This window comes from Ovis aries, chromosome X, assembly GCF_016772045.2.
Source record: "Ovis aries strain OAR_USU_Benz2616 breed Rambouillet chromosome X, ARS-UI_Ramb_v3.0, whole genome shotgun sequence".
In the NCBI taxonomy this organism is placed as follows: domain Eukaryota; kingdom Metazoa; phylum Chordata; class Mammalia; order Artiodactyla; family Bovidae; genus Ovis; species Ovis aries.
This window is the reverse complement of record NC_056080.1, coordinates 57,734,466-58,007,975: the sequence shown is the minus strand read 5'-3', so window position 1 is coordinate 58,007,975 and position 273,510 is coordinate 57,734,466. Positions and strand designations below refer to the sequence as shown.

Genomic DNA, 273,510 nt, shown 5'->3' with positions numbered 1-273,510 from the left:
GATTTTCTGATCCATGAACATGGTATATTTCTCCATCTATTAGTGTCCTCTTTGATTTCTTTCATTAGTGTTTTATAGTTTTCTATATATAGGTCTTTAGTTTCTTTAGGTAGATATATTCCAAAGTATTTTATTCTTTTTGTTGCAATGGTGAATGGAATTGTTTCCTTAATTTCTTTTTCTACTTTCTCATTATTAGTGTATAGGAATGCAAGGGATTTCTGCGTGTCGATTTGATATCCTGCAACTTTACTATATTCATTGATTAGCTCTAGTAATTTTCTGGTAGAGTCTTTAGGGTTTTCTATGTAGAGGATCAATCCCACTGCTGGGCATACACACCGAGGAAACCAGAATTGAAAGAGACACATGTACCCCAATGTTCATTGCAGCACTGTTTATAATAGCCAGGACATGGAAACAACCTAGATGTCCATCAGCAGATGAATGGATAAGAAAGCTGTGGTACGTATACACAATGGAGTATTACTCAGCCATTAAAAAGAATACATTTGAATCAGTTCTAATGAGATGGATGAAACTGGAGCCTATTATACAGAGTGAAGTAAGCCAGAAAGAAAAACACCAATACAGTATACTAACACATATATATGGAATTTAGAAAGATGGTAAGGATAACCCTATATGCAAGACAGCAAAAGAGACACAGATGTATAGAATGGACTTTTGGACTCTGAGGGAGAAGGAGAGGGTGGGATGATTTGGGAAATGGCATTGAAACATGTATGCTATCATGTAAGAAACGAATCACCAGTCTGTGTTTGATATAGGATACAGGATGCTTGGGGCTGGTGCACCGGGATGATCCAGAGAGATGATATGGGGTGGGAGGTGGGAGGGGGTTCAGGATTGGGAACTCATGTACACCCGTGGCAGATTCATGTCAATATATGGCAAAACCAATACAGTATTGTAAAGTAAAATAAAGTAAAAATAAAAATTAAAAAAAAGAAAAAGAGTATAACTGAATCAATTTGCTGTATACCAAAAACTAAAACAACACTGTAAAGCAGCTATATGTCATTAAAAATAAGAAGATAATGCACCTCTAAAAGAGAAAAAATACATGCACCCCAATGTTCATAGTAGCAATGTTTGCAATGGCCAAGATGTGGAAGCAACCCAAGTGTTCAACAACAAATGAATGGATAAAGATGTGGCATATGTTGTATGTGTGCAGTAGAATACTACTCAGGCATAAAAAAGAATAAATTTTTGACATCTGTAACAACATGGGTGGATCTGGAGGTTATTATGCTCAGTAAAATAAATCAGACAAAAGAAAATACCATATGTTGTCACTTGTATATGGAATCTAAAAAATAAAGCAAGTGAATGAATATAACAAAACAGAAATAGACTCACAGATAAAGAAAACAAACTAGTGGTTACCAGTGGGGAGAGGGAAGAGGGAGGAGCAAAATAGGAGTAGGGGACTAAGATACAAACCAGTTATGTGTAAAATAAAAAAGCAGGACTTCCCTGGTGGTGCAGTGGTTAACAATCTGCCTGCCAATGCAACAGACACCAGTTTGATTCCTGCTCCTGGAAGATTCCACATGTTGCAGAGCGACTATGCGTGGGCACACAGCTACTGAGCCCATGCTACAGAGACTACTCCACCAGAGAAGCCACAACAATGAGAAGCCTGCACACTGTAACTAGAGAGTAGCCCCTGCTTGCTGCAGTTAGAGAAAACCTGAGTGCAGCAATGAAGACTCAGAGCAGCCAAAAATAAATAAATAAATAAATGCAAAAAACCAAATATACTCTTTAAAAATGCATAAATAAATTATGAGGATATACTGTGTAACATAGGGAATATAGCCAATATTTTATAACTTCAAATAAGCTATAAAAATTTTGAATCACATATGTTGTACATGTGAAATTAATATTGTAAATCAATTCTACCTCAATTTAAAAAATTAAAAACATCTAGTGTCTTAGCAACTTTGAAGTTTATAATGTAGTATTGTTGATTGTAATCACTATATTGTGTGGGCCTTTCATTTTAGACACAAGACTCTAACCCTGAGCTTCTGTAAGACTGTCACTGTTTCTTTTTCTGCTGAGAAACACATCATACCCTCTACCAGCTTCCAGTGCTGCTGGTTCCTAAGCCCGAAGGTCCAGCTAGAGCTTTTCCAGGTCAGTAAATTCTCCTATATGGCCCCCTGCTGCCACCTGCTGGCCATAGTTATTATTGCTTCTATGAGCCTGTTTCCTAAGGGGTTCATTTCAGTCGCTCCCTCGTGTCCGACTATTTGCGACCCCATGGACTGCAGCACGTCAGGCTTCCCTGAGCTTGCAGAGCTCCAACTCCCAGAGCTTGCTCAAACTCATGTGCATCGAGTTGGTGATGCCATCCAACCATCTCATCCTCTCTCACCCCCTTCTCCTCCTGCCTTCAATCTTTCCCAGCATCAGGGTCTTTTCCAATGAGTCAGTTCTTGGCATCAGGTGGCCAAATATTGGAGTTTCAGCTTCAGCATCAGTCCTTCCAATGAATATTTAGATTGGTTTGATCTCCTTGCAGTCCAAGGGAATCTCAAGATTCTTCTCCAACACCACAGTCCAAAAGCATCCATTCTTTGGCGCTCAGCTTTCTGAGCTGTCCAACTCTCACATCCATACATGACTACTGGAAAAACCATAGCTTTGACTAGATGAACCTTTGTCAGCAACATGATGTCTCTAAGGGGTTCCTGCTGCTGCTGCTGCTGCTGCTGCTGCTAAGTAGCTTCAGTCGTGTCCAACTCTATGTGACCCCACAGACGGCAGCCCACCAGGCTCCGCCACCCCTGGGATTCTCCAGGCAAGAACACTGGAGTGGGTTGCCATTTCCTTCTCCAATGCATGAAAGTGAAAAGTGAAAGTGAAGTCGCTCAGTCGTGTCCGACTCTTCGCGATCCCATGGACTGCAACCTACCAGGCTCCTCCTTCCATGGGATTTTCCAGGTAAGAGTACTGGAGTGCGGTGCCATTGCCTTCTCCGATCTAAGGGGTTAGCCCTTCCCATATCATCATCCATCATGGGATAAAATTTCCAACCACTTATAATCTTTTCCCTTCAGTATTTTCACCCTGCCCTGCTTTTAAAAGAAAGACCATTTAGAGAATCCATGTTCAGGTTACACATACTCTCATCACCCTCATCCAAATAGAGGGAAAAAAAACCTCTCTGTATTTGGTCATTTCATTTTGCAAAGGGACAGAGAAAATTTCCAAAATGTTTGTCAGCTCTCCTTATCTGCCCGGAAGCAGTTATATTATAATTAAATAAGTTGAACTATGGGTAAGTCTACAAAGTTACAAGTTTTCTTTGAAACTCATTAAATGTTTCAAAAATTTTTTGAAAACATTTCAAAATAAAGCAAGATTGTTTTTTGTTAACACAGACGTAAAAATGAAACCTGTAGAATTACAAGAACCACTTTACAGACTGTTGTTTCATTTTGAAATAAGGTCATCCGAGAATGGAGAGTAGATCTCCTGTTTATGGATGAAACTAATTTGTGAATGGGCAAAACTGAAAACACATAAAGGTCCAAGCCCAAGTATTGGGGGTAAGGGATTAAAATTGTGTTCCTAACTATATCTTTATACATTATAAAATGTTTATTTCACCTCCCTGGCTTCCCGCTTTACCTTCCCACTTCACGTTGGACTGTCTCCAGCACATGTACATGATAGACATCCATCCTGTCATGACAGATATGTCAATGGCACTGGATATATTTTTTAAGGTCAGTGTAAGGATGAAGGACAGAGGTGGGTGTCAAAGCTGATGATAGAATCAGAGTAATGCCAAAGAATGCTCAAACAACTGCACAATTGCACTCATCTCACACGCTAGTAAAGTAATGCTCAAAATTCTCCAAGCCAGGCTTCAGCAATACGTGAACCGTGAACTTCCTGATGTTCAAGCTGGTTTTCGAAAAGGCAGAGGAACCAGAGATCAAATTGCTAACATCCGCTGGATCATCAAAAAAGCAAGAGAGTTCCAGAAAAACATCTATTTCTGCTGTATTGACTATGCCAAAGCCTTTGACTGTGTGGATCACAATAAACTGCGGAAAATTCTGAAAGAGATGGGAGTACAGACCACCTGACCTGCCTCTTGAGAAACCAACATGCAGGTCAGGAAGCAACAGTTAGACCTGGACATGGAACAACAGACTGGTTCCAAATAGGAAAAGGAGTACATCAAGGCTGTATATTGTCATCCTGCTCATTTAACTTATATGCAGAGTACTTCATGAGAAACGCTGGGCTGGAGGAAGCACAAGCTGGAATCAAGATTGCTGGGAGAAATATCAATAACCTCAGATATGCAGATTACACCACCTTTATGGCAGAAAGTGAAGAGGAACTAAAAGCCTCTTGATGAAAGTGAAAGAGGAGAGTGAAAAAGTTGGCTTAAAGCTCAACATTCAGAAAACGAAGATCACGGCATCCGGTCCCATCACTTCATGGGAAATAGATGGGGAAATAGTGGAAACAGTGGCAGACTTTATTTTGGGGGGCTCCAAAATCACTGCAGATGGTGATTGCAGACATGAAATTAAAAGATGCTACTCCTTGGAAGGAAAGTTATGACCAATCTAGATAGTATATTCAAAAGCAGAGACATTACTTTGCCAACAAAGGTCCATCTAGTCAAGGCTATGGTTTTTCCAGTGGTCATGTATGGATGTGAGTTGACTGTGAAGAAAGCTGAGCACCAAAGAATTGATGCTTTTGAACTGTAGTGTTGGAGAAGACTCGAGAGTCCCTTGGACTGCAAGGAGATCCAACCAGTCCATTCTAAAGGAGATCAGTCCTGGGTGTTCTTTGGAAGGAATGATGCTAAAGCTGAAACTCCAGTACTTTGGCCACCTCATGTGAAGAGTTGACTCATTGGAAAAGACTGTGATGCTGGGAGGGATTGGGGGCAGGAGGAGAAGGGGACGACAGAGGATGAGATGGCTGGATGGCGTCACTGACTCGATGGACGTGAGTCTGAGTGAACTCCGGGAGCTGGTGATGGACAGGGAGGCCTGGTGTGCTGCGATTCATGGGGTCGCAAAGAGTCAGACACGACTGAGCAACTGAACTGAACTGAATGTTCTGGGAATTCAGCCTTGGGAAAGATAGTGGCTTTCTTGTGGTTGGATAAAAGGAATAGATTGCAGTCTAATCTAAGAGATATGAAAGGAGGGAGTCAGATTTCAGTTACTAGTGGCTTCAGAATTTGCTTTGATAGAAAGCAGCTCAAATGGTGATCTGTAGTAAAGGAAGGCCTTCTGGGGATCCATCTTTGAGCTGAATTTGTCTAACAATTTACATAAAGTTGAGAAAATGTTGATCACCTTTCAAAAAATGGGAGTAGCTGATGGTTTAAGGGGAGACTTCCGTTTTTCCATTTTTCACTGCATTCCGCTGTACTGTACTGTCGATTGAAGAAAAATGCATGACCTGAAAGTGCAAATTACGTGTTATTTAGGGACCTCCTGGCAGGCTCCAGTTCATAGGGTCACAAAGAGTTGGACGTTGACTGAGCATGCATTGAGGACTATAGCTGGAGGAAAGCCACTCAGTTCTGAGGGACTGCTCCAAAGAGGTCAGGGAGGAGCCAGGATATACAGGAGGTTTTGCTGGGGAAAAAAAATGTAGTTGAACATCAAAAGATTACTGCTAAAGCAGACATTTCCAATTAATGATTTTAGTGTTTTTCTTTTTATGAGACTATGCAAGAGTCTGGGGTCATTGAAATCATTCCTTGATTATGCATCTTAACTATCTAGGGCCAGTATCCTGTTTTTCTCCATCCTAAGTCCCCTCAGGGACACCACTGGGGCTGAGGAAGAGAGACAGCTATAGAGGCTGACTGTAGGCAACATTAGTTGTTTACTGGAATGGCAGGCAACATTTTTTTGTCTGCATTGCTCTAGTAAGAAGTAAAGGAGAGAAACTGGACTCAGCTTCAAGCAAGGGGTCAATGAAACATCCCTAGGTGTGTGGCAACTTCTCTTCTAGCTAGGTTGAGCTAAGGAAATCTATTAAAATCACATAAAACTTGTGTTGTCTGAAGCCTTGGCACTCTGTTAGGATACTGGAGCCACACCAAGGTGATGAGTGGTGAGTCAGGCTGTAGATATTGTCCTGAAAGATGAGAAAACAAGGGGATCTTTAGTAAACGTTATCATGAAAATACCATCGCCGATTTGATATTTTCAGGTGGAGGGGCCAGGTGGATCAGCCCAGACATTACCAGGTAGACTTGCTCTTGACACAAGAGTCTGTTGATGGTACCAGGAGAAAACATATGCTAGCAGCTGAAATCATTGTGAAACATCTCAAAAAATACTGTCAATGGAAGCAACCTAAAGGTCCATCAACAGAGGAATGGATAAAGAAGGTGTGGTACATATATACAGTGAATATTACTCAGCCATCAAAAGAATGAAATAATGCTGTTTGCAGCAACATGGATGAACCCAGAGATTATCATACTAAATGAAGTAAGCCAGAGAAAGACTACAGTCATATGATATCACTTATATGTGGAATCTTAAAAAATTATACAAATGAACTTATTTACAAAATAGATATAGACTCACAAGAAAAAAAAACAACAAAATTTTTACCAAAGGGGAAAGGAGGGTGGATGTGGGGAGGGATAATTTAGGAGGTTGAGATTAACATATATACACTCCAGCTGTCTAAATTCAAACTCATTCTCTTAAACATGATGTTTTACCTTCTAAGGCCTGTGTGTTTAGTTTTAAAACTGTAAAGGTGCTTTAAAAGTTTGTAACAATACACATGCCCCTCACTTTGGAATAAACATTTATGGTGACATCATTTGTTACCTATCCAGCATCCACTCATTCCTTATCCTAAATATAGATAACCAACGAGGACCTACTGTATAGCACAGGGAAATATATTCAATATATTGTAATAATCTATAAAGCAAAAAAATATGAATAAGAATACACACACACACACACACACACACACACACACACACGAGGGCTTTCCTGGTGGCTCAGTGGTGAAAGAATCTGCCTCCTAATGCAGGATACCGGGATTCAATCCCCGGGTCAGGAAGAGGCTCTGGAGAAAGAAATGGCAACCCAGGCAATATTCTTGCCTGGAGAATCCTATGGACAGAAGAGCCTGGTGGGCTACAGTCCATGGGATTGCAAAGAGTCGGACACGACTGAGCGACTAAACCTCCATATAAGTAGTATAACTGAATCCCTTTGCTGTACACCTGAAACTAACACAATGTTGTAAACCAACTACATTTCAAGTTAAAAAAGAAAGAAAAAAAGAACTACTGTCATTCCTAACACAAGAACAATTATTGATCAAATTCAATACCACACAAAAAAATGTCAACCCCTGGTCAATGACTTAGTGATTTTGAGCACTTATTTTGTACCCTGCTTTAGTGTACATTGTTTCGTTTAGTCCTCACAATGATCCTATGAAATCTGTAGCATACCATCCTATCAGCAGCAGCAGCAGCAGGAAAGTGAACTTTAGGAAATTAACTTGCTTGTGGTCACAAGGTTCCTGGAATTCAAACTCCAGCCATCTAAATTCAAACTCATGCCCTTTTTTCAATTAATTATTTTAATTGGAGGCTAATTACTTTGCAATATTGTAGTGGTTTTTGCCTTACATTGACATGAATCAGCCATGGGTGTACATGTGTTCCCTATCCTGAACCCCTCCCCCACCTCCCACCCCATCCCATCCCTCAGGGTCATCCTAGTGCTCCAGCCCTGAGCACCTTCATGCATCAATCCTGGACTGGCGATCCATTTCACATACGATAATATACATGTTTCAATGCTATTCTCTCAAATCATCCCACCCTTGCCTTCCCCCACAGAGTCCAAAAGTCTGTTCTTTACATCTGTGTCTCTTTGCTGTCTCACATATAGGGTCATTGTTACCATCTTTCTAATCTGCTAAGTCGCTTCAGTCGTGTCGGACTCTGTGTGACCCCATAGACGGCAGCCCGCACCAGGCTCCCCCATCCCTGAGATTCTCCAGGCAAGAACACTGGAGTGGGTTGCCATTTCCTTCTCCAATGCATGAAAGTAAAAAGTGAAAGTGAACTCGCTCAGTCGAGTCCGACTCTTCGAGACCCCATGGACTGCAGCCTACCAGTCTCCTCTGTCCATGGGATTTTCCAGGCAAGAGTACTGGAGTGGGGTGCCATCGCCTTCTCCAATCTTTCTAATATATATGCGTTAATATACTGTATTAGCGTTTTTCTTTCTGACTTACTTCACTCTATAATAAGCTCCAGTTTCATCCACCTCATTAGAACTGATTCGAATGCATTATTTTTAATAGCTGAAACTCATGCTCTTAAACACGATGTTTTACCTTCTGAGGCCTGTGTGTCTAGTTTTAAAACTGTAAAGGTGCTTTAAAAGTTTGTAACAATACACATGCCCCTCACTTTGGAATAAGCATTTATGGTGACATCATTGGTTACCTATCCAGCATCCACCCACCCCTTATCCTGCTTCTTGAAGAAACCCGATTTTGTTGCAGTATCTGCCTCTTTTTGTTAGGCCTGTGTAATTTGGGTGAAGGTGGCTCAACTTGATGGGTGAAGAAGTTCAGGCCCGTTGTGCTAATTCCTTTGCTGTTGCTGGGAATTCAAAAATCCCTGGCTTAAAACAATCAATCGACCTCATATTTCCCCTGAAAACTTATTGCTCCAGAGATGGGCTTAATGACCAAATTGGCCCAGAAGTTGTTAAGTAGAGAACATTTATAATTAGGTTTGACTATTCTCTCTCTCCCCCACCCAACCTCTGTCTCCCTCCCTGTCTCTCTCTCTCTCTCTCTCTCTCTCTCTCACACACACACACACACACACACACACAGAGCTCTCAAAATGAGATAGCTCTCAAAATGAGATAGCTCTCTTGCATCATCCATCCCAAGAAAGAACTGAAAAATCAAACCGATACCAACCCATCCAAGAAAGCTTTGCAGCAGTTGCTGTTGTTGTTCAAGTTGCTCGGTCATGTCTGACTCCACATAAAGAAAACTTCAACCTGGGACAAGACAAAAGTCCCATGCCCTTCTCTTCTCCTTGTTGTTATCAGTCATTCAGTCTTTGTGACTCCATGGACTATAGCTTGCCAAGCTCCTCTGTCCATAGGATTCTCCAGGAAAGAATACTTAAGTGGGTTGCCATTCCCTTCTTGATCCCACCCAGGGATCAAACCCAGGTCTCCTGCATAGCAGGCAGATTCTTTACCATCTATCTGAGCCACCATGGAAGTTCTCCAATTCTGCTTTGGCTCAGGTCGTTACCTAATTTTGTTGTGTTCCCTGATGTACAGCAGCTGTATAAAGCCTTTATCCTCTATTTGAGTCATCTTTTTCACTATCCAGGTGTCCCAGCAAAATGTATTAAAGATCCATTCAGCAATATTCCCAAGAAGGGGCAGATGGGAGCAGTCCACCCAGTTGCTGAAGTGAGGAGAGAATTTTATCATTTTATCACTGACATTGTTTATAATCAATGATGCCTGATGATGCTGAAAATCATGCTGATTTAATCAGTCATTGTTTTAAATTCTCTGTAACAACAAATTCCTTATTGCCTGTACCTAAACTGAGCCATTCTCACTGCCCCCTGTCCCCACTCACTACCCCAAAGTTCATGTTTTTTCCTACTGTTTCAAGAAACCACTTTCATCAATTTTCATTTTTGAATTTTCTCTTCTATTTCATTTGTCCACCTATTCAAATGCTAGTTCCACTCTCAAGGTTTTATAATATGTTTTATTATTTGATCATTCAGTTCCCCTATCATTGTTCCTTTTTCTTTCAGATTTTTCTGGCCATTTCTTTCCATGTGAATTTCAGGATCAACCTATTTAGTTCCATTCCTCAACTTCTTTATTTACAGTTCTTTTTCCTCAAGGTTTTCTGTTTAGCTGATAATGGAGTGTTAGTCACTCAGTTGTGTGTTTAACTATCATTAAATATAGTTAACTATATTTTAATCACACCTGAAATAGAACAGCTGAAGCTTATAGTTTTTTATTGGACATTGCCAAGTCATCTGCCAAGGTTGGGGGAAATTCCTCACTCTATTATGACTTTAAATTTTTAAATTTTAGTTGTTCTTTGACTAGGTGATAAACTCAGTTGGTACAAAATTCAAATGGAACAAGAGGGTTTATAGTGAAAGTCTTCCCACTGTTGTCTCCTAGATACCATGCTTTCCTCTCCTGAGACAGCCTATGTTGTCAGATTTTTTCAGATAGTCTATGCCTATGCAAACAAATAATTGGATCTCTTTTTCTTTATTCTCTTTTTATCCAAATGGTAGTGAGAGGGTAACAGATAGGAAGGCCAGGGGTCTCCAAATGGAGGAAATAGGCTGCAAGTTCAGACATTTTTTTCTCTCTCCCTTAAGCAGCAGAAGGAAACAAACTCTCCATGGAAATGTTTTTCTTAAGCTATGTTAATGAAACTGTATTTGCTTTGGAATTTGCCTTTCTTCAAAATGGTTCCGCCTAAGACTAACTTTTTTCCTTTCTCAAATCTTGGGCTGATAATAGCTCAACAAGCCAGTATTCATATCAATTGTTTTATGGCTGGGGGATGACACACCTTGTTCCATCCTATTTCAAAAATGCATATTGTGGGAGGGGGCCTGGTGAAACTCCGTCAGCCTTGAGGTGTCTCTCTTATCTGATTAATAGCTTTCTAACAGACATAAAACAGCTTGCTAACACTAGCAGGGGGGCACTCTCTGTCCCCCTTCTGATGTCTATGTCAGAAGCTTTCTCTGCCCCTTTTTAAACTTTAATAAAACTCTGCTATACAAAGCTCTTGAGTGATCAAGACTGGTGCCTGGTCCCAAAGTTAAATCTACTTCTTCGGAGATCACAAATCTGACACTGTTCACCGTAAGCTATCAGTAGCACATTTTATGTCCTATTCTGCACCATGTCTTTTCCACCTAAAAATATTTTTAGGGAATCACTCCAAATTAGAACATAAAAAGCTTACTCCCCCTTCCCATGGATATATAGCATTTTGCTGAATAAATGTACCACAAAGTACCACTCTTGCTACTCATATAAGTTGTTTAAAGATCTATTGCTATTATATACTGTATGATTCCATTTGTCTGAAATTCTAACTATTACAAGCTAATCTATGGTGACAGCAAGCAGATTAGTGGTTGCTTGGGAATTGGAGATGGATGGGAATGTGACATCTGTCAAAATTCATTGAATTGTACACTTTAGATAGGTGCAGTTGATTTTCCCTAAATTGCACCCCATTAAAATTGCTTTTAACAAGAAAAGTTAAAAAGCATAAAATTTAAAATATATTAAAAGAACAAAAAAATAAAATTACTTTTAACATAGCTATTGCTCTTACAAGCAATGCTATTATAAACAACTTTTACATGTGTTCATTCTCTCTATATCCACCTGTTTTCTCAATTATTTATTGTGACTTTGCAGCATTTCATTTTGTTTCCTTTTGGAGAGAATTTTTTTTTAATTTTTATTGGAATATAGTTGCTTTACAATATTGTATTAGTTTCTGCTGTAGAGCAAAGGAAATTAGTTATATATGTATACATATATCCCCTCTTTTGGGGGATTTGACACAAAATCCAAAAGGATTCTCATTTGTTTATTTAGTCATTCATTTGTTTTTTGTCTCTCTTTCCTCACTCTCTGCCCCCAGGGAAAAAGAGGATCTTTGTCTATTTCATTCACTATCTTTTTTTGTGTGTGTGAGGGAGGGAAATCAAGTCATTTGTTTGTCTTTTACATAAAAAGAGAAAATTGGGAGAAGGAGAACAAGAGGGCAACTAGTCAGCTGCTTAGATTTTTCTGTAGTTGGAATGGGACGACTGGTTTCAAGACAAGAATTGGATCCCCGCAGCAACATGGCAATGGGACTGGACCAGGAGTGGTTTGCTGAAGCACTGTTTTCTACTAAATCTTTCCCCAACCTAAGCAGGTTAAGATTACACTGGAAAGTATCACCATCTTATCCCCAAAGCACAAATGGTGCCTAACACACAAAGAGAAGGTGTTCATTCAAGTATCTGTGGAAAGAAAGAGCATGAAAATGTCTATTTTCAGGATCCACTCTTAGGGAATGTGAGTCCATATGTCTGTGATCAGTTCTGGGAATCTGTATTTTTAATAAGCTCCTCTAAGGTAATTCTGGTCATCAACCAGGTTTCAGTTCAGTTCAGTCGCTCAGTTGTGTCCGACTCTTTGCAACCCCACGAACCGCAGCACGCCAGGCTTCCCTGTCCATCACCAACTCCCACAGTTCACCCAAACCCATGTCCACTGAGTCGATGATGCCATCCAACCATCTCATCCTCTGTCGTCCCCTTCTCCTGCCCTCAATCTTTCCCAGCATCAGGGTCTTTTCAAATGAGTCAGTTCTTCACAACAATGCTTTACTTCAGGCCAACCTAACTTTTCACGCAGGTTAAATGCAGCAGCCTTCCTTCTCCTTCTTGCACACCACATCCCTTCTTAAAACGTTGCAGTGCTGTGGTAGATTGCTTTCAAAGATCGCCACAAAAAGCCTATCCATCCTGAGTGTCTTTTGCAATGTGGTATTTTACCTCCTCCTATCAAGAGGCAGAGCTTATTTCTCACCCATGAATCTTATCTGGTTTCATAACTTGCTTTGACTAATACAATGTGATAGAAATGATGCTGTGCCAGTTCAAGGTCTAGGCCTTAAAGGGCCTTGCAGTCTCCATTTTTGCTCTTTTGCAAACTCTGTGGAAAAGAACAGAGGCACACAGCCAAAAGCCTCCAGCGAGGTCCCAGACACATGCATGAAGCCATCTAGGATCCTTCAGCCCTCGTGGAGCCATCCCAGCTGACATCACACAGAGAGGAGTCCAGCTGCCCCTGGTAATCCTTGCTCAAATTTTTAACCACCTGAATTGTCCACAACTAAAAGGTACTTGGCTTAAGCCTCTAAATTTTGGAGTAGATTTTACATTTATAATTAAAACAAATATTATTACACTGCTTTCAGGATAAAGTCCTAAAGCTTTGTGTGCTTGCTGTGCTTAGTCACTCAGTCGTGTCAGATTCTTTGCTACCCCGTGGACTGTAGCTCGCCAGGCTCCTCTGTCCAGGGGAATTCTCCAGGCAAGAATATTGGAGTGGGTTGCCATGCCTGTGATGATCTGACCCCTGATTCTCTCTCTAACTTCATCTCTTGCTGATCATCCCCAGTCCAGAAAACTTTATCTTAGTCCCTAGGCTTCAGAGGGCTTCCCAGATGGTGCTAGTGGTAAGAACCCGCCTGCCAATGCAGGAGACATAAGAGATGTGGATTCTCTCCCCAGGTCAGGAAGATCCACTGGAGGAGGGCACGGCAACCTGCTCCAGTATTCTTGCCTGGAGAATCCCATGAACAGAGGAGCCTTATGGGCTACAGTCCATAGGATAGCAAAGAGTTGGACATGACTGAAGCAACTGAACACACACACTAGGCTCCAAACCCTGTTTCATTGTGCTCCTGACTGGAATAAGATAGCCCTGGAGTTGTCCAAATTGTACGACCTGGGTTATGTTACCCAAACTCTCTTGGTTTTATTTTTCTCATCTTTGAAATAGGAACAATAATCTCACTTACCTCACAAGGCACAGGACTGTTGTATGAATTCACCAAGATTATTCAGGATGAGCATTTAGGATAGCACCTAGCACATAGACAGTACACAATAAATGTTAGGGATGATGATGATAGCAACAACTACTACATCCTCTTGAAGTCTATTTATTTTCCCCTCTAGACTGTAGATTCTTTTTCCTTCTGGAGAAGGAAATGGCAACACACTCCAGTATTCTGACCTGGAAAATCCCATGGACTGAGGAGCCTGGTAGGCTACAGCATATGGGGTCGCAAAGAGTCAGACACGACTGAGCGATTTCACTTCACTTTCACTAGATTGTAAGCTCTGTGAGAACAGAAGACACCATACTTTGTCCATTCTTGTATCCCCACTGTCAATAAATAATTGCTAAATACATGAATGTATGAATGAATCTGCCATATATATATATATATATATATATATATATATATATAAATCTCCAGGCCAGAATACTAGAGTGGGTAGCCATTCCCTTCTCCAGGGGATCTTCCCAACCCAGGGATTGAACCCGGGTCTCCTGCATTACAGGCAGATTCTTTACCATTTCAGCCACCAGAGAAGGCTGTGTATATAAATTACTGAATTGCTGTAAACCTGAATCTAACACAACATTGTAAATCAACTACACTTCAATTTTTTTTAAAAAAAGAACCAAACTTCAGATGGTAGCTAACTCTACAGTGAGCTGAGCCACAAGGGAAGCCCAGGAATACTTGAGTGGGTAGCCTATCCCTTCTCCAGTGTATCTTCCCGACACAGGAATCAAACCAGGGTCTCCTGCATTGCAGGCAGATTCTTTACCAGCTGAGCTATCTAGAAAGCCCTACAGTGATCCCTCACTTTGCAATATATGCTGCTACTGCTGCTGCTAAGTTGCTTCAGTCGTGTCTGACTCCGTGCAACCCCATAGACAGCAGCCCGCACCAGGCTCCCCTGCCCCTGGGATTCTCCAGGCAAGAACACTGGAGTGGGTTGCCATTTCCTTCTCCAATGCATGAAAGTAAAAAGTGAAAGTGAAGTCACTTAGTCATGTCCGACTTTTAGCAACCCCATGGACTGCAGCCTACCAGTCTCCTCTGTCCATGGGATTTTCCAGGCAAGAGTACTGGAGTGGGGTGCCATTGCAATATATAGATGTATCAAATCAACACTTTGTAAAGCTTAAACTTACACAATATTATGTGGCAATTACATCTCCATAAAACTGGGAAAAAAGCAAAAGAAAATAAAAAACAGAATTTCAGGCATTTGTTTGGTCCACTTGTAAAAACATGTGCTAAGGATGTCTCAGGATCCTGATCAGATAGAGTCATAGAGAGAGTTGAACCTGATTCTTTGTTTATGGGGTTTTTGTTTTGACTGTTTTCTTCCAACATAGATGCTATAGTTGGGATCTCAGTTAATTCTTCCTCTAAAAGGGCCACAGAAATCTCTTAATTTTGTTATTTGTAAGGGCTTTGTTTTTAACACGTTGAGTACCTGTTTGTAACAAATTTTATCATCATGATTGAAGGAAAGAAATTTAGTGAGGTTTGGGGTTGTCATTTTGTAGAGGAAAGGCAATTTTCTACATACTATTTCCACTTTAAGCTTCTGCAAGGCTCTTCATTCTTGTTTCTGATGACAAGCATGCACAACTGCTGGTAGTCAAGGAGATAGGATCATTACTGCAGTGTGAGAGCTGAAAACATTCAGATGTGTCACATTATTAATTAATCTGCTGCATTATTTTTTCACCCTCTCTTAATACTCAGTCCCCTGATATCCTGGTTATTAACAAGTAATATAATTTATCCCTCAGAGGCCTTCACAGTGACATAATTGTGCTTTTAAAAACAGAACCTCAAAACAAGGCACAGGAAAATATATATTTTCTGACACCAGAGCCTATTTAGAAAGTTAAATAATCAGATATTTTTTGACAATTCAATGGTGACTTACAACTTATTACATAACAGGAAAAAAAAAAACCTATGAAATGGAAATTACTGAGTTCAGTTTTTTGTTTGCTTATTAGTATTTTTACAAAAAGGCTCTTAACTTTCCCCACACTTTAATTATTTTTCCCACTTCCTCTCCCTCCAATCTCTCTTGAATATATTCCAGTCAGGCTTTTGTTCCTCCTCTGTCAAAGATGCTCTTGTCTAAGTCCCTAGTGACCTCCATGTAACCAAATCCCATGGTCCCTTTGTTCTACATGAAAGATGTTCTTCCTTTGGTCTCTGGACTTTTCTCCTAACTCACTGGTTATATCTTATTAAACACTTGATTTTTAGAATAATTTAGGATTCACAAGAAGTTGTAAAAATAATACAGAGAGGTTTCACGTACTGTTAATCCAGCTTTCCCCAAAGATAGCATGTAATATAACCATAGTATATAATCAAAACCAAGAAGCTGACTCTGGTACAATGATACTATAGGCGTTATTTGGATTTCACCAATTTTGCATGCAATCATTTTGAGGCAAAGTATATGGCACACATTTGTGTATCCACTATCACAATCAGGACACAGAATGATTTCATCACCACAAAGAAACTTCCCCTTTTATAGTCATAACCTATCCTCAGCCTGTGGAAACCACTAATCTTTTCTCATCACTAAAATTTCATTTCAAGAGTATTATATAAAAGAAATCTTTGAGATTAGCTTTTTAAAAAAAACATTTTGTTGGAGTATAATTAAAACTATTGTGTTAGTTCCTGAGGTTAATTTTTTTTGTTAAGCATAATACCCTTAAAACATGATAAAAATCCAAGTTGTTATGTATATCAAGAGTATATTCCTCCTTTTGAGTGGGTAGTATTTTGTTGAATGGATATACCACTGTTTATTTATTTGCACTTTAAAGGACATTTGGCTTGTTTAGAGTTTTTGACAATTACAAATAAAGATGCAAAAATCCTTAACAAAATTCTAGCAATCAGAATCCAACAGCACATTAAAAAGATCATGCATAATGACCAAGTGGGCTTTATCCCAGGGATGCAAGGATTCTTCAGTATCCACAAATCAATCAATGTAATACACCACATTAACAAATTGAAAAATAAAAGCCATATGATTATCCCAATAGATGCAGAGAAAGCCTTTGACAAAATTCAACATCCATTTATGATTTAAAAAAAAAAAAAAAACCTCCAGAAAGCAGGCATAGAAGGAACATATCTCAATATGACAAACCCACAGCAAAATTATCCTCAATGGTGAAAAATTGAAAGCATTTCCCCTAAAGTCAGGAACAAGACAAGGGTGCCCACTTTCACCGCTACTATTCAACATAGTTTTGGAAGTTTTGGCCACAGCAATCAGAGCAGAAAAAGAAATAAAAGGAATCCAAATTGGAAAAGAAGAAGTAAAACTCTCACTGTTTGCAGATGACATGATCCTCTACATAGAAAACCTTAAAGACTCCACCAGAAAATTACTAGAGCTAATCAATGAATATAGTATAGTTGCAGGATATAAAATCGACACACAGAAATCCCTTGCATTCCTATACACTAATAATGAGAAAACAGAAAGAGAAATTAAGGAGACAATTCCATTCACCGTTGCAAGAAAAAGAATAAAATACTTTGGAATATATCTACCTAAAGAAACTAAAGACCTATATATAGAAAACTATAAAACACTGGTGAAAGAAATCAAAGAGGACACTAATAGATGAAGAAATATACCATGTTCATGGATCAGAAAATCAATACAGAGAAAATGAGTATACTACCCAAATTAATCTATAGATTCAATGCAATCCCTATCAAGCTACCAGCGGTATTTTCACAGAGCTAGAACAAATAATTTCAAGATTTGTATGGAAATAAAAAAAACCTTAAATAGCCAAAGCAATCTTGAGAAAGAAGAATGGAACTGGAGGAATCAACTTGCCTGACTTCAGGCTCTACTACAAAGCCACAGTCATCAAGACAGTATGGTACTGGCACAAAGACAGAAATATAGATCAATGGAACAAAATGGAAAGCCCAGAGATAAATCCACACACCTATGAACACCTTATCTTTGACAAAGGAGGCAAGAATATACAATGGAGAAAAGACAATCTCTTTAACAAGTGGTGCTGGGAAAACTGGTCAACCACTTGTAAAAGAATGAAACTAGAACACTTTCTAACACCATACACAAAAATAAACTCAAAATGGATCAAATATCTAAACGTCAGACCAGAAAATATAAAACTCTTTAGAGGAGAACATAGAATAACCTTTTAACTGGTTGCCTTGATTCCATCCTTGCCTTCCCTGCATTCTGTTCTCCACTCTGGGGTAATCTTTTTCACACGTAAATCAGATTGTGTCAAACTCAGAGTTCTGATCTGGTGGTGCCTCTCCTCTTGCAGAAAAATTCTGTTCAATCCCCTGGCTCTCTGGCTGTATTGCACTGGTCTTTGTGATGTTCTTAGAACATGCCAGACATTTCCTGCCTTTTAGTGCCAGCATCTGAGATTTCCTCTGCCGGGGATGCACTTGTTCCAGATTGCCAAATGGTCTGGTCCCTCACTGCCCTCAGGTTTCTGCTCAAACATCTCCTCCCTAGCCACCCTCTCCAAGAAAAATACTCTGTGTGTGTGTGTGTGTGTGTGTGTGTATCTTTGCTCTGATTTACTTGTCCCAGTTATTTATTATTGTGTAACAAACCACCCCACATGGACTTCCCTGATGGTCCCGTGGTTAGGACTCTGTGCTTCCACTGCATGGGGCACGGGTTTGATCCCTGGTGGAGGAAGTAAGATTCTGTGTGCCATGTGATATGGCCAAAAAATAAAAGAAAACAAATCACCTCACAACTTAGTGGCTTAAAACAACTACCATTTTATTTACTCACAATTTTGTGGGATGGAAATTCAGGCATTCTGGAGCCTCAGCTGGGATGGATTTAATGGCTGGGAACTGGCCTCTTAGGTACAGAACCTCACATCATGCTGTTACCTAAGTTTTTCAATTCTTCTCCATGATGGGCTCTGCACATGGCCAGCTTGAGATTCCTCACGGAGAGATGATCTCAGGATAATTGGATTTCTTACATGATGGCTGGTTTTCCCTTAAATGAAGTGGAAGTTGCCATGTTTTTGAAAAGCTAGATGCAGAATGAATCTGGCAACACTTCTGCAACACACCCTTGGTGAGGAAAAGAAATAAGGCCTTCTATCTCTCCTTGGATAGAAGGAGAGAGAAAAACAGACTCCACCACTTGGTGGGAAGAACAGGATGCATGTACAGGAGGGAAAGAGTTGATGATGGCCATGACTGTCTTTGGAGATGATTTGCCACAGCACTTATCACCACCTGGCACTATTCATTTTTGTTTACACCGCTAGTATGTAAGCTTCATGAGAGCAAGAGGTTGTCTGTTTAGTTCACTATTATATCCCCAGTGCCCAGAATGGTACCTGGCCCATAATAGGCACTCAATAATTATTTTGTTGAAAATTCCATTCAAGAGCTAAAATTAGCAGATTGCTTACTTAAAAAAAAACAAAACACCTGAATTACTGTCTCTATAATTGCTAAACTCTACTGATACCTGGTCCAACATTTTACTATATATTTTTAATCACAAACTCACAGCACAAAGGGATGTTTACAAATTTTACTTGTGGGAAAAACACACCCTATACCTTCTTCTAGGAACAGAGGTGGAGTCCTGACAGGTCTGTGGACCTGGAAAGAGACACACTGTTGTCCAAACCAGAGTTTAAGAATGTTGCATGATTGTCCAGTAAGCCTCCTCTTCAGCAAAGTCACATCCAGAGCAACAGGAACATTCACTGGCCTAGCAGATAAACCAACAACAGCTTTTACTCATTCTTAACTTTTCAAGAGGTTCTGTAGTTTCTAAGACACTTAATTAAAGCCAAGGAAAGAGGATATATAATATTTGGGTGACAGTAGGTAAACAGTGAGTTAGCCAGTTAGTGGAGTGCCAGGAGGCATGGGACTTTGTATCCATGTGCCAAGTGTACTATGGATTCCACCCACAGCTCCCACTCAAGGAGCATACCTTCAACATTCATTGTTAAGCCCTGTGATGTCCTGCTAGCCACATATATTTAGTGAAGGCCAAGTACTCATCTGACCCAAAAGCTACAAATCCATAGACAGGTCAGCAACCTAGGATTTCACCTGCTAAGACAAGATTGTGTGCATACGTGTTAAGTTGCTTCAGTCATGTCCGACTCTTTGCGACACTATGGACGGTAGCCCACCAGGCTCTTCTGTCCATGGGATTCTCCAGGCATGAACACTGAAGTGGGTTGCCATGCCCTCCTCCAGGGGATCTTCCCAACCCAGGGATGTTTCCTGCATTACTGGATGATTCTCCACTCTGAGGAATTTAACTGGGAAATATCAAAATAATTGGACAATTGGTAGCTAAGATGGGCCATGTGTAAGGAGAAATTACGAAAGAATAGAAACTGAATAAAAGTAACATGAGGTACTGAAAAGATAACAATTTTGGAGGCAAACTGGTAGTTGGATAGAAATAAGCAGACATACATAGAGTAGCTTAAGCATAATAAGAGCAGAGCACTGGGATGAAGGGCCACAAACTCCTGCTGTCCCTCCTGCCATCTTGGATTCCTCCTATCCTGATCCCCAGTAGATGCCCAAGGCAAATGCTCCAACACTGTGTTTGGAAGGAGTTTTTCTATTTCTTAAACAACACCTGAAGAAACTGTTTCGCTATTATGACCATAATACTTAATTTAGTGATCTTTTCTGCTTATTTTCCAACCCTGCTAAGAATCATAAGAGAGGGGGAAGTTTACCCTCTTAGTACATTTCTCAGAAATAAGGAAAGAAAGTGCAAGTAAGATTGGATCCTTTAAACTTCAAACCAACAAAGAGGAATATGGGATGAAAATAGGCTATTTTATTAATAGACAATTGTGTTTACTTTGCTCAGTTCTTCTCTTTTACTTAAGTAGCAATACTCCCACAGAACTACAAAGGGAGAAAATACACTCTTTTCCTAGATTTTCTGACTTTTCCTACCCACTGCATGAAAGAATTCTGGCTACTACAATGCCAACTGCCAAGAAGAGACACTTGTGTGTGTGGAATACTGATTCACATAAGAGCTGCCTCTGAGCAGGGATATGCTGACTGGGCTCCTCTTCTTGCAAACCTTCCTCCTTTTGCAAGAGCCTCAGAGACATCGGGACAGGTGTGCCTATTCATCAGTGATGAACCCTGGAGCTGGTCCACCCTCGTCTTCAGGGTCTTACCACTCTGAATAACAACAGAGCTGCTTTTTGTTAATGTTAAAAATAAACCTAAGATTCAACAGTGGGTTTCCCCAGTGGCTCAGCAGTAAAGCATCTACTTGTAATGCAGGAGATGCAGGCTCAATCACTGGGTTGAGAAGATCCCTTGGAGGAGGGCATGGCAACCCATTCCAGTATTCTTGCCTGGAGAATCCCATGGACAGAGGGGCCTGACAGGCTACAGTCCACAGTGTCTCAAAGAGTCAGATATGACTGAGCATGCATGCAAGATTCAACAGTGCAATCTCCTTTTCAGATCTCAGCTTAAGAAACTGAACAGGACAAAATTCTCCAATTTATATCTACTAGAGAATGATAACAATTGTATGAAATAGAGATAGCTAATTGATCCACATACACCAGAAATTTAGAGTTCTCTAAATCTGGAGAGGCAAATGTGAAGGTAAGACAGTACTGTTGATAAGCATAGATGCACGTGTGTGTGCACACATAAACACATACAAACACACACATCATAAAACCACAGTGAATGAAAGGCATCTGTGGTGTAACGCAGGTTGAGGCAGGTGTCACAGGCCTCGCATTGCCTCCTCCCACTTCTGAGACCCAGAAGAGGAAAGTAGGAACCTGGGGGAAAGGAAGCTTCTGAGGCAACACAGGCCTGGGTTACCCAGCTCCAGTGCCCTCTTCCTACTTCCACCCACACTGCCCATCAGAAGAGAATGCCATCTGCTTGTGGTATCTTCATCCATCCTTTCCTTTGGACATCAGTTTACTGGGGCTATCACAGTAGAATACCACAGACTTGGCGGTTTGAACAGCAGATACTTATTTTCTCGCAGTTCTGGGGGTTGGAGGTCGCCTAGGACCACCTTGTATTTTGTAGCAGAGAATGTCAGAAGCCTCCTGTTAACCCACTACTTGAGACCAGCACCCTCCCAACATTTTGCCAATATTCAGCATTCAGAAAATCACAGCAGCTTCCTTTTACCCTGAGGCAAGAGTGTGAGGGATCTTTTTGTGGTTTGTCAAAGTTAGAACCTCCTGAATAATCCTTGGTGTGTGGATCAAGTTCAGCTTTGGCTCCCTGAGATGGGTGTAGACCTGGATGACTCCGATTAAGAATTGCTTGTGGGAAAGAACATCAACAATCCCCAAAAGGAACTCAATAGGAAGGAAGGAGAAGTTGGGATGAACCCAGACCCAGCATAAGGGTAGTTGATGAGGCTGAGGCTCACTGGCGTGGTGTTCTGTTGAGGAGAGATGCTCACGTGTGAATGGGAACCACAGAGCCATAATGTTTGAGCCCACGGGAGGGACATCACTGAAGCTTGTATGAGGACCCCTACAAATGAGCATCCATGCAGAGAGGCTGAATATCCATAGGACTAGGCAGGACTCAACTTCAAAAGCTACTCCGGGAGACTTTGGAAACAAGAGCAGCAGGGAACTGATCCCATTTTCCAGTTTTTGCTGGATGAATCCTAAATAGTGGTTTTGAGCAAGCTCAGAGTTGTCCTGCCAGGATTCAAAGCCTACCTCAGCCACTTAGTAGGTAACCTTGGGCAAGTTATCCCCTGTGTTTCATTTTCCTCATCTGGAAAGTGGGGATAATAAAGTCTTTCTTCACAGAGTCTTTAGAAAGATTTAATAACTTGAAATTGTGTTTGGCACATTAAGAGTTCAATAAATAGTAATCCTAATTATTGCTCTGTGTGTGTGCATGCATGTTCAGTCATGTCCGACTCTTTGCAGCCCCATGAACTGTAGCCCACTAGGCTCTTCTGTCCATGGGATTCTCCAGGCAAGAATACTGGAGTGGGTTGCCATTTCCTTCTCCAGGGGAGCTTCCTGACCTAGGGATCGAACATGAATATCATGTAAGTCTCCTGCATTGCAGGCGGATTCTTTACCACTGAGCCAGCTATATCTGATTTCAAAATTGTTATTATTTCACCTTAGGCTTTTGCACACAGGACTGATGTCCTTTGACTAGAGTAAGCCTCAGCATTCTTCAAAGCCTGGGAGCTGGAGTGAGGAGATCTATGGGGAAAGATACTGGATTCCCTACTTGTAAGGACAGAGGAAACATCAAGAGAATAATTGGACAACTTTTAAAAGATGTGATTTTTTTTAATGAATTTGGTGAAGCAGGTTATACCTACAATAAATGCCCATTTTGATTTGGAAAATACAGATAATAAAATAAAAATCACTACATTCCTTCCATCCACAATCAATTAATTTTTTAACATAGTTCCTTGAACATTTTTCAACTCTTATATGAATTTTACATTGATTTTTTTCATATCAATATGTAATTTATGGTGTTTTTCACCACATCATATATAAGTATTTTCACAGACATTTAAAAAATATTAGCATAATTTTAAATGCCTACATAATATTCCATAAAATGTTTGTGTCCATATTCTCAATGATCTCAAGTTAATGAATATTTAGTGTATCCATTTTCTATTATTAAAAATATCACAATAAAAATATTGTTCACAGAGCTTTATTTCTGTTTTGGGTTATTTCCTCAAGTTAGATTCCTAGAAACAAGGTTACTGGATCAAACGGAATAGATATTTTAAAAGCACTTTTTACATATTGCCAATTTGCTTTCCAGAAAAGTGATATGTATTTGCCCCACTCCACACTCTTAACAGCACTTTGCTAACTTAATGTTGTTTTAATCTTCATATGTTCATAACTAGTGAAATTAAAATGTTTTCAGTATTTAATAGTTCATTGTATTTCCATGATTGTGCCCATCTCTTTGCTGCTCATTTTAGTCAAATGCAACCTATATGAAAATATTAAAGTGGAATTTGGGAAAGAAAATGAGGGAGCTGGGATTCTAGGTGCTGGAAGTCACAGTCTGACTTGTCCCAGGTAAACTTTCCCCACATCCTCTCTTCCCACAACACCTTGGCCTTTGTATTGGGCTGGGTAGCAGGTGAAATGTGTGTCAAGCACAAGGCAAAGCAAGACATCATAGATTCTATTCATAAAGAAATAACAAACCCTTTTAGATTCAGACACTATTAATCACAAAGGCAGCAAAAGGAGGAAGGGCAGCCAAAGGTATGCGCTCCCCATGGGCCTGAAGCAGGGCAGCTTGGAAATAGAAGGGGCCAATTAACTGCAACTCGGACAACAGGACACTGTGCTGCTGATGAGCCCATTCTACACTGCAGCTGAATGTGTTCATTGCCTGCAGCTGTGCCTTAAGGGGGTAAGGCAGAAAGCTTCTTACTCAGCAGAACCCAGGAGATGATAAGAAACTATGGAAATAGAAAGATGTCCTTCTTTCTGATGGCTAAGTAGTAGTCTCTCTCTCACAAACACACATCTTCTTTATCCATTCGTTCACTGACGGGCACTTAGATTGTTTCCACAACTCGAGGACATGATGCTAAGTAAGATAAGTCAGACAGTTCAGTTCAGTTCAATCACTCAGTCGTGTCTGACTCTTTGCGACCCCATGGACTGCAGCACCCCCGGCTTCCCTGTCAATCACCAACACCTGAAGCTTGCTCAAACTCATGTCCATCGAGCTGATGATGCCATCCAAACATCTCATCCTCTGTTGTCCCCTTCTCCTCCTGCCTTCAATCTTTCCAAGCATCAGGGTCTTTTTCCAATGAGTCAGTTCTTCGCATCAGGTGGCCAAAGTATTGGAGTTTCAACTTCAACATCAGTCCTTCCAGTGAATATTCAGGGCTGATTTCCTTGAGGACTGACTGGTTGATCTCCTTGCAGTCCAAGGGACTCTCAAGAGTCTTCTCCAACACCACAGTTCAAAAGCATCAATTCTTTGGCACTCAGCTTTCTTTATAGTCCAACTCTGACATCCATACACGACTACTGGAAAAACCACAGCCTTGACTAGACGGACCTTTGTCGGTGAAGTAACATCTCTGCTTTTTAATATGCTGTCTAGGCTGGTCATAACTTATCTTCCAAGGAGCAAGTGTCTTTTAATTTCATGGCTGCACTCACCATCTGCAGTGATTTCAGAGCCCCCAAAAATTGTCTCTTACTGTTTCCATTGTTTTCCCATCTTTTTGCCATGAAGTGATGGGACCAGATGCCATGATCTTAGTTTTTTGACTGTTGAATTTTAAGCCAACTTTTTCACTCTCCTCTTTCACTTTCATCAAGAGGCTCTTTAGTTCTTCTTCACTTTCTGCCATAAGGGTGGTGTCATCTGCAAATCTGAGGTTGTTGATATTTCTCCCTGCAATCTTAATTCCAGTTTGTGCTTCATCCAGCCTGGTGTTTCTGTAGGTGTATTCTGCATATAAGTTAAATAAGCAGGATGACAATATACAGCCTTGACATACTTCTTTCCCAATTTGGAACTAGTCCGTTGTCCCGTGTCCATGTTCTAACTGTTGCTTCTTGACCTGCATACAGATTTCTCAGGAGGCAGGTAAGGTGGTCTGATATTCCCATCTCTTTCAGAATTTTCCATAGTTTGTTGTGATCCACATAGTCAAAGGCTTTTGGTGTAGTCAATAAAACAGAAGTAGATGTTTTTTTGGAACTCTCTTGCTTTTTCGATGATCCAATGGATGTTGGCGATTTGATCTCTGGTTCCTCTGCCTTTTCTAAATCCAGCTTGAACATCTGGAGGTTCTTGGTTCACATACTATTGAAGCCTGGCTTGGAGAATTTTGAGCATTACTTTACTAGTGTGTGAGATAAGGGCAATTGTGCAGTAGTTTGAACATTCTTTGACATTGTCTTTCTTAGGGATTGGAATGAAAACTGACCTTTTCCAGTCCTGTGGCCACTGCTGAGTTTTCCAGATTTGCTGGCATATTGAGTGTGGCACTTTAACAGCGTCATCTTTTAGGATTTGAAATAGCTCAACTGGAATTCCATCACCTCCACTAGCTTTGTTCATAATAACGCTTCCTCAGGCCCACTTGACTTCTCATTCCAGCATATCTGGCTCTAGGTGAGTGATCACAGCATCATGATTATCTGGGTCATAAATATCTTTTTTGTATAGTTCTTCTGTGTATTCTTGCCACCTCTTCTTAATATCTTCTGCTTCTGTTAGGTCCATACCATTTCTGTCCTTTATTGTGCCCATCTTTGCCTGAAATGTGCCCTTGGTATCTGTAATTTTCTTGAGGAGATCTCTAGTCTTGCCCATTCTATTGTTTTCCTCTATTTCTTTGCATTAATCACTAAGGAAGGCTCTCTTATCTCTCTGTGCTCTTCTTTGGAACTTTGCATTCAAATGGGTATATCTTTCATTTTCTCCTTTGTCTTTAGCTCCTCTTCTTTTCTCAGCTATTTGTAAGGCCTCCTCAGACAACCATTTTGCCTCTTTGCATTTCTTTTTCTTGAGGATGGTCTTGATCCCTGCCTCCTGTACAATGTCACGAACTTCTGTCCATAGTTCTTCAGGCACTATGTCTATCAGATCTAATCCCTTGAATCTATTTGTCACTGTTGTGTTGTGGTCCTAGAGCTTTCTTAACAGTGTGAGAATTTATTTGGAATAATTGTTCTGCTATTTATGAATTGTCTGCTCAGTGGTTCTATGGTGGAGTTAATGGTGACCTCCTCCAAGAGGGCTTATGCTACATATTGTGTGACCCCGGCCTGCTGTACCCAGAGTCCCTGCCCATGTGGCAGGCTACTGCTGACCCGTACCTCCACAGGAGACACTCAAACACTCAAAGGCAGGTCTGGCTCAGTCTCTGTGGGGTCTCCTGGTGCAAACAAGGTTTTGTTTGAGCCCTCCAAGCATCTCTGGTGGGTATGGGGTTTGATTCTAAATGTGATTTCACCTCTCCTACTGTCTTGCTGGGGCTTCTCCTTTGCATTTGGATGTGAGGTGTCTTGTTTTGGTGGGATCCAACATTCTCCTGACGATGGTTGCTCAGCAGTGAGTTGTAATTTTGAAGTTCTCCATAAGTCAGAAAAAGGAAGACAAATACTGTATAGTGTCAGTTATATGTGGAATCTACAAAAAGCTGAACTTATAAAAAATCAGAGTAAAATGGTGCTTACCAGTGAGTGAGCGTGGGAAATAGAGATTTTGTTTAAGGGTACAAACTTGCAATGAGTAGTATGAGTAGTAAATATATCCTGTAGAGCTAATGCACAGTCAAGTGAATAATACACAATATTGTATCATAATCATCCTACTTGCTAAGAGACTAGAACTTAACTATTCCAAGCACTAAAAAGAAATAAACTAACATGTTAGAAATGCTAATTATCCTTACAGTGACAATCAGATTATAATATATAAATGTATCAAATTAGCATATTGATTTGATAAATTTACATATTATATGTCAACTAGATTTCCATAAAAAAGAAACTATCATATGACAGCTTCCTGGATTGGTGTCTCCCAGGGAAGACAGGGAGGTGAATGGGAAATGGCTTGACAACAGCTCCTCGCAAGCCTCCCAGGCTCTCATGTTCCAGAATGATCAGAGGCATTCTGTCAAGACTTACATCCAAATGTGGTACAAGCATTGACTCTCAGTCTATGTGGATACACGCAAGGTTACCAGGGCACTGTGGTGGAGCCACTCCTTACAAGGTACGGGTAAGGAGTCTTGGAATTCTGCCTAGACCACTTTTCAACTTAACAGAGCTTTAAGAAAACTCATTGGTTTCACAAGCTGAACATATTAAGAAGAGGTGGCAAGAATACACTGCTGCTGCTGCTAAGTCACTTCAGTCGTGCCCAACTCTGTACAACCCCATGAACGGCAGCCCACCAGGCTCCCCCGTCCCTGGGATTCTCCAGGCAAGAACACTGGAGTGGGTTGCCATTTCCTTCTCCAATGCATGAAAGTGAAAAGTGAAAGTGAAGGCCCTCAGTCATGTCTGACTCTTCACGACCCCATGGACTTCAGCCTACCAGGTTCCTCCATCCATGGGATTTTCCAGGCAAGAATACTGGAGTGGGATGCCATTGCCTTCTCCAGCAAGAATACACAGAACTGTACAAAAAGATCTTCATGACCCAGATAATCACCATGGTGTGATCACTCACCTAGAGCCAGACATCCTGGAATGTGAAGTCAAGTGGGCCTTAGAAAGCATCACTACGAACAAAGCTAGTGGAAGTGACTTAATTCCAGTAGAGCTATTTCAAATCCTAAAAGATGATGCTGTGAAAGTGCTGCACTCAATATGCCAGCAATCTGGAAAACTTAGTAGTGGCCACAGGACAGTTTTCATTCCAACCACTATGAAAGGCAATGCCAAAGAATGCTCAAACTACCACACAATTGCACTCATCTCACACACTAGCAAAGTAACGCTCAAAATTCTCCAAGCCAGGCTTCAGCAAGACGTGAACCGTGAACTTCCAGATGTTCAAGCTGGTTTTAGAAATGGCAGAGGAACCAGAGATCAAATTGCCAACATCCGCTGGATCACAGAAAAAGCAAGAGAGTTCCAGAAAAACATCTATTTCTGCTTTATTGACTATGCCAAAGCCTTTGACTGTGTGGATCACAATAAACTGTGGAAAATTCTGAGAGAGATGGGAATACCAGACCACCTGATCTGCCTCTTAAGAAACCTGTATGCAAGTCAGGAAGCAACAGTTAGAACTGGACATGGGACAACAGATTGGTTCCAAATAGGAAAAGGGGTACGTCAAGGCTGTATATTGTAACCTTGCTTATTTAACTTATATGCAGAGCACATCATGAGAAACGCTGGGCTGGATGAAGCACAAGCTGGAATCAAGATTGCTGGGAGAAATATCAATAACCTCAGATATGCAGATGACACCACCCTTATGGCAGAAAGTGAAGAAGAACTAAAGAGCCTCTTGATGAGAGTGAAAGAGGAGAGTGAAAAAGTTGGCTTAAAGCTCAACATTCAGAAAACGAAGATCATGGCATCTGGCCCCATCACTTCATGGCAAATAGATGGAGAAACAGTTGAAACAATGACGGGCTTTATTTTTGGGGCTCCAAAATTACTGCAAATGGTGACTTCAGCCATGAAATTAAAAGACACTTATTCCTTGGAAGAAAAGTTACGACCAACCTATACAGCCTATTAAAAAGCAGAGAGATTACTTTGCCAACAAAGGTCCATCTAGTCAAGGCTGTGGTTTTTCCAGTAGTCATGTATGGATGTCAGAGTTGGACTATAAAGAAAGCTGAGCACCAAAGAATTGATGCTTTTGAACTGTGGTGTTGGAGAAGACTCTTGAGAGTCCCTTGGTCTGCAAGGAGATCCAACCAGTCCATCTTAAAGGAAATCAGCCCTGAATATTCACTGGAAGGACTGAGGTTGAAGCTGAAACTCCAATACTTTGGCCACCTGATGCAAAGAGCTGACTCATTGGAAAAGACCCTGATGCTGGGAAAGATTGAAAGTGGGAGGAGAAGGGGACAACAGAGGATGAGATGGTTGGATGGCATCACCGACTCAATGGACGTGAGTTTGAGTAAACTCCAGGAGTTGGTGATGGACAGGGAGGCTTGGCGTGCTGCAGTCCATGGGGTTGCAAAGAGTAAGAAATGACTGAGCAACTGAACTGATTGGTTTCAAACAGGCCATTGTCTTCACTACCCACAAGATCAATGAAAAACATGCATCCATAGCAATTATTTTCTTGCCAGAGAGACCCTAAATTTGGATTGGCAGCTGCCGCAACTGGTTAACACCATACTTTCTTCGGATCCTGCTGTGTCTTAAAAAAAAAAAAAATTTGTTGAAGTATAGTTAATTTATAAGGTTTCAGGTGTACAACAAAGTGATTGAAATCTATACATATCTTATTTTTCTGATTATTTTCTCTTTTAAATTTTTATTGCAGTGCAACTGATTTACAAATTTGTGTTAACATGAGGTATACAGCAAAGTGATTCAGATATATGTATATATAAATATGTATATTCTCTTTTACATTCTCTTCCATTATAAATTATTGCAAGATATTGAGTATAGTTCCCTGTGTTATACAATAGGTGCTCATTGATTATCTAGTTTATATATAGTACTGTGTATATGTAAATCCCAAACTCCTAATTTATCCCTCACCTTCTTTGGTAACCATAAGTTTGTTTTCTCTATCTATGAGTTTATTTCTGTTTCTAAATAAGTTCATTGTGTAACATTTTTTTACATTCCACATATCAGTGTCATTATGTGATGTTTGTCTTACTCTGTCTGGCTTACTCCACTTAGTATGATAATCTCTAGGTCCATCCATGTTACTATAAATGGCATTAGTCCATTGTGTTTTTTTACTGCCAAGTAATATTCCATTTCAGATTCCTTTTTATTATAGGTTATTACAAGATATTGAATAAAGTTGCCAGTGCTATACAGTAGTACCTTGTTGGTTATTTTATATATAGTAGCATGTATATCTTAATCCCAAACTCCTAATTTATCCCTACCCCCTTTTCCCTTTGGTAATCATAAGATTATTTTCTATGTCTGCTTCTGTGTCTTTGAGCCATAATATGGCCCAGAAAGCAGGCACATGGAACTATACCAAGATTACTGCATCCTATTCCTTGGTCTCACAAAAGCCTCTAATGATCTCAGTAACATTTCTGGGTCTTAGTGTATATTGAGGATGTTAGGATGTTAGGATGTTATCTTGAAGAGGGATGGCACATATAAACTGGCATGGCTAATGTGCTAACTGAAATATTTTTCATTATAAACGGAGTGAAACAGCACTTCAGATGCTGAAATACAATTCTTATTTGGTGTTTTGGTTTTTTTGGGGTTTTGGTTTTTTCTTTTGCAGCCCTGACTCTTCAGAACTAAAAGACAGTGCTAAAATAGGTTTTTTGTCCTTTGGGAAATTCTTTAAACCCAGATGGCCAGTTGAAAAGATCCTGTGACTCCTCCGTTGATAACTGTGTTCCAAACCTCTCACATGTGTGCTGCGTGCTAAGTCACTTCAGTCGTGTCTGACTCTTTGTGACCCTATGGACTATAACCCACCAAGCTCTCCTGTCAATGGGATTCTCCAGGCAAGAATACTGGAGTGGGCTGCCATGCCTTCCTCTAGGGGATCTTCCCAACCCAAGGATCAAACGCACATTTCTTATATCTCCTTCATTGGCAAGCAGGTTCTCTACCACTGGCACCACCTGGGAAGCCCATTCTGATCACAGGTCTAAATAAAACCAAATCATCATTCCACATGGCTGTCGAAAGAAAACCTCCACATACAGCCTGTATTAGTTTGCTAGGGCTGCTGTAAAAAAAAAAAAAAAATACCACAGATGGGGAGTTTTAAACAACAGAAATTTCTTGGCTCACAGTTCTAGAGGCTGGAAGTCTCAGACCAAGGGGTCTGTAGGGCTGGTTCTTGGTAAGGCAAGGATCTTTCCAGGCCTTTCTCCTTGGCTTGTAGGTGACTGTCTTCTCCCTGTTTCTTCCTAGTCTTACGTCTGTGTCCAAATTTCCCCTTCTTATTATGATATGAATCATATTGGATAAGGGCCCATTCTTATGACTTCACTTTAACTGGATTACCTCTATAAAAACCCTATCTTCAAATAAGGTCACATTCTGAGATGCTGAGAGTTACCACTTCAACTGGAACAACAGACTGGTTCCAAATAGGAAAAGGAGTACGTTAAAGTTGTATATTGTCACTGTGCTTACTTAACTTATATGCAGAGTACATCATGAGAAACGCTGGGCTGGAAGAAGCACAAGCTGGAATCAAGATTGCCGGGAGAAATATCAATAACCTCACATATGCAGATGACACCACCCTTATGGCAGAAAAGGAAGAGGAACTAAAAAGCCTCTTGATGAAAGTGAAAGAGGAGAGTGAAAAAGTTGGCTTAAAGCTCAGCATTCAGAAAACTAAGATCATGGCATCTGGTCCCACCACTTCATGGGAAATAGATGGGGAAACAGTGGAAACAGTGGCTGACTTTATTTTTCTGGGCTCCAAAATCACTGCAGATGTTGACTGCAGCCATGAAATTAAAAGACGCTTTGTCCTTGGAAGGAAAGTTATGACCAACCTAGATGGTATATTGAAAAGCAGAGACATTATTTTGCCAACAAAGGTCTGTCTAGTCAAGGCTATGGTTTTTCCACTGGTCATGTATGGATGTGAGAGTTGGACTGTGAAGAAAGCTGAGTGCCGAAGAAATGATGCTTTTGAACTGTGGTGTTGGAGAAGACTCTTGAGAGTCCCTTGGACTGCAAGGAGATCCAACCAGTCCATCCTAAAGGAGATCAGTCCTGGGTGTTCATTGGAAGGACTGATGCTGAAGCTGAAACTCCAGTACTTTGGCCACCTCATGCGAAGAGTTGACTCACTGGAAAAGACTCTGACGCTGGGAGGGATTGGGGGCAGGAGGAGAAGGGGACGACAGAGGATGAGATGGCTGGATGGCATCACCGACTCTATGGACAAGAGTTTGGGTAAACTCCGGGAGTTGGTGATGGACAGGAAGGCCTGGCGTTCTGCGATTCATGGGGTCGCAAAGAGTTGGACACAGCTGAGTAGTTGAACTGACTGACTGACCACTTCAACATATGAGTTCTGAGGGGATATAATTCAATGTACAATACAGCCTAAGATTTTCCTTCTTGTTCTGTCACTGAGAGCCATTGTTCAATATGACTAACTTGGCAGGATACTTTTGACCAAAAAAAAGATGGGAAGGACACATTGTGAAATAACATTTTTTACAATCCTGAAACCCAAAGAAGAAAACCTACAAGGCTTCAAACTCAGGACCAAAATTCTTAAGGAGCACACTGATGCCAAAGGGAAAGTCTTATGATTTAGCTATAGATTACTGGAAAATAGCAGCAATCATATTGCCTAGGAGTAGGGCTAAGAAAAATTAGACACCTACTTCACAGTGGAGAGGGAGGTGGAAGGGGGGGTTCAGGATGGAGGGGACCTGAACATAGGGGGTATACCTCTGGCAGATTCATGTTGAGGTATGGCAAAAACCATCACAATATTGTAAAGCAATTATCTTCCAATTAAATAAATAAAAGCTGAAAAGAAAAATTAGACAAAATGTCGAAACAAGCAAGTTATTTGTATGACCTTTTAATGCTGTTTTAGAACATTGTCCAACAAGCCTGACTAAGGTTCAGGTGACTCTCTAGGGGAATGTAACTTGCTTGACATACAATTTACTACTGATTAGGATTTAAAAATTTTATAAATCAGTGAAGTTAGAGGAACTTACCAAAAACTGGTCCAGTGTGATGATATTCTTTTCTGCTTATTAGAAAAGATCTCATAGCTTATGGCTTTAGTGCCCTTAGGACTTTAACCGGTTTTGTATCCATGGTAGCAATCTTATTTCAACATTCCCTTTTATTCATTCACTATATATTCACTCACTATATATTCACTCACTTCAAAAAGAATCAGCTTGTTAAACTTTTGGCTCCCTCATTAAAGAATTAAATTAACAGTTGATACTGGTTCACTGTCAATTTGTCTATGAATTATGTTTTAATATTATGAAAATTATACCTTGGTAGTATCCTTTTCAAGCAAAGGTTATCAACTAGGAGGCAGTAGGGTAAATAACTGTAAGACAGAATTGTCATTGTTAAAAAGCTGGACAAGAGATGTAGGAGCTGAGTTCACTTCTGTCAGCAGGGAAGTGTGATACAACAGGTTTGAAAAGAACTTACACTGTCTCAACAGGAAGTATAAGCATGAGTTTTCTAAAGAGTTTGAGAAAAAGAAAAATTTGCAGTCACACTAATTTAAAATTAAAATACCATGCCCACATATAAATTTCAAGATTCTAAGTTATCTTTCTCATAGGAAAGTTTTTAAAAAGAGTTTGACCAAATTTGCACTTCTAGTCATCTGAATGTCTGGTTACCTAGTTATCTCTGGATTAATAATCAGTCAGTAAATTTGCATTAGAAATTTTCTTCTTTGCATATCTGACTCCAGTAGCTCATTTTTTATTGGTTTTCATCAGTGAGTACCTATGGGTTTCCCTGTTCCCATTGAGATTTTTCATAATTGTGGCAGATGTGTAACACTGCCAAGAAAATATGGTCTTCCTATTCTTTTTCTGTATCATGTGCCATCATGCATACATTCTGAAGCCAATTAGTATATGAAAAATATGTAATATATGTGAATTCATACCCTCACTTTCCAAGAAGTAGTATCCCTAATACTTTTGGACAAATGGCTTGTAGTACAGCAAATGGAATGGAAACTTTAGGGCCCTCCATTTGCATGAGTCCTGTACACACCTCAGGAGGGTTCCTAGCAATTTTGTATTCCTAATTTGTATTATTTTTCCAAGAAAAGATCCAAGCTAAGTTGTATAAACTACAAACCCTACAAATCCTGGATTTCTCTCTTAGGATAAACTGTTGTTGATTAGATGCCATTCCTGTTGTTGTTCAGTCGCGAAGTTGTGTCCAACTCTTGGGACCCCATGGACTGCAGCACGCCAGGTTCCCCTGTCCTTCACTATCTTCCAGAGTTTGCTCAGATTTATGATCACTGAGTTGGTGATGCTATCTAACCTCTCATCCTCTATCTCCCCCTTCTCCTTTTGCCTTCAGTCTTTCCCAGCACCAGGGTCTTTTCCAACAAGTTGGCTCTTCACATCAGGTGGCCAAAGCATTGGAGCTTCAGATTTAGCATCAGTCCTTCCAAAGAATATTCAGGGATGATAACCTTTAGGATTGACTGGTTTGATCTCCTTGCCGACCAAGGGACTCTCAAAATTCTTCTCCAGCACCACAATTTGAAAGCACCAATTCTCAGCATTCAGCCTTCTTTATGGTCCAACTCTCACATCCATAAATGACTACTGGAAAAACCATAACTTTGACGATATGGACCTTTGTTGAAAAAGTGATGTCTCTGCTTTTTAATATGCTGTATAGGTTTATAAATGAATAAAAGAAAAGAGCTAAAGATTATGTTTTCTTGCCTGATTCATGCAGCTGGGTGTTTGTGGTGGGGAGGCGAAGAAGTGGAAAATGCATGAAATCTGGCAAGGCAACTCTTAGGGAAGATTTCGTCTAGAATGAGCCCTGACCTTTTTTTTTTTTTTTTTTTTCACTTTTGCCAGGAACCAGGGGAGGGGAAGAAGGGGGAGTAGGAAAGAAATCCTACTCTTAAAGGTCCCAGGGACTTTCAAGCCTGCTTGGGTGTTGGCCATCTCTATATTAACCACTTCCTCATGTAAGATGTAGGAAACGTTGTTAAACATCCTTTTACTAAATTTTTTGCCTCGTGGCATCAGTTTTCTTGGCCAAATCTTTCTTATTGACTATTTTGGAATTGTATACTATAAAATTGTTGACAAATAGCAAGTTTGTGGGTTGGGATCTTTATGTCGGATTGAGAGCTTGTGTTTTACCTACATGCATAGAGGAAACTAGGAAATAAAATATCTAATTTAGCTTGGGTGAAATGGGAAGTAGCTCTTTTATTAATAAGATCCCAAAGGTAAAAACAAATTTTATGAACTAACACACTCTGAGTAGCTCTGTGGTTTTAGTTTCATCACAGTTTGTCCCTTTCCTGAAAAGTATTGAAATGAATGTCTGGAAAATGAAAATTTCGCTAGAAGATTTTTCAGTCCAGAAACTATTTTAAAAATAGTTTTCATTGGAACTGCTTTGCTGTAAACTTACTGGAATGATTTTTATTATATGCTGCTAAAACCATTCACTTCTGAGACTCATTTCTTGACTTTTCCACCCTCCCTACTCCTGTTTCAGTGAAAAGTCTGTTTCCTTTGTCATTCCTTCCCTACTTCCAAATATTACTTGCTTGGTTTACATTAAGAATTTTACCAACAACAGTCAACAAGAGCAGTCAGAGAAATATGCAGTCTTTATAGTCTGATTACCCACAATTTTTGATGCTTTTAAAAAAATCATTAGAACTGACTGATAAGAGGGTAAAAAAAAATAGATAAGAACTACCTAAAAGTTAAAGTATGAGAAGAGATGTTGGTTCAAAATTCTATGAAAAGAAACGAAATTATCTACTTATACAGTTTTTTAAACCTCTCAATTTCTTCTTCAGTATACACACACACACACACACACACACACACACACACACAAACATACATACACACATACAGTACATATATTGACAGAACTGATTCCTGCTATGTCATCTCCAAATCTATGCCTTCCAGCATTTATTCGTTTGTTTAGTCCCCTCCCTTAGGGAGTCAGGGCCAACCCTGTGTTGTTACTGCACAGAGCAAGCTCCCTGCTGCTACAGCAGAGGCTCCAGTAAAGCCTTGCCTGAATTTCTTGTCTGCCCTCTGGTCAATTTCTATTGATTAAGGAGGCCAAGAACCCTGATCAGTAACATACTTTTTGATGCCCAATGTAGGGCAATTGTCCCCTTCTGGGGAGAGGATACGAGCACCTCTAGGACCACCTAATACAGCTCTCCGTGGGTGACACGTGGCCACCTGAACCTCTTCTTTCAGCATCACCACACTTGGTAAGTCTGCCTTCCTAGCCCCTGGGGGCCTCAGGACCCTCATTCAGCCAGCACTTTCCTCTCTCCCCTTTGTACTTTTTCCCTCACCATTTTCCTTTTCCCCTTTGTCTTTTTCCCTCTCTTGAAATCTCTGTCTATCTCTCTCTCTGTCCTCTCTTACTTCTGTCCTCTCCTTCTGAGACAGTGGACATCAGACAGCTACAGCATCACTCCTCTCAGCTTGTGAGATCTGCTCCCTCTGGCCTGCAGTGGCTCACCTTAACAGGTGACAAGCAGAGGTGGGAGAGGCTCGCCTCACACTGTGCAAACCTTAACGCCTCCTTGATAGCTCAGCTGGTAAAGAATCTGCCTGCGATGGAGGAGACCCTGGTTCAATTCCTGAGTTGGGAAGTTCCCTGGAGAAGGGATAGGCTACCCACTCTAGTATTCTTAGGCTTCTCTGGTGGCTCAGATGGTAAAGAATCCACCTACAATGCAGGAGACCTGGGTTCAAATCCTTGGCTGGGAAGATTCCCCTAGAGAAGGGCATGGCAACCCACTCCAGTATTCTTGCCTGGAGAATCCCCATGGACAGAGAAGCCTAGCAGGTTACAATCCATGGGGTCTCAAAGAGTCAGATGCAACTAAGCACAGCACACAGTACAAACCTTGGTCCAATGGGCTCTCCCTCATAAGAGATTTATGAGAGTGATAGAGGTTCAAACCTCACATTCTATAGTGGCTGAAAGTACAACTGTCCCAATATTCTCACCTTTAATTTCCTGCCACCATGAGAAGTCCCATTAGGAACAGGCTGAAGTGGCAGATTTCTATATTTTGGTGTATGCTGGATAAGACTTTCACCTGTGGACTGCAGTCCCTCAGATAACATACAACAGGCTGGTTTTCAGGTTGATCACCCCAGTGGGCTGTGGACAGGATGCTCCCTCCTTCACTGGCCCTTATCTGGAAGCGTGCGGGCTGGTGCCTGAATAGACGTCTACAGCAGATGAGTTGAAACTGCAATCTCTCTTTCTCTTTCTGTCTCTTTTTCATCTCTTCTATCCCTCCTTTCTGTACCTCTCCTTTGATCCTCACCCCTGCCCTCCCATCCCCTTTATCCAAAAATTTCTTATTTGTGTCTTTGTTTTGTGACTGGTATCTTTGTTTGTGATATAGTTTTGTCTGTCCAACTGCTCCTGTAAGTCTCTGCCAACATTGTGGGCACAGTGGAGCACTTAAGCCTTGAAACACAAACAGCCCACAGTGCCCAAGACTCCAGCCTTGGGTTACTTAGTAGGATTTTTTTCTTTCTTTCTTTCTTTTTTTTTTTTGCCTTTTTTTTTTTTTACTTTATTTTACTTTACAATACTGTATTGGTTTTGCCATACATCAACATGAATCTGCCACGGGTGTACATGTGTTCCCAATCCTGAACCTCCCTCCCACCTCCCTCCCCATACCATCTCTCTGGGTCATCCCAGTGCACCAGCCCCAAGCATCCTGTATCCTGCATCGAACCTAGACTGGCGATTCGTTTCTTACATGATATTATACATGTTTCAATGCCATTCTCCCAAAGGACAAAAAGAAAAGACAGGAGCTTGCATTTTCCCCTCCTCTGCCTTTGCAATGTAACTATTCTGCCTGGGCTCTCAGGAACTACATGGTTCATCTGTAGTCCCCCAGACTGGTGGGAGAAGAAGGGGGCCCTTTTAAATTCAAATGGGAAGACAAAGAGATCTCTGATTCTGTCTTTATGTAAAAATTAACTTGTAAATGAGCTGTACTTAATTGGCTTAAAGGAAATTGAGGAACTTCCTTCCCTGGGAGTCCCGTGGTTAAGACTCCATGCTTAGACTTCCTTCTTAGTTCAGTGGTTAGGAATTCACCTGCTAGTACAGGGGACATGGGTTCAATCCCTGGTCTGGGAAGATTCCACACACCATGAGGCAACTAGGCCCCTGTGCCACAACTCCTGAGCCCGTGAACCACAACTACTGAAGTCTGCATGCCCTAGAGACTGTGCTCCACAGCAAGAGAAGCCACCACAATGCAAAGCCCATGCATGCACTGCAACTAGAGAGTAGCCCCACTCACTGCAACGAGAGAAAGCTGGCGAGCAGCAGCCAAGACCCAGTGCAGCCAAAAATACCAAAGAAATAATGAATTTCTAAAAATAAATTTTAAAAAAAAAGACTCCATGCTTTCAATGCAAGGGGGCCAAGCTTCTATCCCTGCTTGGGGAACTAAGATCCTACACACTACAGGACGGGCCAAAAAAAAAAAAAAGGAAATAGAGCCTCATATGTATTCTCAAAAATATAGAAGAGGCTTACCATAATATGGGCTTCACTTGTGACTCAGCTGGTAAAGAATCCACCTGCGATGTGGGAGACCTGGGTTCGATCCCTGGGTTGGGAAGATCCCCTGGAGAAGGGAAAGGCTACCCACTCCAGTATTCTAGCCTAGGGAATTACATGGACTGTATAGTCAATGAGGTCACAAAGAGTTGGACATGACTGAGCGACTTTCACTTTCACCAGAATACATTTTGGGTTCATGTGATCTGGGTAATATTCAATATTTAATTACTATCTGGTATTAGAACTAGCTTAATCTTGTGGGTTTAATTAATACAGACCCCTCTTTAGAGTTATCAACATTAAGTATACTACTTTTACTGTACCTAGGTTTACTGGAAGTCAATCAGTGCCTATTGTCTTTGTTATGATATCTGTTGATAGGAAAGACAACCTGACATGAATAAAATTTTTAAGTAAATGTAACTGGAATAAGAACTTTATGGTAAATGCTATAAAAAAATTATGTTTTGGAAACATTCATCTAAAATAATCTCTCCAAATGTTGGTAAATTGAAGCTAAACTAAGTTGAATAATAGGAATTCATTTAATATCCAGGTCATTTCAAATAAGATAAAATAATTGAGAACATTAATTGCTAAATAGGTCTAAATTTACCTACTTTTATTTTCTTGTGTGAGAGAAACTAAAGATATTTGGTGCCACCTTGAGATGTGTTTTTTTTTTTTTAACCAATCTATAGAATGCTAATGTAGAAGACAGTTCATGGTTGCTTAAGGAAAGCAGGACGTGTGTTTTCAGAAAGGAAGATGTGAGGAATGGAAATATATTTTGTTGAAAGGGAAAAGGTTGATTTCATCCTCCAGCTGGTTATTTCTGAATGGAAAGAGTAAGGAACAAAGTATGGCTTCAGAAAGTTACAGAAGGTTTTCAGAAAGGGAACATTGAGAAAAGAATTTTATATGTGGTGAGGGTCTTCTAAGTTGGATTAAATTTAATTAGGTAAATGGATTTTTATTAAGAGTAGGCTGATACAGGACAGGATTTGGTTTTTCTCTCTCATAAGAGAACAAAGTTTTCCTGGAATGCTCCTTTTGATATCAGATTGTGTGAGTTTCTTAAATATTTTTTCCACTTTAGGTTAAGAAATAATGATTTCACAGTGACCCATGATTCTGTCTGATCAAGTATTTTAAAACTATTTGAGACTTTTGACAGACTTCTCAAATATCAAACTCTATGGAAATTCTCTTGACTTCCAGTTAACTTTGGGGTGCTTCAAGGGGCCCCTGGAACATCCCAAAGAGAGATCCTAAACTAATTGGGTTAATCTATAAAGAGAGGTTTGCCACGTTCTCAAAGAACCCTGGCAAGTTTAGGGATAAATTTGTCAGGCTGGCGTTGATGTTCTGTCTCACCTGGCAGGACATCATGGTTATTCTGGCTCACTCTTGCACCCCGGATGAAAAGGAGTGTATACTGAGAAATGCCAGGGAACTCGCAAATGGCCTACTGGCCATCAATCTGCACTACCAAATTTATCAGGTGGGTGGGGATGCAATCCCAGAACATGACCCACCTGGGGACTATGAAGATTGCGTAGGCCAGGTTAGGATGAGACTTTGTATTACTTGTCTATCAGAAGAAATGAAGAAGGTATGTGGTGAAGCCTGTAAATTATGATAAGGTCCAAGAGGTTACACAGGAAATAGATGAAAACCTGGCAGTCTTCCTGAGTCGGGTGACAGAGGCATTCAGGAAGCACACCAATATAGACTGAGTCCACAGAAGGGAGGACAATATCGGCCATGCATTTTATCACTCAGGCTACTCCTAAAGGCTGGAGGAAATTACAGAAGCTTGAGGCTGGGCCCCAAAACCCATCATCAACCTTGGTAGAAGAGCCCATCAAGGTCTCTAACAACTGAGACTTAATGGAAGAGGCCAATGAGGATAAGAGGTTAATAAAGAAAATACAGCTTTTGTTGCTCTGATTCACCCACCACCTTGACAGGACCCTGGACAGCCAAGAAGGCTGGACAGATCACCCAGAACCTCCCTGGGCCCAAACCAATATACCTTTGGTTGTAAAAGGGGGCATTGGAGGGAGGAATGTCCTGAGTGCCCTCCTGTGGGACACCAGAGGGGCAACTCCAGCCAGCCCCAGTTCCTTGTGAATCTCCCAGATGAGAGATCCCCACACACCGATTGATGGGCCTACATGCCTTCCCAGCTCCAGATCCCACACAGTCCATCCTCATTACTCCAGTGGAGCCTTGGATCACCTTTGATGCGGCAGGTAGGAGAACTGAATTTCTTGTAGACACTGGAGCTACCTCCCCTGTTTTGACTTTGCTGGCCGCCTTCCTTTCCAACCATAACTGTACTGACAAGAGTTGAGAGACAGCCAAAGATAAGGGGATTTATGTCTCCCCTTGTCTGCAGAATCGGGTCCATTATTATTACTCACTTCTTTTTACATATGCCAGAATGCCCTGTGCCCCTCCTCGGGAGAGATCTGGTAAATAAGGATCTAGACAGGTGAAGTCCAAAGAGGTAAAGAATCTGAACAGAGAATGCATCTGTTAGTAGCCCCAGATGACCCACCCACTGGGTATCAAAATATCCCCCACAACATCCTCCAAGAAATCAGAGAACAGGTAGATTCTGCAGTTTGGGATACCTCCGTGCCAGGAAGGGCTAAATGTGTTCCCTCAATAAAAATAGGACTAAGGCCTAAGGAGAAATACCCCTGGAAGAGACAATATCCCTTAAAGCCTGAGGCCCTGAGGGGACTCAAACTGCTGCTCAGCAAATCCCTAAAACATAGACCCATTACGCCCTGCCAGTTCCCTTGCAACACCCCCATCCTCCCCACTCAGAAGCCTAGCAGGGAGTATAAATTTGTGTAACACTGACAAGCAGTGAGTGAGGCAGTCATCCCTATTCACCCACTGGTAACAAACCCATACCCCCTCCTCATCCAAGTGCCAGGGAACATCCACTTTCTCTGTTTTGGACCTCAAAGATGCATTTTTCTCTATTCTCTACATCCAGACTCTCAATACCTTTTTGCCTTTGAATGGAAGGACCCTGACACCTAGGGGCTAACCAATATACCTGGACAGTGCTTCCCCAAGGTTTTCAGAACAGCTCCCATCTTTTTGGAAATGCATTAGCAAGGGGACTAAGGGAACTGAGCCTTGAGAAGGGAACTCTGCTACAATATGTTGATGATTGGCAAGTAATGAGACTAAACAAAATTCAGATCAAAACACTGTTAGGGTCCTAAATTTTCTGGCAAAAAAATGAGGATATAAAGTCTTCCAACCAATACTCAGATCTCACGGCAACAGGTTCAATATTTAGGATTTGTTTTGACCCCAGGGGCAAGAGCCCTGGTCACAGATGGGAAAATAGCAATTAGTGCATTACCATCTGAAACCACAAGGGGGCGGCTTTGAGGCTTTCTTGGGATGTCTGGGTTCTGTCATACCTGGATTCCAAATTATGGCCTTATAGGAAAACCCCTATATGAGGCTCTAAAGGGAGGAGAAAGGGAACCCCTTCAATGAAATAAGGACCACCAGTGAGCCTTTGAGACTCTAAAGACTGAGTTGAGTGGAGCACCAGCACTGAAGCTTCCAAATTCAGACAAGCCCTTGAGAGAATCCCTGGGGCTGCAAGGAGTTCCAACCAGTCCATCCTAAAGGAAATCAGTCCTGAATATTCATTGGAATGACTGATGCTGAAGCTGAAACTCCAATACTTTGGCCACCTGATGGGAAGAACTGACTCATTTGAAAAGACCCTGATGCTGGGAAAGATTCAAGGTGGGAGGAGAAGGGGACAACAGAGAATGAGATGGTTGGATGGCATCACTGACACAATGGACATGAGTTTGAGTAAACTCTGGGAGTTGGTGATGGACAGGGAGGCCTGGCGTGCTGCGGTCCATTGGGTCGCAAAGAGTCAGACACAACTGAGTGACTGAACTCAATTGAACTGAACTTACCCTATATGTTCATGAGAGGTCAGGGATTGCACTAGAAGCGTTGACTCAAAATCTGAGACTGGATCAGAGATCACTGAATTATTTTTCAAAACAACTGGAATCAGTGACCTGGGATGGGCAAGCTGCCTGTGAGCAGTAGCAGTCACAGCCCTGTTGGTTATGATGCTTTCAAGATCACCCTGGGACAACACTTAGATGTGTTAACCCCTCATCAGGTACAATCTGTACTGGAAGTCAAAGGACATCACTGGTTGACAGGAGGAAGGTTATCAAGATATCAGGCCCTCCTAACGGACACCCCTGACATTATCTTAAGGGTGAGCCAAACAACAAATCCAACAACCTTGCTTCTAGCTGTTAAGAGTGGAGACTTAGTGCATCAGTGTATAGAGGCCACAGAATAAACTTATTTCAGGAGGTCTGATCTTCTAGATGAGCCCTGAGGTCAAATGCTTTACTGATGGGAGCAGTTTTGTAGAAATGGGAACCCCCAAAGGCAGGGTATGCCACAGTCAGTCTAGATGAAGTTATAGCAGCCAAGACCTTGCCACCTCAAACACTTGCCCAGAAGGCTGAACTAATTGTATTAATGAGAGCATTGAAATTAGGGAAGGATAAGAAATTGAAGATTTTTACTAACTCTAAATATGGGTTCCATGGGCTACATGCTCATGCTGCCATTTGGAAAGAAAGGAGAATGTTAACTGCTAAAAATTCCCCCATAAAACATAAAGATTTGATTCTGGCTCTTTTCAAAGCAGTGCAGCTTCTGACCCAGGTAGCAGTAAATAGGGCCCATCAGAGGGGTGGATCCTTTGTGAGTCAGGGGAATAGCAAAGCTGATCAAATTGTAAAACAGGCAGCTTGATCACAGGAATCTGAACAAGTTATGGCTCTAGCAATTGGTCCCCCAGAACTCCCTAGCCTTCACCAGCATTCCACACAGGAACAAGAACATGCTGAGAAATAGGCTATGAGAAGGGAATCACAGGGTGATACTAAAAAGGAGGATAAGATTCTAATCCCTGAGGCCCAACAATGTAAACTCACTAAGAGCTTACATGATGCCACCGGCTCTAGGAGGGATGTACTATGGGACTTGATGCAGAAGGTCTTTTCGGTGAAGGGGCTTAAAAGGACAGTAAAATAAGTAATATATGCTTGTGATTTATGTGCCCACAATAACCCACAGACCCATCCAATCCCCCCCTTCATTATTCAGGTCAGCCCAACACCAAGATACTTACCTGGAGGAACACTGGCAGTTAGATTTCATCCGAATGTACCCACTGTCAGGATATAACATCTTCTGGCATTTGTTGATACTTCCACATCCAATCTGAAGAGGTTAAGGACATCTGTAAGTCCCCTTTAAAAGAAATAATTCCTCTGTTTGGACTTCCAAAATCCCTCCAGAGCAATAACGGGCTTTCTTTTATAGCCAAAATCACACAGGGGCTCACAATGGCCCTAGGAACAAGTACACACCTCTTGGTATGCCCAGTCTTCAGGGAAGGTAAAGAAAATGAACCATACTTTAAAGAAAACCACAGTGAAGCTCTGCCAAAAAGCTCATGAACCCTGGACCAACTTGTTTCCTATCGTACTCCTCAGGGTCCATGTAGCCCCCAGGAGTGGTCTGAGGCTTGGCCCATTTGAAATGACCAATGGAGGCCTTTTTTTACTACTGACTTTCTACTGGATGAAGACATGAGCCAAGCCCTGAGATATATTATTAATCTGGGACAAGGTCAGAAGGCAATCCAGTACTGTGCCCCCAAGGCACTGCCCGCTCCCACTAAAAATACAGAGGAAGGAGCAGTTTCTACACAAATAAACCCCAGGGACCAAGTTTTTCTTAAAATCTGGACAGAGGGGTTCCTCCCAATACCAACTATCCCAAAAATGCAAGGGCTTCTATAATATAATTTTAACCACTTCCATTGTTGTCAAACTGCAAGGGATATCCAGTTGGGTACATTTATCCAAACCAAAGCATTTACCTTCAGAAACCCTACAGGTCACAGCAGAACAATACACCCATAAGCCAGTGGAAGATCTGATGTATCTATTCAAAAGACAAACGCCATCAACAGATAAGCAAAATGATGTAGTATGTTGGCTCCTATTTGAAACCTTAATGTGACTTGGGACCTCTCTTGTTTCCTTGGCTGATGTGATTCTTGACAATTCTCTGACCTTTGATTGCCTTCTGGCAGAACAAGGCAGAGTGGCTTCATGATTTTGGCAGAGGCAATATTGCCTTCCTTGTCTGGTCAACAGTTAGGGAAGCCGAAAGTTAACCCTGGTTCCTTCCCTTACTAGGCCCTTTCGTGGCTATTGTTGTCCTTCTCTCCTTTTAGCCCTTGTTTGTTTAACCTCTTGGTTAGTTTGCATCTTTTAGGCTCCAACAGTTTGAAATAAGGCTCATAATGATGGCTCAAGGAATTCAGTCCATTCCAGCAGTAAGTGGGCCAGGTTCCTACAGTTCCTCAGAACAGTCAGTGAGGGGCTTCTACACCTCTAGGGTAAGCTAGTCTGCGGCCCTTGTCCAGCAGGAAGAAGTTTCAAAAGAAGAGATATTCAGCCCCTTGTTTGTTTAGTCGCTCAGTCGTGTCTGGCTCTTTGCAACTCCATGAACAGAAGCCCACCAAGCTCCTGTGTCCGTGGGATTCTCTAGGCAAGGATACTGGAGTAGGTTGCCATTTCCTTCTTCAGGGAATCTTCCTGACTCAGGGATCGAACCCACTTGCCCTGTTTGGAACTTGGATTTTTTACCACTGATTATACCTTAAGAATGAGTGTGGAGTCTCAGGGGGAATGAGACAGGCCCGGGACCATTTGCTGGAGTGCTGCAATGTTTGCACCTGGGCACACCTCTCCTTCAGCAACAAAACACAAAAGAAACTATATGGAACTAAAAATAACTGCGTACATGTACAGTTGGGGCAAATACTGGACCCAAAAGATACAAAGAGACCAAAAATTCCAACTGCCACTTTTGAAGAACCTAGTGCAAAACAGGCTATCGAGAACACAAGCAGGGTGTAGAGAGTGAAAACAGAGTGTCAAGAGCAAAAGCAGAGTGTCGAGAGCAAAAGCAAGGTACTGCACATGCCCCCCTACGCATAGTGCCACCTAATGGGTGGGCAAAACACCTAAGCCACCCCTCCAGCCTGACTCCTGGACACACTACTACACTCACCCCATGTAAGGAGCAAGCTTGCCCCCAACTCAGAGAGTGATCAAGAAAGGGAACTTACTGTTTGTTCTCTCTCCTGTCTGGGGCAGCAGGGACCCCAGTAAAGCCTTATCTCCATTCCTTGTCTGGCCTCTGGTCAATTTCCACTGTTTGCCAGATGCCAAGAACAATGTGATCAACAGAATCCAGTGAAAGTGATGTGTCTTTTCTGAAGTTACATTTTAAGAGGCTTTGCACTCCTCCCACCCTCTGCCCCACCCACTGCACCTAGCCGTGCTGGTTCTGCAGCTCTGTGGCAAGCCACGGAGTTGGGGTTCTGTTCTGCAGGATGGGGTTTGTTAAAGTTGTCAAGAACAAGGCCTACTTCAAGAGATACCAAGTGAAATTCAGAAGGCGAGAGAGCAAAACTGACTACTATGCTCAGAAACGATTGGTAATCCAAGATAAAAATAAGTACAACACACCTAAATACAGAATGATTGTTCGTGTAACGAACAGAGAAATCATTTGTCAGATTGCTTATGCCTGTAGAGAAGGAGATATGATCATTTGTGCAGCTTATGCTCACCAACTCCCAAAATACGGTATGAAGGTTGGCCTGACAAATTATGCTGCAGCATATTGTACTGGCCTGCTGCTGGCCCTCAGGCTTCTTAATAGGTTTGGTATGGACAAAATTTATGAAGGCCAAGTCAAGGTGACTGGAGATGAATACAATGTGGAAAGCATTGATGGTCAACCTGGTGCCTTCACCTGTTACTTGGATGCAGGACTTGCCAGAACTACTACTGGGAATAAAGTTTTTGGGGCTCTAAAGTGAGCTGTCGATGGAGGCTTGTCTATCCCTCACAGTACCAAACAGTTCCCTGGTTATGATTCAGAAAGCAAAGAGTTCAGTGCTGAGGTACACCGAAAGCACATCATGGGGCAAAACGTTGCAGATTACACACATTACCTAACTGAAGAAGATGAAGATGCTTACAAGAAACAATTCTCTCAGTACATAAAAAACAACGTAACTCCAGACATGATGGAGGAGATGTATAAGAAAGCTCATACTGCAATACGAGAGAATCCAGTGTATGAGAAGAAGCCTAAGAAAGAAATTAAAAAGAAGAGGTGGAACCATCCCAAAATGTCACTTGCCCAGAAGAAAGATCGGGTAGCTCAGAAGAAGGCAAGTTTCCTTAGAGCTCAAGAACAAGCTGCTGAGAGTTAAACCAAACCACAATTTTCTATCAAGATTTTTCAGATAAGACAATAATAAACTTATTGAACAAGCAAAAAAATAAATAAATAAGAGGCCTTGCAGCTTCTGCCTTGGTCTCATGGAAAACTTATCCTTGGAGCCTTCAGCATCATGTATTAAAATCAGAGTCATGTCAATGTATGGCAAAACCAATATAATATAGTAAAGTAATTAGCCTCCAATTAAAATAAATAAATTTATATTTAAAAATCTGAATACCATAAAGCTACCTTGTTGGAGAGATCACACACAGAGAGGCTCTGAGATTTTATGTAGAATGATTCAGCCATTTGAGTTATCTCAGCTGAAGCTCTGGATGTAGCATGAAGCTGGAATTGAGCTGTCCCCCCTGGGCCCTGCTTAAATTACAGATTCAAGTGGAAAATAAATAATTGTTGTTTTAAGCCATTAAGTTTGTTACACAGCAATGGATCATAGAAACACTCCTCTCTTTTCTCCTTCACTTGTAAAGTGTTTCCTTAGGTTGAGTACACAGTGAGCAAGCATGGGTCAGGTCAACTCGAGAAAAGGGACTTTTCCAGCCACCGTTGCTGGAGTAACTTGTTTATCCATGCTGTGAAGATATATGTCTTCAGTGATGTCTTCTGAGAGTTAAATAACTCTATCATTTCTGTGGTCAAGACACTCAGGCGACCCAGACTATATCTGCAGCTTGTGTCCAGGAGCAAACCCACAACTCAACTTATTAATACAGATGAATATCCATCTATTCACTGAACATGAAGGATAAATTTCTATAGAAAAGATATAACAAGAGTATAAGTAGCAGGATTACAGGCAGAAGGAATGACCAGTTTCTTTCTGGACTCTACAGAGTTAGGACTGCCAGCACATGTGCTCTTTTAGGACCTGCTCCCCACTCGTGTTTGCAAAATAGAACTCATCTTATGACTGAAGTATTTAGACCAGGGGTGTGCACATGACCGATGGGTAACCATTCCATTATTGTGCATGGGTGTGAGCATGCAAAATGGCTTCAGTCTGACTCTTTGTGACCCTATGGACTGTAGCCTGCCAGTCTCCTCTGTCCATGGGATTCTCCAGGCAAGAATACTGGAGTGGGTTGCCATGCCTTCCTCCAGGGGATCTTCCCAAAGCAACCCAGGAATCCAACCTGAGTCTCCTGCGGCTCCTGCATTGCAGGCGGATTCTTTACCAGTGAGCCACTGGGGAAGTCCAATCTGTTATTGACTGGCCAACACTTTATCTGGTTATCTTCCTTGAGAATCTGAGCTAAGATATAAAGAGACCCTAGCATACGCTTGGACAGAAAGGAATGAGGAATCAGGGTGTGATGACTCTTCTCAGCTATATATATGCCAATAAGTAAGTAAAGAGTGCTGGTTTGCAGGGGAAAAAAAGCAGTTATGAAAATTCATTGGCAGGGGAAGGAAGGGGGGAGAAAAGAAAGAAAAAGAAAGAGTATGAGTGAACTCTAGCACTAGTTCTTTCATTGGCTTTGAATATGTCCTAGTTTAAGATGGCTGGATGGCATCACTGACTGGTCTGAGTGAACTCCGGGAGTTGGTGATGGACAGGGAGGCCTGGCGTGCTGCGATTCATGGGGTCGCAAAGAGTCGGACACGACTGAGCGACTGAACTGAACTGAACTGAACTGAATAATTATTACACTATTTCATTTTTGGTTAGGGGTGATGATGGGATGGGATTTAACAGAAAGGGGATTTTACCTTCACTTTTTCTAAAGGGTTCCTGAAAACATCACTATTGGATATAGATTTTGTTTCAGGTTTAAGTTTCTCATTAATGAATACTTCAAAACCATGAGCTTTAGAGATTGTTTCTCTAAAATTAGTTTTGTTTGTTCATTAAGAGGAACATCACTGTGGGACAGAGCTCCCAAGGCATCAGAAGGCCTAGCAACTTCTTTACTTCTTTCAGATGAATCAGAGAACAAATTTAGGAGGAAGCCCTGAACAGCGCAGACTCTGGATCTTTCTAGACCCTGTCGAACCACTCTCACTGTGGCTACAGATTAGTCTCTTCACTTCTGTGGACCTCTGTTTCCTCCACTGTACTACTTGGAAGTCACAATTTTAACCTTTTATGAATATAAAACATCTAAGGGTCTTACTCAAAACATTGTCACATAGACTTTTCATCTCACTCTGAAGAAGGAAAAGTGTGTACTGGTTAAAGACTTTATTGCCTAAGATCTGGAACTTAAATTAACAGTAATTTCTAATACTTGAGCACATGTACTTTTCTTCCTGATTGTGCAATAAATGGCAGGAAGTGAAAAAGGGAACATTCTTAATGCTCAAGTTAAGCCAGAGGCTCATTAAGGATATACATTAGATGTGAATAAGTGTGGGAATGTAGAAAGTTAACCAAATTTAAGCCTACACTAATCTGCGTTTGATGTCCTACCAAATGCCAAAATACTGTGCTCAGAGAATTAAACCGACAACTTATCTTTTCTATTATACAAGCAATACATGTGTATTGTAGTAAAAGTCAACCCAAGCATAGCATATGTTAATATTCAATATATATTTTAAAAAATATCTTCAGACAAACCCTACAGCATTTATTGAGAATATATCTGATAGTTTATATGGCAATGCTTACGTCCTCCATGAGGCTATAAATTCCATGAAGAAAAATAAATAAATAAATAAATAAATAAACTCCATGAAGAGAACCCTTTTACCATTACTCTCCCCGACCCCTCCTCTTGAGCCACTTTGGGAAAGAATAGGGAAAGGCTGTAAATGTTTCCTTCACTAGTGTGCAAGCATTCATTTGACAAACGTCTTATTGAGCAATGAGTGTGGAGTTAAGCAAGGTTTGGGGGATTTAAAAAAAGACAGGGCTTTTGGTCTCCAGAAATTCACAGTTCCAATAAGGAGACGGTACAAAAATACTTATTTTTCTAAGTTCTTGTTCAATTTTAGAGTCATTCGCAGAAGCTCTAAGAAAGCACATTAGAGAGGGCAAGGAGGGTCAGAAAGGTCGTTGGGGGGATTTCCTGGGGGGTGACACTAGCCAGACGACGTGGGGTCCAGGATTGAGGCCAGTGAATTTCAGGACCCTTCCTGCACAAGCAGGAATTCCTGTTCCCTCACCAATAGCATCACAAAACTGAAGTCTAATGTCAACTAGGCTGCCCTTCCGCGTCTAGAACTTGGAAACAGAACCTAGGGCAAAAAGACCTGGCTGTCGCAGATGTACTACCGGCAGCCGGACAGTCCAGTTGAGTTCTAAGAGGGGCGGGGCAGGCTGGGAGCTGGGTCGGCTGTGAGGGCGCCGAAGCCGGCCGGATAAGCCCCTGGAGGCTGGCGCAGGAGCCCGGCGAAGATTGGTTGTGTTCGTGCGTCGACCTCTCTTCATAGGCCGCGCAGGCTGCTCGCGGGGCTTTGATTGGTTCCCCGAGCGCTGAGCGGTCATTGGCTGCAGTGGGTCGTCAGGACAACTGAGAGGAAAAAGAACAGGGCTGTTAGGCCTGGCGGGCAAACCTGGGCTGCGGGCTACTGGGCGGTTCCGCGGGGCAGTATTCAGACCGCTGCGGGGCCCAGGCGCCCGGGGTTTACATCACAACTCCAGGAGGTGTCTGAGCCAACGGGCCGGCGAGGAGTAGCGGCCAGTGAGACCCCGCGGGCCAAGACCATGGGCTGCTTCTTCTCCAAGAGGCGGAAGGCTGAGAAGGAGTCGCAACCGGAGGACGAGGAAGTGCAGCCGAAGCAGTACAGCTGGGACCAGCGCGAGAAGGTAGATTCCCTTAGCGGCTGGTCTCAGTCCTGCTGAGCAGCTCGGCAAGGGTCCCCCGCGGCCAGCAGCGCTAAGGGGGCGGGCCCAGCAGCTGCTGCCCTTGCGCGCGTGCTCTCTCCCGCGAGTTGTTGAAGTCGAAGTGAATGACTTTTGGGGGAGCTGTGAAATTGAACGCTAGAGAAGGCTTCAAGGAGGGCGGTGCAGCACTGGATGGGGCCCTAGAGCTCATTGTCCAGGCAGTTGGACACTGCGGGCTTTCCCTCCTCTCTGCATCCTGCTCTCCGGTCCAAGAATGGACTCCGGAGAAGGAAGGAGAACCTGGAATGCCCCAAATCACGTCTGCTCATTTCACTTGCAGCGCCGAGCAGGGTTTTGTCCAGTCCTCGAGTTACTCCTGGGACTGATCTCATCTCTTTCGCAGCTTATGTTCTTTCTGTGGCTGTTTTCTCTTTTCTGTTCCCTAGTCAGTAAATCTCTGGTGCCTCCTGATATATTCCACTGCAAAATTTTCTCAGTGACGAAGTGGACCATTTGACATATACAGCCCTGCTTTCCCTCCTCTTCCCCGAAAGGAATAATGAAAATCAAATCAGTCTTTGGAATGTGTGTTAAGACTGTAAGGTGAAAATAATCTACATAAGCTAGGCAGTATTTTACTGTTGAATGAATGAAAATGTCCTTATTTTTACTTTTCCCTATAGCCAGAAATGAAAAACCTTTGAACACGTCCACTACCTTTGAACAGCTTTACAGTCTTACACAAAACACACTGTCATAAATTTCATAATGCTTCCTCTTTCTACATAGTTCTCCATTTATGTTTAGAAAAATACTTTGATAGATCCATTAATTTTTTCTCTTCTAAACAAAATGATAAAAAATTTTAAATGAGTGTTATGAACAGCTAATACAACTCCTTGCTTACTAAAACATCTTTATCAATGAATGCTTTATAGTAAATGTTTTATTAATGATTTGTTTTCATAGACCATCCTACATGATTTCCAGTCCCCCGCAGAATTTATTCACATAAACTCAGTTCTCCAAGTGTCAGATTTTAAAAATTGGACACCTTTTTACAGACTTCTCAGCCCCATCTTTCTGCCCCTGCTACATAGGGTTGCATAGTCGGTTTATTCTATTTTATCCATACTTGATAGCAGCATTTTTAAAGTTATATTTATTTTTAATTGATTGATAATTGCTTTACAATATTGGTTTGCTTTCTCCGATAATCAACATGAACTAGCCATAGGTGTACATATGTCCCCTCGCTCTTGAACCTCCCTCCCACCTCCCACCCTTTCCAACCCCTCTAGGTCCTTCTGGGTTTGAGTTCCCTGAGTCATACAGCAAATTTTCATTGGGATAGCAGCATTTTATAATGTAGGAGTGGAAAGTACTATACTTTCTGTCTGAAAGCAAGCCCTTTTAAAAATCTTTTTTACTGTTAGAGAATTACCAGCTTACATTTTGAAACAACAGAGATAACACATTTCCCAACATTGCTTTTTCTTTTTGGAATTTTTTATTCTTTTGGAATTACTAAGAATTCATTCTTGGACCCCTCTAATTTATGATGACCTGCTAAGGTTTTATATGATTTTAAAGTTTCTTTTTCTGCTCCTTAACTCATGAGCTCGATATGGGTAGTATACATATGTTCTATATTAATCCAGTGATACTTTTATTGAGTTTAGCATGGTCTTGCTTGCTCCTAGAAGATTTTAATTGTACCTTAAAAGAAACAGGATGTAAATACAGCCCAGAGAACATGAATGAGATATATTGAAGTTATATTAACAGAATGGTTTGTATTAAAAGTTTAGATCTCTGTAATGTGATCATGAAATATAAACAACTTTAAAGTTACATCAGAAAATTACCATTCAACTTGTAAGACTTAGCTGTAAAAACAAAGTGCATTGCCTGAAAAGTTTCCTTGCAACTTGGAAAAATGGTGTTTAGACTTTTCCTTAGGTTGCATAATCAGTATCCTTATTGAGAGGCACCCTCAGGGGTTTGGATTTTGAGTTGTGTAATTGAGTCAGTCTTAGGGGACTGAAGCTAGAAGAAATTGTCTCAATTAGAAAGAATGTTTGGGGACTTAGGTGTTGTTATGACAACGGACTTACTGTAATCAACGGTGTAAGAAGCTCATTTTCTGTTGCTGACTTTGAAAAAGAAAAAAATTTATCATACAGTTACTACACTGATAAGATACAAAGTATTTTTGGATTGTAAGATCTGTGTTTAAATCCTTTGGAAAGAAATGCTTGTATCCTTGTTATCTGTATGCTGCTTCCCATAGCTAGGTAAATTATTCAATATATATGTCCTCAAACACCAAGGAAGACTCACAATGACAAGAATTATTTTGCATGCCCTTGAAGAGCTAACTGGCATTTTTAAACTAAAACAGGAAATATTTAAGTACAAAGGAAGGATGAGTAGTACAGAAAAATAGCTTTCATTTTCTAGTTACTTATACCGTTCTCTTCCTAGATGATAGAAATGGTGGCATAGGTATGAAAGTTGTGATTTTGAGCACGGACAATACATATTGTATCCGCTCAGTTTTCTCAGCTACAAAATGAAACCTGCTAAAGATTTCTCTACTATTTAGTAAGGTAAAGACCTGTCCTGAGGAAGAGAGGTTAGATAGTACTGGCTACCTCTGAGGACAGAATTTGGACAGGCAGAACCAATCTTAATACAGTTCAGTTCAGTTCAGTCGCTCAGTCGTGTCCGACTCTTTGTGACCCCATGAATTGCAGCACGCCAGGCCTTCCTGTCCATCACCAACTCCTGGAGTTCATTCAAACTCACGTCCATCGAGTCGGTGATGCCATCCAGCCATCTCATCCTCTGTCGTCCCCTTCTCCTCCTGCCCCCAATCCCTCCCAGCTTCAGAGTCTTTTCCAATGAGTCAACTCTTCACATGAGGTGGCCAAAGTACTGGAGTTTCAGCTTTAGCATCATTTTCCTTCCAAAGAACACCCTTAATACAAGGCAGATCATAACTCAAGAGTTGTTTATTACCAGAAGGGGTGGTGACCAATCTTCATGTTGGTCAGAACATTCACATAGAGGTTGGATGGTGATTTACTGGAAAGAAGTATCTACATTGAGTAGGGGGCTGTTTTTGAGTAGATGGTGTTTTTAACCTCTTAAGTAAGTGCCTAAGGTATTCTGTTACCCATGGTTGCCTACCAAACTACGCCAAAACTTAATGTCACAGAATAATGGCAAGTACTTATTTTGCTTACAACTCTGCAATTTGTGTGGGGCTTAGCCTGGTTGGCTCTCTGCTCTGTGTGTCATCAATCAATATGACTTAATCACAGAGGTGACTGGCAAGTTGATGCTGGCTTTTGGCTGGAAGTTCAGCTGGGGCTAAGGGCCAGGGGCCTCGTCATGTAGCCCGGGCTTCCCCAAGCATGATGGCTGGGTTCCAAAGGCAAATGTCCTGAGACTGACAGAAGCTGCATGGCTTTTTCTAACTGCTCTCTTAAGTAATGTAGCATTACTTCTGCCTTTTTTTTTTGTTTGTTTTTTGGCCATACCTCGAAGCATGTGGAATTTGGGATCTTAGTTCCCCAACCAGACCAGGAATGGAACCTGTGCCCCCTGCCCAGAGTCCTAACCACTGGACAGCCCGGGAAGTCTCTGCCATATTGTTTATTGAGGCAATCACAGGTGTCACCTACATCCAAAGGAAGGGGTTCTCTTGATGGGAGAAATGTCAAACTTGTCGACTTGTTTTAAATCCTGTACATAAAGTTGTTACTTAATGGAAATAACTAGTTTTTTCTTTATACATTTAAAAATAGTTTCATTGAGATATAATTAATAGGCATACAACAAGTTCACAGAGTTCTGTTTCCATCACTGTGATGTAATTTTTTAACATGTTCATCCATCACAAAAGAAACCCAGATCCATAAGTAGTTACTCCCTACTCCCCAAAGCCCCAGGAAACTATAATTTTACTTTCAATCTCTATAGAGATTTTGTCTATTTGGGACATTTATCAGTGAAATCATACAGTATGTGTTCTTTTGTATACTTTCACTTAGCATGTTTCTGAGATCCATCCATATTATAGCATATATCAATAATTTATTCCTTTTTATTGCTGAATAACCTTAACATAGAGTAGATATTTTATTTCATCTTATTTATAAATAAATTTTATTTATTTTACTATCCATTTTGTTAGACATTTGGCTTGTTTCCACTTTTTGGCCGTTACATTCCACTCCTAAATATATCCCAGAGAAATTAAAACATACTTCCGCACAGAAGCTTGTACACATATATTCGTAACAGCATTATTTGTAATGGCCAAAAAGTTCAAATAAACCAAAAACTAGAACAGTACGATCATTTCCCCAAATTTCCTCATGCCCTTTTGTAGTCAACTCTGCCTCTAGCCTCTGATCAGGTTTTTTTTTAATTTTTTTTTTATTGAAGGATAATTGCTTTAGAGAATTTTGTTGTTTTCTGTCAAACCTCAACATGAATCAACCATAGGTATACATATATACCCTCCCTTTTGAGCCTCCCTCCCATCTCCAGCCCCATCCAATCCCTCTAGATTGATACAGAGCCCCTGTTTGAGTTTCCTGAGCCATATAGTAAATTCCAGTTGGCTATCTATCTTACATATGGCAATGTAAGTTTCCATGTTACTCTTTCCATACATCTCACCCTCTCCTCCCCTCTCCCAGTGTCCATAAGTCTATTCTCTATGTCTGTTTCTTCATTGCTCCCTGGCAAGTAAATTCTTCAGTACCATTTTTCTAGATTCCGTATATATGTGTTAGAATACGATACTTATCTTTTACTTTCTGACTCACTTCACTCTGTATAATAGATTCTAGGTTCATCCACCTTATCAGAACTGACTCAAATGTGTTTATTTTTATGGCTGAGTAATATTCCATTGTATATATGTGCCAAAACTTCTTTATCCATTCATCGGTTGATGGGCATCTAGGTTCCTTCCATGTTCTAGCTGTTGTAAATAGTGCTGCAATGACCAATGGGATGCATGTGTCTTTTTCAATTTTGCCTTCCTCAGGGTATATGTCTAGGAGTGTGATTGCTGGGTCATATGGTGGTTTTATTCCTAATGTTTTAAGGAATCTCCGTACCGTCTTCCATAGTGGCTGTATCAATTTACATTCCCACCAACAGTGCAAGAGCATTCCCTTTTCTCCACACCCTCTCCAGCATTTATTGTTTGTTGACGTTTTGATGAGGGTCATTCTGAATGGTGTGAAGTGATATCTCGTAGTTTTGACTTGCATTTCTCTAGAACTGGACATGGAACAACAGACTGGTTCCAAATAGGAAAAGGAGTACGTCAAAGCTGTATATGTCACCCTGCTTATTTAACTTATATGCAGAGTACATCATGAGAAACGCTGGACCGGAAGAAACACAAGCTGGAATCAAGATTGCTGGGAGAAATATCAATAACCTCAGATATGCAGATGACACCACCCTTATGGCAGAAAGTGAAGAGGAACTAAAAGCCTCTTGATGAAAGTGAAAGAGGAGAGTGAGAAAGTTGGCTTGAAGCTCAACATTCAGAAAACGAAGATCATGGCATCCGGTCCCATCACTTCATGGGAAATAGATGGGGAGACAGTGGAAACAGTGTCAGACTTTATTTTGGGGGGCTCCAAAATCACTGCAGATGGTGACTGCAGCTATGAAATTAAAAGATGCTTACTTCTTGGAAGGAAAGCTATGATCAACCTAGATAGCATATTCAAAAGCAAAGACATTACTTTGCCGACTAAGGTTCGTCTAGTCAAGGCTATGGTTTTTCCAGTAGTCATGTATGGATGTGAGAGTTGGACTGTGAAGAAAGCTGAGCGCCGAAGAATTGATGCTTTTGAACTGTGGTGTTGGAGAAGACTCTTGAGAGTCCTTTGGACTGCAAGGAGATCCAACCAGTCCATTCTGAAGGAGATCAGCCCTGGGTGTTCTTTTGGAAGGAATGATGCTAAAGCTGAAACTCCAGTACTTTGGCCACTTCATGTGAAGAGTTGACTCATTGGAAAAGACTCTGATGCTGGGAGGGATTGAGGGCTGGAGGAGAAGGTGACGACAGAGGATGAGATGGCTGGATGGCATCACTGACTCGATGGACATGAGTCTGAGTGAACTCCAGGAGTTGGTGATGGACAGGGAGGCCTGGCGTGCTGTGGTTCATGGGGTCGCAAAGAGTCGGACACTACTGAGCGACTGAACTGAACTGAACTGAATAATGAGCAATGTTGAGCATCTTTTCATGTGTTTGTTAGCCATCTGTATGTCTTCATTGGAGAAATGTCTGTTTAGGTCTTTTCCCCACTTTTTGATTGGGTTGTTTGTTTCCCTGGTATTGAGTTGTATGAGCTGCTTGGATATTTCGGAAATTAATCCTTTGTCAGTTGTTTCATTTGCTATTATTTTCTTCCATTCTGAGGGTTTTCTTTCACCTTACTTATAGTTTCCTTTGATGTGCAAATGCTTTTAAGTTTAATCAGGTCCCACTTGTTTACTTTTGTTTTTATTTCCATTACTCTAGGAGAAGGCAATGGCACCCCACTCCAGTACTCTTGCCTGGAAAATCCCATGGACAGAGGAGCCTGGTGGGCTGCAGTCCATGGGGTTGCAACTGAGCGACTTCACTTTCACCTTTCACTTTCACACATTGGAGAAGGAAATGGCAACCCACTCCAGTGTTCTTGCCTGGAGAATCCCAGGGACGGTGGAACCTGGTGGGCTGCCATCTATGGGGTCGCACAGAGTCGGACATGACTGAAGCGACTTAGCAGCAGCAGTAGCAGGAGGTGGGTCACAGAGGATCTTGCTTTGATTTATGTCATCGAGTGTTCTGCCTGTTTTCCTCTGAGAGTTTTATAGTTTCTGGTCTTACATTTAGATCTTTAATCCATTTTGAGTGTATCTTTGTGTATGGTGTTAGGAAGTGTTCTAATTTCATTCTTTTACATATAGCTGTCCAGATTTCCCAGCACCATTTATTGAAGAGGCTGTCTTTGCCCCATTGTATATTCTTGCCTCCTTTGTCAAAAATAAGGTATCCATAGATGCATGGGTTTATTTCTGGGCTTTCTATCTTGTTCCATTGGTCCATATTTCTTTTTTGTGTGTGCTAGTAGCATACTGTCTTGATGACTGTAGCTTTGTAGTATTACCTGAAGTCAAGAAGATTGATTCCTCCAGCTCCATTCTTCTTTCTCAAGATTGCTTTGGCTATTTGGGGTCTTTTGTGTTTCCATATGAATTGTGAAACTTTTTGTTCTAGTTCTGTGAAAAATGTCATTGGTTAATTTCATAGGGATCACATTGAATCTATAGATTGTATTTGGTAGTAATTTGCATAATATTGATTCTTCCCAGGAACATGGAATATCTCTCCATCTGTTTATGCTATCTTTGATTTCTTTCATTAGTGTCTTATAATTTTCTGTGTACAGCTCTTTTGTCTGCTTAGGTAAGTTTATTCCTAGATTTTTAATTCTTTTTGTTGCAATGGTGAATGGGATTGATTCCTTAATTTCTCTTTCTGATTTTTCATTGTTAGTATATAGAAATGCAAGTGATTTCTGTGTATTGATTTTGTATCCTGCAACTTTGCTAAATTCACAGATTAGCTCTAGTAATATTTTGATACTATCTTTATGGTTTTCTATGTACAGTATTATATCATCTGCAGACAGTAAAAGCTTTACTTCTTCTTTTCTGATCTAGATCCCTTTTATTTCTTTTTCTTCTCTGATTGCTGTAGTTAGGACTTCCAGAACTATGTTGACTAATAGTGGTGAAAGTGGACGCCCTTGTCTTGTTCCTGATCTTATGGTGAATGCTTTCAGTTTTTCACCATTGAGAATAATGTTTGCTGTAGGCTTATCATATATGGCCTTTACTATGTTGAGGTAGGTTCCTTCTATGCCCATTTCTTGAAGAGTTTTAATCATAAATGGGTGTTGAATTTTTTTCAAAGGCTTTTTCTGCATCTATTGAGATGATCATATGGATTTTATCTTTCAATTTGTTAATATGGTGTATCACATTGATTGATTTGCGTATATTGAAGAATCCTTATATTCCTGGAATAAACCCAACTTGATTATGGTGTATGTGTTTTTTGATGTGTTGCTGAATTCTGTTTGCTAAAATTTTGTTGAGGATTTTTACGTCCATGTTCATCAGTGATATTGGCCTGTAGTTTTTTTTGTGTGTGTTGTCTTTGTCTGGTTTTGGTATCAGGGTGATGGTGACCTCATAGAATGAGTTTGGAAATGTTTCTTTGCAATTTATTGAAAGTATTTTAAAACGATAGGCATTAGCTCTTCTCTAAATGTTTGGTAAAATTCTGTGAAGCCATCTGGTCCTGGGCTTTTGTTTGTTTGCTTGTTTGTTTTTTTTTTTTGGAGATTTTTGATCACAGCTTCAATTTCAGTGCTTGTAATTGGGTTGTTCATAATTACTATTTCTTCCTGGTTCAGTCTTGGAAGATTGAACTTTTCTAAAAATCTGTCCATTTCTTCCAGGTTATCTATTTTACTGCCATATTGTTGTTCATAATAGTCTCTTATAATCCTTTGTACTTCTGCATTGTCTGTTGTAACCTCTCCTTTTTCATTTCTATTTTTGTTGATTTGATTCTTTTCTCTTTTTTTCTTGATGAGTCTGGCTAAGGGTTTGTCAATTTTGTTAATCTTCTCAAAGAACCAGCTTTTAGTTTTATTAATCTTTACTATTGTTTCTTTCATTTCTTTTTCATTTATTTCTGCTTGGATCTTTATGATTTCTTTCCTTCTACTAACTTTGGGGTTTTTTGTTCTTCTTTTTCCAGTTGCTTTAGGTGTAAAGTTAGGTTGTCTATTTGACGTTTTTCTCATTTTTTGAGGTAGGATTGTATTGCTATAAACTTCCCTCTTAGAACTGCTTTTTTTGCATCCCATAGGTTTTGAGTTGTCCTGTTTCATTGTGATTTGTTTCTAGAAACTTTTTTATTTTCCTCTTGATTTCTTTAGTAACCTGTTGGTTATTCAGAAATGTGCTGTTTAATCTCCATGTGCTTGTGTTTCTTACAGTTTTTTTTTTTCTTGTAATTGATATTTAGTCTCATAGCATTGTGGTCAGAGAATATGCTTGATATGACTTCAATTTTCTTAAATTTACTGAAGTTTGATTTGTGACCCAAGATGTGGTCTATCCTGGAGAATGTTCCATGTGCACTTGAGAAGAAGGTGTATTCTTCTGCATTTGGATGGAATGTCCTGAAGATGTCAGTGAGATCCATTTCATCTCATGTATCATTTAAGACTTATGTTCCTTATTAATTTTCTGTTTTGATGATCGGTCCATTGGTGTGAGTGGGGTGTTAAAGTCTCCTACTATTGTTGTGTTACTGTCAGTTTCTCCTTTTATGTCTGTCAGTGTTTGTCTGATGTATTGAGATTCTCCTATGTTGGGTGCATAGATATTTACAATTGTCATGTCTTCCTCTTGGATTGATCCCTTGATCATTATGTAGTATCCTTCCTTATCTCTTGTAATCTTTATTTTAAGGTCTATTTTGTCTGATATGAAGATTGCTACTCCAGCTTTCTTTTGCTTCCCATTTGCATGGAATATATTTTTCCATCCTCTCACTTTCAGTCTATATGTGTCTTGAGGTCTGAAGTGGGTTCCTTGTAGACAGTATATATATATATGTCTTGTTTTTGTATCCATTCAGCCAGTCTGTGTCTCTTGGTTGGAGCATTCAATCCATTTGCATTTAAAGTAATTATTGATACATATGTTCCTATTGCAACTTTCTTAATTGTTTGGGGTTCATTTTGTAGATCTTTTTTCTTCTGTTGTATTTCTTGACTATATAAGTCCCTTTAAGATTTGTTGCAAAGCTGGTTTGGTGGTACTGAATTCTCTTAACTTTTGCTTATCTGAAAAGCTTTTTATTTCTCCATCAATTTTGAATGAGATCCTTGCTGGGTACAGTAATCTTGGTTGTAGATTTTTCCCTTTCAGTACTTTAAATATATCCTGCCATTCCCTCTGGTCTGCAGAAAGATCAGCTGTTAATCTTATGGGGTTTCCCTCGTATGTTACTTGTTGCTTCTCCCTTGCTGCTTTTAATATTCTTTCTCTGTGTTTAGTCTTTGTTACTTTGATTAGCGTGTGTCGTGGTGTGTTTCTCCTTGGGTTTATCCTGTATGGGACTCTCTGTGCCTCTTGGACTTGATTGACTATTTCCTTTTCCATGTTGGGGAAATTTACAACTCTAATCTCTTCAAAAATTTTCTGATACCCTTTCTTTTCCTCTTCTTCTTCCGGGACCCATATAATTCAAATGTTGGTGCATTTGAAATTGTCCCAGAGGTCTCTGAGACTACCCTCAGTTCTTTTCATTCTTTTTACTTTATTCTGCTCTTCAGAAGTTATTTCTACCATTTTACCTTCCTCCTCACTGATTCATTCTTCTGCTTCATATATTCTGCTTGATTCCTTCTAGAGTATTTTTAATTTCAGTAATTGTGTTGTTTGTCTCCGCATGTTTATTCTCTAATTCTTCTAAGTCTTTGTTAGTTGATTCTTGCATTTTCCCCATTTTGTTTTGAAGGTTATTGATCATCTTTACTATCATTATTCTGAATTCTTTTCAGGTAGTTTGCCTATTTCCTCTTCATTTATTTGGACTTCTGTGTTTCTAGTTTGTTCCTTCATTTGTGTAGTATTTCTCTGCCTTTTCATTATTTTTTTTAACTTACTGTGTTTGAGGTCTCCTTTTCCCAGGCTTCAAGTCTGAATTCTTTCTTCCTTTTGGTTTCTGCCCTCATAAGGTTGGTCCAGTGGTTTGTGTAAGCTTCTTATAGGGTGAGATTTGTGCTTAATTTTTGTTTGTTTGTTTGTTTGTTTTTCCTCTGCTGGGAAAGGCTGAGTGAGGTGGTAATCCTGTCTACTGATGATTTGGTTTGTAGTTTTGTTTTGTTTGCTATCTAGATGAGGCATAAACACAGGGTGCTACTGGTGGTTGGGTGACACTGGGTCTTATATTCAAGTGGTTTCCTCTGTGTGAGTTCTCACTATTTGATACTCCCTAGGGTGGCTGGATCGCATCACTGACTCGATGGACATGAATCTGAGTGAACTCCGGGAGTTGGTGATGGACAGGGAGGCCTGGCGTGCTGCGATTCATGGGGTCGCAAAGAGTCAGACACGACTGAGTGACTGAACTGAACTGAACTGAGGGTTAGTTCTCTGATAGTCTAAGGTCTTGGAGTCAGTGGTCCTACTTTAAAAGCTCAGGGCTTAATCTCAAAAAAGAACAGGGGATCTTCAATGGTGGGACCAGAATTCAAAAAAGATGTCCCCACAGCCCCACCAAGTTGGTATCTCCAGGTGTGCATCTCCACCACATGCTTTGCAACACACAGCACTGCAACCACTCCCATCTGGGTCCCCAAGTCAGTCCTGCAAGCTCCACCTATCCAGGTTAGAGGCTCAGATCCTCATTTCAGGAGAGTCCTGGTAAGACTTCTGTTTCTAACCTTGTCTTCTGGGTTGTCATTCTGCAAGCTGGAATGTACTTGGGGTCACATAGTTTATGCCTCCAGTCCAGCTGCGTGCCTTAGAGGACATCCTTGCTCCAGGTTCCTCATTTATAAAATGAAGGACTAGACTTCATACCCTCTGCAGCACACAGTCTCTCTGATCAGTTTTTTTTTAAATCCCTGTAGTTTTATCTTTTTGAGAATGTCCTGTAAGTGGAATCATGTAGTAGATAACATTTTGAATCTGACTTCTTTCAGTTAGCATCATACATTTAAGATTCATCTATGTTATTGCATATATCAGTTCCTTTTTATTGCTGAGTCGTAATCCATTTTTTTTTGAATGTACCACGTATCCATTCACCACTTAAAGGACATTTGGGTTGTTTACAAATTCTGGTAATTATAAATAGTTACCAGAAATATTTGCATACAGGTTTTTTAACAGAAGTAAGCTTTCATTTCAATTGAGTGAATACCTAGGAATGAGACTTCTGATCATATGGAAATTGTATATTAAACTTTCTAAGAAACTGTTAAAACCTTTTCCAAAATGGCTCTATTATTTTACATTCTTGTGAGTAACGTATGAGAAATCTAGTTTCTCTGCATCCTCACCAGTACTTGGTAAGGTCAGTTTAAAAAAGAATAGCCATTCTAATAAGAGTGTAGTGGTATTTCATTGTGGCTTAATTTGCATTTCCCTAACTCAACGGAACTATGAGCCATGCCTGTGTAGGGCCACCCAAGATGGAGGGGTCGTGGTGGAGAGTTCTAACAAAATGTGGCCCGCTGGAGAAGGGAATGGCAAACCACTTCAGCATTCTTGCCTTGAGAACCCCATGAACAATATGAAAAGGCAAAGAGATACGACACTGAAAGATGAACTCCCCAGGTTAATAGGTGCCCAATATGCTATTGGAAAAGAGTAGAGAAATAACTCCAGAAGGAATGAAGAGCCTGAACCAAAATAGAAACAATGCCCAGTTGTGGATGTGTCTGGTGGTGAAAGTAAACTCCAGTGCTATAAAGAACAATATTCCATAGGAACCTGGAACATTAGATCCATGAATCAAGATCAATTGTAAGTGGTCAAATAGGAGATGGCAAGAGAAAACATTGACATTTTAGGAATCAGTGAACTAAAATGGACCGGAATGGGCAAATTTAATTCAGATGACCATTATATGAACTACTCTGGGCAAGAATCCCATAAAAGAAATGGACTAGTCTTCATAGGCAACAAAAGAGTCCAAAATGCAGTTCAGTTCAGTTCAGTTGCTCAGTCATGTCCAACTCTTTGTGACCCCATAGTCTGCAACACGCCAGGCTTCCCTGTCCATCACCAACTCCTGGAGCTTACTCAAACTCATGTCCATTGAGTCAGTGATGCCATCCAACCATCTCGTCCTCTGTTGTCCCCTTCTCCTCCTGCTTTCAATCTTTCCCAGCATCAGGGTCTTTTCCAATGAGTCAGTTCTTCATATCAGGTGGCCAAAGTATTGGAGCTTCAACTTCAACATCAGTCCTTCCAAGGAATATTCAAGACTGATTTCCTTTAGGATTGACTGGTTTGATCTCCTTGCAATCCAAGGGAATCTCAAGAGTCTTCTCCAACACCACAGTTCAAAAGCATCAATTCTTTGGTGCTCAGCTTTCTTTATGGTACAACTCACATCCATATATGACTACTGGAAAAACCATAGCTTTGACTAGATGGACCTTTGTTGGCAAAGTAATCTCTCTACTTTTTACTATCCTGTCTAGGTTGGTCATACTTTTTCTTCCAAGGAGCAAGTGTCTTTTGATTTCATGGCTTCACTCACCATCTGCAGTGATTTTGGACCCAAGAAAATAAAGTCTGTCACTGTTTCCATTGTTTCCCCATCTATTTGCCATGAAGTGATGGGACTGGATGCCATGATCTTCATTTTTTGAATGTTGAGTTTTAAGCCAACTTTTTCACTCTCCTCTTTCACTTTCATCAAGAGGCTCTTTAGTTCCTCTTCTGCCATAAGGGTGGTGTTATCTACATATCTGAGAGGTTATTGATGTTTCTCCCTGCAGTCTTGATTCCAGCTTGTGCTTCATCCAGCCTGGCATTTCTGTAGATGTATTCTGCATACAAGTTAAATAAGCAGGGTGACAATATACAGCCTTGACGTACTCCTTTCCTGATTTGGAACTAGTCCGTTGTTCCATGTCCATGTTCTAACTGTTGCTTCTTGACCTGCATACAGATTTCTCAGGAGGCAGGTAAGGTGGTCTGGTAGTCCCATCTCGTGAAGAATTTCCCAGTTTGTTGTGATCCACACAGGCAAAAGCTTTAGCATAGTCAATGAAGCAGAAGTAGTTGTTTTTCTGGAACCCAAAATGCAGTACGTGGGTACAATCTCAAAAATAACAAAATGATCTTTATTCATCTCCAAGGCAAACCATTCAATATCACAGTAATCCAAGTCTATGCCCCAACCACTAATGCCAAAGAAGCTGAAGTTGAATGGTTCTATGAAGACCTACAAGACCTTTTAGAACTAGCACCAAAATAAGATGTCTTTTTCATCATAGGAGACTGGAATACAAAAATAGGAAGTCAAGAGCTATCTGGAGTAACAGGCAAGTTTGGCCCTGAAATACAAAATGAAGCAGGGCAAAGTCTAGCAATTTTGCCAAGAGAATGCACTGGTCATAGCAAACCCCCTTTCCTAACACAAGAGATGACTCTACACATGGACATCACTAGATGGTCAATACTGAAATCAGATTGATTATTTTCTTTGCAGCCGAAGATGGAGAAGCCCTATACAGTCATCAAAAACAAGACTGGGAGCTGACTGTGGCTCAGACCAGATCATGAACTCCTTATTGCAAAATTCAGACTTAAATGGAAGAAAGTAGGGAACCACTAGGCCATTCAGGTACAACCTAAATCAAATCCCTTTCAATTACACAGTGAAAGTGACAAATAGATTCAAGGAATTAGATCAGATAGACAGAATGCCTGAAGAACTATGGGCGGAGATTTGTAACACTGTACAAGAGGTGGTAATCAAAACCATCCCCAAGAAAAATAAGTGGAAAAGGCAAAATGGTTGTCTAAGAAGGTCTTACAAATAGCTGAGAAAAGAAGAGAAGCGAAAGGCAAAGGAGAAAGGGAAGGGAAGATATATCCATCTGCAGAGTTCCAAAGAATAGCAAGGACAGATAAGAAAGCCTTCCTCTGCGATCAATGCAAAGAAATAGAGGAAAACAATAGAATGGGAAAGACTAAAGATATCTTCAAGAAAATTAGAGATACTAAAGGCACATTTCATGCAAAGATGAGCACAATAAAGGACAGAAATGATATAGACCTAAGAGAAGCAGAGGATATTCAAAAGAGGCGGCAAGAATACACAGAAGAACTATACCAAAAAATCTTCATGACCCAGATAACCATGATGGTGTTATCACCAACCTAGAGCCAGACATCCTGGAGTGTGAAGTCAAATGGACCTTAGGAAGCATCAGTACAAACAAAGCTAGTGGAGGTGATGGAATTCCAGCTGAGCTATTCAAATCCTGAAAGATGATTCTGTGAAAGTGCTGCATTTATTATGTCAGAAAATTTGGAAAACTCAACAGTGGCCACAGGACTGAAAAAGGTCAGTTTTCATTCCTGTTACAAGGAAAGGCAGTGCCAAAGATTGTTCAAACTACCACACAATTGCACTCATTTCACACACTAGCAAAGTAATGCTCAAAATTCTCCAAACCAGGCTTCAACAGTACATGAACTAAGAACTTCCAGATATTCAAGCTGGATTTAGAAAAGATAGAGGAACCAAAGATCAAGTTTCCAACATCCATTGGATCATAGAAAAAGCAAGAGAATTCCAGAAAAACATCTACTTCTGATTCATTGACTGTGCTAAAGCCTTTGTGTTGATCACTATAAACTGTGGGAAATTCTTAAAGAGATGGGAGTACCAGACCACATTACCTGCTTCCTGAGAAACCTGTATGCAGGTCAAGAAGCACCAGCTAGAACAAGACTGGGAAAAATGGACTAGTTCAAAATTGGGAAAGAAGTACATCAAGGCTGTATATTTTCACCCTGCTTATTTAACTTGTATGCAGATTACATCATGGGAAATGCCAGGCTGGATGACGCACAAGCTGGAATCAAGATTGCTGGGAGAAATATCAATAACCTCAGATATGCAGATGACACCACCCTTATGGCAGAAAGTGAAGAGGAACTAAAGAGCCTCTTGATGAAAGTGAAAGAGGACAGTGAAAAAGTTGGCTCAACATTCAGAAAACTAAGATCATGGCATCTAGTCCCATCACTTCATGGCAAATAGATCGGGAAACAATGGAAACAGTGACAGACTTTACTTTGGGGGGCTCCAAAATCACTGCAGATGGTGACTGCAGCCAAGATATTAAAACACAGATGCTCCTTGGAAGAAAAGCTGTGACCAACCTAGACAGCATAGTAAAAAACAGAGACATTACTTTGCCGACAGTGGTCCATCTAGTCAAAGCTATGGATTTTCTAGTAGTCAGGTATGCATGTGAGAGTTTGATGGTAAAGTAGGCCAAGCACCAAAGAATTGATGCTTTTGAACTGTGGTGTTGGAGAAGACTCTTGAGATTCCCTTGGACTGCAAGGAGATCAAACCAGTCAATCCTAAAGGAAATCAGTCCTGAATATTCCTTGGAAGGACTGATGTTGAAGTTGAAGCTCCAGTACTTTGGCCACCTGATGTGAAGAACTGACTCACTGGAAAAGACCCTGATGCTGGGAAAGATTGAAAGCAGGAGGAGAAGGGGTCGACAGAGGTTGAGATGGATAAATGGCATCACTGACTCGATGGACATGAGTTTGAGCAAGCTCCAGGAGTTGGTGATGGACAGGGAAGCCTGGCATGTTGCAGTCCATGGGGTTGCAAAGAGTTGGACACAGCTGAGTGACTGAAAACAACAAATGACTAATTATGTTGAGCATTTTTCGTTTACTTATCTGCCATCTCTATATTTTCTTTGGTGACGTGTCTATTAAAATCTTTTGCCCATTTTTTTTTTACTGGATTGTTTTGTAATTATTGAGTTTTGAGAATTTTTTTTTACATATCCTGCATACAAGTCCCTTATAATGTGTGTCTTGCAAATATTTTCCCCTCAAATAATGAGGTGTCTTCTCTTGATATATTTTGAAGAAGAGTTTCAATTTTGATAAAAGTCCAATTTTCAATTTTTTCTGTTTTTAATATTTATTTAATTTACTTGGCTGCTCCAGATCTTACTTATGGCACATGGGATCCAGTTCCCTGATCAAGGATCAAACTCAGGCCGCCGGCACTGGGAGCGAAGTCCCAGCCACTATACCACTAGGGAAGTCCCTTACTTTTTTCTTTTATCAATCATGTTTAGTTTCACATCTAGGAAATCTTTGCCTAACCAAATTATAAAGATTTTCTCATCTGTTTTCTTTTAGAAGTTTATAATTTGGTTTTATATTTAGGTTCTCTGATCCATTTTGGTTATTTATTAAATATGATACAAGATATGGGAGATACTTTTTGGCCACACCTTGCAGCATTCAGGTCCCAACCAGGGATCAAACCCATGCCTCCTGCAGTGGAAGCATAGAGTCCTAACCACTGGAGAACTAGGGAAGTCCCAGAGATACTTTTTATTTTTTTACATATAGGTGTCTAATTGTTCCAGCACTATTTTTTGAAAAGACTGACCTTCTCTATTGAATTGGCTTCGCACTCTTGTCAGTGTATACATAAGTCTATTTTTGAATTCTATTCTGTTGCATTGATCTATTCACATAGTAAAGATTGGTTTCTATTTAAATATGGTTGAATTGAAGATGCAGCCAAGAGAATGTACTTAGGAGCCATACTGCCTAAATCTGAGTCTCAGTTTAAGCAAGCACTTACTGTGTTACCTTGGCCAGGTTATTTAGCCTGTGGGTACCTCAATTTTCTCATCTGTAAAATAGAGATAATTATATTGATAGTGTTACAGACTAGGGTTCTTGGCCTATCCCAATCAATAGCAATTGACTAGAGTCCAGACAAGAACAGATTTGAGAGATGGACTGAAAAGAAGTCCATCTCAGTAAAGAAGTCTGAGCTCCAAAGAATTGATGCTTTTCAACTGTGCTATTGGAGAAGACTCTTGAGAGTCCCTCGGACAGCAAGGAGATCAAACCAGTCAATCCTAAAGGAAATCAACCCTGAATACTCATCTGAAGGACTGATGCTAAATCTGAAGCTCCAATATTTTGGCCAGCTGATGCAAAGAACCGACTCATTGGAAAAGACCCTGATGCTGGGAAAGATTGAGGGCAGAAGAGGGGGCTGATAGAGGATGAGATAGTTAGATAGTATCACCGATTCAATGGACATGATTTTGAGCAGACTCTGGGAGATAGTGAAGGACAGGGAAGCCTGGCATGTTGCATCCATGGACTCACAGAGTCAGACAAGACTGAGCGACTGAACAACAACACACAAGAAACTCAAGCAAGGCTTTACTAGGTCCCCTGCTGCAGCAGCAGGGTGGTGCAAGAACAAACAGCAGATCCCCTTGCTTGTTCACTCCCTGCTGGGGGTGGCAGCAAGCTTGTTCCTTATATGAGATGAGTGTAGGAGTGTGTCTAGGGGTCAGGCTGGAGGGGTGGCTTAGGTGTTTTGCCCACCCATGAGGTGGTGTCATGTGCAGACAGCATGCTGCAGTATCCTGCTTTTGCTCTTGACACACCCTGTTTTTGCTGCAGGCTCTTCAAAAGTGGCAGTTGAGTTTTTTGGTCTCTTTGTATCTTTTGGGTCCAGAATTTGCCCTAACTGAGCCAAGACTATGGTTTTTCCAGTGGTCATGTATGGATGTGAGAGTTGGACTGTGAAGAAAGCTGAGTGCTGAAGAATTGATGCTTTTGCACTGTGGTGTTGGAGAAGACTCTTGAGAGTCCCTTGGACTGCAAGGAGATACAACCAGTTCATCCTAAAGGAGATCAGTCCTGGGTGTTCTTTGGAAGGACTGAAGCTAAAGCTGAAACTCCAGTACTTTGGCCACCTGATCTGAAGAGTTGACTCATTGGAAAAGACCCTGATGCTGGGAGGGATTGGGGACAGGAGGAGAAGGGGACGACAGAGGATGAGATGGCTGAATGGCATCACCAACTCAATGGACATGAGTTTGGGTGAACTCCAGGAGTTGGTGATGGACAGGGAGGCCTGGCGTGCTGCAATTCATGGGGTCACAAAGAGTTGGACACGACTGGGCGACTGAACTGAACTGAACTGAGCTTGCATGCAGTTATTTTTTAGTCCCGTGTAGTTTCTTTGTATTTTGTTGCTGGAGGAAAAGTGTGTCTAGGTAGAAGCATTGCAGCACTGCAGCAAAGGGTCCCAGGTCCCAGGCCTGTCTCAATAGTACACAACCTTCATAGGAGTTTTTATGAGGATTGAGTGAATGATTATAAAGCATTTAAATGGTGCCTGGTACCTATGTAATACTTCTTATACTCCTGAGTTTTATTTTGAGCTTCTACCAAGACCAGATTTCCACTGAAACTAACAAATTCCATTATTTCATCTCAGACTACTATGGAAATTTAACTGTGGAGATGAATAATAATGAAAAATTTCCATAACGGCTCAGTAAAAAAATAAGATGTTCATTTTTGTTTTCAGTCAGGGAAATAATATTTTCCTTTGTTTAGTAGCTGTATCTGGGGAATCCCAATTCCTGAAATGTTTCTTTGATTTGAGAGTATATCCACTACGTTTCAAAGCTTGTAGTTAGAAATATGGATTAAACTAACCTCACTTCATAAGTAATTCTTGTGAAAAAGTAGTTTAAAAACTTGAACTTTTGTGTTTGTGATTTTGGGTACTTTGAGGACTAGTAACTTTTGTAAAAGTATTACAGTACTAAACTTCAAGTTGTTTATCACTTTTTGTTTTGAAGAGCTTTCAGGAATTGTTGAGAAAGTAAGTACAGCAACATAAATCCTAAATTTCTTTTTTTGTAGATCATATTGATAGTCCAAATAACTTTATACTATAGAACTCTTTAGCTATAGGATTAATTTCTGAATGAAATGTGAGAACTGAAGTGTCCAGGTGAAATACTTAGAATAGTAAATTACATTTAATTCCTCAGCATTAGCAGCTGTTATAGACTGATTGTTTGTGGTTCCCCACCCCCACCTCCAAATTCATATGCTGAATTCCTAACTCCCAGTATGGTTGATTTTATTTGAAGATGGGGCCTCTAAGGAAATAATTAAAGTTAAATGAGGTCATAAAGGTGGGACCCTGATCTGACAAGATTAGTACTCTTATAAGAAGAGACATCAGAAAGCTTACCCTGCACTCACCCAGGAAAGACCATGTAAGGATAATTCAAAAGGCAAAAAGACAAAAATAGAGGTCTCTCCAGAAACCAACCCCAGTGGCACCTTGATTTTGTACTGCCCAGCCTCCAGAATTGTGAAAAATAAATTTCTATTGTTTAACTTAACCAGTCTGTATTATTTTCTTATGGCAGCCAGCCTTAGTCTACTCAGACCATTATAACAAGATACCATAGACTGGGTGGCTTAAACAACAGATATTTATTTTGCACAGTTTTGGAGGCTGGGAGGTACAGAATCAAGGTGCCAGCAGATGCAGTGTCTGGTGTCAGAGATAAATACTGCTGGACATTAGTTAAAGCAGTGAAAACAGATCTTGTTCAGTAACTCCTGACAGGGGAAACAGCTGAGTTCCATTCCAATTTGTGCAGCAGTGATTTAAGCCATTTAAGAGAGAATGAGGGATGGGGGAAGAGCAGGGCCTCAGTAGAGTCAGAGAAGTGAAAAATTACAAAGTTGGTCCTTGTAAATGAGAATAGGCCAGCCATGTTTGTTAGCTGGCAGTTTAGAAGTTAAGATCTTATCTTCCCACAGAGACTGGTAAACAGAGACCCTGTCCTTCCTAATAATTACATTTCATAGCAGTGGCTCTCTGGTCCTTGAGAAAGACACTTCTAGTAAGGAATACAGTCACAATTGTAAGCCCTTTTCAGTAAATGTTCTAAGAAAGGGAGGTCAGGGGCCTATCATCAGATATTGGCTAGAACAAATAGTATATGTTCATGCAAGGTTGAGCTTTCTCAGGCAGACATTTTAATAGGACATAGCCTTGTGCTACTAGAAGCCTTGCTAGAGTTTGGTCAAGTTTCTTAGTGCAAGGATTTGAATGGGCTTGCAGCGTGCCAAGAGTTCTGTATTTCTCACTGGTGAAAGCCCTCTTCCTGCTTGTAGTTAGCTGCCATTTTCACATGCCCTTCTTTTCCTCAGTGCCTGCATGCATCTCTTCTTATAAGGGCATTAATCCCATCCTGAGGGCTCCTCCCTCATGACCTCCTCTAAACCTAGTTGGGCTTCCCTCATAGCCCATTCAGTAAAGAATCTGCCTGCAATGCAGGAAACCTGGGTTTGATTCCTGGGCTGGGAATATCCCCTGGAGAAGGACCTGGCAATCCACTCTAGTATTCTTGCCTGGAAAATCCCATGGACAGAGGAGCCTGGCAGGCTACAGTCCATGGGGTCACAAGAGTCAGACAGGACTTAGTGACTAAACCACCAAACAAACCTAATTACCTCCAAAGTCCCCACCTCCAAATAGCATCACATCAAGGGATTAGAGCTTCAAGGCATGAATTTTGAGACAACACATTCAGTCCATAATGCAGCCCAAGCCTAAAACAGCAGCTCAGTATTTTTGAAGTTAAGGATAGATTTTCTTTCTGCATTTGCAACAAGTCTTAACTACACTAGTGATATAGTACTACTTATATTATAATTAATATAGTTGAAATTCCTGTATGTTAAATACTGTGTGTTTATAATATATCATAAATCATTTCCCATGCCAAAAAAAAGCTGAATTCCTTTAAGAAGTATTAACTGTTTTATTTTTTATCTTTATCCAAACAGTGGTTTGTTTCCTACTTAATTCTGAGATAAATAATGCTTGCAGACTTTTGAACTTGCTATCTATGTCTTACACAAAGATAATTTGTCCAGGATCTTGAAGCCAAATAAATTCCCCAGGAAAATACACACAAACTTTTACATAAAAATTTTAAGGAGTTTCTGGTACAGTGAGAGTAACCATACTGAAGCTTGAAGATTTCCCCTTGCTCATTGAGTTTGAGGCCTTGGTAGAGACAGACCAACTCCTGGGCTGTTTTTTTAAAAAACAAAAAAAAACCTGTTGGTGGCACTCTGCTGCTGCTCTAGATCTTCGCATTCCCACTGTGGGATGTGGACTGGTGCCAAGAGACAAGCTGAAGACTGGAGAGTGTTTTTTATCCTGCTTAAGGCCTAAAGCAGAACCAACTTCAACCACTCATGCATGTTGCTGACTAGATCAATATCCTATTATCCTGCTCCATGACCACATTCCCATCCCCTTCCACTGTTTGTGTTTTTGTTCTTTTTTCTTGATCATTCTTGACAGAAAGTTACCTAATTTTTAGATCCCCGCCCCCACCAAAAAAAATAATAAACACCTATTTGGGGCTTTGCTGATGTTTTCTACTGTATATTTGATTTCTAAATCAGTAGTCTCATATTATTTTTATCTCTTTTCCTTCTACTACAGAAAGTCAGTTTATTCTACTTTTTATTGTCTAATTTCTTAGGATGGACATTTCATGCATTAATTTGAGAGTTTTTATTGCAGCTATATAAGCACCATTTTTGGTGCATTCCATAGATGGTTTTTTTAACATTTAATCCTAAATATTTTAGGTTATCTATTATTTAAAATAGAGACTTTCTTTATGATCTAGTACTAGTACATGAAAACGAAGATCATGGCATCTGGTCCCATCACTTCATGGGAAATAGGTCGGGAAATAGTGTCAGACTTTATTTTGGGGGGCTCCAAAATCACTGCAGATGATGATTGCAGACATGAAGTTAAAAGACGCTTACTCCTTGGAAGAAAAGTTATGACCAACCTAGACAGCACATTGAAAAGCAGAGACATTACTTTGCCAACAAAGGTCCGTCTAGTTAAGGCTATGGTTTTTCCAGTGGTAATGTATGGGTGTGAGAGTTGGACTGTGAAGAAAGCTGAGTGCTGAAGAATTGATGCTTTTGAACTGTGGTGTTGGAGAAGACTCTTGAGAGTCCCTTGGACTGCAAGGAGATACAACCAGTTCATCCTAAAGGAGATCAGTCCTGGGTGTTCTTTGGAAGGAATGATGCTAAAGCTGAAACTCCAGTACTTTGGCCACCTGATCTGAAGAGTTGACTCATTGGAAAAGACCCTGATGCTGGGAGGGATTGGGGACAGGAGGAGAAGGGGACGACAGAGGATGAGATGGCTGGATGGCATCATCGACTCGATGGACATGAGTTTGGGTGAACTCCAGGAGTTGGTGATGGACAGGGAGGCCTGGCATGCTGCGATTCATGGGGTCACAAAAGAGTTGGACACGACTGAATGACTGAACTGAACTGAACACTAGTACATGATGTTTTAAAAAAAATCTCCCATGTGTGCTTGAGAGAAAAACATGTGTATACGCTACTAGTTGGATGCTAGAACTCAAACTTATTCATTGTGTATTCTGGATCTCCTAGAATTGTGGAATTTGGGAGGAGATGTTTTTGGTGGCGGGGGTTGGGGGTGGTCTGCTAGACCAATCAATATTTGAGAAGCAGCATTAGAAAACACTCCTTAGATTTTAATTCGCTAGTTCTGAGGATTTGGAGAGATCCTAAATCACTATCAAAGTTAATCACCACCCATTTTTTCTTAGCTCTTCACCAGCACAGGGTTTCTACCCTGTCCTGAATTTGCTCCCAAGGAATTCTAGACCAGCAGTCTGAGTCCCAGTAGGTGTAGGGGAAGTATTGTTGTCTCAAGATTTGGGAGGGGGAGAAGCAAGAGCAGAAATCTGAGTTTCCTTTTCTGTTTTATCTTTCACACCCACCACAGGGGTTTTTCATCATTTCCCCTTTTCTTAGTGTTTTTCTTACTTGGTCCATTTGAAATTGATCTTGGGCAGTTGGGAGCCAACAACTATGCTAGTTTGGTATCTTGGTAGAGACCAAACTGGAGCACTGTACCTTTATATGTATGCATCACCTGTAAAATCCTACAAATGGAATTGTTTGAACACCCCTTCCCACTTTAAACCTGTTTTGCCTCTTGTATTTTCTTTTTTTTTTTTTCTTTTTGGTGTGTGACACTGTGCTGTGCGATGCAAAGTCGTGTCCAACTCTTTGTGATTCCACGGGCTGTAGCCCACCAGCGTCCTTTGTCCATGGGATTCTCCAGGCAGGAATACTGGAGTAGTTTGCCATTCTCTTCTCCAGGGATCTTCCCCACCCAGGGATCAAACCCGTGTCTCTTATGTATCCTGCATTGCAGGCATATACTTTATGACGAGCACTACCTGCACCACCAGCATCCATAAACCAGAGCAGTGTTTTTTCAAACCTGTGGGTGGGATAATAGAAAATATTAGGGATTTAACACGAAATAAGCCTAAGTGTTATTTTGTGAAACTTTAATTTCATTGGTATGTGTATACAAATGTTCATATATATGTGTACTGGGCTGTGCTGGATAATGTTCTAATGTGGATTGTAGTCAAAAAGATTGAAAAACCAGACTAGAGAGCTAGGTATCATGTTTGGCTCATCCTTCTGCCTTACCTCCTACAGCCACTGAATTACTAAATCTGCTGATTCTACTTCCTCAATTTCTCAAATTAATCCTATCTTCCTCTTCCCTGCTAACCACTGATCTAGTTCCAGCCCTTTCTGGATGACTGCAACCGTCTCTCCAATCCCTTATGATTATACAGTGGAAGTGAGAAATATATTTAAGGGACTAGGTCTGATAGAGTGCCTGATGAACTATGGACGGAGGTTCGTGACATTGTACAGGAGACAGGGATCAAGACCATCCCCATGGAAAAGAAATGCAAAAAAGCAAAATGGCTGTCTGAGGAGGCCTTACAAATAGCTATGAAAAGAAGAGAAGCAAAAAGCAAAGGAGAAAAGGAAAGATATATACCCATTTGAATGCAGAGCTCCAAAGAATAGCAAGGAGAGATAGGAAAGACTTCCTCAGCGATCAATGCAAAGAAATAAAAGAAAACAATAGAATGGGAAAGACTAGAGATATCTTCAAGAAAATTAGAGATACCAAGGGAACATTTCATGCAAAGATGGGCTCAATAAAGGACAGAAATGGTATGGACCTAACAGAAGCAGAAGATATTAAGAAGATGTGACAAGAATACACAGAAGAACTGTACAAAAAGATCTTCATGACCCAGATAATCATGATGGTGTGATCACTCACCTAGAGCCAGACATCCTGGAATGTGAAGTCAAGTGGGCCTTAGAAAGCATCACTACGAACAAAGCTAGTGGAGGTGATGGAATGCCAGTTGAGCTGTTTCAAATCCTAAAAGATGATTCTGTGAAAGTGCTGCACTCAATATGTCAGCAAATTTGGAAAACTAAGCAGTGGCCACAGGACTGGAAACAGTCAGTTTTCATTCAATCCCTAAGAAAGGCAATGCCAAAGAATGCTCCAACTACTGCACAATTGCACTCATCTCACATGCTAGCAAAGTAATGCTCAAAATTCTCCAAGCCAGGCTTCAGCGATATGTGAACTGTGAACTTCCAGATGTTCAAGCTGGTTTTAGAAAAGGCAGAGGAACCAGAGATCAAATTGTCAACATCAGCTGGATCATTGAAAAAGTAAGAGAGTTCCAGAAAAACATGTTTCTGCTTTATTGGCTATGCCAAAGCCTTTGACTGTGTGGATCACAAGAAACTGTGGAAAATTCTGAAAGAGATGGGAATCCCAGACCACCTGAACTGCCTCTTGAGAAATCTGTATGCAGGTCAGGAAGCAACAGTTAGAACTGGACATGGAACAACGGACTGGTTCCATATAGGAAAAGGAGTACGTCAAGGCTATATATTGTCACTCTGCTTATTTAACTTATATGCAGAGTACATCATGAGAAATGCTGGACTGGATGAAGCACAAGCTGGAATCAAGATTGCCAGGAGAAATATCAATAACCTCAGATATGCAGATGATACCACCCTTATGGCAGAGAGTGAAGAAGAACTAAAGAGCCTCTTGATGAAAGTGAAAGAAGAGAGTGAAAAAGTTGGCTTAAAAATCAACATTCAGAAAACTAAGATCATGGCATTTGTCCCCATCACTTCATGGCAAATAGATGGGGAAACAGTGGCTGACTTTATTTTTTGGGCTCCAAAATGACTGCAGATGATGATTGTAGCCATGAAATTAAAAGACACTTACTCCTTGGAAGGAAAGTTATGACCAACCTAGATAGCATATTAAAAAGCAGAGACGTTACTTTATGAACAAAGGTCTGTCTAGACAAGGCTATGGTTTTTCCAGTGGTCATGTATGGATGTGAGAGTTGGACTATAAAGAAAGCTGAGCGCCAAGGAATTGATGCTTTTGAACTGTGGTGTTGGAGAAGACTCTTGAGAGTCCCTTGGACTGCAAGGAGATCCAACCAGTCCATCCTAAAGGAGACCAGTCCTGGGTGTTCACTGGAAGGACTGATGTTGAAGCTGAAACTCTAGTACTTTGGCCACCTGATGCAAAGAGCTGACTCATTTGAAAAGACCCTGATGCTGGGAAAGATTGAGGGCAGGAGGAGAAGGGGACAGCAGAGGATGAGATGGTTGGATGGCATCATTGACTCAATGGACATGAGTTTGAGTAAACTCCAGCAGTTGGTGATGGACAGGGAGGCCTGGTGTGCTGCAGTTCATGGTTTCTCAAATAGTCGGACACGACTGAGCTACTGAACTGAACTCCAGTCCCCATGCCATTTGTCTTTATTCTTACCAGAATAATCATCCTAAAATGTAAATTTTGCTTATTTATTTCCTTCTGTGGTACCCTGTTACCCATAGATCACTTCCAAGTTTCATAATATGGCCCCTGCCTTTCTCTCTAGCTTTATTTGCTCCCATTGCAGTTTCACTGTAACACCAAACCACTTTCCATTTTCCTCACACTCCCTGAAGAGTTATTTTGTTTCATTTCTTTCATTTTTGCCTGATAAGGGAAGGGAGATCCTTTACTCCCATCCCTTTTACCTGGTGAACTTCAGCTTATTCATTCTCACTTTAAATAGGAAGTCTTATACCCCTACCTTCCCTCCCCCTGGTGTTGCTTCTCTGTATTCCCAGAATATTCTGGGCATCTCTCATTACCCAGCCACGTTATTTTATTGTTTTTTTTTCCCCAAAATTCAGATGTCCAATTTATTTATTTATAACTTTTTATTTTGTATTGGAGTATAACCAATTAATGATGCTGTGATAGTTTCAGGTGAACAGTGAAGGGACTCAGCCATACATATATATGTATCCTTTTACCCCCAGACTCCCATAACATCAGCCAGGTTGTTTTAAAATTATTTGTTTAGTTAGTGTTCAGTTCTTTTATGGAAAAAACTGGCCATATTCATTTTCGTGCTTAAAACAATGTCTGGCTCTTATTGGGTGTTCAGGTGACTGAATGGGTGAGTGACTGAAGATCTAGAAAGTTAAAGTGCCTTTTTCATTCATGTTGCTTATAGGTGACCAAATTGAGACTAGGAAAGAGGTGCCTCTTTTGTTGCCTCATGCTACAGACCGATATTTCTTCTAGTACATTGTGTAAAACCAAATGAGTACAACATTTATTGTGTAATACTAAATAAGTCACTTTAAGCTAGTTTGCATATGATTAAGGTGATTAAATTATTCCTTTGTACATAATGAAGTTTTTGATGTACTATACCTATGGGAGCCTGTTTCTACTACATGAATAGTTTTGCCTGAAACTTAATATTCACAAAGAGGTAAGACAGTGCAAGTAGATTTCAAAGTAATTTGGAAAAATCAAAATGGTCTTTTAATGACTATATTTTGAGAGGTCAGCTAAAATTTAAAAGGTAATGTGACAGATTCCAGGTATACTGTTTAAAAGATTCTGTGGGTTTTAGTTTAAAATACCTAAAGCTAGAAATGGTGAAATTTGGGAAAAAAATTATGTTGTAGGAGTAGCTTAATAAATGTTTGAATCAAATTTGTAGATACAAATTCTAACATACAATGACTCTTATGCCTTCACGTTCTTCCATTTTCTGTAGCACATTGCAGAAATCAGTTGGGGTTTAGAAAGTAAGAACCCAGGCATCAGTTTATAGAAGAAAAGAGAAGCATATTCCAATCTGGGTGTATTTCCAAATTCAGAAGTTTTAAAGAAACAGGTTTTTGTTTTTTTTTTTTAAGTGAAGCATCAGAAAAAGAAAAGGGTCAAAGCTGAAATATTACTTAATATCATCCAATATGTAGTGTGTATATATGAGAATTTCCCCAATTGTTTCTAAAAATTACTTTTACAGTTGATATATTGAAACAGGATCCAGCAGTGTCCACACATTGTTTGGTTGGTTTGTCCTTGAGCCTTTCTTTATCTATAACAGTTTCCTCTCCCTTTTCCCTCCCATGCCTTTTATTTATTTATTAAAAAAATTTGTCATGTTTATTTTCTCACTATGTTGCAAAGTCAGTAAGAGTTGGAATGTATTATTTTATCATTAAAAATTGTTCCTTCCCTTCTAGGCACCATGTAGAGCTCTGAAAATCTTTCAAGTGAATGTCAAATGAAGTAGGTCTTCTGGGAATCCTAGCTGAGTTCCCGAGGACTAGGAAGGCCATTTTCTTCATAAGTCCTACCCAGTTTAGGGTATCATAAAAGGCCCTGCAGCTCTTAGTTGCCCCACTGTATCCACTAGGTTAGCCAGAACCTACCAGTTTGAGAGATGGGTAGATGTGCCTGACTGCCCCACCAAGAGATTGGACTGATTGGCCTCCTCCCATGGTTTCAATGACTAGAACCCAAAGGTAGCTTTCTACTTTGGGGACTGAGTACTCAGCATATGTAAGCTCACTGGAACCTTGTGTAGGAAACTGCCAGGTCTGGTTATAAGAAAAGTTTGTGCCATCACCCCCACCCACATCAACCAGACATGTCTCCCAGGAAGCAGGTGTCCTGGAGACAGAGTATGTCAGGGCTCTACAATCTGTCTGTGTGGTTATTTGTGATCTTTTTTCTTTCCCTGTATTTATGAGGCTCCTAGGAAGGAGCCAGGAGTGTATAGACCCCACCTGGGGAGAGTAAAGATGACTGATTCCAGTTTTCTGTGTGTCCTTAGCTCTGTACTTGATTGTATCCCTGCTGGCAAAGTGAGCAGGCCTCCCCGTGTCCACGATCCTAGGCTTTCCACTTGTGTATTCCCAGGCTGGCAAACCTTGGAGCCTCTGGGCTCTGAACACTACACAGTGATCATTAAAACCTGGCTTGAGTCTCTGTTCTGGCATTTTAAAAAATTGTTCCTGACACCTAATAGACAATGTTTGCTGAATAATGTTAATAATACTGAAGGTCTGTGTTTTGTTCCTACAGGTTGATCTGAAAGACTACATGTTCAGTGGACTGAAGGATGTAACAGTAGGTCGCTTACCTGGGAAAGTGGCAGGACAACAATTTCTCATTCAAGACTGTGAGAACTGTAATATCTATATTTTTGATCATTCTGCTACTGTTACTATTGATGACTGTACTAACTGTGTTGTTTTTCTGGGACCCGTGAAAGGCAGCGTGTTTTTCCGGAATTGCAGAGATTGTAAGTGCGCATTAGCCTGCCAACAGTTTCGTGTGCGGGACTGTAGAAAGCTGGAAGTCTTCTTGTGCTGCGCCACTCAGCCCATTATTGAGTCTTCCACAAATATCAAGTTTAGCTGTTTTCAATGGTACTACCCTGAATTAGCTTTCCAGTTCAAAGATGCCGGGCTCAGTATCTTCAATAATACCTGGAGTAACATTCATGACTTTACACCTGTGTCAGGAGAACGCAACTGGAGCCTTCTTCCAGAAGATGCTGTCGTTCAGGACCATATTCCTCTACCTACTACCGAAGAGCTCAAAGCTGTCCGCGTTTCCACAGAAGCCAGTAGAAGTATCGTTCCAGTGTCCCGGGGTCAGAGACAGAAGAGCAGTGATGAGTCATGCTTAGTGGTATTATTTGCTGGTGATTATACTATAGCAAATGCCAGAAAACTAATTGATGAGGTAAGAAAAGAGAGAGAACTGAAACAGACACACACCTATATAGGAACAAACCACTTCCTGGAGAGCATCCATTCTTTTCAAATTGGCTATTAGAAATACAGGCAATCCTTAAATTACAGTCCTCTGCCCACTATGGATTTATCTGAAGTTAGGCCTCAAATGCTTAACCAAAGAAACTTTAAAAACATAATTAATTCAGGAAGCATCCGTTAAGCACTCATTATGTGGAAGTTACTGTTACCATATTTCATTGATTATAGGATATACCTTTGTTTTCCAGTTTTGCTTCTCTGAAATGCGTCTTACAATTGATGGAAGTTTAGAGCTGATGAAATGTAATATATGCTGGGAGGAGAGATACACAGACAAAATTATCTTCCCTGAAATAATTTCCATTCTTTATCACAAAAGTAGTACTACAAAGTGAAGCATGACCTTTTATAATTAGTTACTGGGGAAATTTATCTGGAGTTTTTAATTGTTTAGGGTGTGGGAAAGACATTTAGGAAATCACCTTTTGGAGCTTGTTTTGACTGTGAGAGCAACCTCCACATTACTTTCCTTACTTCCCTTTGCCCTATTGCCATGAAGAGGAAGTTAGTGTGATAGAATGAGGTGGCAGCTGGGACACCAGAGGTTGTAGGCTCATGATCAGGGGCTTTTAGTGCATTCAGGAGTAGAGAAGGGTTCTTTGGGTAGCAACTTTCACTTGAGAAATAAGTGAGAATCTGGAGGTTAGGAATTCCAGAAGTAGTAGTTCCTGGTTGGTGGGTGCTCCAATGGGGAGGCAGCAGTAGGGTGTATTGATTATCCATTAATCAAGCTTTCTTCAGGAAGTCTCTTTGAATTTGAAAATCAAACTTCCAGAAATGGAGAGGTAAACAGAAAACTCTTTTTGAATGGATTTTTTTTAAGTTGTAACATTTCTGTCAAAAAGAATGGTTTTAGGAAAAGCAAAAACAACTACAAGTGACTGCTTCTCTGTAGCTTATACATTCCACAATGTAGAATGCCCATGTCTGAAATCTACAAAGTATATCTGAGGTCCAGTTTTCCAAACAACTGAAGCCAAGTATAATCTTAAGAATTTGATATTTTCTTTTTGATTATACCAATCTGATAAACATGTGCTATGGATCTGGTGAGATGTAGAAAAAGTGCTCTGGCCTTTGAGCTGTCTAATCACATGTTAATCCAACATCTGAGGTAAACATTTTCATTATACTGTATGGTGATTTTTTAAAAAATCTACATACAGTTTTCAAAAGAAGTAATTATTCAGGTTAAACTCCTTTTTGGTTGATAGTTCAAAGAGAACACAAAAAATGTAAAATATGTTTAAAGAAAAAAGCCATCGAAGCAAACACTGTCATTCTTCATGAGTCATCAGACATTCTTAACCTTTTAACTTGGTATCTGATATGTGAAATGACAGGTTGTATGCACTTGAAAGTAACCTGACCAGGAAGATTTGTGTTCTTTAGATAGCCTTCTGGATTATAGAATAACTGAAATAAAAATGCAACAATAACAAAAATTAAAATGATGACAATAATAATAATAGCTAACATTTATATAGTGTTTATTGTATAGTATTTAAGTGAATTAACTCACTTAATTCAGAATAACCTATGAAATAGGTGCCATTGTTCCTCTTTATACAGATAAGAAATTGAGTCACAGAGAAAGTAAGTAGCCAGCAAGAGGTCACTTGCTGGTAAGCAGCAGAGCCATGATTTAAATCCAGGGAGTTTGGCTTTGTAGACCATAGCCTTAACCCTTAAGCATGATACTGCCTCAGAGGTAAAGGAAAGTTTGTAAATGCCTGGTGGAGTAGAAATGTGACCAAAAGTGTGTGAAGGCAAAGCAGATACTACCCTCCAGCCTAGAAGGAAGAACCATGGAACTTTCTGGCTAGAGTTATCCTAACTAATTCTGAAATCACAGAATAAAGAGAACAAAATGAAGAAAATGCCAAGTACATGTGAACAGGGTATCACAACATGCTGAAAGATCAGTGACTTATATATTAAGAGAGAGATTACATAGTTTTTTTTAAAAAATGAAGCTAGAGTTCCTTGGAAAATATGTGTAGAAGCTAATTAGTGCTGAGATGGAAAAAAATAAAACTTGAGTCTTTCCATATCATAACACAAATGTCTTAAAACAGCTTAGACTAAAACTGTGATCACTAGCTCTGGTTTTGTTAAACCTGAGGAGTAGCACAGAATGTTTTTCATACTGTTTTTATAAATTAAAGCTATTATAATAGTTTTTTGAGATAGAAAGTATAAAACTTGAGAGAGTAGGAAGTCTAGAAAAACTGGGTAAACCAGAAAACACATTTCATAGGAGTCAAGAGAAATTCTCGTTGTTCAGTCACTCAGTCATGTCCAACACTTTGGGACCCCATGGACTGCAGCATGCCAGGCTTCCCTGTCCTTCACCATCTCCCAGAGTTTGCTCAAATTCATGTCCATTGAGTCAGTGATGCCATCCAACCATCTCGTCCTCTGTCATCCAAGATGGTTGGATGGCATCACTGGAGCCTCAATTTTCTCATCTAAAAATCAGAGTTCCTGCTGGCTCTTAACTGCATCACAGATATGCATAGGATAAATTAAAGTAAAAGTAGTTTGAGTTGTTTGGAAGTAACCACATGCATACGGGCTCAGTCATATCCAACTCTCTGTGACCCCATAGACTGTAACCTACCAGACTCCTCTGTCCATGAAATTATCCAGGCAAGAACACTGGAGTGGGTTGCCATTTATTCCTCTAGGGGATCTTCCTGACCCAGGGATCGAACCCACGTCTCCTATTTCTACATTGCTGGGCGAGTTCTTTACGACTGCACCATCTGGGAAGTAAAGTATTGGATAATTTAAGTTGGGTAGTTACTGCTACTTTCAAGTCTTTAAAAGTAGAATTTTCATGAAACAGTTTCTTCACATGTCTGCAGTGAAATATCAAACTAGATATACTAGTTTCATAGTTCATTATTTGTTTTTAGGTAATGGTATTTTGAATTAATCATTTTATTTTTTGTCAGTTTATGTGTCTGACTATAAAATGAGAGGTAATGAGCAGTCTAGGGAATTAGAAACAGATGTAGGACTGTTTCTGATATTTTAAGTAACTTTGCAGTCATCTTCTGGCAGTGATGTTTATGTAATTTTCTTCTACTTTTTAAATGGGTGTTTCTTTTTATTTCTGAGGCAGCGTTGAGGGCTCTAAAAAAGGATTTGAGTTTGAATCCAATTTGATGAAATGGTATGGAATAATGTAGCCATAGAATGAAATACTATCAAACATTAAAACTGATTTTATAGTAGAATAGTTGGAAAATGTTTACAACTAAGTAAGTGAAAATTTGTAGAATATTATGTATCTGATTTTTTTAAGTAGATAAGTCTGGAAAGTTATATATACTAAAATGTTAATAGTTGTAGTTCTTCTTAGGAAGTGGATTAAGAGCAGAGTTTTCTTTTCTTGTTTTTAGTTCTATGGATTTTACATAAAACCTGTATTATTTCTATAATGGGGGAACAAAACCTGGAAGGGTAAAAGGAAGTATACCAGGACTTCCCTGGTGGAGTGGTCCAGTGGTTAAGACTCTGAGTTTCCACTACAGAGGGCATGGGTTTGATCCCTGGTTAGGGAACTTTTAAGAGCCCACAAGCCATGTGGCATGGCCCAAAAAAGAAGGTGTACTTATTACAGCAGTGGCATCTTTGAGTAGTGGCAGTTTGGTCAATATTTCTTTGTTTCTGTTTTTTTTCTTAATGTTCTATATTGAGCTTATTTGTTACTTTTATGATTAAAATTTTCAATAGGCTTTAATTGAGTCACTTTGCATTTTTTAAAAATCTATTTATTTTTAGTTGAAGGATAATTGCTTTACAGAATTTTGTTGTTTTCTGTCAAACCTCAACGAGAATCAGCCCCAGGTATACATATATCCCCTCCCTTTTGAACCTTCCTCCCATCTCCCTCCCCATTCCACCCCACTAAGTTGATACAGAACCCCTGTTTGAGTTTCATAAGACATACAGCAAATTCCCATTGACTATCTATTTTACATATGGTAATAAGTTTCCATGTTACTCTGTCCATAATTTTACATTTTAAAAAAACTATTTTCATAATTATCTTAAAAATTAATGCATACTCATTTTATATATGACTGAACAGTCCTATTCCTAAATATTTGCCCAAGATGGATGAAAATTATCACGCAATAAATTGTGTTTGCATGTTTAAAAAAAATGTGTACTCACTGTAAAGAACTATAGAAATAGAATAGAAATAAACTTTTTATGCTGTACCTTGAATTATCTTTGTAGGAGTGATTTTTAATTTATTTAGTCTGTAATCACATTTGAGCAAACCCAGGGAGATAGTTAAGGACAAGGAAGCCTGGCGTGCTGCAGTCCATGGGCTTGCAAACATGGTCATGACTTAGCAACTGAACAACAGCAGTCAGATTAATGGGATTCAAATCACAGCTCTGTCACTTAATAGTTGTGTGATCATGGGCAGATGTCTTACCCACTCTGTGCTTTAATTTCTCATCTGTAAAATGAGAGTAATAATAATATCTGTCTTGTAAGAGGGTTAAGTATGTTATACATATAGAATACATAAAACTGCCTGGCACATAGTAAGTGCTCCATAAACATAATCTATCATTGTTGTGCTATACTATGTAAATTTGAATCATGGTTTTTAAAATAACATTATTATATAAGCTTCCCCCATTATTATTTGTTATATTTAATGAACTATGGTATTTTATCATGTGAACATACCATAATTTATTTAACCATTCTCCTCTCAATTGGGTATTTGCGCTATCACCAAACTAAAGCTTCTATTTGTTAGTTTCAGGCAAAAAAATTTAAATAATGCTTAAAATTTTGAGGGCTAATTTATGTTTCTTTGGCTCTTAATTGTAACAGTAAGCATAGCAGTACTCATTCTTAACCAGAACCATGCATCTGGAAGGAAGAATCTTGTGTATGTGAAAACTTGTTACAGTAAACACCCTGAATTACAGTTCTAACTAAAATGAAAATCAGAGTGCTGTGTTGCATTTTATATAGAAAAATTGTAGAAGGAAAACATTGTTTTAGCCTCAGGTCATTTTAAAATCTGAATGAAATTTTATTTCCCACAGATGGTTGCTAAAGGCTTTTTCCTAGTTCAGACAAAGGAGGTGTCAATGAAAGCCGAAGATGCTCAAAGGGTTTTTCATGAAAAAGCGCCTGACTTCCTTCCTCTTCTGAACAAAGGTACCTTCTGGATGATTGGTATATTTTTTGTGGTTATTCTCTTAAACTGCTGATTTGACTTACTCTTGCCTTTAGTATTTCTCTTAAATTGTCTTCTCTTTGTCATTTGTTTTATGTTTTTCCTGTTACCATTCAGAAATGTCAAAATGTCAAAATGTCACGTTATTCAAAATGCGATATATAATTAACTAGATATTAATGAAGTGAAAGGTGAAAGTGTTAGTCGCTAAGTCATGTCTCTTTTTGACCCCATGGACTATAGCCTGCCAGGCTCCTCTGTCCATGGAATTCTCCAGGCAAGAATACTGGAATGAGTTGCCATTCCCTTCTCCAGGGGTCTTCCCTACCCAAGGATCGAACCTGGGTCTTCCACATTGCAGATAGATTCTTTACCATCTAAGCCACCAAGAAAGCCCCAAAGACAGATGAAGGGACCTCATACATGTGAAGCACATGCTTTACCACTGATCTGCAACCCCCTCTGCAACTAGACATTGGGCATTAGGTTTTTTCCTTCCCCTGTTCTATCATCTTAGTTCTTGAAAGTCACATTTTATTATTATGTATTTTGTCATGTTTAATTATTATTTTATTATTGTTGTATTATTATACTATAGTGAGTGACCATTTCCTTCTCCCTGCCAGTTATAAAGGACTTGATAAGGATTCTTTCTGCCTTCACTGAGTGTGCTTTGACCATACTGGAAAAGAAATAAGAAATATAAATCAAAGGGCATACCATTCTGTGTACTTAACATGATTGATTAAGTTTCTATGCATAATTAGAATTGTTTTCCCCAGTGGGCAAATGCCACCAGTAAATTTCGGATGCTGGAAATATGTCTACAAACAGAGGAACTAGAGTTCATGTGTACTTCTGAAGTGTTGCTGTTTGATTTGAAGGTGTCCTGATTCTAGAAGACAGTTCATCCGTCAGAGCAGGGATGTTGTTGCTAAAGATTCATCAGGCTTTTCTTGACTGGCCTGAGCAAAATATATAATAATACATAATGATGATTGGATATACCCTGGAAAGGGGGCACATCTGCATTCATATGCTCTTTATGTATAAATAAGTTGTAATAAACTGCAAAAAGCTATAGGAAAATATTGGAGGATTGTTAGGATAATCTTAATAACTAATGCTGGGTGTGTTTTAGCCCTTAAATATTAATACAGTATATTTTATATACTTTTGTGACTCCTCTGGTAGTAGCATAGACTGCCTCTAACCAATGTATGAATCTATCCCAGATTATATATAGGAAATTATGACCTGGCTCCTTTGATGCAGCCTTATTGATACAGGAACATTCTGATGGAACCTTGAAAATAAATCTTTAAACCCTTAGCACCTTTCAGAAAAGTCAATCAAATAATAAGTGTAATAGACATATGAAAGTGTGAGGATTAGGGATGAAGCGGGCATATGAATAGACCTAAATTAATGATTTATATGCTCGTGTAATGTTAGTGAAGTGGAATAGTGAAGAGCAATTTCATAGAATTGCTCTAACAACAACCATAGTATGTGTTTTTAAGTCACATAACATTCCACATGGAAGAAGTGTTCTGTTCCTGCAAAAAAGTAGAACTCAAACTAATGGACAGATGTTTTAAGAATTTCAGCAAATCAATATATAGACAGCTTTTAAAATCAGAGATGTCCATAGGAAGTAGTCAGAGACTAATGAGGCCATGTCAAAAGGTCACAGGAGTCAGTTTAAAGGAATCTCAAGGAATTTCCACTGGTCAAATTTGGGACAATTTGAGCATCAAAAGCATAATGAAGTAGGGAGTGTAGGTTCAATCCCTGTTTAGGAAACTAAGATCCCACATGCCACATGGTGTGGCCGCCCCAGAAAAAAACCACAATAATGAAGGGAATTGATTTAACAACAACAGAAATCCATGGATCCATAGTGGTAATAAAAAAGAGGAGAGAGGAAATTGGCACTGGAACCATGGACCAGCATACCCAGTCATCTTGGAATCTACCTAATTGTATGATCTACATGGATATCATGAATGACTGCTAGATATTCCCATGATCCAGAAGCCTCCTATGTATCTGTTAGTCACTCAGTCATGTCCAACTCTTTGTGACCCCATGAACTGTAACCCACCAGGCTCCTTTGTCCATGGAATTCTCCAGGCAAGAACACTGGAGTGGGTTGCCATTCCCTTCTCCAGGGGATCTTGCCAAGTCAGGGATTGAACCTGGGTCTCCTGCATTGCAGGCAGATTCTCTACCATCTGAGCCACCAGGGAAGCACTCTTCCATTAGCTTGAAATGACCAGTTCTCCAGGACCCCAAATGATCTCACAGTAATAATCAGTTTCTCATCTAGGTAATCACAAATCATCTGTTTAAAATTTGTTTTTATAATCTGAGGAATATCTCTATAAAATTCATCAGCCCATGCTTTTTATCTAATTTGAAAAATCAATAGTATTTAATGTATTCAGTTAATAAATGTGTATTAAGCACCTGGAGAAAGGAATGGCAACTCCAGTATTCTTGCCTGGAGAATTCAGAAACGACTGAGCAACTGAACTGAACTGAACAACTAAATGAAAGGAATGAACCTTAACTGGATTTTGGATTAGGGTAGGGTGAACTCTAAAGTTGTAAAAGTCATTTTGGGGACAACTGGGGAATTTTGAAGATGATATTATAGAGTTATTGTTGTAGCCTTAAGTATGATAATAGTACTGTGGTCATTTATATAGGAGATGCATGCTGAAGTGTTATGATATCTACTATTTTCAAATGGCTCAGCAATGCAAAGTGTGTGTTTGTGCATGTCTGTGTGCATGTGTGTGTATGTGTATAGTGTGTGGCAGGCAAATGTGGCCAAATGTGTTAGCATTTGATGGGTATAGGTAAAGAGCAAGGGCTTCCCAGGTAGTACTAGTGATAAAGAACTTGCCTGCCAGTGCAGGAGATGTAAGAGATGTGAGTTCTACCCCTGGGTCAGGAAGATCCCCTGGAGGAGGGCATGGAAACCCACTCCAGTATCCTTTCCTTGAAAATCCCATGGACAGAGGAGCCTGGTAGGCTACGGTCCATAGGGTTGCAAAGAGTTGGTCACGATTGAAGCGACTTAACATGCATGCAAGCGAAGAGCAAATGGATGTTTGTCATTCTTCCAACTTTTCTATAATATCTGGAATTTTTCAAAATAAAAGTTGGGCAAAAATTTTAAGCTGCCCAGTAATGCATTGATTGATATGGAATAATGAACAGGCTGTCCATGGAGATATTCCTGTAGGTGTTGGAGGCATTGGGTCTTTGTGTAAAAGTGGCCATCAGTCACTCTAAGGAGAGTTTCTCAACCTCACCAGTATTTGATATTTTAGGTAATTCTTTGCTGTGATGGGTTGTTCTGTACACTATAGGATGTTTAGCAACATCCTTGGCCTCTACTGACTAGATGCCAGTAGCACACTGCCCCAATTATGGCAACTAAAAATGTTTCCAGACATTGCCAAACGCCCCTTCGGGGGCTAAATTTGCCCCCAGTTGCAAACCACTGTTCTGAGAGGGGAGGGGAGTGGACTTACCCCTGGGAAAATTTGCTTTTATTTCAAATAGTTTTTATTTTAGAGTCTCTAAATTTTCGTCATCAGTTAAAGTAGTCACAGTTATTTCCTTTCTATTAATGAAGCTATTTGACAGCTTAATGAGAGAATTCATTGTGTCTTTCATCCTGAGAATCCTTCGAATCTGACTGATTCTCAGAACTGCCTGGGGTACTATTAAAGATTTAAATTTCCAACTCCCACATCAGGATTGATTCAAATATCTCTGAGATATTCCCTTGGCATCTGCATTTTACAAAGTTCCCCATATGGTTCTGACGATTAGTCAGATTTGGGTTCCTTTGTTTTAAAGGATCATTTATTCAGCAAACATAGATGAGATAGTAGTAAAGGAAGAATCAGATAATATAGGGCCATGTGAGCCACTATAGAGACTTTGGCTTCTAGTTTGACTGAGATGAGAATCTACTAGACATTTCTTTTTTTTTTTTTTAATAAACTCTATATTGGAATAATTTTAGACTTTCAGAAAAGTTACAAAGGTAGTACAGAGAGTTTTACTACTTACCTTCCTCTTATGTTGACATAAGCATGGTACATTTGTCAAAACTACATTGGTAAAATACTCTTTATTCAAACTATAAACCTTATTCAAATTTCACCGGGTTTTTTTTTTTTTTCACTTATGTCCTTTTTCTGTTCCAGAATTTAATCCAATCCCACATTGCACTTAGTCATCATATCTCCTTAATCTCTTCTAATCTGTAACAGTTCCTTAAGTCTTTCCTTGTTTTTCATAACCTTGAAATATTTGAACAGTACTGGTAAATTATTGTAGAATGTCCCTCGATTTGTGTGTGTCTTAGTGTTTTCTCTGCTTATACTGGGGTTTTGAGTTTTGGAGGAGAGGTGAAGTGCCTTTCTCATCACATCACATCCCATCACACCACACCATAGGGCAGGTGATAGCAACATAACTTAAAGCTGGTGATGTTGCCCTTAGTGACTTGGTTCAGGTGGTATCTGCCAGGTTTCTTAAATACTGTAAAGTTCCTTTTTCCCCCTTTCTATACTCTTTGGAAGTTCTTTCTATGTTTTTTGGAAGTTGAATCTCTAAGAACAGTCTACACTCAAGAAGAAGGAATTAAGCATCACCTCCTAGAGAGAGGAGTATCTACAGACATTATTTGGAATTCTATATGAAAGATTTGCCCCTTCTCTCCCATTTATTTATTCAGTCATTTATGTCTGTCAGTAGGGACTCATAGATATGTATTTTATTCTTTGGGTTATAGTCCAATACTGTCAAATTGTTCCAATTTTATTCTTTGGGAGCTCTTTTAGGTTAATTCCTCTGTCTCTTTGACATGCCTTTTATTTCCTTTTTCTGGCATTATTGTGTTGGCTAGGTCTTGTTGTGTAAACTAGTGAAAAGAGGACATCTCTGCCGCGTTTCTGATCTCAGGATAAAAAGTGTTCAGTCTCACCATTAAGAATGATGTTAGTTACAGATTTTTTTCATATATATCTTTTATTAGACTGAGGGAGTTTCATTCTATTCCTGGTTTGTTAAGTTTTTATCACACATGGATATTGAATTTTGTTAAATTCTTTTTCTGCATTTATTGAGATGACCATATTTTTTTTTAATTATTGAGTCATTTAATCTGGTCAGTGACTTTTGTTAATTTTGAATGTCATACCAGCCTTATATTCCTGAGATGTATGCCCTTGATCATGATGTTTTATCCCTTTCATATATTGCTGGATCCAATTTGCTAATTGAGAATTTTTACATGTTTGTTCATGAAGCATACTATGTCTGTCGTTTTCTTGTAGTATCTTTGTCTGGCTTTGATATTAGGGTAATGCTGGCCTCATAAAATGAGTTGAGAAGTATCCTTCATCTTCCGTTATCTTGGAGAGATCATAGAGAATTAGTATCATTTTTTTCCTTAAATGTCTGGTCAAATTTGCCAGCAAAACCATCTGGGCCTGAAGACTTGAGGGGAAGATTTGTAGCTATACATTTAATTAATTTATTTATATATTACATATAGAGCACTTCAAGATATATTTTTTTACCTTGGGTGAGTTTCGATAGTTTTTGTCTTTTAGGGAATTATTTCATTTCATCTGAGTTATCAAATTTATAGGTGTAGAATTTATAGTATTTCCTTATTCTTATTAATGTATGCAGAATCGGTAGTGATGTCCTTATACTCCTGTTGGTGATTTGAGGCTTCTCCCTCTCCCATTGGCCTTGATAGTTTATCACTTTCATTGATAATTTCAAAGAAAGAACTCTTTGTTTTATTGATTTTCTCTATTTCTCTTGTAAGTTTCATTGGTTTCTGCTCTAATGCTTATTTACTTTTTATTTACTTTGGGTTTGATTTGCTCTTCTTTCTCTAGTTTCTTAAGGTTTTAGTTTGTGTTACTGGTTTCATCTTTTCTAATAGAGTAATTCGCATTATTCACAGTAAATGTGTTCTATAAAGTTGCTGTGAACGTGAATCAGTGAGTACTGTACTGCTACTCCTAGGAGAAATGTAGGGCTAGGTTCCTGCAAGTCTCCAGTCACAGCATTTCTTTCAACCAATCAGCATAACCTTGTTGTACGTGTATTTCTGTTTAAGGCCCTCATTTAGTATATTTTTTATTTCATTAACATTGAACTCACAGCCAACAGCACTATAACTTGTACCTGAATGAAGCTTATCTATTAATAACAGATATTTTCTCTGTAAGGCACATCACAGATTTCCTAAGCTTAAGAACATTAGACTGTACTTGAGCACTACATTTGAAGGCCATTTTAAATACCAATATTACCAACAAAACATGTAAAAATGTGGTACTGAATGGACTGTGAAAAAGCCACTTCTTTACAGAATGAATGCTTAAACAAGAAGGCAGAGCATCACTTTGTTCAAATTTACCTTGGAGCATGGATGTGAGGCAGCTCATATTTTTTGCCACTTTGTATATGTCCATGAATGACCATGAAAAAAGTGCAAGTATTGATATTAGGTAAAATATTTTGCCTGTTTGGTAAAATAAATTTTACCAAGTAAGCAATTAGCAAATAAGGAACCTGCAAATAATGAAGATTGACTGTATATGTATTTTGTGTTAGAAATTTTCCTTTAAGTGCTGCTGTAGCTGCATCCTGCCAATTTTTATATGATTTATTTTCATTTAACTCAGGGTTTGGCAAAGTATGGCCTACTGTATATTTTGCAAATGAAGTTTTATCAGAGCACAGCCGCACTTGTTTATTTAATATGTTTTGCTGGTATATCTCTGCTGCAGAGATGATTAGTTGTGGCAAACATTGTATTTAGACACTAAGCCTAAAATGTTTCCCATCGGGCCCTTTACAGAAAATGTGTGCTGACCCCTGATGTAGTTTCCCTTGAGACGTTCCATTTGATCCATGGATTATTTAGAAGTATAATGTTTATTTTCCAAACATTTGAGAGATTGTCCAGATATGTTGCTATTACTGATTTCCTTCCTATCCTTGTGTCATTGCTATATGTTTTACTATTATATATGCTGCTGCTGCTGCTGCTGCTGCTGCTGCTGCTGCTGCTGCTGCTGAGTCACTTCAGTCGTGTCCGACTCTGTGTGACCCCATAGATGGCAGCCCACCAGGCTCCCCCATCCCTGGGATTCTCCAGGCAAGAACACTGGAGTGGGTTGCCATTTCCTTCTCCAATGCAGGAAAGTGAAAAGTCAAAATGAAGTCACTCAGTCGTGTCCGACTCTTCGCAACCCCATGGACTGTAGCCTACCAGGCTCCTCCGCCCATGGGATTTTCCAGGCAAGAGTACTGGAGTGGGTTGCCATTGCCTTCTCCATTATATATTCTACAAACACCTAATGCATTGTTCACATTATTAAACTGTCAGTTTTTTCTTTTTCTCAAGGATTTTGATAGACATTCAAGAACACATTCAATTTATCAGAAGTTGTTCCTCTACAAGAGTTGTCTGCTATTAATCCCCTAACCACAGAAACGCTTCTGGGCATCTAATATCTTTTCAGCAGAAATAAGAAATAAGGTTGCAAGATTATTGTAGTCACTCAGGAGAGAAATATTGTCCAGTAAGTCCATTGTCATGGAAAGAGGTGGAGAAAAGGGAACAAATTCTAGATATGCTTTGATCATTTGTAGATAATATCACATATAAAGGCCTTATTTCTATGACTTATATACACTGCTAATCAGCAAAGAGAATCCAAAAGTCCAATAAAAAGAAGCAATGGATATGAAGCATTCACAGTACAAGTAAGTGAGGAACTCAACATCCTTCATTATTAGAGAAACGTAAAATAAAAGGAATATGTAAAATATCCTTCAGTGGGAAAAAATGGAAGTACTTAAGAGTGTGATCTCAGTGTTGAATAACTATACTCTTTATTTCGTTTTTTTAAGTTTTTAAAAATATTTATTTATTTTTGGCTGCACTAAGTCTTTGTTGCTACACAAGGGCTTTCTCCAGTTCTGGCAAGCGGGGGCTACTCTCTAGTTGCAGTGTCAGGACTTCTCATTGCAGGGGTTTCTCTTGTTGCAGAGCACATACACTAGGCACACAAGCTCAGTTGCCTTGCGGTATGTGGGATCTTCCTGGTCCAGGGATCAAACCAGTGTTCTCTGCACGGTTGCAAGGCAGATTCTTAACGACTGGACCACCAGGGAAGCCCTTTATTTCAGTTTTAAAGAAAGCTTATGGAAGAAAAAGTTAATTTTAATTTTTATTTTTTATATTCATCCTACTGTTTTAAACTTTTTACCATGGTTATTTCTAAATATTTTCATTTACCATTTTTTTTTTGTTTCTCGTGTCATTTATGCAGGGCTTATTTTCTCCTTTTTTGATAATACAAGCTTCAACAAAAGTGTAATGAAAGTTCTGGACAAGCCTTATTCACAATCTAAGAAATGTAGCATTGTTTCCTCCATTTCTTCTTCTTCTTACTCCTCTTCTTTCTTTTCTCCTTTTCCCCCCTCACTGTTCCTCCTTCTCCACAGTTGCAGCATTTCCTACTGGTTTTCTTTATTTTGTTCCTCTTCTTTCTTTTTTACTGCCCTTCTCTTCCCTCCCTTCTCCCTGAATTATGCATTATTTCTCTTTCCCAGATTCTTACATGACTTCAAGAGAGCTTCTCAATAAAAGAGGGAATCAGTGTGATATATGAACTATTTTTCTCAAAGACTATTAGTCAAATATTCTTTTTTCACTTTGGAAAAAAAATTATTTAACAGTTACCATGCCCTCCTAACTATATTTCTGTATCAAAAATGAAATTAACAATTTATAGTAAGCTCTCTGTACATCTTTTCTGAAATAATTTTAAAATTATTGAAATAAATGTAAAATGTCATTTTCAGAATCCTTTTTAGAGTGTGTTTTCCTAAGTAGAGAGAGATAAATTGAGTCCCCTGATGATCTTGGCATTCTGCCTTGAGACAATTGCAGACTTAAGTTTCAAGAAAAGTGATACCAGGAAAACCTGATGGTATCCTTCAATTGAAAGGAATAAGATCAGTTTCTCTGGGTGTAGGCAGATGGGTTTTATAGGAAATAACAGTGAGGAGCAGCTTTACAAAGAAATAACTCTAAATTTCTGCTTAGAGTTCTCTTAATTCTGTTGAGTATTAAGCTGTGCATGTGTAGGGTAAAACCAAGTTTCTTCTGCAATTCTTTTTCGTGTTCATTGTCCTCAGGTTCTTTCTGCAGTTCTTCTTTTTCACATTCACTGTCCTTCTGTGGTACAAATTGATCCATATGTGTAAGAATTGGAACCTTAAGTGTCAACCAGGGACTTCCCTGGTGGCCCAGTGGCCAAGATTCCACACTCCCAATGTAGGGGGCCTGGGTTTGATCCCTGGGCAGGGAATGAGATCTATGTGCCACAATTTAGAGTTCACATGCTGCAACTAAGACCCAGAGCAGCCAAATAAATAAATAAATTTTTAAGTGCCAACTAGAAAAATATATCCACAACCTAAATGTTAAGAGTTGTGTTTTATTTGGGTGGGAAGTTTTAGGACTTCAAGCCTGGGAGACAGCATCTCAGGTAATCCTGAGACAACTGCTCCCTAAACTGTCCATTATTTTTAGAACAATTAAAAATAAGAAAAATATAGACATATTTTACTGGAGGTTTTAGAGCATAGGAATGCCATGGTCCCTTTAAAATGTAGCTTTTATCATTCTGGTCCCTCTAAGAGTAAAACGGAGAGACCAGCTGGGAGGCTGTTGCTGTAATCTAACTGAAACGTGATAATGGCTTGTTCCAAGGTCATGTTAAATAACACAGAGTTCATTAGATAGGATATCCAGAAATCATTTTTGTTTACTTCAGAGTCTCACATTTTTTTCATGATAGTTCGAATATTTAGATTTAAAGCTACTGCAAGCTATTTGATAAGACACTCACATTAAAACACTGAAAACATGACCAGTGATCTTCTTGACCTCATAATTCAGTTTGAAATAATCACTTGAAGTAATCACTTTGAAGTCATTGTAGTCCTCATCATTAGATGACTGGAGATGACTGCTACTGCTGCTGCTAAGTCGCTTCAGTCGTGTCTGACTCTGTGCGACCCCATAGACGGCAGCCCACCAGGCTCCCCCATCCCTGGGATTCTCCAGGCAAGAACACTGGAGTGGGTTGCCATTTCCTTCTCCAATGCATGAAAGTGAAAAGTGAAAGTGAAGTCGCTCAGTCGTGTCTGACTCCTAGTGACCCCATGGACTGCAGCCTACCAGGCTCCTCCATCCATGGAATTTGCCAGGCAAGAGTACTAGAGTGGGGTGCTATTGCCTTCTCTGCTTCAGAGATGACTAGAACTGCTTAAAAACGGCATTGTTGGTGGTGTAGATTTTTTAAAATCTAGGGTAATGCACACATGTTAATCAAAATTGATATCCTTGTCCACCTTTTTGGTTGATGTTTCTTTGTTGGCAAATTAAGTCACTTATCAGAAGTTCTTAATGTTCTATTCAAAGGATAGCAACCAAGTTACGTACTTGGGTAATTCTACCAAAACTATATTTCCAAATTACAGATTTTATTGTCTTTGTAGAATACAAGAACTTTCAGTAATAAATGTCTGACTTTATATATATATAGTGTGTATATATAATATATGTGTTTATGTGTATATATGTATCTCTCTCTATATATATATATGTATCTTTTAGTGATCCTGAATAAAAGCATATTCCATTCTACCTTGGATTTTAAAATTTAAAAAATAAAAACTAAAAAAAAGAAAAACTTTCCATTCTCTGCAAAACTGGAAACCGTACATTATCAACTTTTTCTTTTTAGTTCAATATTTATTCAGTTTAAAATGCATTTTTAAACTTTTTTGCAAATTTCTCTATGTACTATCTCTACTGTTAAAGTAGCTTCCAATGACTCCATGTGTACCCATACCCCAGTTTTATCAACTTTTTGCCATACTTTTAAAAATAATCTATATTCTTTTCTGCTGAAGTATTTTAATCAAGTTTTGATATGTCCTGTCATTTCATCCCTAAACATTTCAATATGTGTCCTAAACAAAATGAAGTTAAAAATGACTGTTTTCTTTTTAAATAAAGATATAATTTATATACTACACAAATGTTCTCCTAAGTGGTATGTATTATCATATCCAACATGATTAACAATTTCTTAATATCTACTGATTAGTCCATATTCAAATTTCCCTAATTGTCTAAAAACATTCTTTATGTATTTTTACAATTAATTTGATCCAAATCTAAAATTGGCCTCCTCACTCACTGGATATGGTTGTTTTGTATCTTATATCACTCTTAACCAGAAACAGGTATTCCCCGTCCCCTGTTTGTTTCATGCCTTTGTCTTGTAAAAGAAACCTGGTCAATTGTCCCATAGTATGCATGGGTTTGTTTAATTTGTCCTTCTGTAGTTCTTGTGGATTAGAAGTTAAATCAAAGCCTTGTTTACACTCAGGTTTAAGGAGTTTTGGGGGGGGGAGTGGAGGGTAAGAATATTTCACAGGTTGTACTCTTTTCTGTAATGAGAACGCACATAATGTTTGATGGTTGTACTTCTAGTGATGCTAAGATTCTTAGGCTCAGGTGGTGACAATCTTTTTATTGTAGTTTCCTGTCAGTCTTCCCTGTGGGATGCTAAAGCCATTGATGATTGTTGCCTGATCCAGTTATTTTATTAACAGTTTCAAAATGATCATTTTCTAATTGTGTCACTACCTCTGCATTTATTAATGGATATTAACAGAACTTCTTCTACACTGAGCTATTTGACTAACTTGAAATATGCTTCATATCAGAAATGCAAAGTAAATAAAGGAAAAATCATTAAACATCCATTTTCAGAGTAAAAAGTTGGTGCCCTCACAACGTTCAGTGGTGTCCAATGAATTTTGTTTGTGTCTTTTTTGAATGTTTTGAGCTCATGACTTTATGTGTTCAGTATGTTTTAATAAGTTTCCATCATTATTCCTTCTGATCTCACTATGTATCATCTTTGGCCATTAGTAGCCTCTTCAAGCTGGCTCCTATATCCTTTTGATAAAACCCTATTGGTCTTTGATAGCCTGATTGTTTTTTGGCTCAACAGGACATTCCAGGTTGATCTTACTCATTTCTTGCCTCAGACATAGACTCATCCATTTTTTTTTTCTGAGAAAATATTCCTCAGTTATCTTCTTTACTCAGCACCTATCTTGATCTACATACTGTGATGCTGCCAAAACTCAAACTTGTTCAGTGTATCTAATTGTATAGTTGACTGTGACATAGCCTGCCTTTTCTATATTTGTTGTCTGTATTAAGTCATAAGCCCTTTTCTCTCCTTCTTGTGCCTTGTTCTGAGGCACATGTCTACATTCATCTTAGTATTTCATTCCTTAATACTTCATTAGCCTCCCTTGTTCCATATTGTTTAATAGATTTATGTCTTTTTTCAAGAAATTTGTAATTTCCTGGAGGTCAGAACTTCTACATTACTGGGAGATAAAGAGCAAATCTATTAGGAATATAACTGAAAAAATTGAATTGAATTGAAAGGCTTGTTTTGTTTGGCTCACTTATGGCCATGTTTGTCAATAACTTGACACCAGTAGTGCCAGTGCTACATTTAAATCCCAGCCCAAACTGAATCACTAATCTTTACGCCAGAATTTTAAGTACAGGTGGTTTAAAAGTAATCAAATTAAGTATGGAAAAGGAGGCACAAATGTTCTATCCAGAGAATTAAAAAATAAAAGCTTGTTCTTTGGTTCTAAAATATAGTTTTATGGTACATTCAAGAAAACACTTTCAGATGATCATGACTTTTGGTACCTGGCCTCAATTCCTACTTGGCTTAGCTTCATTACTGGTGGCCCAAAACTTGGCTGTAAGTGGGAGAGTTGGAAGAAAGACTGGCTGCCTGGCAAAATGACTTGAATAGCTTTTGATCTTATTTGTCATTTTATCAGCTATTTTTTATATTGCTAAATTGGTGGACTTTTTATAGTTTTCATAGAAGAATGAAAGCCAGAAAAGCCAGACTATTTACAACACTTAAAAATGTGACACTAGACCTGTAATGGCACTGACGCTATTTGTCATGTGATAAAACTCTATGTTAATTTGTTTTATGATTAGAGTAAGAAGTAGCTGAAGTGATGTGTCCTATCTGTCTACTCTCTTCTTTCTTTTCTCTTACCCCCAAAGAAAAGGCTGTAGATTTTTCAAGGAAGAATAAGAAGATTAATTTGAGAATAGATTTGTGTTCATGATAAGACAACACTTCCTTTTTGCCTATAGGTCCTGTTATTGCCTTGGAGTTCAATGGAGATGGCGCTGTAGAAGGATGTCAACTTATTGTCAACGAGACATTCAGGGGGACCAAGGTACAAGATACTGTTGACTATATTTCAGTCAAACCTTTCATTTCCTTCTCTTTTCATTACAATTAAATAGTACTTTTAGCACATCATGATTTTTAAAACTTTGGTAAACAATTGAGAACTAAGCTTTGGTTTTTCCTTGCCAAACTGAAATTTTAATAGCTTAAAAATTTACAAAGTGTCTACATGTTAAAAATCTCAATCACACATGTTTCTAAAGTCAAATGTCTCACCAAATGTCTCTTCAAGTTCTTCCTTTTTTAAAAATAGTGATATGTTGGGACTTCTCTGGCAGTGCAATGGTTAAAAATCTGTGCTTCCAGTGTAGGCAGCATAGGTTTCATTCCTGGTCAGGGAACTAAGACCTCACAAGCCACACAGTGTGGCAAATAAATAAAAATAGTGATATGCTGAAAATGTTACATTTCTAAGATTGTATACTTTAAATGGACAAGCCTATTGCTCAGTGTTCACTTTTATTTGCTTCAGTAATGCTTCATCGAAACTTGAGCTATATCTAGAAATCATTACATGTAGGTATTTTCTAGATGTGGTTGATGAGTCTAAGAATTTCAATTTTTAACTTAATATAGCTTAGAAACAAACATATAAGATGATTAAATGAGTATACGTAACTTTTTAAATAAATATCTGAGAGGAAACGTTTGGTTTTGTACTCTGATTTAGCTTATGGGCCTTTGAATTTGCACAATTTAAAGTACTTTGTCTTTTGTCTCATTTGATCATTGCAACAAGTACTAAGGGAGAGGGCAAATATAATCAGATTGAATAGAAAAGGAAACAGAGAGAAAATGTTTATATGATTTGGAGCTTTTAGATCTGAATGAGTTATAGATTATCTAATCCAACTTTCTCATTTTACAGATGTGGAAATGGAGCCCAGAGAGGTTGATTAAATTGTCAGCGTCATTCAGCTAGTTATGATCAAGATAAATAGAACTCAGGTCTCCTCTGATTTCTGGCAGACATTTATAAAAGCTGTTTTTGAAGGGTTCTATTGAGTACTGCTTTGTTGATGTTTGGAAAATAGTTAATTTAAAATTAGTAAAATATCTTTAGCAGCTTTGAAAAAAAATATCAAGTTTTGCTTCTTGGTCTATTGAGATTTTTATTAGAAAATAAAAGAAATTAAGAGTTCTTTACATAAATCTCTTTATTCAGTAGCTTTCATAATATTGGTTTACATATTTTAAAAACTGAAATTCCAAGAGTAGTAAAATACAACCAAAGCATTATAAAGCAAAGACTTTAATTATATCATAAATGCTTTAAAAAGAGCTCCGTTTACATCATAGCTAATTGAAACTATACTGCATGAATTCTATAGAAAATCCAGAATTTCTTTTAAATAGCAAGCTTTTGACTGTTTTGTGGAGGATGTGGGCTTTGGAATTTGGGGATTACTAATACATTATTTTTTTCCTCTTACATTTAACGTAGATATTTGTATCAGAAAGCAAGGAGACGGCACCTGGAGATGTAGACAGCTTCTACAATTTTGCTGATATACAGATGGGAATATGAAGTGCAATGCAGAACCAAGGACTTCGTATTAAGCCCTTTTCAATTTGTGTGTTAGCAATGGCTTTTTTTTTTAAACTGATGCTAAAATTGTTAAAGTCATTTTTAAAATAAATTGTTGAATGCTGCATCATTTACATGAGATTTGGAAAGAGTTCATTTTAAATTAAATAGTTTTAATCAGCTTAAAACCCACTTAACCCAGTTCAGTGAGATTGTAGGTTTTCTCTGCATATGATACTGTTATTAGAAAACAGAAGTGATTAGCAGTTCATTTTTTTAATCCTAATTAAACGTTCTTTCAAATCTCTAATTTACACTTTACTCAGTACTCTATAATACTTGTTTGAGAATATCTTCCATTTTCTTTTTTAATTTAGAAGGATTTCTTAATAGCTGATCAGTTAAAATGAACCTGTGTACATTTTTCATGTATACATATCCAGTTAAATATTTGCTTCCTAGTTCCATAATATGGAAAATGAGATTTTGTATACAGAGTTGACATAATACTTTGTAAATTGAATTTTTTAATTAATAGGTATTTGATAACCAGTTTTGCAAGTAACATGTTGGTATAACTGTTTAAAGACTAAACAGTTGTATGCTTATTTGAATATATTCCACATTGTTTAGTTTTTTAATAAAACTGTTAGATGACTTTTCTGCTTCCTGGTAGGAAAAGGTATATGGAATAATGAAACTATAGAAGCCCAATCACCAGCAGTTCACAAAGGTGATTACTGTTTTATCAACTCTTATGAGCTATTAGAATTAAAACAAAACCTTGCAGCATTTTTACGTAAGAAATACTTAAGCATCTTGATGAATTATGCAGATTGTTAAGATGCTAGATAAATTTCTATCAATCAATGTTCAAGTCTGATAAAAATTATTTTGGTTGCTTTAAAGCATTATTTTCCAAATCAACCTGGACGTAATAATTTACCAGGGGGCAGGAGGGAGCTACTTATTTAAAAATCCACATTCTTGGACCAGTCCTTAGGTGCATCGATTCAGTGCCCAGGGAAAACTGATTTGAGAGGGTTGTTGTAACGTAATCAGAAGATTTTGATAGGTTGATCTTGTGAGAAGGGACTGAACCTGCCATCTACATCATGTGCTGTGTGCTTAGTTGCTCAGTTGTGTCTGACCCTTGCAACCCCATAGACGATAGCCTGCCAGGTTCCTCCATCCATGGCATTTCCCAAGCAAGAATGCTGGAGTGGGTTGCCATTTCCTTCTCCATACAGAGTAGCTAATTGGAAGTTAGCTTTCATAGGTCTATTTTTAAATTTAATTCTATTTTGATAAAACTAAGACTGAAAAAAATCACTTGTAAAAATTCCTCTTAAAATTGTAACCAACAATTTATTTTCATGTTTGAACTCTTTGTGGATATTTTCAGATTCATTTACAACTACTGTATTGTATGTCCAATGTTCAGAAATAATACATTAAAAGACTTTTCACTTTAAACTAATAAGTAATGTTGACCACCTACCCTGTGCCTCACCTTGTATTAGCATCATATCATTTCAGTCTTTTTACAAGAGCATTCTATATTACATAACCTCTCACTAAAATCAAAATGATTTTATAAGATGCAAATAAAAATCAGTGATGGATTTAATATAATTTTGATCATAATTTACAAATGAGCTTTGCCAAATAGCAGTCAGAGGGCATTAATTTTTCTCATAGATAAGCTAAATTAAGCATATTCTTTCTGATCATAATTATATTATTAAATCTCATTATTCACAGTTTTAAAAATCATAATACTTTTTGTCTTCCAAAAATATAGTACAATGTTATGCAACGCTATAGACTGAGTTCTTTATCTATGGTATTTTAGCAAAAACTCAGGAATATTACATATAAGGCAGATGCTAATTTAAAAATTTCCACTAAATTTAGTGTCTATTAACCAAAGCCTAAAATTTTATACTCTTCAGTTAGGTAAGAGCTTTTACCCAGATTTAGTTTGTCTTTTAGGACTGTTTTTGCTTCTGAATGTTTGAAAAGATTTTTAAAAATAAGTAGTACTATGTTGTTGTTTCTATCACCTTAAACCTTGATTATGATTAGTATTATACATTTTATTTCTGAATAGCTTTTGGATTCATGCAAATGTATTAGCAATGAAAACAGTAATTTTATTAAGCTTATAGATGTTTGACATTATATTAGCTTATTTCTCTTGTGTCAATAGTACTGCTTTTTACTTCTATATATTTATGTCTAGCTTTTGTATGTAATTTATCTAGTGTTTATAAAATGTGATTTGTAATAAATATTGTCAAAATGAAGTTGATTTAACACTAATTTTTGAAGAGCACTTCTATAGTATAAATTTATTCATATGTGTACCAAAATTTGATCATGACACAACTTTTTTAATGATAAGAGTAAAATACAGTGGTCTAATCTGTCTTATATTAGTGAGAAATGAACTGTATGCCATGTTGTGTGTACAAAGCTCTCTGGAGAAATGCAGAGGAAGTAGAAAACTTATTTTAATCTGAGGAATTTCCAGTATCATGTTCCCTTTGTTAAAAGATACATTTTGTTATGATTGAATACTTACTAAGATTAGGCATGTTTTTCTTCCATATTTGAGAAAATAGCAAATTGTGACATACTTTCAGATTTATTCAAGTAGACCTTATTTTTAAATTACTACCAAATTTACCAGCCTTTCTATCTAGCTTCTCCCTCTCCCAGCCCATAAATCAGAGAAACTTCAGATTGGTGAGTTTTTAAAATAACATTTATTATTATTATTTCTATGTATAAAGCTTCTACATGTACATTTAGAGCATTAGGGGAAAAAAACAGAACTGCACAAGACAGCAGCAAAAATTTCTTCCTGCTTATTGGATAATTCTTGCTGTGTTGAGTTTAAATTTTTTTTTCTCATTTTTAACTCTGTTTTCCATAGGAAGAGAAGATATTGTAATTAGGGTATGATTCTCCTTCAAAATCCATTCTAGAAAATATTTCACCCTTTAAAAGTATAATCTTAAAAACTCAAATTTCATTTTAATTTTAGTAATGAAAACTTTTTTGTGAAAATGGTTTTGGGTTTCTTTTTTGGTAGAGTGTTTGAGGAGGGGAGATGATCCCCTGGAGAAGAGAATGGCTACCCACTTTAGTACTCTTGCCTGGAGAATTCCATGGACAGAGGAGCCTGGTGGGATACAATCCAGGGAGTCACAAAGAGTCAAACACAACTAAGTGACTAACATACTTCATACACACCTTAAAGTTGGAGAAGCTTTGTCCTAGACTATTAGCTCCTCAAGCACTAAAATCAAGGCTTAGAAACCTTTGTATTCATAGAGAGTAGCTTAGGGTCCAGGGAAAGTGAAAGTCGCTCAATTGTGTCCAACTCTTTGCGACCCCATGGACTATACAGTCCATGGAATTCTCCAGGCCAGAATACTGGAGTGGGTAGCCTTTCCCTTCTCCAGGGGATCTTCCCAACCCAGGTATCAAACCCAGGTCTCCCACATTGCAAGCAGATTCTTTACCAACTGAGCCACAAGAGAAGCCATTAGGGTCCAGTAATATGATCATTGGAACTCTCTTGCTTTTTCCATGATCCAGCGGATGTTGGCAATTTGATCTCTGGTTCCTCTGCCATTTCTAAAACCAGCTTGAACATCAGGAAGTTCACGGTTCACGTATTGCTGAAGCCTGGCTTGGAGAATTTTGAGCATTACTTTACTAGCATGTGAGATGAGTGCAATTGTGCAGTAGTTTGAGCATTCTTTGGCATTGCCTTTCTTTGGGATTGGAATGTAAAATGACCTTTTCCAGTCGTGTGGCCACTGCTGAGTTTTCCAAATTTGCTGACATATTGAGTGCAGCACTTTCACAGCACCATCTTTCAGGATTTGAAACAGCTCAACTGGAATTCCATCACCTCCACTAGCTTTGTTCGTAGTGATGCTTTCTAAGGCCCACTTGACTTCACATTCCAGGATGTCTGGCTCTAGGTTAGTGATCACACAATCATGATTATCTAGGTCGTGAAGATCATTTTTGTACAGTTCTTCTGTGTATTCTTGCCACCTCTTCTTAATATCTTCTGCTTCTGTTAGGTCCATACCATTTCTGTCCCTTATCGAGCCCATCTTTGCATGAAATGTTCCCTTGCTGTCTCTAATTTTCTTGAGATCTCTAGTCTTTCCCATTCTGTTGTTTTCCTCTATTTCTTTGCATTGATCACTGAAGAAGGCTTTCTTATCTCTTCTTGCTATTCTTTGGAACTCTGCATTCAGATGCTTATATCTTTCCTTTTCTCCTTTGCTTTTCACCTCTCTTCTTTTCACAGCTATTTGTAAGGCCTCCCCAGACAGCCATTGTGCTTTTTTGCATTTCTTTTCCATGGGGATGGTCTTGATCCCTGTCTCCAGTACAATGTCACGAACCTCATTCCATAGTTCATCAGGCACTCTATCAGATCTAGGCCCTTAAATCTATTTCTCACTTCCACTGTATAATCATAAGGGATTTGATTTAGGTCGTACCTGAATAGTCTAGCGGTTTCCCCTACTTTCTTCAATTTAAGTCTGAATTTGGTAATAAGGAGTTCATGATCTGAGTCACAGTCAGCTCCTAGTCTTGTTTTTGTTGACTGTATAGAGCTTCTCCATCTCTGGTTGCAAAGAATATAATCAGTCTGATTTTGGTGTTGACCATCTGGTGATGTCCATGTGTAGAGTCTTCTCTTGTGTTGTTGGAAGAGGGTGTTTGCTATGACCAGTGCATTTTCTTGGCAAAACTCTATTAGTCTTTGCCCTGCTTCATTCCACATTCCAAGGCCAAATTTGCCTGTGACTCCAGGTGTTTCTTGACTTCCTACTTTTGCATTCCAGTCCCCTAGAATGAAAAGGACATCTTTTTTGGGTGTTAGTTCTAAAAGGTCTTGTAGGTCTTCATAAAACCATTCAACTTCAGCTTCTCAGCGTTACTGGTTGGGGCATAGACTTGGATAACTGTGATATTGAATGGTTTGCCTTGAAGACGAACAGAGATCATTCTGTCATCTTTGAGATTGCATCCAAGTACTGCATTTTGGACTCTATTGTTGACCATGATGGCTACTCCATTTCTTCTGAGGGATTCCTGCCTGCAGTAGTAGATATAATAGTCATCTGAGTTAAATTCACCCATTCCAGTCCATTTTAGTTCGCCTCTTGAGAAATCTGTATGCAGGTCAGGAAGCAACAGTTAGAACTGGACATGGAACAACAGACTGGTTCCAAATAGGAAAAGGAGTACATCAAGGCTGTCTATTGTCACCCTGCTTATTTAACTTATATGCAGAGTACATCATGAGAAACGCTGGGCTGGAAGAAACACAAGCTGGAATCAAGATTGCCGGGAGAAATATCAATAACCTCAGATATGCAGATGACACCACCCTTATGGCAGAAAGTGAAGAGGAGCTAAAAAGCCTCTTGATGAAAGTGAAAGAGGAGAGTGAAAAAGTTGGCTTAAAGCTCAACATTCGGAAAACGAAGATCATGGCATCCGGTCCCATCACTTCATGGGAAATAGATGGGGAAACAGTGTCAGACTTTTATTTTGGGGGCTCCAAAATCACTGCAAATGGTGATTGCAGCCATGAAATTAAAAGACGCTTACTCCTTGGAAGAAAAGTTATAACCAACCTAGATAGTATATTCAAAAGCAGACATTACTTTGCTGACTAAGGTCCGTCTAGTCAAGGCTATGGTTTTTCCTGTGGTCATGTATGGATGTGAGAGTTGGACTGTAAAGAAGGCTGAGTGACAAAGAATTGATGCTTTTGAACTGTGGTGCTGGAGAAGACTCTTGACAGTCCCATGGACTGCAAGGAGATCCAACCAGTCCATTCTGAAGGAGATCAGCCCTGGGATTTCTTTGGAAGGAATGATGCTAAAGCTGAAACTGCCGGTACTTTGGTCACCTCATGTGAAGAGTTGACTCATTGGAAAAGACTCTGATGCTGGGAGGGATTGGAGGCAGGAGGAGAAGGGGACGACAGAGGATGAGATGGCTGGATGGCATCACCAACTCGATGGACATGAACCTGAGTGAACTCCGGGAGATGGTGATGGACAGGGAGGCCTGGCATGCTGCAATTCATGGGGTTGCAAAGAGTCGGACATGACTGAGGGACTGAACTGAACTAATGTGATCATTACATTTAATAAATGTTTCTGACTGAATGAAATAATCCAGTGCTTCATTCTATTAATTCTTTATCAGATCTTAGTCTTTCCTGTAATTCCTCTTTTCACATACTCTCCTTGATTGGCTTTGGAATAAAAACATTCTACAATATTTACTCCCTTCCCCCTCCCCCCATGTTTTGTGTTGAAATAGTAACCAGGGTCTCTGCCCACTGAGGCTCCTAGGGAGCTTTAAGAACATCAGTGGTATGCATTGTAAACAGATAAGAGCACAGCAGTTTCTGACTTAACTTTTCATCTGATGTTCATATTCAGGTTTTATTTAATGAGGAAAGTCAAGTCAAAGTCATTCAGTCGTGTCTGACTCTGTGCGGCCCCATGGACTATATAGTCCATGGAATTCTCCAGACCAGAATACTGGATTGGGTAGCCTTTTCCTTCTCCAGGGGATCTTTCCAACCCAGGGATCAAACCCAGGTCTCCTGCATTGCAGGTGGATTCTTTACCAGCTGAGCCACAGGGAAGCCCAAGAATACTGGATTGAGTAGTCTATCCATTCTCCAGCAGATCTTCCCAATGCAAGGATCGAACCCAGGTCTCCCTCATTGCAGGCGGATTATTTACCAGCTGAGTGTGATAATTTATTGCAGAAGCAGTTGGAAACTAATAAAGCCAGATTTCTGAGAACATCCAGGCCATATCCCAGAGACAATAAGAAAAGCTTCATGGTATTTCTGTTATTCAGAAATGTAATATATCTATCGTTGAACCAATGTATTCAACCATTATCTGGTAATTATTTGCCCATCCAGTTATATATCCATTTCTCCAGTGCTTTTTATGGACCTCCATTTGGTTATCTAGGCTCTGGTCAATAATATAAAGAGGGGGCTATGCACAATAAATACAATCCATGCACACAAATACATAATAAGTACACTGTAGGCTCACAAGTGGGCACAGAGTAGGTACTTCAAATGGTGGGCACTGGTAGGCAATACATATGCTGTTGTTAAAATCCAATAGTTAAAATATATATACTCTCAAGCTTATTTTGTAGGGGTACATGCCACAAATGAAAGTGAAAGTCGCTCAGTCATATCCGACTCTTTGCCACCAAAGAGTGGCAGTCCATGTATAGTCCATGGAATTCTCCAGACCAAAATACTGGAATGGGTAGCCTTTTCCTTCTCCAGGGAATCTTCCCAACCCAGGGATCGAACCCAGGTCTCCTGCATTGCAGGCAGATTCTTTACCAGCTGAGCCACCAGGGAAGCCCATTTAATGAGGAAACGTGTTGCATAAACCCGAGTGGTGCTGGGGCTGAGTTAAACAGCAGTCAGCTAGTTGCTTTGGGCTTGTGGGGAAAGTCACTTAGTCCCTCTCAGATGTTATCCTCCCTCTTTATCTATTGACATCTTCCCACCTCGAGAGAGCTTAGGGATGAGAGTGGCATCACCATCAACAGAACACATGCAGGATTATCCAGGGAAGTAGGGGAGGAGAAGAGTAACTCTGAGCTTCCTTTCCCTGAAGACCAGCATTATCATAGCAAATAAGTGGTAGAGCTGGGGTTTAAATGGCTGTGTCTTAACCATTATTACAAAGAGAGAGGCCTATCAAAATTACTTGTGGGTACCAATGGCACCCCACTCCAGTACTCTTGCCTGGAGAATCCCATGGATGGAGGAACCTGGTGGGTTGCAGTCCATGGGGTCGTGAAGAGTCGGACACGACTGAGCAACTTCCATTTCACTTTTCACTTTCATGCATTGGAGAAGGAGGTGGCAACCCACTCCAGTGTTCTTGCCTGGAGAATCCCAGGGACGGGGGGCCTGCTGGGCTGCCGTCTATGGGGTCACACAGAGTCGGACACGACTGAAGTAACTTAGCAGCAGCAGCAGCAGCAGCATTTTTCAAAATATATATGGCCCTTCAGGCAGTTAGAAAGTCTAAACAAGATGATTATGTAAAGCATTAAAGATGGGGGAAGAAGATCAAAGATGGGCAGAGAAACAACATTCACATAGCAAAAACCAAAGATCCATCTTGCCGTACTGTGGACAAAAAATGTGGATTGCCATCTCAGTAAACAACAATGTTGCCCACCATTAAGCCGTCAGGGACTGCAGCCCCCAACCCTCACCCCAAGGTGACCCTCAGAGAAATTCAGATGGAGAAAAACAAGATAATGGCTCTAGATAGTTAAGATGCCTATCAAAGGAACAATTTCAACAACCAGTGCATCTTCCCATACACAGAAGAGCACTAAAATCATTAACTGGAGGTAACTGGATTTTTTGTGATTAGCAGTAATCTTTTGATGTTCAACTACTTTTTTTGCAAAAGCTCCTATATATCCTGGCCCCTCCCTCACCTCTTCAGAACAATTCCTTAGAGCTTTCTGAGTGGCTGGCTCCTCAGCTATAGTCCTCTCTCAGTAAGGTTCTCAAATAAAACATAACTCACAACTTTTATGTTGTGCACTTTTCTTTAGTGGGCAGTACTGATAAGGAGGAATGTTACTTGTAGGTTACAAAACTAAGGTCTACAACAGTGTAACCACTATGCTACCTTATGTATAAGAACAGGGGAGATAATAAGTACACGCACACATATATTCTTAGTTTTGCAAAAAGGACTACTGAAAGGGCAAATAAACCAAAAATTGCCCACAAGAGGCAAGAGGAACCAAGGGGGATGAGGTCAGAAGTGGGGCTGAGACTCCTTACAGCTTTGACTTTTGAACTTTGTAAATATATTACCTGTTTTTAGATCTGAGTTGGGGGTAAAAAGCAGGAAGAAGGTGGTTAGAGAGTAAAAGAGGAAAAGAATAAGAACAGATAGAAAAATTCACGAGAATACTTTTGCCAAAGACTATTTTTTTAACTTGGGAGGGAATTCGGTCCAGTCACTCAGTCGTGTCCCCATGGACTTTGGGACCCCATGGACTGCAGCACACCAGGCTTCCCTGTCCGTCACCAACTCCCGGAGCTTACCCAAACTCATGTCCATCATGTCAGTGATGCCATCCAACCATCTCATCCTCTGTCATCCCCTTCTCCCGCCTTCAATCTTTCCCAGCATGAGGGTCTTTTTCAATGAGTCGGTTCTTCGCATCAAGTGGCCAAAATATTGGAGTTTCAGCTTTAGCATCAGTCCTTCCAATGAATATCCAGGACTGATTTCCTTTAGGATGGACTGGTTGGATCTCCTTGCAGTCCAAGGGACTCTCAAGAGTCCTCTCCAACACCACAGTTCAAAAGCATCAATTCTTCGGTGCTCAGCTTTCTTTACAGTCCAACTCTCCCATCCATACATGACTACTGGAAAAAACCATAGCTTTGACTAGGTGGACATTTGTTGGTAAAGTAATTGGAGGGAATTTAGGGAAAGTAAAAAGTTAGTACACAGAGATGGCTGGAAAGAGATGACCTTTGGCTTGATAGCTTAGACTGAATCTGGGGTCCAGATAGAAAAGATATTTCCTGAGTGACTGAGAGAGTTGAGGAAGAATCCAACTTGATGAAGGGATAGGAACCAAATAACTATCAAGTCAGTGGCACATCTTCTGTTGCTATTCCTGTGCATTACTCTGCCCTCTTTGGCATGTGTTCTCCCTGCAGTGGAAGCATGGAGTCTTAACCACTGGACCACCAGGGGAGCCCCTCCCACTTTTTGCTGTGAGTGTCAATGCCACTTATATTTCAGAAGAGTGCCTCTAAATCTTCTCATGAAGATCCATAGATAATGGCTGTCTTTTAGTTTTTAAAATCACACTTTTTCCCTGTAGCATTTTTCTCTGATAATCATTGCCTTGTTATTTAAACTTTCTCCCACCTTGGTTCCTGTGATAATGATGCAGTTATCCACCATCCATGAATTCACTGAATGCTCCTTCTTGGGCCAGGCACTGTGCTAGATTCAATTTTTCCTACTTCTTTGAGACTTAGTTTCTTTGGATAGCTCCTCATTTCTTTTTTATTCTCTGACCTTCATTTTCCCTCTTCCATCTCAGCTGTCATCACAGTACAAGGGTCAGTTGTGAATCCTCTGCTTTGATCACCATGTCCTCTCCTTTGGCTCCATGAACCTTTCTCACAGCTTCAACCAGAACCACTGAGGACAGCTGTTTATCTGACTGCTATTGCTCAATCTTCAACTCTACCAAATATGTCCACTCCAGTAGTTAAATTTTAATTGTTCTCCTGGTCTCACCACATACTACACTGAACTCATCACATTTCTCCTTCCTAGATGGTCTCCCTGTCCTGGCATCTTTGTTTTCATTGATGACACACAATTATCTCAGTTACACCATTGCATTTGGAGTCATAGTAGAATGTTCTTCCCCCACCCAACCCACCCCTTGCTAAGCAGCTCTGCTTTTGGTTTTTTAGGTTTTTTGCTAGGCAGCTCTTAACTAGCTCTGATGTTGAAATGTTTCTGTTCTCCATCCTCTCCTTTTCATGTCCATACTCATCAGCTTAATGTACCTGCATGGTTTTTATATCAGTCTTCTCACTAGAAACCCTATTTAAGATCTTTGCTCACTTCCTCCCATGCATCCCATACACTGCAAGGTTTTGCCCCACATAGTAGTTAAGAGCGTAGCCTTTGGGGGTAGATTTCTAAATTAATTTTTATTGGAGTATTGTTGCTTTACAATGTGTTAGTTTTTGCTGTGCAGCAAAGTGAATCAGCCATACATATACATATATCCACTCTTTTAGATTTCCTTCCCATTTTGGTCACCATAGAGCAATGAGTAGAGTTTCCTGTGCTATACAGTAGTTTCTCATTAGTATGTATATATCAACCTCAATCTCCCTTTGGGGGTGGTTTTGTTACCATTAATCTCACAGCATCTTATGGCACTTCCTATTGTGGAACTCTTAAATAATTTTATTCTCTCCCAAGCTAGATTGTCAGCTTGGAGTAATCCAAATGATGAACACTTTCATTTTCAAGTCTAGGACCACTTTCTTAAAGAACAAAAACAACATCAAAAACCAAGTGGAGGGGAGTAGTGGAGGGATGAATTGGGAGTTTGGGATTAGCAGATGCAAACTATTATATATAGAATGGATAAACAACTACTATGGATAAAGGTCCTACTGTATAGCACAGGGAACTATATTCAATAACCTGTAATAAACCATAATGGAAAAGAATATGAAAGAGAATATATATGTGTGTGTATAACTGAATCACTTTGCTATACAAGAGAAATTAACATTATAAATCAACTATAATTCAATAAAATAAATTTTTTAAAAACTGAGCAACAACTACATGCCAGGTACATCCACAAAATTAACTTTGGCATAGCCCACAGCAGCTACCATAGGATGCTGACAAAAGTCAACAGTTACTTATTTGTCTAAAGAGCTCAGTCCTCCACTTTAGCCATTTGATCTCCTGGCTGTCGAATACTCATGATCAGTGAAACTGATCTTTGCTTATGTTTCTCTTCATGCCTGGAAACTTTGATCATTCTTACTGCCCCCCCCCCTTACCCCAAAGCTTCAAATTCTGCCCTTCTTTCAGGACTGGCCTGATTTCTATCTCCTCCAGTAAGCCACTGGCATCTGATCATTTGAACAAGTCAGGTCAGAGTCGCAAAGAACAATTATGGATTTAAGAACCATCAGATCTGGATTTGACTTAAATTCTGCTATATATACTACCTGTGTAGATCTCCAAAAGCCATATATGTCTATAGTTTTATCCTCTGTAAAATGAAAATTATGCCTGCTTTTCAGTTATTTTGAGTACTCAGTGAAATAAAGTAAAATTTCTAGATTAGTGTTAACTCTTCTTAATCATGCAGAACCCTGAAGTGTTACTTTTTTTGTGTCTTATTTTTCTAAAATGGCACAAAATTCACTGCAGACAGACACCAAGACTTCTGTACCTGCCGTCTGTTAGCCTCAGGCAGCCAAATACTGCCTGATTGTAGGTTTGAATACCAACGACTGTAGACTTGAACCATATCTACAAAACATCTTCACATCTCCATCTACATTAGTGTTTGAATGAATAGCTGGGAACTATAACCTAGCCCTGTAACACTAATGGTGTTGGTTGGTGTTTCATTTTGTTTTTAAATTCCATCAGAACACTTTTTGATCTTTGTGAAAATAAATCATAAGCCTGAACAAGCTTCCAAGAAGACAGAATACTGGTTGGATGAATACAAATATAAACACGTATAGGGGGCTCTAGTACTGTAGTTAGTGTTAGTGTTAGTGTTAGTCACTCAGTCATGCCTGACTCTTTGTGACCCCATGGACTGCAGTCCACCAGGCTCCTCTGTCCATGAGATTTTCCTGGCAAGGATACTGGAGTGGGTTGCCATTTCCTTCTCCAGGGGATCTTCCCAAACCAGGGATCGAACCCAGGTCTCCTGCTCTGCAGGCAGATCCTTTACTGGCTGAGCTACAAGGGAAGCCCTCTAGTACTCTAATGCCACTCAATCAGTAACTCTGACTGAGTACCCTAAGAACATTGAACTTTTATGAGCTGAGATGATGAGTCATATGTAACAAAGTCTTAAGCTAGGCAGCTAGGCAGCCCAACAACTCCAAAATGTCTTTAAGATCCTAGGTTGTATCTTCCTGCTCTGCCATCCTAAACATGTTAACTTTTTTCTTATGCCAATATCATGGCTTTCATACCTCTAAATATGGTGACTGCTTTCTAGGTAGAAATAACACAGAAGGGGAATGCCAAAAGGCCAGCTAAGTCTGTACTTTTCCATTGGGAAAATAGTAACTTTCCCAGAAGTCTCACTCAGTGGACTTCTACTTATATCTCATTTGCCAGAGTTCAATCAAATGGCCATCCTACCTTCTAGGAAGTATACCCTATTCTTACTGGGCATATTGTCTCCCTGAAAAATTAAGGTTCTGACAGTAAATTCAAAAGATCAAAATAATGGCTATTTGGTAAGCAACTATCAGTATTTGCAACATGAAACTTATAATCTGTATAGTTTAGAACATACCATAAACAAATGGGAGGAGGAAAGTTTAAGAACATTTCCCCAAATAGCCCAAAAGTTTTTTTCAGAGGAATAAAGAATGGAATGAAATCTGTGGATAAAATCTCTCAGAGGAGTAAAAAAATTCCCAAGAAATTTCTGAAGAACTTCAGGAACCAAATTATTGCTGTTGTGATTCAAAGAAACAAACAAAAACATGTATCCCGTTCAGTTCAGTCCCTCAGTCATGTCCGACTCTGCAACCCCATGAATTGCAGCACACCAGTCCTCCCTGTCCATCACCAACTCTCGGAGTTCACTCAGACTCACGTCCATCGAGTTGATGATGCCATCCAGCCATCTCATCCTCTGTCGTCCCCTTCTCCTCTTGCCCCCAATCCCTCCCAGCATCAGAGTCTTTTCCAATGAGTCAACTCTTCATATCAGGTGGCCAAAGTACTGGAGTTTCAGCTTTAGAATCATTCCTTCCAAAGAACACCCAGGGCTGATCTCCTTTAGACTGGACTGGTTGGATCTCCTTGAAGTCCATGGAACTGTCAAGAGTCTTCTCCAACACCACAGTTCAAAAGCATCAGTTCTTCAGCACTCAGCTTTCTTCACAGTCCAACTCTCACATCCATACATGACCACTGGAAAAACCATAGCCTTGACTAGACGGACATTAGTCAGCAAAGTAATGTCTCTCCTTTTTGATATGCTATCTAGGTTGCTCATAACTTTCCTTCCAAGGAGTAAGCGTCTTTCAATTTCATGGCTGCAGTCACCATCTGCAGTGATTTTGGAGCCCCCAAAATAAAGTCTGACACTGTTTGCACTGTTTCCCATGAAGTGATGGGACCGGATGCCATGATCTTCGTTTTCTGAATGTTGAGCTTTAAGCCAACTTTTTCACTCTCCTCTTTCACTTTCATCAAGAGGCTTTTAGTTCCTCTTCACTTTCTGCCATAAGGGTGGTGTCATCTGCATATCTGAGGTTATTGATATTTCTCCCGGCAATCTTGATTCCAGCTTGTGCTTCTTCCAGCCCAGCGTTTCTCATGATGTACTCTGCATAAAAAGTTAAATAAGCAGGGTGACAATATACAGCCTTGACGTACTCCTTTTCCTATTTGGAACCAGTCTGTTGTTCCATGTCCAGTTCTAACTGTTGCTTCCTGACCTGCACATAGGTTTCTCAAGAGGCAGGTCAGGTGGTCTGGGATTCCCATCTCTCTCAGAATTTTCCACAGTTTATTGTGATCCACACAGTCAAAGGCTTTGGCATAGTCAATAAAGCAGAAATAGATGTTTTTCTGGAACTCTCTTGCTTTTTCTGTGATCCGGCGGATGTTGGCAATTTGATCTCTGGTTCCTCTGCCAGTTCTAAAACCAGCTTGAACATCTGGAAGTTCATGGTTCACGTATTGCTGAAGCCTGGCTTGGAGAATTTTGAGCATTACTTTACTAGCGTGTGAGATGAGTGCAATTGTGCTATAGTTTGAGAATTCTTTGGCATTGCCTTTCTTTGGGATTGGAATGAAAACTGGTCATTAGAGATGCATAATTTATGGATGGCCTTGACTAGAGCACAGAAGGCCTAGAACAGTTTTCATGGCCTTCTGTCTATGCCATAAGATCCTGGTGCTTATATCTTCAGAAAGTCAGATACAGACACTTCTGAGAACTCACTTAGATGATGGTTTCCAAGAGGAACCGCTCTCTCCTAAGCCACACATGGTGCAGTTTACTTCTAATATGGAAAATGATGGTTAGTCTCTAAAGTTGAGCATCCTCTGGAATCAGACAGTTCATCCCTTTTGAAATTTCCAATCTAGAAAAATCCTACCTAAGGAGAGAAGACAAAGTTCTAGATTCTGGATTTATACATAAAAGTAAAGACAGTGGTTGTATCATTCAGGATTCCACCAGAGAAACAGAATCAAGGAATTGGTTTAGGTGATTGGGGGCTGGCTAGGTAAGTCCAAAATCTGAAGTCTGTAGATGGGGGTATCAGGATGGGCAGGCTGAAGCTCTGAGGCACAAGCTGATGCTACTGTTTATGGGTAGGATTTCTTCTTCAGGGAAGCCCTAGCTCTGAAGGCCTTCAACTGATTGAATTAGGTCCACCCAGATTATCTAGGATAATCTTCCTTACTTTAAGTCAACTGTTTGTAGACTTGAATCATATCTACAAATTGCCTTCACACCCCTATCTTGATTACTGTTAAATGAATAGTTAGGAACTATAGCCTAGCCCTGTAACACTAATGGTGTTGCTTGGTATTTATTTTGTGTTCAAATTCCATCCTAACACTTTGTTCTTTGTGATAATAAATCACAAACCTGGATGAGCTTCCAAGAAGAGAGAGAGCCAATATTATCAATCTGTGGCATCAGCATTAATACATATTTGGTCTATAAAGGTCATTAGCCATCTGGTAAAAGGAAACTTCATTGATTATAACTCACCCATTGGGTGTATGCTATTGCTTGAGTCCTCTAAATTGTTTTCAACTTAGTGGGCTTCCCTGATAGCTCAGTTGATAAAGAATCTGCCTGCAATGCAGAAGAGCTGGGTTTGATCCCTGGGTTAGGAATATCCCCCGGAGAAGGGAAGGCTACCCACTCCAGTATTCTGGCCTGGAGAATTTCATGGACTGTATAGTCCATGGGGTCGCAAAGAGTCGGGCACAACTGAGCGACTTTTACTTTCTATTGGTAAGAAAACTAGTTCTCCAACTCAATTGCAGTTAACACCTAAAAAGGAAGAAAGCATTTCAAGGCATAGGTGTGTATTTCTTCATCTGTAAATCATGTATCTATTTATTTGGCTGTGTTACACAGCTTTTAGGATCTTAGTTTCTCAATCAGGGATTGAACCCAGGTCCCGTCAGTGAAAGCGCTGAGTCATAACAACTGCACCGCCAAGGGAATTCCCATCATGCAACAAATGTTCAATGAATATTGGGCTAGATTAATTGACAACTTTTACTCTCCCTTGAAATAAAAATGGTGGATGTTTTAAATAATGAAACCTACACAAGAGTAAAAAGCATTTTGTTTGAAGCATATCTACTCTCTGTTAATGGTGTGGGGAAAGTTATTTTCTCTCTGAATCTCAGTCTGTGTACCTGTGAAGTGGGAATAATGATTACTATCTGGAGGGTTTGGGGAAGGATTAGATGAGAAAATGTAAGTTGAAACACTTGAAACACAGTAGATTCTCCGTACATTGATTTTCTGTCTCCTTCCATGACAGCCTTCACAAGTGAAATCTTGTGAGTTAAAAGTTCTCTCCAATGTTCTTTGCAGATTGTTTCTATTTGACAGCATTATTTTGGATATCAATATATAGCAAAGAATCAACCGAGGTTACCAGTGCTTGTGAATTTATCACACTGGCTATACTTTCTCACTGTAGTTTCCTTTGTATTTACTTATGTGCATGTTTACATGTTATCATTTCAACCACGAGTGCAGATAAAATTCTCCATGTGTTTACAATTGCTTTTTTGTTTGAAAAATCAACAATTTTTCAAATTTTATCTGAAAATGTTCCTGAGTCATAGTCGGGAAGTTCTGAACAAAGGTTAGGTGTCATCAGATTTCACAAGTCTGTAATAATTATTGGCTGAGGAAAAGGGAGCATATCTTAAATTCTTTTCCTTATCAGTCTTTCTCATGTGGCCTGGAAGATACATGGATTGTTTTGTTTTATTATTAATTGTTCATTGTGGATCAACTAGTAAAGAATCCACCTGCAATGCAGGAGACCTGGGTTCGACCCCTGGGTTGGGAAGATCCCCTGAAGAAGGGAAAGGCTACCCACTCCAGTAGTATGACTTGGAGAATTCCATGGACTATACAGTCCATGTGGTTGCAAAGGGTCAGACACGACTGACAGACTTTCACTTTCACACAAATAATACCATTTTATTTTCCCTGAGAAAAATGGAAATAAATCTAAAATCCTGTTTGATTCCTACTCCCCATTGATAACTACCATCATCAATTTGGTCTGTATTCTTCCAGACCATTTGTCTATGGATTTACACATATATTACAGTATACAGACAGATGAAATTATATGGAAAGTAGCTGTTTTGCTTGTCTAAGGAAAATGGGGCCTATTATTGATTTTTATCATATAAAATTGGTGTGATGGGTAAGAGAGACTGGAAAGAAAAGAGAAGGATGGAAGGTCTTGCCAAAAGTGATAGTTTAGTTCACTGTATTTCTTTGACCTTTTCACTTTCAGTCTCCTGAGCCCATTTCGGGCAAGCTACACACCATCATAATGTCTGCACGATAGCATAGGCAGTATAAAGATCTTACATCAGTTTTATCAAGGACTGGCTCAACAAAGACAGATACACAGTCCCCTAGGCCTTCTGAAAGTCTCTCTCCACTGAAGTCCAAGCATTAGTACTTCTAATATACAAATTAAAAAAAAGAAAGAAAAAAATAGTTTTGGCTTTAAAGTGCAAGCTGAAGTAATCATGATGGCAAATTCTTTCTGTTTTCCAAGTGAAACAAAAATCTCTTTGTTAATCATTTCATTAATTTCTTTTAAATGATGAGGTAACTTCATGTTCCAGACAAGATGGCATCGGCTCATTTCTCCTCACTCCTCCCTGCTAAGTACAACTAAAATCCCTCAAAATAATATACAAGTCCATCATAAAGAGAATCTGGTGCTGGAAAGAGGAATGTGGGCTGACCAGATACCATAGGACTTGAGGAAACATAGAGGTGAGGTCCCTGGTTTCTCAATATTCTAGATTGGGTGCTGGAGAAGCCTGCAACTTAGAATCTCCAATCAGAGCAGACAGAAGCAAACAAAAACAAAGTCAAAGAAAAACCTGTTCTTTCTGGCCAAAGTACCTGGAAAGGAGAGAAACACAGTCCAGCAGGAGAGAAACCTTTTTGACAGCAACTGAGGACCGGCACTAGACTTTGGTCCTCCATTCTGTAGCTGTAGTCAGCTAGGGAAAACGCTTTCCTATGCTTTCTTCTTCCTCAAAGAGCACAAACCGTGTGAGTGGGAGTCCTGTAGCACCAGACAGCCTGGGAAGCCCTCCCTACCCCCACTCCACCCCTCATGGAGAGCAAGCTGGAGCCACAGTGGCAGCCACAGTGGCACAGGTGGGAGTAGGGGGGAGGGGAAGGTGGGGGTGGGGATGGTTCTGTGCTCTGCCGGCAAGAAATCCACACCACTGTGGCCCACCCCGCAACACCAGGTAGCCAGGGTTAGCACTTTCAGCCCCAGCAGGCCTGCATCTCCCAACCCCCTCCCCTCAACCTGGTGACATGGGAAGGCCAGGAAGGCACAGGATCTCCTGATCCCCATCAAGTGGCAGGTGGTGGGGAGTCACTTTCCTCTCCCACCAGGGTGTTGGCTGAGAGCACACGGGGGAGTTTGGATCTCTGTCACTCCTCTCCCACAAAGCACAGAGAGGATCCAGAGAGCCCCTCCCCCTACCTGCTGTGTCAGTGGAGACCAAGTGAGAGGTCTAGACTTTTACCCTTGTCTGCCAGTGGCAACTATTGCCCTCATTCTCTCAATAAGAAAGTGAAGAGAGGCTCTTAAAGAGGAGGGGGCTGGGGTGGGATTCTTTAAATCTGTATAGGAAGTCCTGGAAAGATACCTGACTGACCACAAGGAAAAACCAACTAAATCAACATGTCTGAAGGTCTGAGAACTGAACTACAGTGTGGAATACCTCTTTACTTGTCAAGGTCGTTTCAAATAGTACACAAACAAAGCAGACAGGGATAGTACTGCAAAGGTTCTAAAAACAAAATTGTCATTGGAACCACAGCCCACAAAAGAAGGCTAGCACCTGTGCACTACACCTAAATAGGATTATTGCCTGCTGAAATAGAAGATTTAAGTAGTATCCAGAGTCTCCTAATGTGCAAAATGTCCAAGAGACAATGGAAAAACACTCATCATACCAGGATCTAGTAAAATCACACCTTGACTGGGAAAAGAGAATTAACGGATATACCACTGAGATCAATCAGAGGTTATATTTATCTTGAATGAACTTTAGCGCAGCTGTCATAAAAAATGTTTCAGTGAGCAATTACAAATTCTCTTGAAACAAATGGAAAGGGAATTCCCTGGCAGTCCAGTGGTTAGGACTCCCTGCTCTCACTACCAAGGGCCTGGGTTCAATCCCTGGTCAGGGAACTAAGATTCTTACAAGCCATGTGGAACAGCCAAAAAAAGACAAAGAAAAGAGACAAATGGAGAAATACATAAAATTTCAGCAAAGAGATAGAAGTTTCAAAAAGAGAACCAAAGTATAGAAATAAAAAATACAATAATCAAAAACTCATTGGAGGTGTTCAATAGTAGCATGAAGATGACAGAATAGAATCAGTGATTGAGGACAGAACAGTAATATTTCTCCAATCTGAACAAAAGAGAGAAAAGAGGGGTAAAACTTCCCCTGTTGTTGGACAGTAACAACAAAAGTGCTAATATTCATAAAACTGAAGTCACTGAAAGAGAGGTGCAAATGAATTCAAAGACATAATGGCTGAAAATGTCCCAAATTTGGTGAAAGACATAAATTTACAAATTCAAGAAGCTCAGTGAAACCCAGATAGGAAAACTAAAAAATATCCACACTAAGATACATCATAAATAATTTCTGAAAACCTAAAGATAAAGAAAAAAAATCTTGAAAGAAACTAAAGAGAAAAAAATGTATTATCTGCAGAATGACACTGATTTAGATGATGGGGAATTTCTCATCAAAAATTACAAAGGCTAGAAGGAAGTAACACATTTTTCAAAAGATGGGAGAAAAGAATAGTCATATCTGAGAATTCACTGGTGGTCCAGTGGTTACGACTCCATGCTTTAACTGTTGAGGGAATGGGTTCAATTCCTTGTTGGGAACTAAGATTTGCAAGCCATACAGTATAGCGCAAAAAAAAAAAAAAAAAAAAAAATCAAACCTGAATTCCATGATCAGCAAAATATCCTTTAGGAATAAAGGGGAAATAAAGACATTCCTGGATAAGAGAAAACTTATAACATTTTTTATTAACAGACTTACTATTAATGAATGATAAAGAGAAGCTCGCCAAACAGGATGGAAATGATAACAGAAGGAAGCTTGGAACTTTAGAAAGAAAGGGAAATAAGAAACCATCACAATATTGTAAAGTAATTATCCTCCAATTAAAATAAACAAATTTATATTTAAAAAATAAAAGTAAAAAAAAAGAATGAGAAAGTAAAAAAAAAAAATTTTAATGAAGGGAAACAAATGTGTCAAAATAAGGATAAATAGTAGATTATCCTTCTCCTCATGAATTTTTTTCAATCATGATGGATTGTTGAAGCAAAATTATAACACCATCTGATGTTGGGTTTCATGTATACAGAGAAACAGATAAGAAAACTGTATTTTAAAAGTGGGAGGGTAAAGGGACATAAATGAAAATAAGATTTCTACACTTTACTAGAATTGGTAAAATTATGGTCATAGTACATTGTGATATTACATATGTGTATTTTAATACCTAGAGCAAAAATTAAAAAAACTATACAAGGAATTCCCTGGTGGTCCAGTGGTTAGGCCTCTGTGCTTCCACTGCTGGGGGCCTGGGTACAATCCCTAGTCCAGGAACTAAGATCCTTCATGCCATAAGGCAGGGCAAAAAAAAAAAAAAAAACCTATATAAAAGGATATACTCAAAAAAACAATGTAAATAAAAAATGGAATTCTAAAAAAACATTCAAGCAACCTACAGTTAGGCAAGAAAAGGAAAACAGAGGAATGAGAAATTGAGGGGAAAACAAAAAGCAAATAAGAAAACATTAGACTTTAGCCCTAAGGTATCAATGACTGTGCTAAAGGTAAATAGTATAAATACATGAATTAAAAATATCTCTGTATTTTAATGGCATTTAACAGAATGGCTTTTAAAAATACCCTACTATATGTTGTCTACAAGAAACTCACTTCAAATATAACATGGGTAGGTAGAAAGTAAAATGATAGAAAAGGATATACTATTCAAACATTAATTTATAAAACTAGGAGTGGCTATATTAATATAAGATAAAGTAGACTTCAGAGCAAACAAAATTATAGGGAAGAAGAGGAATATTACATAGTGATAAAAGAGTCAATTCACCAGGAAGACATAGCAATCCTAAATGTGTATGCACCAAACACAGGGCTTCAAAACACATGAAGTAAACTCTAATAGAACTGGAAAGAGAAACAGACATATCTATAACTATAGTTGGAAACTTCAATATTCATTCTTCGCAATAGAACTACTAAACATAAAATCAGCAAGATTATACAGCTCAACAACATCATAAAACAAGAGGACCTAATTTATAGGACACTCTACCCAAAAACATCATAATTCACATTCTTTTCAAATACCATTCACCAAGATAGCTCATATTCTGAGTCATAAAACAAACTTCAACAAAATGTCAAAGAACTGATATCATACAGAGTATATTCTCAGACCATAATGGAATCAAATTAGAAATCAATAACAAAGTCAACAGGAAAATCCCCCAATACTAGGAAACTAAATAACACATTTTTCATTAATCCATAGGTCGAAAGGAAACTCAAGGGAAATTTTAAAAAATATACTGAACTGAATAAAACTGAAAATACAACACATCAAAATTTGTGGAATGTAGCTAAAATAGTGCTGGCATGGGAATTTAGAACTAAATGCTTACATTAGAAAAGAGGAAAGGTCTCAAATCAATCATATAAGCTCCCATCACAGGAGACTAGAAAAAGAAGGACAAAAGAAAATGAACTCAAAGTGAGCAAGCAGAAGGAAGGAAATAACGAAGATAAGAACAGAAATCAACGAAATTTAAAAACAATAGAGAAAATCAATTAAACAAAAAGCTGTTTCTCTGAAAAGGTCAATAAAATTTATAAACCTATAGAACTAATTCACTAAGATAAAAAAGAGAGAAGACATAAATCACGAATATCACAAATGAGCCAGAGAAATCTTTCCACAGATCCTGCAGCCAACTGAAAGGAAAATAAAGTTCTCAACCCAGTACCCAAAGTTTTTGGAAGAAAGATGCCATGGAAATGTTTGCCTATAGCAAACATATAGTCAATCCGTAACCAAAATATTCATTTTAAAATGTCACTATTTGCTTTTTTTTTTTTTCTTTCTCTCTCTCTCTTTTTTTTTTTTTTTTTTGGCCACATTGTGTGGTTTGTGATATCTCAGTTCCCTAACCAGGGATTGAACCCAGGCCACAGCAGTGAAAGCCCAGAATCCTAACCACTAGGCCACCAGAGAACACCCCCAAAATGTCACTATTTGGAAAAGAAACTTGCAAATTATTGTATTTCTTTGACATTAGGAACAACGCCCCCCCCCCCAAAAAAAAAGCTACCATATGATCCAGGAAGTCCACTTCTGGGAATATATCCAAAGGAATGGAAATCAGGATCTCATGAGATATCTGCACGCCCATGTTCAAGGTAGCAATATTCACAAGAGCCAAGGTATGGAGGCAACCTAAGTGTGTGTCAACAGATCAAGTAATGGATCAAGTAAATATGATATATGTGTATATATATATATATATTTATTTATTTATTTATTTTTACACCATATATTCAAGAATATCATTTAGCCTTAAAAAAAGAGAAGGAAATCCTATTATTTGTGACAACATTGATGAATCTGGAGGGCATTATGTTAAGTGAAATAAGTCAGAGAAAGACAAATACTGCATGGTATCACTTACATGTGAAATTTTTTTAAAAAAGTTAAACTGATAGAAACAGAGAATAGAATAGTGGTTGCCAGGGACTGATGGGGTAGGGAAAACCGAGAGATGTTGGTGTAATGGTACAAACTTCCAGGGAATTCCTGGGTGGTTCAGTGGTTAGGACTCCGTGCCTCCACAACAGGGAACATAGGTTTGGTCCTTGGTCTGGGAACTAAGATCCCACATGCCACATGGGCCAAAAAAAAAAACAAACTACAAACTTTCAGCTATAAAATGAAGAAGGTCTGAGAATCTAATGTATAACATCATGAGTATAGTTGATAATACTATATTGTATAATTGAAATTGCTAAGAAAGTAGAACTTAAATGTTCTTACCAAAGAAAAAGAAAGGGAGAGTAAATATGTGAGATGATGGATGTGTTTTTATTTTTTAAAAGAAAAGAATACTATGGGGAATTCCCTGGTAGTCCAGTAAATAGGACTCTGAACTTCGACTGCAGGGGACATGGGTTCAATCCCTGGTCAGGAAACTAAGATCCTGAATGCCATGTGGTGTAAAAATAAATATTTTTTTTTAAAAAAAGGAATACTATGAAAAACCCTATGTGTATAAATTCAACAACTTAGATAAAATGGACTGATTCCTTGAAAAACACAAAATATCATAACTCAGAAAATATGAAATTTATAATCTGAATGGTCCAATAACTATTAAAGAAATTAGATTTGTAATTTAAAAGGTCTTGGGAAGAAAAGTTCCAGGTCCACATGGTTTCACTGGAAAATTCTACCAAACATTTTAAGAATTAACACCAATTTTCCACAGTCTTTTCCAGAATATCAAAGAGAAGGGAGCATCTCTGTGTAAGGGGTTTCCAAGACCATCCCTGTGCTCATGCGCAATGATTCACTAGGACCTCAGCATACAATCAGACTCAAGGCTATTATTTATTACAGTGAAAGAGAACGGAGCAAAATCTTCAAAGGAAAAAGGCACATGGGTAAAATCCAGAGAAAACCAGTACAAGGTTCTAAGAGTCCTCTCCCAGTGGAGTCACACAAGATATACTCACGTCCTCCAGCAGAGTTGTGACAACACATGTTAAATGCTGTCTATCAGGGAAGCTCATTAGAAACTTAGTTCCTAGGGCATTTATTGAGAGTTGATCATATAGGCGCTCGCTGCTTAGCACTTACCAAAATTCCAGACTCCCAGAAGGAAAGCAGATGATCAACATAAACCATACTGTTTGTACAGTTTAGGCTGAGTGGGATATTCTTATCAGTCCTTGGAATGGGAGGAACTCACCCCAAATCCAAGTTTCCAGATGCCATCAAAGAACCAACTTTGCAAACAGGACTTTCAAAGGATAACAGTCAGCCTGCTATGTTAACTCTTCCGCACAGCTTGGAAATCAGGAGACTTGAATTTTAGTCCCAGCATAAATCACATTTGTACAAACAGTTTAGGCATAGTGAGTCACTCTTATCAGTTCTGGGGATGGTGGAAATCCTCCTGAAATCCCAGTTCCCAGAGGCCCACCAAGGGCCTGCTATGTTAACTCTTTTCTGTACAACTTCTCTACTCATATTATGAGGCCAGTATTCACCTAATACAAAAACCAGACAAACACACTATGAAAAAACTCTCCAAACTTCTTTTAGGGACTTTGACACAGAAATCTGCAACAAATTATTCTATATCAAATCCAGAAAGGTATAAAAACAATTATACCATCACCAAGTAGGGTTTATTCCAGTTATGCAAGATTAGTTAAAAAATCAATATTCAATCAATGTAAACCAAACTATGATATCCACAGGCTATAGAAGAAAAATCATATGTTCATATCAAGTAATGTAGAAAAAGCATGACAAAATTCACCATTCATTCATGATAAAAACTCTCAGCAAATTAGGAATAGAAGGGTATCTGCTCAACTTGACAAAAAAAGCATCTACAAAAACAAACACACAGCAACTAACAGTTTTCTTAATGGTGAAAGACAGAATGTTTCCCCCTAATATAGGGAACAAGGGAAGGATGTCTGCTCAGGCCACTCTGAAAGTTCTCATCTGCACAATAAGGCAAGAAAAGGAAATAAAAGGCATACTGATTGGAAAGGAAGAAATAAAACTGTCCATACTCATGGACAACATGATTGTCTATGGAGAAAATCCCAAAGAATCTACACAAAAAACTGCTAAGACTAATTAATAAGTGGATTCAACAAAGTCAAAGGCTTTCCTCAGCTGCCACTAAGGTACACGGTCCTTCCAAGGAAGCTAAGGCCCTGTTGGGGTGAGACCCTCATTTCATCTGGGCGACTAGCAGCGTTCCCAGCAGCCCCCACCTGGCACTCGCCCGCACCATAGCCTCCTTGGAGCTCTCCTGCATCTACTCGGCCCTCATCCTGCAGGACACAGTGTAAGATCAATGCCCTTATTAAAGCAGCCAGTGTAAGTGTTGAGCCTTTCTGACCAGGCTTGTTTGGGACGGCTTTGGCCAATGTCAACATTGGTAGCCTCATCTGCAACGTGGGGGCCGGAGGACTTGCCCCAGCAGCTGGTGCTGATCCTGCAGGAGGTCCTGTTCCCTCCACCACTGCTGCCTCAGCTAAGAAGAAAGTAAAAGCAAGGAAAGAAGAATCTGAAGACTCTAATGATGACATGGGCTTTGGTCTTTTTGACTAAACCTTTTCAGTAACACATTCAATAAAAAGCTGAGCTCTTTGCTGCAAAAAAAAAAAAAGTCAAAGAACAAGATCAACACCCCAAATTAACTGTGTTTCTATATATTAATAATGAATAAAGAAGTTGAAATTCTAAACACAATATTATTTACAGTCACTCCAAAGAAAATGAAATATCAAGTGGTATACACTTAACAAAACATGTACACGATCTGCATGCTGAAAATTCCGAAATGCAATGAAAGAAATCAAAGAATATCTAAATAAATGGAGAGATATATATTGTGTTTATAGGTTAGAAGACTCAGTATAGTATAGATTTCAATTCGCCCCAAACTGATCTATAGTTTCAACACAATTCCTATCAAAATCCCAGCAAGGTTCTTGTAGATAGAGACAGGCTCATTCCAAAATTTATATAGAAAGGCAAAAACCTTGAATGGTTAAAACAGTTTTGAAGAAGAATAAAGAAATACATACCTACAGTAATCAAGATTGTTTGGTGTTGTACAGCAGAAACCAATTCAACATTGTAAAGTGATTATCTTCCAATTAAAAATAAATTTTAAGAAAGACTGCTTGGTATTCACAAAGGGATAGACAGGTATAACAGGAAAACAGAATGGTGAACCTAGAAATAGCCCCCAAACAGCCAAATACAATATGCCCAACTGATTTTGACACAGGTGCAAAAGCAATTCAATGGAAGAAAAAATAGTTATTTTAACAAATTGTGTTTCAGCCATCAGACATTCATAGGCAAAAATATGAACCTTGACCTCAAGTTCACATTTTATACAAAAATTAATTCAAATGAATCATGGCCTTATATGTAAAATATAAAACGATAATACTTTCACAAGGACATACAAGAGAAAATTTTGTGGGACCTAGGGCTAGCTGAAATTTTTCTCAGACATGACACCAATCCATGATACATAAATGCAAAGACTGATAAGTTGGACTTCATCAAAATTAAAAGTTTTGACCTTCAAAATCTCTTAAAAGGATGAAAAGACCAGTTACAGACTGGGAAAATATTTGCAGATCACTTATCTGACAGAAAACTTGTATCTAGAATATATAAGGAATTCTCAAAATGTAATGGGCAGGGCTTCCCTGATGGCTCAGTAGTGAGGAATTCGCTTGCCAATGCAGGAAACACAGGTTCGATCCCTAGTCCAGGAAGATCCCACATACCAGGGAGCAACTAAGCCCCTGTGCCACAACTATTGAGCCTGTGCTCTAGAGCCTAGGAGCCACAACTACTGAGCTCACGTGCCACAACTCCTGAAGTCTGCATGCCCTGGAGCCCGTGCTCCACAACAAGGGAAGTCACCGCAATGAGAAGCCCCTGCTTGCCACAACTAGAGAAAAGACTGCATAGCAACAAAGACCCAGCAGAGCCACACACAAAAAAATTTACTGTTGTGGGCAAAATACATGAGCAGACATTTCACTAAAGAGGATATACAAATGGCAGATAAGCATATAAAAAGATGTTTAACAACATCAACTATTGGGGAAATGCAATTTAAAACAAAGAGGTATCACAACACATCTATTAGAATGATAAAAATAAAAACATAGTCACTATACCAAATGCAGGCAAAGATATAGAGAAACTGGATCTCTACATTGCTGGTGGGAATGTAAAATGGTATAGACAGTCTGGAAATTTTTGGCAGTTTCTTATAACACTAAACATACTCATACCATCCAACCCAGTAATTGCACTCCTGGGTATTTGCCACAGAGAAGTTAATGTTTACACAAGAAACTCTGCATGAATATTCATCGAAATTTTATTCTTATACACAAAAATTGAAAACAACCCTAATACGCATCCAGGTGAATAGTTAAACTGTAGTACATCCATAGCAATACTACCACTCAGCAATAAAAAAGAATGATCTATTGATATGTGCAACTACTTGGATGATTCACAAGGAAATGATGCTGAAATGAAGAAAAGCCAGTTTCAAAAGGTATGATTCCATTCACATGTGATAAAATTGCACAGTTCTATACATACAGACACAGAAATGAGTGCATTTAAAACTGGCGAAATCTAAGTAAGGACTGTGGCTTGTACCAATGTCAATATCTTGGTTATGTAAGATATTACCATTGGGGAAAATTGGGTGAAGAGTACTTGAAACTGTTTTGTAATACTTTTTTTTTTTTTTTTACAGATCCTGTGAATCTATAATTATTTCAAAATAAGTATAATATTGAGGTAAGGCTTCCCTGGTAGTTCAGCTGGTAAAGAATCTGCCAACAATGCAGGAGACCTGGGTTCCTTTCTTGAGTTGGGAAGATCCCAGGAGGAGGGCATGGCAAACCACTCCAGTATTCTTGCCTGGAGAATCCCCATGGACAGAGGAGCTTGGTGGGCTACAGTCCATGGGGTCACAAAAAGTCGGACACGACTGAGCGACTAAGCACAGCACAGTCCAGCAATACTGAGGTAAATAAAAGGAGGATAATAAATAAATGAGGTAAGTCTGAAGGGCCACGAATATTTTAGAATTCACATATTTGCACATTATGAAATAGAACTACATCTTTAATACTGAAAACAGACAAAATACAAAAAGAGCCCACATTTTTGTTTAGCCTAGAAATGTGAATGAAAATGACAATTATGAGTTCATGGTAAAGAGTTTGCTGCTTAAACATCTGTATGAGTCAGTTTTCATCCAGAGACAGACACACAAAGACGCACACACAGTCACACTTATTCATTCATTGATTAGAAGACATTGGCTTACAAATGTGGGGCAGGCAAGGCAAATCCAAAATCTATAGGGCACACAATCAGAAAGGAATGACCAGACCCATCCAGATTATCCAGAATAATCTCCCTCACTTTATGTCAACTGATCAGGAGCTTTAATTACACGAAAATACCTTCACAGCAACACCTCGGTTAGTGTTTGACTGAATAACTGGGGGCTGTACCCTAACCAAGTTGACTCATCAAAAAGCCACACCTCATAAACCACTTGTGCCTGCAACTGAATAAATTTATTCTGTGAATAGACACTTCGGCTTGAATATTATTATAGGTGTAATTCAAGCGCAAACGGCTTAAATCAATAGTGACCGACAACAAGTTGCATACAGGAGGGTCCACTTATAGAACTTCAGAGTTGAAAGGGGCCATGAAAAGCTTAGGTAGCATTTCAACACAACCCAGGCACCTCCCCATCGTCGGCGTCTCCAGCCCTCAGAGGTGGTGAGGCGCCTCCAGCCCTCAGAGGTGGTGAGGCGCCTCCAGGCTGCAGCGCACCCAGCAGGAGCTGAGAGGAACCCACCTGGAGCCCCGCGCGGCGCGTGCGGGAGCACTAAGTGGGCGGGGCCTCAAGGCGCGCGGCGGTGGCAAACTGCGCCCGGCCCGCCAGAAGAGCGCGCGGCGGTCAGAGCGGTCGGACAGCAGGGAGCCAGAGACGGGTAGGGCGAGCGCGGCCGGCGGTTGGCTGCGGGTGGGGGGGCGGTTGGAGTGGAACGCGGAGGTTGGGGAGACGGTGGAGAAGGAAGGAAGGGGAAGAGGCGGAGCGTGGGAGCGCACAGTGTCAGGAATACAATAGTGTTCCGCGCCGCTTCAGCCGCTGCCGCCGCCGCCTCCTTCGCTGCCGCCGCCGCCCAACCGCCTGCCCAGCGCTGAGGCCTGACGGGCCGGGCGGGCGGGCGAGGGCCGAGGGCGGGAGCTGAGGCGCGGGGGCCGGCCCCGGCGGATCCGGCGGCGGGGCGGAGGGCGGGGGGTAAGGGAGGAGATTAGGGGGCAGGTGCGAGGGAGGGGAGAGAAGAAAGCGAGCGGTTCAGGGGGCGGTTACCACCTCTACCAGACTCGCCCGGCACGTTGCCGGGCCCTAGTGTGGAGCCGGGAAGGAGCAGCGGTCGCGCCGCGCCAAGGTAGGCGCCGCTGACGCTGGACGCGGGGCGAGCGGGTTTGGGGGGCGTCGCGTCGGGTGGGTAGCGGGAGTGGCGGCCTCAGGGAGTGGAAACGGGCGCCACGGAGCGCAACGTCCCAGAACAACCTCGCCGCGCTCCGGGTCGGTCCGGCTCCACACGGCGGTGGCCTCCGGCGTCCCCAGAGCCTTGGAGCCGAGAGCGTGTGTGGGCTGAGGTAAAGTGCCCGGTGGCTCCTCCGCCGGCTCCGGGCAGCGCTGGGTGGCCGGCCCGGGGGCGTGGGTGGTGGGGGCGGCCGGCCGGGTTCGGCTGCGGCTACACTCGGGCAGAAATTGAGCGCCATAACTGTTGCGGCCGTTTCCTCCGGTGCCCCCTCCTGGCGCCCCCTCCCTCCCGGTTCACTGCCTGCTCTCGGGGCTCCCGGGGTCCGACCCGCGGCGTGAGGACGCGCTCTGCGGGCCTCCTGGGGCCGGATGCTCCAGGGAGCGGGGGCGCACCCCGACTGTTTCGCTGTTGAGGGGCGGGAAGAACCGAGTCCCAGAGACTGGGGGCCGGGCGGTGCGGGCGGCGGCGTGGTCCCGCCGTTAGTGAGCCCCGGCGTCCCGCGGGCTGACGAACTTTCCCTCCCCCTCGCGTTATTGTTCCAGAGCTGCCGGTCCGGGCCGCCGCGACCGGAGAGTGCCGGGCGGTCCGGGGGGGCGGGGGTGGGAAAAACGGGAGGGCTTTCCGAATCTTACGGGAAAATTTTTCCCACAGCTGGGCACGGAAAACTTAACTTTTCTCAGCAATTGAGTTGGTTTTATTCCCCACGCCATGGTGATATCGATTAAAGAAAAAAAAAAAAAAAGTCTGCCTCCAATCTTTTCCTCTCGCTTTTCTCGAGCTACTGCTTCGGTGAAGTCCGACTTTAAATTGCACGCGGTAACCAACCTGCGTTTATTATTTGTGAGGGGGGAAAGCGGGGGGAGGGACCTCGAGTGTGGGACCATAATGGTGGTATGTGAAGGCATGTTTAGAAGTTGGTATCATTGTGTAGCCCTGGGACATATGCAGCTCCTAAGCATTTGGCAAGAAACTTGTTTGGCCGCTTCTCTGACTTTCTGAGATGCAAGGAAATCCATGCTCTCAGATGTTCATGGGGTTGTTTTGGATGTGAGATCCGTTGATCTGTAAAGCTGAGGTTGAGATCCCCGTGTCCGCCCCCCTACCCCGCGGGCCTCCTCGGGCCCCCCCCCACCCCCCGCGCGCCTGATTGTGTAAGAAATCAAAACCGTGTTGATGGTGATTCCAGTGGCCTGGAGGGAAAGGCGACCTCATTCTCTGATAAAGATAACTGTCTGCTTCTCTCTAAACTGGCAAAGTAATGGAAAATAATTTAGGTAAAGACTGGTTGCACAACATCTTGGCTTAGTTTAAGCAACCCAGAATCCACTTTCCCAGAGTAGTTCTCTTAAATACCTTCCCTGCAGCCATTTCTTGTCAGCCTGGGGGGTGAGGTGGCGGGGGGTGGGGGTGGCGGTGAGAAAGGAGTCGGCCTGAACAAAGCATTCTATTTTTATTTAATACTTTCATAACATCTGTAAACAATGGGAATGTGGATCCTAGGCCTCTGTACCCTTTAAATAGTGTAGTTCTCATGCTTTTATAGCATCATGTGGGTAAGTGAAATAGATGTAGTTTTTCCCCCTCTCTTCTGTTTATAGCCTAGGAGTAAGGATCCCACCTGCTAACGCAGGAGACTTGGGTTTGATCCCTGGGTTGGGAAGATCCCCTGGAGGAGGGCATGGCAACCCACTCCAGTATTCTTGCCTGGAGAATCCCATGGACCAGAAGAGCCTGGCGGGCTGTAAGTCCATAGGATCGCAAAGAGTCCGACTTGACTTAGCAGGCAGGCATTCTATCTACCTTTATAACGTGTCATTTTCTTTTTCATCTAAAGGGAGCTCTGAATTTAAATACTTGAACTATAAGAGGGTAAAAACTCTCTCCAAGGGTGAAAGAATTACATGAGATCTTCTCAGTGTTAGCTGCCATCACTGACACCTTTCCTTCAACTGTGCTCTTCTCTACAGTTTTGTTTGCTTGAGAAGTGCTTGTAACCTAGTCTTGGTGCCTTGACAGAGTTTCTTGCATTCTTCGTCCAGTCATTTCTGAAATATTCAGGGGTCCTTGTCTGGTTCTAGAACCTACACTTTCATTCTCCCACTTTTCTGAGTCGTGTTGCTGTGAGTTGGTGAATCTTGGTCACAGGTAGGGGAGAGTGAAGAAGGGCCTCTCAGTCCTTCCTGAAGTGTTTGTGATCAGTTGGCCACCAGGAGTGACTTGGAAGCAGCCTGAGGGGCACCTGTGACCCACCTTCTGGCCTGTAGAGAAGGTTCCCAGGAGCAGGACAGATGATGGTTCATGGCTCTCATAGTTGAGTTGTATGGGTTAGAGAAAGTTAAAATATTTAAGAACAAAGGATGTTGAAGGCTGTAGGTTGAATATGAATTTCTTTGGTAATGCTTGTCTTTTTTCTCCTTTGTGTTCCACCAACTCTAACAACCCATTTCTCCCCTAAGCTACACAAAGCCATTTCTTCTTTATACATACTTTGAGGTATGGCTGGAACTAAGCAAGTATTTGGGGGGGAGGCACGAGGCAGAAGGCATTGAGTGCTTTTGAAGACGTGGCATTACAGAGGGCTCTAATAAGCCTTGATCAGGGATACAGAGGTTGAACATTGTGTAGGACATAATGCATCTATCTCCTCATAGAGCTTACACAAAACAGGAGCTGAGGAAGGTAGAGATCATATGCTGGTTTACATTAAGAAAACCTCATCCAAGGATAACTTACTATGATCTTCATTTGTCTCACCTTATAGGTGAGAGTTGAGTGTTGGGTGACACCCATGTGGCACTCTTCAGAAATGGCTAATAGGGGGACACTTGAATGATTTCAAGTTTCTATCTGTTGTCCTACTTACAGTGGCTAGGAAAGCTGAAGCATTCTGTTTTGAGGAGTGGGGAAGGTCTAGGATGAGTAGGTAGAAGTGATGAATGAATAAAAGGGTGCTAGCAAGTGGTCGTTACAGACCAAGTAACTACTGCTTTGAGTTTTCTGTTTTCTGGAATCTTCGTGATTCCCCCAGGGTTATTTTTTCTTACTCTCTGTAAGTCTCTCCATAGACAATAGCAGCAAAGCTCTTACCATCAGATCTGTCTCTGTGCTGCTCTTGTGTGGGTGGAACAGTGAACAAGAAAGTGTGAGGAGAATTTGCCTGGCCCCATAACTGAGCTTGGGGAAGGGAAAGTAAGGACTCAGAGGGTAGCTGACTGAAGAAAGTAGGGTGCTTGGTGTGGGGAATAGTACTGGAGCTTTGTCCAATAGGAGATACCTATGCATTCATTAGTACTCTTCAAGCAATAAATAATTTAATCTCTGTCCCAACCCAGAAGCGGTGGCTGAGCCCTGTTGCCCATGGGATTTTTGTCCTTTGATATTGGCTGATAGGCAAGGAAACATGACTCTGGAGTGTGTTTTTTGGAACAGGTAACAAGGTAATATGGTACCAGCATGGCCAGTACCTTGTGTGTTCAATCCCCTGGGAATATCTTTTTTTTCTAATTTCAAATTTTCAGAACTTTTTATTTTGATATAATATTATAATTACAGAAAAGTTGCAAAAATAGTACAAAGAACTCCTGTATTCCTTTTACTCAAACTTACCATTTACTAACAGTTTGCTCCCATTTGCTTTATCATTTGCTCTGTTTTCTTTTATGACCCATTTGAAAGTAACCATTGAGATATTTGTCAAAGGCATCTGCTCATGAGGGTGGCTCAAATGCAGCTGCTGGGTATAGCAAAATATTGGTGAGTGGTCTACCTAAAGTTGTAAAATACCCATTTGTAAATAACATGGAATCTCTGGTGCTAGATATAGAAATCATTATCAGTTGTAAAAGTGGTTAAAATAAACTCCCTTTTTGTTGTCATTTTTGTCAAATTTGTTTTTAGCTATGCCAAACTTTAATATTTTTATGAAAATTCATTCTACCACTCCCCAACTTTGTACTTATTATATATTCTCCAACATTTTAATTTACTTAACAAATTTGTTTGCTAGGGGTATAAGAGGTAAAAGATATTCATCCCCTTGAAAGCTCAACATCCAGTGGAAAGGTAAGGAAATCTACCATCTCAATCAAGGGGAAGAGTATTCTGCTGAAGGAATTTACACGGCTGATTGGAACATCAGGCTGGTTAAGGATTTGAAGAGTTAAATACCTGGGTGTCATTTGGGAAGTATGTAAATATGAAGATACATTTTTTCTGATGCTCGCTGCTCTTAGTTGACAAGGTTCATGAGTTAGAGAAACCTTTGGTGTCATATACAGCACAGGCTGTAGGGTCATGCCAACTTGGATTTTAATCCATCACTTGATTTTGACCAGTTACTTAACTTCACTGTGTCTCGGTTTCTTCATCTGCCAAAACACACTTTTGAGGTAATAATTGCTCTATAAACATTCATCTTCCCTTCCAGAATTGCATTATGGGGGAAATAGCATGAAAGGGATTAGGTATTAAGGTGAAATCCAAGGAGGTGTTTCTATTTTTCTACAAATAAATATCTAATTACTAATTGTACTAAATTGCGATGAAGATTTACTATGAGGTAATAGCAATAACAGCAGTGATGATTTGTTAACCATTTCTTGTGTGCTAAGCATTGTGCTAAGTGCTTATCACAGGGTTTCTTTCTGAGATATGAAGCTCAAAGAGGTGAAGCAAAGGTAACTTGCCTAAAGTCAAACAGCAAGTAAGACGTAGAATGCTTCAGAGAGGGAGATGGAGACCCGCATGGTGCCTTGGATCCTGAAGGCTTAGCAGGAAAAAGCAGGGTAAAAGAGAGAAGGGATTGCCAGGCAGAGGGAACAGCAGGTGTTTTAAGGGCACTGAGGTGGGAGAGAGGTGGAAAGGATCCAAAGAGGTTTGACTAGGACCTGGAGAAAGAGATGAGACAGGCAGGGTAAGATTGACAGGGTCTTATGGGACCTCGTTAAGGAGCTTGTGTTTTACTCCAAGGGCTGTAGGAGGCTGCTAGAAGGTGTTTCTGTGTGTGTATGTGTGAATCCAGAAAGGCATCTCCTGAAGCCTAAACAGAAGTGGCTTAAGAGAGTCATTTCCCTTTTAGTGTCTCACTTAGTGATCCAATAGAGGCAGTGTTTCTGGCCCAAATGTGTAGATCTTAAACAGTTTTTACTGCCCACCATTAACATGGCTAAAAAGAGTTGCTGTGTGTGATGCTGGAAGAAGCTGGTCCTGTGGAATGCTTCTAGAAGGAGGTTTAATTGGGCTTGTATTACCTGATGCTTTTTAGGCTGCATTGAGGGAGCTCTTTCAGCTTTCAGCAAGCCCTGTCAAATGGGGAAACAAGTAGAACTGAAAGAAAAAGTAATTCCTGGAAACCTAAGTTCATGTTAGAAATGGAACTGTTGACTATAAGACTTTGGTTTAAATATATCATGATAAAGATGCTTCATTGACTAAATGGAAATTTTTTGTGTTTTGTGTGTATGTGTGTTTTAGTGTGTGCCATCTGTGATGGCAGACAGCGCATTTGTGAGAATCCAGGAGGACTCAGGAATTTTTTCGATACTTACATATTTATTCTCATCCAGGTACTGCAGGTTTTTCTGTTTGGAACTATTATGTGCAGAGTAAACTTCATAGGGGAAGATCAGTGTTCTCTTCCCCTTTCCATATGTATTGGACCACAGATATATTTACTTTGGAGTAGCCTATGTCAGTTAACTTTTTTTTGGAGGAGGGGAGGGAGGGTGGTTAGCTGGCAACTGCATGATCTAGGATGGCCTTGCTCATACATCTGGTAGTTGCCAGGCTGGTTGGTCTAGGAGGCCCTAAGCTGGGATGGCTCATCCTCACTCCAAGTGGTCCCTCATCCAGCTGGCTAGTTTGGACTTGTTAACATCATAGTCTCAAAGGCACAAAGAGTAGCAGATGAGAGCAGGCACCAAGGCAAAAGCACTTCTCAAGTGTCTGTCACATTTGATACTGTCCCATCAGTCAAACCACAGAAGTTCCTTGGCCAAGCCCAGAGTCATTGTGGGAGGGGACCATTACTGCAATAATGCATATTAATTATTAATGAATATAATCTGTTTTCCTTTGATAAATCATTTTAAACACTTACTTATAAATGTAGTGTATTCTCTTTTTTTTGCCACACCACACAGCATTGTGAGATCTTAGTTCCTCAACCAGGGATCAAACCTGTGCCCCTGGCATTAAAAGCACAGAGTCTTAACCACTGAACCACGAGGGAAGTCCCAATGTAGTGTATTCTTGAGACTAAATAATATGATTGTGCCATCTCTCTTTTATCGGTTTGAAGCTGAGTGATGGTTTTTCTGGAAGGAAGCCAAAGGGTGACAGTGTGGCTCAAGATACAGTCTCATGAGTGGCTTGGTTGCTCACTGATCTTATATGGCTATTATCAAAGGAGCCCCTGGGTTTCCTCAACCTCTGGTTCAAGCTTTAGCACAAAAACTGTAATGTGCTAGACTGCACTAGGTTTTGAGGTCAAGCAAAAAGATAGTTAATGGGGAATCCACCACTACCTGAAAGATGAGAGAAACTTCTGCAGCCTTTCTTCATAACCTTTATGTGAGTTACAATTTTACCTAAGAGAAGAAATCCTTATTTGGGCATTATAACAAGGACAAAGAATTCTGTTAGGTATGTTTTATTTGGTCAAAATTTTAAAATCTCTGTGTGGTTGCAGTGGAGAATCCAAGGTTGTGCTACAGAGTTAGTGGCCAGTGATTAGTAATTTGGGGCATCAGCCGGCTTTTGCTTGTGACGATTTTAGAAGTAACACCTTTTACATACCTGAAATAGGCTTTGCAACCAGCTTGTGGCCTGAAATATATTACATGAAAATTCAACTGGATCCTAGTAAGCACATGGGGAAAACTGAGTAGAAGGCTTTATTTTGTACATCTTAGAGCTCCAGAAAATTGCCTGGTGATAGAATCTCAGTATCTTTTTTTTCCTCTTAGGATAAAAATTAAACATCCCTGATATTTTAAGTCAATGACTTGGAAATAGCCATCAAAATTATAAATGCACATATCATTTGACCCAGCAAACACTTGCAGAAATGAATTCAATAAATACTTGCATATTACTTGGAGTATTGCTTATAATAGCAAAAGAGTGGTTATAGCCTAAGGATCAATCAAGGCTTGATTTCTACAGTAAAATATTACATTGATATCGCATGATCTTCAAGATGTACAAAATGAAAAATAAAGCAAGAAATAGAGCACTGTATATTGTATACTAACATTTGTGTATAATAGTACTCTTGCCTGGAATATCCCATGGATGGAGGAGCCAGTAGGCTTCAGTCCATGGGGTCGCTAAGAGTCAGACACGACTGAACGACTTCACTTTCACGCATCAGAGAAGGAAATGGCAACCCACTCCAGTGTTCTTGCCTGGAGAATCCCAGGGACGGTGGAGCCTGGCGGGCTGCCGTCTGTGGGGTCGCACAGAATCGGACATGACTGAAGTGACTTAGCAGCAGCAGTGGGGCAGTAATACATGCATTTTTGCTTATATAAGCATAAAATATTTCTGAAAGGATACTCAAGACACTGAGCTTTGGGGCACACATGGCTGGGGTAGAGGGAGGGAAGGAGACTTCATTACATAAACTTTTATGTATACTTTTGGAATTTTAAGCCATGTGAATATATTACCCTATTTAAAAATTAAGGACATTTATCTAAAAAGAAATGGTGTATGGTTATGGTGATATGAACTTCCATTGATCTGGTCAGAACTATCCTTGTTAAAAAATATATCCAGCCAGTTTTGTTTCCTAGAAATGCCTCAGAATAGCATACTTCTGAATTTTTAACTATAGCCCTATCTTTTCCAAAATGTCATATGAATGTAATAAATGCAATATGTAGCCTTTTTTGGTCTGCTTTTACATGATTCATCTAATAATACTTTTTCCTTTTTATCATTGAATTGCATTCCATTGTATGGACGTACCACAGTTTGTTCATTCACCTGTTTGAGGACACAACTTGGTTGCTTCCAGGCAATTATGAGTAAATCTGAATAAACATTTTTGTGTGGACATAAGTTTTCAGTTCACTTGGGTAAATACCTAGGAATGGGATTGCAGAGTTTTTATAAGAAACTGCCAAACTGTCTTCCAAAATGATTCTCTATCATTTTGCATTCCCACCAGCCATGAAAATGACTGTATGTCAAAGTTCATTTTCCTGTGTTTGGATGTCCAGTAGTTCCAGAACCATTTGTTGAAAAGACTGTGTTTCTCCATTTAATTGCTTTTGTACTTCTGTCAATGCTTGTGACATATGACAGTGCTTGTGTGGGTCTATTTCTGAAATCTCTATTCTGATGAGTTGATCTGTGTGTCTATCACTTTGCCATTACCACACTGTCTTGACTACAATAGATTCATAGGATTCTTCAGTTCAGTTCAGTCGCTCAGTCGTGTCCGATTCTTTGCGACCCCATGAATCGCAGCACGCCAGGCCTCCCTGTCCATCACCAACTCCCGGAGTTCACTCAGACTCACGTCCATCAAGTCCAGTGATGCCATCCAGCCATCTCATCCTCTGTCGTCCCCTTCTTCTCCTGCTCCCAGTCCCTCCCAGCATCAGAGTCTTTTCCAATGAGTCAACACTTCGCATGAGGTGGCCAAAGCACTGGAGTTTCAGCTTTAGCATCATTCCTTCCAAAAGAACACCCAGGGCTGATCTCCTTCAGAATGGACTGGTTGGATCTCCTTGCAGTCCAAGGGACTCTCAAGAGTCTTCTCCAACACCACAGTTCAAAAGCATCAATTCTTCGGCGCTCAGCCTTCTTCACAGTCCAACTCTCACATCCATACATGACCACTGGAAAAACCATAGCCTTGACTAGACGGACCTTAGTCGGCAAAGTAATGTCTCTGCTTTTGAATATACTATCTAGGTTGGTCATAACTTTTCTTCCAAGGAGTAAGCGTCTTTTAATTTCATGGCTGCAGTCACCATCTACAGTGATTTTGGAGCCCAAAAAATAAAGTCTGACACTGTTTGCATTGTTTCCCCATCTGTTTCCCATGAAGTGATGGGACCAGATGCCATGATCTTCATTTTCTGAATGTTGAGCTTTAAGCCAACTTTTTCACTCTCCACTTTAACTTTTATCAAGAGGCTTTTTAGTTCCTCTTCACTTTCTGCCATAAGGGTGGTGTCATCTGCATATCTGAGATTATTGATATTTCTCCCGGCAATCTTGATTCCAGCTTGTGCTTCTTCCAGCCCAGCGTTTCTCATGATGTACTCTGCATATAAGTTAAATAAGCAGGGTGACAGTATATAGCCTTGATGTACTTCTTTTCCTATTTGGAACCCGTCTGTTGTTCCATGTCCAGTTCTAACTGTTGCTTCCTGACCTGCACATAGGTTTCTCAAGAGGCAGGTCAGGTGGTCTGTATTCGCATCTCTTTCAGAATTTTCCACAGTTTATTGTAATCCACACAGTCAAAGGCTTTGGCATAGTCAATAAAGCAGAAATAGATGTTTTTCTGGAACTCTCTTGCTTTTTCTATGATCTAGTGGATGTTGGCAATTTGATCTCTGGTTCCTCTGCCGGTTCTAAAACCAGCTTGAACATCAGGAAGTTCACGGTTCACGTATTGCTGAAGCCTGGCTTGGAGAATTTTGAGCATTACTTTACTGGCATGTGAGATGAGTGCAATTGTGCAGTAGTTTGAGCATTCTTTGGCATTGCCTTTCTTTGGGATTGGAATGAAAACTGACCTTTTCCAGTCCTGTGGCCACTGCTGAGTTTTCCAAATTTGTTGGCATATTGAGTGCAGCACTTTCACAGCACCATCTTTTAGGATTTGAAATAGCTCAACTGGAATTCCATCACCTCCACTAGCTTTGTTCGTAGTGATGCTTTCTAAGGCCCACTTGACTTCACATTCCAGCATGTCTGGCTCTAGGTGAGTGATCACACCATTGTGATTATCTTGGTCTTGAAGATCTTTTTTGTACAGTTCTTTTGTGTATTCTTGCCACCTCTTCTTAATATCTTCTGCTTCTGGTAGGTCCATACCATTTCTGTCCTTTATCAAGCTCATCTTTGCATGAAATGTTGCCTTGGTATCTCTAATTTTCTTGAAGAGATCTCTAGTCTTTCCCATTCTGTTCTTTTCCTCTATTTCTTTGCATTGATCGCTTAGGAAGGCTTTCTTATCTCTTCTTGCTATTCTTTGGAACTCTGCATTCACATGCTTATATCTTTCCTTTTCTCCTTTGCTTTTCGCTTCTCTTCTTGTCACAGCTATTTGTAAGGCCTCCCCAGACAGCCATTTTGCTTTTTTGCATTTCTTTTCCATGGGGATGGTCTTGATCCCTGTCTCCTATAAAATGTCACGAACCTCCATCCATAGTTCATCAGGCACTCTATCTATCAGATCTAGGCCCTTAAATCTATTTCTCACTTCCACTGTATAATCATAAGGGATTTGATTTAGGTCATACCTGAATGGTCTAGTGGTTTCCCCTACTTTCTTCAATTTAAGTCTGAATTTGGCAATAAGGAGTTCATGATCTGAGAGACAGTCAGCTCCTGGGTTGTTTTTGTTGACTGTATAGAGCTTTTCCATCTTTGGCTGCAAAGAATATAATCAATCTGATTTTGGTATTGACCATCTGGTGATGTCCATGTGTAGAGTCTTCTCTTGTGTTGTTGGAAGAGGATGTTTGCTATGACCAGTGCATTTTCTTGGCAAAACTCTATTAGTCTTTGCCCTGCTTCATTCCGTATTGCAAGGCCAAATTTGCCTGTGACTCCAGGTGTTTCTTGACTTCCTACTTTTGCATTCCAGTCCCCTGTAATGAAAAGGTCATCTTTTTGGGGTGTTAGTTCTAAAAGGTCTTGTAGGTCTTCATAGAACCGTTCTAGTTAGCTTCTTCAGCATTGCTGGTTGGGGCATAGACTTGGATTACTGTGATATTAAATGGTTTGCCTTGGAAACGAACAGAGATCATTCTGTCGTTTTTAGATTGCATCCAAGTACTGCATTTTGGACTCTCTTGTTGACCATGATGGCTACTCCATTTCTTCTGAGGGATTCCTGCCCATAGTAGTAGATATAATGGTCATCTGAGTTAAATTCACCCATTCCAGTCCATTTTAGTTCAGTGATTCCTAGAATGTCGATATTCACCCTTGCCATCTCTTGTTTGACCAGTTCCAATTTGCCTTGAATCATGGACCTGATATTCCAGGTTCCTATGCAATATTGCTCTTTACAGCATCGGAGCTTGCTTCCATCACCAGTCACATCCACAACTGGGTATTGTTTTTGCTTTGGCTCCATCCCTTCATTCTTTCTGGAGTTATTTGTCCACTGATCTCCAGTAGCATATTGGGCACCTACTGACCATAGGATTCTTGAAATCATGTAATATGAATAGTTATTTTTTCTTCTTTATCAGAGTTTTAGTGGTGAGAGAGGACATCCTTAATTTGGTCCAATCTTGGAAAGTGTTCCATTTCTCACTGTTAAGTATGATGTTAGCTGCAGGGTTTTTTTGAACCCTCTTGTGCTGAATAGGGCTTCCCAGGTGGTACTAATGGTAAAGAACCCACCTGCCAATGAAGAGATGGAAGAGATGCAAGTTCATTCCCTAGGTCGGGAAGATCCCCAGGAGGAGGACATGGCAACCCACTCCAGTGTTCTTGTCTGGAGAATCACATGGACAGAGGAGCCTGGCAGGTTACAATCCTTGGGGTCACAAAGAGTTGGACATGACTGAAGAGACTTAGCATGCACACACACTGAAAAGATTTAATATAGGCCTAAGGCTGCTATGTTTAGAAGACCCGCTTGAAAGATTGACCCTTGACTGGTATTTGGGAAATTGGCTTTTCAAACATTTTTAAATAACATTTAAAAAAAATTTATTTGGTTGTACCAGGTCTTGGTTGCGGCACGCACAGTCTTTGATCTTTGTTGCAGTGTGTGAATTCTTTAGTTGCAGCATGTGGGATCTAGTTCCTTGACCAGGGATCAAACCCAGGCCCCCTGTGTTGGCAGTGTGGAGTCTGAGCCACTGGACCACCAGGGAAGTCCCTCATTTTTGAAACATTTTGAAAAGAAAATATTATATTCTACATTCATTTATTCCTTTCCCAGTGCTTTTCATTTCTTTATGCTAATCCAAGTTCCTACCTTATTCTTAATCTTTCTGCCTGAAGAATGTTCCTTTAACATTTTTATGCCAGATATACTGTCAGTAAATATTTTGTTTCTGTTTGAGAAAGTCTTTTTTTCCCTCACTTTTGAAGGACATTTTCATGGAATGTGGAATTTTCATGGAATATTGACACTTTTTTCCTCTCTCCACTGTTGCCTTGCTTGCATGGTTTCTGATAAGTCTGATGTAATTCTTATCTTGTTCCTCCATAGTTAATTTGTCTTTTTGCCTCTGGTTCCCTTCAATCCCTTTGTATTTGCTTAGGTGTGGCTTTCTTTTTTTCATATTTGTGCTGCTTGGTATTCTCTGAGCTTCTTGTATCTGTGGTTTGTTGTCTGTCACTAATTTTGAAAGTTCTCAGCCATTATTTCTTCAAATAATTATGCCCAGTTCTTTTTTTTTCCTTCCTTCTGGGGTTCCAGTTACAAGTATGTTATTCTGTTTGATATTGCCTCACAGTTCTTGAATGCTGTGTTCTATTTTTTTTCTCTTTTGTCTCTTTTCATTTTTATTTTTATTGACCTGATCAGTAAACTTGATCTGTATGTTCACTTATTCTTTTTTTGTGTCAGTTCTGCTGTTGAGCATGGTGTGTTTTTACTGTTGTTTTTTTTTTTTATTATTGAGCGTTTCCATTTGATTCTTTATCACAGTTAACACCTCTTTGGTGAAATTATCCATCTGCTCTTGCATATTGTCTACCTTTTCCATTAAGAGTTTTTATCATAGTAATCATAATTCTTTTAGATTTCATTTCTGATAGCTCCGACTTCTGTGTCATATGAGTCTGGATCTGATGATTGTTTTGGCATTTGTAATATCTTCCTGAAAGTGAAAGTGAAGTCGCTCAGTCGTGTCTGACTCTTTGCAACCCCATAGACTGTAGCCTACCAGGCTCCTCTGTCCATGGGATTTCCTAGGCAATAGTACTGGAGTGGATTGCCATTTCCTTCTCCAGGGGATCTTCCCAACCCAGGGCTCGAACCCAGGTCTCCCACATTGTAGACAGATGCTTTACCGTCTGAGCCACCAGGGAAGTTCAAACTGTTGACATGAATCTTGAAGAAAGGCAGTGAAGTGAAGTCACTCAGTTGTGTCCAACTCTTTGTGACCCCATGGACTGCAGCCTACCGTGCTCCTCCATCCATGGGATTTTCCAGGCAAGAGTACTGGAGTGGGTTGCCATTTCCTTCTCCAGGGGATCTTCCCGACCCAGGGATCGAACCCAGGTCTCCCACATTGTAGGCAGATGCTTTACCATCTGAGCCACTGCCTTTTGTTATACCTCATAAATAAGCTGAAAGCTGAACATGGGCAGGAGAACACAAGTTTCCTTCTGCTAGGCCTTTAGTGTGGGGATTTAAATTAATCAGGAGTTGGCCTATGTTCCATCTTTGTTTTTGCTACAGGCACCAGAGATTTCTGATTCTTCTAGTGATACCTTCTTTTTGACTCCTGCTTAGCTTTGGGTTTTTCCTTGTGCTTTTTCCCAAGAGCTGTCTCTTATAGCCCTCCCAGTTGTATTCCACCATTGCTAACCCAGTAGCTGGTTTTCCAGGTGGTGGTTGGTGGGGGACGAGGAGTTCTCTGATGATTTGATTAACTCTCAGGCAGGTGCTCTAGCAGTTCTAACTGCCTTTAGTGTGTCTTGAGTGCGTCCTTCACAAGATTTCCTGCCCCTCTTCCAGGGGTGGAGCTTCTTTTTCTTTTACCTCTGTTCCTTCTCCCAGCTGCAATGAGTATCCACCAGTATCCTCAAGCCAGAGATTTTAAGTCCACCCCTCAAACCCCTGCAAATTAAGCCTTTTGTTCTGTGTGATAGATAAAGGAAAGGGGTCTGGGTGGATTTCACAGTGAGTGCTGTTTTCCTCAGCCAACCAGCACCTTGGTGGAAGCTTTGACATTTTTCCTAATCCTCCCTGTAGGAACCTTGTGGGATTCCTTTTGGTAAAACTTGAGGATGGGAAACCCCACCCGCACAGTGTGGAGTCCAGGAACTTCAAACTCTCGTGATGTTTCCATACTCTGGTCTCCAGTAATTTGTCAGAATCTCTGGTTTAATCTTCCTACCAGCTTACACGTTCGGATCCTGTGTCTACCTGCAGGCACCAATCTCTTCAGATAGTGGGATGGGGGTTTGCCCTGTGACTTCATTTCTCTGATAGGGCCATTGGACATATCAAGAGGAGTCATTGATTTTCAGTGGATCTAGCTTCTTTCTTTTTGTAAAGGTGGAAATGATGGTCTCCCAATGACCGAACTGACACTTAAGTCCTCCAAGAAAATTTTATTCTACATAAATCTCTAGTATGCAGCTCATAGAAATTTAGTGCAGGTTAGTTTTCCCCCCCTATTTTTATTTTTCTCATACCCTTGAATTTTATACTTGTATGGTTAAGGAGCCAGGAATAATTGATTCTGGTTTGGCTACTGCCTATTTTAGACTTCAAAAACCTCTATACCACTGGCAGTATGTTAAACGTTTGTCTTGCTCTCTTTCAAAATTCTGTGTGTGCCTTTGTGATTATTGAGTATGTTGTTAGCAGTCAATAATAATTTGCTTCATTCAAAATTAGAGCATGGTTTAGCCTTTCTAGATTATAGGGTTTGTTGGTGACCATGTGTTTGTCATTTTTATTCTCTGCATTTCCAGGTGCAGTTCAGTTCAGCTAATATTTGAGTGCCCACTGTGTTATGAGTGAGGCACTGTGTTAAGTAGAATACAAGCCTAACCTGGTAAATAGAGTAACCAAGGGGTGCCTGAAGGCAATGGAAACCCCATGGATGGAAATATATTGTAACATTAGAATCATCTCCATTTTAATTGAGAAGGATTTTTTAAATTCTTTTTAAATTTTTGTTTTTAATTATGCTAGTGATGCATGAATGCATTCTAGTAAAAACTGAAAAGTTGTAGAAAGAGCTGTGGTTGTCCATGACATCCTTATGACACTCATTCCATCACGTTCTCCTTTCCAGAGTTAATTTTGGTTACATACTTTTGTTTTAGTCTGCAAATTTCTATATTAAATATATCATCTAATAAGTTTACTGAAATACTTTTAATATTTTTTGGCCGCACCACATAGCATGTGGGATCTTAGTTCCCCAACCAGGGATTGAACCCATGCCCCCTGCAATGGAAGCACAGAGTCTTAACTTGGACTTCCTTCAGGGAAGTCCTGTGAAATACTTTTATTTTTAAGGAAATAAGCACCCAAATTTATTTAACTTTTAAGGAATGTTTATTAGAGGTAACTGTCATCATTCTGATTGGATGTGTGGCCTAATCATGGTTCTTTGCTTCACATTATAATTTAACTCTTCTAATTTTTAAACCTGAAAACTAGTGTTGGTGATACATTGAACTGTAGAAGGTTATTGTAAGTAAATGAGAAATACAGAAATTAGTACTGACTGAAAAGATGATGACCTGTTGCCTTTTTATCATATGGTATATATGACTTTTGGGGGGATATGTATAGTTGTGTGGATTTTGACGCATGTATATAGATCAGTATAACCACTGCCAAAATCAAAGTACAAAACAATTCCATCACTTAAGGAAATTCCTTTGTGCTACCTCTTTCAGTCACATTCTGTTCTCACCCCAACTCCTGGCAGCTACTGATCTGTGCTCTATCATACTCTAGTTTTGTCACTCTGATGTAACATAAATGTAGTCAGACTATATGTAATCTTTTGAATCTTGTTTTTTTTTTCACTCAGCATAATGCTTTTGAGATTTCATCCAAGTTGTGTGTTTCAAATGGCTTGTTCCTTTTTATTATTGAGTAATCGTCTATTGTATGAATGTACCACATTTTGGTTGTTTCCAGTTTTGAGTGATTATAAGTAGAGCTGCTATAAAAGTTCACATGCAAGTGTTTGTGTGCCCATAAATTTGCATTTTTTTTCTAGGGTAAATATCTGAGGGTGAGATTGCTAGAATTACACTGCCATTCATGGTAAAACTAGTTAGCTAAAGTTTGAATGCTAGAATGGATAGAATAGCAAAGAGCCAAGTTGTTTAAATCTTGCTTTTGCCTTTTTCTAGCTATGCAACCTCAAGTGAGTTTAACCTCTTTGTGCCACAGTTTCTTTATTTGTATAGTTTTAATTGAGGTTTTTTGTTTTTTGTTTTTTTTTCCTCACCACACCACTTGGCTTGTGGGATCTTAGTTCCTTGACCAGGGATTGAACCCACACCCTCTGCATTGGAAGGTGGAGTCTTAACAACTGGGCTGATGGGGAACTCCCCAGTTTCCTTGTTTGTAAAATGAAGTTCATATGGGCTTCCCAGGTGGCACTAGTGGTAAGGAACACACCTGCCAGTGCAGGAGACACAAGAGACACTGGTTCGATCCCTGGGTGAGGAAGATCCCCTGGAGGAGGACATGGCAACCCACTCCAGTATTCTTGCTAGAGAATCCCATGGACAGAGGAGCCTAACAGGCTACAGTACATGGGGTCACAGAGTAGAACACAACTGAAGTGATTTAGCATGCACGGGATTATGTGTGGAATTAATGGCATATTAAGAATAAAATGCTGATCAGTGTCTGGCAAACAAATACATTATTCTTATCATCTCATGTTTAATAGAACCTTTACTTGTCAGAAACATTTACCTTTAGTCAGTTAAAATGGAGAAATTAAATAATCCATAGGGGTGGTGTGTTTGGTAGGTAAGTCTTCAAAGTATGTTGTCTATGAGTGAAATCTTAAAAGTTGTCCTTAGTGGTGAAAAAGTTTAGGAACATATAGATGTATGGGAGTCCTATATAATATCTGAAGCTTGGACCCACTTTTGAACAACCCAGATGCCCACTGTTAATGGTTTTCCTTGTCCTCCCGATGTTAAATAATCAGTTCACCAAAAATTTAGTGTATTGCTATATTTTATAAAGAAGCTGCAAAAAGCTCAGAATCAGGTAGTTCAGAATCAATTAACATTCTTTGAGTGCTTGCTGTATACCAAGCCCATGTCTAGACACTCCTCAAGTATATAAACCTGAGTATCTTCCCCATGAAATAATTTGGATAATCACTAAATGTTATTTTTATACTTTTTTTAAAAAGCTAACTGTTAAGGACACTAATGAGGCATGATTTCTTGGAACCTCCATGATATGAACCATTTATAATTTCTCAGATCCTAAAATAAAACACATATTTTTAAAGGAAGTCTCCCCAGTTTTGAAGAGCACATTGAGAGAATTGGCAAAAACTCATCATGCCCACTCAGATCTCTCCCTAGAACACTATGTCATTAGAAAATGCAGTGGAGGTCCCTTTCTTGCATAACTGCTGTATACTGTGGTCTGGCTCAGTCTGAGCAAGCACCAAGGGCAGAGGAGATGTGTTTTCCCTTGAAGAACTTTTTCCTATCCTGTGATGTGCTCACAAAGGGCCACCCATTCACCTACCAGACAGTAGATGAAGCCCTGTATATGCAAAAAGGAGCCTAAATATCCTTTCTTTTCCTGTCTGTCAGTTGAGTTGTTTGTAATGTTTCCCCATGATACAATCCATCAACTGAAGACAGTTCCTCACCTGGAATTTCAGAGCAACTAGGTGGAACAGTCTGGGAAGTCATTTCTGAGTTGTTTCCTCACTGCCTCCCCTCTACCAATACCACCAGCACTCCAGCACTCCAGTTTACCTGGAGCCTTTCCTCACAACTGGATCATCATGTCCTCTTCGCCCTGCCAGTCAGTCCTACCTGGGCCAATTCCAAATTCTTGGAAATTCTAGCTTAGCAGGAGATTCCCTGCTTCCCCAAAGGCCACTCATTTGGATGTAATCCTCTACACCATATTCTCTCATTTTAAGTCTTGTCTTTTGTATTCACTTTGGCACCTAATGCCATACTTCCTTACTCTGTGACTTATTTCATATACACATGACCTGAAGGTTACAACTAGACTGCCACTCCCATGGTGCTAGGGAGCCTTCAAATTCTCTACATTTTATCTCTCAGACATACCTGAAACAGAAATGTTGCCTGCTGATGTTTTTATTTTCTATTGAAGTATAGTTGATTTACAATGTTGTGTTAGTTTTAGATGTACAGCGGAGTTATTCAGATACATATATATGTATGTATATAAGTGGCACTAATGGTAAAGAACCCGCCTGCCAATGCAGGAGACATAAGAGACGTGGGTTCAGTCCCTGGTAGCTCAGACAGTAAAGAATCTGCCTGCAATGTGGGAGACCCGGGTTGGATCCCTGGGTTGGGAAGATCCCCTGGAGAAGGGAATGACAACCCACTGCAGTATTCTTGCCTGGAGAATTCCATGGACAGAGGAGCCTGATGGGCTACAGCCCACAGGGTCACAAAGAGTTGGACACGACTGAGTGACTAACAGACACACACGCACACACACACAGATTCTTTTTTAGATTATTTTCCCTTATAAATTATTACAAAATATTTAGTATAGTTCTCTGTGCTATACAGTAAGTCCTTGTTGGTTATCTATTTTCTGCCTGCTGTTTAATTAACAAACCAAATATCACTTCTCATTTTGTGTTTAAAAATCACACATAGCATATTCTGATGGCCACATAAGTCCTGTGGAAAGCAGTAATTTGGGAGAAAGAAATACACATTTTGCAGACTGTCAAAAGAAAACTAGTATTTTCCTATGCTGCCAATGTGAAAAGTGTAGCTATACTGTCTGCCTGGGCAGAGCATGGCTTCACAGTATAGATTACAGTCAAAACTGCAGGCAGCTTTCACCTGGCTCCATCATAGTTTCCAGCCTTATCCACAACCCCTTGCCTACTTATAATATTAAGGAGCACTAGGATTTTTTCTTTTCAAATATAGACAAAACTTTGACTGTAAACAGTTGTATCCTACTTGTCACACGTGAAACTTGCATCTTACACAGGAGAGAGGGGTGTGTGTGTGTGTGTGTGTGTGTGATGAGTCTAAATTTAGCTCTCTCTAGGATAACCTTATATGCACAGTACATCATGAGAAATGCTGGGCTGGATGAAGCACAAGCTGGAATTAGGATTGCCAGGAGAAATATCAGTAACCTCACATATCCAGATGACGCCACCCTTATGGCAGAAAGCGAAGAACTAAAGAGGAAAATGAAAATGAAAGAGGAGAGTGAAAAAGTTGTCTTAAAAATCAACATTCAGAAAACAAAATCATGGCATTCAGTCCCATCACTTCATGGAAAATAGATGGGGAAACAGTGGAAACAGTGGCAGACTATTTTTGGGGGCTCCAAAATCACAGCAGATGATGAGTGCAGCCATGAAATTAAAAGACCCTTACTCCTTGGAAAGTTATGACCAACCTAGATAGCATATTAAAAAGCAGAGACATTACTTTATGAACAACAGTCAAGGCTGTGGTTTTTCCAGTGGTCATGTATGGATGTGAGAGTTGGACTATAAAGAAAGCTGAGCGCCGAAGAATTGATGCTTTTGAACTGTGGTGTTGGAGAAGACTCTTGAGAGTCCCTTGGACTGCAAGGAGATCCAATCAGTCCATCCTAAAGGAGATCAGTCCTGGGTGTTCATTGGAAGGACTGATGCTGAAGCTGAAACTCCAGTACTTTGGCCATCTCATGCGAAGAGTTGACTCATTGGAAAAGACCCTGATGCTGGGAAAGAAAGATTGAAGGCAGGAGGAGAAGGGGATGACAGAGGATGAGATGGTTGGGTGGTATCACTGACTTAGTGGACATGAGTTTGGGTGAACTCCAGGAGTTGGTAATGGACAGGGAGGCCTGGCTTGCTGCAGGCCATGGGGTTGTAAAGAGTCGGACATAACTGAGTGACTGAACTAACTGAGGATAACCAGTTAAATCCAGAATAAACATTTTTTTATACTTCTAAATAAGCTTGCTTGTAAAAACTCCAATTATGCCCTTTAACACCTTGAGCAAAATCCATGTAAGCACTTGGCTTTAGGGAAACCGTCTCTAGGCTGATTTCCTGCCATGATCTCTGTACCACTCCAGGTCCAACTCAACTTCCTTCCAAATGGCTGTTCATAAAGATGCACGTTGTAAAGGCCTCTTCTGTATACCCACTTCTGCCACTAAGGCCACCATGCACCCCTCTCTGCTCTCTGCATGTACTCCTGAGAGCCTAGCAGGTAAAGTCCGTCACAGCCAAGTATAACCTTTCCCATCATTCTTGCCACTTCTGTCCGAAATCCTCTCCTCTACCCACTGTACCCAAGTGTACATTCACTAGAGTCTAAACATACCATGAGTCATCCTGCCACTCCGTCTGTACTGACTCTGCCTGAAGTTCTGCACATTCCTCTGTGTTTGTTCTAGCTGTATGTTTCTCAGGATCCACTCAGAAGCTCATTTTTTTTTTTCACCTCAGTGGTTCCTACCATCTCTCAAGGCTCAAGAACTATGTGCTCAACACTTATATTCCCAAATGGGATAGTGTGATAGAGTGCTTAGTGCCCACCCAGTCTTACATCTCTGTATATATACCACTTTATAGTGTGACTTTGCAGCTCCTCCCATCAGGAGGTGGAATATATTTCTCTACTCCATGCGTCTGGGCTGTTAGTGTAACTTGCTTTGGCCAGATATGCAGCATGAGTAACTCTGGGTGACTTCTGAGCCTAGATCTCAAGAAGTCTTATAGCTTTCCTCTTTTCCCTGGGAACTCTGAAGCAACCATGTGAAGAAGCCCCAACTAGTCTGCTGGAGGAAGAGAGATGGTGTGGAGAGGCCAGTCAACTGCTAACCATTAGACATGTGAGTGAAGCCATCTTTATTCAGCCCTGATCATATTGCCAGATGACTAACCTCATGAGGGACTTTAGGAAGGACTAGCAGAAGAACCACTCAGCTGATTCTTGCCCAAATTGCTGATGCAGAGAATTATGAACAAATAAAATAGTTGTTATTTTAAGCCACTAAGTTTCGGGGTGAATTGTTTCATGTAGCAATAAATAACTGAAAGGGCAGATTTTGTTCTGCTGTATTCCTGGCTTCTAGAGAGCATGTCCATGATAGGTTTTCAGTAAGAGATCGTGGATAACTGTCATTATGGTGTCATTCCTCTCTTTACTTAATAAGCAACCAAACTTCCCAGTCCTCATGTCTCTCCCTGGCTCTCAAACAATTCAAAGCTTGAGCTCAACACTGTCTTCCAGAATGACACCTTGTAGTTCTTTTTTGCTCCACTGGACCAAAATCCATTCACTTGCTCCCTTCACACCCCTGTGACAGGTTGTATCTCTCAGCTGTACTCTGCATCCCTCACTACTTACCTCATTCACTAACTCTGAGGGGCCACCCATGGACTACCTCAGTGCCATAAAGCTATTCTCAATTTCCCAGCCTTCCATCATCACTCTGAACCCTAACCATCTGATTCACATGTGCTTATAGTTAGGAGAGACCCAAGAGATTGTCTAGGACAACCCCTTCTAGTTATGAATGAGGGAAGAAGGTCTCAGATAAAAAATAATAATAGTAAATGGCTTATTCAGGGTCACATGGTAGCAGTCTCAATACCAGAACCCACATGTCATGTAGATTATCACCTAGTAGATTGCTTATTTATGCTTGGTTCCTATGTGTGCAACTGTGCCCTGTGATTTAGACTGTGAAAGTTCTTTGGAGACAGACATAATATCTTTAACTTCTGCTTTTTTACACTCTCCTGCTATCCCCAAAGACTAACCAGTAACTATTGGACACATCAGTAGTCAATAAATACTTGTTGATTAATTGACATTTAAGAGGAAATTATGCTTGGAACTGTTTTGTATTTTGTTTCTGATGGTAATTGCAACCATAGGTATTTGTCAAAACTCGAACTGTATATTAAAAAGGGTAAATTATACTGTGTGTAAATTTTTCAATTAAGGTATAATTCAAAGCAATTATGCTGAAGAGATCTATTTATTTGATAAAAGTGGCTAAATGTATAGGTAATGTATTACTGTGAGAAAATAAATTTGTACATAATAGGCACTCAGTAGCGTTAGTTTCCTCCCTTTACACAAATGCTTCATGATTACCTGTCAAGACTGTAAAAGAAAGCATTCCTGTCCTAGGAGATGCCTGGATCTCAGATGACTTCTAAGATCCTGTGATTGGTTTGAAAGGTAAATAAATTATTATTTTGGAATGTATGTGTAAAGTAAAATACAGAAGTGCTACCACACTATTCTAAAGGTGAGCCCCCTAGAACCTTAAATTTTATTTCCAAAGATTTAGACTCACATATAAAACTATTAACCCTCTGTTAATAGAGATTATTTTAAAACTTAAAGTTAATACAAAAGAATGATCAAATGTCCTTTCATTGTCATCCTGGAGCATTGTCTGAGAGGCCCACCCAGGGATTATTTAGTTCTCTAGGGAATTACATCTTTGCTTGGCTTATTATTCACTAATGATTAGGATCTAGACCTTTTGAAGAGACATGTTAACTTACAGATTTTTGTCTGGTAGAAATGAAAAAAAATTCTGTTCGGTAGAAGAAATAATCCCAAAGACTATGGATTAACTGTCCTATAGTGCATTAACCACTTTTCTATCTAATTTAGCTATCTTATTTTAGCATTTTTACTTTCAGTATCTATATATACTGAGTCTCTCAAATATTCTTTGAATCAGCCTTGCATAATTCTGGGCCCTCACTAGTAAATTAGTCTTTGACATATTCATTCTGTATTTGTATATGAGTCATGTTTTTAATTTTTTAAGATTTTTTTGTTTTTTATTTTATTTTTATTTTTAATTTATTTTAATTGGAGACTAGTTACTTTACAGTATTGTATTGGTTTTGCCATACATCAACATGAATCCGCCACGGGTGTACACGTGTTCCCAATCCTAGACCCCCCTCCTACCTCCCTCCCCATACCATCCCTCTGGGTCATCCCAGTGCACCAGCCCCAAGCATCGTGTTTTTAATTTTGAAAATTACATCTGACACTCCAAACATCCTATGATGTTGTCTGTGGACCATGCCCCATCCTATACAAAGTCACTGAAATCTACTACTGATTGCTGGTTTTAATGCTGTATGAACACCTTGAGATACATTTTTGATCATGCTGGTACCTAAAGAGGTCTTCTCAGGAAAAAAACTAAGTGCCTCTGCAAGTGCTCAAGAAAACTGCAGAAAGACTTTCTGGAACTACTCCCACAAAATTCGAAACTGATGTTCTTTCCTATCCTGTTACTGTTCTCTATCTGTAAACCAAGAGGATGGCATTAAGAACCGTGGTTTTAGAGATCCAGAGCAAACAGACTCACACTGGGCCCTTCTTTCCTGTTAAACATTAATCCTATAATCCGCTTTTGCTAGTAATGGCCATAAAATAACTATATTGGGGCACTAAAAATTGATAAACTAGCAGCTGCCTCAAAAATCTAATAGCTTTGGCAAAATATACTGCAGCTTGTTGTGGTAGAGCCTCCTTTTCCCTAACAGGTTTTATTTTAACACTTTATTTTTCACACCACTGAACAGCATAATCAAATTAACAAATTCAGCAGATGCTCAGTGAGTTCCAGGTACTAGGCACTACTCAGCCCTGACTGCCCTCACCTTCTTCCTAAGTAGGCTCAGCTAGTACTCAGTATCAATCATTGATTTTTCAGTTGTCCAGGATGAAAATGGAGACTAGAACCCAAATGTAGGGTTGCAGTCTGCCCTGTCATCACCCAAAAGATTTAAAATGGAGTCAAGCAAAAGAATGGATCTGTTTCACTTTAAAACAATTTAATGATCTACAACACCACTGAATATTAAATGCATAGATTTGAAACATCCTGAGAAACAGGAAGGGTGGGTTAAAACGTGGTTCACAAACAAACTGGTATTTATAAATATTCTGAAATCAGCTTGACAACTTTATTGAAAGAGGTATGAAACAAATACCTTCCAATAAATACTCAAACTCAAAAATAATCCAAATGTGCCCTTTCTCACAAAGACCAAAGTGCCAAGTTTCCATGCAGTGTAGGGAATCCTCTGCAAAGGAAGTCTGAATCAAAATTCTAAAACACCAGAGAGGAGGGGGTGAAGTGGGTTGAGGCTATGGAACAGGAATAGGAGAAATTTTTACAGAGATTCAGTTTCTAGTTAATTGCCACCATATAGAAATATGATTGATTTCTGTATTGACCTTATATCCTGCTTCCTTGCTAGGCTGTTAGTTATAGGACTTAAAAAAGTAAATTCTCTGATATATTCTAAACAAACAATCATGTTGTTTAGGAGTAGGGATACTTTCATTTTCTTTCAATCTTTATACCTTTTATATATTTTTTGTCTCTTATTGCACAGGCCAAGATTTCTAGTATGAGCTTTAATAGGAGTGATGAAAGAGCACATCTTTTTCTTGTTTCACCTTTAAGTTCTTTATCAAGTTGAAGAAGTTCCCTTCTTTTCCTAGTATGCTAAGAGTTTCTATTACAAATGCATTCTGAATATTGTCAGATGCTTTTGTCCTCATCAACTGATATGATCATTTGGTTTTTCTTCTTAGACTCAATATGTTGATTACACTGAATGACTTTCAAATATTGGACCTGCCTTGCATTCCTGGGAGAAACCCCATTTGGTTGTATATGTGTTCAGTCGCTCAGCTGTGTCCAGCTCTTTGTGACCCCATGGAGTATAGCCCACCAGGCTCCTCTGTCTGTGGAATTTTTCAGGCGAGAATACTGTAGTGGGTTGCCATTTCTTGTTCCAGGGGATCTTCACAACCCAGGGATCTACCTGCATCTCTTTGCATCTCCTGCGTTCACAGGCAGATTCTTTAACACTAGTGCCACCTGGGAAGCAAGGTGTTAGTTTTTGGGTGGGAGGGTGGGTGTGTGTGTGTGTGTGTGTGGGGGTGGGGGTGGGTGGGTGTGTGTGTGTGGGGGGGGGTGTGTGTGTGTGTGGGTGTGTGTGTGTGTGTGTGTGTGTGGGTGTGTGTGTGTGTGTTGCTGTTAGATTTGGTAATATTTTGTTGAGGGTATTTTCTGTTACATTCCTGAAGGATATTGGTCTATAGTTTTCTTTTTCATATTATGTTTGTCTGGGCTTAGTATGAGGGCTTTATAAAGTGAGTTGGGAGAAATTCTATCCTCTCCTGTTTTCTAGAAGAGATCTTACAAAATTAGGGTTATCTTTTTTTTTAAAGTTAGTTCAAATTTGCAAGCAAAACTATCTGGGCCTAGGCATTTCTTTCCAAAAAGATTTTTAGCTATGAATTTAATTTCCTTAATAATAGAGGGAGCATTATTCAGGTTACCTATTTCATCTTCAATGAGTTTTAGTAGTTTGTGGGGTTTGGGCAGTGTATTTCATTTAAGTTGTCTAACTTACATGCATAGAGGTATTCATCATAGTATCCCCCTTATTATCTTTTTATGTCTGTGGGGTCTGTAGTGATAATCTCTTTTGTTCTGCATATTAGGTAATTTGTTCTTTTTTTCTTTCTCAGATAAGCTAGAGGTTTATCAATTTTATTACTGTTTTGAAAGTATCAGCGTTTGTTTTCATTTATCTTTCTCTGTTATTTTTCTGTTTTCACCTTCATTGATTTCTGCGTTATCTTGATTATTTCCTTTTTCTGCTTGCTTTGAGTTTATTTTGCTTTTTTTAATAGTTTCCTAAGGTGGAAGTGTAGATTATAGTTGACCCTTGAACAATAGGGATTTGAACTGCATAGGCCCACATATATGTGGATTTTTTTTCAGTAGTAAATACTACAGTACTACATGATTGGTTGAATCCACAGATGTGGAACTGGCAATACAGAGGAATAGACTTTATGGAGGAACCATGGATAGGGAGGGCCGACAATAAGTTAGATAGGGATTTTCAACTGTGCAGAGGTTTGCCACCCCGGCCCCTGCATTGTTCAAGGGTCAACTGTATTTATATGAGAGCTTTTTTTTATCTAAATGATTATTTATTGCTATGAGTTTTCAAGTCAACAAATTGAGTTATGTGTATTTTCATTTTTCTTTAATTAAAAATATTTTCTAATTTCCCTTAAAAGTTTATCTTTGATTAATGAATTATTTAGGTGCATGCTATCCAGTAGCCAAGTGTTCGGAGCTTTTCCTCTTATCTCTCTGTTGTCGATTTCTGTTTTATTTCCTTTATAGTCAGAGAACATATTCTTTATGATTTCAATTCTTTTATGTTTGAGGTTTGTTTTGTGGCCCAGGATGTGGTCTTTCTTGTTGAAAGAATATATATTCTGCTATTGTTGGATAGAGTGTTCTGTATCTATTGGCTAATTCCACTTGGTTGATAATGGTGTTCAGTTCTTACATATTGTGGCCGATTTTCTGTCTACTAGTTCTGTATATTAATTAGAGAGCAATATTGAAACCTCCAACTATAACTGTGGATTTTTCTGCTTCTGATTTTAGATTTAAGAGTTTTTGCTTCACCTATTTTGAAGCACTGTTGTTAGGTGTTTACAATTTAGGATTGTTAAGTCTTTGAGGTGAATTAAATAACCCTTTTAACATTATGATACTCCCTTTATATCCCGCTTTATCCTTTAGTTTAATATACATTTATTCTATTATTATATATAGTTGAACAGCTGCTACACACAGAATTGTATGTTTTTTTTGTTTTTTTGTTTTTTTTTTTTAGTGGGAAGGAATTTGGGTCTCAGAAATTTTTGTGAGCCTGATACATGTTTTCTGGCAGTCATTTAAGTGAGTTTTTTAAAAGCCCCTTGAAGAAAATATGATAAAAGTTGGTTCAAGAAAACCAGCAATTAGATTTCAAAATTAAACTACCTGTGAAGATAGTAAACCAAGAATTGGAAAGAACTGGGGCAATTACTGTATATTTCCTATATACCCAAATCCACCCTGGGAAACAGAAGCCTAGTCTAATGGGAAGACATGATGCAAGCAGAATGTGGTGGTATGCCCAACCACAACTGGTGGCCTGGCAAGTTTGTGGAATGATGAGGCTCTTGAGGATAGTTTGAGCAGGGATGAGAAAGATAGCTGTAGGCAACACACAAAATTGGAAACCAACTGAAATTGTGTTGATACCAACTACATGACTTTTCTCAGTAGCCTTATGGGAATGGATAAAGTGACTTGACCCATAATAACACTGATTAGACTTTGCAATGTTATTTTTAAATAAAACCAACCCTATTTCCCCACTAAGGTGGCTTAGAGATTTCGTAATGGTCACCAAGTAATACTGCAGATAAAACATTTAAAGTTTTGGTCCAAGCTTTTTCTGTCCTCCCGCACTTGAAAGGTATTTGATGAACACCAATTTCCCAATCCTAGCATCACTAGGGAGAAGGCAGTGGCAACTCATTCCAGTATTCTTGCCTGGAGAATCCCAGGGACAGAGGAGCCTGGTGCGCTGCTGTCTGTGGGGTCGCACAGAGTCAGACACGACTGAAGCGACTTAGCAGCAGCAGCAGCATCACTAGTTTACAAATGTTACGGCTAATTAACTCCCTTCTCATTTACCTAATGTGCAGTTTCCATCTGTTTCAGTAACCAGTGTAAATAGCTTGATTATTTTGCATGAAGTTCAGTATTCTACAGATCCCAGTTTTGTGATTGAACCAGGAACTCCCACCTTTTATGTGAATTTTAGTGGTACCATGGAGGCCAAAGCATTTTAATTTAGGTTAGCCAGGATGTTTCATTTGTAAAACCCTCTTGCAACAGGTTTATTCAATTCTCTTTAAAATGGTGGCATTCCTTTACTTTTCACCTTTCAGAAGCAGCAATTACATAAATTGAATATTAGATTAGGTCTAAAAATGTGGGCCCTATCAACTTTCATTGTTTTTCTGTATATGATCATGATAAAGGATTAAGACAAGGAAAATCCAATTTAAAAAGTTTGTCCTTGCCAAACTCCATAAAATAGCCACTTTAGAGTAAACCAGCAGAGCATTGTATCACCCCCCCAAAAGCTGTAGATTTCATCACATGCACCAATAAATCTGCATGGCTAGTTTCTGCACTCTTCTTTTACAGAATCTATTTGACACCGATTATACCAAAGAGCATTTTAAACACAGACATATCAACTCTCTCATAAAGCAAAAACAAAGACATTTCCCATATTAGAAACAAGATACACCATCACTTAAAGTCTTCAAACATTACTGCACTTTAATTTTCATAATTGGACACTGCATTCAATGAAACAATCTGCAGAAAACTAGTTTTAACAGACAATTAAAATACTTTTAAGCAGACATTTATTAGGTAATTTTACAAACATTACTTACATTAATGGTAATGGTAGAACTGGAGAGTATTGTACCTTTATCCCTGTAATTTTCTTTGCTCTGAATTCTTTCTTTTGATTAGCATTTGCATTATATCTTTTTTCATCTTTTACCTCTCATCTATCCATATCATTATATTTTTAATTATTTTCTTATAGTCTGTGTAGTGAGATTGTGTTTTTTTTTAATTTGTTCTGACAGTCTCTGTCTTCTAATTGTATGTTTAGACCATTACACTTAATGTTATTGATATGCTTGGTTTAAACCTACCATTTTATTATTTTATGTTACCTCTGTTATTATTTCCTCTCTTTTCTACTTTCCTGCCTTTGGGGTTATTTGAACATTTTTAGTGCTCTATTTTAATTCATCTACTGTGATTTTTGAGTTTATTGCTTGGCATATCTTTTGTGGTTGCTCTAGGGATCATAATTTACAGCTTTGCACAGTCTACTTGGAATCTATACTTTACCACTTCAAGAGGAATGCAGAAACCTTATACCCTGTAGGTTCCTTTATCCTCTCCCCTTTATATTTGTCTTATGTATTGCATCTACACATTTAAAATCCCTTCACACATTCATTATTTTTGCTATCAGTTGCCAAACACATTTTAAATAATTCAAGAGAAGAACAGTCTGTTATATCTACCCAAATTTTACTATTTATATTGCCATTTCTTCATTCCTAATGTGCTAAATTTCTTTCTGTTGTAATTTCCCAACTGACTGAAGAGCTTCCTCTAACAATTCTTTTAGAGTAGATTGCTGCTATAAATTCTCATTCCTGAAGGATATTTTTGCTAGATATAGAATTGTATGTTGACAGTTCTTTTTTCCCCACACTTCAAACATGTTGTGTCATTTCCTTCTGACTTCCATGGTTTCTGGTAAAAGAAATCCACTGTAATTCAGACTTTTATACCCTGATAAGATAATGTGTTTTTCCTCTGGCTGCTTTCAAGATTTTTTCTTTGTATTTATGTTGAGCAATGTGATTTGGATATGTCTGAAAACAGGTTTCTTTGGGTTTATTCTGTTTGGGATTTTTTCACTGCTCAGGCTATTCAAAGTCGTCCTATGAGCAGGCTGTGGCTCCAGAATAAATTGGAATAATAATGACAGAATACTTCTTATGAAAGTATATTTGCTTCATAGGGACCTTCACACAGTAGAAAAGAAATCTTTCTGTATATCCCAGATAGAATTTAACATTAGTGAATAATAGTTGTAACTCTTGCTCCCTTTCAGGTATGTGGAAGATTATTGCAAATGGACTAGAATGGAGAGAATTGAGCTTCAGAGAGAATGAGTTTTGTACTTTTACACACCTAGTAAATTTGCAGGTCTCTAATTTAGCATTCAAGTTCTGCTTACATTACTGTAATATGTTCTTATGCACTCACAGAATTTATCCCTCCTCCAAAGCTGAAATTTTAACATAAGTTTATGATGAGATGCTGGTTTGAAATGTCTGCTTTTTAAAAAAATCAGGGAAGGTTTGAAATTTAAATTCCTTCAGGGAGGCATCAAGTCTTGGTTTGAGCAAAGACTAGTACACTCTAGTGTGCCAGCTAAATCTGGCCCACTACCTGTTTCTGTACAGTCCATAAGCTAAGAATGGGTTTTTCTGTTTTTAAGTGGTTGAAAAAAATCAAAAGAAGAATATTTGATGACGTGACAATTATATGAAATTCAGGTTTCAATGTCTATAAGTGAAGTTTTATTGGAACAAAGCCATGTTCATTTATGTACATAAATAAATGTCTGTGATTTCTCTTATACTGTAATGGCAGAGTTGAATAGTTAAGACAGAGGCTGAGTGGCCTGCAAAGCCAAAAATATATACTGTCAGGTCCTTCAGAGAAAAAGTTTGCTAACTCCTTATCTAGAACAATGTCCAGTGAATTGAGTTAGGATGTCATTGATCTGAACTGTGTGAAAAGGGTAGCTGGAATTCAAACTTTGCTCTTTGAATAAGTGTCTTAGGTATAAGAAAAGTAGAAGATAAGAATTATTAACTGATTGCAGTACTAGTCTATTGACATGTATTAAATGTTTTCAGTTCTGCAATATTCTGTTCTTTTCAAAGTAGCCCTTTAGGAAATCCTGCATTTGCAGCACCATGAACAAACCTGGAAGGCATTATGCTCAGTGAAATAAGCCAGACAGAGAAAGACAAATACTGCATGGTATCACTTACATATGGTATTAAAAAGGCAGGGGGTCAAACTCATAGAAACAGATTAGAATTGTGGTTGCCAGGGGCTGAGAGGTGGAGGAGGTGGGGAGAGGTTGGTAAAAGGGTACAAACTTTCAGTTATAAGTTCTGGGGATGTAATGTACAGCATGGTCACCATAGTTATCAATACTCTATTTTATACTCGAAAGTTGTTAAGAGAATGCTAGCTACCATGGTCTCAGTGGTAAAGAATTAGACTGTAATGCAGGAGATGTAAAAGACACTGGTTCAGTCCCTGGGTCTGGACGATCCCCTGGAGGAGGAAATGGCAACCCACTCAAGTATTCTTGCCTGGGAAATCCCATTGACAGAGGAGCCTGGCGGGCTATAATCCATGGAGTCGCAAAAGAATCAAAGGCCACTTAGTGACTAAACAACAAGGGAGTAGATCTTAAATGTTCTCACCACAAAAAGATAAAATGGTAACTGTGAAGTGTTAACTTGATGGTGGGAATCCTTTCACAATGTATGGGTATATCAAATCAAATCATCACATCATATACTTTAAATATATTATAATTTTATTTGTCAATTATACCTCAGTAAAACTGAGGGAGAAATTAAATAAATAAAGGGCAAAAAAGTAAAATTAGCCTTTCAGATCAGGAGGAATTGATTAGAAGAAAAGCCAGAACTGTTTCTACCTGGTTGAAGATGATTGTCAGTTGAGGGTATTTGAGGCCCAAGTGGGGGGACTTTGGGAGGTTTTCTTGGCTGGACGAGATAAAGGTCATTATTTAAATTTTGTTTTCCTGCTTCTCTGTTTGGGCTTTTGTGAGTCTTTTTCTTTAGGACTAAGGAGAGGAAATGGCTGATCACTTTTAAATGAAGAGGAAAGCCCAGCTCAGACTAGGAATCATTGCCACTCAACTCAACCCCTATAGGTAGGCCTTTCCTCTGGGCTTACTGACCTGCCTTGCCAGCTGGCATCAGAAGTCCATTGAGATGTCCATGGCCTGTTTCTGCTATAACCTCTTCCCTCCATCTCAAGGACCAAATGAACCACATCTGAATTATGCATGCATTTAAGGACTTTTTTTAAGTCTGAGTGAACTTCTGTTGCCCATTAAAATTTAAACATCTCAGGTGGGTTGCCTATCAGAGTTCCTAGCAACAACCAATTTTAATGCATACACATTAATTTTTAGGGTAAGAATATTTTTATCTTGATTTGGAAGCTTACCTTTTAGGTGACAGGAAAACAAATCTCTCTGTGCTATGCATGCATATGTATTTTCTATGTATGTGTGTTCTGTAATTATATAGCCACTCTTGGATGTATTACTGTCATGAAATATAGCTGTTCTGAATGTCCTTGGCCACACCATTCTGGAGGTGAAAGCAGGGTTTGAATATCAGTCCCTTAGACTTTTGCTATCTCTGTTATAGTTCTACAGCTTCCAGGGAAGTCTTCAAACATACTAGTTTACCCTGGAGGTATCTGGTATTTTCCTGAATAGGTATTCTAGAGCTCCAAGTGTCATCTCCCTCCTCTCCTCTTTCCTCTTAGCTTTGACCTCTGGGGCAGGGTCCTTGTTGGGCTGCTAGTGTTTTCAACCGCTATAGGTTCTCCTGTGTTTGTACAGCCTTCAGTGCTGCAAATACCACTGACATGCCTGATTCTGTCCACATGGATGACCCAATCATACCGTACCCAGATAAGGGTACTGGTGTCTGTGCTATGACTCTTGACTCTCTCATCCTCCTGCTGCAGCTGGAGTTTCTGGGGCTGTGGGGGCTGCATGTCAGCTTGTTTAGATTTCTGTGGTAAGTCCATCTCTTACTGGATTCTGAACCAAGTCCTTGAAAGCTAAGCTTTTACATAAACCTGAATAACACCCTTCCCTCCCGTTTTCTGAGTCATTCCTCTCTCATATCTTGGGGGTATTGCCTCTAGATCCAGTTGATGAGCTACCATCTTCTTTGGGAACCCCTTCTTTACTAGGGAATTCTTGGTCCCTCAAGAAACTAGATTCTTAGTAAGATAGACTGCACACCTGACAGGTGAGAATCTGTTAATCACCTTCTACTCAAGTTAGGCCCCTCTGTAAGTCTATGTGTAGGTACTGATAATATATGCCCTGTGATACATATCCTTGAAGAGATTTTAAAACTGGACAGCAACTGTAGGAAGCCCAGAGCTTATTTTCTACTTTTACCTAAACTAGGCCATCTCTTGCATTCATCTGAGATGTTAGCATTCGTTTGGCCTTCTCCCTGCCCAAACATTCTGCCATGTACCACCTGGTGCCCATTTCAGACCTGAGTCATTGACTTACCTATCCAGTGTTGCTGTTTCATAGAAGTTGACTGTCATTCTTCCCAAATCTTCATCTACTTTTGTATCCTATTCCAAGAATTGTTATCCTCTTTTTTCCTAGTTTCCTGAGGCAAGTGCTTTGATTATTGACTTGAGACTCCTCTTTCCTAATGTATTTAGTTCTATAAACTTTCCCTCCTAACACCACTTTAGCTATGCCCCACAAATTTTGATATGTTCTATTTTCATTTTTATTCAGTTTAGTGCATTTTAAAATTTTCCCTTGATATAGCCTCCTTGACCCATGGCTTATTTAGAAGTATGTTATTTACTGAGATTTTCCTGTTGTCTTTCTGATATTGATTTCTGATTTGAGTCCATTGTAGTCAAAAATGCACTCCACATGATATCAATCCTATTAAATTTGTTTAAGCTTGTTTCGTGGCCCAAGATATGCTCTATCTTGGTATATTAACTGTGGGGGCTTGAAAAGAATGTAATCTGTTGTTTTGGATGCAGTGTTCTACAAATGTGAATTAAATCCTGTTGGTTGACTGTATTTGTTGAGTTCTTCTATCAGTATATCCTTGTTGATTTTCTTTCTACTAGTTCTGTCAATTGTTGAGAGAAGAATTTTGAAATCTCCAACTATGACTGGATTTATCTGTTTCTCCTTTCAAGTCAGTCAGTTTTTGTTTAACATATTTTGCAGTTCTGTTTTTTCAGAGCATACACATTTAAGATTGCTATGTCTTAGTAGATTGACCCTTCTATCATTATTTAATGTTCTCCATCTATAGTGATTTTCTTTTTATTGATATTAATATAGCCACATCTGCTTACTTTTCTGTAATATTTATATTTTATATCCTCCATTTTTTTCACTTTCAACCTACTTATATCCTTATATTTGAAGTGAGTTGTGGCAGACAACATATAGATAGATCATGTTTTTTAACCCACTCTGCCAGTCTCTCTCTGTCTTCTGATTGGCTTATTTGGACCATTTATATTTGCTGGTCATTCAGAGACCAATAAAATATCTTATCTATAGAATGTATTTTCTAGATTTGTGTCTAACTTCTTCATGAGTGACTCTTAAATATATATTATAATGAAAAGCTCACTAGATGAGGAGCCAAGTGTCTTGGGACATAGGCCTTCCTTTGCCATACAGCAATTCTGTGACATTGGACAAATGATACTAAGCAGATCCATCTAAAAATGCTCACTGAGTTTCTGTTGGACGCTAAATACTGGGTTATGTACTAGAAACATAAAGATAAGACATGACACACTCCACCTTCCTGGAATTTAGAGTACACTGGGAGACATGTACAAATGATCAAATGATCACAGGGATGAATATTATGGTAAAGTTTAGTATGGGCATTTTAAAGCTTGGTAGTGGGAGGGGAGATTAGGTAAGGCTTCCAACAGAGATGATGGCTGTGCTGAATTTTAAATGACTGGTAGAGACTGACAAAGTAAAATGGAGCAGAGGAAGAAAATTTAGGATATTTCTGAGTTTTTGTTTTCTTGTGTTCAAGGAGATTGGCAGTCCACTCAAAAAAAAAATTCAGCTCCTCACCCCCTGAAAACATATTCAAAATTGTGTAATCTTGATATCCTCAGACCTTGGCATCCTGTGGCTCTCTTTGTACCCAAATTACATTGTTCTTGGTTCTACTGGTTCCTGCTGGTCTTTCAGGGTCCAGCAAAGTGTTTGTGGGGTATCTTACATGTCTTATAAGTCAATATTAATTAAAGCCATTATTCTTCTATGCAAAATATTTGTACAGTAGATGCTTAGGATAGATGGTAGGGAAAGGGACAAATCATAGTCTTTAAAGGACTATTAATTTATGTTTGATATTTTTCACATTTCTAATTCCTATATTCACCCTAATGGTGTCTTTGTATAAAAGTAAGTTTATAATATTTGTTTCCCTCTTCCTAAATAATGTTTGTATTTATTAGTAAGGATTAAATAAATTTTTTTAAGTTCTTCAACTAGCTTAATTATTCTTAACTCCATTTTTGAGAGTTCCCATGGTTTTTCTAATAATTGATGAATATATGGTAATACAAAATACAGGAACTACAGGGTAACCTCCTTATGGTGTTCACCAGTGGTCATGCCTTTTAGAAGAGTGTTTGGCTTGGGAAAACATGGAGAATAATAAAGAGTTGGAAAGCAAGACTTTAGCTGGTAAAGCATTATGATTATTGACTCTGCAAAAGAGAAGGTTGAGGGTACTCCTTCAGTACTTGGGGATAATTTAAACAAAATTTTGTAGTGGCCAATTATAATATGAGTACTAAAAATAATATAAGAACTTTATTGCTATGATGGGTTTAAGAAAAGAAGGAAGTATTTCTAACAACTGTTGAGATGGATTCCAAAAGTATATAGTAGAATTTCCTAGCTGGGCCTGAGAGAAAAATTTCAGTCTCCCTTTTAGGAGTTCAGGTAAATGAGAGAACTTAAGAGGCAGTGGGGCAGGATTAGGAAGGGGCATTCTTACATCATCACCCAGCCTTCCCATAGAAGTAGCATGAACTAATGGGGAGATACGGTTTTGGGAATCAGTCTATGGGTAAAAACCTCATGTCCATAATCCTTCACTGAGGCTCTTTTGTATAAATGGATAATATCACATGACTGCTGCTGCTGCTAAGTCACTTCAGTCGTGTCCGACTCTGTGCGACCCCATAGACGGCAGCCCACCAGGCTCCCCCGTCCCTGGGATTCTCCAGGCAAGAACACTGGAGTGGGTTGCCATTTCCTTCTCCAATCCATGAAAGTGAAAAGTGAAAAGGAAGTCGCTCAGTCGTGTCCAACTCTTCGCGGCCCCATGGACTGCAGCCTACCAGGCTCCTCTGTCCATGGGATTTTCCAGGCAAGAGTACTGGAGTGAGGTGTCATCACCTTCTTCGATATCACATGACAGGTATGATTAAATGAATTAAAGTATATGAAGTATTTACCACAGCAAAGGGTACCCCCATAAGTATGATACCCCAATCCCCTCTTTATATTCTGTCCCTAGCTTGGCTCCCCAAATTCACTGCTCATCCATCTCTTACAGCACTCTATAATCTACAGAGTGAATATTCTAGTCTGTGCAGAATTACTTATTTCTTTGTCTGTTAGCTTGTTAATTTTATTTTGTTTTCAGCATGATGGGCCTTTCCATGCCATCATGTGTGTTATGCTCTTCACCTTGGAGAATTCACCTTGGTCCAGGGCTGGACTTCCACTTGGTGGACTCCAAACTCCAATAAGAGTGTACCCCTACTTAGGGATTGACTTAAGGTCACTTAGCTCTTGAGATCTGATCTTTATAAGCCAAGATGACAATTTATTGATATATAGTGGAAATTTAACTGATTGCATGTTGGTATGGTAGTCACTTCACACCAGATTGCAACAGCCAGTTGTGTGTATCATTTTCAAACTCCATGATGAGTGACATCATCTTAATAGCTTGAAATTGACCATGGCGAGAGTATCTACATTTTAGAAATCAGTAAACTACAAATCAGAGCTTTCCCCCACCCTCCTGGAGAGCCTGTTAAACATTTATCAGCATACCGCTGATACTGTTTATCTCTTTGGGCAGGTTGTGTGGGAAGCCAAACCATCTTCACAAGATTTTTACACTTAAGTGTGGACTTGGACCAGGGACTTTAGTGATTCTCATATTTGATGTTACCAGCATGAGAGCTTTTCTCAGTCCTTTTCTGAAACTGTGGTGTTCCAGTTCTTCAGCCCAGAGGGCTGGGTACTTGGACATGAGCCCTGTCTTCTCTGAGCCATGCTTAGATGGGAACTTCTTACTGTGTGACTTTTCTGTTTGCAGTCCTGATCTACTTTTTATTCTGTCTTTTTCCATCCTAAGTGGAACATAAAATGTAATATTATTTTTGCTCCTAGCTGTAGTCAGTCACATTTCAATCCTGCTTCCCTAAAGTGAAGTCAAACTGTGTGTTTTTTTGGTTTTTGGTTTTGTTTTGTTTTTGTTTTTGTTTTTGTTTTTTTTGCATCCAGGCCACTCCCAAATTAATTTGTTGGAAATTTTAGGTGTTGAGCTTTTTGGTCACCTGTACAGGCAGTATGAGGGTTTGCCCCCATAGGTGTTCAATCACATCCAAATGTGAATTTTACTAGTCATTTCTCAGAGTAAACACCTGCATTTTGCAATTATAGGTTCTTGAGATGTCTCATACTGAGAGATCCCATGCTGTTTTGTTGGTCCAGATCCTGCTAACGGGTCACTTCCAACATGGAATCTCCATACTGTCTCTGGATAGATTTAGTCACTATCCTTGCATGCTCCTAGGAAATTCAGAGCCTTCCCTTCTTTTTCTGTTAGAAACCCTATCACCCTGGTAATTGGTTTTCCTCTCCTTATCACTCCACCAGAGCTGTGAGCTCCTTGAAATTACAGGCCTTGTAGTTTTATCTGTCCCTATACCTGCAGTATTGAGCACGGTGTCAGGCCTGTGGGATCTTGTATGTAAATTTAGATTGTGGGTAAATTAACAAATAACATTCTTTGAAATTAGGGAATGTGGAAGTTAAGTTAGCCTCTGGGAGTTTTTAAAATTAAGATTCCTTAAGTCCAAATTTTACATTGTGGGCTAAGAATCAATTCCAGACAGCCTTTTTGCCTCCTTTATAATATTTTTCAACTCTGATAGTTGCTAAAGTATGTGAAATTGCCTTTGGGAAAATTCCCTATACAGGAAGGAACATGTTAAAGGATGTCACTCTTGGGTCTCCAGCTTTGTCCTAGAATTATGTGGGCAAATAAACTAATCCTACTGTTTAAAGGATGGTTTCCTCTCTGTGGATAGACAAGGGCTGACTTCTTTGATGCTGATTCATGAAATTCTGCCTGTTTAAAGGATGCCTGTGTTCTCCCTGCAGTTTTTTTGTGGGCTTGCTTTACTCACTGCAATTTTGACTTTATGTGTTCTGTTCCTAGTCACTGCCAATGAAGATTCAGGTTAAGTACCAAGTGTTATTGATAGGCAGACAAGAATTCAAAGGAAGGGAAGTTTACATGCTAAAGAAGGATAAAGGGGGCAAACGGAGTAGTGGTGGTGGTAGTGAGCAAAGAGAGAAAGCCTTAATTATACGTACATATAGCATAAGTGACAGTCTAAAATATAAGTGAAAGTAGAATGTACCTAAAGAGAAAGTGACTAGGTCATAAGTGCACAACTCTATTCATAACCTCAAAGTGAGCACATCCATTTAACCAGTGCCCAGGTCAAGAAAAAGAAAATCATCAGCACCTCAGAGGGCCCCTTCCTGACAATGACTTACCCCTTCCCTCTACCCTGAAGGTTACCAAGTTAGTGCTATCTTGAATTCCATCAATATTGATTAATGCCATCTTTTCACTTTGTATAGATGGAAAATATATACATAATATATCATATGGTTTTTAAAAATCTATACTGTGATGAGCATGTCTCATCTGAACATTCTCACACATCTTTTGAGGAACAAATGTGTGCATTTCTGTTGGATATATAACTAAGAGTTGAGTCATAGGGTATGCTTATGATAAGCTTTAGTAGAAGTTGTCAGACAGCTTTTCAAAGCATTTATACTAATTTCCATTCTTGCCAGCAGCATACAAAAGGTACCATTTGTTCACATCTTTGATGACACTTGTGTTAATTTTTTGAATTGTAGCCATTCTAATGGACAGTAGCGGTATCTCATTGTGGCTTTATTACTTTTTTTAATATACTTGAAATGAATCCATTTTTTATTTCATTTTTAAACTTTTTATTTTGTATTGAGATATAGCTGATTAACAATGTTGTGATAGTTTCAGATGAACAGCAAAGGGACTCAGCCATACATATTCTATTTCTTTTTTAATTGAGGTATAACTTACATACAATAAACTGCAAAGATTTTAAGTGTAAAGTTTGATTCTTAACAAATATATATATGTAACTCACACCCCAGTCAAGGTACAGATGATTTTCTGTCACTCAGAAAGAACCTTTTCATTTGACTCTCTCCAGCCAGCAGCCATGATGCCAATTTTTGTCACCATAGATTAGTTTTGCCATTATTGAACTTTATGTAAATAAAATCATACAGCGTGTAAGCTAACATTTGGCTTATTAATACTTTGTTCAATATAATGTTTTTGAGATTTCATCCATGATGTTGTATGTATCAGTAATGTATTCTGTTCTCATTGTATGAATGTACCAAAATTTGTTTATCTGTTCTCCTATTGATGGACATTTTGGGGTGTTTTTGAAGTCTTTTGTTGCTGTTTGTTCAGTTGCTAAGTCGTATTCAACTCTTTGTGACTCCATGGACTTCAGTACACCAGGCTTTGCTGATCCTTCACAGTCTCCTGGAGTTTGGTCAGACTAATGTCCATTGAGTTGGTGATGCTATCTAACTACCTCATCCTCTGCCACCCCCTTCTCCTTTTGCCTTCAATCTTTCCCATCATCAGGGTCTTTTCCAGTGAGTTGACTCTTGGCATCAGGTGGCCAAAGAATTGGAACTTCAGTCCTTTCAATGAATATTAAGGGTTGATTTCCTTTGGGATTGACTAGTTTGACCTTCTTGCAGTTCAAGGGACTCTCAAGAGTTTTCTTCACCACAATTCAAAATAATCAATTCTTTGGCACTCAGCCTTCTTTTTAAAGGTCTTACAGTGGTTTTAATTTGTATTTCCCTGATGCCTAATACTGTTGAAAATCTTTTCATAATTTATTACCATTTGATAGTCTCTTGTGAAGAGCCTATTCAAGACTGTTGTCATTTTTCTTTGAGTTGTTTGTCTTATTAGTTTATTGGAGTTGATTATGTAGCCTGGATATGAGTCTATTCTAATCTGAGAGAATCTTTTCACACTCTTGAGAGAATTGATGCTTTTGGTGTTGGAGAAGACTCTTGAGAGTCCCTTGGACTGCAAGAAGGTCAAACCAGTCAATCCTAAAGGAAATCAGTCCTGAATATTCGTTGGAAGGATTGATGCTGAAGCTGAAGCTCCAATACTTTGGCCACCTGATGCAAAGAATTGACTCATTGGAAAAGACCCTGATGCTGGGAAAGATTAAAGGGAGGAGGGGAAGGGGACAACAGAGGATGAGATGGTTGGATGGCATCACCGACTGGATGGACATGAATTTGAGCAAGCTCCAGGAGTTGGTGATGGACAGGGAATCCTGGCATGCTACAGTCCATGGAGTCGCAGAGTTGGACACGACTGAGTGACTGAACTGACTGAAGAGTATCCTTTTTATACATTTATACAGGAATGTTCATAGCAGCATTATCTGCAGTAACCAAAAACTGAAAACAATCCAAATGTCCTTCAGTAGGTGAATAGTTAAACTAGTATATCCAGGTAATGGAATAAAAAGAATGAACTATTAATACATGGAACAGCTTGAATGGATCTCGGGAGCATTATGCTAAATGGAAAAAGTCAATTTCAAAAGTTTATATACTGAATAATGTCTTTTATATAACAGTCTTAAAATGACTATATTGAGGTATAATTTTCATACAACAAAATTCACATACTTTAAATGTACAATTTAATGCTTTTTAATAAATTTACCAAGTTATGTAACCATCTACATAATTCAATTTTAGAATATTTCCATCACTCCAATAAAATTCTTTGTGCCCATTTACCCATCACTCAGTTTCCCTCCCCTGAGCCCTTGTTGTTGTTCTTGTTTAGTTGCTAAGTCATGTCCAACTCTTTTGAAATCCCATGGACTGTAACGCACCAGGCCTTTCTGTCCATAGGATTTCCCAGGCAGGAATACTGAAGTGGGTTGCCATTTCCTTCTCTAGGAAATCTTCCTAACCAGAGATTGAACCTGCATCTCCTCCATTGGCAGACAGGTTCTTTACCCCTGGGCCACCAGGGAAAGCCCTAGGCAACCACTAATCTACTTTCTGTCTCTACAGGTTTGCCTTTTGTGGACATTTTGTATAAATAGGTTCATACACTATGCTCTTTTGTGTCTGGCTTCTTTCATGTGTCACAGTGCTTTTGAGATTCATCCGTGAATATACCATATCAGTAATTCATTCCTTTTTATTGTTGGATGGTATTACATTATATGGATATACCACATAATGATTATTCTCTGTGGATGGACATTTTTGATGTTTCCAGTTTGGGATTCTCATGAGTAATGCTCCTGTGAACATTTATGTACATGTCCTCATGTGGGCATATGTTTTCATTTCTCTTGAGCAGATTCCTAGGAGTAGAATTGCTGGGTTGTGTGGTAAATTTATGCTTAACTTCTTAAAAAAATTGCCAAACTGTTTTCCAAGGTGGCTGAACCAAGTTATAGACCGACCAATCCCTGGAGAATGTTCCATATTCACTTGAAAAGCATGTGTATTTTGTAAATGAGAGGTGTGTTTTGTAAATGCCAACTAGGTCAATTTTGTGGTAGTGTTGTGTAAGTTTTCTATGTTCTTGCTTGATTTTCTTTCTAGTTCTGTTGCCTTATCTAGTTCTGTTAGCAAAAGTGGGATGTTGAACTCCCTGTTAGTGTGAATTCTCTGTTTCTTCAGTTCTTTGACTTTAGTTTTCAGCAGTTTGATTATGATGTGTCTGGGTGTAGATTTCTTTGTATTTATTATGTTTGATATTCTCTCAGCTTGTTGGCAGTTTCCAGCCATTTTTTTCTTCAGATATTTTTCAACAACACACTCTTTTTCTTCTCTGTATTGGATTCCAGTTACACAAATGTTAGATCGTTTGTTGCTATACTACAGGTCTCTGACACTTTGATTTCCCCCTGCACAGTCTTTTTTCTTTCTGTTATTTAAATTGACTAGTTAGTCTGTTTTCGGTTTCACTGCCTCTTGCATTCTGCTATTGCATTCTTCCAGTCAGTTTTTTATTTCAGTTATTTTATTTTCCAATTCTAAAGTTTTAATTTGGTTATCCTTTATATCTTCTCTGTACTTTGCCAATAACTTTCTGTTTACCTTTATTTTAAGAGTATTCAAGTCTGGTGATTGCTCATTTGAGCATTTTTATAATAGGTTTTTACCTACTTGTTAGATAATTTCAACATTTGGGTCATCTCACTGTTGGCACCTGTTGATTGTCTTTTCCCATGTTAGTTGGCATTTTTGTTTTCTTAGGTTTTATCCTGGACATTCTGAATATTATTAGACTCTAGATCTTGTTTCAGTCTAATGGAGAATGTTGATTATTTGTTCAGCCATCAGTTGACCTGGTTAGGTTCAGACTGCAAGTTTCAGCTCACTTTCTGTAATGGGCTGTAGTTCCAATATGAGTTCAGTATTCACTGCCTTTGCAGTGCTATTTAGATCTGTCCCATGTGTGATGCTCACTGGTCAGTCTGAGACCTGAGTGTCTCTTAGCTCAGTTCTCAAAGTCTTTGACATGCTAATTAGGATCAAATCCATACATACACGATGGGATGGTGATCACAGTTGTTCATAAGCAGCTTTATGGGTTAGCTTTCCTGAGGTCTTCCTTATTCATTATTACCATGGTAATTATGAATTATTACCTTACCATGGTACTTTCTGGTTTTTCAGAGATTTCCTTTTCAGTCCTGTATAGTCAGGAACCACCCGCTTTCACGATGTACTGCCTCCAGGGCATAAAGGACAGGCAGACAGAAAGAAAGAAAAAACAATGGGACTTGGTTTTGCCCTTTTGGAGCTAAGCTATAAGCTTCACGAAATGGAATGGAACGTTCTTTCCCTCAAGAGTTTTAACTCCTACAGTCTCACTATGCCAATCAATTTTGTTGCTATTGGCGCAACCTCCACCATGAGATTTTCTGGACACGAGAGAAAGGAGGAAAAGGAGAGAAAACCCCAGGGGATTTCCCCCCAGTGTCTCTGAGTTTTAAAAGTTCCCTTTTCCAAAAACAGCTCCTTAAGCCAGAATGTGTGTTCTAAACATAGTGCTCACTTTCAGGTTTTGGTATGTTTTCAGGCCAGGGAATACTGGAGGAAAAAAAGGAGTGAAGTTCAGTTGTACTGGGCACTCTGATACTCTTTCCTGATTCACCTGCTGATAATGTACTTTAAGGAATTCTGTAACAGGTGCCCAAGCATTCTGTGCAGATTTTATAGCTGCTGCTTTCAGTGGACAGAAAGGTGAATATGGTGATTCCATCTTACGTGCAACCAGAAGTCTAACTGATATTTTAAATGATGTTTTCAATTGGCTTCCTCAACTCCCCAAAGTATTTATATCTCTGAAATAATAGTTTCAAACATGCAGTGTTTGGTGTAGTTAAGTGGACAAAAGTTTCTACGTGTAAGCAGAGAAGCTGCACTATTGGCAGAATCATCACCTCCTGAAAAAGACACTTTTCTGCAAGGCATATATGGTAACTTCATCCGGAAGCACAGTTCTTTGTCCTCATGCAGCATATCATTGACCTCCTTGTTTTCCTTGGCCTTGCCTCTTTGTCACATTCTCTTACTTCTGACCTGCTGTTTTTCAGTAACCTTTGCCCCTCAGGACTTCATTCATCAACTCCTTTCTCCTCCTACTCCCTCCCCCATTTGTCTCTAGTTTCCCCACACTCTCTTATTCCGAACACTACATTCTTCCATTTTATCACCAGACCCTGTCTTCCAAGGATAAATACACTGCTCTTGGGATATAAGTGCTTGCACTTGAAGGGTGGAGAAGCTAGGCTGGGGAGATGGAGGATGAGTAAGCAGCTTTTGCTTATAGATTAGGGCCAGACCTGAGTCCCTGCAAGGCATTGTGGTGGTCTCGCCAGCTGCTCTTTCAGCATATTAAGGCTTTTCCTCTCATACAGTATTTCTGGTGAGAGTGGGTCTAGGTCTGGTGGAGCTCCAGCACAGCCAGAAATATTGGTCCAAAAAGAAGGTAGTGCTCAAGCCACACTAACCTCATTAACTTGGGAATAAATCAGAGTCTTCTGAGCTATTTTGTTTTGCTGTTAATTGTGAGATTTAATAGGAAGAAACTATTAAATAAGTTACTTTTATGCAAGCATTTCCTATTGTTTGTTATGGTAGTACAGAATTACTGCAGGAAGGAAATCCTAAAAGGGCAAAAACACATGGGCAAAGCACAAGTTTTTATGTTGCAGCACACTTTCAATATTTTTATGGTGGAAACATAACATTCCTTACAAACCACAGTGGGCTTCCCAGATGTCTCTTCAGATCCGTCAGGTTCCAGACATGCAAAGACTGCTCAACTCATAATCTTCTGAGCCTGTATTAACTATGTATATTAACTATGTGTAGATAAAATTTGTAGGTACACAAAAGATATGGTACTTTTTGGAAAGAAAATCATCAGGTACAGCATGTTGTCTCATTTACTCCCACTGAAATTCATTATCTTCTTGTCTGAGAACAGGGCAGCAGCAGGGAGCTGCCTGAGTTCTGACCCACTGTTTTTATGCCAGACTGGCCCTCCTTATACAAGGACAGGTCAATGATACTCTTTTCCACTGATTAAATTTTTATTTTTCAGGTCAATGATAACTGTTTTTCACTGCTAAGATTTTTTTTTTTCTTTTGGTAGTAGCCAAAGCAACTAGTTAGAATAATGAGTGTGTTTTCTTTTTAACTCTTTCATTTTACACAGCAATGCTCATTTCAGTGGCATGTTTCTGTGGAGATCTCGTTCACTATCAGAGCAATTTGACTTTGGTACTTTAGAAAAACAGTAAGTCACAGAAACAGTGATTAAATAGGCAATAGTTAATTATGTACATAAAGTCAACCAAGGCATGAGAATTAAAGTGAGTTTTATTTAAGGCCAGTATAGTTCCTGAACATCCCCTGCCCACCCCCCAGACCTGTAATAATTTTCAGGCCCAATTAAGTGAATTATTCCTCATTGATTGTGAAATATTCCCAGGTAAAACCATTAAAGGCTATATTGATTTTGGATTGTTGCATTATTTTTTAAAGCTTGTCTTGAGATAACTGTTGAATTTTCCAGAGTCTGTGAGCTCTAAACTGTGCGGTTCTTACCTAACCTTGATGGAACCTGAGAACTAGAAGGGCTTTAGGGATCATCAAATCCAGGTACCTTCCCAGTGCAAGAATCCTCTCCATGATATTCTGTCAGACAGTTGTTTGACTCTTTACCACTTTTCTCCCCCAAAGAATATATATATATTTTTCCTCCATACATTTTTGATGCTATTCACTTACCTTTCCATGATAGGTCATTTTTTTATTCCCAAGCCAAGATCTGCCTTCTAGGGTCTCACACCATTATTCCTAGCTTCTCCATTACTGCACAAAGCAAATCTCCTTCACCCAACATGGTTAAAGCCATCTATTTTCCTACTTTCCCTTTCTCCCATCTGTGACCCCAGGCAAAAAAAGTTAGTGGTTCTTTCAACAGCTTATGTCAAGGATTTTTAACACATGGAAAATTTAAAGAATAATAATATAACCAACCAAAATTATCAACAATTAAGATTGATAGCTCAGTTGGTAAAGAATCTGCCTGCAATGCAGGAGACCCCAGTTTGATTCCTGGGTAGAGAAGATCTGCTGGAGAAGGGATAGGCTACCCACTCCAGTATTCTTGGGTTTCCCCGGTGATTCAGCTGGTAAAGAATCCGCCTGCAATGTGGGAGACCTGGGTTCAATCCCTGGGTTGTGAAGATCCCCTGGAGAAGGGAACAGCTACCCATTCCAGTATTCTGGCCTGGAAAATTCCATGGACTGTATAATCCATGGGGTTGCAAAGAGTCGGACACAACTGAGCAACTTTCACTTCACTTCATGATTTTATCATATTTTTCTTAAGTAAGAGAATTAAAGCATTACAGAAATGGTTATTTCTCCTTTCATCACCCCTTCTAGTGTCTTCATCCTCCCTCTCAGTGTCATGCATACATAGATATATATACATATATATATATATAAACAACATATAGACTTGTTTTAATTTATACAAATGGTGTTATTATGGATATGTCTATATATTTTGTCCATAAAGCAAATGTCTTAGATATTTTCATATGTTTTGTATTAATCTTCCCATTTACTGTGTATTGTATTAGTCATTATATATATAAAACAAAATATTTGGCTGTCTGCCGTCTGGGCATTTGGTCGGTAGTCCTGCCTCTTTTGAAATTAGATGATGTGGCTATGTGACTTTCTTTCATCAATGAAATGTCAGTAAAAGTAATGGGTGCATTTTCAAATGGAAGTTTTAAGAGCCAGTATGAGATTACCATATTTCATTCCCCTGACAAATAGAGATGGGGTCTCCCTGTCAGCCTGGGTTTGAGAAAGCCTTGGACTTTACTGCCAATTCACTTTTTAAACACATAGTGTAAGGAATAAATAGACTTGCTGTATTAAGCCACTGAGATTTTAGGTTCCTTTCATTAATTTGGCAAACTTATCCCATCCTGATTTATAATTACACCTACATCACTGATTTTAGCAGCTGCAAAGGCTACTTCACAGTTTGAATAGACCTTATTCTATCTAGCCATTCTCCTATTGACAGAAGAAGCCTAAAGATTTACTGAAATTTGCTGTTATAAACAATTTTGTATTGGTAATTGTGTAAATTTGTGAGAGTTTCTCCAGAATATATCATCTAGAAATAGGATTAGCTGGGTCACAGGGTATGGATATTTTCAGTTTTATAGGATTCTGTCTTTGCTATCTAAAGTGGCTGTATCAATTTACATTCTCACCTTTTCAACTGTCATTTGTGTGACATGATTCCCAAACCTTTTTCCTAATCTTGGTTCCCCTCTCTGGATTCACTTTTGTTGGTTATTGTTTCTTTGTGGTACTCAGACTGGAACTTGCTTGTCCTGTTGTTGTCCAACTGAGGTAGATGATATATTTTTGAATCCAGCCCAAGTTGAGTAGCTGCATCACCTTGGGGTATTTGCTGACATAGAAAACTGAACATCTATCATCCTGTATTTAGAATATATCCTGTATTTAAGAGTTTAAAAACTTTCAGTGGCTTTACATATGTTCTCATTCAATTTCATCCTCTTTTTGCTAATTATATTAGCTTTTGACTTTCCCTTTTCCTCTGATGTTACCCCTCCTATGTCAGTAATCCTGGTTCATCTACATTACTGATCAAAGTTTGGATCAGCCAGGGCCAAGGGCATAGCTCTGTGTCCTACCATGAGACATGTTTCAGGTTTGCCTGTCTGCAGGATTCTCCATCTTATCAACTGGAAAATCCTGATGGCCTTTGTCAGCTACGCCACATATACTCTACCTAAAAAGAATTATCCCAATAAATGAATTGAGTGACTGGAACAGAAAGAAGTCTGGGGTAAGTTGGGTGTGTCATGATTTTAGAGAGTCTGTGCTGAGTGTTAGTGATTATTTTTTCTTTTTCAAGTACTTATCCAACTAGTGCTTTATTAATCTGGTATAGAATTTAATTTGGAGTGAGATTCAAGTTTTTTTATCAGTAGTAATTATACCCTTTGAAAATAAGGGAGATTTTTGCCTCTCTCCAGTCTGTTCAGAGGTCTGGTTTCTGTGAGTTTTCATAGATGAAAGGAAGTGATTCTGCTGTCATAGCTGCAAATAGTGTTTTATCCCAGGGGAGAGGAACAGGGAGGTTTTTAGGATTATGAGCAGCCGGAATGCCTGTGCTCTCTTCCCCAGCCAGTGTCTTTTCTTCCAGCACCAGAACCAAACCTTTTCATGGTTTAGGAACAGAAAGGATTCCCTTGGCCAGTAGCTGATGTTAGGCTTGTTGATGATCTTTCTCTTGTTCTTTGGGACCAACTGCATGTCTAATTCTTGTTCCTATTTTTGTATTAGGTTTCTTAGTTACATGTGTCAGCATCCCAACTCAGATTAGCCTAACAAAGGAAAAGAAAGTTTACTGGTTTATGAATAACCCCATGGATGGATGGCTGCCTTTAGAAATGGCTGCATTCTCTCACTCGTCACATCCCTGATCCTCCTCCTCTCACGTTTGCTTTCCTCTTAGTTTCACTCACAGGCAGGCTGTCTGCAGCAGATGCATTACTTGTTTTCCAGTACTTCTGTCAAAACCTTTGAATGACTTGTTGATCTAGCCTGGTTCATGTGCCTTAGACTCAAGAGATATGTATGTGTTGGGAAGCGAGGCAGAGATTGCCCTTACCCAGACTGCATGAACTGAGAGTTAGCCCTCATTCATTCCTCTTTCATTTTCATACATTTGCCAAGTGCCCACTATGTGATAGATGTCATTATTAGGCTCAGAGGTTATTATAGTAAACAACATAGTCAAAGTCTCTGCCTTCATTTTTTCAAAAGATATTTTTTGATTATTTGGTTGTGCTGGGTCTTAGTTGTGGCAGGGCAGGATCTTTAGTTGTGGTAGGTGAACTTTTGTGGCATGTAGGATCTAATTCCCTGACCAGGGATCAAGCCACTGGGCAACCAGGGAAGCTCCATCTCTGCCTTCTTGAAGTGTATAAGTGTTTTTCTTAATGGACTTTAATCTGCTCAGAGTAATAAAGGAGGAGTTACTGGTGCTGGAAAGCAAATGACAGGGGTTCTGACCTACTCTGGGGCAGGTAAGGGAAGGCTACCCTGAGGAAGTGCTTCATGGATTGAAATCTGACATGAGTAGGAGTTAGCTGTGTGAAGTAGATAGGAAGATTGATGGCCAGCAATTGGTGGAGGAAGGTGGAATGTAAAGGGCCTTGGAGATGGAAAGGAGCACGTTCCAGGCACTGAAATAAGGGCAGGATGTTTGGATCATAGAGACTGAAGGGCAGAGGGGTACATGTGGGGCTGGAGAAGTAGGTTGGTGCCACTTCTTGCAAGGCCTCGGGGCTTGGCAAGAGGTTTGAAAACCATACAAATAGCTCTAGTCCATGTGGGTAACTCACTTCCTTCAGCTGAGTCTAGATAATTAACTTGCCAGGATTACCCACATGGTTGAGACTTAAATCTAGGCACACCACAGTATCTGTCACGTGTCTAGACCTGGCTCAGGCATTGCCTCTCCCAGGAAGCAGTCCTTCCTGCCAGTGGGAAAGGGTAGGTGTTCCTCCATTCATGCTGCTCAGAAGACACTCGTGGCTTTATACCCCATCTACACCTGGGCAGGACATGTAGATGCCAACCCAGGCTAATGATTGGCACTTGTGTGAAAAAGTGTTGTCAAAGCAGGCCTGACTGGGAAGGGTCCCTTTGCTGGCATCTGGAACTTGGTGTTCAGGGGGATTCGCACCAGTACCATTCCCAGAACTGAGAAGGGTGGCCCAGTGTGCCTGAACTGTTTATACAAACAATGTGGTTTCTGCTGAACACCTGCTTTCCTTCTTGAGGTCTAGAATTTTTATATTTGCTAATCAGAGGGTGCCTATGTGGTCAACCTCCAATCAAAATTGTGGGCACTGAATCCCTAATGAGCTTCGTTAGTGGACAACATTTCGTGTGTGTTGTCACAGCTTGTTGCTAGGGAAATTAAATGTATCCTGTGTGACTCCACTGGGAGAGGACTCTTGAAAGTTTGTGCCTGGTCTCCCTGTATTTCAGTCCACTGATTTTGCTTTGTATCTCTTCACTCTAATAAATCATAGGGGATGAGTGGTTATATGCTGAGTTCTGTGAATCTTCCTAGTGCATCACAGAACTTGGGGTGGTCTTGGGAAGTCCTGACACAGCACCCCTGCAAAACCATTGTTAAGCATTTTTCAGCATTTATTTTCGAAGGAGTGAATGAGTCTGGTGAGGAACTAGGGCAGAGAAAGAGGCTCTCTGGTGGTGGCACTGACTGTACTCTGCTTTTATTGGTCCTAAACTTGTACTTTCCACTCTACTGAACTTTAGGCCTGTGGAGGCCTGCAAGGGAACCTGTGATAGGGGATCAATGGAAAGGTTTTACACTAAGGAGTCATGATCAGATTTACATTTGGGGAAGAATAAATGCCCAAGAATTGTCAGGAGAATTTGTAAGTAGAGTCTGCTTTACCAGAATAACACTTATTACAAAGCCAGTGTCATAAAAGTAGTGTTATAATGGACTAAAAATTTGATGTAACAGCCAGATTTCCTGAATTCCAGCCCAGGTTCCTTCATCAAATTTTTATTGAGTTCTTTGATGAACTCTGTAAGAGTGAACTTGTGAAACTCGGTTCCCTTTCTGGTTTACTTCTGAGACAGATTATGCAAAAGCAAACATCATTTATACTGTCTGCAGTGGAACCCTCTGAACTTCTTTTTAGGTGGTTAGGATGCTGTCAACTGTCAAAGTAGGAATGTGGGGTTCTGAATTCAGAACGTGGGGAAAACAGTAAATAATCAACTTTTACTCCCGCCTGTGAATTGCTGATATTTCACATGCTAACACCTTAGGAGTAATTTTGGCACTTTTGAGTTTTATAGTTTTTCAATTGGTAAAAAATATTCCTATTTTCACAATCTGCCAGCATTGTTTTATCTTTCTTTGCATGTCAGGGCTGATGTTTCCTAAGGGGAAACCTAATTAGACCATGCGATAATCTTCTTGGGGAAATAGAGAAAGTTGGTTATTTAAAACACTAGATGAAAGATCTTATTTTCTTCAAAAACCTTTGAAAGAATAAAACATCCTGTACTGAGGGAACAGAGGTGGGATGATGGAGTTCTGCTGTCCCTGTTTTGCATTTCTATCAGTAAACTTGAAAGCACAGGATCTTCTGACCATTGAAGCTGAAATTATGTATTCACTGTTTCTCATGAAATAACATTTACCATTAAAAAGAGATTGTATTTATATTTGTCTTGGGAAAATTTCTATGCAGGAAATTCATAAGTTCAAGACCCGCAATAGTACACAAAAGCATCACATTGATTACATGTCCCATGTATTGGCTGATTCCTGAAATAGTGTCTCAGAAGGATTAAAATTGAGCCTCTGTTCTGAGCACGTGGTGTTGACTGTGGCTTGGGAATGTGCCAGTTAGTTGCAGCACCTGCGCCTCCTCACAGGGTCTTGCTGCTGCTGTCCAGGAAGATGGAGGAAAACTGCCTCAGCATTCCAGCCACAGATGCAAGGCTAGAAATCCTGTCTCTGAGGCTTCTTCTCCTGCTCTGACTGACAGGTGATCCAGAAACAATACTCTAGCCAGCTAGCTGCAATGCTGGGGCAGGAAGAGCAGCAAAAATGAGAATAAAATCATCTCTTCCCCACCCCCAAGCCCACGCTAATAATAATGATTAGACACCTTTTTGTTGACAACCTCATCTTACATTAAACAACATTTAGGAATCCTGGGTGTGATGGCCTATTTGCAGTGTGTAAATAGAACATGGGAAGAGGATGCTCAGATCTGACCTAGAAATTCGAGATGTAGGTGGAGAGACCTAACACCCCACTGGGGACTCACAGGCCAATTACCTTGAGTCTGGTAACTGGAATACAACTCCTAAAGGAAACTAGGTGTTTCGAACTAAGAAATAATATATGTATAGGTGAGGCTTCTTGCATTCTTTCTTTGTTTATTATAAGTCCTCAAAAGTTCATAGAAATTAAGGTTTTTCAAAGTGTGTGAGAGCATTGGAGACAAAGAAAGAGAAACAAAGGATAGGGCCTTTTCTTTTCTTTTTTTTTGTTTGTGAGCAAGATCCTGCAGTATCAGATTGAACAATATGATATTGCTGATACTCAAACATTTTTACCTTCAACAATGGCAATTTCATATGATTTAACTTGATATGTCTAAACTAATTTCACCACACAGATGCTTTGAAAATATTCTCAGCTTATTTTATTGGGCATAACTTCATCAGAGGAGGAAGGAGATCATAAATTCTTACAAAGTCATTTATAATAATTTATGACATAATCATGACTTATCAAATGTGTTTTTAGCAGTTCTATTGAAGTATAACTGATATATTAAAACCACACATTCCATTGTATATAATTTGATGAGTTTGGACTCTGCATATACCTGTGAAACCATCACTACAGTCAAGGTAATAGACATATCCATCACCTTCAGAAGTTTCCTTATGCCTCTTTTTTGTGATAAGAACACTTAACATGAGATTTACCCTAGTAGATCTCTGGAACTTAATTCATCTTGCAGTTTTGAAATTTTACACTGATTGAACAATAATTTCCCATTTTCCCTTTCTCACAGTCCTTGGCAGCCACCATTCTACTGCCTGATTCTGTGAGTTTGACTATTTTAGATACCTCATATAAATGAAATCATACAGTATTTTTCCTGGCTTATTTCACTTAGCATAATGTTCTCCAGGTTCATTCATGTTGTCATAAATGAAAGGATTCCCTTCTTTTTTTAAGGCCATCTGTCAAATGGACATTTGGGTTTTTTCTATTTCTTGACTACTGTGAATAATGCTGCAGTGAATATGGGAGAGCCAATATCTCTTTGAGATTCTGACTTCAGTTATTTTGGATATATATGGCTAACAGAGGTGTGTGTGTGGGTGTGGGTGTGTGTGTGTGTGTGTGTGTGTGTGTGTATATATATAAAGGTGCTCAACATCACTAATCAGAGAAATGCAAATCAAAACCATAATATCACCTCACATCTATTAGGATAGCTATTATATATAAAAAAGCTAAGTGTTGGTGAAGATGTAGAGAAATTAGAACTCTTTACTCCCACACTGTTGGTGGGAATGTAAAATGGTGCAGCCATTATGAAAAACAGTATGCAGATTCTTCAGAAATTAAGAATAACAGCTACCATGTGATCAGCAATCTCACTTCTAAAAATAATGTTTGTTTTTAACTTGGATATTCTTGAGAGAGAATCCCAAAGAAATCCAGAGCCCCAAGGCCTGCTGTCTTAAATACAATGGCATTGTGATCAGTGGTCTAGATAGTCTGGGGTAGCCTGGAATTTTTAGTTCATTTCTGGCTCAGTACCTGATTCACTAGGCTTTCTTAGGCAGTCATTAGGCTTGACTATAAATCAGTTGTTATTCTGACATTTCATAACTTCGTTCTCAAAATGCATGTTGGAGACACTCCCTTGTTCGTAATGTTTTTGAGGCTCTCCTTTTCGGAATTACCTTCGGAGCCATTTAATAAACCACATGCAGAATTGATTATTCACTTCATTCATTCAATAAATGTTTCAGTTTTTTCAAATTTTTTTTTATTGAAGGATAATTGCTTTACAGAATTTTGTTTTCTGTCAAACCTCAATGTGAATCAACCATAGGTATACATATATCCCCTCCCTTTTCACCCTCCCTCCCATCTCCCTCCCCATCCCACCCCTCTAGGTTGATAGAGAACCCCTGTTTGAGTTTCCTGAGCCATGCCATACCGCAAATTCCCATTAGCTATCTATTTTACATATGGTAATGTAAGTTTCCATGTTACTCTTTCCATACATCTCACCCTCTCCTCCCCTCTCCCATTTACAAGGTTGGGCACTATATCAGATACAGAGGCAGATGACATGGACATAGAAGGTGGTCCAGGGAAGGAGTGTGAACAGATGCATGTGTGCAGGAAAGCACCAGGACATGTGAGTGGGGAGCAATGAGTGGCACATCTTCCCTAGAGAAGAGACTGTGCAAGGAAAATAACACTGGCAAGGTGACCCACGGCCACATTGTGGAATGCCTTAGATACTATGCGTGCTGCTGCTGCTGCTAAGTCGCTTCAGTCGTGTCCGACTCTGTGCGACCCCATAGACGGCAGCCCACCAGGCTCCCCCGTCCCTGGGATTCTCCAGGCAAGAACACTGGAGTCGGTTGCCATTTCCTTCTCCAATGCATGAAAGTGAAAGTGAAGGTGCTCAGTCCTGTCCGATCTTAGATCTTAGCGACCCCATGGACTGCAGCCCACCAGGCTCCTCCATCCAAGGGATTTTCCAGGCAAGAGTACTGGAGTGGGGTGTCATTGCCTTCTTTGGGATACTAAGCCTGGGAGTCTGAAATTTGTGCTGTGAGCAGTAGGGAGCCATTGAAGGTTTTACACTTTTAGAGTTTTTAACTGCCTCTAATGACAGTAGAATTGGAATTGTAAATCAGTCTTACAGTTTATTTTCCCAGCTTGTTACTGACTAAAACTGGTTTTACATACCTCCATCACATGCCCATTTGAATAGATTTTGAATAACATTTGATTCTTTCCAAAAGTGAAATTCACTCTCAAAGGAAGAAAAATTGCTTTCATTGACCTTATTCAAAGAAATATGATACGCCAAAGGGACAAAAGGCAAATTCAAATAAAAAATGTCCTAAGTGTTTTGAAGAATTGCGTTTGCTTCAGAGGATCTCTTGGAAGTCAGCCTATAATTGAATGTGTGAATTCTGGTATATTTGGGTTTTTAATTACTTCATAGTTACATACATCTGTGTAATTAACCTTTTGGGTTGGTATCTGCCCTGTCTTTACTGGAGTACACTGAAGGGTAACAGTGTGCAGATAGAGGATGGGGATTATAAATAAAAAGAATAGGGGTTCTAACAGCAATGCTGAGTTCTCTTCAGGTGAGATATTAGGGGTGTGGGCCATGTTAACTAGTTAAATGCTTATTGTAGGTACCACTGCCTCTGGTCTGAAGAGGTACCTGCCTTGGCATCAGGTAGGATGAGAGACTTACATATAGAGTGACATTTGCTATTTGTGTGGCCGTTATTACAAATTTCTTCTTTGGGATCAGATGGTTGACTCCCTCTGTGATCTTGGCATTAGCTAGAGTACCCTTCTAGAGTACTCTAGAGTACTCTTCTCTAATGGAGCCCAGCAGTAGTGCCTGCTTTGGAGAAGTATTTACTGTCTAAAGTGTCAGTATAGTAGGGTTGTGGTATGTAATGAAATTTCTATTCTATATTTAATCATTAAAAACTGACTTCTAAATTCTATCAGTTAACTCTTGCTGTATACCTTGCCACTTCAAAAGTTAGTGGCTCAAAGTAGTAATGATTATTTGTTCTGTGAGTTGGCCATTTGGGCTGGGTTCAGCTGACCAGTTCTGTTCTTAGCTGGTCTCCTTTATACCTGTTGTCAACTATAGGTCAGCAGGGAGCTCTGTTTCTCAAGTTGGCTATGACTGTCAACTGGGACAATGGTAGAGGGTAAGAGTATTGGGCTATCCATCTCTTAACCTACAGAAGTCTACCCAGGCTTGTTTTCATAATAGCTGGGCAGGTTTCTAAGACTGAATAGAAGCAGCAAGGCCTCTTGAGGCTTAGAATTGGCATAGCATCACCTCTGCTACATTTTGCTGGCCTAGGCTAGTGACAAAGCCAGTCCAGATTCAAGGAATGGGAGGGAGCTTCAAAATCACCTTGAAAGAGCATAGATAAAGAAGAAGGTGGAGAATTGAGACCATTTGTGCTATCAGACAAATGCGGATTACTCTTCTTAAATGCTTCAGTTACTTCTGTAACATTTAAAAACTCATGTGTTCTGTATATTCACATCATTTGTATTCACAGGGTTAAAGACTGATCAGAAACAAGAAAGTATTAAGTTTTTCACAAGTCAGAGCCGTGATTATAGTCCTTTCGTGAAGTTGGCTTTTGGGGGGTACTTGGATTCTGAATGTGCCTCACATTTTAAATCAAAGCTCCTCCATCCATGGGATTTTCCAGGCAAGAATACTGGAGTGGGTTGCCATTTCCTTCTCCATGGGATCTTCCCAGCCCAGGGACTGAATCCGGGTCTCCCACATTGCAGGCAGACTCTTTTCTGTCTGAGCCACCAGGGAATTCCTTTAACTCTGGATCCTTGCTACTAAGTGATGTGACGAGCATAACTGGAAATTTAAAAATGTAGCCACAGATTCTTTGACATTACCCTCATCAGGAGGTTAAGCCTATATCTCCTTCCAGTTAAATCTGGGTGGGCTTGTGAATGCTTCAACCAGTGTGATAGAGTATGTGATTCTGAGGCTGTTATAAAAAGCGTGTAGCTTCTGCTTTGTTCATTAGAATATTTATGCTGGGACTCCTGAGCTGCCATGTAAGAAGTCTGTTTACCCCAAGGCTACTATGCTGCAGAGGCCTTGTGTAGACAGTTCAGAGGTAGTTTCTGCTAAGCCCAGTCATCTCTGTCAAAGGGGCTAGCTGAGTGAAGAATCCTCTAGATCATTCCCAGCTGCTTTGAGTCTTTCCAGCTGTGATCCCAGACATCATAGAGTAGAAAAACAGCATCCCTACTGTGTGTCACCTGAATTCCTGATTCACAGAATTTGTAAGATGATAAAATGATGGTTCTTTATGCCACTGCATTTTATAGTGGTTACATAGCAGTAGATAACTGGAACAGAAGAAGTGAATGGCCATGGCTGTATTCCAGTAAAACTTGTTTCATGAACACTGAAATAAGAATTTTTCATGTCATAAAATATTATTTTTTTTCAACAATTAAAAAATGTAAGGGCCATTCTTACCTCATGGGCTATACCAAAAATCAGCAGTGAGCTAGATATGGCCTATAGGCCAGAGCATTTGACCCCTGCTCCAAAAGATTATGTTGTACTTGTAACATTTAAACCTAAGGGCTTTCGTCAAGATGACTCTGCTTTCATGCTTCACACCCATTTCTCCTGTCTAAATAAAGTGATAATAGATAAAATAAAAAATTAGAAAGATACAATCTGTGATGAAGAAAAGATAAATCTCTGGACCAGAAACATATCAAATAGTAAGTGAAGATTATTGGTCATGAGCTTCTAGTTACTGACCTACTGGACTCTAGATCCAGAAGAACGTAGAGATGGCCGAGAATTGTTTTTCTGTAGATAATGGAAAATCAAAACACTCTGTGATTGGAAGAAATGATCCCTGGCTGTGTAAAGTCAGAGGTTGCTCCTGAACAGAGACTGAAAAAGATGTTACTTCCATTTGTAGTGACAGACAGACAAGCAGAGAGAAACTCTGTTTGGGGGGGGTGTGGGGGGTGTGGGTGGGTGGGTGTGTGGGTGTGGGTGTGGGTGTGTGTGTGTGTGTGTGGTTTACTGTCTGCAGGTGTGTGTGTGAAGTTTACTGTCTGCAGCTGTGTGTGTGTGTAGTTTACTGTCTGCAGCTGTGTGTGTGTGTGTGTAGTTTGCTCTGTGTGTGTGTGTGTGTGTGTGTGTGAAGTTTACTGTCTGCAGCTGTACTTTTATCCCTATTGGTGGGATGGGACTGAGAATGCTGGGAGGAAGCCACTCTCAATGGAAAGAGTCAATGAAGAAGGAGGGAAATGAACTTTCTCCAAAGTTATCTTACAATCTAAAACCTCAAAGTGAGAACAGTTGTCCAAATTAGCCATCAGCAAATACATTTACTCCCAGTGAGAATCATTTTAGAGTGATTTTAAAGTTTATTTTAAAAGAGCTAAAGAAACAACAACTTCAACTATAAATTTCTTTAAAAACCCACCCATACTTGGTAGGAACTCATATTCTAGTTGGAGATTTTTAAACATGTACCGGTGACTACAAAATAGCTTATGTAAGCGATGGTGCTGTACACAGCCCACTCTGAGAGCATACTGCTTTGACGGCAGTTGTCAAGGGGGTGAGTCAGACAAGGGAGGCTTTTTAGAAGAGGTGACATGTTTGCTAAGCCTTATGAGAATGAGTTTATGTGTTTGCAAAGTGAGGAGGTTAGAAGAGAGCCTTCCAGGCAGAAGAGATAGTATAATTATATAAAGCAAAGGGGTGAGATGCAATGTGAGTGTGGAAACTACAGAGGTTCAGCATTGTTTGAGCATAAAACTGGAGCATAGTGTGTTGAGGGATAAAGCTGCAGAAGTAGGTGTAGCTCAACTTTGGAGGATCTTGTTGGCCTTGATGAGGACATTAATAAAGATCTAGGAGCAAAGGGAAGCCATTAAAGTTTCAACAGTGAGGGGGCATGGTCCAATTTGTGTTTCAGGTAAGTCTCTGGCATTTGGGTAGAGGGTGAATTGAGGACAACAAGATCAGGAGCCCCAAGACAAGTTAGGAAGCCGCTGTTGCAGTTTCAGGAGATGGTTAAGTCCCAAGCTAGGAAAATGAAGGCTGAAATGGGATAGGAATATTCATTTAGAAGATTATTTCAGAGGTTAACTTGGCAGGGTTTGATGAGGATGTTCTAGGATGAGAGAAAGGAAGAGTTAAGGAATGTTTTCTAGATTTTGTAGCTAAGTGGAGGGTGCCCAATGAAACCACTAGAAAGGAGAAAACCAGTAGAAAAAAGATAATGGTGTTGTTGTTGATCATCTTTCAGGTTGATGTGTCTGGTTGGTGGGGGTTGGGGATGTGTGTAGGAGGATGGTGGTGGTCAATTTTTTTTTTTTATCTTTTCCTTTCCTTCCTCTGTCCTCCTATGCCTCTTTCTATTCTGCGAGCCATAACATGGGTTTAGTGTAGTAGAGCACTTTGGGGAGACACCACCACTTACAAGATGGTTAGAGGAAGAAAAAGATATGAGGGAGCAATATAGGGAACCTGGAAAAAAGCCTTTGGAAACCAAGGAATCTGTTTCAAGAGGGAAAGTGGGAGGGAGGGACTGAACAATCATATGTCAGATGCAACATACAGATACTTAAGAGAAGGGGGTTGAGCCTGCACAAACTGATGACTTTTCCAAGAACTCTATAGAAGCCAATTGAGGAGTGACTGAGAGCCAGGAAAGGAAGACAGACCATAGACTACATTTTGAGAAGTTTCTAAAAGAAGGGAAAGAGATGAGGTATTAAAAAGAGAAAAATGAGGGCTTCCTGGGTAAAGAATGCTGGTAAAGAATCCACCTGCAATGCAGGAGACCCCGGTTCAATTCCTTCCTGGGTTAGGAAGTTCCCTTGGGGAAGGGATAGGCTACCCACTCCAGTATTCTTGGGCTTCCTTGGTGGCTCAGATGGTAAAGAATCTGCCTGCAATGTGGGAGACTTGGGTTTGATCCTTGGGTTGGTAGGATCCCCAGAAGGAGGGCATGGCAACCCACTCCAGTATTCTTGCCTGGAGAATACTCAGAGACAGAGGGGCCTGGCGGGCTACAGTTCATGGGGTCGCAAATAGTCAGACACAACTGAGCAACTAAGCACAGCACACAGAGAAAAATGATGTAAGGCAAGAGATAATCTGGGAATAAAGGTAGGGAGAGACTGGAATCTGTTAACAGAAACAAGTCTTAGTATAAAGGCAGACTTTTTTTTCTAGTCACAGAAAGCTATTCTTTGTTTAGAGCTGTCTAAAAATGAAAATGGATTGCCTTATTAGATGGTTGCTCCCTGTCACTGGCATGGTCAAATAGAGGTTAGATTTAGATGTGTAGAAAGATATATTGGTTGGTGAGTGTCTTTGGGTGTTTTAGTCTCTGTTCAATTCTCGACACTTTGCCCAAAGTGTTTTAAGCATTATAAACTGATGAGTTATTCTGTGGACTTGTGTTGCCTGGCAGCTCTCCATAGATTGATCAAATCAATGGACCAAGTTAACTTACATACCTTTGATCTTGAAGGATGAAATTAAACTGCAGATTCTCAGATAAGAAAATATTGAGGCTCAGTGTCCAGGAAAGTTTCATCACTATGACAGTCAATCATGGTCTGAGTTCACAGGTATTTTTGACAAAGTAGTCATTTTCCACATACAACACCAAAGCCTTTATTTCAGATTTTTGAGAGTTTTATTTTTTATCTGTCCATCATTTTTGTAAAACACTGTTCCTTGTAATAACTAAATTGTACTGAGATGGATAGAGAAGAAAAACCTGTTTCCTTTTCTCTTTCTGTGATTCATATTCCTATATGGATGCTTTTAGTTTACATAGAGGTTTTTTTTTTGTTTTTTTTTTTTTTTTTTTAAGGGCCAAGAGCAGATAGTTTCCATCTATGCTCTCTAGTCCTCATCTTAGATCTTTTTAGTGGTTCTTTTGGGTCGTGTTTAAAACAGTTCAGGGGTAAATTTTGCTGTTAGTCTCAAATGACTACTTATCTGTATCCAAATCTGGCTTCCTGGGGTACTGAAGCATGAACGGCATAAATTACTGAACTCAACTAATTCTCAGAAAGCCACATTTTAGTCAGTACTTTCCAGCTTTCTCACTCACTCCTTTTACAGAATTAACAAGTGGTATAACTAATTACTTAGACTTTTATTCCTTCTCAAGTTGTACATTTTAAATTCTGTTAACCTTTTGAAAATGTTAATATGTAATAAAACAACAAATCCATAACAGAAAAACTGGAAAATGCAAGTATTGGGGAAAAACAATTCCCCTGACCCAAGAATAAGCACCAGGTGTGGTGGATATTTATCTTTTAAGGAAAAATAGATGCATCCTTGTTACCAACTGACTTTTTCCTTCTTATGGCCCTCAGATAAGGGATCAGCCCCCCAGTTACTTCTAGGCCTGTAAATTTTACTTGTTTGTTTCCTTGTTCTGAGAGAATGCAGTAAGTGAAAATCTCTCAGGTTGATTTTCCTTTCTTAATACTCTCCCATCGTGTTAGGGACATGAATAAAATGCCCCTTTAATCATATACTTAAGTTTTTAGCAGTCACATTTTTTATTTTGAAATAAGAGATTTTGAGATAATATGTCTAAATTTAGAGAGGAATTGCAAAAATAATATAGAGAGCAAATTTCCTCTTCCAAACAAAATGGAGTAGACACATTTCACACTGTTTGAACTAAATACAACAGTACAGGTAGTTTAAAAGTAAATGGGTGGAAAAAGACATACCATGCACATGCCAATCAAAAGAAAGCTGGGGTGGCTATACTAATATCAGATAAATTAGACATCAGAGCAAAAGAAAACTACAAAAGACAAAAGGAGCACCACATAATGATTCAGAGGGTCAGTCCACCCAGAAGACAGGACAATCTTAAATGTGTATGCACCAAACAACAGAACTTTAAGTACATGAAGCAAAACTCTCAGATAACTGAGAAATATTAATAGGTATAAATCCATAGTTACAGTTGGGAACTTTAGTAGCATTATGTACTTACTTTTCAAGTACACATGTAATATTCACCAAGATAGATTATATCCCAGGTCATGAAAAAAAAAACCCAACAAATATAAAAGAATTAAAATCATACAGAGTATATTATCTGACCATAATGGAATCACACTAGAAATAAAAAACAGACTACAGGAAAGTCTTCAAACACTTGGAAACTAAACAACACACTTATTAATCCATGGGTCAAGGAGGAAGTCTCCAAGGAAAATAAAATGCCTTGACCTGAGTGAAAATGAAAATGCCGCATATCAAAACTTGCAGCTTGTAACAAAATCAATGCTGAGTGGGAAATTTATAGCACTAAGTGCTTATATGAATAGTAGATGAAAAGTCACAAATGAATAAGCTTCCACCTTGAGAAAATAGAAAAAAGAAGAGCAAAATAAACTGAGAGTAAGATGGAGGAAGGAAATAATAAAGAATACTTAATATAATTGAAAACAAAAACAATAGAGAACAACAATGAATCCAAAAGTTGGCTCTTTGAAGAGAGAAATTCTGACTTAATTGGTAATGGGTGCAGTTTGGGCGGTGGAATTTTTACAGTCTCCCCAGATGATTTTTAATCCCAGAAAATGTTTAATAAGGATTGAAAATCTCTGCTGGGGAGGCCAGATAATTTTCTCAGGGTTTAAACTGTGTTGGCATCTATTGCCCAGCCACTTTTCATTTCTCCTGAGAAAAATTTGTAGCCGTTTCATTTTCTCTCACTTTTTGTTGTCCTTAAAGTCAGTGCTGATCCTTTCCCTTTTATGTTAACTTCCCTGTCTGACTACTCTTTGGCCTTTAGTTTGTCTCTGATCAGAGGTGAACATTTAACTGTAACCCCCCTCCACTTCACACCCTCACCACCTTGATTGATTTGGGATTAACCCCAAAACCCCCCTCTGATTGGTTTGTCATACATCATTGGTCACTAGCTTTAGGCTGTGATCACCCAAGCCATAGTAACAGTGTGTCTAGCGCACCTGGTCTTGTGACCTGTCTCTGAGGGAGCCAAAAGACTTGGTTTTTCCATTCTGGTGGCCAGTGCAGTGCCTGCCCTCTATTAATACAGTACTAACAGTTGATGTGCAGTGGATTTGCTCTTGCTCAGTAAGTTTGGGGTTGTTTATTTGTTTGACCTTACATGTGAGACCTGTTATTCTTTCTAAAATCTGGGATAAAGGTATTTTTCCTCCTAATAAATTCTGATGATCATTTTAAATCAGGTAGATGTTATTGTCAATGTATTAGGGGTACATGTGACTAAATTTAAATGTGGCAGCAACCCACAGCAGGAGATAAGACATAATGAAAATCATTATTTTTTTAAGTTGTTTTGAGTTTCTATCTAGAGAAAGAGTTATGTATTTCATAGTAAAAGCTGTTGTGATTTACTTAATTCTTAAGAGGTCTTATTTGCAAATGGTATTTTATCTTAAAAGGATTTATGCTTTGTACATATATCTCTTTATTCTTAAGATGCCAAACCTACTTATTTATCTGGGTAGTTGAAATTGTTGAATATATGTTATAAATTAAAAAGAAAATGTGGGGAATTCCCTGGTGGTCCAGTGGTTAGGACTCTGTGCTGTCACTACCATGACCCAGGTTCAGTCCCTGGTCAAGGAACTAAGATCCTGCAAGCCATGAGGTACAGTCAAAAAAAAAAAAAGGAAAAAAAGAAAATGTACTACTAAGTTTTAAAAAGTTATTAGAACTGAGGTCTTTTTGCTTAAAAGACACAAAACAGATTTTAACTTAGAAAGGGTCTAGGACCATTAGAATAGGCCACCCAAGCTAAAAACCTTCAAGTGAGGTCTGATTAACCAGTGGGCTGAGAGATTAGAAAGGAAGGAATGTTGTTAGGATAGTGATAATTCAGTTGTATGCTTCCAATTTTTAATATTCTATCATTAAAAGAAAGGTTTCTTATAGTTTAGATTAGAGGTTGACAAGGTGTGACCTGTGAGCCAAATCTAGCCTGCCACCTGTTTCTGTATGGCCTGGGAGCTAAGAATGGCTTTTAACATTTTTAGTTAATAGGTTTAGTGAAATGTTCAGTGAATTTGAAAAATGAATAGTATTTCATTATATGTGAAAATTATGTGAAATTTGAATTTTAGTATGATAAAGTTTTATTAGAACAGAGCCACGATCATTTATTTGTTTATGTACTATCTGTGGTTGCTTTCGTACTACAATAGCAGATTTGAGTAATTGCCACAGAGACCGTGTGGCCTACAAAGCCACACATATTTGCTATCTGGTTCTTTACAAAAAATTTTGCTGAACCCTGATTTAAACTCCCTTCCCAATGTGGCCTTCCCATGCAAGATGATTTCTACCCAGGAGGTTTGAAATTTGTTAACATGTCTATTAACATTAAAGAGGGTAAGCTTGTTTCCTGGCAACAGGGATAACTGTGGTTGACATAGAAATACTTTACTGAGTGGTAGGCACCTATCTAGGTAAATTTGTATTTTCTTCTTTTTTCTTAAATGGTTTTTGAGAGCTTTGGAAAAGAGTTGACCTCCAGACTACTCATCTGATCACAGGGGACTCATGAGTCACACAATGTGTCTTTTAATTTTTAAAAACAAGCTTTAAAGTGACTGAGATGAAGGCAGGCTTATTTTTAGAAAGTACAGAAAAGTTCGTCTACTTCAACTTCTGGTATCTTTTTTAAAGACACAGGAGAAGCAGTAAAATATGTAGGATATGTTCTTTTTCTTCTGATTTTTTTGTTTACTCTGTTCAGTATTTATGGTTTTAGTTACTGGACTACTCAAGAAATACATTTATATTTATGACTTCTATTTAAGGAAAAGTTTGGAAGGTTCTTTGCCCACATGGGCAGGGATTGATCCTTAAGGATGAAAGAAGTGTTCTACTCTGGTCTGACTAGTGGCCTAACTCAAACGTCTCTCTCCATTAATGGCTCTGAACGGTATTCCTGAAAGTCTGAGGGAGCTGGACTTTCAGATGCTCTTTTACTTAAGGATTACTTCCAAATACCACCATGGATTTATCTTCCCTGATTTTTATCTCAGTCCTTCTTGAACCTGTTTACATTTTCATTCTGTTCCACTTCTTGAGCTGATGAGTTCACTAAGTTCCCTAAGCATTGCTTAGAAAGTCCTGCTTTCTTTTTGATAAAATTGCCTTTAGGTTACAGGGAGTGCCCCTTTGTTACTTTAACTTTGTGATTGGGTGAATAATGTCAACAATTTCCACGCTCTTCTTGATTCTTATCAATCTGTTTCATTCCTGTAGAGCAAGATTTCTCAGCCTTGGCAGTATTAACATTTGGGGCCAGATAAATATGTGCATTCCAGGATATGTAGCAGCCCCCTTGGTGTCTATCCCCTAGATATCAGTAACAATGCCCCTTGCCAGTTGTGACAACCAAAGATGTCTCTAGATATTGCCACATTGTCCCCAGGGAACAAAATTGCCTTTAGTTGGAAACCACTGCTTTAGATATTTGTCTTTGTCTTTTTTAAACTGTAAGGTTTGGTGCTTTGGGGACTAACTTTATAAATATGGAGGTTTATATATCCAATTGATTATATTGTGCTTTTCTGGATTTTTTCCAGCCCTGCTTGATGTCCATCTTGAACAACAGTGAGAATCACTTTCATAGTTTCAGTTTTTCAGGTCAGCTTCATCGTTTGTGAGTGACATGAGGAACAAATACCTTGAAATCTTAGAAGTTTTTTCTAATTATAAATGTCCTGTGTGTAGTGTAAAAAATGTGGAGAATGGAAAAAATTGGAAAGAATGTTTGTCACTCAGAAAACTTCAGTGTTATTCATGCAACTAATGTCAGTAAATTGGTTTATGGCCTTCATTATTTTCTATATATTTTACTTCATAGATACAATCTTGCTATAAAACTAATTTTATACTGTTTTTTCCACAACATTTTAACATACACATTTTCTGTATATCATGTTTAAATAATTGAATGAAATACCATATTAATATACTTTATTCCTCTTTTGTTTGATAGCTAGATTTCATTTATTTTTATTAGGGAGCTTTAATGAACATTTTGTTCATAAATCATTTTCTGTGTTTTGAATTATTTTTCAGATATGGATGTTGGAAGTAGAATTCCTGGATCAAAGGGTGTGGATATGTTTAAAGTGGAGCCTCAAATTATTTTTAAGCTGCTGCATAGCCCCACAGATGGCACTCAATTGTGGCTCTTTGCACTGACCATGCATTTCATAAGTATGTCTGGTGGGCATATAGAAGGAAAGGAAAGGGCTATGTTTGAGTTAATCACTTTTCCTGCCCTCCCTGCTCTTCTGGAACATTAATGGGGAATCAAGAAAGTGAAGTCACTCAGTTGTATCCAACCCCATGTATTTGCGACCCCATGGACAGTAGCCTGCACCAGGCTCCATCCATGGGATTTTCTAGGCAAGAGTGCTAAAGTGGGTTGCCATTTCCTTCTCCAGGGAATCTTCCCGACCCAGGGATCGAACCCAGGTCTCCCACATTGTAGACAGACGCTTTACCATCTGAGCCACCAGGGAAGTCCTAATGGGGAATCAAGTAGCCACCAAACCACAGGCTTACATTCTCAGCCCCAAATAATGCTAGTTGGGTTGACTTCCGACAGTGCTCCTTTAAGAAGGAGTTTCACCCAAGGAAGGCATTTACTTTATACAATTGTATTTTGCCTGGCTTACAGCACTTAAGATAAATCAGAATCCTGTTAATCATTTTGAGTGAGATTATAGTAGGAATAAGATCTGAAAAGGCTTCTCTGGTGGCTCAGATGGTAGAGCGTCTGTCTGCAGTGCAGGAGACCTGGGTTCGACCCCTGGGTTGGGAAGATCCCCTGGAGAAGGAAATGGCAGCCCACTCCATTATTCTTGCCTGGAAAATCCCGTGGATGGAGGAGCCTGGTGGGCTAAAGTGCATGGGGTCACAAAGAGTCGGACACGACTGAGTGACTTCCCTTCCCTTCACTTCAAGGTCTGAAAACTGCCTTCAAATTACTGTTCTCAGGGGTGCAAGGTGAGGGCTGGTACATATTTCATTTCTGCTAAAACAAAGGAATACTCATTGTGGGAGGTAAGGAAGAAAATAATGCCTTTGTAAAGTCTGCATCCTAAATAGAAGACGAGACTATAAACAGCTGAATAATGTATCCAGATGTAAGACAATGAGGTGCTTTGCACTGTACTTATTTATGGTTTTGCTTAGCAAGAAATTTTATTCCAAAGTACTTGTTAAAGTGTGCCTCCAAGTGAAGTTTCACATGTTGTTTTAGGGGTGGCGAGAAGCAGAATCTGGGACTGTATTTGAATGTACATGATTTGTTGAGGGAATCCTCTCAGGAGAAACTTATAAGGGAGCAAGGACAAGAAGGTAGGGAAGAGGAAGGAGCTAAAGTGAAGATATGGTCTTAGGAAAGTCTAGCCTTAGCCAGTTATGGTTAGGGGCAGGTGTAGAGCAATTATTGGCTGCTGGCTGCCCCTGGGAGGGAAAAAGAGTATAATCTCCCTGGCAGGACTCCAGCCCTTGGGGAAGGGGACAGCTGTGAGCCATTAGCAGCCAACAGGCAGTAGCTGGGAGATGGGTATGCTAGCTAGTAAAGGAGATCTGGGTGAGGCATCTTTTACTCTTTCTCATGTGCAGTGTCTTGTGCAGGACACTGTGCTGAGACCTGGGGGTAAAAGATGAATTCGACATAATTACTGCTTTGAAGATGGTTGTGGTCTTGTGGCAGGGCTGACCATGTAAAGAATATTTACAGTGCAAATGAAGAGCATTTTACATGGACTGAAGTATGTATAGAGAGAACCTTACTGAGGAGATCCAACAAATGAGTCAGACCAGGTTGAGAGAAAATGGGATGGTCCGGGTAAATAGGCAGGGTACTGTAGGCAGAGGGAAGAGCCCTGTCCAAAGGGTGGCAAGTATGAAACAAGATGATAGATTCCATGTGATACATGGAATCACATGGGGCATAGCCTGTGCAGGAGGTAGGGGAGCAGCAGCTGATAAGATCTGACAAATTGAAGCTGAAATGCTGTGGACCTCCAAGGCCATGCTCAGGAAGCTTGGACTTAGAAGGGGCAGCATTCCTGCTGTTAACTCCCTAGCCTGCCTCAGGTCTCAGGGTCAACTTGGAGTATCCATTCTCCGTATACCTGCCGGCTGTGTTCTGCCCTCTGGTGGCCATGTAGCTCCAAGCATGTTATTTAAACATTTCTGGTGGCTCAGGCAGTAAAGAATCTGCCTTCAATGCTGGAGACCAGGTTCAATCCCTGGATCAGGAAGATCCCCTGGAGAAGGGAATGGCAACCCCCTCCAGTAGTCTCTCCTGGGAAATTCCATGGACAGAGGAACCTGGTGGGCCTCAGTCCATGGGGTTGCAAAGAGTCGGACACGACTGAGTGACTAAAACTTTGACTTTGAGCCCCAGTTTCCTCATCTGTAAAATGGTGGTAATGATATTTATAGAACTGCTGTTGTTCTATAAACTTGATTAAAAGTGATAAAGACAGATCTAAAGGTTTACCATCATGGAATTATTCTGCTGATATTTACTGTTCTTTGTCATTTTTCTATAGTAATTAAAACAGTAGTGATCACTGAAATAGATCAGTGGACTTTAATAGCCCAGACCCCCAAATTTGCTTGCTTTGCTTTCTTTAAGTTATAAGCAACCCAGTTTCCAGGACTGGTGTTATTGGTGTTAATCTGTTTCCTCGGCTCTTTATTGATAATACAAGATTTTTGGTTTCCATCTATAACAGAAAAGGATTGTTACTGTATTAATTTAGAAAGTACCATATTTGGAAATTCCCTGGTGGTCCAGGGGTTAGGACTTGACACTTTCACTACTAGGGTGTGAATTCAGTCGCCATGCATGTCTCATAATTTTTTGATGAAAACTGGGTGTTTTAGATAATATAACAATTCAGTACCGGCGCCCTGCCACCTGCCCCCAGGGCTCTTTAGTGACTGGCTGCATTATTTTACTGAAGTCTATTTACTCTCCCCATTTGCCTGAAAGTGTGTGTAGTCTCTCTCTGTCTCTGTCTCTCTCTCTCTCTCTCACACACACACACACACATAGATGCTTAAACCACTGGAAATTTTATTTAGAGACATTAGTTTTCCCAATATAGGAGCTTTTTGTAACATTCCTCGGCACTGAAATACTGGGTTTCATTTGTCTGGGCTTCCCTGGTGGCTCAGAAAGTAAAGAATCCACCTGCAATGCAGGAGACCTGGGTTTGATCCCTGGGTTGGGAAGATCCTCTGGGGAAGGAAATGGCAACCCTCCAGTATTCTTGCCTGGAGAATCCCATGGGCAGAGGAGCCTGGCGGGCTATAGTCCATGGGGTTACAAAGAGTTGAACACAACTGAGCAATTAACACTTTCACTTTTCTTAGCATTCCTTGCGATAGATGTAACTTTAAGTTAGGCTAGTTGTTTGTCAGTTGGGAACAAGGGAGAAAGCGCAAAAGGGGGAAAAAGGGCAGGCAGAAAAGCAATGGGTTGTACTTTCAACCATTTTTCCTTTTTGCACTTCTTTTTCTTGGGGATGGTCTTGATCACTGCCTCCTGTACATCACGAACCTCCATCCATAGTTCTTCAGGCACTCTTATCAGGTCTAATCCCTTGAATCTATTTCTCACTACCACTGCATAATCATAAGGGATTTGATTTGGGTCATACCTGAATGGTCTAGTGGTTTTCCCTATTTCTTCAACTTAAGTCTGAATTTGGCAATAAGGAGTTCATGATCTGAACCACAGTCAGCTCTCGGTCTTGTTTTTGCTGACTGTATAGAGCTTCTCCATCTTTGGCTGCAAAGAATATAATCAATCTGATTTCAGTAATGACCATCTGGTGATGTCTATATATAGAGCTTTCTCTCGTGTTTTTGGAAGAGGGTATTTGCTATGACCAGTGTGTTCTCTTGGCAAAACTCTGTTAGCCTTTGCCCTGCTTCATTCTGTACTCCCAAGGCCAAACTTGCCTGTTACTCCAGGTGTTTCTTGACTTCCTACTTTTCCATTCCAGTCCTCTATAATGAAAAGGACATCTCTTTTGGGTGTTAGTTCTAAAAGGTCTTGTAGGTCTTCATAGAATCATTCCAAGTTCAGCTTCTTCAGTGTTACTGGTTGGGGCATAGACTTGGATTACTGTGATATTGAATGGTTTGCCTTGGAAACAAACGGAGATCATTCTGTCATTTTTGAAATTGCATCCAAGTACTGCATTCCGGACTCTTTTGTTGACCATGATGGCTACTCCATTTCTTCTAAGGGATTCCTGCCCACAGTAGTAGATATAATGGTCATTGGAAAAGACTCTGATGCTGGGAGGGATTGGGGGCAGGGGGACAAGGGGACGACAGAGGATGAGATGGCTGGATGGCATCACTGACTCGATGGATGTGAGTCTGAGTGAACTCCGGGAGTTGGTGATGGACAGGGAGGCCTGGTGTGCTGCGATTCATGGGGTCGCAAAGAGTCGGACATGACTGAGCGACTGAACTGAACTGAGTTAAATTCACCCATTCCAGTCCATTTTAGTTTGCTGATTCCTAGAATGTCGACGTTCACTCTTGCCATCTCCTGTTTGACCACTTCCAATTTGCCTTGATTCATGGACCTAACATTCCAGGTTCCTATGCAATATTGCTCTTTACAGCATTGGACCTTGCTTCTATCACCAGTCACATCCACAACTGGCTATTGTTTTTGCTTCAGCTCCATCCCTTCATTCTTTCTGGAGTTATTTCTCCACTGATCTCCAGTAGCATATTGGGCACCTACCGACATGGGGAGTTCCTCTTTCAGTATCCTATCATTTTGCCTTTTCATACTGTTCATGGGGTTCTCAAGGCAAGAATACTGAAGAGGTTTGCCATTCTCTTCTCCAGTGGACCACATTCTGTCATGACCAACCTAGACAGCATATTAAAAAGCAGAGACATTACTTTGCCAACAAAGGTCCGTCTAGTTAAAGCTATAGTTTTTTCCAGTAGTCATGTATGGATGTGAGAGTTGGACTATAAAGAAAGCTGAGCAGAGAATAATTGAAGCTTTTGAACTGTGGTGTTGGAGAAGACTCTTGAGAGTCCCTTGGACTGCAAGGAGATCCAACCGGTCCATCCTAAAGGAAATCAGTCCTAAATATTCATTGGAAGGACTGATGCTGAAGCTGAAGCTCCAATACTGTGACCACCTGGTGCAAAGAACTAACTCATTTGAAAAGGCCCAGATGCTGGGAAAGATTGAAGGTGGGAAGAGAAGGGGACAACAGAGGATGAGATGGTTGGATGGCATCATTGACTCAATGGACATGAATTTGAGTAAACTCCGGGAGTTGGTGATGGACAGGGAGGCCTGGCATGCTGCAGTCCATGGGGTCACAGAGAGTCGGGCATGACTGAGCGACTGAAATGAACTGTGCTTTCAAAGATGGGACGTGCCTCACTTCTTTCTTCAGCCAGCCTTGTCTCATGCCTTTCAACCTTGGCCTTTGACATCTCTACCTTTGTAACTGCTTTTCCTTTCTTGCTCATCTCTTATTGGGGATCCCTGACTGATAATGACCCAGTGGCTACCCCTCTTTGTTTGGTTGGATAGTGGTCATGTGGCCACATTTGAGGCTCTTGCCAGTCCTATGTCATTCATCCTCTGCAGCTTAGATTTCCTCCTAAAGCAAGTATGTGGCCTCACCCAGTCTTTCACACTCTATATTGGGGAGAATTTGGTAGAATTCTTCTCCCACCACTCTAGGTCATTTGAGAATATTCTTAACAAAAATAATTTGATTTGTGTAATTCACCTGCTGCTGCTTCTTGAACAGTGTTGACTGCCCTATTGGATGGATCTGTGTGTTGAGTATTTATTCAGTGTTGTCTTCTCTTTCCCAGAATGCTCCAGGATGAAACGCCATAGAAATATCAGCAGCAGTGACAGTTCAGAGGACAGTGAGTAGAACCAGCCAACAGCTGGTAACTCTGTATCTATAATCTGTTAGAGTTTCTTTGACTTGAGAACAAGCTGTTTCATGCTTCTTTCAATGGGTTAAAAATGTTTCTAAGAAGGAAAACTTGGGGTACCATTTTTCTTAGTTGTTTGAATTCCATTAGACATAGGTAAGTTAGATGAAAGAATTGGTTTTGTGTGGCATATAGCATTTTGTTTTGCACTTTTTACTTACTCAGGCAACAAAAGCCACATCTACCAATGGAACAGTGCTTTTCTAGAAAGAAAAGTGTAAGAGCATAAATTGTAGACCCTACAGTTTTTACAGTAGACCCTACAGTTTTTATTTTAGCTGAGGTACTAAGTGTTTGGATGTGTCATCATTTGTAAAAGACAACAACTTTATTAACAGTAGCATTTGGGAAAATGCTGAAGGATAGGCAGATTACTTGCTCCACATTTTTAGTTTTTTCAGTTGCTTTTGCGGATACTTTTTCTCTAGATGGAACATAAATTGTCTTGTTCTAAATTATAATGAAGTATGATTATACCAAATTGAATCTCCTCAGTATTAGCATTGTTGAAGTTTTTGCACCCTGGAATGTCACCTATAAATGTCATTAAACTCCTTTATGAGGCTTTTGTGGTTGCAATTTAACTATTTTCTTTAGTGATATGAGGTCACTGTGTTCTTCTCCATCATGTATTTCACATACTCTTGGATGACATTTAGTTATAATAGCAGGTAATAAGTTTCAGTATTTTTTCTAATTATCTTTTACAGATCCTTCCACTTCCTCTACTTTTGGCTCAATGTATAGGAGCAAGTCAAAAATGCCAAATGAACGCAAGAAGCCTGCCGAGGTGAGATCAGATATTAAATTTTTAGACTTGAAAAATTAGACAGCTACCTTCTGCCTACATATCTACAATACCCAGATCTTAGAGATGTGAGGAGTAAACTATGTTCCAGTGGATAGGTTTGTATTTCTGATGAAAACAAGTCTATCTACTTTTTTTTTTTTTTTTCAAGAAAGATTCCGTTTTATTTTTCCTTTGGGAAAACAGTGGTCTACACTCTGCTTCCATTTTGGTAATGGCACCTAAGTGCCTGGCTTTAGAATATAAATCCTCCCCTAGCCAAGAAGTCAGAGTAACCCAGAGAATTGGGATGGACCAAAAGAGCCAATGATCTGGCCTATGATAGGAAAAATCTAAGTTGGTAAGTGGGAGGCAATGCAGAAAGGGTAGATGAAGAAGTCATTGATAGAGAAGGGAAAAGACTGGGTTGGAGATCTTTGGGGCTATGGTAAATGTTCACAGCCTTCGGGGCACTACCACGAAGCCAAAAAAAAAGTCCCAGTCCTTGTGAGGCTGGTCATCTGCCTCAAGGGCAGCAAAGTGCACTTGGATTTGGGAATAGTTTAGTGGATCTTACAGACTTTCCTCTGTGATAATTAAATGATGAGAAACTGATCTTGCCTATCTTCACTTCTACTATAAGTAGTCTTTCTTGTCTGCAAAGGAAAAGAGAATGTATTAGCAAACTATTGCAGCATTATATGTTATCACAAAGTTAGTGGCTTAAAGCAGCACACATTTATTATCAGTTTCTGTGTGTCAGGAGTCTGGCTACAGCGTGACTAGATTCTCTCTGTTCAAGGTCTTTCAAGGCTGCAGTCAGTGTGCTGGCTGGGCTGTGTTCTCATCTGGAAGTTTGATTAGGGAAAAATTTGTTTCCAAGTTCATTCAAGTTGCTGGCAGAATTCATCTTCTGGCTGGAGTACTGAGAGGTCCCTGTTTATTGTCATCGTTGGTTTTTGGTAGAGGACCACCCTCCACTCCTAGGTTGCTTATAATTCTTTGCCATGTGGCCTTTTCCATGGGTCCCCTCAAAACACAGTAGCCTACTTTGAAATCCAGTGAGGGGAGAGTCTTTTACTCCAGTCTGATTGAGGTTTATATAACATAATCATGAGAATGATGTCCCATCATGTTTGCCATTTTCTATTGATTAGAAAGAAGGCCAGGTTCCATTTGACCTCATGCAGGGTGGTGGGGGGAGGCATTGCTTTTGGGTGTCAGAGAGAGCATTCCTCCCTTTCTCAGAGATCACTTTTCTGTCTTTTGCCAGGGATCTTTCTGGGCACAGTAGACTATCAGTGTGTATTTATATGTGCCTGTGTCATACAGAAAAACTTAGGAAATAAAATACACATAAACAGGAGTAAAACAAATTTCCCATCTATCCAGAGGTGGCTTTGACTGCAGAATTGATGAGAAAGAAACCTTCCTACTTTCCCATTTAGGACAACCAGTCCTAGAAGGTAAAGTGACTCAAGAGCTTTGAGTCACAAGGCCTGCTGCCTCCAAGTTAGAATATCATTCTTTAGCAAAAGATTGAAGACCTGGGCTACTGGAAGCAAATTTTTTTCATTTATATGCCCCATTCTGTTATAAAAGAAAGAACCTGATATTGTATAGCAAAACCAGCCTTGGCATTAGAAGAGATTGATTGCATGTTTTGCTGGTTTATTTCGTCTCTCTGAGGTAATTTGTTTTGTTGTTATAACATGGACATTATCACATCTACCTCTCATAGGTTCCATTCATTGAAATTTTATGTGCTAGAGCTTTATATTAGATTGTCTAATTGTTTCCCAAAAGTAAGCAATTATAAAAATATTCTTAGATGCTTCCATCATTTGAAAATTTTATTTAATGGCTTATTTATATCTGTATGAACTCATGTATATTTATTTTATACTTTGGGTTATAATCCAATACTACATAATATATTGTGTTGCCAAAGTTAGTCTGTAATCAGTGAAATTATGTCTTATTTTTCTCTTTTCAATCTCTATTGATTTCTGCTTTTATATTTATTATTTTCCTCCTTTTTGCTTTAGTTTTATTTTGTACTTTTTTCTAGATTCTTGAGGTTGATGCTTAGGCTTTGAAAGTTTTCCTTTTTTCTAAAATAAGAATTTTAGTGCTGTAAATTTCCCTTTAAATACTCCTTAGCTTCACCCCATTAATTTTGGTATGTTTATTTTCATTTTCATCCATTTCAGTATTTTTATTTTCCTTGAGACTTCCTCTTTGATACATGTGTTATTTAGAAAAGTGTTGTTTAGTTTTCAAGCATTTGGAGACTATTCTTGCTACCTTTCTGTTACCGATTTCTAGTTTGAGTTCATTTTTGTCACAGAACATAATCTGTATGGTTTTAGTTCTTTTACAGGTGTCAAGGTTTGTTTTCTGGCACAAGATATGGTTTATCTTGGTGAATATTTCATGGGCACTTGAAAACAATGTGTATTATGCTGCTGTTGGGTCCTATTAGTTGATGGTACTCTTCTGTATCCTGGCTGATTTTCTGCCTAGTAGTAGTATCCATTGTTTAGAGAGGGCTGTAGCAGTCTCCAACTGTAATCGTGGATTTGCCTCTTTCTCCTTTTATTTCTATCAGATTTGCTTTGTGTATTTTTAAGTTCTGTTGTTAACTACATACATATTTAGGATTACTGTACCTTTTTGGTGAATTTATCATCATGTAATGTCCCTCTTTGTCTTTGGTAATTTTATTTTTCCTGAAGTCTATACTATCTAATACTAATATAGTTTCTGGCTTTCTTTTGATTCATGTTTACATGGTATATGGTATATTTTTCCATCCTTTTACTTTTACGCATATGATTTTTTTTGAAATGGGTTTCTTATATAGTTGGGTCATTTTTTACCCTACTCTTTAAATCTCTGTCTCTTTACTGGCATTTTTAAAACATTTATATTTAATGTAATTTTTATTATGATTTGGTTTAAGTCTGCCGTTTTACTGTTTTTCTATTTATTTTCTGTTTTTTGTTTTCCCTCTTATTTTCTGTCTTGTGGATTACTTGAATATTTTTTAAAATTCCATGTTGATTTTTTTTTCTTCTTTTGGCTGTGGCATGCAGCTTACAGGATCTTAGTTCCCCAACCAGGGATTGAACCTGAGACCTCAGCAGTGAAAGCAGAGTCCCAACCACTAAACCACCAGGGAATTTCCCCCATATTGATTTTTCTATGGTGGCTTTTAAGATTTAAAGACACATATATCTTTGTGTAGATTTTTAGTGGTTGCTCTTGAGAAGCAACCTTTTAAAGAGAGGACCATCTTCCAAAATGACTTATCAGTCTACTGTTCTCTACATTTTATATATACTATTTTGAGTGAAGTAAAAGGAAGGCTACCGCCATTTAGGTTTGTTTATCCACCCCCCACTTTTATCATATAGTTATTTAAATATTTTCTCTATATACATTGGGAACTGCATTAGACAATGTTAGAATATTTGCTTCAACCATAAAATATTATTATAAAATTCAGGAGGAAAGGAATAGTCTGTTTTATTTACCCATATTTTTATTCTCTTGTTCTTTCTTTATTCCTGATATTCCAACTTATTCCTTTTGTTTCCTTTCTCTATGAAGAACTCCATTTAGCTATTCTTTTAGGGGAATTCTGCTAGTGATTAATTCTCTTAGTTTTCATTCATTTGAGAATGTCTTGTTTTCACCTGAAGGGTATTTTCACTTGATATAGAATTCTGGTTTGACAAAACTTTTTTTTCAGCACTTGAAAAATGTGCTAGTTCCTTCTTGTCTCCATGGTTTCTAATGAGAAATCTGTTCTCATTCAAATGATTGCTCTCCTATAGGTAACCAGTCACTTCTTTTCCAGTTGCCTTCAAGATTTTTCTTCATCTTTAGTTTTCCAAAGAAAACTTTACAACTGCATACCTGAGCATGGATTTCTTTGGATTTATCCTGTTTGAGATTTCATCCTAAGTTAGATTATATAATCTGAGTTTATATCTTCTGCCAAGTTTGTTTTCAATCATTATTTCTTCAGCTATTTTTCAGCTTCACCTTTTTTTCTCTTCTTCTGAGACTTCAGTTGCTTGAATGTTAGATCCTTTGTTATTTTCCCACAGATCCTTGAGACTCATTTTTTTCCAGTGTATATTCTTTCTGTTGGTTAGATTAATTTCTCTTGTTCACTGATTCTTTTTTTTTTTTGGTAGGTAAAAAAATTTTATTTGCTTACTTAAATTTCTCCTAAAATATAAAAACCTGAATGGTTTCCTGAATTGCAGCTTTGGGCAGTAAATAAAGGTCAATACAAAGATCGGTAAGCCCCAACTTTCTGTAGCAGCTTTTTATTTTTCCCTGAAAAAGAGAGTCCATTTTCCTAAAGAGGCATTCATTCAGATGAGATGTATATGAGGGTTTTTTGCTAAAGTGCTAAAAATCATATAATTCCTGTAACTCTAGGTGAGAATTACAACAGGAAGAAAGCATTAACTTAAATACTCCAGGTCACTGCAAATCCTGCAAAGTCCCCTGGTGTCTGTGACAGGAGAAGAATCTGACATGTACATACTTGAACTAAAATCTAGGCCACAGTGCTCTAAAACTTCATTTACTGGTCTGTAATTTATTAACATACTATAAGACTTACTCAAATCTAATTATATGGTAACAAGACCTGAGAGTGTTTAGTAAAAATTTGTTTTAGAAATCCTTAGATAAATTTAATTTGCTAATTTTCTATTCTGTTTTCTTTATTTTACTTTGTTTCATTGGTCTCCTTTGCTTTCCACAAATTCCTAAGGACAGTCCCTAAAAAAATTATTAATCCTGTTGTTTGGTTAGAGGTGAACTTTTCCCAACAGTCTTCAGGTCTGTGGCTCTCCAGAGTATAAACCTGGTGAGCCACATGGGCTCCTATAGCAGCCAGGGCAGTGTAGTAGGGTGCAATCTGGCCGCTCTTCATTCCCACCAGGCTCAGCACCCCCAGCAGGCCACACTGAAACCACTGAGCCACTTCTTGGTGTCTTCACAGAACTGCAGTGCTGTGGTCTTAAGCCCGATCAAAGCATCATCTCTTTTATTCTGATGGGCATAGATAGTATCATATATTAGAGTCCACATAATTCCAGAAAAATAAAGAGGAAGGCAAGCGGATGGATCACAGGAGCTCTTGATAGCAGACCACCCAAGTAATGCTCCTCAATTAAATGTCAGTCCCAAGGCTAACTGAGGCCAGTATTTAATTCCTTTCTTTGGCGGGTAGGTAATGACAAGAAGTAGGGATGCTGCTCCAAGAGCTGTAGTAATTCAAACACAGAAGAATGCCCAGGGCCAAGGTCAGCTGTTCCCCAAGAAAAACAAAGGATCAAAAAGTTGAAATGTCTCCAGCAGCTATTGGGTGACTTGCTGTTCTTGTAACCTTTTTATCATAGTCCTGGTCCCACATATCATTAATAGTACAGCCTGCTTCACACATCAGAACAGCTCCAGTGCCAAGGAGAGATAACATGTACCAGTCTGGGAGACAACCTGGGTCTGCTGCCAGACCAGTGCTCCAAGTACATGGTAAACAGAGCAGCCAGATTCCTAGGGGCTTGTCTAACCACATGAGGCACAGGTAGAGCAGCAGAGGGCAGGGCACCGAGTTCACGATCATGGCTGCCAACAGGGTCAGTGGATGCCCGCTTGGCCCCTGCCCAGCTGAGGGCTGCCAGTTCGTAGCATGGAGTCCATGGGCCATGCATACGAGCGCCAGAGAGCGGCTGCCTGAGCCCCACAGCCACGCCTGCACCGCAGCCCTCAGGCCCCACGCTGCCCACTCCCAGCTCCTGTCCCCTGATTCTTTATTCTGTTAAGTCCATTATTCTATTGAGCCTATAGTATCTATTTACGTCAATTATTATGTTCAGTTCAGTCGGTCAGTTGTGTCCGACTCTCTGTGACTCCATGGACTGCAGCATGTCAGGCTTCCCTGTCCATCACCAACTCCTGGAGCCTACTTAAACTCATGTCCGTTGCATCGGTGATGCCATCTAGCCATCTCATCCTCTGCTGTCCCCTTCTCCTGCCTTCAGTCTTTCTCAGTGTCAGGGTCTTTTCCAGTGAGTGGTTCTTTGCAGCAGGTGGCAAGAATATTGAAGTTTCAGCTTCAGCATCAGTCCTTCCAATGAATATTTAGGACTGATTTCCTTTAGGATTGACTGGTTGGATCTCCTTGCAGTCCAAGGGACTCTCAAGAGTCTTCTCCAACACCACAGTTCAAAAGCATCAGTTATTCTCTGCTCAGCTTTCTTTACAGTTCAACTCTCACATCCATACATGACTACTGGAAAACTATAGCCTTGACTAGATGGACCTTTGTTGGCAAAGTACTGTCTCTGCTTTTCAATATGCTGTCTAGGTTGGTCATAGCTTTTCTTCCAAGGAACAAGCATCTTTTAATTTCATGGCTGCAGTCAACATCTGCAGTGATTTTGGAGCCCCAAAAAAGTCTCTCACTGTTTTCATGGTTTCCCCATCTCTTTGCCGTGAAGTGACAGGAGCGGATGCCATGATCTTAGTTTTCTGAATGTTGAATTTTAAGCCAACTTTTTCACTCTCCTCTTTCAGTTTCATCAAGAGGCTCTTTAGTTCTTCTTTGCTTTCTGCCATAAGGGTGGTGTCCTCTGCATATCTGAGGTTATTGATGTTTTTCCTGGAAATCTTGATGCCAGCTTGTGCTTCATCCAGCCTGGCATTTGGTTTTTCCTGTGGTCATGTATGGATGTGAGAGTTGGACTGTGAAGAAGGCTGAGCGCCGAAGAATTGATGCTTTTGAACTGTGGTGTTGGAGAAGACTCTCGAGGGTCCCTTGGACTGCAAGGAGATCCAACCAGTCCATTCTGAAGGAGATCAGTCCTGACTGTTCATTGGAAGAACTGATGCTGAAGCTGAAGCTCCAGTACTTTGGACACCTCATGCAAAAAGTTGACTCATTGGAAAAGACTCTGATGCTGGGAGAGATTGGGGGCAGGAGGAGAAGGGGATGACCCAGGATGAGATGGCTGGATGGCATCACTAACTCGATGGATGTGAGTCTGAGTGATCTCCGGGAGATGGTGATGGACAAGGAGGCCTGGCGTGCTGCGATTCATGGGGTCGCAAAGAGTCGGACACGACTGAGCAACTGAACTGAACTGAACTCTGCATAGAAGTTAAAGAAGCAGGGTGACAATAGACAGCCTTGACGTACTCCTTTTCCTATTTGGAACCAGTCTGTTGTTCCATGTCCAGTTCTAACTGTTGCTTCTTGACCTGCATACAGATTTCTCAGGAGGCAGGTCAGGTGGTCTGGTATTCCCTTTTCTTTCAGAATTTTCCAGTTTATTGTGATCCACACAGTCATAGGCTTTGGCATAGTCAATAAAGCAGAAATAGATGTTTTTCTGGAACTCTCTTGCTTTTTCCATGATCCAGTGGATGTTGGCAATTTGATCTCTGGTTCCTCTGCCTTTTCTAAATCCATCTGGAACATCTGGAAGTTCACGGTTCATGTACTATCGAAGCCTGGCTTAGAGAACTTTGAGCATTACTTTGCTAGTGTGAGATGAGTGTAATTGTGTGATAGTGTGAACATTCTTTGGCATTGCTTTTTTTGGGGATTGGAATGACAACTGACCTTTTCCAGTCCTGTGGCCACTGCTGAGTTTTCCAGATCTGCTGGCATATTGAGTGTAGCACTTTCACAGCATCATCTTTTAGGATTTGAAATAGCTCAACTGTAATTCCATCAACTCCACTAGCTTTGTTTGTAGTGATGCTTCCTCAGGCCAGCTTGACTTTGCATTCCAGGATGTCTGGCTCTAGGTGAGTGATCACACCATCATGATTATCTGGGTCATTAAGATCTGTTTTGTATAGTTCTTCTGTGTATTCTTGCCGCCTCTTAATCTCTTCTGCTTCTGTTAGGTCCATACCATTTCTGTCCTTTCTTGTGCCCATCTTTGCATGAAACATTCCCTTGGTATCTAATTTTCTTGAAGAGATCTCTGGCCTTTCCCATTCTATTGTTTTCTTTTATTTCTTTGCATTGATCACTGAGGAAGGCTTTCTTGTCTCTCCTTGCTATTCTTTGGAACTCTGCATCCAAATGGGTATATCTTTCTTTTTCTCCTTTGCCTTTTGCTTCTCTTCTTTTCTCAACTTTTTGTAAGGCCTCCTCAGGCAACCATTTTTCCTTTTTGCATGTCTTTTTCTTAGGGATGGTCTTGATCACTGCCTCCTGTACAATGTCACAAACCTCTGTCCAAAGTTCTTCAGGCCCTCTCTCTATCAGATCTAATCCCTTGAATCTGTTTGTCACTTCCACTGTAAGGGATTTGATTTAGGTCATACCTGAATAATCTAGTGGTTTTCCCTACTTTCTTCAATTTAAGTCTGAATTTGAAAATAAGGATTATTGTATTATTGTATTATTTCATTTCAAATTTTCCATTTGGTTATTCTTTATATCCTCTTACTTTTTTACTGAAACTTTCATTTTTTTTAAAACATGTTTGTAATTTCTCGTTGAAGCATTTTTGTGATGGCTGCTTTAAAATCCTTGTCAGATAATTAAAACATTTGTGTCATCTTGGTGTTGGTGTCTATTTATTAGTCTCTTCTCATTCCTGGTTCTTAGTATTCTGAGAAGTTTTCTGTTGCATCCTGGGCTAGGTTTTCGTGGGGTGGGGGTGGTGGGTTATTATGATAACAGACACCAGGTCTTTTAAAAAAATTTTTTTTGTTTATTTCATTTTTGGCCATGCTGGGTCTTCACTCTTGCACAGGCCTTTTTCTAGTTGTGGAGAGCAGGGGCTACTCTTCAGTTGCAGTGCATGGGTTTCTCATTTCAGTGACTTCTCTTACTGCAGAATATGGACTCTAGGGCAAGTGGGCTTCAGTAGTATCAGCACATGGGCTCAGTAGTTGTGGCTCCTGGGCTCTAGAGCATAGGCTCGATAGTTGCTGGTGCACTGGCTTAGTTGCTTTGAAGCATGTGGGATCCTCTCGGATCAAGGATCAAACCCGTGTCTCTGGCATTGGCAGATTGTTTCTTTACCACTGAACCACCAAGGAAGCTTAGACACTAAGTCTTATTTAAATCTGTTTTGGCAGGCCTCCATAATAACCAGACCGGTGGGGAAGAGGCGTGCTGACTTCTTACCACCAGTTGCAGATTTCCCTACATTCTTCATCCTAGTTCTGTTATCTCTCTAGGGAGGTAGTTCTGTTCTCTCTGGGAATGGGGAAGGGTAACTCATTACTACTTAGCAGGGATGGAAGTCCGCATTTTGTTGCCTCCACTTATAGCAGGGAGTGGTGTGGTAACAGTTGCTGCATTATTGATGGACAGTGGCGACAGTCTAGGCTCCCTACCCAGTCTCTACTGATATCACATTGAGGAGGAGGAGGAATGCCTTGTTATTGCTAAGTGAGAGTGGATGTCAAAGCCTTTCAGATGATGTCATTAGTACCATAGGGATTGTTCTTTAAAAAAAAAAAACATTTTTATCATCTTTTTTGAGATATTCTTACAGCATACAGTTCATCTACTTACAGTGTATAATTCAGGGTGTTTTAGTATATTCACAGAGTTGTGTGGGTAACCATTACCACAATCTAAATTTAGAACATTTTCATCACCCCAGAAAGAAACACCCTATCCATTAGCAGTTAGCTCCCCAGACCCCACTCCCAGCCACTGGCAACCACTAATCTAATTTCTGTTTCTATGGTTTTGCCTATTCTAGACATTCCATATAAATGGAATCATACAGTATATGGCCTTTTGTGACTGACTTTCACTTAACATTTTCAAGATTCATCCATGTTGTAGCATGTATCAATACTTCGTTTCTGTTTTATGACCAAATGATATTCCATTATATGCATATATCACATTTTAAAAATCAATTATTTAGTTGATAGAAATTTGGGTTGTCTACATTTTTTTAATATTATGAGTAATGATGCTGTGAGCTTTCATATACATGTTTTTAGTTGGACATATGTTTTCAAAAACACCTAGATGTAGGATTGCTGAGTCCTATGGTAACTGTTTAACCACTTGAGAGAATGCCAGACTGTCTTCCAAAGGGGCTTCATCAGTTTATATTCCCACCAGCAGTGTACAAGGGTGTTTGAAATTAGTTCTTACTATGGGTACAAGAGACTTGGAATTCCTCTGGTGACCTTGTTTTTGTCTCCTTTCTTGACCTTTTCCTTTATGCTTGTCCTCAGAGATTTTGTCTTCTGCAGCTCTTCTAGTATAGCTACTGTTATCATTGGAGGCTTTAGTGTGGTGGTAATGGTATTAAATATTTAGGATATTTAGGCGGGATAGTGTTCTCTATTCTTCTGATTACATCTCAATCTTAGGAGTGTGTAGTAGTCCTGTGTTTGGGAGCAAGGTTGGGGAGTGGCCTTCAGGGATAGAGCATTTTGCCCCTGCCCACAATTATCCTGTCTGCCTATAGCAGGTATCTTCTGGTATTCTCAGTCTGTGTCCTTGAGATTCTCTCTCTTGAGATTAAGACTTTTTTCTCCCTTGAGTAACACAGGGAAGCTGAGGCTGGGTGCTTCTCCCTTCCCATAGCACCAGTCAAATTATTTCAGTGCCCTCACTTGAAATCCTTCTTCTGTAGATGAAGCCTTCTGTTCAGTAAGGGAGCCAGGACACTGAACACCAGCAACCCAGACAGTACCACTGGGGGAGCTTTTTCTCCAGGTTCTCTCCCTAACTTCCCTGTGAGAGCCCTCCTAGATTTCTAGAGAAAAAGCTTACAAGAAGGTGGGAACTCCCTATGAGTACAGCCCCCAGAAACTTCATATTCTCTTAGTAGTCCCCACTTGGCCCCCAGAGATTCATCAGAATTTCTTATTTAATGTTCCTACTGTGACCTCTGCCCCAACTAAGTAAATGCTTCTGTCCTATGTCTCCCTGCAGGCATGCTTGTCTCTCTTTGAGTCTGACCATTTGTCCTGTGACTCATTTCTCTAACGGTTTCACAAAAAATCATTAATTTGCTGCCTCTCCTGCCTTTTTCTTCCTATAAGGATGAGAATTTCTTTTTTCTGACTCCCTACAGGTCCAAGATGAAACCTCATGTGTTTTTTTAAAACTAGGAGTTAATCATTGAAATGCAGTATAAATGATCTTTTTCTCTGAGGCTTAATTGGCTACACAGATAGACAAATATTTTCTTTGATGTTTAGTGCTTTGCTGAGATTCCTGTGTGTGCCTCCCCCTGATTTATCCTCTAGAGAAGCATTTCCTAGGGGTGTGTGAATTCCACATATGTTCAGGGGCTTTGATACCTTCTGAAAATTGTATGCAGACTTTTAAGGATATGTTTTTATGTATATTTTTTTCTGAGCTAGTAGCCTTCTTCTGATTCTCAAGTGAGCCACTATTCTTGAAGAGGTTTTTAAAAAGCTAATTGCTGTAGAAAAAGTTCATAGTACTAGGTGACCAATTTGAATATATTAAAAAATATTTCATTCTTTCTCAAAGCCTGGATATTTTCACCTAATATTAGTCTAACTGGTCTATAAAACATATCAACCTATCTTAAAAGATTGACTGCATGTCTCCTCTAGGCCTAGAGTCTCATTTGTTACATCTGAGACTTTCATAGCAGCAGGGTGAAAGCTCATATATTTCAAGTCAGCAGAATACACTGCATACTCTCAAATAGAGCCTATTCATATCATTTTACCTGTATCTCTAACAAACTTGATTATTTGGTTTTCTGACCCACAGCAGATAAAAAGTACTAAGCTTGCAAATGCACACTTATTGCACAAAAAGGGACATTGAGGAATGGGAGAAAAACTTTGAAAGCAAACTTCAGATGTCATCTCTTATGCGAAAATTGCTCAGATCTTCAAGTCAGACTCAGTTGCTCCCACTCCTCCATTACCAGGATATATCAATATCATGGTAAATACCTCTGTGATACAGGGTAAAGAGAATTATCAAACCTACCTAAGCAGCCTAAAAGTACATTGCTTTTTGGGAATCAGTGTTTCAGTTGATGTCAGCCCATAGCCATCAGAAGTGTCCTATTTATTCTGTATAAGAAACCTAAGAAATATTTTAAACTATCTGAAAGATATGTCCATGCTTTTTAAAGCTTTAAACTGAGAAATAAGTTTCGCTTCACTGGAAAAACCACTGTGGGACATAATGTCTTGACAGCATTGGCTGTTTTTGTTTATGGAAATTCTTTGCTTTCTCTGCTTTGAATGGTTTATTCTTTTTAGATAACCTGAAAAGTCTCTTTTTGCCTTAAGATTTATAATTCTAAGAAAATCACTTACAGTTTATTCCTTTTGATTAGATATAGTTACTGTGTTTGCAGCTGGTTTTTTTTTTTTTTAATGCTTTTGGGGTGACATCTGTTTGTCATCAGTTATGTATAGTTTTAGATTTAGTGACTATTAATCAAAACTGATCAATCTCTCTGCTTCATTATACATGGACCAGACAGTGTTCCCCTTTGTGTCATATAGGAAGTAAATGTTTTGGCTTTTCCTCTAAAAAATGTCACAGAAATGTTCAGACTAGCTGTGCTTTAAGAAACTGCCCACTGAGAGATGTTAATGAGAACAGTAAAAGCCAGAGCTGTCCATGAAGGGCATTTTCATTTTGTGGCTCTGGCAGGTTAAGCATTGATATTCTAATTGAATTCATAGTGAGGCCTCCTTTGTTTCTGCAAGCATCTGAGGGGCCAGGATGGGCATGCACTGTTGGACTTGGCATAGCTTCTGGGCTGTATGTTAGGCTGTGAATTCCCTCTTTGACCATAAATGAGCAGATATCTGGTAAGTACAAAGTCTTTTTGTTTCAGGAACTTTTGGGGAAACTACCAGTGCATATAAAATAGGCACACAATTAAGAACTTGTAAAACTTCTAAACTTCATTACCTAGGTCAGTGTCAATATCCAGATCCCTCATTCACAATCTTTAATTTAGCAGCAAATACCCATGTTTCATTTTGTGAAGTTTCTGCATTATCTTGTGCCCTATAGAATGTTGGTTAAAGTTCTCGATGGGGCTCTTGCTTGGGAACACTGTCTTTGGAAGTCAGACCGTCCACGTTTTAGTTGAGCCATGAACTCACGTCTCCTTTTACCTATCAACAATTTATGGACTGGAAAAGAGAACTTTCTGCTTTTAGAACTAAAGCTGAGACTATGTTGATGATAGTAAAATAACTGCAGCTGAGGTTTATTTAGCAATTACCATGAGCCCAATACCATACTAAAGATCTTTACATAAATTCACCTGTTTAATCCCCACAATTATCCCAGTGAGGTTAAGGGTTCTTATTCTTGTTTTACAGATAAGTAAACTGAGACATAGACAATTTAGACAACTTCCCCAAACTAGTAAGTGATAAAATTAGTAGACCAATCCCAGCAGTCTGTCCCTAGACCCATATTCCTTTCTTTATAAAGATTTTTAATTTATTTTTAACCATTTAAAACATTTGTTTGGTTCGAATATCAAACTATGAAACAAAATACATTCAGAGAGATCCAGCTTTTGTCTCTCTTTTCTCCCCTTTTCCCTTTCTCTCTCTTGTCCCTATTTTCTCCCCTTTTCTTACCGTTAAATGGTTTTCTTTGTAAGTTCTTGGCTTATCTTTTTATTGTTTCTTTATGAAAATAAATACAAATATGAATATATGTGTATACTACTATATATGAATAAAACTGATACCTCTATCAGGACACACTATAACTATTTTGTTTGCCCATGTTTATTTTAAAAACCTTAAAAAATACCTTTTCTTACCAGAAGCAAATTCATGAGACCAGTCTGGTAAATATATTTTGTATCACTTTGCAGATATCTTTCTGAGTACTGAACTTGCATTCCTATCCCCTCTTCAGCATTTTATGTTCTGCCTCATACTTGAAATGTTTGACTTCTACAGCAAGATAAGGCAGACTCTTGCACTCTGCCTTGAGTAAAAATGCTTCTCTGGAAACCTTGGATCTGATGCTATTTAATCTGGCTAGCTTGTAAAATTGAAATCAAGCTTACCATGTAAGTCTTTTTTCTAAAGGTGGAAGAGAGAATTACAGTAGTCATTGGATTTAGCTTTCATTTGCTTAAGAAAAATAGGTATGAATTGGATTGGTATTTCTACAGTCCCAGGTTCCCCAGACTTCACAGTATTCCTGTTCCCTGGGAGTTTGCTATTTCTGAAGCAATGGACAAGAGCCAAATTTCATTGGCCTCTGCTTTTTCTCTTTGTCTAGAGTCTTCAAGTTTCTCTTATGTTTGGTAAATGTGTGTATTAGTTTCCTAGGGCTGCTGTAACAAATTACCACAAACTGAGTAGCTTAAAACAACAGGAATTTATTTTCTCACAAGTCCAAAATCGACCAGATTGCTCCCTCCAGAAGCTTTAGGGAAATTCTGTTCTTGCTCTTCCAGGTTCTGATAGTTGTCAGCACTTAATGACTTGTGGATTAATGAATCATTCCAGTCTCTACCTCCATGGTTGTGCTCCCTTCTCTTCTGTCTCAGATTTGCCTCTGCCTTTCTCTTATAAAGACACTTGTTACTGGATTTAAGGCCCACCTGGATTTTCCAGGATTATCATTTCATCTCAGAATCCTTAAATTATTTTTATCTGCAAAGAACTCATTTCTAAAGTAATGTAACATTGACAGGTTCCAGAAATTAGGATGTGGACATGTTTTTGAAGTTGGGCTGGGCCCCATTCAGCCCACTTCTGTGTCTCTAGGCTAACTTAGAAAATGCTACAGAACAGATTTTCATAAGCAATTTTATCAGGTATGAAGACATGGTATATTGCTATGTGATTGTTACTAAACCCAAAGCATGACTTTGCAGTCAGTTGATTTATTTTGAGAAATATATCATATGGAAAATAATGAAATATTTTAGGAGGTTGAAAAATACTTGGTTGTAGTAGTCTTTCCAGAGCTAAGGTAGGATTTCCCACAGAACCCTGTTTCACAGAGGCAGTAGTTGAGCACAATTGTAAATTGCTACCTCTTCTTAAGCACTGTCTCATTAAAGGCACTCTGGTAATTTATAAAGATGGTTCAGAGTCTTCAGCAAAATGGTGATTCAGTTTCTCCCACTGGCCACCCAGAACACTGAGCTCTGTGCAAAATATGTTAATAGATATGTCTGTGATCCTCTCTTACTTCCTTATACAAAGCATTATGTAATAAACCTCCCATTTTTGTTTCCTATAGACTTAGCTTTCTCCCCACACAGTACCCAATTAATTGGCTAGGATTCTTCATAGGAAGGTCATTTTGTTACCACTTCATCACCAGCATGTTCAGCGTTGGTTTCCTATTCAGGTCATATTATTAATTCTAAATCTTCCCTAAATGAAACCAGTAGGTATTTGTAGAATTGTCCCTGCAAAGTAGCAAATGGAATGAGTCCTTATTCATTTAAACGACATCATTGGAAGGACTGATGTTGAAGCTGAAACTCCAATACTTTGGCCACGTGATGTGAAGAGCTGACTTATTTGAAAAGACCCCGATGCTGGGAACAATTGAGGGCAGGAGGAGAAGGGGACAACAGAGGATGAGATGGTTGGATGGCATCACCGACTCAATGGACATGGGTTTGGATGAACTCCGGGAGTTGGTGCAGAGAAGGCAACGGCACCCTACTCCAGTACTCTTGCCTGGAAAATCCCATGGATGGAGGAGCCTGGTGGGCTACAGTCCATGGGGTCGCTAAGAGTCGGACACGACTGAGCGACTTCACTTTCACTTTTCACTTTCATGCATTGGAGAAGGAAATGGCAACCCACTCCAGTATTCTTGCCTGGAGAATCCCAGGGACAGGGAAGCCTGGCAGGCTGCCGTCTATGGGGTCACACAGAATCGGACACAACTGAAGCGACTTAGCAGCAGCAGGGAGGCCTGGCGTGCTGTGGTTCATGGGGTCGCAAAGAGTCGGACACGACTGAGTGACTGAATTGAACTGATTATATGATCGTTCAGTCCTGTAACTTTGTGAAATGTCAATTTAAACAGACTACACCAACTGAGAATTAATTGCTTTATTGTATCATACTCTATACTTCAACTTTCATGGTAATGATGACCCTATATGCGAGACAGGAGAAGAGACACAGATATAAAGAACAGACTTTTGGACTCTGTGGGAGAAGGCGAGGGTGGGATGATTTGAGAGAATAGCACTGAAACATGTATATTAACTACCATATGTGAAATAGATGACCAGTCCAAGTTCGATGCATGAAACAGGGCACTAAAAGCTGGTGCACTGGGACAACCCTGGGGGATGGGATGGGGAGGGAAGAGGGAGGGGAGTTCAGGATGGGGGACACATGTACACCCATGGCTGATTCATGTCAATGTATGGCAAAAACTACTACAATATTGTAAAGTAATTAGCCTCCAATTAAATAAATTAATTTTTAAAAATGTCTTGAACTTGAGAGGTCAGAGAAAGCAACCCAGTAGTGTTAAATTCACATAATGTTCTCCATTTATTGGATAAATCAAATAAAAAAATCACCAGAAAAAAAAAGAATTCAGCAAGGTGGCAGGATATGACATTAACATATAAAATCAATAGCTTTTATAATCAAGTGGAAGATGCCTAGGCACGTTGTAATGTAGGAAGTTTAAAAAGTACTCAAAGAGTGGGATGTGTCAAAAGTGCATAGGTGCAAGCCAGCCTGAAAGAGCTCCCAGTGACCAAAGGTAGAACAATTTCAGCATCAAAATAATTAACAGTAATACTGAATTATAACCCAAAGAATAAAATAGATCCATGAGGTTCTGGGGGCTTCCCTCATAGCTCAGTCAGTAAAAGAACCTACCTGCAATGCAGGAGACCTAGGTTTGATCCCTGGATTGGGAAGATCCCCTGGAAGAGGGCATGGCAACCCACTCCATCTTGCTTGGAGACTCCCATGGGCAGAGAAGCCTGGCAGGCTTCAGACGATGGGGTTGCAAGAGTCAGACACGACTTAGCAACTAAAACAACAAACCACCACATGAGGTGCTAATGATATAAATAAATAATTGAATGAATGAACAAAAAAATAGGGAGAAGGGGCAGGCATTTTTTTTTTTACAGAAGAATTCCAATTCATAAATGTAGGGCTGGTAGAACTGAGGAAGATAACAAATCACCATTAGAATACCATAACAAAAGTAATAATTTTTGCAGGGAAGAAATATATCTGTCAATGCTAAAATTAGTCCATGACAGTTTGAGGAGAAACAGGGTGTTTTTTATCATCTCAAGAGTACCTCCTTTAAGATATTGATTAAGTAGAAAGGAAAATATAGTAACCTAACAGCTGAGAAAACCAGCAAGACACACTATCTTAACCAACTGATCAAGTTTAACATCACCACTAAGATGACATTGGCATCATACATTCCTTATATAATGGGATAAGAGAGTCATAGCATCCTTTCTGTGGCATTTTTTGCTCAAAAATGAATAACCTCAATCAAATCATGAGAAAATACCAGACAAACCCAGATTGTACAGACATTATATAAAGTATGTGACCGATGCTCTTCAGAAGTGTCAAGGTCTGGAAAGAAAAGGAGAAACTATCACAAACTGGAGAATACAAAGGAGACATGACAAGTACTGCAAAATGTGATTCTGGATTGAATTCTGGAACAGAAAGACATTAGGGGGAAAATTAGTTGTAGAGGAATGCTGATTTCCTGGTTTAGGTATACTCTGGTTATACAAGATGTTAACATTAGAGGGAAATGTAAGAAGGATATATGGGATCTCTGTATTATTTTTGTAACTTCTCTGTAATACTAAAATTATGTCTACGTAAATAATTTTAGGGCATTGTACAGGAGACAGGGATCAAGACCATCCCCATGGAAAAGAAATGCAAAAAAGAAAAATGGCTGTCTGGGGAGGCCTTACAAATAGCTGTGACAAGAAGAGAAGCGAAAAGCAAAGGAGAAAAGGAAAGATATAAGCATCTGAATGCAGAGTTCCAAAGAATAGCAAGAAGAGATAAGAAAGCCTTCTTCAGCGATCAATGCAAAGAAATAGAGGAAAAGAACAGAATGGGAAAGACTAGAGATCTCTTCAAGAAAATTAGAGATACCAAGGGAACATTTCATGCAAAGATGGGCTCGATAAAGGACAGGAATGGTATGGACCTAACAGAGATGGCAAGAATACACAGAAGAACTGTAGAAAAAAGATCTTCACGACCTAGATAATCATGATGATGTGATCACTAATCTAGAGCCAGACATCTTGGAATGTGAAGTCAAGTGGGCCTTAGAAAGTATCACTACAAACAAAGCTAGTGGAGGTGATGGAGTTCCAGTAGAGCTATTTCAAATCCTAAAAGATGATGCTGTGAAAGTGCTGCACTCAACATGCCAACAAATTTGGAAAACTCAGCAGTGGCGACACGACTGGAAAAGGTCAGTTTTCATTCCAATCCCAAAGAAAGGCAATGCCAAAGAATGTTCAAACTACCACACAATTGCACTCATCTCACATGCCAGTAAAGTAATGCTCAAAATTCTCCAAGCCAGGCTTCAGCAATACGTGAACCGTGAACTCCCTGATGTTCAAGCTGGTTTTAGAAAAGGCAGAGGAACCAGAGATCAAATTGCCAACATCCGCTGGATCATGGAAAAGCAAGAGAGTTCCAGAAAAACATCTATTTCTGCTTTATTGACTGTGCCAAAGCCTATGACTGTGTGGATCACAATAAACTGTGGAAAATTCTGAAAGAGATGGGAATACAGACCACCTGACCTGCCTCTTGAGAAATCTGTATGCAGGTCAGGAAGCAACAGTTAGAACTGGACATGGAACAACAGACTGGTTCCAAATAGGAAAAGGAGTACATCAAGGCTGTCTATTGTCACCCTGCTTCTTTAACTTCTATGCAGAGTACATCATGAGAAACGCTGGACTGGAAGAAACACAAGCTGGAATCAAGATTGCTGGGAGAAATATCAATAACCTCAGATATACAGATGACACCACCCTTATGGCAGAAAGTGAAGAGAAATGAAAAAGCCTCTTGATGAAAGTGAAAGAGGAGAGTGAAAAAGTTGGCTTAAAGCTCAACATTCAGAAAACTAAGATCATGGCATCTGATCCCATCACTTCATGGGAAATAGATGGGAAACAGTAGAAACAGTGTCAGACTTTATTTTTTGGGGCTCCAAAATCACTGCAGATGGTAATTGCAGCCATGAAATTCAAAGACGCTTACTCCTTGGAAAGAAAGTTATGACCAACCTAGATAGTATATTCAAAAGCAGAGACATTACTTTGCCGACTAAGGTCCGTCTAGTCAAGGCTATGGTTTTTCCTGTGGTCATGTATGGATGTGAGAGTTGGACTGTGAAGAAGGCTGAGCGCTGAAGAATTGATACTTTTGAACTGTGGTGTTGGAGAAGACTCTTGAGAGTCCCTTGGACTGCAAGGAGATCCAACCAGTCCATTCTGAACGAGATCAACCCTGAGATTTCTTTGGAAGGAATGATGCTAAAGCTGAAGCTCCAGTACTTTGGCCACCTCATGTGAAGAGTTGACTCATTGGCAAAGACTCTGATGCTGGGAGGGATTGGGGGCAGGAGGAGAAGAGGACGACCAAGGATGAGATGGCTGGACAGCATCACGGACTCGATGGACATGAGTCTGAGTGAACTCCCGGAGATGGTGATGGACAGGGAGGCCTGGCGTGTTGCGATTCATGGGGTCGCAAAGAGTCGGACATGACTGAGCAACTGAACTGAACTGAAATAATTTTAAAATAAGGTGATAGCTAAATAATTACAAATTATCATAGGATACTTATTGATTAATTTGAGAGAGTTAAGGATTTTTATTTTACAGAGACTTTTTTAAGAGTAACCTGTACTGTTGATTTAAATTCAAGGAGCCCAAGAAAATTCAGGAAAAACCCCTTTACTCTTTATTAAATCCAGAATAAGCTGACTTTCCTGTCAATTCTTCACACCCTTTCCAAATAGAAGTTGATCTGACCATTTAGGAAGTTAGAGATGTCTCTCTTGCTGGAGTGCAGAGTTGGTGGGGATGGTCTTTTTAAAAGGAGAACATTAAATGGTGTTAATTCCATAGTAATGGTCTTCTCAAGGTGTGTGCAATGTCTTAACAGGTATTCCGGAAGGACCTTATCAGTGCCATGAAGATTCCAGACTCTCACCATATTAACCCTGACAACTATTACCTCTTCACGGATACATGGAAAGAAGAATGGGAAAAGGGAGTCCAAGTACCAGCCAATCCAGACACTCTTCCACAGCCTTCCGTCAGGTATTTTCATGGTTGTATCTTTGATTTAGGGGATGAATGCTCCTACAGTAGTCTGTGAGTTGCTTGAGGGGAGACTTTGAGTGGCTAACTATACATTTATAATGCTAAGTCACATACATGTTCAGCAATTCACTCAGACCAATGGTAGATTATACCAGACTAAGATAGGTCAGTAGTCAGTCAGACTCTTTATTTAGGGATATAATATGTATCTATTCACAGGATAAAACTGTTTGAAGTCCAATCTGAAATTATGATAAGGTTTTGGAGACCAAGATTTCCCAGTCTGACTCAACAATCAGTAGCATTTATTAGCCTTTGAAGAGAAACAGAGCACTAATTACATAACCCTATAATAACCCTATAATATATAACTCCATGAGAAGTTGCTTCATTTTAATAGGGGCCTCATAGTGATAGCATCTATAAACAGAGGGCCAAAACATACAGAGTTTGTAAAATGCATAAACCCAAGTAAAAAGGGATAACTGGAATAATTGGTTTAACCATAACCACACAGCCTTCCTTTGCAAAGACTTGAGAAGAAGTTTAAGTAGGAGAGTATTTTTTGCCAAGAGGACATAGTAAGTTTAGCTCTTCAAGAGTAATGACTAGTTTTGGAAGCCATTTTTTCCTACTGGTCTTTGCCAGTGTTTTGCATGAAGGCCAGCATGAAATAAAATGCTTGGTATAAGTTTAAATGAATGAGTGAGGGAAGGAAGGAATAGCATCAGATAAAGGGGCTGGTGGGACCTCCTGGTTACTATGAGAAATTGTACATCTCATTGTACAGCTATCTATTTCTAGTACATATTAGGTTCTTAAAGATCAGAGACCACATTCTTGAATTTTTGGTCCCTAGCATCAGGTTCTTGGAGAAGGAAATGGCAACCCACTCCAGTATTCTTGCCTGGAGAATCCCAGGGACAGAGGAGCCTGGTGGGCTGCCATCTCTGGGGTCACAGAATCTGACACAACTGAAGCGACTTAGCAGCAGCAGCAGGTTCTTAGGTCTTAGTCATGTTCCAGAAATGCTTATCAAATCACTTCTAAAAACACAAGCCCAGGCTGTCCCACCCACAGAGAGACTGTCTATTCTCTGTTAAGAAAAACTTCAGTCTTGCCCAACACACATACTTACCCTCACTAGCTCATCATCATTGCCACAATCTCTAGAAATCACAACAATATCATGAATGAACATAAGAGTCAGACATTTTCATGTCTTTACTGTCAGTATTTTTATATACTGTTGCAGTGACAGCAAGAAGCCTAGACTACCACCTTAAACCAGTAATAATCATGTATCCCTCTCCTTCCCATCTGTGGTAGTATCAGAGACTTTCACCACTCCTTAGAGGTGATGAGGATACCTCCCCCTGCCACATGGTATCAGTGAAGACCATATAGGGAGCAGTGGTAAGGTTATCAGAGAAAGCAATGGCATCCCACTCCAGTACTCTTGCCTGCAAAATCCCATGGATGGAGGAGCCTGGTGGGCTACAGTCCATGGGGTCGCTAAGAGTCAGAGACGACTGAGTGACTTCACTTTGACTTTTCACTTTCATGCATTGGAGAAGGAAATGGCAACCCACTCCAGTATTCTTGCCTGGAGAATCCCAGGGACGGCGGAGCCTGGTGGGCTGCCGTCTATGGGATCGCACAGAGTCGGACACGACTGAAGTGACTTAGTAGTAGTAGTAGTAGTAAGGTTATCTTACCAATCCCAGCAAGGGAGGTATCAGTGGAGGCCTGGTGAGAAGCCAGAACTCTCAGCCTCCCCCAGTAGTAACAAAGAATTCCTGCCCCTGAATGTCAACATAGGCCAAATGGTGAACCAGGACTTCTACAATCACCTAACAGTGATGAGGTGATATCCTCCCCAACCAGATCTCCAGCCAGAGCAGTGTCAGAGGAAGCCAGTAAAAATAAAAGGTTTAAAGAAGATCCAGAGTCTTGTAGCATAATACACAGGTTCCAGTGGAGGAAAAACACTCATATCAAGAACTAAAAAGATCTCAACTTGATCAAAGATAATCAGTAGCTGCCAGTACCAATGTGACAGAGATAGTAGAATTGTCTAACAAAGATTTAAAAGGAGCCATCATAAAAATGCTTCAATGAGCAATTATGAACACACTTAAAGCAAAAGAAACAGTAGTATATCCCCCCTCTTTCATACCTGATACGGGCCATTTTTATCTCCTTTTTTACTTGCTATAGGTTGGTCATTTTTACTGACCATTTCACAAAGCCATCTTTTTATCATGAATTAATAAACGTATTCATTGTCTTGAAACCAAACAGGCCCAAGTTGCTTTCTGTTTATCTGAGTCAGCTCTCTATAAACTCATTTCTCTCAAACTTGCTGTGTAATAAAAACCAAGATATTTCGTTTCTTCTTTGCAATTAACAAGAGATGGCAAAGGGCTCAACCCTCTGAATCAAAGGGTTCTTGATTCAGAGTCAGAAACTACTACTTCTTGGGCAGAAGGTTCATAGTCTCTTGCGTTTTCAGTCAATTCGATATCTAACTCATTATTACTATCTATACTGTAATCTATTTTTCAAGGAATCGAGGTTCATCTTCATCCAAAACATAAGTAGTAGGGCTAGTTACTTTGCAGCTCCATTCAATCAAGTCATTTTCAAAGTCAAGCAGACTGGAAGGCAGATTATATTCAAATGGGGATATCAGTCTTTTCAAACACGATAGGCCAACACAAAATTTTGCTCCTATCTCTTCCAATTCTTGAGTACCAATCTGTAAACCCTTATATGTTCCCTGATCACAGCCACACAAAGTACTCTCCATGGTATAGTTTCTTTGTGCTTCTGTCTTTCTCCGAACTACAACATGTGCTGTAGATTCTTTAGATTTTTCTACTGCGAAGCTATATAGCTGCTCATGCAAAATGCTGGGGCAGTATGGCTCAGAATCTTAGGCAACGTTCGGTATCCCACATGTTCCACAGCATCACATGAAGCTGCATTGTCATTCATATGCCACACTGTCTGTTTGGTGCTGCAGCCATACATAAATAACATTCTTCTTTCAGGAGTGGCCATGATAATCACAATAAACCAGTGGTAAGCACTTCACTGCAGCCAGGTATTATAGCAGACCCTTGACATGATAAATTGTAGAACGTAAATCTGAATTTGGAGTTTGGTTTCATTATCTTTTCTGTTTTTAATTTATTTCTGCTCTTATCTCTACTACTTCAATTATTTTACTTGCTTTGGATTTATTTTGTTCTTCTAGTTTCTTGGATGGGAGCATAGCTTATTGATTTGAGATATTTCCTCTTTCCAATATGAGCATTTAATGTTATAAATTTCCCTCTCATCACTGCTTTAGCTATGTCACAAAAATTTTGATGTGTTATATTTTCATTTTCATTCACTTTAGTGTATTTTTTCCTTTGAGACTTTTTTACTTTTTTCCCCTTGAGACTTCTTTTATTTAAAAGTGTGGTTTTTACTTTATTTGAATATTTTCTTATCTTTCTATTACTGATTTCTAGTTTTTATTCCATTGTATTAGAGAACACTCTGTATAATACCAATTTGTTTAAATTTGTTGTTTTATTTTATAGCCCAGGATATGGTCTATCATGGTATATGTTCCATGGGTGCTTGAAAATAATGCCTGTGCTGCTGCTGTTGTGTGGAGTATTCTATAAATGTCAGTTCAATTCTCTTAGTTGATAGTGTTGAGTTCTATCTCCTGGATGATTTTCTGTCTGTTCTATCACAGAGGTTGAAGTCTCCAGCCATAATCGGGAAGTTATTTTTTCTCTTTTCATCCCAATCAGTTTTTGTTTCAAATATTTTGTATCACTGTTGTTTGGTGCACATATATTTATGATTGCTATATTTTGTTGGTGAATTTATCCTTTCTTTATTATGTAATATTCCTCCCCATCTCTGGTAATTTTCTCCGCTATGAAAGCTACTTAATCTGATATTAATGTTGTCACTCTTGCTTTCTTTTCAGTAATGTTTGTATTTATATCTTTCTCCTTTATTTTACTTTTGACTGATTTATATGCTTCTATCTTAAGTGTTTTTGATAGCATATATTTGAATCATTTTTTAATCCATTCTGCCAACCTTTAACTTAATGTGTTTAGATCATTTACATTTAATGTAATTAATGATATGTTAGGGCTTAAGTCTATCCTAACAGACTTTTATTTTATTGTGTGTGTATATGAGTGTTCTCTGTTTTTTATTTTTCTCTTTTGTTTTTCCTGCCTTCCTGGGGGTTATCCAAACAAATTACCACAACTTACTCAATGTGAAATAATCAGTTGAATAGCCTCATAACTATTAATGAAATTGAATTTGTAATTAAAAACTCTCCATAAAAATACCTCTAGGCCCAGATGGTTTCAACTGGGAAATTCTACCAAACACTTAGAGAAATAAAAACTGATAATACTGAAAGAGAAATTTGAATCAAATTCAATGTAGTTATAGAATAAATAGTTGAACATGGGAATGTGGATATACTGTTGCAATTTGAGGCTCTAGATATGCAGCTAGAGGAACTTAATGAAGGCAGACATACAGACATGAAGAAAGTGATTGTGATTAAAAGAATGAAGATGTTCCAGATAAAATGATGCCAGAATAAAACTCACATTAAAGGAACTCTCAAAAAATTTTACAGCAGTGAAAGCACAAAGGACAAAATGTTGGAAACTAATCCAAGTTCATAGAACAGTATGACAACTTTCCAGGACATAGAAGAGTTGCTTATTCTGTTTCATAAGTTTTGTAAATTAAGAATTAAGCACTGTGCTCTTAATAAGTTTTACAAAGAGATAAAAGAGTTTAAATTCTCAGTGTTTCAAATGATAGTGTATTAAATGCGTATTGGTTTTAATATTTTATATTTCCCTATATAATATAGCCAACAATAAGGGAGTAAAATGTTCTGACAAAAATTTCAAAGGTCACTGAAAAATCATAATTTCCCCAGTGATTATTAAGATTGCTTTTCACAGTTTCATGCACAGTCATTTTTACGTACAATACCACTGTGCAAAGTGAGGACTACCTGCTTTGGTGACAGCAGATCATTGGGTGTTTTGGAAGTGGCCAGTGGAGCAAGAGGATATAAGAGAACTTTTAGAGGTGATGGTTATATTTATTATCTTGGTTGTAGTTCTTGTTGCACAAATTTATATGTGTGTCAGAACTTGTTAATTTGTACATTTTAAATATATGTAGCTTGATATGTCATTTATACCTCAATAATGTTAATAAAAATATCATCCATATATATAATTATAAAAATATGCAATCAAAAAAATATGCAATCATCACAAATAGAGGAGTGTGTAGATGGTAAGAAAATGTGGTAGTGGGCACATGACAGCACAGCAGTATGTGATTAGAAGAGAAAAGGAAAGACAAGAAATGTGACTATAAGCTACTTAAGAGCAGAAGCCTTACTGCCTAATAGTAGGTTTTCAGTATACATTTATCATTGTAAAGAGAATAGGATAAAGGAAGCAAAGAGGAAAGTGGGTGGGTTTTAGGAAAGAAAATTAGTAAACAACCAAAAGATATTATAGTTGACCCTTGAACAATGTGAGCTTGAACTGTGCAGGTCCACTTATATGTGGATTTTTTCAATAGTAAATACTATAGTAATACACAGTCTGCTGTTGTTTGAATCCACAGATCCAGAACCACAGATATGGAGGGCCAACTGTAAATTATATGTGAATTTTTGACTGTATGAGGTGTCAGCACCCCTTACCCCTGTCTTGTTCAAGGGTCAACCATACATTCCTACAAGCATTTTATGAGGATTCCATTTTCTCATCCTAACCAACACTTCTATTTTTTAAATTATAGCTATCCTAGTGGGTATGAAGTACATCTCATTGTGATTTTGCATTTGCTTGTTGGCTAATGATGTTGAGCATCTTTTCTTTTTTATTATTTATTTATTTGTTTATTTTTGGCTATGTTGTGTCTTAGTTGTGGCACCTGGTCTCTCTAGTTTTGTGGTACAGGCTCAGTAGTTACCCCTGGGCATGTAGGATCTTAGTTCCCAGACTAGGGATTGAACCCACATCCCCTGCATTAGAAGGTAGATTCCTAACCACTGGACCACTAGAGAAGTCCTAACATCTTTTCTTTATGTGCTTATCAGCCAGTTGTATGTTCTTGGAAGAGAGCTTTTGTACTTTGTTACAAAGAGAAGAAGCTTTTATGTGGTTAGCAAATACAATGGTTTTTTTTTTTTTCCTTTCCTGTGAAACATTACTGTTCAAACTGTAAAGTGAAACATGTCAGTTCATCTCTTTATGTTCTGTCATATTCACTTTGGAATGGCTGCCTTTGGCTGCTGAAAATCTAGCCTTTTAGTGAAAAGGGTGATGATGTCCCCTGACTAGCAGTTGTAGAATGTTCCATTTTTACTTGATGCATCCATGCATACCTCCTATGTATATCTCTTCTTTGGGGAAATTATTCACATCTTTTGCCCATTAGAAAAATGTGTTAATTTGTCTTTTTATTGTTAAATTGTAAAAGTTCTTTACATAGTCTAGATACAGGTTTTTTACCAGATACATGATTTGTGAATAATTTCTCCCATTCTCTGGGTTGTCTTTTCACTTCATTGATGGTGTCCTTTGAGGCACAGAAGTTTTTAATTTTGATGAAGTTCAGTGTATCTATTTTTTTCTTTTGGTTGCTTGTCCTTTTGGTGTCATATCTAAGAAATCATTACCTAAACCAAGATGAAGTTTTATACCTAGAAGTCTTCTCAGAATTCTGTAGTTTTTGTTTTTTTTTTTTAAATTTTAGTTTTTTATTTTTTAAATTTTAAAATCTTTAATTCTTACATGCATTCCCAAACATGAACCCCCCTCCCACCTCCCTCCCCATAACATCTTTCTGGGTCATCCCCATGCACCAGCCCCAAGCATGCTGCATCCTGCGTCAGACATAGACTGGCGATTCAATTCACATGATAGTATACATGTTAGAATGTCATTCTCCCAAATCATCCCACCCTCTCCCTCTCCCTCTGAGTCCAAAAGTCCGTTATACACATCTGTGTCTCTTTCCCTGTCTTGCATACAGGGTCGTCATTGCCATCTTCCTAAATTCCATATATATGTGTTAGTATACTGTATTGGTGTTTTTCTTTCTGGCTTACTTCACTCTGTATAATCGGCTCCAGTTTCATCCATCTCATCAGAACTGATTCAAATGAATTCTTTTTAACGGCTGAGTAATACTCCATTGTGTATATGTACCACAGCTTTCTTATCCATTCATCTGCTGATGGACATCTAGGTTGTTTCCATGTCCTGGCTATTATAAACAGTGCTGCGATGAACATTGGGGTACATGTGTCTCTTTAACTCTTATATTTGGGTCTTTGATCCATTTCAGTTTATTTTTGTGTATGGTGTGAGGTGTTAAAGGTCTGACTTCATCCTTTGGCATGTGGATATCCAAGTGTCCCAACACCACTTGTTGAGCAACTTCCTTTTTGAAAATGGACACTATATCCCAACGTCAACCACCTTGGTTCCACCAGGCTGCTAAGAAAGAAAGCATGGTTCTTGAATAACCAAGAAATCCCAGTTCCATTTTTTTAAATCCCCTTTCACAAATCTACCAAACTGATTTTTTTAGTTATTCCTATTTTAGACTGAGATGCTAATTTCTCTACTGTCCTTTCACTCTGTCCAAAGATGCTACTTTTTCCCACTATATAGGACAATATCAGATATGTTCCTTTTTATTGGTTAATTTTATAACTTTTAATGTTAGTGTTTCTTTTTATATGTTTTTGTTGTTTTTTCATAGATTACAAATTTCCTAGCAGTTAAGGAGGTGCCTGGTAACAGTGTGGTTATTTACACTATTGAGAGAATACTTAGTTTTTGAAATTAAAAGATGTAGCTTTATTCTCAAAATAAAGTGAAGTATTTTCTTCTGACACAACTGCCAAATCTAAACAAATGTAAATGTTTCATAACAAACCCTTGCTATGATTGCATTTAAATTTAAAACTAATATTTTCAATGATTATTATATTACTTTCATATACAAAGAAATATTCACAGGGTGGTTTATGCACATAAAACTCAAAACCTGCACCTCAAGAATCAGTGCTAGATTCATCTTTGGAATAGTGATTTTAGTTTTGACCAAACATTATTACATTAAATTAATATTGTTACATTAAAAAAAATAAAAAGAAATGTTCACTAATAGTTATTTAATTATAAAAATTCTTCCTGCCTCCCAAACTTAAAAAATTAATCTGTGTGTAAAAGCATGAGGATATTCCTTGATTTTGTGCTAAATGTTTTTAATAAAGAATGTTGCAGCAGTTCACAATACCATATAAAAAGTATCAGAATGTAAAAATAAAAATCTTTTAATATATTATTTTGAGTTGACTCCTCCATATTAGTTTTAGTAAAATTTAAACCTTGTTGGTTGGTTATTTTCTACTGATGGATATCTCTAGAGAGAATATCCCAAAATATAAATCTGTTAGAGAAATTTAAGAATGAATCTAATGTAATACAATAGTTACTTAAGTGGAAACAAACATGAAAATACTGGGAAATAACTTTTAACCATTATGTATGTATTAGTCATGATAGGCCAAATGCTATAACAAACATCTCCAAGAATCTCAGCATCTTAACACAATGAAGGTTTTATTTTTGCACATGTCTCCATCCAGTGTGGGTTTGGGATGTCAATCATCTCTGCCACTCACAGTCATTCAAAGACTCAGGCTCTTTTTGGAGTGCCTCCTCTATCTGCTAGGTCTTTTCCCACTCTTCCACCCACAAACTTCTAAATCCAGTTTGCAGGAAAAGGCAAGACAGCATGGAGGGTGATGCAGGTAGATTTGGAGGGGGTCTAGACTTTGAAGTAGATGATCCACACATATGCTATTAGCCAGAACTCATTCATATGGCCCACCTAACTGCAAAGGGTACTAGGGAATGCAGCCTTGCTATGTGCCTAGATGGAAGACATCTAGGGTTTGGTGAACATATTAGCATTTCTCTCTTACACTTTGGTAGTGGCATTACAAACTCAAAGCTACATGAGCACAGGAGCCTTACTGATTTTATTCACCACTGTAACCCTCTAGTTGATGCTATGATGTGTACTGCCCAGATTCCCATTTAGTATTAGGACCTGTCCACATGATCAGGATAGCCTGACTTCTTACATGGCAGCTCTGGGCTCCAAGAGTGAGTATTCTTAGAGATAAGAAGTAGAAGGTGCCATTCTCAAGGCCTGGGCTCAGAAAATTGCACAGTACTACTTCTACGATATTTTATTAGAGCAGTCTCAGACTGAAGAGGAGGGAAATTGACCCTACCTCTTGACAGGACTATCAAAGGATTTGTGACTATCTTCAGCCCATCACAATAGTAATGTTTGTAATGTTTGTATTTGAGTTACTTGTCTTATTGCCTACAGCCAGATTAAGTCAATCAGCTAGAGAAACTTATATACTAATAAAACTAAACATGCTTTTTATTTATTATCTAAGTCACAAGATTGTCAAAATACTTCAGAATTGTGTTTTCTAATGGACTTATAGAAGAAATTTTGGATGTATATGAATTGACATGTTTCTTGGGTCCTAGAATTACTCTTATTCTTTGCTGTAGTAACTGAAAAGGGATGGAAAAATATACAGCAGATAGGTGAAGCAAATCCTTTTAGAATTGTTCTGGCTTTCAGGTAAGGTTTTCCTCTCTGTTCCATTGTTGTTTCTGCAATTCTCTTGTCCTTTAGGATAGTGTAGTATGTATATGTGGTGATTGAGGTGAGGGGTACAGAGAATTATGAAACAGAGCCATCTTGCACTGCAAGTTTCAGCTGTTTAGATAAGCCTGTTCATTACCACAGGAATTTTTTGAAGTTAAGTTCAACAAATAAAAACGATAGTAACACCATTACATGTTTTTAAGGTAGACTGGATGATTTTGATGCTCATCAGTGATAAACTTCAGATAGTTTTTGTTTTGTTTTCATTTGTTTATTTAAAATAATTTCTTTCACAATACGGGTCCGATGGAAGGAAAACAATGCTTTATGTTTGTTTGAAAGGAAGCATGCATTATAAGTTATATTACACATAAATGGTTAATGTTGTATGTGTGTGCTTGTGTGCCCATGCTCACTCTCTCAGTCATGTCTGACTATTTGTGGCACCATGGACTGTAGCAGCCAGGCTCCTCTGCCCTTGGAATTTTCCAGGCAAGAATACTGGAGTAGGATCCCATTCCCGACCCAGGGGTGGAACCCTCATCTCTTGTGGCTCCTTCATTGGCAGGCAGATTCTTCACCACTAGCACCACCTGGGAAGCCTTAGATGAATTATTAATTGACTTACTGTAGAAACAAAAACATCAGAACACAAATATTAACTGTATGTGTGTGCTTATACAACATGTACATGCTGCTGCTAAGTCGCTTCAGTCATGTCCGACTCTGTGCGACCCCGTAGATGGCAGCCCACCAGGCTCCCCCGTCCCTGGGAGTCTACAGGCAAGAACACTGCAGTGGGTTGCCATTTCCTTCTCCAGGGCATGAAAGTGAAAAGTGAAAGTGAAGTCGCTCAGTCGTGTCCCACTCTTCGCAACCCCATGGACTGCAGCCTGCCAGGCTCCTCCGTCCATGGGATTTTCCAGGCAAGAGTACTGGAGTGGATTGCCATTGCCTTCTCTGACAACATGTACATATGTATGTACAAATAAATGGGAATATTCTGTAGCTTGCTTTTTTCAGTTAACAAATATACTTCTGAGTCATTAGTGATACTGAAAGAGAGGATGATTAAATACCCAGAGAGGCCCCTATTTCTCCTTGGAATGCAAATGTTTGGTTAACTAGGTTACAGACAGCAGTACTTTCTTCACTAAACTCTAGACTCAAATAGGTAAACACCAATGCAGCATTTCCACTTGGATGTCCAATAGACATCTCGGACTTAAAATGTCCCAAACTGAATTACTGTTCTTCCCAGACTAGTTCCACCTGTAATTTTATACATTTAACTGATAGTAGATTCATTCTTCCTGTTCAGTCTTTCAGACCAAAATTCATAGAATCATCTTTGATTCTTCATTGCCTCATACCCCATATTCAGTATCAAAGGGGATCCCCTTGGTTCTACTTTCAAGATATATCAGATTTCATATATATAAGTCAAAGGAAGAATGGCCCCTAGTGATATATGGGAGCACAAGCCTACCTCCCACTCCACTGCTATATTTCACCATCATACTTCTCTCACCTCTCCGTACTCTCCTTGCCCCACTCTTCAGCTCTTTTTCCTTTCTGTTTTAGGCAGCAGCAGTCCACCATTTTGCTTTCAGTTATGAGAATCAATAAAGAGTACTTTTATATACACATCTATCTTATTTAAAGTTTAAAGCAGTCTTTTGGTGGTTTTTCCAGTTACTATTGCTCTATAAATTGTTTTTTCAGTTACTGTTGCTCCCCAACTTATTGTCAGGCAACCATGTTTTTATACTTATAGGTTCTGTGGGTCAGAAATTCAGACAGGGCACAGTTGGGATGGTTAGTCTCTGCTCTATGATGTCTAGGGCCTCAGTGAGGAAGACTTGAAGTTTGGGGTGACTCAGTGGTTGGGGGCTGGAATCATCTAAAGGTTTTTTCACTAACATGTCTGCTCCCTGGGCTGGGATGATGTAAATATTGCATGTGGCCTCCCTGTTTGATTTGGTTTCCTCATAGCATGACAACCTCAGTGTAGGCAGACTCTTCACAGGCCTTAGGTACAGGGGTCCATATGCATGTGTTCCAGCAAACAGGGTGAAAGCTGTTTTCCCTTTTATGACCCAGCCTTGCAATTCTCATAGCATCACTTCTGCTGTATTCCATTGGTGGAAACGGTCATATGCCCTCCCTGATTCAAGATGAGGGGAAATAGACTTCACCACTTGGGGGAGGGACAGAGTCACATTGTAGAAGAGCATGTGGAATTTTTTAAATACCATCTGTCATAGAGGTTATAATTGTCCTTTGTTTCATAGATGAGACATGGAGTCTTGCAGAGAAGCAAGAGTGGCAAGATTAACAAGGGGCATCTTGGGAAACTATTCCTAGGGATATTATTAAAAGGGACTTCTATTTAGTTAGCTTTTAAGACATTTACTCAAGCCTTTTAAAAGTCCATGATGTTATGGTATTTGTGCAATTTTTGTGCTATTCACAAATGATTCTGATCCACTCATTAGGAAATGAAGTCTCTTTAATAATAGTCTCTCCCTGTTAAATATTTAGATCAACTGAAGACTCACTGAGGACTCAGTGCACATAAAACACTGGAAGAGGCTATAGGTCAGCTTAGAGTGGTTCCAGCTTCCTTTTAATGCCTCTTTAGTGTCACAGCAGTGTTCACTAGGCCAGAGGTTAGCTGACCTACCCTGAGGAGCAGGTGGAGAGGCCTTCTTTCTATGAGGCTAAGCAGGTGTGGTTGTGGGTCCTTTGACCAAAATTGGTCATCCAGAAAGTTATTAGACTTTCATTTACATTCAAACATCCAAATTTAAAGTTGCACTTACTACATCACCCTAACAAAATTGCTCATACCTCTAGGCTTGTGTGCTTTTGCTATGTTGTTCAGTGATCTGATGACCATTCAGAGAATGTCCCTCTACCTAGCGTATAGTGGCCAGAGAAGAAAATCACCAAGAAATGATCCTGGGAATTCCACCAGCTATAGCAATATAATGTGTACTTGAAGATCTTAAAGCTGAATTTTACAAAACCCAAAGCAATATTTTTTCACTTATTGTTATAGACCTTCCCTCTATCATAAGAATTTCTCCTTGTGGGTATCCTTTGGCATTACTGTTTCAGCCTATAATTTTTTTTTTATTGTCATAGGCTTAGTTGTTAGATTCAGACATATGAAAAGATGAATGAGATATCATCATCATGTTATAAATTTTGCATTGAAATATACACACAGAAAGATAACTAATGCATAACTGTATAACTCAGTTTTCATGATACACTTCTTTAACCTCCACCCAGATCAAGAAATAGAGCATTATCAACACCCAAGAAGCCCTCCTTCTCCTCCCCACTGACTTCATTCACTATAGGTGACAGTTTTGCCAGTTTTTAACCTTCATAACTGAGATTGGGTTGTTTTGTTCCTCATTATGGTTGTGAGATTCATCCATGCTGTTGCATGTAGCATTTCATTAAGTTTCACTTGTGTGTAATATTCCATTGTGTGAATATACCACACTTTATTTATCCATTCTGCTTTTGATAGATATTTGGGTTGCTCTCAGTTTTCAGCTATTATGAAAAATGCTAATATGGACATTTTTGTTCATCTTTTAGTGCGTGTATATATATATGTGTGTGTGTGTGTGTGTGTGTGTGTGTATGTATATATATGTATGTATACTTTTTAAAGTATATTCCTAGGAGTGGGTTTGCTAGGTCATAGGGTATGCATATGTTCAGCCATAATATCTGCTGCCAGATAGTTTGCCAAAATGATTGTACCAGTTCACACTTCCAGCAGCAGTGGTCTGTTTGCTGCATTTCCTTACAAGCACTTAGTATCTTCAATTTTTGGTCAATCTTTTCAAGTTTAGCCATTCTGGTAGGTAATGGTGATTATGATTTCAGTCTGCATTTCTGTATTAACTGATGAAGTTGAGAACCTTTTGAGATTTTTGCCATTTGGATAGTCTTATTTGTGAAGTGTCTATTCAAATTTTTTGCCCAGTTTTTACTTGACTTATCTGTCATTTTCTATTTGATTTGTAAAAGTTTATTATACACTGTTGATAAACAGTGTTTCCAATCTCTTCCTTTATGGTTAGTGACTTTGTGTCTTACTTAAAATATCTTTGTCTATCCCAAGGTCATAAAAATATTCCTTTTTATTTTCTTCCAGAAGCTTAATAAATGTATTAGTTTAAATCAAGAACATCTATAGGTCTACATTGTTCCATAGGAAATTTGAGGCAATTAAGATGAATAGATAAGCAAAATATTATTCCTTTTAGAAAAAGATGAATCTTGAAAAAAATATTCTATAATTACCTCATAAAGCATGCACCAAAAAGCACAGCATATTTAATCTCATAGACTGTGGAGAATTCCTATGCATGTCTTGGCCTTTTCAGTTGGGTTCATTTCAGTGGGAAGCAGGCCTCTGATAGCATTTCCCAAATTTTTAGCTTCCATGAATTATTTTAGAGTTCCACTTTTTCCTCAAATATTTTATTGCCTTTGGCTTTAAAAGCTCCGTATGGTTTTTAAAAAATTAAAATATGTGATTGCATGTAGTTAACAACATGCATTATTTGGAATCATAAGTTTCTAGAAGAATGCTTAGGAAATATTCACTCTATATTTACAGAGTGGACTGTGCCTCTGTATATTAGGTTGGTACAAAAGTAAATTGCATTTTCAGACCATGAATTTTAAATCATTATAACTAGGCTCAAACACATCTTTAAATTAATCAAAGTAGGAACCATTACAATCAACACATTTTTGCTAACGAGAAATAGGTTTGTTTTTTCCTGTAGTGCAAAACTCCATGCTTCAGGATTCAGTGAACTCTTGGAAAGTATTCTCTGCCTTGTGCTGGTTGTGGAAGTGTTTTCCCTGAGAAAAGTTGTCAAGATGCTTGAGGAAGTGGTAGTCGGTTGGCGAGAGGTCAGGAGAATATAGCAGATGAGGCAAAACTTGATAGCCCAATTTGTTCAACTTTTGAAGCATTGGTGATGTGATGTGCAGTTGGGCAGGCATTGTCGTGGAGAAGAATTGGGCCCTTTCTGTTGATCAATACCAGCTGCAGGCATTGCAATTTTCAGTGATCTCATCAACTTGCTCAGATGTAATAGTTTTGGTAGAATTCAGAAAGCTGTAGTCAATCAGACCACCAAACAGTGACCATGACCTTTTATTGGTGCAAGTTTGGCTTTGGGAAGTGCTTTGGCACTGCTTCTCAGTCCAGCCACTGAGCTGGTCATCACTGGTTGTCATATAAAACCCACTTTTGATTACACATCACAATCTGATCAAGAAATGGTTTGTTGTTGTGTAGAATAAGAGAAGAAGACACTTCAAAATGACAATTTTTTTAAATTTTCACTCAGCTCATGAAGCACCCATTTAATGAGTTTTTTCACCTTTCCAATTTGCTTCAAATGTTGAACAACCATAGAATGGTCGATACTGAGTTCTTCAGCAACTTCTCATATAGTTGTAAGAGGACCAGTTTCAATGATGCTCTCAATTGGTTGTTGTTACTTCTGATGGCCAGCCTACACTCCTCATCTTCAAGGGTCTTGTCTCCTTTGTGAAACTTCTTGAACCACCACTGCACTGTATGTTCGTTAGCAGTTCCTGAGCCAAATGCATTGTTGATGTTGTAAGTTGTCTCCCCTGCTTTACAACTCATTTTGAACTTGAATAAAAAAATTATTCGAATTTACTTTTTGTCTAACGTCATTTCCATAGTTTAAAATAAATATAAAATAAACATCAAGTAATAAGCCATTAGCAAAAAACATAAAGCAAGAAATGTACATTAAAATGATGTGTAACATAGCCATGTTTATTTAAGGATGCATTCTAATATCAAACGGCAAAATTCAACAGTGCAAAAGCACAGTTACCTTTGCACCAACCTAATATAGTTATGTGTATTCATATGAATACATTTATGTTTATGAATCATTCTACATGCATAGTAACTCTAAAGTAGGGAAACTGGCTCCAGAAGGCTTCCAGAGAAACAGTTTTCACTATTTTATATATGTATATATATTTCTTTCTCTCTTTTTTAGATGGCTTACCTTGTTCTTTGTATATCTATTTCTTTATTTTTTAGATGGCTTACCCTGTTCTTTAAAATTTCCAGGGAATAATTATTCAGATCCCCTCTTGATTATGTGTTCTGATACTTCATGTAGCATCTAAAACATTGATTATGGAGTCAGTCATTGGTGTGAGAATTTCTGTTTCTTCCCTTATTTGGTTTCCTTTCCTTAGGATCTTAAGTGTCAGGAGAGGTTAGGGGAAATATGGGTTGACTCAGGCCTGCTAGATAATTTGATGGAAGAATGGGAATCTTTCATCCCATTGCCTTATCCTGGCCCAGACTTACAGTCACTATCATTTATGGTTGATAAATGCCTTAAGTTTGTATAAATCTATAGCTTCTTGGCTTTAACTCATCTGTATAAATAGTGAAAATAAGAGATATAAAAATAACAGTGGCATTATTAATCATCCAGCTTTTTACTATACACTGTCCTAAGCACTTTATGTATTTTATTTCATATAATCATAATAACCCTATAAGTTTGATACTATTATAATTTATGATTATCATCCTTATATTTTAGCTAAGAAAACTAGACTTTATAGAAATTAAGTAATTGCCCAAGATCACCATGTGAATGAATGGAAGTAAAAAACAGATTGTGTGAGTCTATAGCCTATACTCTTTACTACCGTCCAGTATGGGCTCTATGATAGAAAACATGAGTTTAGCTAAAACTTACCTTTGGTGTAGAATCTGGCTGTGCCTTTGTACAAGTATCACTCCTTCTGCTATTTCCCCTTCTAAATAAATGCGGTGGCCATTGCACCAAGAATGCACAATGCAACAACATTTTATTAGAATGAGTGGTAGTAGGGACTTAGGAGCCACAGGATAAATGAAGCATTTCATTAAAAGTCAGAATATTCACAGCAAATGACAAAACTGGATTTGTAGAACCATTTGCCTTCTAAAAAGGGGTCTTATCATGCCTTTCAGTTGGCAGAGCAGGGGATTTCCCCAGGGTGGGAAGGGAGAACATTTAGCTCCACTGTATGGCCTGAGTGCTGTTGAGCCATCCAGTCAGTGCATAGAATCTGTCATTCGTTGATTGTTATCAGTGTCTTTTTTTGCTTTGCTAGGGTTATGGCCGACAAGAAAAAAGAGGTCCTGTTTGTCCGGCCCCGGAAATATATCCAGTGCTCCAACCCAGAGACCACAGAGCCTGGCTACATCAACATCATGGAGCTGGCGGCATCTGTGTGCCGCTATGACCTAGACGACATGGACATCTTCTGGCTCCAGGAACTCAATGAAGACCTCACAGCAATGGGTAAGTTGTTTCCTCACATGTAACTTGTTCCTTGTCTGAATCTGTTTTGTTTTTTTTTTTAAGTTGTCAGGACCATTTAACTTGCTTTCATTCTGTGGCTTCCTTTCTTTTCTGGGCTCTTCATTTATTTTCCTCTTGAATCTTAATGAGGCATTTCCTGAAGCACATAAATATATTGAAGTAGAGCAGTGGTATTTAAATCTGACCTTTTCTTTCCTTGTTTATGGTAAATATCATGGCTCAGGGATGGCATGTAGGTTTCATGAGGCTGTTTCCCATTTCTAAATATGTTGAGAAGGATTCTGAGACTGTTTTTTCACTCAGCCCTGGAAAGTACTGTGATCAGTGAGCAGGGCCAAGGGTAGTGGCACCTCTAACATTGCCACCTAATGTCAGGAAGCTCCAACTTTAGCATTAAGCAGCACCACTGCAACTGACAGGTTGATATAACCAAGGATGCCTTAATGAAGGATTTAGAATTTTGCTGCCTGGAAGAAGAATGGCAGGCCTAAGGCAAAACATCCCCAAAGCAGTTCTTGGCCACCTCCAGTGAGTTCTAAAGTTTTCATGCAACTCTCAAAAAATAGAATAAAATGAAGCAAAAATAAGCAAACAAAAATCTTGGAAGTACACATAGTAGTAATTTTAAAGTAAACATGCCATACAGTACCATACCAGCAATGTTTGGAAATTCTGGGCTGAAAGGAAGCTCACCTTATACTCACACACAGTTCTTTTTGACCTGTCTTCCATCTAAACAGTGTTTAGGTCCAAGTGGTCCTGTGAAACTGGGTGGTTCTTAACTCTCTGTACGAGATACAGTAAAGGATACATTTGCTTTTGTTTGAATCACATTTGTTCATTGTTAGTACAGGGATCAGTGGTGTTCGTTTTCTTCCCTCTTTTTTCTTTCTTTTGAGGTTCTTATCTGAATGCATGTGAATAAAAAATTAAAATTATATTAAATTCAGTTTGGCATGATAGTGATAGTTATTCTGCCAGTAACTGATACTTACTTCTTGCTTTCTAAAACTTTTTGTTTAGTGTCTTCTCTTGTTCTGCCTTCTAAGAGGAAAGAGAGGAGTCAAAAAAAATTTATGGTGGGAACCCCAAAGAAAAGGGAATAAAAAACTGACAGGGAAAATGAGAGTATGAGGGTATAATCAAATGGATCGATGGCTCAATGTGCAATTGTATTTATGAACCATATAGCATTCATATACGCTGAAGACATTACAGTGCTGCCTTCAACATGACACTGCCTTATAACAAAATTCCTTTGGTATTTCACATTAATTCTCTTAGGATGAGTTTTTGTTAAAAGATTTTTGAAAGTTTTAAGTCTGAAGAAAAGCTGCAGATTTAATACAGTATACATACCCCTCATGCAGTTTGTTTCCCCTCATATTAGCATCTCACTTTACTATGGTACATTTGTCAGAGCTAAGAAACCAGTGCAGGTACAGTGCTATATTACCTAAATTCTAGACTTCATTGGATTTTCACCAGTTTTTCCACTAATGACCTTTTTCTGTTCCAGAATCCCATCCATGATACCACACTGCATTTAGGCTTGAATGAGTTTTTAAAAGAGGATAACTTTATCTCAAGCTTTCCTTTAGAGTGGTATTGTAGTAAGGTTTTAAGAACTTAAAATAAAGTTTAAAAAATAATATTAACTTCAGCATGTTTTTAATTCAGATTAAGGAATTCTAAAAATTGAGAGCTTACTGCATGCTATACTATACATACTATACTATACATTGCACCATACTAAGCAATGTATGAACATGATCTCATCTCTGCCTCATAAGAAAACAAGAGTTTGGTATTATTATCCTTATTTTTATAGATAAGGAAGCTAAGGCCTAAAGAGGGCAAATAACTTGTCAAAGCTTCAGTTCACTTCAGTCTCTCAGTCGTGTCTGACTCTTTGCGACCCCATCAACTGCAAAACTTATGTAACCAATATGAGGTCAAGTGGGAATTTGAATCCAAGTGTTTTTTTAACCAGACACTATAGTCCTTCACTTCATGGGGAAAAGTGTATAATTTGTCTTGGCTGGAAAAATTAAACATACTTCCTGAGTAGTTTTTGGTTTTATAAGTAGCTACAGCATTGAAAAGGTAGTTTATATGAAATTCTAAAGTTCCTTAGGGTCTTATATTACAAATTAAGTGAAATATTTGGGTAAATTTGTTTTGGATCATCTTGAGAATTATTCCTGGGTTTATAAGCTGTTAGAGTAAATACATGTGTGCTCTCACAAAATCATCAGTCCCCCTAAAAAGAAAAATGTTAGTTGTTACCAATAGCCATCATATGAATCTTTTGGTTGGGTTATTATGTATAGAAGACTGAGAAAAATTAAAAGTATAGAAGGAAAAGGAACCAAGAGGCAAAAAAAGGTAATTTCAGAATTTCCAATTAGATTTATGAGTGTTGATAAGTTTATTTTATATTATAGTTTGTCATTAGAAAATACTATTGGATTTTCTAAAAATCAGATTTGAAAAACAAGTATTTCATATGTATAGTCACATATACAGTACCTAGAATTTTCTTTTATGAATTAATACCTTTTTGTATGAAAATTTCCATTAAATGTGCTCACTGGAACTAGTTTGCTGAGAATGAATTGTTATTTATATCCAAATAGTTACATGATTCTAATTATTACACTATAAATTAAAGTGTTCAAAATTACAAAGTTCAGTGAAAGTCTTCCCTCAGTGGGATTAAGAGAAAACAGATTCAGAGGAGATCCCTGGTGGTCTAGTGGTTAGGATTCCAGGCTTTTACTGCCATTGCCCAGGTTCAGTCCCTGGTTGGGGAACTGAGATCCTGCAAGTCACGTGGTGCAGCCAAAAATAAAAAAGAAAGAGAGAAAACAAATTTAGGAGGAGACTGGCTAGGATTTGGACAGAAAATTGAAAGGGTCAGTGTATATAACTTACAAGGAATATGGTGAAATGTATTTCTCCTTTCATGTGTCAAACACTAATTTTAGAACAGCTCTAGTAAAAGATTCTTTAAAATCTGGTTTTAAAATCAGGGAAGAGATGATTTTATCCTTTAGAATCCCCACACCCTTGCACCGGGCTCACAGTAGGTGATTTGGGAATGACAGCTGACTGATGGGTTGATTGATTGTTTGTATTTCTGTGCAGGTTATGGGCCAGTTGATGAGAATCTTATGGAAAAGACAGTAGAAGTCCTGGAACGCCATTGCCATGAAAATATGAACCATGCTATTGAGACAGAGGAAGGGCTAGGCATAGAGTATGATGAAGATGTGATCTGTGATGTGTGCCGGTCTCCAGACAGTGAAGAAGGGAATGATATGGTGTTCTGTGATAAGTGTAACATCTGTGTGCATCAGGTTAGTGAGAGTGGAGACCGCCACCTCCCCACGGTCACCTTTTCTGAAGCTCAGTGATGATCTCCAGCACCCATATCTGGGTAGCAACTTGCATTTAAGGGTGAAAATACCAACTTGGCCTGGCTGTTCTCCAGTAATTCCTTTAGAAATAATACTTCTTATGATCCCCAAGTTGACTTATTAACTTTAATCCAGGGGGCTAAACCCAGGTCTTCATTGTGTATCATCATGCCCAAGCCATTGAGATCGCCTTGTTCAATACTTTTACAGTCCCCTGGGGAGTCTCCTTGCTACCTGCCTGGGAGTCTCTCCTCTGCCTTGGAGTCCCTTTTATATCATCAGGTTGTACCCATGGTCAGTAACTCACTCCTTGGTGAGTTTACACTTCCTGTATCTGGAAGTGCGGACTTCTCATCCTGGCACCCAAAGCTCTCCTCCATCTCCCAAATATACCACTCCCAGGAAACTTGGTCCACTCTACTTTTAAACAGTAGAATTTTAGGATTGTAAAAAACTGACCCACTCCTTAATTTTACAAATAATACTAAGAGAGATGAAGTGACTTTACCCAACCTCTTAAAGCCTCTCCCACTTCTGGCTAACAAAACTTTACGTATCTTTCAAGATCTAGTTCAAGTCCTTTCTTATAAGTCCCTTACCCTAAGTAATTTTTCACCCTTTTGAACATGTGTGTTTCATTCATTTCGTTAATTTATCTAGCAAATAGGTATGCAACACCATCCACGTACCAGAACTCTGCTGCATGCTGAAGACACAGTGATGAAGAGGCAGACAAGGTCTTTGCCCCCAGGGAAATCAGAGTCTGGTGTAGGCTCTACGAGGAAACTGCCCATTGAGCATAGTATGCCAAGTGTTTTTGTAGATAGAAGTCCATGCTGCTGTAGAAGTGCATGGGAGGGATAGAGGTTGGGGATAACTTCTAGGAGGTGCACCCAAGCTGAATCTTAATAGCTAAAGGGAAATGCCAGGAAAAAAACAGCAGCATGTGTTCAGGCAGGGAGGAGAACATGTTCAGGTGGGGTAGTAAGAGTAGGCAAAGTATGTCAGAGGCAACTCTGAGCAGTTCAGAACTGTGGAGAGTGATGGGGTCGAGTAGGGAAGGCATGGAGGGTGAGACTAGAGAGACGTAAAAGGCCTTCCCTGATAAACTAAGGAACTTCAGTTTTGTCCTGTCAATTCTGAAAGGATATGATTTGTAATTCAGAAATGTCATTCTGGCTACAAAATTATTCAAATGATTAAATAATATAGGAGAGAGATACCAGGATTTAAGACTTTAATTCTCTGGGCCACCTAACCTAACCCTTTGTATTAAAAGGTATTCAGAATTATTCTGTAATCAGTTGGATCTCTTTCTTCCTTTTACTTGCATCCTTTTGGAGTGAATTTTGAAAATGTATCTTCACTCTACCAGGTATTAGCATTTATGTCCCACTTTTAGTGACAGAGAAAATCTTTATCACTTAAGTATGAACTTAAATATATAAATATCTGACAGCACAGGTCCACAGCCCCTTCTCTGCATTTCCAGAATTTTAAAGCTGTGAAAACTATAAGTTTTTTTGTTTGTTTGTTTGTTTTTTCTATAAGTTTGGCACCAAATGATTTGAGGGAAGATGCAGGACTTACCCAGTGTGAGGCTTTTTGTAGTCTTTAGTCCATTTTGTGAAAATACTCATATTTTGTTAGAGAACTATTAATGTATTGTATTTGATTATATGGTACTGCCCTGATCCCATTATGGGGTTATGTAATATGCCATGTATATACTGTATTACTTTCCTGAGATATGCACAGTTCTAAATTTCCTGATGTTTCTTACCCTAGAGTTTTCAGATAAATGATTGTAGATTTTTAATAGATTTGAAGGTAATAGTACCAAGATCATCTGTATACGTTTTCTGTATTTTTCCTTCACAGTTAGGACAAAAAATTAATTACTTCCAGGTTATTTGGGTAACAAAATATAGCATAATAATTCTCCTTAAAGGTATTTTACTTTGAAAACATACCCAATAATGACTATAAATGGTCCCTTTCCTCACGTAGAAAGAAATGACAATAACATGTGACCAGGCCTTGATGTAAGCTGGTATGTATTAAAGCTGAATGTTGGTGCCACACAAAGTTTCATGTAAGAGAATTCTTCCGAAGTGAGTATGTTCACTTGAATTCTAAAGAGATTCTTAGGTTAGAGCTCCCTCTGTTGACTGAAAAGTGACTTTAAATGATTTGGAAGATTTGGTTTACTTAACAGAATTGGGGACATGTTGACAATTGTTTTTATTAAACATAATTTTTCTTCTTTACTGCCACCATATTATATCAAATATTTGTTTCTTCGTGACTACAATACACTTACAGTCAGTGCTTTAGAAGAGAGTTTTATTTTACAGCAGTAGATTTTGGATTTTAAAAAGAACTTAAATTTTTTTCATTAAAAAGTGTGAAAATTGGGACCATTCCAAGTCCCTTAATGTGTTCCATTTTCTGCTTCTTAGCCCAAATATTGAACATTCAAACTGAGGCCTAAATTAATTTACCTGAAGGTACATGCTCGTAGTTTTTATACCTGTCATATATATAATGTTTGGCACTAAATTTATTAACCCCCTGAAGTTATATGTGAAACATATATTCGTGCATGTGGGCAGTTTTTTTTTTTTTAAATGAGAGTCCAGCCTTCATCATTTTGTAGTCTAGGAAGAGGTGAGAGCAGCTACAGTGAATTACAAGCTTCTGTGATCTTATGACTAGGAATAAGTCTAGATAAGAGCTCAGTAAAAGATTTTCTACCCAACAAAACGGCCATATAATAAAGGGTATTCCTAGAACCAGCTACTGGTTTTTCTTCTGCTGTTCTGAAGGAGGCTCTATTTTAGGGAGGAAGCTTGCTTTCATTTCTTTGCAGACTTTCTGAATTTCAGAAAAGGAAAAAGCTTTGAAGGTTAGGGACCTTATAAAATGATGTCCTGCTTTTGTGAGAGCAGCTTAGTTAGAATCCAGCTTCAGTTCTTGAGTTAAATGTATTTGTTCTACCAAACCACCTACTCAAGCTCAGCATAGAGAGCCATCCAGATAAACTGATGATAAGGAACCTACCCCAGGGACCTTACAGTATCACTGAGGAGATAAAACATAACAGTTAGAGAAGAATACATGATATTGACCAAGTACCCCTTATGAAATGGGCCTTAAGTAGTTTGCCAACCCCTGGTTTTAGATGGGGTTGGGGGTGGGAGCAGAAGGAGATTTTAGAGGCTTTATTGCTGTGCATTGGTATGAAAACTATAGCAGCCAAATAGAAGGATTGAAGGTATGAAGGAAAAAGAAGAGAATTTAGAAATAAATCAGTCCAGGCATGATATGAATAAGGACTTTGATGGAGTAGTTGTGGTGGAGATGGAGAAGGTGGTCAGAGTCTAGTGACCACTCTGAAGGGAATATTAGCAAGCCCAGGGGACAATAGATGAAGGAAAGTGGATAATAGGGATCAAGGAATTTGGATCTGGAAGCTGCAAAGTATTGTGGTGATATGGATAGAGTTTGGAAAGGGGGCTAGGCTAGTTGGGGGCTAACATGATAATGACTGTTGAATCTGAGCTTTGGGTGAACTCTCTGGGGCAGGCACAGACTTTGAATCTGCAGTGGTGAATCAATCATTGGTAAAGGTGTGCTAGGCCACCTGGGGAGCCAAGTGGCCCTCAGCTATAGTCTCTAATGGTCAGGATTAAGCAGTAAGGGGGAAGGATGGGTGAGATTAGAGGTAGTGAAAAGGAAATCTAAAATATTACCCAATCTAATCTCCCTCCCCTCCATAGTAGTTTATTTATTTATCCATCTTTATTCTGTAAGGAACTTGAAGTGGCTTCAAGAAGTCATTATGGAGTATTGTGATTAGTCTAATATTGTGTTTGGTTTAGGATCCATTAAGTCCCTTTTTCTTCAACCGAAGCAAGTAATTGCTCCAATTTGTTGAGAGTGCTTTTTTATGCACCAGGCACTATCAGGCTCTTTAACATTAGCTCATTTGCTTTTCAGAAGTGTCATTCTGCTTATTTCCTAACACTTTTTCCTTGATCACAACAGTGCATGACATACAGACATTGTTCAGTACGTATATGACTGACTGATTATAATACATAAGCATTGAGAAAACTTTAGAAAATGGAGGCAAAAAAGAAAAAAAAATGTAATCACAACACTCATAACAGTTGGGCTAACCTTTGTGTGTATATCCTTCTAGTCTTATTCTGTTGCCCTTAAATCAATTCTCATAGAGAGACATACTGATCTTAGAACAGATACTAGAAGTTGCTTTTTATTTCGAGTGTTTTAAAATTACTAAATCCTGGATATGAGGTTGTTTGACCTTTTCTCCTAAAAGTGGAGGGTACTCAGTGACCATGTACCAGAGCAGACATTGGCCCAGTAAGTAGATGCTAACCATTCCCTGCTCTCCTTCCCGTGCCTCCAGGCCTGCTACGGCATCCTCAAGGTCCCAGAAGGCAGCTGGCTGTGTCGCTCCTGTGTCCTGGGCATTCATCCACAATGTCTATTATGTCCAAAGAAAGGTGGAGCCATGAAGAGCACCAAAACAGGGACTAAATGGGCTCATGTCAGCTGTGCCCTATGGATTCCAGAGGTAAGAATTCATCCAGGTCTGTGAGCCATTTGTTCTCCCACAACATTCAAACTGACTCAGGCTTCATAGAGATGCTTCATGCCTGCCCATGATTTTGAGTTGATAATGGTTTACCTTGACCTCTGTCACATCCTTCTTGGATGCATGTGAGCCCATGCTAATTAATTTATAGGTGGTACTACCAGTGGTATTGGATACATTTGGATGAGAGAAGAGGGGATAAGCAGCAGATATTTTTAAGGTAAAACCTACCTTAAAAGTAATCCCTGGTGGCTCAGATGGTAAAGTGTCTGCCTGCAGTGTGCGAGACCTGGGTTCGATCCCTGGGTTGGGAAGATCCCCTGGAGAAGGAAATGGCAACCCACTCCAGCACTCTTGTCTGGAAAATTCCATGGACTGAGGAGCCTGGTAGGCTATAGTCTACGGGGTCACAAAGAGTCAGACACGACTGAGCGACTTCACTTTCACTTTTCACTTACCTTAAAAGTACCATATCTTGGATTTCCCTGGTGATCCAGAGATGAAGAGTCTGCCTGCCTTGGGTTCAATCAGAGAACATGAGTTCAATCCCTGGTCCAGGAAGATTCCACATGCACGGGCAACTAGGCCCATGCACCACAACTACCAAACCCGCATCCTCTAGAGCCTGCAAGCTGCAACTTCTGAACTGAAAATCCTAGGTACATAGGTATTCTTATGGATATGTGTGCTGAGTCTGACTTTTTTCGACCACATGGACTGTAGCCCACCAGGCTCCTCTGTCCATGGGATTTCCCAGGCAAGAATACTGGAGGGTTGCCATTTCCTACTCCAGGGGATCTTCCTGACCTAGAGACCGAACCTGCATTGGCAGGCAGATTCTTTACCACTGCGCCGCCTGGGAAGCCCTCTTATGGATACAGAAGTCAGGTTTTTGTTTTTTTTTTTTGAGTAGTGGTTTTGTTTTTCTTACTAAGAACATCCAGCTAAATAGACAAGTGAAATGAACCCTGAGGTTTCTGGCCATAGAATCACTAATTTCCAGTAGCAAATTCCCTAATAAAGCAGATTCTTTCAAAATATTAAAAGTCTGAAAAAAATGTTAAAAGTCTGGAATATGACTCAGAGTTTTTTTCAAAAGACGCTTTCTCACCATTTACCTTCTCTTATGGGTTCTAGTACCTGATTTTTAGTACCTGTGGGCCTGTTCAAGATGTCCCTGATCTTTCTACTGTTGCTTTCTTGATGTGGGTGGAACTTGTACTCGTTTGACTGTCCTTGTTCAATGGTCCTTCACTTTTTTAAAGTTGTTTCTGTACTGAGACGACCCAGAGGGATGGTATGGGGAGGGAGGGGGGTTCAGGAACACAGGTATACCTGTGGTGGATTCATGTTGATGTGTGGCAAAACCAATATTGTAAAGTAATTAACCTCCAATTAAAATAAATAAATTTATATTTAAAAAATTTTTTAAACACGCATTATATATTTTTAAAGAGAAGGAAAAGAAAACACTTCTTACCAGAAGTTGCTTGACCCCTTATTTTCACTCACACACACACACACACACACACACACACACACAAATTTCCATCTTTTTTTAAAAAGCATTTTTTCCAGCACTCTCTCAAAGACTCGTTTCACTTTAAAGCTACTTTGAGTACATCCTTAGGACTCTACTTCTACTGCAGGAGGCATGGTTCAATCCCTGATCAGGAAACTAAGATCCTGTACACGTGGCATGGCAAAGAAAAAAAAGAAAGAAAGAAAAAGAAAAATAAACAAAGCAAGCAAGCTACTTTGGCTGGGAGAATAGACTAAGCTGGTAATAGTTACATGATTTTAAAGACTGATTTTAAAATGTTAGCATCCTCATCTTTTCTACTTATGTGCTGCAGATTGCTACTACTGTCCAATAATATTATGTCACTGCCACTGTTTTTCATCATTCATTAGTTAAATGAAAAAAACAAGGCGTGTGGCACCATCTCAAACATGTAAGAGGTGCTAGATTTTGTGAATCTTAATTCTTTTCCTCAGTAGCTTTCTTTGGTTCCTAAGTAAAGTGTAGATATCTTTGATTCATTAAGGTAACCATGCTTAGCCTCTACTTCTGCCCTCTTCTCCTGTATATGAATTGTTTATATTACTGGAAATGATTGAAGGCCTGAGCAGTGACTAGAGACAGGTTTCATTTATTCTTAGTTCCATAATAACCTTAAGAGATATGGCTCACCTCATTGTTTTGATGTTCTGAGCTGTAAGTAATACCACTCACGGTTTGTGAAAGGTACTTCTGCATGCCTTGGTGCCTTCTGCCTTATGGTGGTGTTTTATTTGTAGGTCAGCATTGCTTGTCCTGAGAGAATGGAACCAATCACAAAGATCTCCCATATTCCGCCCAGTCGGTGGGCCTTAGTCTGCAGCCTGTGCAAGTTGAAGACAGGTGCTTGTATACAGGTAAGTCCAATGAAAAGTGGTTGAGTGGGTTAACACCAAATTAGCCAAACTTACCCTCCCAGTTAGAGCATCCTGCTAACTGAAAGCTTACTCAGGAAGCCACCTCCCACTCACTTCTGGAGCTCTGCTACTGTGCAGACCATTTCTGGAACCGTTTTTTGAATGGTGCCGCTGGACCCTTCAGCTTATTCTTCTCAGTAGCCATAGTGGTAGTTAATTTCCATCCTTTGCTGTCAGATCTGATGAATTAGGTGAGTTCTGAAGCTAGATGATCCTGGGTGGAAACAAGCCATAACTTCTAAACAACCAGGTCCGTGTTCTTGTGTGACTTACCCATGGAGGATGGACGACTTAGGTTCCAGGGCAGTTTGACAGATGATTCTGTTGTTGGACTAAGTGCAACTCACTTAATAGGAAAGATGCATCTAAATGGATAAATTCTGGTTTGATAGACTTGAAAGTCATTCTCAAAGGCACAGTTGTTGCATATGGTAGTGCAAGTAGAGTTTTCTGAGACATCTGAGGCATAGAAATTTAGCTGTTTGAAGTAGAAGTTGTAGCTGGCGTACCCAAAAGCAGCATTTGGGGGTGGGGTGGGGTGGAGAATGGCCAGTCACACCCAGAAAAGGCAGAAATATTGATCCTTCATAATCTAGTTTTCCAGAATGTCATCTCACCTTTTATTCCAAATGTAATAAGGTGGCTTTCCTGGCAAGAAGAGAGGAAGGGCTGACCTTCCACTCCCCAGACCTCTTGCATAGGAGCTATAGGCTGGTTGCAGTTAGGTTTACATGTTCACTTTCTTCACAGAAAGGGGGCCATATGATGTCATAGTTTAGGGACAGTGTCTCTAGGTGTTTCATGAGGTTTCTTGCTATCTGATTCTTCTTGTAGATTTTTAAACTCATTTTAACATTTGACAGGACTGCATACTTTGTCTTGCTTTAAAAAAAAAAAAAATTTCCGGCTGATTTTATTTAACTATAGCACTTTAGCAAGTATAAGGAGGAAATTGTTTAAGGAAAACTATTCCCATCAGGTCTGCTGCATTAACACATTACCTTTTTATGCTTTTCTAAGTTCCCTCCTGATTGCTCCCCAGATACGAGCTTCTTGAGGGCCAAGGTTATGCATCATTGTTTCCCTAGCACGAAGGAGAATGCCTGCCCAGTGTCAGCCCATTGAATAACTATAACTGTATTTAATTGTATCATAGATTAAATGTAATATGCATTCTCCCCAGTAAAAAAAGTATTTTCCATGTTTTCATAATTACCATATAGTCATTTTATAATAGCACATTGAATTTATATCCATTAATTTACTTACTGTCCTTATTGTTCTCCCTGCATTTTCCCCCATATTTGCTGCTTTAAAGGATGATTTTTTTACAGCAGTTAGTAATTGGCATCATGACTGTGATGAGAGAAAAAACACACCATATTATCACATTCTGCCCTGTACTGTAGTTACTTACCTACAAGTCTTAGCTTCCCTAGGAGGCTGCAAGCTTGGACTGTTTCATCCTTAGATCCTCCAAACCCCTGACATGGCAGATTGACAATAAATATTAGATCGATAGGTGGAAGATGGATGAATAGATGGATGGAAAAAACATTCTGGAGTGGGTTTTTCATTTGCACTGAAGTGGGTTTGTTTTTAGTACTTTGAGTTTAGATTCTGGATTTTGTAAAGGTCTTTCCAAATTAAGACTTAATTTTTTTTACTGAGTAAATTACAGATTTAATGAAGTTCAAATGAAGTCTTAGTTTTTCTCAATCTTAACAGATCCAACACCTTTTTATAACAGATAATTTGTAATACATCTATACTACCTTTACTTTTGTAATATCTCTGCTTAGTATACTATGAGTTTACTAAATGAAAGTAGTGGCTTAAAATATGGTTGTTAAAATACAGATATATAATAGCTAATTCTCAGCTTTCTTGTTGAGGTAATAAAAGAAAATACATTCATCATTTTACTTGTTTCAACATTCCCCTTCCAGTTCCTCTGTTGCATGTAGTTTCATGAACCAGCACTAAGTTCTAAGCAAAGGATAATCTGGCTTCAAAATTCTGACTCTGGTGTTTCCAGCAAGTAGTGTTAAGCAATGAAAAGATTCAATAACACTTTTCATCATTCCAGTTGCTTTGTTCTGGTGGACTTCTCTGAATGGCCCAAACTAGACATGTTTTGGGTTTTTTTGTGTGTATGTGACTGTCTCCATTTTCTACATAATGACTCTCCTTGGGAATTCAGCCATCATTATCTTGTCATGCCTTGATCCCAGACTCCACACCCCATGTATTTCTTTCTGGCTAATCTCTCTTATTTGGACCTTTGCTATACCACCTCAACTATCTCCCAAATGCTGATCAGCATCCAAAGCCACTGGAGAAATAGCAGCTACGTAGGATGCATAGCTCAACTTTTCTTCTTCCTTGGTTTAGGAGCCACTGAATGTATACTTTAAATAATGTCCTTTGATTGTTAGGTAACTATCTGCCAGCCTCTCCATTATAGTTATCATGCATTCGTAGCTATGCCAACAACTGGCAGCAGTGGCTTGGGTAAGAGATTTCAGCAACTCTTTGGTGTAAACAATGTTGACTTTCTTGTTACCTCACTGTGGTCAGTATCAGGTGGAGAATTTCTTCTGTGAGGTACCTGCCATGCTTCAGTTATCATTGTGTTGATACATGGATCAGTGAAGTAGAGATGTATGCTGCTGTGGTGATCATAAAAGTCTCTTAAAATTTTGATTATTAGGAATTTCACTTATTCAACAAATATTTGAGTGCCTAATTGTGTGCCAGGCATTGTTCTAGGCACTTTGGATTTATCAATGGACTAAAAAAGAACTTTGCACCAGGGAACTTACATTTTGATTTGAGAGAAATCAGTGATAAGCAATAGATACTAAATAGCACATTATAAGACAGTATGTGCTATGGAAAGGGAAAATGTGCCAAAATATGAAGTATAGAAAGAAGATGGGGATTGTCAGGCAGGGGGCATACACTACAAGTTTAAATAAAGTGGTCAGAGTAAGACTCACCATAGTTGGTGACATTTGAGCAAAGACTCGAAGGTGAGAGAAGACACTGCATATATTTGAGGTAAAAATGTTCCCAGTAGAGGGATCAGCCAGTGCAAAGGCCCTGAGACAGGAGTGTGTTTGGCCTGTCTGAGTGATAGGAAAGAGGCCAGTGAGACTGTAATGGAGTGTGTAGGAAGAGAAGATCAGAGAGATTATACAGGGACCTGACTGGTTAGGGCAAGGGTTGGCAACTTTTTTCTGTATAGGGCCAGGTAGTAAATATTTAAGCTTTTCAGGCCATATACTCTGTGTTACAATTAGTCATCTCTGTCTTTATAGCACAAAGGCAGCCATAGACAGTACTTAAGCAAATGACCATGACTATATACTAATAAAACTTTATTTATGGACTCTAAAATTTGAAAGTCACTTTGTCATAAAATATTCTTTTTCTTTTGATTGTTTTCCACTTTTTAAAAATGTAAAAACATCTTAAGCTCCTATTCTTATTTCTTGGGCCACAAAACAACAGGCAGGTGGCTGCATTTGGTCTGCAGGCCATGGTGTGCAAGCCCATGGTGAAGGGTTCCCAGGGCCCTTATAAGGTCTTTTATTTGAGGACTTTCCTGGCTGTCCAGTGGTTAAGACTCCAAGTTTCCAAGGCAAAGGGCATGGGTTTGGTCCCTTTTCAAGGGAACTAAGATGCCACATGCCACACAGTGCTGCCAAAAGATTAAAAAAAAAAAAGATCTTTTGTTTCTGCTCAGCAGTTAAAGGGGGAGCTTTGGCAGGTTTTGAGCAGATGAGTGACATAATTTGATTTATATTTTTAACAGATCACTATGGAATGATGTCTAAGATTTGCTTCAAAACAGTCTGGAGAGCAGGGTACTACAGAGGTTAAAAATGAAACAAGATAGGTCATACATTAATTATCAAAGCTGGATAATGAGTATATAATGAGTGTTCTCTATGCCTTTATGTAGATTTTTCCATAGTAAAATGTTACAAACAAAAATAGACACTCTGGCTTCTTATTTGGAGTAGACTGTGAGGAGGGGAGGTTAGGAACGAGAAAAGCAATTCGGAAACTTTTACAGTAATCCTTGAGAGATGGCTGGGGTGGCTTTGTCTGGAGTGATAGCCCTGTGGAGGTGGTGAAAAGTGATTGGGTTCTGGATGAATGTTGAAAATAGAGCCAACAGGATTAGCTATGAATAGGACGCATGGTGAGAGAGAAAGATAGGAGTTGGGGATGTTTCCAGACTTTGGCCCAAACAGGGAGAAGGGTAAAGTTTCCATATACTGAATGGAATAATCTCCAGTTAGAAGAGATGTGGAGGGAAAGATCAACATGAGTTCAGTTTTAGATATTTGAGTTTGAGATGTCTATCAGATATCGTAGTAGAAATGTCAAACTGATGATTGTCTGTGGGACTTGTGAGGAAGTTTTGGACCGAAGACATAAATTTGGGAGTCATTGTCGTGTAGATATCTTTACCCTGAACTGGGTAAGTTCACTGAGTGAGTGTGTGTAGATAGAGAGGAGAATAGTACCAAGCACTAGACCTTGAAGCATTCCAGTGTTAAGTAGTTGGGGGAATAGGGAGAGAGGGGAGAGGAGACTGAGAAGTCATCAGGGAGACAGGAGGAAACCAAGAGAGTGTAGTAGCCTAGAAACCAAGGAAAGAAAGCATTTCAAGGAGAAGGAAATGATCAGTGATGTAAAAATACTGCTGAAGTAAGATGAGGACTACAAATTGATCCCTGAATTTAGCAATGTGATTATTAGTAATCTGGATGAGCAATTTAGGTGGAGTAGTGATGGCAAAAGCTACATTGCCAAAGGTCAGGGCAAAGAAATAGAGTAGGAGGTCTGGAAAAGTGGGGAAAAGAAGTTCACTCTTTAAGATGGAAGAAATTTTGGACTCTGTGGGAGAGGGAGAGGGTGGGATGATTTGGGAGAATGGCATTGAAACATGTATACTATCATGTAAGAAACGAATTGCCAGTCTAGGTTTGATACAGGATACAGGATGCTTGGGGCTGGTGCCCTGAGATGACCCAGAGAGATGATATGGGGAGGGTGGTGGGAGGGGGGTTCAGGATTGGGAACTCATGTACACCCGTGGCAGATTCATGTCAATGTATGGCAAAACCAATACAGTATTGTAAAGTAAAAATAAATAAAAAATAAAATAGAATGGGAAAAAAAAAAGATGGAAGAAATAACAAGTGTGTACGGTCAGCCCTCTGTTTCCACAGGTTCCACATCCACAGGTTCAACCAATGGCAAATTGAAAATATTCAGAAAAAATTCCAGAGAGTTCCAAAAAGGAAATTTGAATTTGCCTTGCACAGATAACTATTACATAGCATTTGCATTGTATTAGCTTTTATAATGATTTAAAGTATGGGAGGACGTGCATAGGTTACATGTAAATACTTCGCCGTTTTATCAGTATATAAGGGATTAAGCATCCGTGGATTTTGGTACCCACAGGAAGTCTAGAACCAGTTCCCTGTGTATTACTGTAGCTCAGTCGGTAAAGAATCTGCCTGCAGTGCAGGAGACCCAGGTTCGATCCCTGGGTCGGGAAGATACCCTGGAGAGGGAAATGGCAACCCACTCCAGTATCCTTACCTGGAAAATTTCATGGACAGAGGAGCCTGGTGGGCTGCAATCCATGTGGTCACAAAGAGTCAGGCACGACTGAGCGACTAACAGTTAACACTGTATGTTTGCTTGTTAACATATAGAACATAACAGTATGCATGCAAAGAGAGTGACCCAGAGGAAAAACTGTTGGATAGAGGTTTTTCAGTAGGTGAGAGAGGGGCGGCTTCAGGTAAGAGCACAGATTGTTCTTCCCGGGTAACAGACTCAAAGGCAGAGTATGTAGGCACAGTATTAAGTAGGTGTGCTGCTGGGAATCTGCATAGTGCTCTTTTGATTGTTGTAATTTCCTCAGGCAGGAAACAGAATCATCAGCTGAGAGTTAGGATGTGGGTGAAGTCTCCAGTCTGGGGAGAGAAGTGGTGTGAAATAGTGTTTTGGTTTGGGAAAGTCCAGTTTAAGTGCCAGGCTGCATTAAAGATCTTCCCCCGAGGTGAGGGAGAGTGAACTACAGGTGACCTTGTGAAGTGTGGTTGTGTTTTTCTCCACCTATGTTCTGCTTATACCAATATACTGTATTTGTTTACTGCTTTTGATTCCCATACAGGAAACACGATTCTAAATTACTTACCAGTTTGGAATTAACTTAATGGTGGCTTAAAAGGGAAAAGGGGTTTTGGTCTCTTTTGCCACAGTAAAACCCTGGTGGCTCAGAGGTTAAAGCGTCTGCCTGCAATGCGGGAGACCTGGGTTTGATCCCTGGGTCAGGAAGATCCCCTGGAGAAGGAAATGGCAACCCACTCCAGTATTCTTGCCTGGAGAATCCCATGGATGGAGGAGCCTGGAGGGCTACAGTCCACAGGGTCACAAAGAGTTGGACACGACTGAGCGACTTCACTTTCACTTGCCACAGTAAAACTAGATATCAGCTATGGAAAACAAACCACACTCTATTAGTATAAGCCGAATATGGGTGGGGGTCAAGTTTTATTAGCATCATTGTTTTTCAGAGGTTTATTTAAGGGTATTTGTGATTAGTCACACATTTCGAGTACTTTGCTTTATAAACTCTTCATAGAGATTTCTTAACTGTGAATTGTATTTATTCTTCCTACCTTCCAGCAGTGGGGAATACCCACATCTCTCCCCTTCTTTGGATTTGGAAACATTCATTCGGCAAGGATAGAATATTACACTGGTGGTTTTGGGGTCTAGACTAGCCACTATCTACAGCCTCCATATCTGGGAGCTAGAACCTTTCTTCTGAGGATGAAAGTTTCTGGTAATCCTGGAACAGATCCTAAAGACTGGGTTCTAAACAGATATCCCAGACAGCTCCAAATTTTGCCTAGACCATGGACACACAGTCCATCTGCCACCTTTCCAGAATTCCTTTAGGGTCCTTATGTATCTTATCTTCAAGCCCCATTAAGCCTAAATCTAGATGTTTTAGGCCTTCCTTGAGGGAAAAAGAAAGAAAGAACAGTTGTTAAAAATATGACATTTGAAGCCAGATTCCTGGGGTCCAAATCCTGGTTCCATCTCTTGTTTGTTATGTAGTCTTGAGGAAGTTACCTACCAGATCTGTTCCTCAGTTTCCACAACTACAAATGGAGATGATAAAATAGTACCTGCTTAAGGAGGTGGTGAAGAACTTAACACAGTGCCTAACAGATACTGAATACTCAGTAAATATTTGTGGTACTAGTAATTGTATTTGTTGTTATTGTTCATATTAATATTATTTCCTGGCATCAATCTGACTTTGTTGATGTAAAGTCCTGGCATTCATCCAGCCAAACTGAATAGAATCATTAAACATTTGGTGCTAGTATAGGTGCCCCTTTTGACAGTAAAGGAATGTGGGCATGTCTGGAGTTACATGCATGTATATTGAAGTCAGAATAAATTGGTGGGCAGCCAGGAGTTTACTGTTAGGCTAACAGTAAACAGCTTTTGACTATGAGGAAAGTGAACTTTTTTAAAACAAGTGAAAATCTTTGACAAGTGGGGAAATGCAAGTATGTCTACTCAGTGACTATTAAAGGTGGTACTAGTAGAGAAGGAAATTAAATATTAAGATTAAAGGGCACCAAAAAAAATAAGAGGGAAAGCACCTTAATATTTTTTTCATATATTCCAAATTTTATTTGTGAGTACAGATTGTTCCTGTTCTAAGATATTTCTGGTTCTTGCCTTCAGGCATATATAGTCTATTAAGGGAGGCCAGATACAAACATGAGAAAAGTTAAATAACACTCAAGTGACATCACCCATCAGACCTTGCAGACCCTTAGGGATGAGAGATCAGAAGGACTGATGGCTATTGTTGGTGCTAGAGTTTAAGTACATAACAGCTAAATAAGTTTTGTAGGCTGACTTTGAACCATTTATGACATGGTGTCAGTGACCAGACTTTGAGAAAATTGCTCTGATATCACCCATTTGTCTGTTCACAGATTACTGGGTATTAAGGGCAACCAAATGGACACTGTCCTACAGCAGGATAAAAACTGCTGAGGACAAATGCACCAGGCCCATGGTGTTTAGCGCAGATGTTATCTGCTTTTGAGGAGTACACACTGTTTTCTTTTAGGGCGAGGAATAAAATATTTCTTTAAAGAGGCAAGAAACAATTTAATTCCTAAATCAGTCTCTGGTGTTCTTTTTCAAAGATTTTTATTCTAACCACCCTATCTGATTCAATTCTCATCCCACAAGAAACTCCAACTCCCCTTACAAATGTGAACATGTAAGGATAGCATTTTCCCTCTAATGAAAGTATTTCCAAAACTCATATCTCTTCTGTAATTTCTGAAAAATAAGTAGAAAATTATTTCTTCTTAACCCCTTTAAAAGTAAACCACAGTGAGATATTACTTCATACTCATTAGGGTGGTAATAATCAAAAAAGCAGACAATAACAGTTATTGGCAAGAAGGTGGAGAAGTTAGAACACTTATGTGTTGCTGGTGGGAATGTAAAATGCATAACTACTGTGGAAAACAGTTTGGCAATTCTTCAAAAAGTTAGACATAGAGTTACTATATGTCTTGGTAATTCCACTTCTAAGTATATATCTACAAGTTTGAGGTCCCCAAGACCACCCTCAAATTCAATAATTCATTAGAAGGACTCACAGAACTCAAAAAACAATTATACTCATGGTCATAGTTTATTACAGTGAAAGAATACAGATTAAAATCAGCAAAAGAGGTACATAGAGCAGGATCCAGAAGAGACCAGGCACAGAGCTTCCAGTTTCCTCTCTAAGAGGAATCTTTTGGACAGTGCTTATTTTTCTCAGCACTGATGTATGATAATACACAGAGTATTGCCAACCAGCAAAACCACCTTGGTGTTCAGAGATTTTATTAGGAGTTGGTCATGTAGACATGACTGACCACCTGCATAGCTGGACTTAGTCTCTAGTCTCTCCAGTCCCTCCAAAAGTCAGGCTGATACCACATGACTCAGAACCTCCACCATAAATCACATTGTTAGCAGAGACTATCTGACATGGCCCAAGGCCTCCAGGTAAATAAAGACACTCTTATCAGACAGGACATTCTGAAGGTTAAGAGGTTACCTCTCAGGAGCTAGAGGCAAAGGGCCAAAGTTTTCTTTGGCAAAGTTAATCTTTTATTGCACATTACCAAAGAGAAATGAAAACATATGTCCACACAAAAACTGGTACACAAATCTTCATAGCAGCATTATTTCATGATAGCTAAAAAGTAAAAATAGTCTAAATGTCCATCAACTGAAGAGTGGATAAACAAATGTGGTATATCCAATATAATGCAATATTATTTGGCCATATTTTTAAAAGGATGAAATTCTAATACATGCTGCAACATGGATGAACCTTGAAAACATGCTAAGAAAGAAACCAGATATAAACTGCCACCTATGATTCCACTTACATGAAATGCCCAGACTAGGCATTTCTATAGAGACACAAAGTAGATTAGTGGTTGCTCAGGGCTGGGATTGGGAACAGGGAGTGGCAAATAGAAATGAGATTTCTTTTGGGGGTGATGAAAATGTAGTGGAATTACATAGTGGTGGTGGTTGTACAACTCTGTAAATACACTAAAAACATTGAAATGTTTTTAATTGAATTTAATTTAAATTTTAAATTGAAATGTTTAAAATTGATGAGTTTTGTGGTGTGTAAATTATATCTCAGTAAAGCTGTTCCTTTTAAATGGGCATTAAAACACCACCACCCCTGTCACCTTAAGTGATTACAGTAGAAATGAGATATTTACAAAAGCATTTTGTTTAATAGAATGTGCCAAATATATATTTTTGGAAAAAAGTAAAAAGTTATTTGATTGGTTAGCATTTCTCCTTTATCACCAAGATAAGTATGTGGACTTCCAGCTTTGAGTATGACCTTAGAATGACCTTTTTTGAAACTAGATGGATTTTATGGCAATTTCCTAGGGACATTTCATTTTTCATCTATGTACCCAATTCTTGTTCATGTTATTGTCTTTTATTTTGAGTAATTTATATTTATGTCTCTACATTTTATAAATTTGATCTGAGAGAGATCTGTTTCTAGCTTCCCATCAGTAGTAGTTTTATGTCACACACTCATCTCCTTGAACAGAAAACATTCCTTTTGCTTTCTCTTCCCTCATTTTTGTCTATTAAACAGTAGAAGAGCACTATGCCCAACATTTTTAACCTTTTCCTATGGAATGCCTTTTGCTACTTGTTTTTTAAATGACCAGTTAGTTTCTTAGTCAAGGGATAACAGAAGGTATCCAGATAAAAGTATAGTCTGGGCTTTTCATCATCCTTGTTTTCATGAGGCTTTTCTTAAGGATACAAATTTCAGTGTAATGGAACAAACTCTTCCAGTTAAGCTAAGTTGGGGTGGGCTGTTTTAGGAATGCAGTAGGTGGCTAGAGTACCACTTAACTGAAAAGTAGGAGTTGAGGGTAGGGGGCAGTTTAGGTAGAAAATCGGGTACTTTACAGGAAGTACAAATAATAATGGGCTTCCCTGGTTGCTCAGACAATAAAGAATCCACCTGCAATTCAGGAGACACAGGTTCAAGAAGATCCCCTGGAGAAGGAAATGGCAACACACTCTAATATTCTTGCCTGGAAAATTACATGGATAGGGGAGCCTGGTAGGCTACAGTCCATGGGGTCGCAAAGATTCAGACACGACTAAGCAACTAACACTTTCACTACTTTCACAAGTAATAACACGTATGAGGTTGGATAAGATGATCTTTGAATTGTTGTTCATCCTTGGAATTATTTATCCTGTGAAATTAGATTAAGTGGAATCTGCTCCCATTAAAGCTTTGGTGGTTGCCAGTATTCTTTGTTTTAATTGGAGGATAATTGCTTTACTATGTTGTGTTGGTTTCTGCTATACAACACATCAACCATAAGTGTTTGTATGTGTGTATGTGTATACATACACACATATATATATCCCCTGACTCTTGAGCCTCCCTCCCAGCCCCCCATCCTACCCCTCTAGGTCGTCACAGAGTGCTGGGCTGGGCTCCCTGTGTTATATAGCAGCTTTTCATTAGCTATCTATTTTACGCATGGTAGTGTGTATATATGTCAGTGCTACTCTCTCGATTCCTCACACCTTCTCCTTCCCTCACTGCGCCCACAAGACAGTCCTGTAGTCTTGTCCTTCCCTGAAGATAGATTCATCAGTACCATTTTTCTAGATTCCATATATATGCATTAACACACGATAGTTGTTTTTCTCTTTCTGACTTCACTCTGTATAACAGGCTATAGGTTCATCCACCTCATTTCAACTGACTCAGATTTGTTCATTTTTATGGCTGATATTCCACTGTATATATGTACCACAACTTCTTTATCTGTTCATCTGTTGATGGTCATCTAGGTTGCTTCCATGACCTAGCTATTATAAATAGTGCTGCAATGAATATTGGGGGTACATGTGTCTTGAATTACAGTTTTTCAGAGTACATGCGCAGTAATGGGATTACTCAGTTATATGTTACTGAGTTATATGATAGCTTTATTCCTAGTTTTTAAAGAAATCTCCATACTGTTCTCCTTACTGGTTTTATCAATTTACATTCTCATCAGCAGTGCAAGAGAGTTCCCTTTGCTCTGCATCCTCTCCAGCATTTATACTTTGTAAAAATTTTTGATGGTGGCCATTCTGACCAGCATGAGGTGATACCTCACTATTATTTTGGTTTGCATTTCTCTAATAACAAGCGATGTTGAATATCTTTTCTTGTGTTGCCAGTATTTTCAAGTGTTGAATTTCTCAATCTTTAAGGAAGCCTGCCAGGTTTTTCATTTTTTTAGTCTTTATTCGTATCCAAGGTCATTCTCTATGTTTTGTTATCAAAAACCCAACATATAGATAATTGAGCAGTCTGCCCTCCAGATGCATGCTTCCAAAAGATGTGAGACTTGGCTTTAATCATGGGAATTCCCACTATATCTTTTGAAACAGATCCTCCATTGCTTTCCTTCTTTTATTTTCATAAAAATATAAATACATGTGCATGTTAAATCTTTGGAAGGAAAACTGTAACATAGCCATAACAAATGGTAATTGAAACTAACTGAAGCACAAGAGTCTAGCAGTCATGGGCTAGGTTCTCTTTGCCTCCCTGTGAATCCTCAGTGCATGTCCCATAATGGTACCTAAGAAATGTGTTACATCTATGAATGGAAGAATATTATAAACTTAATTCCAGATTGTCTGTAACCATACTGTCCAGTAGAACTTTCTATGATGTGATGGAAATTTGTGCTGTCCAGTATGATTGAAATGTGGCTAGTGTGACTAAGGAATTGAATTTTTAATTGTATGTAATTTTAATTTTATTTTATATGTAATTTAAGATAGCCAGTTGGCTACCTTAGCTACCATGTTGGACAGCACAGCTCTATAAGACCAATTTCAAGAAGTTAGGTTACTTAAATATTGGAGTTCCTGTGACTTTTTTTAGAACCAGTAGCTGTTCTGGCAGTAATATTGCTTCTGTTTTTCTTTCATTTGTTCAGAAGCATTTCTTGAGCACTTGCTAGTTCAATAGTTGATGACAATGCAAAGATGAATGACACAGCTTCTGTCTTTAAGAACCATGGCCAGGAATTTTACATTTGTTATGCTCTAAGTGTAGTTTAAAAGGACCATTAGGTGATATTGGGGTCACAGAAAAAATACAGCATGACTCTTTATAGGGGCCAAAGAAGAATTCTCAGAAAAACTTAACGCTTGTGCTAAAATTTAAAGAAGAGTTTGGAAAAAAATTTTTTTTTGCCTCTGTTTTTACCGTTTTGTAAAAGAGTAGATTTCCGGGCTTTCTTGTAAGGTGTCCGTCATAGTCAGTTTAAGACCAACTTTCTCCCTGTCTTTTCTTTGCTTCCTATGAGCTCTCAGTTTAGGCCCAGGTACATAGAGCTTCCTCTTCCCCACACAGCCCTGCTGCCTTAACACATCTTTTCTCCCCACAGTGCTCAATAAAAAGTTGCATCACTGCCTTCCATGTCACCTGTGCCTTCGAGCACAGCCTAGAAATGAAGACCATCCTAGATAAGGGGGATGAAGTAAAGTTCAAGTCATACTGCCTCAAGCACAGCCAAAGCAGGCAAAAGCTCAGGGAGTCTGAGTACCCCCTACACAGGGCTTCAGAGCAAAGCCAGGCCAAGAGTGAGAAGACCAGTCTGCGGGCACAGAAGCTTCGGGAGCTGGAAGAGGAGTTCTATTCCATGGTCAATGTGGAAGATGTGGCCACAGAGCTGGGGCTGCCCATGCTAATTGTGGACTTCATCTATAACTACTGGAAGCTGAAGCGGAAGAGTAACTTCAATAAGCCATTATTTCCTCCAAAAGAGGAAGAAGAAAATGTCCTGGTACAGCCAAGAGAAGAGAGTATTCACACTCGCATGAGAATGTTTATGCACCTACGGCAAGACCTAGAGAGGGTAAGGTGACCAACTATGACCTAGTGTATAAGTCTTGGTCTGCATAGGAATGGAGGCCACACTTCTAGATTAAAAAAAAACAACAACCACCATTTATAGTTGTAGTATAGGCTTCTGTGCCCTTGCTTATCTTCTGATTTCACTGTGGCCCCAAATGTTGGGCTTAGTTGAAATTCTACTAGACACATCAGAGAATAGAAGAGTCTATCCTCACTTAGATGCTTTATGAACCTTAAATATGAAATAAATTTTTCACTTGGTTTACTTTTTTTCCACTGTTGAACCTAAATTGGCTCAGCTATATTTTACTGACACACTTACGAGACTGCAGGCTGAAGAAAAAATGAATTTTGCTTAGGAAAGTGCCAGATCAGAGTTTCTTAAACTTGGTACTATTGACATTTGGGGCTGGATGGTTCTTTGTTGTGGGGGACACTGTAAAATGTTTAGCAGCATCCCTGGCCTCTACCCACTAGATGCTAGTAGCAAACCCCCAACATGCCCAATTGTGATAACCAAAAATGTTCCCAAATTACCAGATGCCATCTAGGGGTGAAAAATTACTCCTGGTAGGGGTGAAAAATTACTCCTGGTTGAGAGCCTCTGTGCCAGATAATTCAGTGTAACTCATGAGATACACACACACACACACACACACACACACACACACTCTCACACTCTCACACACTCTCACACTAAATTAGGTACTGTAGGGATTTAAAGATAAGTTAGGTCCTGTGTTTACCCTAGAGAATCTTATAATCAAGTGTAATGGTGGCTTGTTTTTTTCTCTGCTACCAGAATTTGGAGAGGAACTAATAGATTTTTTGTTGTTCAGTCACTCAGTCATGTACGACTCTTTGTGACCCCATGGACTGCAGCACGCCAGGCTTCCCAGTCCGTCACCATCTCCCAGAGTTTGCTCAAACTCATGTCCTTTCAGTCAGTGATACCATCCAAACATCTTGTCCTCTACCATCCCCTTCTCCTCCTGCCTTCAGTCTTTCCCAGCATCAGGGTCTTTTCCAGTGGCCAGAGTATTAGAGGTTCAGCTTCAGTCCTTCCAGTGTTGCAAGGTTGATTTTACTCACTTTTTAAAATTTAACTCACACATATATAGCACTTACTATGTGGTACCACTCTTCTAAGCATTTTGTAAATATTAACTCATAATCCTGACATGCATATGAAGAAGGTACAGTTATCCCTATTTTCAGATGATTAAACTGGGACACAGAAAGTTTGAGTAACTTGTCCAGATGGGAGAGCATGAGAGAGTGAGGATTTCACCCTTGTGGCTATGGAAACTTGACTGAGCTGAAAGTGTGAGCAAAACAGCTACTTCCAGTCTTCCCAGCAGACTTTTATCCTGCTGGTCCAGCACTCATTAGAATACTGGATCCAGCATTGCCACCATTTACTCAGGGATCTAAAGGGAAAGCTAAACTGTTAAGTCATCATTCAGTTCCCCAGCCTGACTGCACAGATAAATATCAAGCCCATGACACGACAGGAATAGTAGACTTGAGAAGGTAGCTTTGGAGCTTTTACTTGTGCTGCTGATTGATACGGGAACCATGATCCCACCATTAACCGTGCCATGTGAATACCTGTGTAGCAGCTCTCTTTATGCAGCTTTTAGGTTCTATCTTCTCTCCTCAGCCCCCCACCCCATGTAACTTAAAATTAACTTGTCTTAATTTTAGCTAAACAATGTTCAGTTGTCAGGTTTGTGTAACATGACAAAACTCTCTTATTTGTTGGGGGTTGGGTTTACAGGTCCGAAACCTGTGCTACATGATAAGCAGACGAGAAAAAATGAAACTATCATACAACAAATTACAAGAACAGATCTTTGGTTTGCAAGTCAAGCTTGCTAATGAGGAAATTGCTGCAGGTAAGCTGTATAAATTTTGTATCAATTGTTTCACTTAAAAATCTTTTAAATTCATTTGTTCTAGTCCAACCATGATGTAACATGGCCCATTTCACTGTTGACTCATGAGGCAAGAAATCCCAGGGTAGAGTTGGTGGAGTTGCAAATCTAGGACAGATAACTTACGTCCCAGACAGATATTGGAGGCTGTTAGTTGGAGCCATGAAATGATTCTAAAATCATTGGATTAATTTAGAAATCAGTAGGATCCGATCTAATCCTAGTTTCTGGAAAACATTTAATTCCAGGATTACTCATCCTAACAATCTGTTATATTAATGACATATCCTTAGCCAGAATTTAGTAGGAGATCTGGGTTCTTATCTTTTCACTTATTCACTGATGTTTGTTGAGCACCTCCTATGAACTAAGAGCTGAGCTAGAAGACAGAGCAGCGAGCAAGACAGAATTCCTTCCTTCAGAGAACTCTGCCCACTTGGTGAGAGAAACAAGTGAACATAATTACAGTACTCTAAGCATAGGAGCTTGGCTGTAATGATGACAGTCATATTCAGAGATATTTGTAACCTCCCTTTGCCTCATTTAATACAGAGGTCAGTGGCAGAGCCTGGACAACTAGGGGTCACTGAGCAATGTGTGCAGAACCCAGCTTCTGCCAAGGGCCAGCTATAGAGCAAGAGAGACACCCAGAAATAAGGTGTCAGGTAGGTATCAAAGTCTTATGGAAAGTTGTGAGGATCAGAGGCCACGGCACAATGGTGTAGGAGGAGACAGCAGGGCTGCTCAGCCATAAGAGTACCATGATAGACAAGACAAGGAGAACCAGAGGACAGCAGGAAGAGCCTCCATGGTGCCAAGGAAATTGGCCCCTAGACCATGTGGCTTCTGATTAGTGGGACCCAGCCCCATAACTGCTTGTGGCAGCAACAGATGGCAGGCCCTGATAGAAGTGGGGACTGAGTGTTCAGTTTGGACCTTGAGGGAACAGATGTCCACTGGGGCACCTAATAGTTGTCTTCTCTGTATGTCATCTTTGTGAGGCTGCAGTGAGATGGTAATGGGCAAAGGACAAGTCCTTATACAAAAATAAATTGTTTGATACTAGTGCCCTTTTGATTTCAGAACACTCAGAATAATAGAGAGAGGAAGACTTGTCCTAAATATGATTATAGAGTTGATATAACCAGGTAATTGTTGCCAGTACTCCCAAGGCCAAGCCCATAACAGCAGAAATATTATGATTGGCAGAAACATCATGATCTTTTCTGGGGGCCTTGCCACTACAAAACCTGCCCCACACCTCCATGGTGGTCATTCATAGTGAAGAAATTATTTTAAGTTAAGGGCATAAAATATATGGGAACCACCAAAACCTGTACTACATTCTTGTGAGTTTGTATTTGACTTGCTTTAGGAAGACTGGAAGGTGTGATCTGAAATGTCTATGTTCAGAGTAAAAGAAAGGGAAAGTGTTGGTCGCTCAGTCGTGTCTGACTCTTTGCAACCCAATGGACTGTATGTAGCCTGCCAGGCTCCTCCGTCCATGGGATTTCCCAGGCAATAATACCAGAGTGCCATTCCCTCCTCCAGGGGATCTTCCTGACCCAGGGATCGAAACTAGGTCTACCACATTGCAGGCAGATTCTTTATCATCTGAGCCGCCAGGGAAGCCCGACTGTGTTTAAGGCAAGTTCTGAATGCTATCCGGTACCCACTCATGCACATGTACAGACACACAAATAGGAAGGCCCTATTCTAAACCATTGCTAGTGACATTCTTTTCAGAAATAGAAGGAGCAGAAAGGATGTATGAGGCATCACACTAGTCTTTGTGATTATTTTTACAGACTAGGAGAACAGAGGTGAAGAGGTTGGGAGTCACACAGCAAAAAGTGGCAGTGCTAAGTTTTCCACTTGTAGCAGTTCCCACCCTAACCTCTAGTTCAGCTAACTTCAGCTGCTATATGCACATATCAAACATAGGTACTTGTTCAGTATTTGGAAGAGTGGGTATGTGAACACTGCTATAAGAATGTATGCCTTTATTTGTTTATATTTTTATTGAAATATAGTTGCTTTACAAAATTATATTAGTTTCAGGTGCACAGCATAGTAATTCAGTATTTTTACAGATTGTATTCCATTAAAAGTTACTAAAAGATAATGGCTATAATTCCCTGTGCTATACAATACATCCTTGTTGTTTATTTTATACATACTAGTTTGTATCTCTCAATCCCATACCCTAATTTTTCCCTCCCCCTTTCCCTCTCTCCTTTGCTAACCACTAGTTTGTCTTCTATATCTGTGAGTCTGTTTGTTTTGCATATGTAATCATTTGTATTATTTTTTAGATTCCACATATAAGTGATGTCATAAAGTATTTGTCTTTTGCTGCTGACGTATTTCACTTAGCATATTCTCTGGGTTAATCCATGTTGCTGCACATGGTAGAATTTCATTCTTTTTATGGTAATATTCCATTGTGTGTGTGTGTGTGTGTGTGTGTATCTCACCTCTTCTTCGTCCATTCTTCTGTTCATGGGCGCTTCAGTTGCTTCCATATGTTGGCTATTGTAAATAGTGCTGCTGTGAAAATTAGGGTGCACATACCTTTTCGAAATAGTGTTTTTGTTTTGTTCCAGGTATATACCCAGGAGTGGAATTGCTGGGTCCTATGGTAGTTCTAACTTTAGCTTTTTGAGGAACCTCCCTACTGTTTTCCATAGTGGCTGCAGCAGTTTACTCCCACCAACAGTGTATAAGTGTTCCTTTTTCTCCGTATCCTCTCCAACATTTATTATTTGCAAACGTTCTGATAGCCATTTTGACAGGTGTGAGGTGATATCTCATTCTGGCTTTGATTTGCATTTCTCTAATAGTTATTAATGGTGAGCATCTTTTCATGTGCCTGTTGGCCATCTCTATGTCTTCCAAAAAATGTTCAGGTCTTCTTCCCATTTTTTAGTTGGGTTGCTTATTTTTATAATATCAAGTTATATGAACTGTTTTATGTATTTTGGATATTAACTCATCATTGGTTGTACCATTTGCAAAAAAATTCTCCCATTCTGTAGGTTGTCTTTTCATTTTGTCAGTGGTTTCCTTTGCATGCAAAAGCTTTTAGGTTTAATTGGGTCCCATTTGTTTATTTTTGCTTTTGTTTCTTTGGTCTTAGGAGACAGAGCCAAAAAAAAAAATACCGCTGTGATTTATGTCAAAAGTGTTCTGGTTTCTTCTAGGAATTTTATGGTTTCAAGTATTACATTTTAGGTCTTCAATCCATTTTGAGTTTATTTTCGTAAATGATGTGAGGAAGTGTTCTAATCTCACTGTTTTACATGAAGCTGTCCAGTTTTCCCAGCACCACTTGTTAAAGAGACTGTCTTTTCTTCATTGTATATTCTTGCCTCCTTTGTTGCAGGCAAGTGTAACTGACCACAGGTGTGTGGGTTTATTTCTGAGCTCTCTAGTCTGTTGCATCAATCTGTGTGTCTGTTTTTGCACCAGTACCATGCTGTTTTGATTACTGTAGCTTTATAGTATAGTCTGAAGTCTGGGCACATGATACGTCCAGCTTTGTTCTTTTATTTCAAGGTTGCTTTGGCAGTTCAGGGTCTTTTGTGGTTCCATATGAGTTTTAGGATTATTTATTGTAATTCTGTAAAAAAATGTGGTATGGCCATTTTAACAATGTTAATTCTTATAATCCAAGAAATGTTTTGTGGCTTCACATATGATATATCCTGGAAAACATCCCATGTGCACTTGAAAAGAATGTGTATTCTGCTGTTTTGGGATGTAATATCCTATAGATATCAGTTAAGTCCAACTTGTCTATTGTGTCATTTAAGATCGCTGTTACTTGTTAATGCTCTGTCTGGGTGATCTGTCCACTAATGTAAGTGGGGCGTTAAAGTCTCCTACTATTACTGTATTATTGTAAATTTCTCTTTCATCTCTGTTAGTATTTGCTGTTTATATTTGTTGTTCCTCTATTTGGGTATATGTGGTAACAAGTGTAATACCTTCCTTTTGTATTCCTCCCTTTATCATTATTTAATGTGCTTCTTTGTCTTTGTCATAGACTTTGTTTTAAAGTATACTTTGTCTAATTATGAGTATTGCTGCCCCCACTTTCTTGTTATTTCCATTTGCATGAAAACAGATGCTGTTATTTAGATTGGTTGTTAAAATAAACCTTTCTTTTTTTTTAATCTCAGGACTTCCTGTGACAAATGCACTAGAAAATTCATTGTTTTACCCACCACCAAGAATTACCTTAAAGTTAAAAATGCCCAAATCAGCCACAGAAGATGGCAGTAACAGCTCCACAGAGCCTGATCATGGACCTCTCTCTCCTGATGACAGCTCCCCTGTTTGTAATATGAGGAGCATGCAGGTGGCTCAAGATTCACTGGAAATGAGAATGAAGTCATACCCAAAGCATCCACAAGAGAGCCAGACTGACTGTTTACTGACCAATCCCAGCGATGATAGAAGTGAAGCAGAGGATCCCAGTCCTGCTTGCAAACCTCCATCTCCTAAGTTCTATCATGGGCAGTCTCTGGGAAAGCCTCTGGTCCTTCAGGCTGCCCTGCATGGACAGTCTTCCATTGGGAATGGGAAAAATCAACCTAACCCCAAGTTTGCCAAATCCAATGGCCTAGAGGGTACCTGGTCTGGGGATGTCACCCAAAAAGACAGCTCAGGTGAGATGTTCTCTGACCAGGAGCCCATGCTCAGCTCCCACTTGGGTAGTCAGGGCAGCCTTAGAAAATCTACTGTAGAGCACTCCAGCAGGTCCTTTAAGGAGGCCACCAATAAGTGGATGAAGACCACAGAGAGCCTCCAGCGCTATGTGAAGGCAGCCAAGAATATTAACCCCAAAGAGCAGCTCTGGGGCAAGCAACTTGTTAGGCGGTCTGCAGGGAGAGCTCCATATCAGGAGAATGATGGGTATTGCCCAGATGTGGAGCTGAGTGATTCAGAAACAGAAAGTGATGGGAATGAAGAAAAAGTCAGGGTAAAGAGAGAGAGTTCAGACAGGGAAAATCCTCCCCATGATTCCAAACGGGATTGCCATGGTAAAAGCAAGACATATCCTCTTTCCCACAGTTCAATGCAGAGGTGATTAGAAATTCCAAGAAAACCTCCATCTTTGCCTTTGCCTCATATATTGGGGAAAACTCATACACCAAAATGACTATAGTATATGTTGGGAGGAATTGTAGTAAGATGGAATAAATTTTTCCACACTAAATTGGTTTGCAGTTTTTGAACTGGTATCAAGTCTAGTTTTTACAAGCACATTATAGGGATTACATATTGTCCAAAAGTTTGGGTGGTTGTGGGTTTTTTTGCCAGAGGCCAGTGAGAACAGCTGGGACCAGAGTAATTTGCTCAGTAAATACTTTGGGGGCAGCATTCCAATTATATTAACACATTGATATACATACATATTAAGAGTCCATGCATTGTTAATGGATTTGCAAGAGACCATGATTATCAGACACTAAAACTATTTATCTTTTGAAGCTACAGCATGTGACTCCCAGACCTGGTGTCTGTAGGAAGTTTCTAACTCCACTGGTACCTGGAAACACTCTTCAGGGAGAGACCAGGGACCAATATTTCAGATACTGTCAAACTCACTACCCTCTTCCTTTGCTCTGCACAAGGTTGAGTTCCTTTCACAGTATCTTAATTTACCAAGTCAATACACCTAATGCTTATAAGTGTTCAGTGCCTGTTCCTAGACTTGCTTGTTGGGGACACACTCATAACTATTTCACCCAGCTAACAAGCATAAAAAGCTAACTTGTGGATAGTGTTTACAAAAGTAATACTTTCAAGGAAAATGCTCTGATTCTCTCAGTTTAGGCGCTTGTGAAGGATCCCAGAGCCTTTCCCAAAGTGAGAACATTTCTGAGGGATTTATATCAGGTCAGGGTTTTTGTGTTAACTGTTTTCAAATAAGTTTGGCTTAAATAAGTTTGGCTGACAGTTTTTGTATGCCTGCTTTAATGTTTATAAAGTTTTTATTGAGGTATAATTAAAAGATAATAAAGTGCAGAGAAGTTAAATATTCTTATCTGCTTTAATTTTGAAACAGATTTTTATTGTCAAACAGAATTTGAAAGCATGTGTTTAAAAACACATGGATATAATTTAGCTTTGTACCAACTATGAATCCAAGGCAATTTCCAAAACAAAAAGGCTGGAGCTGTTTTTCAGAAGTTGCTCATACTCTGTTCCCAAACTATCAGCCTTGATTAATTCTGGGGAGGAAGAGAATAGTTAGGTTGGTGGAGGATAAAACATACCTGCTTCCCATTTAAAGAAGAAGAAAATGTTACAGTTTTTAAAATGTGAAGCCAACTATATATACTCTGCTCACTTTTCTTAGCCTTAAATTAATGTTCTCTTTCTTCTATTTTGGGAACATGTAGTGAGACTTTTCAGACAATGAGGCCATTTTAGATTTTTAAAGTTGCTTCCTGGTGAAATATCCCAGCTGCAGTAAAGGCAGGGGCCCTTCTCTCCATAAATATGGGAAACTCAGTAGTTTTCAAAACCTCTTTCCCACTTTTGTTTCTGTAGCCTTCTTTGGTTTTATTTCTTCCTCCTTTTCTGAAAATTTCTGTATTTTTCCTCTCCTTTGGCTGCACCTTCAAAATGTTTCTTTTGTGCCTGTGTACATGTGTGAACATGCCATAGCATGTGTGATCTGTGTCCTGTATTTCATTTGAATACAAAGGGAAAGGCTATGGATTATCCAAATGAGGAAGATAATTTCTCCAATTTATGCACTAGGTTTCTGTACTTTTTCTTTGCATTTCCTGGGTTAGATAATAATTTGACACCTTCATGGTAATGACATTCTAGTGGAGCTATGTTATAAACTCCTCTGTTAAAGGCCAGTACAGTAACCTGTGTCCTTTCATGCCTTTCAATTTTGAGTGAGTGGGAAGAAAAGCAAACATTGAAAAAAGTGCTTCAGCCAAATTCCATATATGTAATGCCATTGGGATAGTATTGACAAAAATAATTTCAGTCAGGGAAATATAGTTGTAATATTTTTACAGAATTTTCCTAAATAAATGAAGGAGCCTTCAGCTGTATACATTTCAACTGCCCCAAAATGTATTTGCTACATTTTGCTGTTGTTTGAAGTATTACCTCTTAACCTTCTTGTTAAATCTTTTTCATTTTGTCTTATATAGTCCAGTTTTCAAAGACAAACTGTCTTTTTTCAAATGTCACCTTTTTACCAATACTTTTTCATTAAATTATGAAAACTGCTAACTGCTGTCAGTGTGGTAATTTTTTATTTGGGCATCTGGGCTTTTGAAAAACTTACATATGTGCCTTTTATATTAAAAAAATCTTATTCATTAAACAAAACAGATGGTAAGGGGAAAGGAAGAAGAAGGAGCGATTGAATGTTTAGAAGCACAAATTCATGATTTGTGTCAATACTAGGGACCAAAGAGAACTCTGAGGAATTGG

General features: G+C 39.4%; 2 protein-coding genes and 3 pseudogenes across 6 annotated transcripts; 4 read left to right on the top strand and 1 right to left on the bottom strand.

The window, feature by feature from the left end:
- The first annotated feature begins 46,244 nt into the window (after positions 1-46,244).
- On the top strand, positions 46,245-47,243 carry LOC101118424 (large ribosomal subunit protein uL18-like; annotated as a pseudogene).
- Positions 47,244-50,657: 3,414 nt separating this feature from the next.
- Positions 50,658-103,365, top strand: RP2 (RP2 activator of ARL3 GTPase). 2 transcript variants are annotated; one of them, XM_027962997.3, is made up of 6 exons: positions 50,658-50,973; positions 80,096-80,192; positions 80,286-80,761; positions 85,941-86,055; positions 99,429-99,514; positions 100,973-103,365. In XM_027962997.3, the coding sequence occupies exons 1-6, from the start codon at positions 50,872-50,874 to the stop codon at positions 101,054-101,056; spliced, it is 960 nt and encodes a 319-aa protein (XP_027818798.1). In that variant the 5' UTR covers positions 50,658-50,871; the 3' UTR covers positions 101,057-103,365. The 2 variants fall into 2 exon arrangements, with proteins under 2 accessions (XP_027818798.1, XP_004022192.1); XM_004022143.6 differs by having other exon boundaries at positions 80,096-80,761.
- A 12,472-nt stretch (positions 103,366-115,837) lies between these two features.
- LOC101118169 (large ribosomal subunit protein P1-like) lies at positions 115,838-126,750 on the top strand (annotated as a pseudogene).
- Positions 126,751-130,089: 3,339 nt separating this feature from the next.
- Positions 130,090-273,306, top strand: JADE3 (jade family PHD finger 3). Of its 4 annotated transcripts, none has more exons than XM_042242009.1 (11): positions 130,090-130,140; positions 201,527-201,583; positions 202,366-202,445; positions 222,639-222,796; positions 239,795-239,985; positions 243,157-243,368; positions 247,867-248,034; positions 250,357-250,473; positions 263,631-264,101; positions 265,881-265,998; positions 270,222-273,306. In XM_042242009.1, the coding sequence occupies exons 2-11, from the start codon at positions 201,538-201,540 to the stop codon at positions 271,130-271,132; spliced, it is 2,472 nt and encodes an 823-aa protein (XP_042097943.1). In that variant the 5' UTR covers positions 130,090-130,140; positions 201,527-201,537; the 3' UTR covers positions 271,133-273,306. The 4 variants fall into 4 exon arrangements, with proteins under 4 accessions (XP_042097943.1, XP_027818608.1, XP_060263282.1 ...); XM_027962807.3 differs by lacking the exon at positions 130,090-130,140 and adding an exon at positions 130,525-130,602; XM_060407299.1 differs by lacking the exon at positions 130,090-130,140 and adding an exon at positions 130,525-130,602 and having other exon boundaries at positions 267,589-270,272.
- LOC105605486 (4-hydroxybenzoate polyprenyltransferase, mitochondrial-like) lies at positions 207,169-216,975 on the bottom strand (annotated as a pseudogene).
- Positions 273,307-273,510: the final 204 nt, after the last annotated feature.

Bases quoted from the DNA above. Each gene is read 5' to 3' on its own strand.
- JADE3 (XM_042242009.1), top strand. From the start codon at position 201,538: ATGAAACGCCATAGAAATATCAGCAGCAGTGACAGTTCAGAGGACA. The intron at 201,584-202,365 runs GTGAGTAGAACC...TATCTTTTACAG, and splicing joins CAGTGACAGTTCAGAGGACA to ATCCTTCCACTTCCTCTACT. The intron at 222,797-239,794 runs GTATTTTCATGG...TTGCTTTGCTAG, and splicing joins CTTCCACAGCCTTCCGTCAG to GGTTATGGCCGACAAGAAAA.
- RP2 (XM_004022143.6), top strand. From the start codon at position 50,872: ATGGGCTGCTTCTTCTCCAAGAGGCGGAAGGCTGAGAAGGAGTCGCAA. The intron at 50,974-80,095 runs GTAGATTCCCTT...TTGTTCCTACAG, and splicing joins GCTGGGACCAGCGCGAGAAG to GTTGATCTGAAAGACTACAT. The intron at 86,056-99,428 runs GTACCTTCTGGA...TTTTGCCTATAG, and splicing joins CCTTCCTCTTCTGAACAAAG to GTCCTGTTATTGCCTTGGAG.